This window comes from Ammospiza caudacuta, chromosome 28 (assembly GCF_027887145.1).
Source record: "Ammospiza caudacuta isolate bAmmCau1 chromosome 28, bAmmCau1.pri, whole genome shotgun sequence".
NCBI classification, from domain to species: Eukaryota; Metazoa; Chordata; class Aves; order Passeriformes; family Passerellidae; genus Ammospiza; species Ammospiza caudacuta.
The window spans coordinates 4,920,271-5,202,728 of record NC_080620.1 but is presented as its reverse complement, the minus strand read 5'-3'; the positions used below and the strand labels follow the sequence as shown (position 1 = coordinate 5,202,728).

General features: G+C 49.9%; 6 protein-coding genes across 8 annotated transcripts; 3 read left to right on the top strand and 3 right to left on the bottom strand.

The window, feature by feature from the left end:
- Positions 1-6,573: 6,573 nt before the first annotated feature.
- Positions 6,574-19,282, top strand: FEM1A (fem-1 homolog A). 2 transcript variants are annotated; one of them, XM_058820911.1, is made up of 2 exons: positions 6,574-9,098; positions 19,252-19,282. In XM_058820911.1, the coding sequence occupies exon 1, from the start codon at positions 6,691-6,693 to the stop codon at positions 8,683-8,685; it is 1,995 nt and encodes a 664-aa protein (XP_058676894.1). In that variant the 5' UTR covers positions 6,574-6,690; the 3' UTR covers positions 8,686-9,098; positions 19,252-19,282. The 2 variants fall into 2 exon arrangements, with proteins under 2 accessions (XP_058676894.1, XP_058676893.1); XM_058820910.1 differs by lacking the exon at positions 19,252-19,282 and adding an exon at positions 9,325-10,668.
- Positions 13,252-15,452, bottom strand: TICAM1 (TIR domain containing adaptor molecule 1). The gene has a single exon (XM_058820912.1). It carries the CDS (start codon positions 15,438-15,440, stop codon positions 13,341-13,343), a length of 2,100 nt encoding a protein of 699 aa, XP_058676895.1. The 5' UTR covers positions 15,441-15,452; the 3' UTR covers positions 13,252-13,340.
- Positions 17,294-22,471, bottom strand: LOC131568808 (perilipin-3-like). Its single transcript, XM_058820909.1, has 7 exons — positions 22,398-22,471; positions 21,775-21,970; positions 21,152-21,234; positions 19,680-20,895; positions 19,093-19,292; positions 18,779-18,907; positions 17,294-18,705 (listed from the first exon to the last, which is right to left on the bottom strand). The coding sequence occupies exons 1-7, from the start codon at positions 22,455-22,457 to the stop codon at positions 18,145-18,147; spliced, it is 2,445 nt and encodes an 814-aa protein (XP_058676892.1). The 5' UTR covers positions 22,458-22,471; the 3' UTR covers positions 17,294-18,144.
- Positions 22,472-31,442: 8,971 nt separating this feature from the next.
- On the top strand, positions 31,443-44,481 carry UHRF1 (ubiquitin like with PHD and ring finger domains 1). Of its 2 annotated transcripts, XM_058820985.1 has the most exons (17): positions 31,443-31,513; positions 32,327-32,489; positions 35,308-35,571; positions 36,330-36,502; positions 37,028-37,243; positions 37,380-37,486; positions 37,657-37,843; positions 38,551-38,674; positions 38,749-38,856; positions 39,620-39,724; positions 40,184-40,290; positions 40,776-40,938; positions 41,026-41,163; positions 41,503-41,614; positions 41,733-41,890; positions 42,137-42,235; positions 43,079-44,481. In XM_058820985.1, the coding sequence occupies exons 2-17, from the start codon at positions 32,337-32,339 to the stop codon at positions 43,223-43,225; spliced, it is 2,361 nt and encodes a 786-aa protein (XP_058676968.1). In that variant the 5' UTR covers positions 31,443-31,513; positions 32,327-32,336; the 3' UTR covers positions 43,226-44,481. The 2 variants fall into 2 exon arrangements, with proteins under 2 accessions (XP_058676968.1, XP_058676967.1); XM_058820984.1 differs by lacking the exon at positions 31,443-31,513 and having other exon boundaries at positions 32,278-32,489.
- A 1,779-nt stretch (positions 44,482-46,260) lies between these two features.
- KDM4B (lysine demethylase 4B) lies at positions 46,261-120,023 on the top strand. Its single transcript, XM_058820865.1, has 23 exons — positions 46,261-46,338; positions 56,585-56,735; positions 58,162-58,337; positions 59,270-59,384; positions 60,568-60,761; positions 74,431-74,480; positions 76,946-77,049; positions 78,943-79,080; positions 91,425-91,621; positions 92,097-92,129; positions 95,087-95,256; positions 99,926-100,365; positions 101,395-101,515; positions 103,938-104,116; positions 105,403-105,625; positions 108,394-108,470; positions 108,918-108,973; positions 109,448-109,556; positions 114,578-114,763; positions 115,197-115,361; positions 116,063-116,182; positions 116,996-117,088; positions 117,760-120,023. The coding sequence occupies exons 2-23, from the start codon at positions 56,595-56,597 to the stop codon at positions 117,943-117,945; spliced, it is 3,273 nt and encodes a 1,090-aa protein (XP_058676848.1). The 5' UTR covers positions 46,261-46,338; positions 56,585-56,594; the 3' UTR covers positions 117,946-120,023.
- Positions 120,024-139,347: 19,324 nt separating this feature from the next.
- PTPRS (protein tyrosine phosphatase receptor type S) lies at positions 139,348-267,995 on the bottom strand. Its single transcript, XM_058821107.1, has 34 exons — positions 267,860-267,995; positions 235,210-235,377; positions 218,112-218,257; positions 217,155-217,296; positions 208,604-208,792; positions 198,334-198,444; positions 185,980-186,249; positions 182,947-183,528; positions 182,000-182,133; positions 181,706-181,850; positions 176,015-176,320; positions 173,080-173,273; positions 172,617-172,643; positions 170,657-170,774; positions 167,769-168,359; positions 166,999-167,096; positions 166,613-166,866; positions 166,175-166,268; positions 165,018-165,233; positions 163,358-163,515; positions 162,603-162,614; positions 160,825-160,937; positions 154,798-154,895; positions 152,666-152,789; positions 149,332-149,507; positions 148,682-148,801; positions 147,443-147,597; positions 145,288-145,573; positions 144,763-144,941; positions 143,689-143,815; positions 143,465-143,590; positions 142,145-142,299; positions 141,315-141,450; positions 139,348-140,811 (listed from the first exon to the last, which is right to left on the bottom strand). The coding sequence occupies exons 2-34, from the start codon at positions 235,295-235,297 to the stop codon at positions 140,743-140,745; spliced, it is 5,739 nt and encodes a 1,912-aa protein (XP_058677090.1). The 5' UTR covers positions 235,298-235,377; positions 267,860-267,995; the 3' UTR covers positions 139,348-140,742.
- Positions 267,996-282,458: the final 14,463 nt, after the last annotated feature.

The window sequence follows — 282,458 nt, the reverse complement described above, 5'->3', positions numbered from 1 at the left end:
CATACTCACTACTGTTGCACTTGATATTCAGATTAGAATCACAGAATATCCTGAGTTGTAAGGGACTCACGAGGACCATCCAAGTGCAGCTCCTGGTTAAATTTTCCCCAGGAGGTTTGGGGTGACAGCAGTTCTGTACAGAACACATCCCCCTGTGTTCAGCAGCTGGCTCAGTCCTTACACAAACAGGGTGTTGGGTGACACCTGGACCCGCGTTTATCTGATTTCCTGGACAATGGCAGTATCACTAATGCTCCCTGTTAAATAAGACCACCTGGACATCTGCTGGTATCAGCCCCAGCTATCACAAACACTCCTGCTACCTAGGCCAGCACAAAGGGCTGTTATCTCGGGGCAGCACAAATCCCCAGACTGAAACACCCATCTGGAGTTAGAATAAAGTGTCCATAGAAAGCCCATATGTTACAAAAACGAGAGGGAGGGATGGGACTGCTCCCCATGAGCTCCCACAGGGCACAGCCCCTGCCAGCAGAGCAAACCCAAACCCTCTCCTGCTGCTGCCCCCTCTTCATCCTCCCATGGAAGGAGCAGCCAAGGCTGCTGAGGAATTGTTTTATTTCTTTCCCTTTCCCCCCATCTGCTTACAAAAGTACCCAGAACAGCTGGGTGAGGATGGGAAGAGGCTGTTCCCTGCCTGATTTCAGTGGCTGAGGTGAGCACAGCTCTGCTGGACAAGGAATGAAGTCAGATCCTTTCCCTGGGCGTGAGCCAGCGCTGTCTCTCCACACCTCATCCACGTGAGGGATTCACAGAGAAAACCTGGGCAGTGAAAGAAAAGCTGGACCCGAACCAAAGATTGCTCATCAACAAATCCAGAGAAAGGGAACAGCAAAAGGGGTTTGTTTTCCTTGCTGAAATCAGCCTCTCAGTGGGATTCCAGGAATCTCTGCACTATCATTATCTTTCTCTTTGCAGAGTCCTTTTCTCCAGTGTTCCCCAGCACACATTGCATTTGCCTATTGTAGTCAGACTCAAATTCAGGTGGGAGACAGTTGTCAGAGCACTCCTGGAGAAGTTTATCCCAGGGTGAGGCAGAGGAGCCCCTGCTGAGCCCTGATGTCCCTGTAGAGTCTCTGGAGCGAGGAAATGGAGCAGAAACTCATGGGAACAGCACAAATTGGAGAGATGATTACAGGCAGGTTTGATGTGGGCTCAGGAGGAACGCTGCGAAGAGCAGCGCCCGCCCCTGAAGGAGTGACAGGAACAAGGATTGCAGGATGAGAAGAACTGAGGAAGGATGCTGGGAGAAGACGTCCCTGAGGAGGAATGGCTGCTCTCCTGGCCTGGCTCTGTGTGGAAGACTAGTGATTTTGTTGTTGTGTTTGTAAAGGTGACAACAAATCATAGCCTGCCATACAGCCCAGGCTGCCACGGCCCAGGTGTGCACGTGTTTTGGGGTGCTGGAGCTCCTGTCCTGTGAGCTGATTCTGCTCCTCATGGAGTCCAAATGTCCCCCAATTCCTTCTTTGGCCCCATTTATATGCTGTGGTCATCCCTAGGGTCAGTTGGGTCAGTCCCAGGCACCCCCAGCCCCTCCCCAGCATGGCTGGACAAGGATAGGAAAGGCTTTGGCTCTGGGCGAGCTCAGCAAGAACAAAAACATCTCTGAGTTATCAGCACAAACCCAAACACAGCCCCAGAGCAGCCACTGAGAAGGAAATTCACTCTGCCCCAGCTGAAAGCAGCACAGGAGCCAAGGAACCCCCCAAAACACACCAGAGCAGGGTCAGGGCACCCAGACACTGCTGGGCCTTCAGTGCCTGGCAGGGCTTGTTTGGGGAGCTGAGCCCTTTGCTTCCAGCAGGGCCTTAAAATATAAAAAGAACAAATTTTCAACACCACTCAGAGCCTCCATTCTCAAAGGTATTTAGGTGTGAAAATGAAACTCTTGAATCCTGCCGAGGCCAGTGGTAAAAGCACTGAAATATCTTTAATAATTTGGGTTGTTCGTGCTGTCGAGCACTTTTCTCTTTTTCCTTTTTATTTCTTTAACTCGCCTGGCTCAGCATTGTCCACATCACTGGTACTGTGGCAGGTGTGATTTAGGAATCACAGAATGGTTTGGGTTGGGAGGACCTTAAAGCTCTCCCAGTGCCACCCTGCCATGGCAGGGACACCTTTCCCTATCCCAGGCTGCTCCAAGCCCTGATGTCCAACCAGACAGAAATCTGCTGCCAGAAGACTTTTAAACCTACAAATCGCTGTCATTTGATAGTGCCTGAAAGGAAAGATGCAGGTTTCATAAACCACAAGGACTCTCTCTCCCCCTGTTTTTTACTTCCCCACTGCCAGATTAAATCCACGCCAAATGTCGAGGGCAGCGGTGCAGGCATTAGCGCTGCAATGGCCGGCCTGGTGTCTGATGTAAATGAAACTTTGATTTAGTGTTCCCCCAGAAGCCTCCCCAGCGTGTTCATCCTCGGCAGGCTGATCAAAATCCCCCCTCGCAGGTACCTGCAGCCTTGTGCCCCACAGAAGCACAGAAAATAATGTCATCAGAGCCCTGCTGATGGAGGCATTACAGGACAAAGGCCCTGCAGCAAGGTGGGGATTGGGTCATCGTTCCTGCTAATGTCAGGGTGCCATTTCTCCCTATTTTTAGAATTGTTCCCTTTGTACAGCAAATTGCTTAACTATAGAGACAATCTGGTGTTCATCGGCTCTGGGAGCGGGGACCCATCTCTCCTGCCTTCAGGAAATCACACAAACTGCTGAAAGCTGGAGATGGATAAAACCTGGGTACACGGGAACCTCAATTTACACTGAAAAACCTGAGGAGCTGCTGCAGCCCTGACTGAGCACAAAGGAAATTTCTGCAGGTTTCTAAATTATCCACTCTCTGCTTCAGAAGGAACTCAGGGATTTAATAAATCACTATGGACTCTGCTCCTAAATTATTTTGATGCTTTTAGAACTCTTAGCACAGCTCCAAACTTCTCCACATTTTGAGGGAGGAGATGGATCAGGAATTCTGGAGCCTTTCACACTGAGGATGTTCCAAACCATCCATCCCAGCCCTTTGTTTTTCTCCACATTGTACCCCGTGGTTGTCCCAGACACCTCAGCACGGATTGAAGCTCTTGGGCTTCAAAGCCCAGCAAACACGAGCTGTAAATTCTGAGTTTGCAGCCTAAATAAGCCAGGCAGGCAGAGAACAGTTATTATTCCTGTGTTATTGGCAGGGAATTGAGACACGGGAAGATTAAATGACTGGCCCAAGGTCACCAAAGGAGCCTTCTGTAAAGGTGAGGGCTCAGCCTGGATTTCTGAAGTCTCTGCCCAGTACTTCAGCCATCCATTCACTTGCTCTTTAAGTACCCTGTCATTATTTCTGTGAAGGAAATTATGCTCCTCCTGCAGCAGCCAGCACCGTGTAATTCTGCTTGTCTGAAAGGGAATATGAAATGGCAGTTTCACAAAAAATTAACCCTCCTGCCACGCAGCCTGGCAGCCCTGTCACAACGTCTCATTTTTTATCTGCTCTTCCTCCCGTGGGGATTTAACTCCCCTCTCATTCCCAGAACTCTGGCTGGGGCTTTTTCTGTGTTATCCCAAAAACCCTACACGGGTGTCCCCTGTGGGGTCTGCAGGAGGGATGTGGGGGCTCAGAGCCCCTCGTTCCTGCCCCAGCTGTGGGGATTCACCCAATTCCTGAGCTGGGGAGGATCCCGGCAGCTCCAGGGAGGAGCAGCAGCAGCTGGAGCTCAGCTGGAACACCTGGGAGCAGGTACAGGTCCCTGGCAGCCTCAGGGGATGGCACAGGTCACAGGGGAGCAGCCTCATGTCCCTGGCACCCTCAGGGGATGGCACAGATCACCTGGGAGCAGGTACAGGTCCCTGGCACCCTCAGGGGATGGCACAGGTCACAGGGGAGCAGCCACAGGGCCTGGAGGGGCTCCAGGAGAGCTGGAGACAGACTTGGGACAAAGGACAGAGGGACAGCACACAGGGAATGGCTTTCCAGGGACAGAGGGCAGGGCTGGGTGGGATTTTGGGAAGGAATTCCTGGCTGGCAGGGTGGGCAGGCCCTGGCACAGGGTGCCCAAAGCAGCTGGGGCTGCCCTGGATCCCTGGCAGTGCCCAAGGCCAGGCTTGGAGCCCTGGTCTATAAAAGGTTTGGGGTGAGTTCCTGAGGCTCCAGCACGTTCCACACCCAGGGATCTGCAGGGAGAGGCAGCTGTGCCACTTCTCCTCCTGCTCTTTATTCCCTCATTACTGAGAAATCTCTTATTAATGGCAAACCCGTTTCCATCAGCTGCACTTTACCCCACGACGTCTCTGAGCCCACCCAGAGCTGGGTTTGGGACCTAAAATCCTGCGTGGTGTTCTGGTGAATTCCTAATGGATTCTGTGGAGGGGAAATTAATAGGAAGCTTTGGTTAATAGATACTTCAGATAAAAGAGCGAGTGCATCTGGTCCCCATGGCAACACGAGAGCCAGCGGGGAGAGGAAATGTCACCGTGTCTGTGCCTTGACCTGCAGCACAAACAGCCTGGCAGCTGAGGGTGGCACTGCCTGTGCTCACAGGGGACAGGGACACTCCCGGGCTGGGTATTCACAGCCCAGGAATGCCCTGACACACCACATGTGTTCACACGGAACTCGGGGGGCTTTTTCTGGGTGCAGACGTGATGAACTCGTGCCCAGAGTTGTGTTTCCACAGCCCCGAGGGGAGAGGTTGGACTTGGTGGTCCTGAGGGCTATTACAGTGACCTGATGAAGGTCTCCAGGGTGAGAGAAGGACGAGAATCTTGTTTCATGATCAGAAGGCTGGATTTATAATGTATTATATATCATATTGATTATATGATATATAATACATTATAACTATACTAAAAAGAATAAGGAGAGAAGTTGCAGATGCTGCTAAGCTAAGAATAGCATAGAAAAGAATGAATAACAAAGTTCTGTGTCCAGCAGAAAGCAAGGACAAACTCTCCTGTGAGTGGTCAGCAAATCCAAACAGTAACAGAAGACCAATCACCGCTGCACCTGTTGCATTCCACACCGGCCGATAACAATTGTTTACATTCTTCTTCTGGGGCCTCAGCTTCCCAGAAGATGAACAAATCCCAAAGAAAGGTTTTCTATGAAAAAATGTCTGTGACAGAGGGCTTTTCCAAGCTGAAGGGTTCCTGGTTCCTCCTGCCCTTGCTCAGCACAGACACCCTGCAGGTGTTGAAGGCACCTTTGCCCCTTTTCTTCTCAAACACAAAGTCGCTGTGCCACAGAATTCCAGGAAGTTTTGGGCTGGAGGGACCTCAAAGCCCACCCAGTGCCACCCCAGCCATGGCAGGGACACCTCCCACTGTCCCAGGTGCTCCCAGCCCAATGCCCAGCCTGGCCTTGGGCACTGCCAGGGATCCAGGGGCAGCCACAGCTGCTCTGGGAATCCCATCCCAGCCTCCCAGGGAACAATCCCCGGGCACAGACCTGCAGTGGGAATTGTGCCACGGACACTCTGCTCCAGGAGCAGCTGCTGCTGCTGCTCCCGGGGACTTGCAGAAGCTGCTGGAGTGAAAACTGGGCTCCTGCTGCCTGTTATGCAAAAGCAGTTTCTTAGCAACAAAAGTGATATTCTGTGTGAAGGCAACAGGCATCAGTGGGATAATCCACTGTAATTCCAGACGAGACCTAAAATGGGTGGATGGACTGAATAATAATAATCATGACAGACAGAATAATAATAATGGAAATAATGAGACTAAGCTTATTTCCCTGGGTAGGAAAAAACCAGCTATAAATAAAATACAATGGGAGAAACCCTGTGCCAGTTCTCTGTATAAAGATTAGGGACACCTAAACTCAATTTATGCCCTAAAAATAGACTCTGGTGAGTAAAGCTTTGCTCATATAAGCCGAGCTATTTATTGCTTGAGTGTTTTCCCTCACTCTGGGCAGGTATTGTCGCTCAGGGATGGAGTGAGCTGGACCTAATGCCCCGTGGGGGAAATTGGAGCGACTAAATCTGTGTTCGCTGGTGGAGGCGAGGCTTTGCCACTTCCAAGGCAGGAAACTCGTACTTTAAAATGCACCACCAGAGCTGTGCAGGGCCGCAGACTGGCCTGCGTCATCCACGTGGCTCCGTTACAGCTCAGGACATTATGGCTTCATAAAACCTGCAATTAAACCACGTCACATTAATGCTGTGCAGCCGCTGTGTTTTGAAGTGCCATAACATCAAGGGATTTAAGAGAAATAAAACCGCTATGAAAGCAGCACACGCTGGGAGTCTGAGACACGCCTGGACAGCGCCTGGGCCGCGCGGGGCGCGCTGGGAAGTGTAGTCCTGGCTCTGGTACAATCCCGTGAGCGGCGCTACCGCAGCGGGCCGAGAAAACTACGCTGCCCAGCAGGCCCCGCAAGGAGAGGGTGCACATCCTTCCCACCTCTCCTCCCGCCCGCTCTGCCTTCTGGGAAACAGAGTGCACACGGTGCGGAGTCGGCTGAAAAGCGCCTCTCCCGGGACTACAATTCCCATCATCCCCCGCGGCTCGCGCTCCGCCCCGCGCGGCGCCATTTTGTTCCGCGGCGCAGCCTGAGATGGCGGCCGGGCCCGGGCGGTGAAGGTCCCGCCGCGCTGAGGGCAGGGGGGTCCCGCCGCCCCCCGCCCGCCCCGCGCCGCGCTGGGGCTGCGCCGCCGCCGCCTGGAGGCGGCCGTTGGCTCCATGGACCTGCGCACGGCCGTGTACAATGCGGCCCGCGACGGGAAGCTGAAGCTGCTGCAGAAGCTGCTGGGCAGCCGCAGCCGAGAGGAGCTGGAGGCACTGACGGCGGGGCCCGGCGGCGGGGGCGGCCCCGGGGCCGGCAGCACCCCGCTGCTGATCGCGGCCCGGCACGGGCACCTGGAGGTGGTGGAGTACCTGCTGGATCACTGCGGGGCCCGCGTGGAGGAGGGCGGCTCCGTCAGCTTCGACGGTGAGACCATCGAGGGGGCCCCGCCGCTGTGGGCGGCCTCGGCTGCGGGGCACCTGGGCGTGGTGCGGAGCCTGCTGGACCACGGCGCCTCGGTGAACCAGACCACGCTGACCAACTCCACCCCGCTGCGGGCCGCCTGCTTCGATGGGCACCTGGAGATCGTGCGGTACCTGGTGGGCGAACGCGGGGCCGACCTGGAGGTGGCCAACCGGCACGGCCACACGTGCTTGATGATTTCCTGCTACAAAGGGCACCGGGAGATCGCCCGGTACTTGCTGGAGAAAGGGGCCGACGTGAACCGGCGCAGCGTGAAGGGAAACACGGCCTTGCACGACTGCGCCGAGTCGGGCAGCCTGGAGATCCTGCAGCTGCTGCTCCGCTCCAAGGCCCGCATGGAGAAGGACGGCTATGGCATGACCCCTCTGCTCGCCGCCAGTGTCACCGGCCACACCAACATCGTGGAGTACCTGATCCAGGGGGGGCTGCAGCAGGACGAGGCCGCGGGGGGCTGCGCCTCAGGTGGGAGCCATCAGAGGGGCTGCGCTGAAGAGGGCTGCGAGGGCTGCGGTGCTTCGGCTTCCGGTCAGGACGAGGTCCCGAACGTGTTCTGCACTCGAGAGGCTGCCGTGGAAGCGCTGGAGCTGCTGGGCGCCACGTTTGTGGACAAGAAACGAGACCTGTTGGGAGCCCACAAGTACTGGCGCAGGGCGATGGAGCTGCGCTGCGAGGGCGGCAAGTACCTGCCTAAGCCCGAGCCCCGGCAGCTGGTGCTGGCCTACGACTACTCGCGGGAGGTGAGCTCTCTGGAGGAGCTGGAGGCCCTGATCACCGACCCCGACGAGATGCGCATGCAGGCGCTGCTGATCCGGGAGCGCATCCTGGGCCCGTCGCACCCCGACACCTCCTACTACATCCGCTACCGCGGCGCCGTCTACGCCGACTCGGGCAACTTCGAGCGCTGCATTAACCTGTGGAAGTACGCCCTGGACATGCAGCAAGGCAACCTGGAGCCCCTCAGCCCCATGACCGCCAGCAGTTTCCTTTCCTTTGCCGAGCTTTACTCCTACGTGCTCCAGGACCGTTCCAAAGGCACTTTAGCCACCCACCTGGGCTTCTCCGACCTCATCGGGGTGCTGAGCAAGGGGGTCCGGGAGGTGGAGAGGGCCCTGGTGCACGGCAAGGACCCCGTGGCCGACTCGGCGCAGTTCACCAAGACCTTGGCCATCATCCTGCACCTGGTGTTCCTGCTGGAGAAGGTGGAGTGCACCCCGGAGCAGGAGCACCAGAAGCGCCAGACCATCTACCGCCTGCTCAAGTGCAGCCCCCGCGCCAAGAACGGCTTCACCCTGCTGCACATGGCCGTGGACAAGGACACCACGACGGTGGGGCGGTACCCCGTGGGCAAATTCCCGTCCCTGCACGTGGTGAACTTGCTGCTGGAGTGCGGGGCGGACCCGGACAGCCGGGACTATGACAACAACACCCCCCTGCACGTGGCCGCCCGCAACAACTGCCCGCTGATCATGAGCGCCCTGATGGAGGCCGGGGCGCACATGGACGCCACCAACGCCTTCAAGCAGACGGCCTACGAGCTGCTGGACGAGAAGCTGCTCACCAAGAGCACCATGCAGCCCTTCAACTACATCACCCTCCAGTGCCTTGCTGCTCGCGCCCTGGACAAGCACAAGATTCCCTACAAGGGGTTCATCCCCGAGGAGCTGGAAGCCTTCATTGAGCTGCACTAGGGCGTGACACGATGGTCCCCAGCCTGTCCCGCCCCGCTGAGGTTGTACAGCTGGAGGGCTCGGGCTGGCTGTGCCAAAGTGCCCAGGGCTGTCGCTGTGCTGAGCTTTGTCCCCATCTGTCACCACCCAGCTGGCGTGTCGGGGCAGGGGAGGAGGAGGCCCCAGAGGTCGTGGCTGTCCCTCGTTGTCACCTTCAGGTACCAGCTCTCTCCAGTGCACTCTGTCCACAGAGGCCACAGCCCCTGCCCTTCCCTGTGCCACCATCGTGTCCTGAGGAGGATGGAAATGGAGATTCTCTGGGACCTGCTGCCTTTTCTGTTACTGCTGGATTAACTCAGTGTTCAGCTTTGGAGCAGCTACACATCCCCCACGTGCTCTGGCCCTTCCCACCCCACACACCCAACAGATAGAAAGTGAGTGAGGAATGAAATTCCTCCAGTTAATCCTTTCCCCTCCCTCCTGTCAGGTTTGGGACAGCCCGTGCCCAACAGCCGAGGGGCTCCTGCCCAGGGGTGGCACAGGGCTGGGTGTGCTGAGGATGGGGTTTGTCTCTCTCTTGGTTGGCCAAGTAGCAAATGCTGTTAAAGGCCTGAGATTTCCATGATTGTGCATAAAGCTGGGATGTTTTTTCTCTCGTAGAGCCAGGCCCTATCTATGCTGCAAGACTTCTCCAATCCTGTAAGATAGAGGAAGGTCAGTTCTGGTTATACGGTTTCATCCACAGATGTTGTAGTTTATGAATGGGGAGGAAAAAACTAAGAACAAAATCCTGATGTGGTGTTCAGGCCCTTGGCTTGTCCATTGCACACCCATTTGCTCCATTCCCAGCATGAAGGTGCTTTGGCTCCAGCAGGGATTGAGCTGGAAGGGTGAATGTGGATGGTTTGGGAGCCAAAACAGCACATTTTGAGCTATTTTCAAAGCTGAGCTCTTGCAAGCCCCTTAGGCCAGGAGGTACCTGCAGTGTGGAGGTGCTTGGAGGGGGCTGTGAAAGCAAGTGAGTGTCTGTGGTGGGTTTGCCCCAGGATGGGCTGAAGGAAGAAGCAAGAAATGAAAGTTGAAGGTCCCTCCTTGTCCTTCTGAGGTTTTAGTATCATGTGCTTGGGCTCTGTTACTGCCCCATTCTGAAATCTCATGCAGTGGGTTCTTAGCAGCTGGTTTGGGCTTTTGAGTATTTTTTTTTTTTTCCTTTTTTTAATTTTTTTTTTTTTTTGTAACTTCACTGAGGATGGTGCTACTTCCAAGGTGGAATTTGAAATCTCACCTGGCTGCTGTTTGGGCAAGCTCCTTCCTTTGATGAGAATCTGCACACACCTTGTTTTTAACTCTGTAGTCTCAGGGCAGGTTTTTTGCCTCTATGAGCAGACCCCTCCGTGGTGGAAAACAAAGAGTTTGCAGCAGTTTGTCCTCATGCAGGCGGTGATGGGCAGCCTGTGGCTCCTTCCCTGGCCCTGAGCAGGGTGGGAAGCGCAGCTGAGAGGGGGAGCAGCTGCCTGGAGCTCTGGGAAAGGCCCACCTGGGAGAGCAGACCCCTGGCCCCACCCTCGCTCTCTGTGCTACTGAAGCTTCTCTACTTGTATTTATCAGCCTCAATAACCACGCTCTCTGCCCCTTCAAGGTATTGTAGATCTGCCAGTACATTTTGCAGTGTTAACTATAACATTTATTTATAAAGCGAGGAGGTTTAACTTGAATTGAGCTGTAAAGTGCAGAGTTAGTTTAGCTGCCTTCTATTTTTTTTTTTTTTTCCTTTTGGCTGAAACCTGAACTAAACTGCAGGAATGGGATTTGTTCCTTTGCGAGCTGATGAGCGCTCTTAACTTTAAATAATAAAACAAAAAATGGCTGCTAGAATGCAAGTGCCTTGGACTTCTTCCTGATAAGCCTCTGTATTCGGGGGTTTTCCCTCATTTTCAGTTTGTTTCCCAGGGATGGGACACTGTGGGTACGGAATTCAGGTGAGATTGGTTCATTTAATGGTTACTCATGTGAAAAACCAATCTGTGCTGCATTGGTAAACTTCCCCTGGAAAAGAGGAACAGTGACACTGAAATTACCCCTCTTCTTCTGTGTTTTGCCTTACATTTTGATGCAACTCAAACAACGTGAGAGGATCTGTGTTGATTCAGGAATTACTGCCTTACACATGTGGGACAGTGGGCACAGCAAGCAGAGGGACACTTGATTTCCAACCCCAAATCCATCAGGGATTGTAAAAACAGAGGAATTCATGGTACTGGAGTTAGTTCCACTCAGAGACCTGGATCCCAAAACTGCTTGGTCTTCTCCAGGGAGGGTGGGTGGATAAAATATTTGAATTTTTGTCCTGTTGTTTATTGCTCCATCCCTAGTTCTTGCTGAAGGATGGTGCCCTCCTGTAAAAATGCCATTTAAGCAGTGTCTGTAGAGCCTGGGGCTGTGCTTGTCCCATTCCTCCTGTGCTGCAGGTGATGTCCAGGTGTGGGAGAGCAGCTGCCTGGTGGCCTCAGGGCAATTCCATCTGCACCCAGAGAGCTGGGAGGGAAGGGGTTAATCCAGGCAGGAGCAGCTCTGGAACTCTCGTGGTCAGGGAGCTGGGGGACCCAGTCAGGTGCAAGAGCCCCAAGGAGGAGAAAATTCTGTGTGATGGAAAAAGCTTCACTTTTTTTTAAACACACAAATAATCTGTAATTACATAGAGGGCCCAGCAATTAAATGTTGATAGTAATTACAGGGTGGAAGAAATCACTGCATGATTTAGGGGTAATTACACTGAACAGGCCTGATTGACTGTAGGGCCAGCTCCATTTAGGCAAAACACGGAGTTGTGAGGGGCAGGGCAATGTTTCAGTGATTATTTTGTTAATTCTTGGACAGACAGGAACTTTTTCTGCGCTGTGGTGGCTGCAGAGGCTCCTGTACCCCAGACACAGCTCTGCCTCCCCTGTGTGTGATCCAGGCACGCTGGATGTGGCTGTGTGAGGTTGTTTACAAGCTGGAGCAGCTTCCAGCTGACTAATTTTGCATGATTATTTATAGTAGGAGAGGAGCTGGGAAGGGAGGGGTGTGGGAGGGCTCCCAAGGGGAGGGACTGTCCTGCACCAGCGGCAGGGGACAGGAACTGCACTAACACAACAGCTCTGAGTGGTGCTATGGAGGAGAGAAACCAGGAAAATCAAAGGAAATGGAGCACTTGGAGGATGCCAGAAGCTCTGGAAGGAGTGGATGAGTTAATCCATTGTCACTGGGTCCTGCAGAGTTAAAATCCAATCTTTGAGAGCTGGAAGCCAAGAGTTGGGGGCAGCTCAGAGCCTCCTCCAAGGATTTCATAACATCTGTCTCACTTGGGTTGGCTTGGGGCTCAGAGGGCTCTGGGACCAAGGCTGCAGTGTGGAATAAACCCTGACAGGGCAGGGATGGGCTTGGATCCTCCTGGAGCCTGCTGGCACAGCCAAGGAGCACCCACAGAGCTGCAGGGATACCTGCAATGGGGTCACTGCAGTGGGGTGTCACCCTGCAATGGGGTCACTGCAATGGGGGGTGACACTGCATTGGGGCCACTGCAGTGGGGTGTGACACTGCAATGGGGTCACTGCAGTGGGGTGTCACCCTGCAATGGGGTGTCACCCTGCAATGGGGTCACTGCATTGGGATCACTGGAATGGGGTGTGACACTGCAATGGGATCACTGCAGTGGGGTCACTGCATTGAGGCATCACCCTGCAATAGGGTCACTGCAGTGGGGTCACTGCAATGGGGGCTGACACTGCAATGGGGCCACTGCATGGGGTGTGACACTGCAATGGGGTCACTGCAGTGGGGTCACTGCATTGAGGCATCACCCTGCAATGGGGTCACTGCAGTGGGGTCACTGCATTGGGGTGTCACCCTGCAATGGGGTCACTGCAGTGGGGTGTCACCCTGCAATGGGGTCACGTCCCAGTTCTGATCCCAACCACGTCAGCAGGGAGTGGCTCCTGGAGCTCAGCCCTGCTGAACTGGCTCCGGGCTCTGCTCCGGGAGGGAACAGCCCCATTTCCGTCTCTCGGTGGCTTTGGGGTGACCTCTGCTGACGATCAGGAAAATGGCTGTGCCTGGAGCATGGGAGGAGGAGCGAGGGCTTTGCTCCAGGTGCCCTCCTGGCGTTAAAGCTCAGTAGGTACCACCCTGGTAGATCTCTTGCTCAGATCCTGCAGAATTACCCCTTCCACTCTCCATTCCTGGATTTCTCCACCCTTCTGCATTATTCTGCTCACTGGTTTTGGTTTTTCATTCTGCTTTTTCCTTAAAGGCAGCTTCCCAAAGCATCCCTTGCAGATTGGCCCTCAAAGCATTTGGTCAGTGCCATCTCCCAGCCCCTCCAGCCAACATGCAGAATAGTTTTCCATATATCCCTGACATGCCTTTTCTAATTCTACAAGAAAGAACCAGAAGAACATAAATAAATTAATTAAAATTTATTTATAAAATCTTCAAGTAGTTCCAGACAATCAAGAAAATAATTTTCTCAGTTACTTGAAAACATTTTCAAGAGATCACCACATCTTTTTTCCAACAAAAATTGAAGAATTTTCTTTTGTGCTTCAGGAAAATGGCACTCTTGATGCATGGAATAACAGTCCCAGTGCCAGCAGAATCACCGTAATCCAGGATTTGAAGTGGATTTTGTCTCTGGGTCACAGGTTGTGCCTGGGTTGCTCCTGGCTGTGCCCTGGCCCAGGTGGGGCAGTGCCCACCTGCATCACGTTGTGGTTCCCGATCTGAACCATGCTGGCATGTTGGATGATGAGGGGTGCCTGGCCTGCTGTGAGGCTGTAGTGGCCTGGGGGCAGCTGTGCTTGGGAAGGGGGAGGACCCCTCTGAGCAGGAGGGGGGTCCATGGGGGCAGGGGGACACCAGCGTTGGGCTGATGGCCCTGGTGGCCACGGTGGCCGTGGTGCTGCTGGAGGCACCCAGGGAGAGGAGCCCAGGCTCAGGGCAGCCAGGTTCTGCTGGGCTTGGTGCTGTGCCCAACGTGCCTGGAGCTTCTCCCTCTGCAGCTGCTCCCACATGGCTTTCTTCTCCCTCTGCAGCTGCTCCCACATGGCTTTCTTCTCCCTGATCCTCGCGGGGTTAAACGTGTTCTGCACTCTCCTGGGGAAGAGAGGAGAGCTCTCCTCCAGGATGACGAGCGCACTGAGCATCTTGGGGATCTGGCTGCGCTCCAGGGCGTTTGCCTTGGGTAGAAATGGGATGACCGAGTCCAGCTTGGAGGGGTCCAGGATGGACTGCATCAGAGCAGTGTCTGTGTGGTACAGGCACAGCTTGCAGGCAAAGTTCTTGGTCAGCAGGAGGATGATGAAGGCAGAGTTCTCCAAGGCGTCCTGGAAGCAGCTCATGTGGCTGCGCCCGGCGATGAAGAAATCCTCGCTGGCTGTGGCACCCTTGGGCACCCCCATGCTCTCCAGCAGGTCCTTGACCTCGTGGGCCACAAGCTCATCTTCACTGGCATGCAGGACAACAAATGTGAAGAACTTGGCACCATCTGGCTCTGCTGGATCCGTGGCTGAGGGAGCAGGAGGCCTGGCTGGAGAGGGGGATGAAGGCAGGGGAGGGGGATATGATAGTTTGGAGGGAGATTCCTGAAGAGGAGGAAGAGTTGAGGAGAAGGAATAAGTAGGAGGAGGAAGGGAACGGGTTGAAATAGAAGCAGAGTTACAGGGAACGCCTGCTGGAATGGAGGAGTCCTGGATGGACACGAGGGCAGGGGCAGTATCCACTGCAGCCCTTGAGTCAGGGACATCAGCAGGTAATTGCTTTTCATCCTGCTTTTCATGCTGCTTTTCCCTCGGTGCGTGGGGCTCTGTCACTGTGCTGGACACGTCACTGCTTTGGGCAGGCTCCGAGGGCAGCGGTGTCTCAGGAACGGGGACAGGGCTGGGGTGACAGGGACTGACCTGCAGCACCTTCTCTGGCTGGGGCTCTTGAGCAGCTGTGCCCTGCCCAGGGGCAGAGCTTGGTGTGCTGACCCAGCTGGATTCCTGTGGGTCATGGCTCTCTGTGTCCCCACTGGGGTGTCCAGCACGGCTGGGCCAGGGGACACACTCGGGGACAGAGGGCTGGGTGTGAAAAGCAACTGTTGGTGATGCACTGATCTCCAGACAGCTGGACAGGGAGGAGCTCCCCACAGAGCACAGGGTCCGTGGGCCTGAAAGGTCTGAGCTGCCTCTGATCTCCACTGGTGAGCTCCTCACCATGCAGTGGGAGCTGGCTGTGTGGGGAAATCCTGCGTCCTCGTGGGATCTCAGTGTCCCAAACCTGTCCCCTGAGCCCCCGCTGGCTGCAGAGCCCTCGTTGTCCTGTTCCTTGGGTGGGATGTTGTTGAGTGTCCCCCGCTGGGTGTCCTTGCTGGCCTGGCAGGCTTTGTCCCTGGCCTCAGGACTGCACAGCTGTTCCTGTGCCAGCACCGTGTACACCTGTGCCAGCAGTGCCACAGCACCTGCATCCAGCTGGGGAGGCTGCAAATCCTCCCCATCTTCCTGCACTCCTGCAGTGCCCAGTTTGATCTGCTGGACGTACTGGGCTGCTTGGTTGTCCCTCAAGGCATCCAGACAAATTCTTGCATCCGTTTCTTGCCCCAGAGTGAGCAGGACCATGGCTTGCAGTAACTTGCTGCAGGGCCCAGGTACCAGGTACTTCAGTTTGAGTTTGAGGCTCAGCAGTTTCTCTGCAGGGGCCTGGGACAGGATGTTGAACACGTCCTCGAAGCTGGGCTGCAGCTCAGCACTCTGTGCCATCTCAGCAGCTGCTGGCCCAGGTCACACATTGGAGCAGGGATGGGAAAAGCATCTTCTGGCAGAGGGTTGGCAGTGCCCCACTCACACTCCTGGTACCACACAAACCTTCAGTGCCCGGGGTCTCCCAGTGCTGGCAGTCTGTGAGGAGAACAGAGGACAGCGTTCAGAGGGGTGCTGTGGGCACTGGGGATGCTCTGGAGCTGCCAGGCTCTCTCTCACACCTCCCAAATGTTTCTGCATCTGTTCCGTGCCTGCAGCTGTGCCACTGCTCTGTGCATTATCCCAACTCTGTGATTAAGCAAAGAGAGCACATTCTTTGCATTCATTTCACATTAATTACAACTGGTTTAAGATAATTGATGAAATAATACTATATTTAGGTAAATCCAAATGTCTCCTTCAGGCAGCTGCTTCCGGGGGGTCTTGCAGGGCTCCTTGTGATGGCAGTCGAGGAATGAAACAGGTGTAGAGGAAACCCTTGCCAGCCAATAACCTGTGTTATCAGGGAAGATTCACAGGAAAGAATTCCTTCCCAATATCCCAGCCAGCCCTGCCCTCTGGCAGTGGGAGCCATTCCCTGTGTCCTGTTCCTCCATCCCTTGTCCCCAGTCCCTCTCCAGCTCTCCTGCAGCCCCTTCAGGCCCTGCAAGGGGCTCCGAGCTCCCCCTGGAGCTGCTCCTGTCCAGGTGAGCACCCCCAGCTCTCCCAGCCTGGCTCCAGAGGGGCTCCAGCCTTGGAGCAGCTCCAGGGCCTCCTCTGGACTCTGTCCCCGCAGCTCCACGTCCTGCTTTCATTGGGAGACTTTATATCCCCATCCACAGGTGATCCCGGAGCCCCTGCACTCACCCCAGGCCTCTGATGGGCTTTTAATTAAACAGGAGTGTCTGGAGGGGAGGAGTGGGGTCCCCACACCGCTCCGGGCGCTGCCTGAGCCTGCTGCAGAATATTTCCCTATTTAAAGGCAGCTCCAGCAAACGCCCCGAAATAACTCTCAGCTAGAGAGGAACTTTCCAATTTCAGTTTTGTTTTCTTGTCTCACGAAAAGCCTGCAATTGCCCAATTGCCCTTCCTCCCTTCCCGGGGCCGGGGTGGCACGGCCGGGCTGCAGGAAGGGGAGGGAAGGGGTCAGCCGGGAGGGGAAGGGAGGGAAGGGAAGGAGGGGGGCAGCCGGGAAAGGAGGGAAAGGAGGGAAGGGAAGGGCCAGCTAGGAGGGGAACGGAAGGGAAGGAGGGGAGCAGCCTACCTGCGGCCGGTGCCCGGACACGCGGAAGCGGCGCGGGCCGATGAGCGCGGGCGGGGCAGAGCGGGGCGGAGCAGGAACCGGGCACCGGGACGGCACCGGGAACCTCAGCACGAGGGCCCTGCCCGGGTGAGCCACCCCCACCTTTCCCCAGCCTGAGGTGACACAGAGCGCTGGGGACAGGCAGGGACCGAGCTTCCCCTGCGGGCACGGCTGGAATAGGGACGAGCAACGCAAAGCCCAGGATGCAGGGGTGAGGAGGAACAGGGGGCATGGACAGATGCACCTGAGCCTCAGGAGTACAGAAGTCAGGAAAATAAAACAATTAAGGTATTTTTCTGCTTAAGAAAGCATGGGACCTGCTAAAGGCACTTTGTTTTTTCCCCCTCCAGCAAGAGCAGGGAACTGACCAGCTGGCCAGGGACAAGATTTGGTAAAGGCAAAGCTTTATCACAAGCAAGTGCAGGGAACAGACCAGCTGGCCAGGGACAAGAGCTGGTAAAGGCAAGGCTTCATCACAGCTCAGGTAAGGGGAGAACAGAGAACACAACCCCGCAGCTTTAGGTACACGCAAACCCCCATGGCTTTGAACACAGGTCACGCTTTATTCCAGTGTCTGCTCACCAGCCCTGGCACAGGGACAATGCCAGGAACAGTTACCAAAATAAGTTACATTAGAAATTATTACAAAGTAGCATTTTCTGGGAAAGAACCGGCACCTGGATTAAAATCCCCCCCTATTTTAATAACAGGATATCCTAATCCCATGGCCGAGTAACTCCTGGGAAAAGCTGCCTCATTTAATGGCTGTGAAGTGTTTCACACATGGAGTTACTCACAGATAATCCTTCAAGTCATTCACAGAAATTAGAAAGATGATTAAGGAAAACCCCACACTGCCGAGTGCTTCTCCATGAAGGAAGAAGGGTTTGGCTGATCCATGAAGAGAAATCTCTTCTTAAGAAGCAGCTCCTTGCCCCTAGCTGTGCCAGATGTGCTGCAGGGCTGAGCCTTCCCAGAAGTACAACAGGCACAAAGGAAGTTGTGTCTGAACCTGTATTTTTAAATGTGGAGAAGGTGGGAGATGGTATCAAAGGTCAAGCATAGCATCTTCTCAAGAGTTCCACAGCTTGGGCAAATTAAAAACAAATCCAGCATTAAAAATAAGTTGAGATCACTTCTCTCCCACAACTTGTCTCAGCAAGACTTAGGCACTCACAGCTACAGCTGGGCTGAGTTAAAAGGCTGCAGTGCAGGTCCCATCTCCCCTTTCAGCACAGCAGTTAGATTTAAAAACAGTAAATCAAGATTGAGAATTTCCCCACCTTGGTTATCAGACCTCCTTACAACTACATCTGACTCTCAATTCAGAGAGCAGAGGCACCCATGGCACAAGTGGGCACACAATTAGAAGATCCAGTGCTGTTCTAGCCAAGTAGCCTTGGCCAGAAGAGCTGGGATTTATCAGAGATCTTCCTTTGCTGCACTGGTTTTTATCTCCTTTGCAGCCAGGGCCACCTCTGTGTCCTTCCCTACCTTCTCCTCCAACTTGTCTAGCACTTCATACCATTTTTCTGAGAGCCTGTTGGTTCCCTTTGCCTCTTCAGGTGCCTTTGTCACCTCCTGTGATAGCGGAGCCTTTTCCAACTTGGGTAATTTTCTATCACACCTCATCTCTTCCTTCCTGTGCCTTCTGCTGTCCTGTGCCACCTTGGCCATGGCCCTGAAGGGCCCCACAATCCAGTTGAGAGGGGTGTTGTGAGTGACAAACTCAAAGAGGACATCCAGGGACCTGCGGGCCTCCGCCACGCGGTCCTGGCTGCGGGCCAGGGTGGTTCTGGAGAGGTCCTGGAAGGACACGGCCCTGGAGAAGGAGCTGTGGAGCTTGTGGAGGTGTCTTGTGGCCCGAGACACGGCCTCCTGGATGCTGCTGGGGAGGCCGTGGATGCTGAGCCTGAGGCGGTGGTAGGCGGGCTGCAGCTGCTGGGTGATGATCCTCAGCATGGCCAGGGTGCGCGGCTCCACCTGCCGGGAGAGAATTGCTCAGGGCGGGCTCGGGAGGGCCCGGCCCCGCGGGGCTGCTCCGTGCCCCGGGTACCTCTGCCTGGCACGCCGTTCTGACTTGGGTTCCTTTGGGCTGCGTCAGGCTCCACTCCACCCACAGCCGATGGAGCTTCTGCTGCCCCTCCAGCAGCTTCTGGCCGACCTCCTGTTTCACAGATTCAATCTGATGGGGAAAAATGAGAGGAAAGGTTGTACTGCAAGCACACACAGAGAGGCACAAGCTCTTCCCTGCCAGGGAAGGATCCAAGGTGACACGGAGCTGGCGGGGGATGGAGGAAGAGCTTCCAGCTGGATAGCAGGGCAGGAAAGGCCACAGACAGGAAGAAGGAGGGCAAAGCGTGTTGGTACCAGTCTCAGTGCCAGCTGCAGCCGTGCCAGGGGGTCCTGGGTGCGGTGCCTGAAGCCCTGCAGCTTGGCCAGGGAGTGCTGGTAGGCTCGGTGCCGCACGCGGCCCGACAGCGAGCCCAGGCGCACAAAGTAACTCCTCTGCCTCTTCTGCTCCTCCAGGGAGGCCACGCCAAAGCCCTGCACCGTGGTGGCCAGTTTACCTGGGGGAAACAAGAACACAGTGCAGCTGGGAGGCGTGGGAGAGGTTGGATCACCCACTGGAAAACATGAAGGCTGAGGCTTGCTGTGGGTTTGTAGTTGCTCATGTGCTAAAGGCAGGTTAGTCCCTGCTCAATCTTCAGGTAAGCAGACTCGATGGAAAGGTTGAAGCATGAACCCATGTATTTATTTATTTACTTTGAGGACCAGCCAGCAAATGCTTGAACTCTGTCCCATGCCATGTGGCAATCTGGTGTTGACAGCCAGCAACTTGGTGACAAATTCAGAGCACCTGTCTGCTTCAGAAGCTGCATCTTGCCGTGTCAGGTGCTCTCTACTCACATGGGAAAGGACTTGCATCTACAAGCGCCAGGTACAGATTTTCTTACCTAGCTCTTCCTCGGTCATTGGGAGGTAATGATCCACCAGATCTTCTGACATTCCCAGGACAGATTCCACACCTCCAGCCACTGCCTGGCTCACTGCCTTGGCCTTGCTTATGCTGTTGGTCACCACTGAGTTGGTGATCTCCACACCCTCCTGGAGAACCTCCCTGCCCTGCTCCAGGGCTGTGTTGATCTTGCTGGTGATGGTGCCATAGGCAGCATCCAGAGCTGTACTGACCGTAGAGGTGACCACAGATTTGGTCTTCTCAACGCTGTCTTGAACAGCCCCTTTGGTCAGGTCCACTGCTTCGGTCACCTTGTTGGCCACCAGCTCCTTGGCCCCCTGTGCAGCCCCCACAGCTGCAGTGATGGTGGAAGCAACAGCAGACTTGGTCCTGTCAATGCTGTCCTCCACTGTGTGCTTGGTGACATCCACGGCCTCTGTCACCTTGCTGGTCACCAGCTCCTTGGCACCCTGGGCAGCCTCCACTGCGTTGACAATCGTAGAGGCAACAGCAGACTTGGTCAGGTCAACACTGTCTTCTACAATGTGCTTGCTGAGGTCCACTGCCTTGGTCACCTTGTCTGTCACCATCTCCTTGGCCCCTTGAGCAGCCTCCACAGCGCTGACAATCGTGGAAGCAACTGCAGACTTGGTCAGGTCAACACTGTCCTCCACCATGTGCTTGGTGACATCCACGGCTTTGGTGACCTTGTCCACAGCATCAGTCACCTTGTTGGTCACCAGCTCCTTGGCTCCCTGGGCAGCCCCTACGGCTGCAGTGATGGTGGAAGTCACAGCAGACTTGGTTCTGTCAACACTGTCCTCCACAAGGTGCTTACTGAGGTCCACAGCCTCTGTCACCTTGCTGGTCACCAGCTCCTTGGCCCCCTGGGCAGCCTCCACTGCACTGACAATCGTAGAGGCAACAGCAGACTTGGTCCTGTCAACACTGTCCTCCACCATGTGCTTGGTGACATCCACAGCCTCTGTCACCTTGCTGGTCACCAGCTCCTTGGCACCCTGGGCAGCCTCCACAGCACTGCTGACAGTGGAGGTGACCACAGACCTGGTCAGCTTGACACTGTCCCCAACCACGTTTTTAGTGAGGTCCACAGCTTCAGTGACCTTGTCAGCCACCGCTTCCTTGGCCTCACAGGCAGCGTCCATAGCAGATGTCACTTTGGTGGCCACCAGCTGCTTGGTGTCTGAGATCACCTGCACCAGGGAGAGGCAGAGAAAGATTTTGTTGTTGTTGTTCCAAAATATATTTTCCCTCCCTGAAAAAGCTTTTCCACTTGGGTTAGTGGTGCTTGCAGTGTGTGGGCGGGCCAGGGAGGTGAGCACACCTCATGGACATGTTCACACCTCTCTAGCTTTCCCTGCTGCTGAGCTTTATTTATTTCCCCATATTCTTCTGGACCCATAGCAGTCCCACCAAGCCATGGCTTCCCCAGGAAAAGCCTTTCCTTACCTTGTCTGCTGGCTGCTGCAGGAAGGGCAAGTTCTCCTCCAGCTGATCCAGACCTTTACAGGCATATTCATTCACAAGAGCAACTGGAAGAGACAACAGGCACCAGTTTATTCTTACATTTGGGGATGGATTTTTGACCCCACAATGGCCAAGATACAGTCATGAAAACAAGCCCCAGAAAAATTAATCCCCATTCTAGGGTGGGATGTGTGTGGGCATCTTGTTAAAAAGTGAACAAACCCTAAAATGCAGCAGGTTCAAATAATCTCCATTTTGCCTTCCCAGCTTTCTAACAGCAGACTTTAATCCAATTGCACTGTAGCACCTGCCCTTGGTGGGTTTAAAGGGTTGAAAAGTGTTGGGGTAAGGCAGACTGAGCTCTGCTCCAGCCCTGGGATGGTCAGAACATGCAGCGAGAGCCAGCAAGCAGGGAGTTACTGCTCAGTAACCTCAAGAAATCAAACTTCTGCTGGAAACAATTTCATTCCCAGGCAGTCCAGTGTCCAGGAGCTGCTGGGTGGGAGGCCCAGTGCCAGAGGAGAAGGTGCTGTGGGAGGTGGGATCACCCTGGAGGCACCTGAACCTGCCCTCCTGCCCCAGGGGTCCCCCAGCCCTGCACTTACTCTGTGGCTCGAGCTGGCTCAGGATGGGCTGTGCCCCTCCGACCACGCTGCCCACAGCCACGGCAGCCACGGTCTCAGCCACGCTGCAGACACCGCTGAGGCAGGGGTGGCACTCCTTGGTCTGGTTGTAGGCAGAGGAGACCAGGTTGAAGGCAGAATTGAGCAAGGGCAGGTTGGTGACTCGGTTGACAGCGCTCTAAAGCCGAGAGAAACCCTGACATTAGAGCCCAGCCCGAGCTGGTGATGAACGCAGCCATGTGTCTGTCCAGAAAGGTCCCAGCAAATTCATCTCCTCGTCCCTCAACTCATCCAGAGGCCTCCAACAAGCCAGGGTTGAGAACTGTGAACTCTGTGCTAGTGAATTCTGAGTCACACCAATTTCAGCACCAAACCAGGTGTGAAGCAGGACCTGTAACAGCTCCTGTTTCAGAAACACTTGCATCATTTGGCCAGCCCTGAAGGTGTCTCTTGAGCAAAACAATTCTGTACTGAGGGGGTTTTGATTTGGCCACAGCTTCACAGGGCTAATCTTTCTGTCCCCCCAGCCTGGTTTTGGGGGTGCTGGCAGAGGTTTGGTACATGTGAGTGGGTGATTTAACTGCTGTGGGTGTCCTGGCACCTACCACAGTGTGCTGCTCCTCAGCCTTCAGCAGGTCTGGGGTTGGGGTCTTTCCTGAGGCCATACTGACTTCAGCTGCAGCTGGAAGGAAAAACAAGATTATCATGAGCACAACTTCATTGCCTCCAAAGAAATCAAATCCTGCCAGGACAGGGGAAAAGCAGAGGGCAGCAAAGCTGGGATCCATCATTCAGCTGCTCCCAGGAAGGGTCAGGTTAGAAATAGGGGAGAACTATTTTATCTGTATTGTGTTTGCTCTGTGGGGTGGGATGACCAGGTACCCACTAAAACAACTCCATCACCCCCTCCTCAGCTGGGCAGGGGAGAGAAAATACAACAATCTAGCCAGTCTGGGAAGGACATGGAAATCCTGTGGAGTTCTCCCTGGAGGGTGAGCCAGGATTCCCAGCTGCAGCATTCCATGGCTACCTGGAGACTTGCCTTCACATCCTACTGGGCAGCAAGGCAGGAAATCTCACTTCCTGTGAAACCAAGGCTCAGAGACATTCTCATGACATAATGGGATTGAAGAAGTATAAAATGTTGCAATAACCTGAACGGGTATTGGTCTCCCAGCACAGATCTCCTATGGTATCTGGACACTCCTGTAATGGTAATAAAGCCAGCATTACTCTGAGCCTTAGCCAGGCACAGCAGGGATTTCAGCACATTTGTTCTTTGGGACACAGTCTGCTTTTCTGTCCTTTGCCAGTTAACTCCTATTCTTAGATTTGCTGTGACATTTTCCAGTGGAAAACCCTCAAACCAAAATTCCTCCCAAACTGGATTTCCAAGCCATGCACTGCTCCAGGCTCACTGGCAGACTCTTCCCCAAAAAAAAAACCTTTCCATCCGAGTTGTGGTGGAGCCCATTGTCTTGTTTCTTGTGTTCTTTGCCTCGTGCAAGGTTTTGAGTTTGCTGAGAAACAGGAACAGAGAGATGGAGAGCAGTAGTGAAACCAGCATTTGTGAGCCTGGATGGGCTCTGCCACTGGCCAGGGACATCTCAGGAGGTGACTTGGCAAAACACCAAATATTGCTGCATTAACCACTGAGTTAGTCAGAATTCTGTGAGATTTGAGCAGGGTAGGGATGCTGAGTGTCCCATGCCTATAGCAAAATTGTCACACAAGTTGTCACCTGCAGCCTCTCCAGTGAGAATCTGGGAGCCCTCCCTATTTATCTATTATTAACCACCACTGGATCCTCACCAGGCTGGGAGGAAAAAGCCGCTCCAAAGAAAGCAAGGCTGAATATCAAATCTGAGTCCCAAAGTCCACAGGGCTGCTGTCAGTGGCTGCCCCTCCTGCTCTGCCTCGGGGCAGCTTTGTTATTGCTTTGGAGCCTTGCAGGGCAAAGCACAGCTCTTTCAACACCATCACAAACAACTCCTTTGCTCGGTTATTTTACTTCTGGACAGGTGGAAAAAGCTCAGACTGTGGAGTTTGACACTGTGGTGGTGGCCTTGGTGTCAGGGCCAGCACAGAGGCAGCAGCAAAGGGAAGAGGGGAGGATCCTGGTTAGAATAATTCAGGAGTAAGTTCTTGGCTGATGTAAAAACTGCTGTAAGGTTAGATCACCCTCTGAAGTACAGAGATCCTGTGTTGATTATAGATGCAGCCTGCCAGGGACAATCCTTCAGCACAGTCATGTTGGAGCAAGGTTTGTTCTGCACTGTGGAGGAGAAATCCATGTTTTGCAACACCCAGATTTGCAGTGTGGGCAGATCTCCATGGCATGGCTTTATTTTCTTTTTCCCTGCAGAAATGCTGAGCAGCCCTTGCTTTGCTTCAGAGATTGCAGGAAAGCCCAGTGCTTGGCAATTGTGGGTCAGGTGGTTCTGAATCCTTTGGAGAAGCCACAGCCAAGCCAGGATGGCTGCAAGTGGAAATCCCAGTGGGCAGAGGAACAGAAACAGCAGCACTTTGGTTTGGTTGTGGTTTCCTTCATATGAAAGTGATGAGCAGATGACTTCACACCATTGCTACATCTGAAATATTAGGTCACTGCTGGAGAAAGCTCTTGAAACAGGTGGTGTCAGAACAATGAAACTTCTGTGCTCTTTTCTGGCATCAAGGTCAAGAGATCTTCTGGTTTCAGGAGTTGAACTCTTGGTAATTGCCCATTTGGAGTCAGTGAAGGAGCAAGGGCTGGCTCCCTGATTTCTGGCACTGGCAGGGACCAGTTCATGTAAAACTGGTTCTTTGCTCCCCTTGGCTGGGAGGTTTCCCTGCGGGAAGCAGCTCAGCTCCATCAGAACAGGCTGCTGGTGTGGGCTCCTGCAGCATCTTCATGTTCAGGAAGCTTCTCCCCCTTCCAAGGGATTTCACCTTGGGAGATAAACCGAGCCACAGCCAGCATGGCTGGTTCCGTGGCTTAACTGGCAATTCCTTAATGACCACTGAGGAAAACAAACTAAATTTAGTGCTTTAGATGTGAGCAGGGAGGGCTAATCAGGGCACAGGAATTCAATTGTGGTTAAAGCACCTATTTACATTCTTTTCGAGATTTACCACTGATACCCCGTTCCCAAAAATGCAGAGCTGGGTCATGGGATGTCTGTGGAGAATGGGCTGCAAATGCTCTGAGGACAGAATTAGTTTTAGGAGGAATATCAAACGATTCCCAGCTTTGACCTGAGGACAGTAGTTTCCAGGGCTGGCCGAGGTGCCCATCTCACCTTTCTGGATAAACCAGCAGCAGTAGGAAACCTCAAAGATCAAAGCCACCCTTGCTGATGGATGCAGGGCTTCCCCCACGCACCTCCAGCAGAATTAAACACCAGCCAGTGGCCACCACCGGGTCAGTAACTGCTTGGAACAGAGATATTTTATGAGAGAGGAGAGGAAGTTTTAACTGAAACAGCTTCTCAGGACTTGCCAATCTTTCCATGAGGACAGAGTTCTTGGTTTCATCTGGAAGCTGTAACTTGCAGAGCAATCAGCTCAGCACATTCCCATCTGGAATTTTCAGCAGAACCAGCTACAGGAGCTGCAATCCTTCCCAGCCATCCACGGCTCAGGGTAGTCATAACCACATTTAAAGCCTCGTTAGTCTTGGGAAGCGCTAATCCCGTTTGCCAAAGCTGCCTCTGGGGGCTGGCAGAGCCCTGCAGGGCCAGGGCGCTCCCGAGCAGGAGCTCTTGTGTCACTCAGCTCCACCAAAGCATCACGAGAAACAGCCCCGGGCAGGGCTGGCAGCGCTGTCACAGCAAGGGAATGCCGGGCTGGTCACCTGCACCTCCTGTCCCCGGGCTGTCACCGCACCTTGTCCCCACCATCACCTGTGCACATGCAGGTGACCGTTGGGAGTCACCCCCCTGTGGATCCCCAGCAAACAAGAAGCAGGACAGAGCTTTTAAACCCCAAACTGCTCCAGCACAGGTCAGAGATGCACAGAGTCACCGAGGAGCCATCTCAAAGCTGAGAAGGAGCCTTTAGGGAACGGTTTGGGTTGGAAAGGCTCACCTGGTTCCACCCCTCAAGCCTCTCAGCTGTTACCCGAGGCAGACACATCACAACACCAGAAAATGTCACCTTTGGCCTCAGAGAGCAAAGCCCCCTCACACACAGGGACACAGCACCCAGCTCCTGCTCTGCCAGGGTGCTGAAGGGCCTGGGGCACACCCAGGGAGCTCCGCGCCACAGCTCCTGTGGGGACCGAGCCGGGGCCACGCAGCCAGCCTGGGGAGGCACCCCCAGCCCGCAGACAGGTCACAGAGCCCCCCAGCCCCAGCTCCCACCCCCAGCCCAGCCTTACCTGCCTCCTCCGCGCCCGGCACCGCTCAGACTAGGAGCACTGGGAGCACTGGTGTGACTGGGAGCACGGGGCGCCGCCCCAGTTAAATACCCCGCAGGGTGACTGGCAGCGGGGCTGAGGGAATCGGGAGCCAATGGCAGGGGAGCTCAGCGGGGAGGGGCTGCAGGTGAGGGGCTGGGGGTCCCCTGGGGGCTGCGGGTGAGGGTTGGGGGTCCCCTGGGGGCTGCAGGTGAGGGGCTGGGGGTCCCTGGGGGCTGCGGGTGAGGGCTGGGGGTCCCTGGGGGCTGCAGGTGAGGGCTGGGGGTCCCCTGTGGGGCTGGGGGTGAGGGGCTGGGGGTCCCCTGGGGGCTGCGGGTGAGGGTTGGGGGTCCCCTGTGGGGCTGGGGGTCCCCTGGGGGCTGCAGGTGAGGGTTGGGGGTCCCCTGGGGGCTGTGGGTGAGGGCTGGGGGTCCCCTGTGGGGCTGGGGGTGAGGGGCTGGGGGTCCCCTGGGGGCTGCGGGTGAGGGTTGGGGGTCCCCTGTGGGGCTGGGGGTCCCCTGGGGGCTGCAGGTGAGGGTTGGGGGTCCCCTGGGGGCTGTGGGTGAGGGCTGGGGGTCCCCTGTGGGGCTGGGGGTGAGGGTTGGGGGTCCCCTGTGGGGCTGGGGTCCCCTCATGGCCATGGCGGGTGTTGGGAGCTGCTGTTCGTCCCCTCAGGAGGGACAGACCTGGCAGGGGATCTGTCAGAGGGTGTCCATCCCCCTGGGGCCATGGGATTGTGGAATACCCTGAGTTGGGGTCCCCTGGCCCTGCACAGCCCCCCCAACAATCCCCCCGTGCCCCAGAGCTGTTCCTGCTCAAGGAGCTGCTCATGGAGGCCAAGCGCTGGAGCTGCCTGGAGATGGGGTGCTGGGACAGGAGTGAGCCCCTCTCTGTCCCCCAGCCCCGGGGCTGCTCCCTGCAGGGGTCACAGATGTCACCAAGTCCCAGAGAGGCAGGACGTGCTGTTTGTGGTGTAAACCATCACCATCATCATCATCATCATCATCATCATCATCATCCTGACGTTTCCTTGGCAAAGCTCCCCCTCCCCACACGGGGGCTGCTGTGTCTCCCTGAGCTCTCCCACCTCAGCCCGTGCCAGGCCCTGCAGACAACTGATGATGAAACTTTCTGCTTTTCCTGTTTGCTGGGATTTTGCTTGATTTATGTTTTTATCCTTGCTGAGGGCCCAGCAGTGCAGGGCTCCAGGGAGCTCAGGGCTTTTTAACAGCTATAACAAATACTGAAAACTCCAGTTAATGCTTTTCTATTTGTGCCTTTTCATCTTCAGCTCTCAAAAACTGGTTTGAAAACATCAATTAGGCTTCCTGTTGTCTGTTGTCAAGATCAGCGGGGGAGGAAACTGAGGCACAGGTAAAAATTATCTGAAGTCTTCTAACACTATTACAGTGATTGAGTCACCTTGTTTTGGGCCTCTGGATGCAGGAGACCTCGGCTCTGGTTCTGTATTGCCATTCAGGCAGGTGGGGGTGCCAGTGGTTTTTGAAAAATGTGCTGTTAAGCTGACAAAAATGTAGAGAATTGTCACTCCTGAGCTTTGGGGCTGGAAGGAATCCTCATCCTGAGGCTGAATTAGCTGGGAGTGCTGGCTGGAAAGGGCTCTGGAGCTCAGGAGGTCCTGGGAGATGGGACCTGGCTGAGTCTGGGAACATCCCAGGGACGGAGATGTCCCACAGCCTCTCTGGGTGCTGGATCCATTGGGTCTGGATGTTGCATTAATGGAGAAGCTGCTCCCAGTGTCCACTCTGAGCCTCCCCAGCTACAAACTGTGGCTTTTGCCTCTTGTTTGATCACCTGCACTGCTGGACACAGTCCTTGTGCATTTGTCTGTGTGACATAAACTCCATATTCCTTCATCACCAGAGTCACAGGATCCAGAATGGCCTGGGTGGGAAGGACCTTAAATTTTTGATGCAGTTCTGAAGTGTTTGATATCTTGTACTAAAACTGAAGCCAGGTTTTAACAACTCTGATGTTTGTAAGGGAAATAAAAATTGTTCTTGTCTGTCCTGTGAAGAATTGATGAAATTAAGTTTTTTTTTTACAGGAACAGGGAGTCAAGAAATGAGTCCTGTGTATTTTGGTGTGTTGGTCTGCCATGGCCAGTGCTGCATCCCCAGGTAAGGTGGCAGTGATCCAGCTGCCAGGTGTTCCTGGGTATGAAGTGCCCCAGTGGTCAGTGCTGTGGGGATGGTGAAAGTCTCATGGGACAGGTTTTATTTCATCCCCTAAGTGAGTGAAACAGCACTGTCTGCATGATGCACAGCAATGGTGGGGCACAGGGGAATGGGAGAAGTGATAACCAGTGATTAAAATTAACCAGGCAGTGTTTAATATCTAATGAGTGGCTTTGGTATTAGGGTAAAATGTCAGTGCTGGGATTTCCTGCTGGGTGGCAGAGCTGCCTGCAGGGTCAGGACACTGGATTTGGGAGATTGCAGTGTCACAGCAAAGCTTTGCACAATTGCTTCAGTGACCCTTGGTGCTGTATGAAAGACACAGATTTAAATCTGAGATAAAATCACCCTAAGATGTTTGGTGGGGTGGGAAGGGCGTGGGAGGAAGTGGAGAAACACGTTTGGGGAAGGGAGAGGAGTTGTGTTGGTTGGGAGCCCTGTGCAGCCCTGAGCAAAGCTGCAGCATCCAGACACAGGGCAGGATCCTTCAGGTGCGAATTGTGAACCCCACCTGCTGCTCCTGTGGGAGCCAGGAGCCCCTGTCCCTCAGCTCTGCTGCTTCAGCTGCCTCTTGAGTCCTTCAGCTGCCTCCTGGCTCTGCCTGGGGACGAGCCACTTGTCCCTTCCTGGGATTTCTGTGGAGTGCAAACCTGCAGGCGTGTGTGGGATTTGGAGGGTCAGACCCCTGTGTTTGGAGCCATTCCTTTCCCTGCTCTGAGGTGTGTCACAGCTCAGCATTGTCCCCCTGGGGCCCAGAGGCCACACGTGACACTGGAGTTCCCACTGCAAGTGTTCATCTGCTGCAGCGGAAATCATCCTGCTGCTCTCCCAGTGCATGAGTAACCTGCCACCGTGCCATGGTCACCGTCCCCTTGTCACCTGGCCTGGGGCAGGCACAGGCACGAGAAGGGATGAGAATGATGATTCAGGGCTGGGGCATGAGGAGCTCTGGTGCTGTTCCTCAGGTCGGCGAAGCCCTTGGGCTCCCAGAGCTGCCTGGGCATGGAGGGGACAGCTCTGGGTCACTGTCATTCACTGCTGTGCAAAGCCCACCAAGCTTCCCGGTGCCCCCAGGCCTTCAGAGCACCCTCCTGGCTCAGGACCTGCTGCAGTCTCTGCTGCCCTCCCTCTGCAGGAACCCAGCAGGACCCTCCTGTCTCCTGTGCCTGCTCAAGGTGAGCCACTCCTGCTCGCCTTCAGCACTCACCTGAGCTCCCCAGGCCCTGTTTTGTGTCCAGGTCCCCTTCCAGCACTCACCTGGGCTCCCCATCCTGTTCCCTCTCCAGGTCCTGCTCCCCTTCCAGCACTCACCTGGGCTCCCCAGCACCTGACCTTGGGAACAGCTGTGCAAGAATAGCTGTTTATGCACATAAAAGCATAAATGCCAGTGCCTCTGTCCTGGTTTTGGCTGGGATAGTGTTCATTTTCTTCCCAGTAGCTGGTCCAGGGCTGTGTTTTGGATTTAGCATGGGAATAATGTTGATAACAACCGATGTTGTGGTTGTGGCTGAGTTGTGCTTACTCCAAATCAAGGACGTTTCAGTTTCCCAGGCTCTGCCAGTGAGCAGGGGCACAAGGAGCTGGGTGGGATCACGGCCAGGAGTGGCCAGAGAGATATTCCATTCCACAGAACATCCTGCCAGTGCAGAAACTGGGGGACCTGGGACCTGTCTGTCCCTGCTGTGGGAGGGATGAGCTGGGTCAGGGGTGGTGAACGACTCTTGGGCACTCTGGCAGGGAGGAATTCCAATCTCCCAGAACCCTCCCAGGCTGCAGGAAGTGCTGTGGTGGCTTCAGGTTCATTCTCCAGCACATCTGCAAGGGCAAGCAATGACTCTGTGTCAGGCAGAGCCTCCAGCCCTGGGAGGAGATGAAGCCTGGCGGCACCGAGCCCATCTGGGCTCCTGTCAGCCGCGACTGTGGCTCATCCCATGGCGGCTCCAAGGAAGATGGGACCTGCCCTGTGTGTCCCCTACGTGTCCCCTACGTGGCAGGGCACCACATCCTGCTGCTGGCTGTGCTCTGGTGCCGAGGGGAGGCCGTGGGGGCGGGGAGGGGAGCACGGAAGCGGGGTGTGCCGCGCCGTGCCGCGCCGTGCCGCGCCGGGCCTCCCGCGCCTCGTGCTCCTTTGTTCCAGCCCAGGCCGCGCCATCCCCGCGGCCCCGGCCCGGCCTCTCTCCCCCACAAGCGCCAACCCTCGGCCTCTCATCCTCCTCTTGGAGCAGGCTTCTCTCAGGGGCCTCTTGGCCACGCTTTCCCCCATCCAGTGGTTGTTTTAAGCAAATATTATAATTTTAGATTTCCTCACAGCATCGGTGGGTTTGGGGATAAACATCCTGCTGGATCTGCCCGTTCTGTCGGCTCACGCGGCCACGCCACGGCCCTGCCGTGTCACCCGGGCCACGTTGTCACCAGTGGGGCCCTGCACAGCGCCATGGGCGCCCCTGGAGCTAACGGCCTGGGGAGTTAGAGCCCTTTTGCGGATTATTTGCTTTATTCGGATTGCTCTGTTTATTCGAATTCGGTTATTCGGATTATTCGGATTATTCGGTTTATTCGGTTTATTCGCATCAGGGTAGGGCCTGGAGCCCCCCAGGGGGACAAGAGCCCTCCTGGAGCCCCCCTGGGAGAACAGGACCCCCGGGGAAGGGTGGCTGTCATAGAGGGGTCATTGGAGTCTCCTCTCCCTGGGGCTCACCGGGTTTGAGGACAATACCCGGTACCGTGCCCGCGGCCCCGGGGGCTCAGGGCTGATGGAGCCCTTGGGGATTCGGGGGGTTTTGCCCCCGGTATCGCAGCGGAGCGGGGGGCGCCGGGCCGGGTCACTGGCGGGGATCCCCGCTGTCGCCCCCGTTTGCCGGGGGTGTTTTCCCGGTCCCGTTTCCGCCCCAGGGCCCCCCGGGCCCCGGGAGGCGGCGGCGGCGGCCCCGCCCCGCCCGCGCGTTCCCGCCAGCGGCGGCCAATGGGCGCGCACGGGGCGCGCGCGGGGCTTTTCCGCGCCAAACTCCAAAGCCCGCGGAAAGCGCGCGCGGCACCGGCACCGGCTCCGGCACCGCACCCGGTGAGTCCGCCGGGACCCCCAGCCCCAGCCCCGGCACCGCACCCGGTGAGTCCGCCGGGACCCCCAGCCCCAGCACCGTACCCGGTGAGTTCGCCGGGATCCCCAGCACCGGCACCGCACCCGGTGAATCCGCCCTGACCCCCAGCCCCGGCACAGCCGCCCATGGCGCTGCCGCCGCGGGCCGGGGAGCGGCCGGGGGCACCGGGAGCGGGAGGGCAGCGAGGGACGCGGGGGTTTCTCCGCCCTGCCCAGGGGGTGCGGGAAGCGGCGGGAGCGCTCCGCGGTGCCCGGGCGGTGACAGCTGGGTCTGGTGCCCCGGAGGGGTCGCGTCGCTCGGGGCTGCGACAGCGGGACCGACCCCCGTCCCCGAACGGGCCCGCGGGAGGGGGTGTGGCCGTCAGGGGCGGTGCCGGCGGCACCGGTGCCCGGCGGGCCCGGGGAGTGGCATCGCCCCGGGGGCTGCGCGGGGATGACGCGGCGGGGCTGGGGCGGGTCCGGGCGCGGCGGGGGTCGCTGACGCCCCGCCGTTCCCCGCCTGTCCCGGGCGGGTGTGCGGCCGGGGGGCCGCGGGCCGCGTTCTGTCGGTGACGGCCCCTTTAAGACCACGCGCTTCGCCCCCTACCCCGTTTATCCCCTCTTCATTTGCATGATCGCGCGAGACTTGGCGCGTGGGCGCGGCGGGCGGGTTTCAATTGTGGCGCGAGATACGGCCGGCGCGAGCGGAGCCGTTAGGCTCCCGCGTGGGAGGGCGGGGCCGGCCCCTCGCAGCCAATCAGCGGCCGAGCCGGCCGGGCCGGCGGCCAATGGCGTGCGGCGGGCTCGTGAGGGGGGCGCGGCCGCGGGTGCGGGCCCGCCCCGGCGGTGCCGCCGCTGAGCGCGGTCCCATTCCCGGGGCAGCGCCGGCGCCATGTGGATCCAGGTGCGCACCATGGACGGCAGCCAGACGCACCGCGTGGACTCCCTCTCCAAGCTCACCAAGGTGGAGGGGCTGCGCCTGCGGATACACGAGGTGTTCGGCGTGGAGCCCCACCGGCAGCGGCTCTTCTACCGCGGCAAGCAGGTACCGGCGCGGCGCGGGCATTGACAGCAGGGAGCGGCAGCAGCGCGGTGCCGGACACCCCCAGCCGGGCCCTGCTCCCCTCCAGCTGGGGACGGGTGTTCTAATTTATTTATTTTTAATTGCGTGGAAATAAGGGGTTTTGCTGCCATCTAGTGATCCCCGCTCCCTCCCGCGTCCGTGGGTTTGCCAGGACAGGAGCCCGCTGCAGAATTGCCTTTATTCTTACTTTGCTTTACTGTTTTCTACCTAATGTGTTGCTCTTCTGCCTTGACATCGCCTTTATGAAGTGTCTGCAAATTACCAGTGGTTTTATGGTCTTTAAAGTACTTAATGTTTTTGAGCCTTGCAAGTTACACCGCTCTGAAATCCATAAAGATCTAATTTTCCTTTGTAAATTGGGAAAAGCATCTCATGATTTTGAAGTTTCTCAGCTGATATCAAATTCTCACTAGGTACAGAGCACTTCAGTGGCTCAGTGCTGTATTATGTTCTCAATAATACGTTTACAATTGCTGTTGCACAGCTGTTTTATTCCCTGTCAGTTCATAATGTAACTAAATTAGCAGTGAAGTCAATCAAAACCATTTAAAAATACAATTGCTGTAGTCTACCTAGTCCTATGCTGCTAAACCTTCGTGCTAGAGAAACTCCTAAGCTGGTGTTTGGTTGATCACAGGATTAATTTCAGGAAAAGCAGCGGGATGCTGAGCTGGCTGCAGATGGACAATTGTTTCTAGCTGCTTTTCTTTCTGTTTTAGGCAGTCCCGAGCTAACTGTACTCTGTAATTAGCAGGTGTGACACCTGGACTAGCCTCAGTCTAAGCTTAGGTACCAGCTCTAGCATAAACAGAGGCCTGTAGGATGGTGTAGCATCACCTTTCTGTCGGGTTGCTGTAGATTTGGGTGCATTAACGACCCATTTGTGTTGTAAATCGAGTGATAAGGGAGGTTGGTTCAGGGCAGGTGCCACCTGTCAGCCTCTCCCTGAGGTCTGGGGTTAAGCAGGTTTTCAGAAGTGGCAACTTTCATTCAGTTTGTCCTTGCCCTCCAAAGGGAACCCCTCCTCCTGCAGCCCCAGTGTTCCCTGGCTCGGGCAGGAACGTGACCCAGCCTCTCTTAGGCCTTGTTCCCATTGTGCTTTGTCTGGCTGTTGGAAGTCCTGCAAATGTTCCATTTCTTACCCGTGAGCGTTTGTCAGTGGGGTTAGGAAATTAGCTGTTAGTTCAAACCTGCCTCCTTTGTTTGAGGTTTGTCCTCGGTGCTGGGCTCTTTTTTCTGCCTGTGCTTTGAGCTCCTGTGGTTTCCTGTGCTGTTCCTGTGCTCTTCCATTTCACTTTGCACCTGTTGTCACTCGTGTCCTCTGCTGCTGTTCCCATGTTGGTGACACTGTGTCCTGCCTGAGAAGGAACAACCCATTCCTGGTGTGTTCTTCTGCACCTCGAGGAGTTTTCATCTCTGAACCAGCAAAAAGCTCAGACCTCTTCCTGTGCAGTCAGATTTCCAGGGATTGTTCCACAGCCATTTGATGCCATAAATCAGAATTGAATTATCATAGTGATTCCTGTGAAGTGTAAATTTTTGTGGTTTTGCTCTGCTTCCCCCTGATAGAGAACAAAGCTCCAGGGATTGCTTTTTCTGGTGGTTTAGGCTGGAAAGGGATGATCATTTCCTGTATAATTTCTTAGTCAGACCTTAAATATGTGGGGAAGCTTGTCTGAACTTCTGACTGCTCCGTGGGCTCCGGCCTTACATGTTAACTCTAAAATGGTTGTGTTCCTTTGAGCTCTTGAGAGGTTATTGAGGGGCCTCTTTCTGCCTCTGCACTTCTCTTTTTGCAGGGGCAGGGTCCTGATTTGACTACAAACTGTACCAGATAAACTCTTAGAATTAGAGGGAGTGTGAAATTGGAACACGCCAGGCTACGCTGAAGAGCGATCGAGTGGTTTCAAGTTGAATTGACTCTTTTTTGATTTTACTTTTGATGGAAAAAATGTGCTTTTGCTGGGAGAAAAGTGTGTGATTAACTCTGGCTTCTACTTAGTGCTATGAATTATGGTGTAACAATTCGTAGCATTATGGAGATGGTGTAACAACAATCTGGGTCACACACAATTAAAATATAAAGACAAGCTGCATTAGCATTTGGGATGTGTCTGAATTGAGGAAGAAATAATTTTTTTTTTTAGGTAATGTGGAATTATCTTTGAGTTCTGACGGGAATGTGGAGGGTCTGTGGTTGTTTAATTGTAGGGAATGTGCTGCAAACTTTTCCAGATCTCCTAGAGGCTGGGTAGCGAGTCCAGAGCAGCATGGCCGCCTTGCTCTGGCAGACTGAAAAAAAAGCATTTAAATATCAGGGGCTGAGAGAGAAGAAGGGCCCAGATCTGGCTGGTAATGGTTCCCAAGCCACGTGGTGGATGTTGGCGGGCTCTGAGCTCGATGGGAGGCTGGAGGCAGCGCGGTGCAGGCGGTGAGGGGCGTGGTGAGGGGATCCCTCAGCGGTTCCGTGAGGGGATCCCTCAGCGGTTCCGTGAGGGGATTCCTCGGCAGTTCCGTGAGCGGATCCCTCGGCGGTTCGTGACGGGATCCCTCGGTGGTTCCGTGAGGGGATCCCTCGGCGGTTCGTGAGGGGATCCCTCGGCGGTTCGTGAGGGGATCCCTCAGTGGATCCCTCAGTGGTTCCGTGAGGGGATCCCTCGGCGGTTCCGTGAGGGGATCCCTCGGCGGTTCCGTGAGGGGATCCCTCGGCGGTTCCGTGAGGGGATCCCTCAGCGGTTCCGTGAGGGGATCCCTCAGTGGTTCCCTGCTTTCCCTGCAGATGGAAGATGGGCACTCCCTGTTCGATTACAGCGTGGGGCTGAACGACATCGTGCAGCTGCTGGTCAGACAAAGCCCGGCCGTGCTGCCTGCTGGCAGCAAGGACAAGGACCCCGAGCTCTCGGACAGCGACTCCGGCTGCGGCTCCGGCCCCAGCGAGTCCGACAAGAGCTCCCACAACGGGGAGGCTGCGCTGGAGCTGGAGGGACAGCCGGGCACGGCCGCCCAGCCCGACTGGGCAGACCCCTGCTTCGGCCTCTACAAGGTGGGTGCTCACACGCTGGGAGCCCTCGGACCGCGCCTGGCCTGGGGAATTGTTCTCTGTGCTGGAGAATCGCTGAAAATCTTTCGCACTCCAGTTGTGTGGGCAGTGCCTTTCTTCCTCTCAAACATCCCGACAACAACGACAGAAATACCAACCAAGCCACAAACCAATTCAATGCAAAATGCTGTAGGTCCAAAAACTTAATTTTTTCATTTTGTCCTTTGAAATTAAACTACAATACACTAATTTTTTTTTTTTTTTTTAAGTATTCAGAGTGTCTGGTTTGATTTTTTTTTTACAAATTTTCCCAGTATTTTTGCTTGGAGTCACTACATTTGTCAAAGCTGAAACTTTCTTGAATGAACAAAAGAAAATCTTGAGCAGCTGTTTCAGAATAATTTTATTTCTCTGTTTCAATGGGTTTTATTGCAGATCTAGTGATGTCTTTGCCAGGTTACGAGCAAGACACTTTGAAACTCTATTACAGACTAACCAATAATGGTTTGGGCTCACCAGCAAGGCTGGGTTTACATGTGCTGGTGTGGAATGGGTTTATAACCTTACAAATTCAACCTAAGCAGACTGTAGGGCTGCACAACAGGACCAGGAGAGCAGAGGAAATCTTAATTTTTAGGGTGGTCACTTAAATATCTTGATGATGGTGCAGTTCTTGAGATGGTTAAATCTTTAAGTAGATTGGAAATGAATACCTAATTTGCAGATCCCTTTTGGTGAGCTGTGCTCTTGGCTCTGTACAGATCAATGACCTGGTGGATGCTCGGGACACGGACATGGGAGCGTGGTTTGAAGCCACAGTTGTGAATGTAACCAGGAAAAAACCCACCACTGGATCAGCTGAGAGCTGCACAGACCCTGACCAGCCCACAGCTGTCCCTGAAGAGGATGTGATTTATCATGTGAAATATGATGAGTGAGTTTTTGTTTTGTTGCCTTCTTGGCCAATAAAGTCATTGGGGTCGTGGTGTTGATGGGAAATTTTATTGCAGATATTGCACAAATTAAAACAGAACTGGGCAGTGACACAGTCATTATGTCATTGGGCCCTGGCAACTGTAAGGTTGTTTTGCAGTTGGAATTCTGGAATTGCAGTTGGGGGCTGGAATCATGTTTTTATGGATACCAGCATTTACAGGGAATGCTGGTGTCCAAGGGTGGAAGGGAGGCAATAATATCAAAGTCAGACTGGTTGGTTCTGGCTGTGTCAATCATGTTTTTATGGATACCAGCATTTACAGGGAATGCTGGTGTCCAAGGGTTGAAGGGAGGCAATAATATCAAAGTCAGACTGGTTGGTTCTGGCTGTGTCTGTGTGGGAGGAGATTTTATCCTTGATGATATTCTTGTGTTGCACAGCAAAATCAACCTGTCAGCGTAACACCTGTTCCTCCCCAGAGCTGATGTTGAATGTGATTTCTGTTGTGTCCCTCCCTTCAAGTTACCCAGAGAATGGGGTGGTGCAGATGAGCTCGGGCAACGTGCGGGCGCGGGCACGGACCATCCTCAAGTGGCACCAGCTGGATGTGGGGCAGGTGGTGATGGTCAACTACAACCCCGATGAGCCCAAGGAGAGGGGCTTCTGGTACGATGCTGAGATCCTGCAGAAAAGGGAAACCAAAACCACCAGGGAGCTCAATGCAAAGATATTACTTGGGTAAGCTGTTCATGTGGGATAAATGGAATTTTCCTGCTCTGCTTCAGCTTTCTGAGGTCTGAGTGGCTCTGCTGGCGTCTGTGAACTCGAGCTGTGGGATACTTCCAAACTCTGATCTCTTCTCACCTTCTTCTAGGGAAGCTGGTGATTCCTTGAATGACTGCACAATTATATTAGTGGATGAAATCTATAAAATTGAAGAGCCAGGCACTGCTTCTCCCATCAGTTCTGGAACCCCAAAACGTGAGTCTGACGTGGAGTTCTTGCATGTCTGTCTTACTTTGTCATGTCCTGCCAGTTGTCTCTGTGAGGGTTAAAGGTTTAAGGGCTCCAAGTCACGTTCAGCTGTGCCTCCTTTGACCATTTCCAGTGGATCTTGGCACTTGCTGAGTATGGTTTGTGTTTGCCCACAGGACAGAGTGGACCCGTGTGTAAAGCCTGCAAGGACAACCCAAACAAGACCTGCAGGGTCTGTGCTTGTCACATCTGTGGGGGGAAGCAGGATCCAGATAAGCAGCTCATGTGTGACGAGTGTGACATGGCCTTCCACATCTACTGCCTGAACCCTCCCCTCAGCAGAATCCCAGATGATGAGGACTGGTAGGTTCTGAGGAGGTGTGTGGGGTGTCACAGTTACATCTAATTAGGAACAGGGATGTGGATGTTTAAGGTTTTTTTTTTTTTTTTTTAAACTTCATAGCTTTTCATGAGCTTAATGAGAGTAGGTTTTAAGCCCATGGCTTGCACACTCCTTTTCCTAGTTTAGGGATCTGGATGCCTTTTTTGTGTACCTGCCTAAGGGCAGGGCTTGGAGTAACCTGGGATAGAGGAGGGTGTCCCTGCCATGGCAGGGCTTGGAATGAGATGAGCTTTAAGGTACTTCCAGCCCAAACCAGCCTGGGATCCAAAGAGGACCAAATGAGAGCTTGATGCTGGGAGGATTCAGCTGTGCAGTGGCTTTTATGGGTCGCTGCAGGCAGGCCCCATCATCAGATCAGGCAGGTTTGTGCATGAGATTCGTACAGTGAGAGTTGTGGGTAGTGAAATACATCCTTCAATAGACACAGAGTCAGTTGAAATGCACTGGTTTGTTCCCTCAGTGTTTCAATACTGTATACAATGATTTTATATCACAGCTGTTTCCTGATACATCTGCACAGGAGCTGTTGTAGGTTAAATTCCAGCATGGAAAGTGTTTCCATGTCCTGTCTGGTTTCACATGGGGAAATTGTAACGTAACTCACTGTGGTTGGAGGAAATGTTCCTAACTGAAAGCTTTGCTACTTGTTAATTTTCACTGACTTTAGGTATTGCCCTGAATGTCGAAATGATGCAAGTGAGGTGGTTTTAGCAGGAGAGAAATTAAAAGAAAGTAAAAAGAAACAAAAGATGGCATCTGCTAATTCCTCCTCCCGGAGAGACTGGGGCAAGGTCAGTCCAAAGCTGTTTTACTTGGAGTTGTGTTTGTTCCTTTGGGCTCTTGGCTGATGCTGCTCTCTGCCCAGGGCATGGCGTGTGTGGGGCGCACCAAGGAATGCACCATCGTCCCCTCCAACCACTATGGACCAATCCCTGGCATCCCCGTGGGCACCATGTGGAAATTCAGAGTTCAGGTATGAGGCTGAATCCTGGCCTGACCTGCTGTGGGGAAAAATTGGAGTTACCCAGCTCCTGCAAGAAACTGAAACAGTTAATGTGGAAATGTGTGTGTCACTGGATATATGGAAGTGCAGCAGGAAAAGAATTCTGGCTTTGTCTGGATCAAGTGTTCCATAACTAATGCTGCATTGTTGGACCATCAAGTGCTGGTTTATTTTGTTGTAGTGCTCTTTTTGGTAACTCAAAAACCCCAAAGCAAGCGGATTTGTTCCCAGTGGTTTGTCCTGGAGGTTTGCAGTGTGCCCTGCCAAGGGTGTCTTAAATATCCACGTACATGAAACAGAAGGTTTCTCATCCTGTTAGAAAGCTGGGGCAGAAAAAAGCACTGGCTTATCCAGATCTTGTTTTCAGGTATTGAGGGAAGGCTGCTATTACAACTCTTTCAAAACTTGATACAAATATTTAATATCTGTATTATTCTTAAATACCTGGAGCATTTTAATAAGCAATTTCAGTAAGAAATATCCAGATAGTTAGATTTGCACACAAACCTTATCCATGTGTTCAATTTACTGATACAGTCAGTGCCTTATTTTTTAGAAGCATTTTTATTTTTCTTCATTCTGTCTGGAGCTTTTTGGGGGATGAGTGTGAGAGCAGCTTCCCCCTGTGACACATGGAAAGCAAATGTGAAGTAGCACAGTTGGTTCAGCTCAAAGCCAGTGCTGATGGGGCCTGTTGAGGGCAGGTGCCTCCAAAGCTGATTTTGTCTCCCAGGTGAGCGAGTCTGGGGTGCACAGGCCCCACGTGGCAGGGATCCACGGCAGGAGCAACGATGGGGCCTACTCCTTGGTGCTGGCAGGAGGATATGAAGATGACATTGTGAGTGGATTCTGATTATTTATGCACAGAACCAAACAAACCTGTTGAAACTCCACAGCAAGCACTTGCCCAGCTTCACCCATTTCCTTCAGAAGCAAACGAGGCAAGGAAAAGCTGCAGTGATCTGTTGATCCCAGAGTTCTGACTTTTCAAGGTCTGCCTTACACCCACGTTGGAGCAGTCTCGTGGGCTGTGCTGCCAGCTGTTCACTTGCAGCAGATCCTGTGTGAGCCTGGGCTGCTCAGGGGTGTGACAAGACAGCATTGTCACCATTGTCACCTGATGTCCTCTCCTGGCAGCCTGAGGGACAACCAGAGACTGGCCCAGTCTGGGAGCTTAAATACACGGGAAGCATCTTTCCTCTTTGAGGATGCCCTGCTAAACCTACCTGGTTAAAAGGCTCTCCTGCTTTTGTTGAATTCTTTTTGTGACTGTGAAATCCATCCGTGTTCATTTCAGGATCATGGGAATTCCTTCACCTACACGGGCAGTGGGGGCCGGGACCTGTCTGGGAACAAGCGAACGGCAGAGCAGTCCTGTGACCAGAAACTCACCAACATGAACAGGTTGGCAATGGCTGTGCTCCATTCTGGCCTCAGCACCTGGCACTCTGTCAGCACAGGGGTTGTTGGGCTGTTTAAGCTTTGGAACAAGGGCCAGAGTTGGGTCTGGGCTGTGGTTTGGCTGCAGATCAGTTACAGAATGGGGATGCTCCTTTCAGTGCCCTGCAAGGGGACGGAACTGGGTGGGGTTGGTGTCACCTGCAATACTGGCTGACACTTAAAGAACAGAGCAATAAATTGGTGTGGGAGTTCTGCTCTCTCCTGGAGACCTTTGCAGCCACTGGAAACCAGACCATTTGTAATTCTGAGCTGTTACTCTCAGATAAGCCTGGGCTTGAGTGGAGGAGCTGCTCTGGGCTGGTGCATTGAGGTCATGCCATGAACAATTAACTGTGCCCCCATCAGGAGGGTCCCTGAGTGCAGAGGTGTCAGTGTCACACACAGGGGTTCCATGGCAGGCACACACTGAACTCTGGCCTCTCCTGCAGGGCCCTGGCTCTGAACTGCAGTGCCCCCATCAACGACAAGCACGGGGCTGAGGCCAAGGACTGGCGGGCGGGGAAGCCGGTCAGGGTGGTCAGGAACGTCAAGGGAGGCAAGCACAGCAAGTATGCTCCTCTGGAGGGCAACAGATACGATGGCATCTACAAGGTGAGGAGGGCTGAGCTGGGACAAGAGCGTGTGCTCGTGGCCAGGGGGCTTGGACAGAGGGCCATGGACTTGCTGTGGCTTTTGCAGGTGGTGAAATACTGGCCTGAGACGGGGAAATCTGGGTTCCTGGTGTGGCGTTACCTGCTGAGGAGGGACGATGAAGAACCTGCTCCTTGGACCAAAGAGGGGAAGGACAGGATGAAAAAGCTTGGCCTGACAATGCAGGTACTGCCCTGGGACATCACCTGGAATCTCAACTTGATGGAGAGCAGGGATTCTTCTGTTACATGCTCCTTAGCTAAAAATTGAGATTAATAAATGCTTTCGGTCTGCTGAGTTGTTTGTTTTTATACATCAAGAAGCTAGAAGGACAAAACTCACTTTGTTTCTGGTATGGAATTTCTATAGGCTGTGAAGTGCTTCCCTACAGCAGGGTTCTGTTGCTTAAATAGATTGAAAGTGCCCCTGGAGCTGTTCTCCAGAGGTCACTCTTGGACCTGTCTTGGTCTGCAAGTCTGAACCAGTGTGTTGGCATTGAATGATCTTTGATTTGTTTCCCTGCAGTATCCTGAAGGATATTTGGAAGCTGTTGCAAACAAAGACAAGGAAAAAGAAAATAATGGAGATGATGAGTTTGATACCCCAGGGAAAGGGAAGAGGAAAAGGAAATCAGCAGGTTTGTGGAGTAGGCAAGTGGATCTAGGAAACCTTGGAGGTTTTTGTGCATTTTACTTGGTTACTCTTTTCAGGTGGCTTTTTGGTTTTTTAAAAAAAATCTTTGTGTTTTCTTTCAGGTGGGGAGGAAACACCCATCTCCTCTCCAGCAGGGACTCCAAAGAAAACTAAAGTTGAGCCATACAAGCTGACGTCCCAGCAGAAATCTCTTATAAAAAGTGATGAAGCCAATGAAAAACTGTGGAATGAAGTCCTGGAGGCTCTCAAAGATGGACCGGTACGTTGGGCATTTCCCCCCAGCTGTAGTTGTGCTGTCCCCAGCCACAAACCCTTGACTGAATTAAAGAACAGCTTCAGACCTAAAATTATTTATTTTAGTGTAAACACCCCCAGCAGGTTTAATGGGACAGATTGTGCATATTAAGATTTGTTGAGAATCTTTCTATGATCAATTGCATTTAATGGTGGGGGTTTGGGTTAATTTATCTTTCAGCACTAAGTTGGTTGAATGTTCTCTTTGCAGAAATTTCTGAATAAAGTGGAGGAGGCCTTTCTGTGTATTTGCTGTCAGGAGGTCGTGTTCAGGCCAGTCACCACCGTGTGCCAGCACAACGTCTGCAAGGTGGGCTGGGCTCTGCTGGGGAGGAATTGTTCCCTGGGAGGGTGGGCAGGCCTGGGATGGAATTCCCAGAGCAGCTGGGGCTGCCCCTGGATCCCTGCAGTGCCCAGGCCAGGCTGGACAGGGCTTGGAGCAGCCTGGGACAGTGGGAGGTGTCCCTGCCATGGCTGGGGTGGCACTGGATGGGCTTTGAGGTCCCTCCATGCTCAGCCAGGCTGGAATTCCTGATCTCTGCTGTGTCCAGCAGCACTGGCTGGGTTGGGTTTAACGTCCCTCCATCCCAATCAGGCAGGAGTTCTCTGCTCTCTGCTGTGTCCAGCAGCATTGGGGTGGGATTTAGGGTCTCTCCATCCCAGCCCTGCTCCCTGCTGTGTCCAGCAGCATTGGGATGGGATTTAGGGTCTCTCCATCCCAGCTCTGCTCTCTGCTGTGTCCAGCAGCATTGGGGTGGGATTTAGGGTCTCTCCATCCCAGCCCTGCTCTCTGCTGTGTCCAGCAGCATTGGGGTGGGATTTAGGGTCTCTCCATCCCAGCTCTGCTCTCTGCTGTGTCCAGCAGCATTGGGGTGGGATTTAGGGTCTCTCCATCACATGTAAGCTGGGAGAGATCAGTTCCCTGCTCTCTGCTGTGTCCAGCAGCATTGGCTGGGTGGGATTTAGGGTCTCTCCATCCCAGCCCTGCTCTCTGCTGTGTCCAGCAGCAGCGATGCTCCCAGCTGGGAGCGCAGTGCCCCTGTTCTCTCTGATCCCATCCCACGAATCTCAGGGCTGGCTCTCTGTGTCAGAGCTGTCCCCAGTGAGCCCAGCTCAGCTCCCTGTCCCTGACCCTGCTCTCTGCTGTCCCCAGGACTGCCTGGACAGGTCCTTCAAGGCCTCTGTGTTCAGCTGCCCCGCGTGCCGCTACGAGCTGGGCCGCAGCTACAGCATGGAGGTGAACGAGGCCCTGCAGAGCGTCCTGGCCCAGCTCTTCCCCGGCTACGGCCGCGGCCGGTGATCCCCCAGAGCACTTCTCCCTCCCTCCCTCCTCCCTCCCTGCCGGTCACACCCACCCTGGGCTTAATTTAAAACAAAAAAAAAAAAGGTTAGTCTGTGTTTTCTCCCGCCCACCCCCCCCCCGCAAAACAATGGTTTGAAATCTTCCTGGTTTTGAAAACAAACCTGTAAACTCCAAGGATGATCCTTTTGTACGTTCGTGGGTTTTGTTTTTGTTCTCTGTGTTGAACTTTGCAATTTTATTTTTTGTTTTTTCATCCCCTCAAACCTGCCATTCATCAGTACAGAATTATTTGTTTCTAATAATGGACTGAAAGTGCTTCCGGTGAGGCTGCTAATGATGAGGAAAGTTCTCAGAGTGCCCCTCTGCCCCCTTTATTTTTATTTTTTATTCCAAAAATGGCTTGGTTGCTAGAACAATCTTCACTGTCTGGGGATTTGGCCATCAAGGTAGACTCGTGCATCACCTTGGCAGCATTTTGATACTCAATTTGTACAAGTGGTTCCTGGCTTTGTACCACAAGTGGGTTTTTACTATTTTTTTGTAAGAACTGGGTTTTATACATTTGACAAAAAGCCATTTCCTGCTAATTTTGTATCTCAGAAGCAGAAGGCTGCTTGCTTAGAGCCAAGTGGTTGGAGCAATATGAAGTACTACCTCACTGGACTTCTCTTAGGGAAGGATTTGTTCAGCTGGGCGCTGTCCCCTGTCCCGAAATGCCATTGTGGAATATCCTAAAGCCATTCTTAAGTGCCTTTTGTCCTTTGCTGGAAGACTGGGCTCTGAATCACCATCAAGGTCTCCTTTTTTTCATAAGCACTGAATTGTTGGGACTTGCCAGCCGGATTCTTTGGGAGCGTGGATCACTGTAGCTGTGTGTGATTAGTGGGGATTTGCAGAGGATCAGGTTTCCTAGTTATAGGTGTATTGGGGAGTTTTTTTCTTTGTTCGCTGCATTTCTACTTGGAAATGAAAAATAACCAATTCTGGCTTTTGTATGAACCATTTTGTATTGGCCATGCCTGGAGAAGGCTCCCTTGGTCTCCCTCTAACATTACCAAAGTTTGCAGTTTGATACCTCAGCAAGACAGGGATGTTTTTAATCACACTTTTCTGCAGACAGACTGGAACAATTGTGCCTATTATTGGTTTCCTCAAATCTTACCCTTTGCAAAGTGATTATGTTAATATGTTAGGGAAAAAGACCCTGCAACATTTTATACGTTTTTTGGTGAATTTGTCAATTTTTTTGTATAATGTGCAAGTTGATGTTCTCAAAATAAATATCTTTTCAGATGAATTGTTGACTGTTCTCCTTCAATTCTTTTGATCCAGAGTGGGTTTCCAGACCCAGTTCCTTGGTTGAATTTATGTCCCATTAAGCCAAACCTTTTATTTTTCTAAGGGTTGAGATTTTCATTATGATTTTTCACTGCAAGTTTGGCGAATCCTCATTTCCACTGCTCCAAAATCACAAACACCAACTGGCAGTTGGAACTGTTTGTCCATTTAATGAATAAACTCCAAAACTGTCGCAAATGCCAAGTCCTGCATCATATTTGAGGTGTTACAGGAGCAAGGGTGAGCTTCTCCACAAACCAGAGGAATTAATTCAGCCACTGAGGTTTTCACAAAGGCAGATGAAGGAAATAAAGCACCATTAAGGTGGTAAAAACAAAATCTCTGAAATGAAGCAGCACTAGCACCATCTGCCCTCTTTAAAATAAGTTTATTTTAAGGTCATTGTTAACGTGAAACACTTTCAGATATTTAGATTTCATTGCAAATGTCCTTGTGCTTTTTATTCTGTGTTGTGATGGGAAGAATTGAGGTGAGTGAGTGAAAGTGAGAAAGTATTTCTGCATTTAAAATGCAATAACTGCAACGACTTCCTTGGTTTATTGGTTGTGCTGTTACTTGGAACTTGAAAAACAAACTTTGTTTCCTCCATAGGTGCCAATGTACTGTTCTGTTGGTGGCTTTTTAAAGCAACAATTACAATTCCCCTGCAGATTGGACACTTTGTGGTGAGATGTGCCAAAATTATCTGTCCCAAATTACAAAGCCCTAGCAGGGAAACGGCTGCGCTGCTCAGCGAGGGATTCCGTGCTGGGGGTGATGTGCTGGGCTGATGTTTCACCTCCCACCCTCACCCGGGGCCGTTTGTGGGGGCAAATCCCCGAGATGGGAGCGGGAACAGAACAAAGGTTCCTGGGGAAAGACCGGGAGAGCGACAGCAGCAAAAACCCAACCGAGGAGCGGCTCCTGTGCTGGGAATCCAGCGCGGGCACGGACTGCGAGCTCTGCTCGGCCTCATTGAGGGCAAATCGGCAAATTCGGGATGGAAATGAGCTGTGCCCGGACACCGGCGGGGACCGGGATCCCAGAGCTCCCCGGGCAGCGCCGGCCGAGCCCCGGGAGCGGCGGGGATGGGGATCGGTGGTCCCGGGACCCCCCGGTCAGTGCCGGTCCCCAATTCCCGCTGTCCCCCTCAATCCCTGCTTGTCTCCCCGTCAATCCCCGCTGTCCCCTCGATGTCCCCCGCCGATCCCCGCTGTCCCCCCTGTGTCCCCCTCCGTCCCCGCCGTTCCCCGCCCGGCCGCGCGGGGGCGCGCGCGCTCGCCGCTCCCCCATTGGCGCAGCGCGGCCGCAGCGCCCCCGCCCCGCGCTGTGCGGCTCCTCACGTCCTCACCGCCCCGCCCCGCGCCTGACGGGCACCTCGCGCCGCCAATCAGCGCCCGCCCGGCTTCTGCCTCGCCCAATTGACGCTGGGGGGCGGGCCGCCGGCAGCAGAAGGCGGCCTGCGATTGGCGGAAAGCGCATGAGTGACGGGAGCGCTCCCCGCTGCCCCGCCCGTCCGTGGGCGGACCGTCGCTCCGCGCCGCCGGCCAATCAATGCCCGCGCTCGCCTTGTTATTCGGCGATCGGGCTCACCACTGGCTGGACCCGCCGTCCGTCACCGGCGGCGCGGCCAATGGGCGCGAGGGCGGTGCCGCACGCGGCCAATGGGCGCGGCGGGGAGGCGGGCGCAGGTGGTGGCCGCGGGGCGCTGCGCTCGCCTGGGCGCCCCCCCTTCGCTGCGCCCCCCGCGCCGCCGAGGGCCCCGCGCGCAGGTACGGCCGGACCGCGCCCCCGCCCCGCCACCGGCCCCGCCACCGGCCCCGGCCCGAGCGGGCCCGCACCCGCCACCCGCGCTGCGCCCCCCGCGCCGCCGGGCCCGCCGCCCGCCCCGGCCCCGCCGCTCCCGGCGCGGCCCCGTCCCCGCCGCTCCCTTCCGGGCCCGCGGCCCCCGCGCGGCCTCCCCCGCAGCCGGCCCGGACGGGCCCGCACCGGCCCCGCCGCGCTTTGTGTGGGTGGCACCCCCGGGGTCCCGGTGCCCCGAGCCGGGGCTGCCCGCGGGGATTCACCGCCCGCGGGGTTCGGGCCGCGCACGGGGATCAATGGCGATCCCGGGGGCTGGGGGCGAGCAGGAGCCGCCGCTGGTTCCGCGATTCGGTGCTGGGGAAACCGGGGGCACGAAGGTGACAGCGGCCGGGGCCGGGCTGTTCTGTCGGCGCTTCCCTCCTCCGGCACTGTCAGAGCCTGGGCCCGGCCGCGGCGCTTCTCTCCCGTTCCTGTCAGTTCCTCTGTCAATTGCTCGGTGTGACCCGCACAGCCCCGCTGTCCCCGGGCACAGCCCGGGACCCTCGGGAGCTGCGGGCTTCGTGTGCCCGGCCCGGCCCAGCCGCTCCTGGGTGCGCAGCAGAGGGGATGGAGGGGATGGAGGGGATGGGGAACCCTTCAGGAAACCCAGCGGGGACAGGAGCCCGGGAGGGGCTGGAGCGGTGCCAGGGCTTGGCACGGGGCTCAGGGGATGGTGCTGGGCACTGCCCAAGGTGCTGGGCACTGCCCGGTTCCCCAGGGAATGCTCCCGGCCCTGCCCAGGGTGGGATTGTTGTCTGTGCAGGACCAGGGGCTGCGCTGCATTCTCCCGTGAGTCCCTCTCTGTTTGGGATGTTCCGGGATTCACCCAGAGGTGTTCTTGGCTTTCCTGGGTGGTTCTGAAGGTGTTGAGGAGCCAGGGGTGTTGCAGAGAGGCAGCTTTGGGCCCCTGTGTGCTGAGCAATGAGGGCACCAGTGAGGATCCATTTCATCCTTGGGATGGAGCTGCTGCTCTGCCCTGGGACGCTGCATCTGTGCTCTGTAACTCGTTTGGGCCAGGGGAAATCTCTGTTAGGGCAAGCATGACCCTCCCAAAACAAAGTTTCCTTTAACCCAAAAGAGTCAATTTTAAAATTGACTGAAACCTGATAGCATTTCGCCCACAACATTGCTTATTTCCCGGGAACTTTTGCTTTTTTCTCGTCACTTTCCTTTTCCGGTTTCACTGAAATTCACAGAGTCAGGGAAACCTCAGGCCTAGAAAGCCAAACTCACAGTTACATTTTAGCAATTACATCAAGTAACTGTTGGAGCCCCCAGTAATTGCTCCGTGACGGCGAGTTCCCAGTTCTTGGGCTTCCCTGTAACAAGAGAAGGAAGTTGGGGCGGGCTGAGCAACTCCTGCAGTGCCAGAAGGATCCTGAAGGAATCCTAAAGGGATCTTGAAGGAATCCTGAAGGAATCCTGAAGGAATCCTCGGCTGTTCCTGCCTCATGACAGGCAGGAGTTCCTCCCATGCAAAGGAGGTGTAGGTGGATATAAAGTGATTCCCTGTTCCAGAGCTGATGTTCATGGATGAGACATTCACTGGAGCATCCTTTGACAGGAAAATTCTGTCTAACCCCTACGTGGTGGATTGTTCTTTTTGTGCTGATTGGAAAGAGACAAATGCCTTGACTGGCCCAGTGGGACCGGAAAAACAAAAAAGTGTATGTATATATATAAAATATATATATAATATATATAAAAAAATATATATTAAAAAGTGTATATATATATATATATAAGTGTATATATATACACATATATATATAGTGTATAAGTGTATATATATAGTGTATATATATATATATATATGGTCCTACATATAAACATGATGTATGAAATATGTAATATATTAATATATATACAAAAGGACATAAAATATATTTATGTATATAAAAATATATAGAAGGAGTCAGTTTTGTCAGTAAGTCAGAGCACTTTGGTAAAGACTCAAAGTATACAGGTCACATTCCAAGTTTGGCTTTAGGATGAATGTGGGCTTTTATAAATTAAAAAAAAAATGAGCTTTTGATGGGAAGTCAGGAGCAAAATTCACTTTCCCACCCGTTTGCTGTAGATAATCCTGGCCATTGGTCATGGGAAGGGCTCACCTGAGCTGTGGGGACACTGCTGCTCTCACTGGGAGCTGTTCTCAACTCCTGTCATGCACCAAGGAAAGATTAAGCTCAAGTGGGAGTTTCACAGCTCTGCAGGTGGTTTAGATCACCCAAAATACAGACAGCTCCTGAAAACGCGGAGCTATTTCCATATAAAAGGTCGTAAGAAATTTGCTGTGCGTTGGGAGAACCAGTTTGGCCAGCCCTGCTGGAAGGGCTCTGGGACGATTTCACATTTATGCAGGGTTGTGTTTTATTTCCTCCTGGGATGTCCAGCAAACAGTGTCAGCATCAGGAGGCTCTGATTCACCTTGCAAGTTTAAATCTCATTTTTGAGAGCAGAAATAATCATTGTGAGCCAGCCAGGCAGCAGGGGAGGGAAAGCTCTTGGCAGTCGGGAGAAACTTGGTGTTTCAATGAGTTCTGGGCAGTCAGGAGGAATCAGAACTGGTGGATTTCCCCTTCCTGACTCACCCAGGCTCAGGCTGTGCTGTGGGGAAGGGTTTGCAGAGCCTGTGCTGCCCCGCGTTCCTTCACTGGAGCATCTGTTAATAGCAAAGATGGATGGCAGCTAAATGTGTCACACGAGTGAGGGATTTGCTTAATGGCTTTGGATGCCACTGGGATCCTCCGGGGCTGCTGGAAGGAATTATTTGTCATCTGGTGAGGAATTCAAGGGGGTTTGTCCGTTTGCAGTAGCGGCTGAAATCCTGGATGCTGCAGAATGTTGGCAGGAATCCTGTCATTTCCCACAGGCTGGGGGATATTAATGACTTATCACTGTGGGATATGAGAAAGGTGTTCCTCCCTTTTCAGTGCTCTCCACTAAACTGGTTGTTGCTTAATAAGATTTTCTCTTTTTAACCTTTGTTCCGGACCAAATATGTTCTGTCTTGTCACAGCTTAGGGGTAGAGCCATTTGCTACCATGGCTTAATTAAGGCACATATTTTCCTTTATATTTTCCTTTATATTTTCCTTTATATTTTCCTTTATATTTTCCTTTATATTTTCCTTTATATTTTCCTTTATATTTTCCTTTATATTTTCCTTTATATTTTCCTTTATATTTTCCTTTATATTTTCATTTTCACTCTCCTGTATAAATGAGGCAGCTCCTCAGCCATGCTCTCACTGGATTACACAGGAGGACACTTTTGTGTTCTGCCCTTCCTTGGTCTGGGTGTGCCTCACTCCTGGCAGAAGTGACCTGAAGCTTCGTTATTTTTATGTTTTATAAGGCTCATGAACAAGCCACAGTTCCCAGATCCTCAGAGAGCACAGGATTGCCCTTTTGTTCCTAAATCTCCTAGAAATCCTGCTTTTGAATATGGCCCAAGAAGTGAATGTTGGAGGTCGGTGGGGGGCTGAGGTGATTTCTGAGGCTTTCTGATATTCCTTCACAATTTTGGCTACAGCCCAGGGCAGTGGAGAGGCCTTTGGTGAGGTTTTGGTGCAGATAAGAAGTTTTTGTGGCGTTTCCCACATTTGATCTCAGTTGGCAGAACAAGCAGCACAGCTTTACCTGGGTGGGGTGTGTCGAGTTTGGAGCTGCAGCTTCCAGAGAGACCTGGATAAAGCAGAGCTGGGAGAGATCCAAATTGTCTCATTTCACCTCCACGCTCTGGGGTTAATTCAGCCTTTAAATTGTCACTCCTGGAGCTGCGGGTTTGGCTGAGAGGTGTGAGATGGGTGCGGGCTGGGAGAAGCCTGAGGGGGAATGAGGCACCTGGGGGTACCTGGGCAGGTGAGCCAGGGAGGGGCTGGGGTTCCTGGGGGTACCTGGGCAGGTGAGCCAGGGAGGGGCTGGGGTTCCTGAGGGTACCTGGGGGTACCTGGGCAGGTGAGCCAGGGAGGGGCTGGGGTTCCTGGGGGTTCCTGGGGGTACCTGGGCAGGTGAGCCAGGGAGGGGCTGGGGTTCCTGGGGGTACCTGGGCAGGTGAGACAGGAAAGGGCTGGGGTGCCTGGGGGTACCTATGGGACCTGGGGTACCTTTCCAGGTGACCTGGGGCTCTGCAGGGCTGTGCTGGGCTGAGGTTCCTGGGCAGGTGAGCCAGGAAAGGGACTGGAGTTCCCTGGGGTACCTGTCCAGGTGAGCTGGGGAAGGCCTGGGGTTACTGGGGGTTTCTGGGGATACCTGGGGGTATCTGAGGGTACCTGTCCAGGTGAGCTGGGGAAGGCCTGGGGTTTCTGGGGATACCTGGGGGTATCTGGGGGTACCTGTCCAGGTGAGATGGGGATCTTCAGGACCATGCTGGGCTGAGATTTCTGGGGATACCTGAGGGTTTCTGCGGGTACCTGTCCAAGTGAGCTGAGGTTTTGCAGGGCCATGCTGGTCTGGGGTTCCTGGGGGTACCTGGGGTACCTGTCCAGGTGACCTGGGGTTCTGCAGGGCCGTGCCAGGCTGGGGTTCCTGGGGGTTCCAGGGGTACCTGTCCCGGCTCGCTGCGGTTCTGCAGGGCCGTGCCAGGCTGGGGTACCTGGGGGTTCCAGGGGTACCTGTCCCGGCTCGCTGCGGTTCTGCGGGGCCGTGCCAGGCTCGCTGCTCCCCTGCCCGAGCTCCGGAGCATTCCCGGCATGTGGCGGCAGCTGGAAGTGGGTCAGTGTGTCACACCCAGCCCGGGCATTGCCTCGGGCACAAAACCAGCCCAGGGCTTCCTTTTGTATGGGCACGGTGGTTAAAAACGCCGCTGACAGCCCCATTTGTTGAGGGCTTTTGTTGTAAAAATCTAAAGGAGCTTAGGGAAGTTGCTGAGAACTCCAGGCTTTCTGTTCTGGCGGGGTTGTGGAAGGAAAACTGGAAATTAGTCCTATTAAGGTGTTTTCTGATGCAGGAATCACCTTTTGGGCAAAGCTCTGCAGTGATCGAGGCTCCTGCTTGCTCTGCAAGGTTCTGATGTCCTTTCCCGTAGGAACAAACACTGAAGAGCTGCCTCATTTATACAGGAGAGTGATTGACCGATGAAAATATAAATGAAAATAAGCACCTTAATTAAGGCGTGGTAGCAAATGGCTCTGCCCCTAAGTTGTGACAAGTAATCGAGGCTCCTGCTTGCTCTGCAAGGTTCTGATGTCCTTTCCCGTAGCAATAAACACTGTGGGATAGTTTATTTTAACACTTGCAGTGCTGCTGCCTTGGGTTGAGGTGCCATGGGTTAAAACTTGGAATTGCCGTTCAGATTGCACGGCTCAGCCCATGTGAAGTGCCCTTTATAACACTGGTTTAAGTTGCTTTTAAAGACTCCTGAAGCAGTGGAGATAATAAATGCAGCAGAGATAACCGGGCCATGCAGCAAACTGAGCCTCCTGCAGTCCTGGGGAAGGCTGGGCCTCAGCGCTGCTTTGTGAACTGATTTCTGTGGTTTTGGGGTGACTTTATCTTGTCTGTTCAGTCAAACTGTTGAGTTTTTGAGGTTCTGATCTGGATTTAGTCAGAAATAACCATTACATGTTAACTAACTTGCCTCAGGCAATAATAAACTGTTTTAAAGTCATCCAGAATTATTGCTCCTAAATGTAACCATTTTTTTTTCCCCTTTTAAATACAGTTTGTGACTAAATAATTTTGTTGCTAGAGAAGTGTGTGAAGAGGGGAAATTTTGAGGGAAAATTTTGTTTTCCCTTAATGAGCTACATATGCTGCTTGATTTCAAGTACAGGAGGATCTGGAATTGTGGAGGAGTCTTGTGGAGTGTAAAATTTAATAGAAAATAACTCTCAATTTGTCAAATCCCAAGCACTGTAGATCTTCATCCCTGTGCTGAGTGGGAACGTTGTCTCTGTTCCTCTTTCCCAAATATTTCCTCTGTTGTGTTTACTTAACCTTTATGGAGGATATACAAAACTCAAAGCAATTTGAATGTTAAAAATGTGATTAACTGAATCTATAAATATTATATCTATAATAATATAATAATATATTTATATTATATAATATATAATACTATATCTATAATAATATAATAATATATTTATATAATCTATAAATATTTATCTATCTATAAATATTTTTTTGGGGAAAGGTGTTAGTTTAAATCCTTGCTGTAATTGCACAGTTGTTTAAAACAACTTAGCCTATATGGAGGCTATACAGAACTCAAAGCAATTTAAATGTTAAAAATGTGATGAACTGAATCTATAAATATTATATCTATAATAATATATTTATATTATATAATAATATAATATTATATTATATATAATAATATATTTATATAATCTATAAATATTTATCTATCTATAAATATTTTTTGGGGAAAGGTGTTAGTTTAAATCCTTGCTGTAATTGCACAGTTGTTTAAAACTGGGCTGAGCAACAGCAAACTTCACATTTAAAAATTTACATTTTGTTTGTCCAAATGCTGGAATCTGATTCTTGGGAGTAGAGGGGAAGGAGATCAGCAGTGGGGCAGCAGCAGGAGCTGCTCAGAAATCCCAGCCCTTTTCGTGGAGGAAGGATTCCCAGTCTGTCAGTCCTGTAGCAATCCTTGATCTCAGCTGGACTTTTTCTGTGCTGTACAAAGATTCCAGTCCACAGGTGCAGGATTTCAGTCACAAAAGTGCCTTGGTTCACGTCAGTTTTGGAAGGGAAACGTCTCATTGAAAAGTAAAAGTCATTGAAATGAAAACTCAGCTCTTTGTGTGCACCGAGATCGTCCCTCTGGAGACAAGTTTTTGTGCTTCCTCACAATGGTTGAAAATGAGAAGGTTTTCATAATATTTCAGGTTGTTAGTGTCTCACAAAGAAACAGAACGTATCCAGCTGAGACAAATACCTTCACTCCTCTTTTCAGGAGCTGCTGGGGGCTCTGAGTGCAGAATCCTCCTTGTCAGTACTCAGAGAAGGGTTTGTTCCCACCTGGCCCTCACCTGCAGCCCTGCTGGGGCTGGGAGGGCTCTCGGTGTGCTCAGAGCAGTCAGATTCTGCTCTGGAACCTTCCAGGGATGCTGGCAGCTCCTTAGGGCACTGCTTAATTGGGACCATCTCCTGAAAATCCCAGAGGAAGCTGCAGCCCCGTCCTGCTGTGTGTTCTGTGTGATCCCAGGAGCTGGGACAGAGCTGGCCAGGAGTCCTGGTGGCCACAAATCCTGGGACGGAGGTGACCACAGGTCCTGGTGGCCACAAATCCTGGCATGGAGGTGACCACAGGTCCTGGTGGCCACAAATCCTGGCATGGAGGTGACCACAGGTCCTGGTGGCCACAAATCCTGGCATGGAGGTGACCACAGGTCCTGGTGGCCACAAATCCTGCGATGGAGGTGACCACAGGTCCTGGTGGCCACAAATCCTGCGATGGAGGTGACCACAGGTCCTGGTGGCCACAAATCCTGCGATGGAGGTGACCACAGGTCCTGGTGGCCACAAATCCTGCGATGGAGGTGACCACAGGTCCTGGTGGCCACAAATCCTGGCATGGAGGTGACCACAGGTCCTGGTGGCCACAAATCCTGGCATGGAGGTGACCACAGGTCCTGGTGGCCACAAATCCTGGCATGGAGGTGACCACAAATCCTGAGATGGAGGTGACCACGAGTCCTGGCACTGCTTTCCCAAAACAATTCCATGTGGGAAGCACTTGGGACAGAAATTCTCCTCTCCCCCTGTTTTCCCTGGCCCTGGGTGTTCCCAGCTCCCCGGGGCTGGTGGGGGAAGCTCCCACATCTCACTGAGCTCATGGACCTGATTCCCCCCTTCCCATGAGCTCTGTGGCCATTTTATTGTAATAGCTTAATTGGTTTGATTAGCTCAATGTACATTATCTAGGGTGGTTGTTGGAATGTTCTTTGGATGGGACTGCATGTGGAAAAATCCTGTGTTTTGCTGTGTCTGGACTAAAGAATTCCAGGGTGCCAGGTGATGCTGCTTGTACTGAGGCAGTAGAACCTTTTAATTAATTAATTAAGCTTTGCAGGAAGTAGTTTTATCCTTTAATTAATTGATTAACCTTTGCATGAAGCACTTTTTGATCTCCCTTCCTTACAGGAACGCATATTTCCACTCTTTGCTCTGAGTTTATCGACTAAAACCTGGAATTTCGTGAGAGAATCTTGAGGGAAGGATGGGATCAAGCCTGGCTCTGGCTGTTTGTTTTGCCCTGGCTGTGGGTAAAGCTGCAGATCTGGGAAGCCTGTGTGGAGCAGATGGTGCTGGCAGGGCTCCTGCTCAGGATGGAATTCACTCCTGAGCCAGCTCCTGCTCCTGCTCCCCGCTCCCCTCGGCCCCTGCCATCTCCAGACCCTGCCCAAAAATAGCCCCAGCGTTCCCGGAAGGCTGTGGCAGGATTTGGGGTGGTTTCTGTCCCTGTCCCGCTCCCCTGCAGCCCCTTTTCCTCCCGCTCAGCCCTGTTTTCCTGGGGGATTTGAGCAAACCCCTGGCAGATGGGTCCCCAGCTCCCCTGGCTCATCCCAGGGATTTCCTCCTTGTGTTCCTGCAAAACATTTGTGCAGGAAGGGCTCCCCATGGGCAGGGATCAATCTGCTGCTTCTCCTCCAGTGCTGACCCTGAAACAGCAGGTTTTGTTCTCAAAAAAAAAGGCAAGTTTTGTTCCTTGTTTGGCAAGGTTGGGAATCTCCCTGGGCAGGGCCGCCCTGAAGATGGAGGGGTTGTTTAAATGGCCCTTTTGTTTCCAACAATTCCTGTTGGAGATGAGAAGTGAAGTATCTTGGGGTGAATGGGGTGAAATGGTATTTTTCTCCCTCAATTGGTTTTGCGCTGGGATTTCCTGCAATACTGGGATTCATAATTTGATTTTGTTCTGGACTGGGTTCTGCATCCCTGGCTCCTGGCTTGGGAAAGGCTTTTCTGCCTGTGAGAAACTGTGATTTTATGCATAAAATTCCTTTAAAGACTCCTTGGGGAAGGACATAAGACTTGCAGATCCTTGTTTTGAAGCAAATTTGCATAAAAGTTACTGTGTAAAATTCTAATGTTTTCTGGCTTCTAAAATTTCACTGAAAACTGTTCATGTGCCTTTGAAATAAAAAGTTTTACCCAGTTAAAATGAAACTTTGGTGCCCTGGGTGTGGAGTCTGCCCATTTTAGGTGGTTTTAATTCCAGGAGCTGGGAGCACTGGTTGTCTCTGGAGCAAGTTCTGTGCCACACTCACCCATTCAAACACAGAGCTGGGAGTACTCCCTGCTTCATTTTGTGTTTTCCTAACACTGTGACTACTTCCAGGAGCATCTGCAATACTTCTTGGCTGCTCTGAAATCAGTTTAAACACACTTTAAATGCTTTTTTTTTTCCATGTGAAAGCTGGCGGGAGCTGTTTCCCTGCAGTTCATCCTCCACAGCCCAGCACTGCCATCTCGTGAGTGCTCAGAGTGTGGAGCTGCTGCAGCTCCTCCTCATGGAGAATTCCTTCCTGGGGATATTTGCAGCTGAAACGCCACTAAAACCTTGTATTTCCCTTACAGATTTCCAGCATAACCTTTAAAAAGTCTGTTTTAAAAATCATTATTTCATCCTGAATGGTTTGAGAGTTTGTTTTGGATGTTTGGAATTGTGTGTCCGTATTTCTTATAAGACTTGCCTGACACTTTGTTCTGTTTATGTACATTGCAAAGACAAAGTGTAATGAAGCTACGTTAAAAAAACCCAAAACCTTAATTTTATAATTTTTAATGTTGTCTGGCACATGAAAAAAACCCAAATTTTGGAAAGCTGTTGGGTTTGGAACTAAACAGAAAATGGTGAAGCATTTTGGTGGAAAACTTGCGTGGTGGCAAGTTGTGCACAGTGACAGAGCTGAGGGTGGTGAGGAGTTGTTATTTTTGTGGCACCACTTTCTGTGCTGAACTGGGGGCAGATGTGGTTTATATTTAGCCCCTGGCCGGGCTCTCGGGTGATCCTGGTGTCAGGAGTTCCTGACTAAGTGGATTTTTGGTTGGGAGCTCCTCATGTCCATGTCAGAGGGTCGCTCTTAAAAATTCCCCCTTGCGGGAGCCGAGGGAGGAAATGAAAAATCTCTGCAGGCTTTCTGTGGAACTCCTTAGAGTTGGGAGTTAGAAACCAAGGGTTTAACCAGTATATTTTCCTCCCCGTGTCCCTGTGCAGGACTGGAGCTATGGGGTCGGAAAACCCCAGCCCGCAGAACCCTGGCTGTAAGATCATGACCTTCCGGCCCTCGCTGGAGGAGTTCCGCGACTTCGGGAGGTTCATCGCCTTCATGGAGTCCCAGGGAGCCCACAGGGCAGGCCTGGCCAAGGTGGGGGCATGGGTGAGGGGATGGGCAAGGTGAGGGGATGGGCAAGGGGCTGGGCAAGGTGAGGGGATGGGCAAGGTGAGGAGATGGCTGAGGGCTGGGCAAGGTGAGGGGCTGAACGAGGGCAGGCCTGGTCAAGCTGAGGGCATGGCTGAGGGCTGGGCAAGGTGAGGGGCTGGGCAAGGTGAGGAGATGGCTGAGGGCTGGGCAAGGTGAGGGGATGGGAAAGGTGAAGGGATGGCCAAGGGGCTGGGCAAGGTGAAGGGATGGCTGAGGGACTGGCCAAGGTGAGGGGATGGGCAAGGTGAAGGGATGGCTGGGACAGGGCTGGGCAAGGTGAGGAGATGGCTGAGGGCTGGGCAAGGTGAGGGGATGGCCAAGGGGCTGGCCAAGGTGAGGGGATGGCTGGGACAGGGCTGGGCAAGGTGAAGGGATGGCTGAGGGCTGGGCAAGGTGAGGGCAGGAGCTGGCCAAGGTGAGGGGCTGGGTGAGGCAGGGCTGGCTGACCTGGAATGCTCAGATTAATCCTACAAGTAAAGTAATTACAATATCTGGAAGTCACCAACAAGCTCTATTAAAATAATCTCCCTAGCAAAGTCCTGGAAGGTAATTGCTTGTACACTTGAGTGGACAAGGAAACATTCCACGGAGAGCTCTTCATCAATAGCCAGCTCTCTTTAGAGCAGCAATAAACCCAGTAATTGACTTGTGTTTTAAAAGAAATAAGAATTATTCCATGCCTAACAGCTTTATTTCTCCACTGTGCTTTATTAAGGCCAGCTAAACACCACTCCTAACAAGTCCTTGTCAGAGCAAATGATCTCATCAGCCTGTGCTGGCATGGCCCAAGTGCTGACAAGTCCCCAAAGCCAGGGCTGCAGTGTCTGTGACAGTTCCATGTTTTGTTCCCTGCAGTGTCAGTGACAGTTCCATGGTTTTGTTCCCCGTTGCAGGTGATCCCCACAGCTGCAGTGTCAGTGACAGTTCCATGTTTCTGTCCCCTGCAGTGTCAGTGACATTTCCATGTTTCTGTCCCCATTGCAGGTGCTCCCCACAGCTGCAGTGTCTGTGACAGTTCCATGTTTCTGTCCCCTGCAGTGTCTGTGACAGTTCCATGTTTCTGTCCCCTGCAGTGTCAGTGACATTTCCATGTTTCTGTCCCCATTGCAGGTGCTCCCCACAGCTGCAGTGTCTGTGACAGTTCCATGTTTCTGTCCCCATTGCAGGTGCTCCCCACAGCTGCAGTGTCAGTGACATTTCCATGTTTCTGTCCCTGTTGCAGGTGATCCCCACAGCTGCAGTGTCAGTGACATTTCCATGTTTCTGTCCCTGTTGCAGGTGCTCCCCACAGCTGCAGTGTCTGTGACAGTTCCATGTTTCTGTCCCCTGCAGTATCTGTGACATTTCCATGTTTCTGTCCCCGTTGCAGGTGATCCCCCCCAAGGAGTGGAAGCCACGGCGCACCTACGATGACATCGATGACATGGTGATCCCAGCTCCCATCCAGCAGGTGGTCACGGGCCAGTCAGGGCTCTTCACCCAGTACAACATCCAGAAGAAGCCCATGACCGTGGGCGAGTACCGGCGCCTGGCCAACAGCGAGAAGTGCGTGCTGCAGGCTCCACACGGGCACGGGGCAGCTCCTGGGAGGCTTTTCTTGCCCAAAACTGGCTGATGAGAAAGTGCAGCCATGTTAAATGTGGAGCATTTGGGGGGGAAACTGCTTTTATTGAGTCTCAGACCAGTTTGTGGCTTGGGTGTATCTTGGAGCTTTTTCTGGGAGTTGGTGTAGAAGGATTGTTCAGGGTCAGCATTTGGGCTGAGAATCTTTCTGAAAAGAAAGGCTTGGGACCAAACAAAAGATCTCTTGGCTCTTCTGGAAAAGGTGTTCCATGGCTGGGGTAGAAATCCAAATACTTTGGGGTGCTTGGGCTGACACTGGTGACACGAGTGTCTTCCAGAGTGCCTGGGGGCTCTGCAGGGCACTTCATCAGCTGGGATGTGCCACTGCAGTCTCATCCTGGTTCCAGAGTCTGGAGTGCTCCACAGTTCTGGAGGACCCTGGGTTTTAATCAGGACTGAGATTATGCAGCCATGGCTTTAAGCTGAAGGAGGGTGGATTGAGATGGGATTTTGGGAAGGAATTCCTGGCTGTGAGGGTGGGCAGGCCCTGGCACAGGGTGCCCAGAGCAGCTGGGGCTGCCCCTGGATCCTGGCAGTGCCCAAGGCCAGGCTGGACACTGGGGCTTGGAGCAGCCTGGGACAGTGGGAGGTGTCCCTGCCATGGCAAGGGTGGCACTGGGTGGGATTTAAGTGCCCTTCCAACCCAAACCATTCCAGGATAATCAGCTTTGGAGTTTTCCTGGCACCTGAGGGCTGTGGGATAACCTCACCTCACGTCTCCATGGGATGGGGATGTGGTGCTGCACATCCAGCCTGCCCCAGAGGGGTTGTGCAGAGGTGGAAAGGCAGCAGTTGTGTGAATTAAAGGTGAAATAGAGCCTCAGAGCTCCTCCCATGCCTGTGTTCCCTGGCAGGTACTGCACCCCTCGGCACCAGGATTTTGAGGACCTGGAGCGCAAGTACTGGAAGAATCTCACCTTTGTGTCCCCCATCTATGGGGCTGACATCAGTGGCTCCCTGTATGATGCAGTAAGTGCAGTGCTTTCCTTCATTTATTTCCTTTTTCTGACTTACTTTTCTCATTGAGGAGCAGTAATTCAGAATTTCACTGATGTAGCCACCCTAAAAAAAACCCCAATACCTTTGTGGTTTTCCCCTCATTACAAAACTTCCCCTGAGATTTAGGATAACAGTCAGTGGAAGCTGTGAAAAGCTGACTTTTAGTAGAAAAATGAGGAAAAGTGTGATTTAAACAAATTCTTTTGCAAACTGTGACAAAAAATTGTCTATACCTTGAGTTTTGTTTCTTTTTTAAGGGAATAAAATGGAGATTTCTGCTGAAGCTCCTTAGAAAGCCACAGATAACCAGCATTTTAAGGAAATGGTGCTACATCAAAAATATTTTTCGAGTCTTAACATAAATAATTTGCATTTGGATTTTAAATTATTTAGATTTGGATTTTAAATTATTTGCATTTGGATCTTTTCCTTGTAGGCAGCTCCATTAGGATACAATGCACCTGCACACTGAATTATTTTACAATTCAAATTGTTTAAGCTTTTCCATGGTGAAATTTCATACTCTGCTTCAAGTAATTCTGTAAATGATAAAGGTTTCTCTCTTCTTACTCTTTTTAGGCAGATAATTTAAATCTCTTCCTCTGTAGTTTTCTTTTGAGTGGGAAGTGGCTTTCTTTGGAGTGTTGTCTGATTGTGTGTGAATGTATGAGTGTCTTTTTATTATCAGCGAGGTTTAATATGGGATTAATTAGAATAAGCAGAGATATCTGAGGTGCTCAGAGCCGTGCACATCTCAGGGGTGCAGAGGGTTTGGTGTTTGGTGGGAGTGTCACATCCTTCCCTTGCTGGGATCAGGGTGGGACACAGCCGGGCACCAGCACAGCTGTTCCCAGGTGGTTTCTGGTTTCACCTGAAGCTCTGGGCTGAGGTAGAAGGTTCTGCCCCTTTGGCCACACTGGGGTGTTTGTGATTAGGAGGAGAACATCTGGGAGGAGTGTGATTTACCCTGAATGTGTGCTGTGTTCGTTACAGAACAGTTAATTGCTCAGTGCAAGAGCCTCTGCAGAGTGCTGGAGCACCAAATGAACCTTCCTGGGGGCAGAGGGGGTTCAGTTAATGCAGGCCCTGCAGGGAGCTGGGGCTGTGCCTGCTCCTGCCATTCCCAGCACAAACCATTCCTGTTGCCTTCCAGGACGTGGATGAGTGGAACATTGGCAACCTGAACACCCTCCTGGACATGGTGGAGCACGAGTGTGGCATCATCATCGAGGGGGTGAACACTCCCTACCTCTACTTTGGCATGTGGAAGACAACTTTTGCTTGGCATACAGAGGACATGGATCTCTACAGCATCAACTACTTGCATTTTGGGGAGCCCAAGTCCTGGTAAGTGAGGGCTCTTGGGCACCACTAAAACATCCTTTCCCCAGCTCTACCAAATTCCATCAGGTTTACCTAATCTCTCAATTCCCATTTTTTCTCTCCTCTTCCCTCCTACTTTACATTTAAAAGCAATTTCACTTTCTTTCATGCTGGCTTGCTCAGAGGCCTAATTCCTGACTTTCAGCAGGATTAGGGAGACTTGTTGACATCACGATTAAAACCAGATTTCAGCACTTGGGGATTTTTGCAAACGAATGCACAGGAGAGCAAATGGGGATGGGAATGTGTGGATGCTTCAGAGGCACTACAATAATGAAGCACTGTTGTTCTTGCTCTCTGCTCTAGGCAGGAAACATCTGTTACTTTCACATTTCCATTATTTAAATACATAAATATGTTCACAGCTCCAGGGACGAGTTAAGTGAAAAGGTTACTTTTCCATGGTCATTTTTTGGCATGATGGTAAAGCATTTTTCAACACTGTTGATGCATAGACTGCTTGGAAATCACTTCCCACAAAAGCAGTAGATAGTTAAGGATGAAATAAAGAACGTAGGAAGTCTGGAATAAGTTACCAAGAGCCAATATGCTTCTTTTTAAAGCAATTTAAAAGTATAAGTGCAGAGACTCAACAACCCATGGGAGCTTTGCTGAAAATCTGGATGTGACTAATAAATATTGACATTTGCGTGCAAATGAGAGCAGAAATGTCACAGGGAGGCTGTGCTGTCACCGTGCCCTGGCAGTGGCAGCAGCATCCTCCCACCTCTCGGGGCTGTGGCTCCCTGGGGGCTCTGGGGCTCGGTGCCTGTGGCACATAAAAGCCCCCAGGAGCCAGGAGCCTGTAAATGAATGGCTCCAGTGCTCTTTTCCAGGCCTGGGAAGGGTGCAGGGAGGGGCTGATTCTCTGGAACATCAATGGCAGTTTTTAAAACCCTTCCCAACACATCATGAAATCTGTTTCCCAACGTTCCTGCTCCTTGGGCTCGCTGTCCAAGGCAGCTGCGGGAGGATTTTACAGAATCTCTTGTGCTACCTCTGTTAAACAAGTGGAGCTCCAGAAATGTGGTTCTGGGTTATGACTGGGATGTGACTGATCCCAGGGAAAGGTTCATCCCAGGGAATGGTCCCAGCCCCAAGGCTGCCAGAGCTCCAGGAGTGTTTGGGCACTGCTCTGGGACAGGCTGGGATTGTTGGGGTGTCTGTGCAGGGCTGGGGGTTGGACAGATGATCCTGTGGGTTTCCAGCTCAGAATATGATTCAGTTTGCATCCTGTCAGTTCTTCCTCCATAGTCCCTTAATTCCAACCCATTTTCCTGGCGCCATCTCCAGCAGATGGTGCCACAGCCCTTGGGAAGCTTCTCAAACCCTTTGGCCATGGAGCTCAGGGCCAGCAGCACAGTCCCATGAGGAGCTCAGGGCCAGCAGCAGAGTCCCATGAGGAGCTCAGGGCCAGCAGCAGAGTCCCATGAGGAGCTCAGGGCCAGCAGCACAGTCCCATGAGGAGCTCAGGGCCAGCAGCACAGTCCCATGAGGAGCTCAGGGCCAGCAGCACAGTCCCAGCAGGACTTTCAGTGCAGTTTTCATGGGTAGGTGACAGTGTGTGACACAGGATGGGATGGATTGTGACAGGATGCCACTGCTGGTTTGGCAGGGCCTCCCTGCCCTTCCCTTGAGCATCAGGCAGCAGTTTGCCACTTGCCAAGCCACTCCTTGTTCTGCACCGTGACAGCTCCTCTCAAGAGTTCTCCAGCTCTCCTCTGAGCAAGCACTGGCTGCAGAGAGTAAATGTGAATCCCCTTGGAGCAGATCTGGAACTTTCCAGGTACCTGAGCTGTGCTGGGAGTGAGTGCAGCTGTCGCAGGGCTCAGCTGGGGGAGCTGTTGGGCTGCACTGCTGGAATTGCAGTGCTGCAGCCTGGCTTTGCTGGGGATGGCTGAAATGTTCCTTCTGTTTTGCTGGCACCACCTCTGTGGAAATTTCCCAGCTTCCTTCATCCTTTTTATAGACTCCGTGGCTCTGACAGTGATCATCTTGGAAGCACCTCAGGGAATAGCAGGAGTGTGGAGAGTTACAAAGTCTACCAGTTTGGGGTTGAGCTCTAAAATAAGAGGCAGAGTTATTGTTTGCCTGTCAGAGATATTTATTCAGTGGAACCAAGGACTCAGTATATTGGTAGTATCTGCTTCAAAATTGCTCGTTAAAAGCCGTTACTCTTTCTTTGTGTCTCCCATAAATTATCTGGGGCTGTGGGAATGGTGAGGAGCCGCCAGCCCTGCTGCCTTCTGCAGGGAAGGGGAGAAAGGAGCTGCTTCCCTGAGAACCCTCCTTTCCAGAGGGATTTTCCCTGTGGGTGTGCTGTTCCCAGGCACAGGCTCTGCTCCTCACCTTCTCACAGCGCTGCTGCTGCAGCTGGAAATTGAGGCTGACAGCTGGAGCAGGAGGCATGGGAGGTGTGGGCTCTGCCATGCAGCACCCCAGGCTTGGGGGCAGTTGTGTAACCTCATGTGAAGCCCCTGAGGCAGGAGCTGCCAGATCCAGCCTTTCACTCGCTTTTTTTCTCAAATTACACAAAAATGTCCCTCTCGCATTAGGAATTTAATTGCCACCTTTTCACAGTCTCAAACTTTTGAAATAACTGAAATGTATTTAATTCTGCAGCCCCATATTAAACCTCTGGTGGTGGGAATTTTTGCTGTATCAATTATACATATTGTGTATAATTACCTCATACACTCCTGTGTGAGATCTAAAATTGAGCATATTGTCAAACAGTGCGAGCAGAAACTGATTTTATAATGACAGAAGCAACAAAACTGAGTGCCAGGCCTCATTCTTCATGGTGATTATGGCATTTTAGTGAGGAATGGATGTGGCTCAGCCTTTGCAGTTCCAAAAGACTATTTTTAGATGCTGAGGTGTTCCACCAGCACTTTTATCTCCATAAAGATGTGCAGTCCCACCTGGAGGCTTCCTGGCTGGGGAAGTGCTGCAGGAAACTTTGAATCTGAGTTTTGTGAATTTGCCTGATACACTTTAGGAGTGTAACATTTTATTTTGTCAGTACCACCTGATTGGGTGATACCGTTATTTTTCCTGGATATTTTGTGGTCCTGCTGTACAGTAACAGTATTTATGTAATTTACCAACTGTACAGTAACTGTATTTAATTTACCTTCCCTGGGTGCTGGTGGGGTTTTACACTCTCCCTTCTCCCAGAAACCACAGGTGTTAAAGCAGACTGACACTGAGGAAGGTAATTGATTTTTATAAAATGTCCCTTTTCCCTTATCATGATGGATGTTTAATCCCCTTTAATTAAAACAGGGAGCCAGCTTTAGCTTTTAAGTTATATCATCTCCTCTCCAAAACACTCCCTCGCTGGAAGTGGATCATGCCTAATCTGTTTGACTTTGATATCACAAAGTACACTTTATGCCAGAACAGCAGTTTGTGTGGAATTAAGGACAAATTACCAAAGGAACTTTAAAATAATATGATTAGCTGGAAGCACTGGTCACAGATACAATTACATCCCAGAAACACTTCTGGAATTCTGTCTTGTGAAAGGACTGCAAACCTGAGAGTCCGTGGAGTTACCCCAAGAATTTCTGCTTTCTTCCCTCCCAGTGAGGCTCCCTGCATAGGGCAAGTCCAGTCAAGGAGGGCAAATCCTGCTTGTGGCTGCCCCTGGATCCCTGGCAGTGCCAAAGCCAGGCTGGATGGGAATTGGAGCAGCCTGGGACAGTGGAAAAATGTCCTTGCCGTGGCAGGGGTGGCACTGGGTGGGATTTAAGGTTCCCTTCCAAGCCAAACCAGTCAGGGGTTCCATGGCTCTTCTGTACATCTACAGTTTAATGCATTTGTCAGCAGGGAAAGCTCCCCTTCCCACAGGCCTGTGAGGGGAGGGAGATTCCAGCCAGGACTGGCTGTTCCCTTGGGAGGGATTCTCAAAGGAGCCCCTCTGGCCCTGGCTGAGAGCCCCTCCTGGAGCAGCAGCAGATCTGAGCTGCTCAGCTTCTCCCCGCGTTTATTTCTCACTCTGGTCTGCAAGAGCTGCAGCTTTGTGTGCTGAACTCTGGTCCTGTGCTCTCCCCTCAGGACAGGAAATGTTAATCCCTGGAAAAATGCCTTGGAGGAGGAAAATGACCTAAAGCAGTCATGGAGCTTAACTGTTCACTTACAGGGTGCTGCCCCTCACCCTCTCACCATCCCTGTGCTGCTCTGCTCCTGCTCCAGCCCCTGCACCCTGGAGATGCTGAGGCTCCTTGGGCTGCGTTCGCTGGAATCACAGCTGGGATTCACAGCTGATGCTCCGCATGAGAATTTTTACTTTTCTGAGTTTTGCTTTTCCTGTTTCTTGGTGTTGGGCTGCAGAATTTTCTCCTGAATTCCCTTTCTTCCCTCAGTCCCCAAGGTCTGCATCATCTTCCATGGGAAGTGTGTGAGGTGTCCTTGCTCCTAGAAGTGTCCCAGGCCTGGCAGCAGAGGTTTGGGTATTTTTGGGTGGAGTGGGGAGAAAGGAGAAGCAGGGAAGGCCATTTGGCTGTGGTGGCAGCTCCTCCCAGCTCCCAGATTTCCTTCCTGCCCCTGCTGTCCTGTGTAATCTGTTTTACAGCTCTGCTGTTTTGGATGGAGAAAGAGCAGAATTTATGGTGATGGTTGATTTATAGATTAACTGCAACACCATTTGCTCTCAGGCAGATTTGGCAGAGCAAGACCCTTTTCTGTTGATAAAAGGGAGAGAGAAAAGAACAGGGATATTCATTAAAAGGGATAAAAGGAAAGTGAGATAAAGTATGGCCAGGCAGAACAGCTTTTCACTCTCCTGACTTTTCTAAAATGAAGGTGAAATCTGCTTTGCTTTCTGCCCTGAGAATCCGTGTGCATGTGGGTTTGCTGGAGATGCTTGGGAGGAGGGATGTGTTGGGATGCAGAGCTGGATCCCCCTGTAATTCCCTGATAACTGAGAGCAGGGAGTCATTAATCCAGCCCTGCAAGCTGCAGTCATTAGTTAATCAACACAAAGCACTCCCAGCCCTCTCCCCAGCCCCTTTTCCTGGAGGTGGTGCTGTGGGAGAGGGATGCGGGGTCCCTCAGCAAGGGGACAGTGCTCACTGCTGGTTTGCTCTAGAATCCATGGGGTCACCACGTTGTGCAGCACCTGAATCAGCTCTGCCTTGGATTATCTTCCCAATCAGGTGCTGCAACTGGAATAGTGGAGATTTCTCTTTTTAATAGACTCAGGTTTTTGTGGTCTTTCATTAGGCTGTTGTAGACAGATTATTAAAAGGTCATTTTTGTGCCGCAGAGGAGGCACAGGATTTGGGGAGTTAGGGCTCAAGTATTGCCTTTCTTCATTCACCCTCTTCTAACTGAGAGAAAATGCCAGAAAATGAAGGTCAAGCCAGACTGGGGATTGATGGAATCACTGTGGGACTTGTCTGAGGAGGCACAGACGGATAGATCTCAGCCTCAGCACCCCTTTCACTCAGCTCCCTGCTGTTTGTGCTTCCCCTCCTTGGTTTTTTATTTTCACCCAAACCTGCTGCAAAAGGCATGGAATTATTTTGTGCTTTGCTGCCATTTCACTTTTCAGTCCCTGCGTTTTATGTCCATCTTTGCTGAGCCTGTTCCGTCGGTTGAAATTAGAAATCGTAGAGGTTGATGTTCATCTGTTGTACCTGAGCCAGCAAAGAGGAGACCCTTCCCACCTGTGCTTCCTCTTGGCACTTTCCAGGATGGTTTTAGCAGGAGGAGGTGCTGATCTGGGGCCACAGCAGCATCCTGGGGTGGTCCCTGCAGTGGCTGCAGCCCAGCAGCCCCAGCTGGACGGGGAGAAGCAGCTCTTTGATCCAGGAGTGCTCTTGCTCCGACCATTACCTGCCTTCTCAAAGTGTCTGCTCAGAGCTCAGGCCTGGCTTGAAATGAAGATCTATGGAAGTCTGACAGGATCACAGATTGGTTTAATAACAGAGGCTTTTGAGCAGAGCAGGGGCTGGAGGGGAGGGAGATGTGCTTCCATGCTCCATCTCCCTCCTTCAGCCTGATCTGCCTCCCCGTGGGACAGCGAGCTTGCAGATTCCAGCTTGGCACAGAGCTGGCAGCAGGGCTTGGGAGGGCTGGGAGGGAGCAGGAGTGCTGCTGCAGAGCTTTGTCTTAATTCACATTTTGTTAACACGTTGGCAGAAATCAGCCGGGATTTTTTTTTTTTTTTTTCCTTTACTCAGCAGGGAAAATTGTCGAGGGGTGATGCCAAGTGCAGCACAAGTGAGGTTTAAAATAAGAGGAGCCTGTAGTAATGACAGCACTTAAATAGCACTCGGTGCTGTCTGAGAGCTGAGCACTCGTTAACCCCTTAATGTTCCGAGGAATAAATGTGCTGGGTTTGCATCCACTTCATTTCCAGCTGCCCAATCAGCCGCACAGAGGGGATCAAACAGGAGAAACAAAGGAAACTTTACAAACTGTGTCAGTGATCTTTATCAAATCTCAGCTACAACACTTGTGGCTTTGATGCTGACAAGAACACAGCTCTCACTTCAAAGCAGTTGTAGTTGGGAACGGTGCAGTTTGATGGATGAGGAGCATTAAACCTTTGGAATGCTGGATTTTTTCCTCCTCAGAAAAGAAAAGAGTGTGTGTGTGTAGAGGCATTGCACCTCTAGCACAAGGGGTTTCCTAATCTAAGAATATCTTTCATTACTCAGGAGCAAATTTCTTTTGTTCTGCTGGAGGCAATTATCCTGTTTTTTTTCAGGAATTCGTGTTGCCGTGCCCGGTGAGGGAGGCAGCTCACACAGGTCACTTGGTACAAGGCACAGATAGCTCTGATCTCCCCTGGTTACCTTTTTTCTCCTTGTTTCTGGAGCTGAAATGAGCTATTATTTCAGAATACAGGCTCTTTGAAGCATAATCTTTGCTTTTCTTTCTATTTGTATGGTATCCAGTACAAAAACAACCAGTAATTAATAATCTGATTGCCAGTTTAGGGAAATAAATCTGATGTGAACAGGTTCTTCCAAACAAATAATGGGGAATGGCAAGGGGATGAATATTGTAGTCATTCATCTCTGTTGAATTGTGTACTAATTATCTTCTTGGCTAAACTGAATGAGTAAATGACTTCATAATGTTTTTCCCCAAACACCTTTTCTTAGTAAAATGGCTCCTTCATGCTGCTCATTCACTGCAGGCAGAGGCAGGCTCTGGGTTATTTTTACATGTGGAGGGAGAAACTCCAATGTGCTCTGCAATTTTGTGCTTTGTGCCTGGCACTTGTGCTGTGGAGCTGACTGGACTGGGGCACAGAGAGTCCTTCCAAGAGCAGATGGTTGTTCACATTAAATTCTCTGCATTTAAAAAAAAAAAAAAAGTATTTGAAAATTGCATTTGGAGTTCTGGAAAAATCTCCTCTTTGTGTTCCTCGAGTCGGGGGTGAGTGAATCACACTGAAAGTAGCCCATTGTGCTAATCTTGGAGCTCAGTTGTACCTCTTGAAAATTCATATTGCTTTAAAATCTGAATTTTAAAAAGCTCCTGTCTAATGTCACTTCTTGAAACTAATGGCTCTTTAATCCTATTTCTAGCTCAAGGCAACTCTAAGGGTTGCAGAGTCTTTCAGAAGTACATGATTGGCACAAGTTAGGCTTGACTCTAATCTCCCAATGCTCAATCTCCAGGGATTTGATCCCAGCCTCAGAGTAACCTGAGATATCCTGCCCATCCCTGGAAAACAAATGGAGATTTTGCAGTCACAACTTCAGTTTCTTCGGGGAAGGAGGAAGTTTTTCATCCTGCTGCTCCAGTGGCAGCAAAATCGCTGCCATTTCTTCACATTGTGGGTGATGAGCAAGTTCTGTGTGTGGAAAGGGATTGTCTGCAGTGAAATGGGCCCTGTGGGTGATACTGGGTGTGTTTGGTGGTGCCCAGGCCCTTCTGAGCAGGTTTGCCCTGATTTTCTCCCTGTGCTGCTTCCCCAGGGGTTGCATTTAGCATTTGTGGGAGGCAGGTGTGTTTGGTGTGTTTTGGAGTTGTGATTTGGTCCTGTCATTACCTATTTACTCCTAATTATGGCTTTTGGAGCTGATACTCCCCAGCCTCTGTGTTTATCTCTCACTCTGGGTGTATTTCAATAAAAATGTCATTATTTGAAATCATTGACACTGCTGGTTAAAGATACTGAATTCCATCATCCATTGTCCTGTGAAGTGATCCATTCAAGATAAAACTGCAGGCACTTGATAAAGGCTCTGTCCTAGGAGCTCTCTGCTCCCTGTGTGATCTTATCTCCAGGCAGGGTTTGCATTGCTGATGGAAGGAGCCACAGCAGAAGGGGAGAGGAGAGGGAGGCCAGGGATTCTCCTTTCATAACCAGGATCTTGAGAAGGGGAAATGGGAAATTTCCAGCCCATTCAGCGTGGCCCAACCTCAGATTTGGTGAGGGGAAGAAGAAAGGGAGTTGATTTCAGTGTTTTAATGAATTGTTGGGAGAGAGGGATGAAGGGAGATTAATTAGGAGGAGGGTAAAGGCGAGGAAAAGAGATGTGACCATGGAAGGGAGGTGACAGTGCTACCAATAAAGGGACAACCTGTTCTTCTTAAAATACCTTTTTTCTTTCCTCATACAGGCAAAACTGCTTAAAATAGTGTTGCACAGCAGGATCCCTGTGGGTCCCTTCCAGCTCAGGATATTCTGGGGGATTCTAGCATGGAAACCCTCCCTTCTACCCTGAGCTGTGCTCTGACACAGCGAGGAGATGTTGTTTAATGTTTTACCTTGTAGAAAAGTGAGGCCTCAGGAGCAGGATCTGAACTTTGCAGGGAGGGACCACCCTGTGCTAATGCTGGTTCTTAATGCTTCTGTTGGGTGATAAATATTCCTGATGGACCAAGGGGTTTTCTTTGGAGGCTTTTCTTTGCTGCTGTCGTAGGGGCTAAAGATGTTGAAGGTCAGGGTTCAGATTCTGGGTTTATGGGCACCCTTTGCCTTTCAGAGGCTGAAATAGCAGCTTTTCATTCTGCCTGTCATGGCTGAGAGCAGGTTGGCATTTGAGTCTTGAAGGGTCACTGTTCTTGGCACAATTAAATCTGCTTTGAAGACAGATAACTCACCCCAGCTTGACACGTTGGCCTGGACATTTTAAATGTGCTGCTCCTGTTCTGTTTGTGTTCCTTATTCCATAATTATGGAGTGTTAACCTGTGTGGGGCCTGCTTGGGCAGACCTTGTGCAGACCCTGTGAAATTGAGTTTCTTACCTTCTCCCAGGAATGGCACTGAAGTGACATTTCCAGAGTCTTGTGGTTGAACCTCCCCCTGCCCATGGAGCCCAGAGTCCCAGAGAGTGGGGTGTGGGATTTGATGAACTAATCACTGCTTAATTGGTCTGTGTTGGTGCAAGAGAGTGTAAATGAGGTGTGGAACAAGGTGTAACTGGCAAAACCTCTGGGGGTGACAGCTGGAGTGGGAAAAGGTCTTGGAAGCTTTGGGTGAAGTGACAGGATGGTCTGGTCCTCTGCCAAAGGCAGGGATGGCTTCAGGTGAGAAAAATCCTCTTAAATAAGCAGAAAACAGCTATGAGGCCTTTGCTGTGGATGGAGTTTTAGGGTTTTGGCCACTGGAAACCAAAACTGAGCTTGGCTGCCTTTGAGGAAGCGGCAGGGAGGGGAGAACCTGGGCCTGGGAGGTCCCTGAGCAGCACAAGCTGCCCAGGTGAATTCTCTGTCACATCATTCCTTGGTGGCCCCCAAAGGCGTCCCTGCATCCCAGGATGGCCTGAATGCTCCTTTTTACTGACACACTTGTTTAATTCTTAATTCACAAGACATTTGCTTATTTATTCTCATTGTTCCTGCTAATAATTCTAAACCATTAGAGGGGAAAATTGTATTCAGAAATGCTGTTTCACACTTTATTTGTTTGATGATTTAGAGCGATAGAAAATAGCACATTTGCTGGCTTTTATAGTCTGATAATTATCCACATCCATCAAGCCCCATTCCAAGGGAATAAACAAAACACCAAGAAAATTACTCTATTAATGATATCCTATGATGGCAAATAGGACAGACCTCTCTTTTGTGTTAAGGAGAGAGAGGGGATTGTCCAGTTCAGCTCATGTTGGGAAGGAACTCCTGGCTGGGAGGGTGGGCAGGCCCTGGCCCAGGTGCCCAGAGCAGCACCAGGGTCTCTGGAATGCCCAAAGCCAGGTTGGACAGGGCTTGGATCAGTCTGGGACAGTGGGAGGTGTCCCTGCCATGGCAGGAGTGGAAATGGATATTTAAGATCTCTTCCAACCCAAACCATTTTGGGATTCTATATTAACAAAAGCAAGCCACCACTCCAGGATGATCTTTTTCTGATTCATTTATAGCTTTGGGGCAAAACCTTTTGGACTTGTGATTCTGACTCAAGGGCTCAGAAAATTGCGTGGAAGTAGAGCTCAGAAATGCTGGATTTAGGCTTCATGAAATAAGTTTGGGAGCTGAGAGTCTTTCCCAGAGAACAGCAAGTTCTAGATGTGTACAAGTGGTACTTGATCCACTTCAGGGATTTTCTGTTGTTTTGGTGGAAAGTAGAAAAAGGTAATTTAAAAGGCTCAGTATATTACTTTCAGGTTGTTGACTTGGGGGTAAGATGACATTTGAGTCACAGAACTATAACTTTTTTTATCTCAAGCTGCTTTTTCTTTCCCCGTTGTGTAAATCTCCCGCTCCCTGGCAGAGCAGCAGCACATTTTTCCTGCTGTAATCCCCAAAGTGCTGAGTGGCAGGCTTTGGGTGAAGCCTGGCCCTTTGTCTTGGTCACCCTGTGCAAGGCTGGGCCTTGGAACTGGGCTGGAGGTTTGATTTATCTGCACCCAGAAAAAAATCACACCTGCTGCTCTGGCTCTGTGGCCATCAGTGTCCCTTGTCCTGGGGACAGAGGGGCACATCCAGGCCAGTGTTCCCAGCACTGGGGGCTCCTGCGGTCATGCCTGAAGAAAAGGAAATTATTGGCTGTTTTTCGCCTGTGGAACTGGGGTTCTACAGCTGAGCTGAGCTGTGGGGATGGTGACAAACTGTGCTGAGGGACACAGGGGTGCTGGCTCTCACAGAGAGCAGGGGGCATCAGTGGCACCCAGAGCCAGCCCTGCTGGGTGCTCGTGGCCCAGAGGGGCAGCACCCCTGGGATTGCAGCAGTTTTTAATCTTCCCATTGTTGTTCTGCCTCACAATCAATCATTTTGTGTGTAGATGCAGCTCAATCTGTGCCATACGTGCAGGAGCCTTCTGCTTCTCTTCCTGGTTTTAAATAGCAGCCCAAATTCTGTCTTTATTGCCTATCTTTATGTAAATCAGATTTGCGAGCATAACTTAAAGCAGAATTTGACCTACTTTTAATTCTCTTCTGCAGTTAATATTTTGAATTCCTAAGAATAAACGCAGAGGGATGTGTAGGCTCTGCTTCCTAAAGACTGGCCCAAAGAAAAAAAGTTAATTTCTAAAATTGGACTCAGCTATTACCATTCTGTGCTGGGGGTATTTTGATTTGTATATTATTACATACAGTTCTTTTTTATGAGCTGGAAATTCCTCCTCTCTGGCTGGTTTCTATCCAAGCAAGTCTTTTTTCTTTGTCTCTCCATGGGCTGTTCTCTGAAGCCTTGCTTGGCTTTTTGCAGGCTGCAGTTTCAGATAACACAATAACCGTGTTCCAATGTATTAAACTTTTAACATCCTCAAGATTCAATTAATCTTATCTTTACAACTCCCAATTACAGGCACTAATTAAGTGAAGGTTGCATTGTAGACTGGGGATATTACATTAATCATCAGCAGCCTTGTAGCCATAAATTAGTTCTTTCCCAATCCTTCAGCATTTTTCCCAGAAGGAATGGAATGTCTCATTTCCCTGTTTTAAGGGACATTAATCCCACAAAGGAGCTTTGGATCGGGATTAGTTTTATCACATTTATGTAAGTGATGAATGGTCTTTGTAAAATAAAAGCCACTAGCTTTGTCCCAGACAAATGAAATTGAATTGTTTGATAATTATGCAATTTAAGGCACTGTCAAACTTTGGTCAGGGAATGTTGGGAGTCCATTGCTGCATTTATTATTTTACAAGATTAGGTGCTGCATAGTGTTTTACCTTAAATTTTTTCTCAAGCCATCAGTTCAAATCAGCTTAGTGCCTAAACCCTGCAGGGCCCTGTGTGGGATTTGTGTGCTGTCGTGCCCCTGCCAGGCCAGCCCAGGTGTGTTTGATTTCCTGGCACGGGTTGAGTGTTGAGCTGCTTCTCCAGTTGTGGTTTTACACGGGGAAATGCAGAATTTGTCTGGCTGAAACCCCCAAATTCAGGTGCATTCTGAGGGGGCAGTGCTGGGCACCTGTTGCTGAGTTCCCTCCTGCAATTTCCTGATCCCTGTGAGGGATAATGAGAAGGATGGGTTTGACATCTTTATTGGAAACAGCAAAAATAATGCATTTTTTATTATTCACTTTGAAGAGAAGTTATAGCTGGCAATAAATGCCATTCCCACAAATGTAAATTCTCAGAATTCTCTGTCACAAAAAGCAGGGAGAGCCATATTTAATTTGCTGCAGAATGTAACCAACGATTTACAAATTTCCACTGGCAATATTATTGTGTGTCATCATGTTAAACATGTTGAAATGTGTCCAGGTATTCAGCTCCCTTCTTATAACCTGAACACATAAATCTCTGTCACCTGGGCTTTGCTCCTGAGGATGCTGTGAACCTCAAAGCACTGAGAGAACTAACAGCTTTTGGGAAGAAAAAGCCCATTTGAAACTTCCCTGGTGTTTGTACGTGCTGGGCACACCCAGCCCTGTGGCTGGGACCTGAGGGACAGTTGATTGTTTTTCCAGAATTATGTTCAATAATTTGCACTCCAAGAAAAATTCCAGCCCGATTCTTTTGCGCTTTACTGACCCCAAATCTAAGAACATTGTCTTTAGGAGGTGTAGAAGTTGTTCCCTACACCCTTTAATGATGTTTTCATCAGCAGGCCCTGCATTTTCAGGGTCACCTCATCAAGAAAATTATTGAGTACTTGAATTCCATTATTTCACATCAGACAATAAAATCCAGCAGGGACATAAGGATTGAGCCATGACTGCTTGAGCTAAAGAATATTCACTTTTTTTGAATAAAATGAAAGCTATTTGCACAGAAAAAGGCTTATTCTTTTCCAAAGCACACAGACCCTCCTTCACACCTTTCCAGCCCATCTGTTTCTTGCTTATTAATATTTAGCACAGTTTTATTTTGCAGATATTTTCCCCATGGAGAACACACCTGCTGTTCCCTGCACTCAAGTTATTCCTGGGGTTTCCACTGCTGCATCATCACTTTGTCTTCTCCATTTTCCTTCTACTTTGTGCAATCTTGTGATGCTGTTTGAGAAGGTGCCAGAAAAACACACACTCCATGTAACACGTCTGAGGACTTTTATTAAATGCTGTTTTTTCCATGGATTGTGTGTTACTGATGCCTTTCAGACACGCAGAATTTTGGTTTTATTGCCAGCCATCGTGTGCTGTGCTCAGGATTATTGCCCCACTTGTTCCTAGCATTTCCTTTCCCTGTTTTTACGTTAAAGATGTATTGATTTCATCATATCTAATGATCTTTTGGTTTCTGTCTGTTCTGTTCTCTCCTCCCAGGTACGCCATTCCTCCAGAGCACGGCAAGAGGCTGGAACGCCTGGCTAAAGGTGAGCCTGGCTTTGGGCTGGGCTCGGCAAGGACTGGCACTAACTGAGCCTGCTGGGCACTTGAGGGGCTGCTGGAGGAACCTGCTGAGCTGGGGAGCAGCTTCAGAGCCAGAGAACTTGGCAGGGAATTTTAATTTTGCTTCCAACCCTTCCCTCCGAGCCTCGGTCTCGTGGCATGGCCTGACCTGAACTAAACTCAACTAAACTAAACTCAACTAAACTAAACTCAACTAAACTAAACTCAACTAAACGAAACTAAACTAAACTAAACTAAACTAAACTTAACTCAACTAAACTTAACTCAACTAAACTTAACTAAACTTAACTAAACTAAACTAAACTAAACTAAACTTAACTCAACTAAACTTAACTAAACTCAACTAAACTCAACTAAACTTAACTCAACTAAACCTGACCTGACCTAAAATTCCTTAAAAACCCCTTGGGTTTTGAGGCATTGAGGCCAAACCCTCCCATGTCTGGGCAGTGGGTTTAATCCACAAGGATTTGGGTTGGAAAGGACCCTAAAATTCCTTTCATTGCACCTTCCACTGGATCAGGAATGCTCCCAGGGATGGGGCAGCCACAGCCTGTTCCAGTGTCTCACCACACCACAACAGACATTTTCTTTCTGATATTGAACCTAAATTTCCCCTCTTCCAGTTTGTAGCCATTGCTCCTTCACCCTATAAATATATTTTGTATTTGGTGGTTTTCCTTTTATGTTAGCCTCATCCTCCTTTATTTTCAGTGCAATAAAGTTCATCTTAAAAAGGAAGAAAAAATGAAAGGGAGGGAAAAAGAAAAGGAAAATGGGAGTGAGGGGAAGGGAGAGTTACTTTGAGCTGTGGCAAACTCCCACCTCTCAAGCTTCAGGGAAGATGTCTGGCTGCAGAAGTGGATATGTTTTAATTTGTTGGTGTTGTTTCTATTTTTGTCCACTTGCAAATGTTCAAGGAGCTGCCCAGCTAAAAAAAAAGCTGCTGGCCCAGAATAATTAACTCCAAATCTCTGTGGTTTATCTCCAGCGAGGCAAGTGGGGTGGTTTAAATCTGCTGGTGAAGGTAGGAGCAGGCAGGGAAATCTGGAAGGTTCTACCCTGATGCAAAAGAAAAGTTCTAATGCTGATTTCCCAAACAACAGACAAATTCCTGAGCTGCCTTTTCCTGCTGAGCACACTCCAGGCTGTCCAGCTGATTGTGTGGAGTAAATGCAGAGTAACTGAGATGAGTGTCCTGGGGCTTGGTGCTGTTCTCCTGTTCTCCTGCTGAGCTCCCTGATCCCTAAATACAAATAACACTGGAAATGGCTGCTCAAAAACGTTGCATTGCAAAGCTACAGCTCAGTAATTTGCCAGGTTTTAATAGATGAAAAAAGTAATTTTTATGAGAAGTCAATCAATCAGATGACTTGTGTTCTGCAGACTCTGAAATACCACTCCAGGTCTGACAGGAGCAATAATAAGTTTCTTGCTGTTTGTAACTAATTTTTACGGATGATCAATTTTGAGGCACGGAGATGGTTTGTGCTGTAAAATCAGGAGCAAATTATCAATGATCTGGTCTTTATTTTAGTTTCCTGTCTCTAGAAGCTGGGTAGGTGATGATTTAACTCTGCAAAGAGCCAAAATTGCTGCCTGGCCATTCCCCTGTCTTGTGCATCGGTGGGGAGAAGTTTACTATGGAGAAATGAGTGTGCAATTAATATGGAAAATGAATAGCTGAGCTGTAAATGGGCTCACTGGGAGAGCCATGGAGCCCATGGAGAGAATGTTAATGTGTTGCCATGTTATTGGTGCTAATCACTTAAAATGTGCTTCTTTATTAGTGGCTTTAATGAGAGCCACTTAAACTGTGCATTAAAAAGAGGAACTGCAGAGAGGGACGACAGACTGGGTAGCAGACAGTCATAATTTGAATTGAAATGCTTTTAGAGCAAAAATATAAGTAAACCTGGAATCCAGTAATCCTTTTGACTTTCTGAAACACCTTCCATTATGTCTCATCAATTAATGTTGGTTCCAGAGCTTGGGTTATTTGTTTTGCTAAGCTGTGATGGGTTTGAGTCCCTACAAACACACAATTTGTTGTGGAGTCAGCCACTTGGAGGGAAGGACATAGTGAGGAAAATTGGGCTGAGCTGCCAGTGAGGGGGTTTGGGCATTGGTTACTAATTAATTATTTGTGATTAGTGGCAGAATTTATAACTCAGTGGCAGAATTTAACACTTGGGGGTGATGAGGTGCTGACTGGGTCAGCTCCTGCTGCCTCTGCCACTTGTTGGTGACCACTGTGAACGTGTCCCTCGTGCCACTGCCTGGGATGAAGCCCTTTCCTTTCCCTGAATATTAACATTTTTCCCTTTAGGTAGTGATACGTAGGGCAGGTTGATGTGGAATCTGGCAGGTTGTGTTGTTTTCCCAAGGACATTCCTTAGTGATGCTCTTCCTCTGAATGTCTCCACAGGATTCTTCCCAGGAAGCTCTCAGGGATGTGATGCTTTCCTCCGTCACAAGATGACCCTCATTTCTCCCTCCATCCTGAAGAAATATGGGATTCCCTTTGACAGGGTAGGTCCCTGCAGGCTGTCCCTGCACAGCTCCTCTTTCCTGTCAACCCAGCAGAACCTCTGGGGGAATTGGCTTCATTTCCAAGGGCATTGTTGTGCTGAGTGCAGCCTGGGGTTCCAACCAGCTCTGCTGTGAAAAGGAGAATTTGGGCTTTGGCTGAGACGCTGAAGAGAGGCAAAGCTGTCACTGAACAAACTCTGGCAGTGAGGGAGCCTCTCATGTAGAGAGTGACGAGCTGATAAGGATGGTCTGGCTCATCAAGGGGCAGCAAAGCCCCGCTGGTGATTCTGAAACTCTTTTTGATTTTTCCGTGGATCCAGCGTGACCCAAAGTGGAGCTGGCTGTGCTGGTTCCCTGTTGTGTAAGTGTTCATGCTGCTCTCTAAGCCTGGAAGGATCCCTGCAGCTCTTAAGCCCTGATTTGAAAAGAGGGGTCATGTTTATTTGGTATGATCGTTTTAACGTGCTTATTCTTAAGGTCTTGTGGCAAGAAGTAAATCTCCTCAGCCAGGGGTGGTTACAGGGATTTGTATCTGTGCAGAATCACTCAAACTGCTGCTGCTGGCTGTTCCCAGCACACGGAGCCAGAGCTGCCTGTGGGTGGGGGAAGTGTCACAGAGGCCTGCTCCAAACTGCTTTCATGGAATCATGGAGTGGGAAAGGACCTTAAATCCCAAACATGGGCAGGGACACCTTCCACTGTCCCAAACTCCAAGCCCTGTCCTGAAACAGTGAAGTTTATTATTCACAAACAGGGGAAAGGTGCCATTTTTCCTGAGGAACAGAGATAGGATCCCTTCATCCAAATCCTTGGCAGATTTCAATGAGGTTGAAATAGGCAGCATTTATAAATCTCTATAATGCTGTTCTGGAAAAAAAAAAAAAAGAAACAGATCAATACTAGGGCTTTTTAATAATTAAAAATGTGTATTTCTGTAATCTCCTATTGATTTCTCCATTTATTCCTCAAGAGCTTGCAGAAGTCAGTAAATTTGGGGCTTTCTTCATGAGTGGCAGTTTGTGCTGGCTTTCCTTTCAATAGTTATTACTTTTCTGCATGGCCTATCCATCATCTGGAGTGTTTTCTAATTTATTGTGGGATAATGTTGACAGCAGTGCCATGGATGATGTGGGCTTGAAATGGAGACATCAGGATGTGCATTCACTGACAGGAACATCATCTGTCCATCTCCTGGAGCCAGCAGAGTGGCACTGCTGGGCTTTGTGGAGGGGCTGGGTGCAGGCTGGACTTCAGCACCTCCTCCTGAAATCCCGCAGGAGCTTCTTGTGCATCACAGCAGCTTTTATTCCCTCTTTCTTGAATTATTCTTCTGTTAATGACATCTGCGAGTTCAGATGTTGGCCCAGCCGAGGGGGAAGTGTTTGAAGTTCTGTGTGTTTCCATTTTGCATTTGGCCCCATCCTTGTGTGGGGAAGTGCAGTCCCCTGGGGTCTCTGTGGGCTCAGAGCTGCTGGGGTGTGGGCTGTGGCTGTGGGAAGGAATCCAGGCTGAATTCTTGGCCTGTGACAGCTGGGAGAGCTCTGTCAGCACTGCTGGTTGGAAGGACAGGGAAGGTCAAGCTCTGCCTCTTCCATTGCATTGATCTTTTGGAATGTTGCAGCCTGAGACCCCTTTGTAACTGGAGCCTGCAGGTGTAAAATAGCTCAGGGTATGTGACCCCTTCTGCCCACTGTTCTGAGTTTTTCCCTTAAGAGAAACCCTTGAGTATTCCTGCAGTTCACCAGGAGTGTTCCAGGCTCAGCCAAGAGCTGCTCTGCCGACCCTCCAGTGGGAAGAGATTTCATCAGTTGGGGTTTTTAACGAGTCTCTGTTCTCAGGCTGCTGCATTAAGTGACCTGTGGGGTGTCTCCTCCTTTTCCCTGTGTTTTGCAGATCACCCAGGAAGCCGGGGAGTTCATGATCACGTTCCCCTATGGGTACCACGCTGGCTTCAACCACGGCTTCAACTGCGCCGAGTCCACCAACTTCGCCACCCTGCGCTGGATCGACTACGGCAAGATGGCAACGCAGGTGGGCAGCTGGGAGGGACAGCTGGGGCAGCCCTGGCACACACAGCCATGCCCCCTGTTTGTCCTCATTGCTGAGGAGAGCACACAAAGTGCCTCTGCTTTGGGGTGTGCTCTGTCACTGTCCCATGTCGCTGGTTTTGCCTCTCGATAATTTGTTTTCATGGAATTCACAGAATCCCAGAATTCACAGAACTCACAGAATTCACAGAATCACTGGGTTGGAAGAGACCTTAAAAGTCATTAAATCCGACCCAGCCCCAACACCTCAGCTGAGCCCTGGCACCCAGTGCCACACCCAGGCTTTGTTAAACACACCCAGGGATGGTGACTCCACCGCCTCCCCGGGAAAACCATTCCAGAACTTTTTCACCCTTTCTGTAAAACACATTTTCCCAATATCCAACCTTTATTTCCCTTGGTGCAGCTTGAGTCTGTGTCCTCTGGATCTGTCAGTTCCTGGAGAAAGAGCCCAACCCCACCTGAGCGCAGCCACCTTTCAGGGAGCTGTAGAGAACAACAAGTTCACCCCTGAGGCTCCTTTTCTCCAGGCTGAGCACCCCCAGCTCCATTTTATTCTGAAGGTGTAGGAATGGTTTTCTCAAGTGCCGTATTCAGGTTCTGAACAGGTTGTTTTGGGATTGGTAAATTGGAATTAGTTTTCTGGTGCATCCAAACTGCGTTTCACAGTGAATAAGGTGACTGATGTAACTGAGCACAACTCATTAGGTACACACTGGAGGGGAAGGAATAAGCTGGAAATACTTTTAAGCTTTAATAACACTATGGTAATAACATTGAAAATACCTGGATTCCTCTAATCTGTGCACTCAGTTAAGTTTGGAGAGTTATGTTTGTGTGGTTATTTCTCATTAGGGCAGGTTCCTGGTGTACTTTGGTTTGTGACAGCTCTCCTGGTTTGAAGTCTGCAGAATAACTGACCAGCAAAGCTCATTCCCAGTAGAATCTGGGAAGTTTTGCCATGGGCAGGGACACCTTCCACTATCCCAGGTTGCTCCAAGCCCTGTCCAGCCTGGCCTTGGACACTTCCAGGGATTGGTCAGACATTTGGATTTGTTCTGGAGTTAAAGGGATGGTAAGAAAAACCTTAAACTGTAAGAGACCTCAAATCAGTGTCAGGTGTCTGAAACTCAAAAATAGCCAAGCAGTCTTGGTTTAAAAATGTAAAAATTGGTGATTGTCTGCTGTGACCTTGTAAAGCAGGTTTATGTGTAGTGAGTGGTCATGGTATTACACCCCAGAAAATGGGGTTTATCATGGAAATTCAGACAGACCCTTAACTACAACAGAGCCAGCAGGCGCCACTCGAATATTAAAAGCAATTTTGGGCTCAGCCATGTGTTCACAAACAAGTGACATTTGGGAAGTGCAGTTTTAGATGGAGCCTCCATGCTTACATTGTTAGGCAGCGTAGCGTGAAATTACTGAACAAGCAGCAGCAGGGCAGGAGCAGATCTGGGGACACAAAGTGGAAGTGTGGAAGGAGATGCCCAATTTATTCCCACTGCACTCTGTGGCACTTGTCCGTTCTGAGCTTTTTTGCTTAATGCTGCTCCAAACCAGTGTTAATGAACCTGGGCGGGGGGTCCCAGCTGAGGGAGAGTTTGTTACTCTGTGGGGGCAAAGCTGTGTTTAAATTTCATGTGAGGTTAAGCAGGGACCTGGGGAATGATCAGCTGAGGGTGTGCACTGGAGCTGCCTGCACCTCTGTGGGGGGAGAATTCCTGCAGAGACATCAGGAGGAAATTCCTGGCTGGGAGGGTGGGCAGGCCATGGCACAGGTGCCCCCTGGATCCCTGGCAGTGCCCAGGGCCAGGATGGACATTCCAGGACATGGAAGGAGTCCCTGCCATGGCAGGCATGGGATGAGATGGGATTTAAGGTCCCTCCCAACCCACACCGTTCCTGAGTATGTGATTTTTAATTAACTACCACAACTTTCCTATATTTCAGAAATGGCTTCATTGATTTATTTGTTCCCAGGCACAATTAGATTGTCCTTGCTCACATGCAGACAGGTTTGGGGATTTTTTTTTTTCTGACTATATACTCATTTATAGAATTTCTTGGGAAGTCTGAGCTGGGCAAAGCTCTGCAGGCTCCTGCTGTGCCTGCAGTGACCCAGGTGGGGATTCCTCCTTTCCTTGGGCTGCCAGCACAGCTCTCTTGTCCTGCCTGCCCTCAGGAGAACGGGGACAAGGCCAGGTTCATAATTAGCCCCTTGTAATGCTCTCCTGGACATTATCCTGGGGAGGAGGTTTGGGCTGTGCTGAGAGCTGTGTGGCAGTGGTGCAGTGCAGGGCAGGAAGGTAATGGTTCACCTCAGAGAGCAGAGCTGTGCTAATTGCCTGCCAGATGGGTGCAATGAATGTTCTGCATCCCACAGAGAACCTGTAAAAAATACAGGATAACCAGCCTGGAGTGTAAAGATCAGCTGCTGAGACACTGGCCCTGCTCTAATGGTAGAACAAGTGTCAGGATTAGCAAAAAAAAAAAAAATAGCGATGGCTGCAGAGTAGTGTGGGAAACTAACAGTGGGTAAATCCACTTGTATCTGTAAATGAGAAACCAGGATGGGTAGATCCTTAGAAATTCCAGTGGAATTTGGTTTGGTGAATAGCAAGTGAATAATCTGAGCTGTCCTGTTTGGTCCAAAGCTTGTTGAGAATGTGGAGTCTTTCTCTCCTTGGGTTTTTAGTTAGAACAGGTGCTGTTGTCCCTTGGGTCTGCTTTTCTGATCCTCCTGCTCCTCCAGCCCCAGTGCTGAGTGTGGTTTGTGACAGAGAAATTCCACAAATTGTCTTTTGTGATGTGCAGAAATCCTCAGGACTGGATCTCTGTGCTCTCAGCCAGTGTCAGGTCCAGAGGAAGGGTCTGGATCCTTCACAGCCTTGAGGGTGCCCCAGTGAGAGAGGGATGTCCCCATCCAGCTGGACAGGGCCCAGAAGAAACACCAGATTTTAGCTGGTGTGCTGATGGAAATGTCTCCATCTGGCCTGGAGGAGCCTGGTGCTGCAGCTGAGTCCTCCCAGCCAAGGTGGCTCTGAGGCCAAGCTCAGCTTTCCTCCTGCACCTGATCCTGGGCTAGATCTGAGCAGCAGATCCTTGTTCAGGGATGGGGAGCCCTGCAGTGATCCTGGGCTAAAGCTGAGCAGAAGATCCTTGTTTGGGGATGGGAGAGATCTGAACTGGTCCTGGGCTAAAGCTGAGCAGCAGATCCTTGTTCAGGATTGGAGAATCCTGCACCTGATCCTGGGCAAAAGCTGAGCAGCAGAGAGATCTGAAGTGATCCTGGGGTAAAGCTGAGCAGCAGATCCTTGTTTGGGGATGGAGAAGCCTGCAGTGACCCTGGGGTAAAGCTGAGCAGCAGATCCTTGTTTGGGGATGGAGAAACCTGCAGTGATCCTGGAATAAAGCTGAGCAGAAGATCCTTGTTTGGGGATGGAGAAACCTGCAGTGATCCCAGGGTAAAGCTGAGCAGCAGATCCTTGTTTGGGGATGGAGAAACCTGCAGTGATCCCAGGGTAAAGCTGAGCAGCAGATCCTTGTTTGGGGATGGAGAAACCTGCAGTGATCCTGGAATAAAGCTGAGCAGAAGATCCTTGTTTGGGGATGGGAGAGATCTGAACTGGTCCTGGGGTAAAGCTGAGCAGCAGATCCTTGTTCAGGGATGGAGAAACCTGCACCTGATCCTGGGCAAAAGCTGAGCAGCAGAGAGATCTGAAGTGATCCTGGGGTAAAGCTGAGCAGCAGATCCTTGTTTGGGGATGGAGAAACCTGCAGTGATCCCAGGGTAAAGCTGAGCAGCAGATCCTTGTTTGGGGATGGAGAAACCTGCAGTGATCCTGGAATAAAGCTGAGCAGCAGATCCTTGTTTGGGGATGGGAGAGATCTGAACTGGTCCTGGGGTAAAGCTGAGCAGCAGATCCTTGTTCAGGGATGGAGAAGCCTGCAGTGATCCTGGGCAAAAGCTGAGCAGCAGATCCTTGTTCAGGGATGGGGAGCCCTGCAGTGACCCTGGGGCTGCCAGGGCTGGTCCCATGTGCTGCCAGCAGCCCTTCCCAGGGTTGTGCTGTGGGTTCATCCCATTCCAGACCTCCCAGAGCTCTGGCAGGGAATGCTTCTGGGAGCTGCAGTCCTGTTTGGTGATGAGGTGTCGCAGTCACAGTGCAGCAAGAAGAGACAGGAGAAGGGAGCTCAGAGGGGTTTTCGCAGCCTTGGAGATCCTGGCACAACGTTTCAGAGTCAGCTGTAATCCAAATATTTGCTTTGGACTTGAGCATTCCTGATTCAGCTGAGGAGGGATGGGTTTATTTGTATATAGCACAGTTAATGTTTGCCTGCACAGGCAGAGCTTAGGAATTAGGGAGAAATATTTCCCTTTGTACTTGGAGTTCCTCAGCCAATTGTCTTCCATTTGTCAGATTTTTTTTTTTTTTTTTTTTTTTTTTTCTGTTTGGTCGTTGAAAAAAGCTGCTGAGTGACAGGCAGGAAATTATAATTTTCATTCCTTACTATATCTTTTATTAAATTTCTTTTTTATTTTGCACCATGAGCCTGCAGTTCCTGCTTGGTTTTTTGTTTCTGAAAACGCTTGGATGGCACCACCAGAGGATTTCAACAGCTGTGTCTTTGCCCAAATAACCCTTTTAAAGCAGGGGTTTCAGGAAAGTGCCCTCCCTGTAGTCACAGTGAGCCTCCTGCTATTCAGAGACCCTTTCAGAATTTCAGCAGAAATTCAAATCCCACCTCAGCTTTTCTATTTCTTTGGCAAACCGGACTGAAAATAAATGGATGGGAGTGGAGCAATCTCTGCACTTTCAGTTAAGTGCAGCCACTCCTGGAGAAGGTCTGGGTTCCTGCTGGCTGCCACTTCCACACCTTCCTTTATCTCCTGTTTACTCCAGAAAAACTGCTGGAATTCTCTCTCTCAACATAAAACAGGGTCAGGCTGCCCCTCCTGCCCAGGTCCTGCATTTTGGGCTCTGCAAAAACCAGCTTTCGCCTCATCCCAGGATCCTTTACATGGCTTCTTGCTTCTAAACCTTCTGCTCACTCCTTTTTCTGTACTGTATATAAAATATAGAAACAATCTCAAATTTACACTTGGAATATCTGTGATTTAATGTTGTCTAGCATATAATTTTCCAGCTGAAATTGAAGCTTTCTTCTTACTATTCACATTTTGGTAGGTTTTTTTTTGCCTTCAATGTGTCTGTATTTCCCAAGAAAATAAAACTTGTGAGGTTTTTGCAGAAATCTGTTTGGTAATACTGCAAAATTAGTCCCCAAAATAAGGCAAATCAGAGCTGAATTTTTGCATTACTTTGTGTCTATGCCTCAACTGACTCTAATTAGACCTTTTAAGCTTAGAACACATAAAAAAAATCTATTATGAAATAGCATTTCCATAGTTTATTTTTGTCAGACGTTCAAAATTGCTCTTTTACTCTAATTAGACCTTTTAAGCTTGGAATACATTAAAGAAATCTATTATGGAATAACATTTCCATGGTTTATTTCCATCAGACAGATTCAAAATTGCTCCTGTACAAATTCTTCCACCTTTCTTCATACTTATTTTCTTGTATTATTTGTAAACACTCCTAATGCTCTTGATTCTGTGCAAGAAAAAGGAACTTTTACAGCATTTTTTGTGCTGAGGTGGAAAGGGGACGGTTGTTTTTTGGAAATGGTCTGGAAGCTTTGTTTTATCAGCTCTTTTCTGATCTCCTCTCCTGCAGTTCTGGCTGGGAGGTTCTGGAGAGGATTTTTGTTAATGAAAGACCAAAGTGGGGTTCTGTGAGCAGAATCAATCCTGGATTTGCTGGGATTTCCAGGATTTCCAGGATTTCCAGGATTTCCAGGATTTCCAGGATTTCCAGTGCTGGGTGGGGTGGCTGAATGTCCCTGGGGGGTCTCAGTGCCAGCAGCTCCTTCTGGGTGTTGGCATGGGTTATTTATTGATTTATTTTATTTTTTATCCTAGCTCTGGGATAATGTTTTTATTTATTATTTTATATACTTAATTTTATAACATTTTTTATTTTATTGATTTATTTTATTTTTTAGCCTAGCTCTGTGATAACGTTTTTTATCCATTATTTTATATATTTAATATGATAATAGTTTTTATTTTATTTAATTTTTTTAATCCCAGCTCTGGGATAATATTTTTATTTATTATTTATAATTTTATATTTTTAATATGATAGTATTTTTATTGAATTATTTTATTTTTTATCCTAGCTATGGGATAATATTTTTATTTATTATTTATTATTTTATATTTTTTATATGATAATATTTTTTATTTTATTGATTTTTTTTTTATCCCAGCTCTGGGATAATGTTTTTTATTTTTTATTTTTTATTTTATATTTTTAATATGATAATATTTTTTATTTTATTTATTAATTTTATTTTTATCCCAGCTCTGGGATAATGTTTTTTATTTTTTATTTTTTATTTTATATTTTTAATATTATATTATTTTTTATTTTATTTATTAATTTTATTTTTATCCCAGCTCTGGGATAATGTTTTTTTATTTTTTATTTTATTATTTTATATTTTTAATATTATAATATTTATTAATTTTATTTATTAATTTTATTTTTATCCCAGCTCTGGGATAATGCTTTTTATTTTTTATTTTTTATTTTTTATTTTTTTATTTTTTATTTTTTATTTTTTATTTTTAATTTTTTTTTATTTTTAATATGATACTATTTTAATTTTATTTATTATTTTTATTTTATCCCAGCTCTGGGATAATATTTTTTTTTTATTTTTAAATTTTTTTATTTTTAAATTTTTATTTTTAATTTTTAATTTTATTTTTATTTTTATTTTTATTTTATTTTTATTTTTATTTTTATTTTTTATTTTTATTTTTTATTTTTATTTTTTATTTTTTTATTTTTTATTTTTTATATTTTTTATTTTTATTTTTAATATGATACTATTTTAATTTTATTTATTATTTTGATTTGATCCCAGCTCTGGGACAGCGCTCCCAGCGCATTTCTGTGCCCCACAGCGCTGTGTGTGAAGGGAGGGAGGGGTGGCTGTGCCCCAGCCCCAGCCCTGCACCCCAGGGATGCCCCGGGAGCTGGGGGCAGCCAGGGGAGCAGGCCGGCAGCAATGCTGCCCTGCAGCCAGGACAGGACAGGGGGTTCATGGCAATCCTTCCTAATGGTTTTGTTTGTCAGGCTCTGAAGGTTTCCGGTGGGTTGTTTAATGAGCTGGGTTGTTGTTGATACCGCTAATTACTCTGCGAACGGGGGGTCAGGGCTCATCTTCCTTCCCACAGCTTCCAACCGCCAGCATTAAACGCACAACTGTGCACTTTGGGCTTTTCCTCCTCCTCCTCCTCTGTCGGGAGTTTAGTTCAAGCATGGCTTAAAGAAAAAGGCCACGAAGCCATGCAACTGAGAGAAAAGTAACAGGTAGCTGCGAAGCAGTTTCAAAGCAGTTTCCAGCCTGACTTCTATAAACAATTAGTCTCTCTCAGGCATCCTTGTATAAACAATAAAGTTCTCAGGCAGTCTTCCCATAACAAAGGTAACATCCTCTCTGGGAAAAGATGGCACCCTGGGAACAGTTATGGAAGTTTTGGGAACCGTTCGTATCACAGTGAGAACACTGATTTTGTTTGATGTAAACAATCAACGGTATTGTAAAACAAAAGGAGTGGTTAGAGTTTTCTCTGTTAGCCTATCGTAAACCTGGATTTTGGAATATTCATGAAGTTAATTAACACTGTTATTTAAAGTGTCTGATCGATCAATAAATTTGGAGTTCGATGCATTATAGGATGGTCGTTCTCCCCCTCACTTCAACACTCCTCCAAGCTGAATCCTCATTCACTGAATCCTCAATTCCCAGAATTGCTGCCGTTCGTCTGCCAGGAGCCCTCTTGGGCTGGCTGAGGGCGAGGAGAAGGAACCTGGAGCTTCAAACTGGGTTTTTGTGTCCTGTTAGATCCCAGAAACACACCTGATATAGGAACGAACTGGATTCCTGCTGCTGGCTGGGGATTTGTTTCTCCCAAAAGCTGAAATTCTTCTCTCTGGAAATGCCCAGGGAGAAGCTGGGAGGTGTTGTCCGTGTTCCTCTGCTGCCTTTCCTTTTCCACCCCTCCTTCCCAGGAACTTGCTTTTAGGCTTCATTTTTATTGTAAAGCAGGTAGAAAAGCTTTAAGCAAAGATTTTAGTCTGGCATTTAAAAGCTGAAAGAGCTTCAATTTCGAGCATGTTGGGTTTTGTGATGGATGAATTTCCATTAAGGGAAAGTGGGAGGCTCAGCTGAGTCTTACCAACTGCTTTCATCTGAATATGAAGGGTTTTGTCCATGAAAACCAGTGGTGCCACTTAAAATATGTAATTTTGGTGACTATTTCTGCGTAAGGAAAAGGATTATTTTCCATTAACCTTTCTTGTGTGCTGGAACTGGTTCAGTTCAGTGTTAATAGTTGGGAATTGAGGGAAATATCCTCCCAAAACTGTTGCTGAAGGTTGAAGTTGAATGAGTCTGCACTTTTCCATAAATCATTTGATTTTATGACTTCAAGGAGACAGCCATTTTATTTGACTGTTATTTTATAGAGACTTATTTGTGTTTTTATGTTTAAAAATATTGCAAATAAGATAATGGTTGTACATTGCATAGCCACAAATTCCCCCCTATCAGTCTTGGAGTTAGAATTGATGGGACAGGGCTCCTGGTGTGGTCACATATTTTACCACAGGCTCCAAATTAGAGTTGCAGATAATAAAATAATGAGGAAAGGAAGAATGTTGTGGTTTTAGGCTGGAAAAAGGTTTAATTGTGCATTTCCTTACAGTATTTTTCCATGTGCTTATAGTTAATAAAGCCATTAACTTATGGAAAAGGAGAGGTGAGGCTGGGAAAAGCTTTCAGAGAATGGAATGGGTGAAGTTCCTGCAGATTTGGTGAATATGGAAACTCCTCTCATTGCTCTTTTGGGTCTCAGCTCCGCTGTAACCGAGGGCACAGAACTGACCCTAAAGCTGTTGATTTTTGTTTGGTTTTTTCCACTCCCATTTTCAGGACTTGCAGTGGCTCCTTGGAGAAGGCAGTTATGAATATTCTGTTGTTTATTCCTTTGTTTGATCTGTGGCTCTGCCAGCCCTGCTGCTCCCAGGGCTGGGAGGGATGGAGGGGAGAGGGGAAGGTGCTGGATGGGATCTCAGGGTTCCTGGGATTTCTCACTGCCGTTTGCACAGGATGTTCGTGCTGCCATTCAGTGCTCTGCTTTGGGTGATCACATCACCCTGAAATCCTTCTCAGGGCTGTTGATCCATAGGAATTCTGTGAATTCCCAGACTGGAGCTTTGTGGTTCAGTTTTGTCTCATGTAAAGGAAATGAGGTTTCAGATCTCTCCTTAGGGGTGGTGTTTTAGTGTAGACATGTTAGTTTTTTGGGTGTTTTTTCTATGAAGTTTAATAATAGTGGAATAGAAAAGTGTTAGAATTGGAGGGAATTTGGGAGGATATGTTCTGCAGAAACTGGGGTAGGGAGGGAAGAGATGGGAGCGTAGGCACCATGTCTTTTAGGAAATACATGTGTTTATGACCACAATGAAACACTTTGAAAGAAATACAGCTGTGTGTGTGTGGAAGGGGGAAGGCAGGGTGTGGGACTGGAGATCATTGCCAGGAACCAACCAAAGCAGGGGTTGATTGCAAAGGCAATTCCTCACCCTCCTGTACCCTCACTCTCCTCCCGGTCTCCCCCATTCTCACACACACACAGAACATTCCCTTCTCCAGCTGTGTTGGAAGCATCAGCAGGATCCAGTCTGAAGGAAGGGCATGGAACAATGTCCTGGCCATGCTGGGGATGTGGCTGTGACACAACTGCAGCAGCTGAGGAAACAGCACTGCACGCTCCAGAAGGAGCCCCAGAGGAAGGAGGCTTTGTAAATTATTCATGCTGGCTGCTGTGAAAGCAATAGAATTAAATTAAAATTGAAATATAAACATCCATCATGGTAGATTTGTGGACAGAAAGGAGCTTGGCTGCTGTGGGGGCCACAGTGGCAGTGCTGAGTGCAGCCCAGCAGCATCCCCAGAGCTCAGCCTGGGCTTCTCCAGCTCTGCCCAGGGGCTGGGGGAGCCTCTGGGGCTGCAGGGGCTGGAACTGCTCTGCAGCCCCTGCCCTGAGTGCCTCGGGCTGTGCTGGCAGATTTGAAGGTGTGGGGGAGTCTGTGCTGCACCCCTTGGGTCCAACTCAGCACCACCAAGGGCAGAGCTCCCTTTGAAGCCATTTTTCAGCCTCTGAGGAGTTCAATCCCCAGAGCTGTGCTGGGATGCTCTTTGTGTTCCTCTTTTAGCTCTGCACAGGTGCTTTTAAATTTTCTTAAGGGAAATCTGCTGAGTCCCTCAGGCCAGCAGAGAGGGAGGTGCTGTGGGAAGCTCCTGCCTGGGCTGGGGTTGGGAGCCTGGGTGCCATCTGTGTTCCTGCCATGCTGTGGCCAAATTGCATTTCCAGCCTTTGTGGCCTCAGCTGTTTTTCATTAAACGGAGTTTTCCTGAAAGTGGCTGTCCATAAATGCTCCTTCCCACTCAGCACGCTGGGGTTACCAGCACTGCCCCAGCCCCTGCACAGTGAGAAACAGGAGCTGGAGGGTGTGGGATGGTGGGGAACTGTGCAGAAGGAATCTCCTGTCTCCCTCTCTCAGTGAATTCTCAACTCTGGCCATAAATTATTTAGTGATGGTGGTGAAAAGGGAAGGGAGAAAAGGGAGAAGCAGGTTTAATTTCAGGCACTTCTGCCAAAAGAATGGATAGAATGGTTTTGAAAAGGTATGAAGGAAAGGTGGAAAAAAACCCAAACCAGCCCTGCAAAGTGGCTCCAATTACCTCAGCCTCAGCTTGGAGTTGAAAAGCAATTTAGTGCAAGCAAAGCTTTGCACCTTAGAGCAGGAGAGCTGTGGCTGCAGCCCCCAGAGGCACCTGGGGGTTCCTGGGTCCTTTTCCATCCTCTGCCTTCTTCTGATGGAGTTTACAAAGGCCGACTCTTTGAGACTGCCATCAGTGCCCAGGGTGAGAATCCCTTTGCTGCACTCAGTCTGTTGATCCGTCACAGCAAAGGGAATATCCAAGGAAAACCACCTGTGAGTCCTCTCTGTGCAATGGCAGGGGTGTGACTCCAGGTTAGTTTTAATGAGCATATGCCAGCTGAAATGAATAAAGCACATTTTCTCCCACTTCATGCTTTGGATGCAGGTTATAGTTACTGCAGGGTTTTCATTTCTTCCCTTTTGTGCAGGATTGCTGTGCCATGTCAGAATGTATCATTATGAAGTTTAACTGCCCTGTGCTCTAGGTCAGGCTTTGATTCCTGTAAGGCTTTTCTGAGTTATGAGGTGGTACCAATAATATCTTTTCAGCCTGGAAAACTCTGCCAGAGAGAGGCTGGTGGAGGGAAATGGGCTTGAGGGCAGGCTCAGACAGAGTAATTGTGTCGAATGCCTGCAGCACAGAACTCGAGCAGTGCCACTCCCAGGAGGCTTTGGCTTGTTGGGGGGCTTGGAGGGAGAACAAAATCTGTGGGATCTGAGCACCTCAGGACTGAGGTGCAGAGGGACTGAGACCACCCCTGGGGGGCTCGGGAGTCCTGGAATGTTGCCAGAAGTGTCTGGTGGCTGGACTTTGATCCTGCACAGGAGACGACACCTGTATGAGGATAGGAGGATTTCACTGGGGTAAATGGTGAAGGGATAAGTTAATTAGAGTGTAAGACACAGAATTTAGGATTTCTGTACAGGGGGGTCTAAAGAAGTAAGATGGAGGAATTGGGGCGTGTCCTCTTCTTCTTCTTCTCGGCCTCCATCTTCTGTGGTGATGTTGGCACTTTGGGATTGGTTATTACTAAAAGTGCACTGGTTAATAAGGGTAGAAGGCATTGGGGAAAAATGATAAATATTGTATACGTAACTTTGAGTATAAAGATAGGTGACTGCCCCGGGGGCTCGCTGTGTGCTCATGGCTGGCTGCTGTGCAGACCTCTGTCGGGCCAAGAGAAAATCTTTTAGATAAACAATTAATAAACACCAAGACCGAGAAAAGATCTGGAGCCTCTTCTCGTCCTTTGAAGCGCGGGTTGTCCAAGGCCACCCCGGGCCTTTCCAGGTCACCTAAACAGCCGAGAAACCGACAAAAATCCTTGGGAAGGAGTTTTCCACCAGCCTGGGAAGCTTTGGGGTGGCAGCTGGTGTTCCAGGAGCAGGCAGTGTGGGCAGAGCTGGTTTTCCCCTGGCCAATGCCGTTCCTGTGACCCTGTGGGCTCTCTTGCAGTGCACGTGCCGCAAGGACATGGTGAAGATCTCCATGGACGTGTTTGTCAGGGTGCTGCAGCCAGAACGCTACGAGCTCTGGAAGCAGGGCAAGGACAGTGCTGTGCTGGACCACATGAAGCCCACGGCCCTGAGCAGCCCCGAGCTGGATGCCTGGAACGAGACCAAGGCAGAGCTGAAGGCGAAGCTGCTCCGCAGGTAAAGCCAGAGAGGGGCTGAGCCCTGCCTGGAGTTCAACTGCTCAGCTGGAAACGCTGCACTCCTCCATGGAGATGGTTCAAACTCTTTTATTTTCTGCCTTTGTTCTTTTCATACAGCTCCTCATGCCATTTGTCTGGGGTAATGTGTCCCTCGTGGTCCTGTTTCCTTCCCATGTTATAAAAGCACATGCTTTTCAAAGTGGGACACTTTGTGCTTCCTCACATCTCATCTCTTATCCTGAAGACAAAAAAAAAAAAAAAAAATCTATAGTGAACATTTAGAGCTTCACTGATCAGAAAGCAGGAGTTTAAAAAAGCCCATCAGTTGCAAAGGGGATTTAATGCATGCCTTTCTGTGCTTCCTTTGATCTTTGTATTAATTTTCTACAAGTCTGTGATTTTTGTGTGTTACAGCATGCTTGAATTGAAAATTTGGCATGCTAACCTTTTCCTGTTGGAATCTTGCTTTATAGGATAGGAGATGAGGAAGAGGACAACAAACACCGGTATGTGACTTCCCTCAGCAACATCCACCCCTTCATTCTTTTTCCTGGCAATCCCTTAAATAGCAGCTCTGGGACTCCTTTCCTCAGTCACTGAGCTTTTTATGAATGCCCCCAGGGAATATTCAGGCCTTGAGGTTCCTCAGGTTTCACCTTGGTTTGTATTTCTGTGCTCTCCGTCACTGGAGAACCTCAACTGTCTGATGGCTCCTCTGGTTTTCCCTCTGGAGCTGCTCTCCTGGGCTGCCAGGGGTGTGTGATGTACCTGGGGTGGGAAAAAGGAGCTGCTCACTGGTGGAAGTGCTGCTGCAGTTTTGGGACTGTTCAGGTTCCTGGTGCAGCTGGTGTGCACACTGGAAGGTGCTCTATGAACACCAAGGATTATTTTCCCTCCCTGAGCCTATTACCCAGCAGAGAAGCCTCTGTCTCAGCCTGAGCCTATTGCAAAAGATCCAGGTGCTTTTTTTTTTGCTTATCTATTCAGCGTTTCCTGGATTATTCCAGCATTATCCTGAAGCAGTTTTGAAGCTGTTCAATGCTCCTTAGCTGTACTTTCTCCTGTGCTTATGTCTTTCCAAGACATGGTTTTACTTGAAGCCTGACTTTTCTCAGCAGGATGGAGGGATGGGATTCACCTCTGCCCAAACCTTCACAGTTGTAGCTACTTAATTTAAGTCACTTTGTGGTTCTGTTCTTCAAAGAGTACAAACGCTGCTTTTTTTGTCAGCTCTCTTGGAAAAATGGAGCTTTTAAACTCTGCAGAGAGGTGTTATTTCTTCTCTAAGGTCAGTCAGACTTGGTTACCTTAAAAAACCCAACTTTGTTTACTTTATGGCTTCAGCAAGAGACTGTTTTAGTCCAGTCCCCATTTCATTTCTGGTGTGTGAATTTGTCAGACACAGAACAGCTTCACTTCTGGAAGTGCTCAGCCTTCAGCCTGTAGTTCTGGAAGCACTTTCTTTAAATGCTGAGCTTTCTGCCTCTCTCCCCCACAACCCCTGAGTGAGAAGAGCACTGCAAAACAGATCTTTTTTTTCTCTCCTGCGAGTATAAAGCTCTGCGCTGTAATTTTTGCCTGGCACTTCCACACCACAGGAGTAAAGCACACTTTGCTAAAACCAGCCTGTAACGCTTGACTCAACTCCTCCTTCAGCTACAGAACATTCCAGCTGCAGTGGCAAAGTCTTACAGCTTTATCTTCACCTCCCACCCTGCACTCCCCTCCCAGGGAAGGTGGTGTGTTCTTGGAGTATGGGTGAAGAGCAGAGCTGATCCTTGTGGGCTCAGCCCCTGTTCCTGCTGGTGGCTGTCCTGCAGGTGTGAAGGCACCAGCTCCTCTTGGAGGGCCACCATCTGCTCAGAGTCTGGCAATTAGAGGTCCCTGTGCATATGGATCAGCTTGCTTTTCTATTCATCATTCAGCTCAGGTGGAATTTTTTTCTCCCTTCTTTGTCAGTTTAAAGGCTGATTAAGGGCTCTTAACTCTGTTGTGCTCCAAATGTAATTAGCAGCTGAGTTTTCTGGGCTCTGAGGATGGGGAGCTGCTTTTTAGCTTTTCTAGACTTTGGGACTGATGAGTAAAGTGTGTTTTAGTCTCTGTCACACGATGATGGATGTGAGGCTGTAAGGAAAATGCAGCTTTCAACCAAAGAAGAACTGCCTACATGCTGAAAATGGGGAAAAAAATCACAAGTTTCTGAATCAGTCCTTTTGGAAAAGGAGAGCTTGTTAGATTTAAACTTGAAATTCAAGGAGAAATTCTGCAGATTCTGTAAAGCCCTGTGCTGGGGCTGGCTGGGATGGAGTGACTGGGATTTGGGGCTCTGAAGTTTTGGCTGTTGCTTGCACAGTGTCGAGGCTTTATCTGGTCCCACTCTGGCCCAGAGGGACCCTGGGGGTGGGTGAGAGCTGGGGAGGGGACCCAGCTGGCCCCGAGTGGCCAAGGGGAAATTCTGTGCCATAAAATGTTATGGGGAGCCATAAAAACTGGGGGAGAGGAGGAAGGAGGGGTTTGGCTTCTGAGGTGCTGTTTTTGGGGACTGGCTGGGCACTGCTCTGCCTAGGGAGGTGCTGAGTGGATTTCCTGGGCTTCTTTCTTTCTTAATTCTTTCTTCACCTATTAAACTGCATTTGTCTTGACTTTCAAATTTCTGACTCTTGTTCTTCCAATTTTCCCTCCCTGTCCCTCTTGAGCAGAAGGGAGTGTCTGTCAGGGTACAGTTCCCAGCCCAAAAATCTTGTCCTGGCTTCTGAATTTCCATTTCTCTTTGCATTGTGGCTCCTGTAATCTTTGCCTTAGTGGCATTGACTTTAAAAAGAATGAACAGCATTGCTATTGCCTCGTTAGTATTTGTCTGTTCTTATTAATAAGCATATTTTTTAGTTAGATTTCTTCAAGGACTTGGACCTTCTGAATTTACTGCTGAAAAATCATAGACTGCCTATTGATTGTGCTGTGAGCATTCATTATGGTGTGTTTTTGGGAACTGGCAGTGCTGGGTAATGTCTCAGAGCTGGAAGATGATGTTTTGCAGACTTCCAGCAGTTTGCCAAAGGGAAGCACGGACAGAATGAAAAGAAATAATGGAATGGAGGCAGAGGATGAAAGAGAGATTTAAACAAGTTTTCATCTGTATTTTGAAATACAAGCAAAATAGATTGAAAACACAATTAAAATCACTTTAACTGCAGCTTGTGAGCTTACATTAGTAATGGTAGGAAAAAGCTCTTCAGGAAACCCAGACAATTAATGGCTGCTGTGAATGGATCTTAAATGTTGTGTTATGCAAGGTTCATCTGCTCCCTTTCAGATATCTCTTCTGCCCTGTAGCTATTTTAGCTACCTTGTGTTTTCTCTGCAAAGAAGATCCTTTTGTTTTTTATTCAGCTTTTAAAGTCAGTGATGGTTTTCTATTTTGAAGACTGTTCTTTTATGTCAAATCACACTTCTGTACTTTCAGGTCTCACAGAAAAAGGAGTCAACCCAGAAGACACAAAACAGAGGATCAGAAATCTCTTGGGGATGTCATGGCTATTGAAACTGCCTTGGAAGATGTGAAAGTAAAAGAGGAGCTGAAAAGGGGGCCAGATGTGGAGGAAGAGGAGAGAAGCAAAGGGATGGAGGGAGAAGGTGAGGCCAGAGCAGTGAGGAGCTGGGGTGAGCTCTGAAACACCTCTGTGAATAACTTGTCTGCTGCTGTTGATTTCTGTTGAAATATCAGCAGAGTTTTCCCCAATATTAAAAACTCACTGAAATATGTCATCATTCACAGCAGCAATTGATTTTTCCCTCCCTTTAAGGATTCAATCCAAATAGCTTTTTTGGCAGGGCTTGAAAATTCTACAGGCTCAAACTATTCCAGGATTGTAAAAAATATATATTATGTGAGGAATATTTTAAATTATTTCATAGAGAAACAAATAAATGTATTTTTATGTCCTGCCCTGAAAAAGAATGATTTGTGCACTGCCTTGTGCAATTCATCTTTCCTCTTCCCCTCCCTATGTTCCCATTTTTCAGAGACTGAATCCAGAGAGCTCAGTTTGGGTGGGATCCACAGCTGCTGCACGAGTCCCACTTGGCTTTCTTCAAGTTTAGCTGGGGCAGGGAAGCTTTGCAGCTTCCTCTGCATGAAATATAAAACCTTTGCTGAAAATAAAACCAGGCAATGGCAACTCCCAGTCCTTTGGGACTCCTTCTGCACATCCAGCCCCCTTTGTGCAGGGGGCTCTTTCTGTTGCACCTTTTTCTTGGCTGTGTAGAAAAGCTTGGAGTTCTTGCTGGGAAAAAGCTGCTTTTCCCCCCCTGATGTGTGGAGAAGTGTTTTTTGTGTCTGTGACACACTCACTCCCTCTTTGAGGCTTCTCCAGCACTTAGAGGGAATTAATTTACATCTATTGTATATATCCATTATTTGTTTAGCATTTGGAGAAACCGATGCTGCAAACTGTTTAGAGAACCTCGATAATGATCATAAAGGAAATCTGTGGAAGCTCTGGGAAGAGCATTGAGGGCTTTGTTCAGTCTCTCAGCTAGACAGTGTATTTTCTCTTTTCATGGGAAATAAGGAGTTGGAAAACCATTGTTGCACAGTGCAGATACTTAATTTCTATTGCCCTAAGCTTGAGAGCATCAGCAGTGTGTTAAATTGTCTGCTCTTAGCTCTTGTACAAGTTTAACACTTGATGCTTGTAATAAATGGCCCGAAAATGCTGATTTTTCTTCGGAGACGAGAGATAAGTGACAAGGACAGATCTGAGATCATTAGAATGGCCAAGGAATAATAAAAACTCTGTTCTAGCTGAATGGCTTCCAAATCATACACTTCCACTACTTCTGAAGAGCTCTGTAACTGTTGGCTCAGGAGGGAAAAGCTTATTTTCAGCACCATTGCAGAAGTGCCACTGGAGCAAACTCCAGCTTGGTGTGGCTGCTTGCAAATGTTCAGCTTTCCTACTGCAATACAGCAATTAAATCCCAATGGCTTCTCTAGTTTTCCACATCCTGCTGTCTGCATTGCCTCTCACCAGTGTCTCAGGGTTTCGTCTTGAAGAAGAAAACAGCATCTGTTTGGATGGCCCTGCTTGTGGTAATTCTGCTCCCACCCCCTCCTGCACTTCCTTTCTTTATTTCCCTGTTTTTAATTTGGCTTCATTTTCTATTACACCAGAAGACATGACCTTGAGAAGGAGAAAGAATGAGATTTCAAAGTAGTCATGGTTCCAAAGTAGGTCTTGTGCTTTGTGTTGGTTGTTTGGACAAGCTGAGTATTTATAACTCGAGGTTTTCAGGATTTCTGACCCAGATCCCTTATGGTGTTTACTTTTGGTTTTTATGACTCAGCTTTATATTCATAATTTATTATGTTGCTATTAATACATTTGGAATTTTAGCAGGTTGTCTTGGGACGTTAGGAAGGAGAGTGTTGAGGCTTTGCCCTTGTCTGGAGGTGCTGAGCAGAGAAATCCCCCTGTGAGTGAGCAGGGGATCTGCAAACCTGAGTGCACCTCCAGGGCTGGGGGCTCCAAACCTCCCTGGCAGCCCCTTCCAAGCCCTTTCCAAGGAGGAATTCCTGCCTGACCCTCCCCTGGGGCAGTGTGGGGCTGTTCCCTCTCGTCCTGGTGTCCCCTGGAGCACAGCCTGCTGTCCCCTGGCTGTCCCCTCCTGTCAGGAGCTGTGCAGAGCCACAAGATCCCTCCTGAGCCTCCTTTGCTCCAGGCTGAGCCCCTTCCCAGCTCCCTCAGCTGCTCCTGAGCTGGGAAATTCAGATTGTGGCAGCACAGCTCTGCTGCTTGTGTTCCTTGTGTCACCTTGTGTCCCACCCACAGCTGCCATCCTTCTGCAGTGGAAGGACAGGAAAGACATTCCTTCTGGACCCACCTGTGCATGTGTGCCTTCAGGTCCTTTTCCTTCCTGCAAGTGTTCAGGATAGCCAGATAAGGCTCTTGGAATTTTTCCTCCCTTTTTCCTGGCTTCTGATTCCGTAGATTCACTTGCAAACTGGTTTGTTCATCGTAATGCAAAAACTTTCAAACACGGTTCTCGGTGCCAGCTGCTGTCAAATTACCCTTTAGAAGTCAATAAAGCTGGTGAATGGCATTTGTGGTGCTGTTGGGGAGAGAATTCTTGGAGTGTATAGAGAGTAAATATGATCTGGTTTTGTGCAACTGGGGAGAAATCCAATTTGCCTTTCATTCAATATGTTTGTTTCTCTAAGGAAATTCAATATTCCTTTCTCTGTGATAGAACAAACCAGTTTATCTGAGGGACTGCCTACATGAGTACAACTATAATTATTTGAGCTGGACTTGTTCCCATTTTTATAAGTTAGTGTAAATTGTAAATAAAGTGATCAGACTTCTGTGGAGTGCTGGGGTTAAGGTGATCCCTAAGGGATTTCAGCAGGGATTTTGGCACTTTATCCTATTGTGGGAGTATTCACCCTTCTTCATGCAGAAACCTCTATTGTGTGATGGTTATTCTGGTTTTCCATTCATGGGTTGGGCTGGTCAGGTTTGGTGTAGCCTGAAGTGGAGGGGTCTGGGTGGGTTGGGGTTGGTGAAACCTTCCCTGGGGTGAGCAGGCTGTCCCTGAATATCCCAAACTGGAGACTCCCCTCAGTGGAGAGCAGGAATTTTAATCCCTGCTGTAAAATGGGAGTGTGTGAATCCCTTCACAGGGAGGAGAGGTGGGGAAGACTTTTACAGGCCATTTCTGCCTCTGGTGACAATGCTGAGATGTTTATCTGCTCAAGAAGTGTTGTCACATCCATGAGGGCTGTGCAGATAAACCGAGTGACAGTGAGCTGGGAGAAACAAGGACATGGGTGTGAGTAAAGGATATCTCAGGATCCAGCTGAGCTCTGTGCTGCACCTGATTTATGCTTTAAAAGCATTTTTTAAAAAAGCTTGATAGCAGAAATCTTTGGGTAATAATGATTCAGGTATCTTTTTTTCAGTTCTTCATTTCCTGGGGCTGTTGGGTGCATTAACACACAGTAATACCCAGATAAGAGCTGTGCTTGCAAACACAGTGAGAAGCAAACTACTGATACACAATGGGGGTCTCCAAACTCTTGATTGCACCTCCTTATCAGCAAAAAAAAAAATCTGAGCACACCTCCTGATGTATGTCTTTATTTATATTTATTCATATACAGCATAGGAATACATATGTACACCTGTATTTCTGTGCTAATGTGAATATACAGAAAAACAGAGGTTAGAAAAGGAAGGCATAAAGATAAAAATACCGTTTAAATATTTATTTTATTAATGGTACAAAAATATTTCACTCCTGTGCTCCACTGGATGGTTTTGTGCCCCTGACTTTGGAGGACAAAAAGCCTGAAGCACAGAGTCATGGCTAATGTGACATATTACAGGTTTTTTGGCACACTGTCCAGTTTCCTAGGGATTTAGATATTTTCCCTCCAGGAAATGTTGCTTTTAGCAGCCTTTGTGTTCCAGTCAGGAATTTAATAGTCCATAGAAATGACACAAGTATTTTCTTTCTGAAGTGGCTTCTCTAGGTCAGTGCTGAGGCACAGCTGAGTGTGTGCAGCTTTCAGAGTGGATCTCTGGGAAGGGAAAGCAGCAATTCCGTGGTGGAATGTGCTAGCCCAGAGTGGAGCTCTGGGAAGGGAAAGCAGCAATTCCATGGTGGAATGTGCTAGCCCAGAGTGGAGTTCTGAGAAGGGAAAGCAGCAATTCCATGGTGGAATGTGCTAGCCCAGAATGGAGTTCTGAGAAGGGAAAGCAGCAATTCCGTGGTGGAACGTGCTAGCCCAGAATGGAGTTCTGAGAAGGGAAAGCAGTAATTCCATGATGGAACATGCTAGCCCAGAGTGGAGTTCTGGGAAGGGAAAGCAGCAATTCCATGGTGGAACGTGCTAGCCCACAGTGGAGTTCTGAGAAGGGAAAGCAGCAATTCCATGATGGAACATGCTAGCCCATCAGGGAGCTCTGAGAAGGGAGGGAAATGCTGAATTCCATGATGGAGCTCTGGGAAGGAGAGAAAGCAGTAATTCCATGGTGGAATGTGCTAGCCCAGAATGGAGCTCTGGGAAGGGACGGAAAGCAGTAATTCCATGATGGAACATGCTAGCCCAGCACAGGGCTCTGGGAAGGGAGGGCAATGCTCAATTCCATGGTGGAACATGCTAGCCCGGCACAGAGCTCTGGGAAGGGAAAGCAGTAATTCCATGGTGGAACATGCTAGCCCAGCACAGGGCTCTGGGAAGGGAGGGCAATGCTGCATCCCAGAATTTCAGGGCTCAGCGTCACCTTTCTCTCCACAGGGGAGTGCAAGGCCAAGGCGCGGCCCCCGAAGGCCAAGGGCGAGCGCAAGAAGAAGCAGCTGTTCCCCCCTCAGCCCCCAGGGCCTGTCCCAGTGCCCATCCCGGCCCCCCAGCCGACCCCCGAGGCCGGGCCGGGCCCAGCACGGCCCCCAGGACCCTCCCCAGCCCCGGGCCCAGAGCAGGCCCGGCCCGTGGCCCCCCTGAACGTGGTGCAGCCATCGGAGGCGCCGGCCGAGGAGGACGACTTCAGGCCGCGGCCCATCATCCCCATGCTGTACGTGGTGCCCCGCAGCAAGAAGGTGGTGTTTGACAAGGAGCACATGTCCTGCCAGCAGGCCTTCGAGCAGTTCGCCACGCAGAAGGGGCTGGGCTGGCGCCAGCAGGGCCCTGGCAAGGAGCAGGATGGCGCCGAGGCCGAGCGCGCCGAGATCGCCGCCGAGGTCAGTTCTTGTGGCGGGAAGGAATGATCAGTCTGACTCCTTAGATTCACTTGCAAACTGGTTTGTTCATCTTAACGAACAAAAACTTTCCAGCACAGTTCTCAGTGCCAGCTGCTGTCGAATTACCCTTTAGAAGTCAGTAAAGCTGGTGAATGGCATTTGTGGTGCTGTTCAGGAGAGGGTTCTTGGAGTGTATATTCGTGTTCTTGAAGGCTGATTTATTATTTTATGATACTATATTATAGTAAAGAATACTATACTAAAGAATACAGAAAGGATACTTACAGAAAGCTAACAAGATAATAATGAAAACTTGTAACTTCTTCCAGAGCCCTGATACAGTTTGGCTGTGATTGGCCAATAAGTCAAAACAATTTTCATGAAACCAATGAAACAATCACCTGTTGGTAAACAATGTCCAATGACATTTCAAAGCAGCAAAACACAGGAGAAGCAATGAGATAATTATTGTTTTCCTTTTTCTCTGAGGCTTCTCAGCTTCCCAGGAGAGAAATCCTGGGCAAAGGGAATTTTCCAGAAAATGTGACTGTGACAGTCAGTGGTCCACAGGCTGTGGTGGCTGGTGTGAGGACAGCTCCGAGGCCAGGCTGGGTGGAAGCACCACCTGGTATAGGGGTCTGCAGCCCCATGGCAGGGTTGGAACTGGATGGTCTTTGGGTCCCTGCCAACCCAAACCAGTCTGGGATTCCATGAGTCACGATTTCCGTGGAGTTCCCAGCTGTGTATGTGGTTGAGCAGACTTTTCACGAGCTGATGGAATTGGCAGCTTGCAGATGTTCTGAGGCTGTCCTGATTTGAAGAAAACTCTGTAGGTTACCCAACTTTTTAAGAGTTGGTTTTGGCTTTTATCTGCTCCAGGAATTGGCTCGGAAGCCTTCAGTGGTTCAGCCAAAAGGCAGAGAAAAGTTTTCCGTGTGAATCCAAGAACTCTCTTTGACAGGTGCTCTGCCTCTCTTGTCCTGTTCCCTCCTTTGGGGTGCCCATCCAGCTTGTTGTGCTTCCTTCCAGGCTGCTTCTGCCTTCTCCAAGATGAAGATGGAGATCAAGAAGAGCCGCCGGCACCCGCTGGGCAAGCCCCCGACGCGCTCGCCGCTGTCCGTGGTCAAACAGGAGACCTCGAGTGACGAGGGTGAGTGAGCAGCACCAGGGCCCTGGGCAGGTCCTGTCTGAGCCAGGGAACTGCTGCAGCCTCTGACAAAACTGGGTGGCCTGAAACTCTGTGCTACACGGAGCTGGTAGGAAATGCAGCGTGTTCCCGTTTTGATAACCCAGCTGGAAACAAAACTCTCCAGTGGGAGGTGTCGCTTCTCGCCTCCCACTCTTTTTTCACTCGAGAAAAATATTTTGCTGGCTGCAGAATGAGGCAGCATTATGGGCAAAGGGAAAAGAAAAGTTTGCAGAAAATAATATCTTAAAGGCAAAGCTCTGCCTTGGGTATTGCAGTGGGATGAGAGCTGGTCCTTGGAGGCAGTGGAGGTCAGATCTGCTCTCATGTGTGTGAGGAAAGTCAGTTCCAACCTTTTGCTTGCCTCCTAATTCACATCAGTGTTGGGGTCCAGCTTTCCTTGGCAGATGCAGAAATGAGAATTAAAATGTTTTTTGGTGTTTAACTGTACATCACTGATTCTTCTTTCCCCACATTCCAATCCCCAACAGTGTGGACCAAAGGGAAAGAAAAGATTCTTACCTCTCACTGTTTTGTGGTGTCATTTCCCACTTTGAGGCCTTTTCCACATTACTCAGAAAACGGACAATGCCCCAGTAAGGAGCTTTTGTGTGCTGGGTCAGGCACGTGGGTGTAGCTGGCAGTCCCTGCTCACAGCTCCTCATCCCAGGGGACATCATCTTTCCCATTCACCCTCCTTCAGGAGTGCAGCCATTGATTTTAGAGCCTTTTCCTGCCTTTCCTCCTGCAGGAAAGGCTTCTCCTGAGCTCACAGAGCTCCTTTCCTCACCAAGGAGGATGCATTTGATGCCTTCCAAGTGTGTAACATGGACTGAAGTGTGCAGAGGCAGCTGAGACTTGTTATCTTGTTTTGGTGTGAGACCTTGGAACCAGCTCAGAGCTGGAGGATCCTCGTTAGGCAGATTCTTCTCACTGCTTTGACTTGTTGGATGCTGTTTGGGGACTTGGCTGGTGGAGCAGGAGCAGCTCTTGTGGAAGCTGGCATTTCTTGGGGAGTGATTTACAGCTCTGGTGGGCAGAATCCGATCAAACAGATTCTTCCCTCCCCACCAGGGAATAGAGGCAGCTCTCTGCACCCCAGGCTTTTCCAGGGAATGATGTGCAGGATGAGCTGCAGGCTGCAGGAGGATCAGTGAGCATGTAAATTAAGGGAATGCACATTTTACACAAAGATTCAGCTCTGATAAGTTGTTTGCAATGTGGGAGCCATCCTGAATGCCTTGTGGATCCATCCTGGGAGGAGCCAAGGTGACAGCACACAACAGCCATTCCCTTTCTTCTCTCCATCTGTCACTCTGGATTAGGCTGCTGCTTTCACTGATTTCACTGGTGTCATAAATCCTGCTCTGTCACCTGATGTGCCTCGACTGAAATTTGGAGAAATGTGGGTTTTGATTCATGTCTTATAAATAAACACTTTTTAGAGGGTAACCCTCGTATGAAATGTGACAGAGCCACACACCCACCGCTCATCACCTTAAAAAAGGGATTAATAAAACACAATAAAATTTCCACATTGTCTGACAAATATGTTATGGGCAACATTTAAAATCTGAGATGTAAACTCAGCCATTAACATTTTACTCCAAGTTCCTTTTATCCTTTCAGGTAACCCAAGAGTCAGGAAATCTTCAAAGGGAGGGAGAACTGGGGAGGAGACTTAGACTTGTAGAGCAGAACATAAACTGCTTATTTCCAGTAATTAACAGTGAAGCAGTGAACAATTTGGTTTAATGTGCTGAGCTCTGGGGATAATGTTCTTCCAAGATGTTGTTGAGTTCCCTGTTCTTTTGGAAACTTTGCAGATTGGTGATGCAGGGAGTGATTTACACTCAGCCTTGTGTGGAAAATGTCTTTAACACTTACAGTGACTCAAAGCTCCTTCAAAAGGAAGGGTAAGGAACTCAGACCCCCAGACTGCCACAGATGGATTCAGCAGTGGTTTAATCATGAAATGCCAAGGACCTTTGAAAGGTTTATAAAATAAAGAACTTAACAAAGTTCAAATGAAGTCTTCATGAAAAGGATGGTGGAGGTTTCACAGCTGGGAAGGGGAGGGAGTTACAAAGGCAGTAAATCTCCATTCTCTCCTTCCTCATGGCCAGTTCCTTCAGGTCACTGCTGCTCCTGTCTTGTGTGTCGTGTCCCCAGAGGGGATATTCTGTCCATTTAAGGAAGTGTTTGGGGCATAGGCATATGGGAGACCATGGAGGAGTTGAATGTTTTTGTTTATTTCACTTCTGTGTTGTTGAGACCTGAGCTGTTTAACTCACCCTTGCTCCTTTTGCCTCTTCTAACCATAATCACTTTTGCCTTTACTTACTCCTCATTGTTTTGGGATTTCTTTTTTTCCTTTTCATTCTAGAAATGTTTCCATTTTCTGGAGAGGAAGATATGAGTGATCCAGAGGCTTTGAAATCTTTACTTTCCTTCCAGTGGAAGAACAAAGCACTTAATTTCCCAGCTGAAAGGAAGTTCAATGCAGCTGCTGCCCTGAGTGAGCCATACTGTGCTGTCTGCACCCTCTTCTACCCCTATAACCAGGTAATTCCTCATCACAGAGGCAGGGAAGCATTAAGGTTGGAAATGGATCTAGGATCAAGTCCAGCTGTCAGTCCCCCACCACTGTATTCACCCTAAATCCACATCTCCCCTCTGTATCCATGGGTTTTGTATCCATGTTTTTTTTGGGACAGTGACCCCAGTTCTCTGGGCAGCCTGTGCCATTGCCTGACCACACCTTCCATGAAGAGATTTCCCCTAATATCTCATCTAAACCTCTGCCACTGCTCACAGGGCTGAGTTAGGATGCAGACATTTCTGATGCAGACATTTCTGATACAGACAAACCCACACAAATTTGCACACCAAAGAAATGTGTTTGGATTTGGCAGTGGCTGGAGCCTTTTTTGTTATCTTTCCTGGCTTCTCTGGCTTGCTCAGTGTTCATTTTGAAATCACACTGAAAGAGCTTTGCAAACACTGTTCCATGCAGAGAAAAGTCACACCAGGCTCCTGTTTCCATACGGGCCCCAGTTGCTGAATTTATGCAAACAAGCCACAAAATAAAAATTTACTGAGTAAGCACATCCATCACCTTTTTTTGGAAACTACCAATATGCTTTGGGAGATGTTATAAGCAGAAAGGCAAAATTCATCAGATGAATTAGTTATTTGTGCAGTTGTGCATTGATTTGTTCTCACATAGAGCCAAATCTGGCTTTGTGTGCCCACCAGGAATTCGTGCCTTAGATACTTGTAGCTGTGTTGGAAGCTTTTCCTGAGGAAAGCAGAACCCACTTCAATAAAATCTCTTGATTTATTATACAGACTGAAAGTAAAATATCTGTTCTGATTGCTGGCTGTTGTGAGGAAAACTGGGTGCAGCTGAGCTGGTTCTATCCATTGCTATTAACTCTGTCAGCTACCAGAAACCTTGAAGTGTCCTTCAGGAGAACTTCTTGCAGGAAAAGTAGGGAAGGATGCCAAGGGGATGGGAGAGAGGGAGGGAAGGCCTTGCTTTTAGTAATATTTTCCTTTTTATTTTTCCTTGGTGTTTTCAGCTGCAATTTAGGAATTTTTTGCAGAAGAAAACCAGGAAAAGCTGCTCGTTATTCTAATGCTTCTTTGAGCTTCCACAACAAATTACAGATCCCAGTTGATGCCTTAAGAAAAGGGGAAGAAGCAAGGAGGGAATCAGGATTTTAGGCTGTTTGTTGGCTATTTGGTGCCAGGTGTTGGGTGACCTTTTTGCAAGGGGAGCGCTCAGAGTGGAGAGGGAGCACCGTGGCCAGGAAGAGGAGGTTCCAGTGATGGGGTTTTCTCTGCAGTCCTCACAGGTGGAGAAGGAAGCTGCCCCAGCCTCCACAGGGGAGCCGTCCTCGTTCGTGCACCTTTCCAAGTGTGGGCAGAAGACCAAGCCCCTGATCCCAGAGATGTGCTTTACCTCAAGTGGAGAAAACACCGAGCCCCTTCCTTCAAATTCCTACATTGGAGAGGATGGAACCAGTCCCTTGATATCCTGTGCCAAATGCTGCCTGCAGGTTCATGCCAGTGAGTGTTTCATCTTCCCCAGAGCCTTTGGCTCCCTGGAAATCAGGAGTTTGTGTGTTGCTGTATTTGAGTTCCTTCTTGGCAGGTTTGTATCCTGTCACTCCCATTTTTATCTTTCTAGGTACAAGGATATCAGGAATCCCAGAAAGGTTTGGGTTGGAAGGAGCTTAAAGCTCATTCAGTTCCCATCCCCTGCCATGGACAGGGAACCTTTCTCTCAAAGCACATCTGTGTATTCAAGTCCATCTTGGCAGCCACTGATCTTAAAAATACACACCAATATTCTTTTTACTGCTTTTTTTGTTGGCTGATTCTTCTCTGTCTCAGAGAAAAGATTCTTTCTTTTGATACCTTTCATTTTTTGTAATAAAGCAGAACTCAAAGGCTTTATTGCACTCTTTTCTCTCACATATTTTGTTCCAATATTGTTCTGCTGGGGGAGGCTATATTGTTCCTGCATGCAGCAGAGATTATGGAGTAGTTTGAGATATATTTTATTAGTGTCTGTGATAGTGCTTGTAGTAATGGCACTTGATTACAAAAGGGAACATATGTCTGTTTGCTTCCCTGATAGTTATGTCTAAAAGAAGATCTGATTAATCCTGGTGGAGTGTACCTTCAGTGGAGATTGTACAGCATCCAGTTAACATTTGTGACGAATTACTGTTCAGCTGTTTGATCTTGACAGATGGGGAATCTTATTTGACTTGCATCAGCTGGAATTACTTTTGTTGTTCCAATTTTAGAGTCTGCAGGTCCCCGTGCAGCTCAGCAGGGCTGGGGAACTGGAAGCAACTTTTGTTTCTGTGCTGAATCTCTGATTATGGTCATTTCTGACTAATCAGGCCATGGGATGCAGAGTGGATGTGAGGAGGAAAATTTCATCCTCCCTTCATGATTCAGGGTTCTGCATCTTGTCCATCCTTAGGCCTGCAATAGTCCAGTCTATAGAATGGTTTATGTGGCCAAATTCTATTTAAGGACAGAGGGCTGTGGGCAAGATGATGTTAATATGCAGGCTCAGACCTGAGATCCATCTTTTTTTAGAGAAACTCAGCTTTATATTTTGGCTGTACCCTCCCCTTGAGGGTAGGACAGGACAGGTGTTAAATCTGATGGAGGCTCCAGTGCCTGGTTGTTTCCTTGTGCTCTGTGACATCCCTTTGACTTTGCTGCAGAGAATCCATTTGCTTTTATTGCAGGATTGCAGTGGTGAGGTGTATTTTGGCTGACTGTAAAAGCAGCTGGCAGCCTGTGTGTTCTTGGGAAGTGCCCTCTCAAACTGTGCTGGGTTCCAGCAGCCAGGCCCTATGGAGAGGGGAAGGTTGGGGAAGGTTTCTGGGCTTTTGAGGCACTGAAAAATCCATAAAAAGAGCAGATTTTTCTTGCTTTATCCCTATGGGACAACCTGGAGTGAGGTAAATGGGACTGTTCTGCCCTCACAGAATCACTGAGGTTGGAGAAGACCTTCAAGGCCACCAAGTCCAAACATCAGCCCAGCACCACCACCCTGCCCACCTCTAGCCATGTCCCCAGGTGCCACATCCGTGGATGTTTTTAACACTTCCAGAGATGGTGATTCCACCTCTGCCCTGGGCAGGCTGTTCCAACCCTTTCCATGAAGATATTTTTCCTAAATTTCAATCTAAACCTCCACATTTGCGGCTTGAGGCTGTGCTCAGGGTCTGGCTCTCCCTCAGCTCAGTTTTGGCCTGAACTCCCTGTCCCTGTTCTAGCCTGGGTGGAATTTGCTGCCCTGATTTGCCATGTGATGAAAAGAGACCTCAGATGTGGAGAGCAGCTGCAGATCCATAGTATTGACTTTTTTTGACATGCTCTTTATCTGGTTAAGTGGATGATATTTATAAATCAGGCTGTGGTGGCAATCCCAGTGCTTTCTGAATGTTTTCTTTTAAGTTTAATTCAGGAATTTGAGATTGTTGTTCCCAGCTGAAATTTTCTGTTCAGTTTGTTAGGACAGGTAAAGGCTGGATGAGATTTTGTTAGGAGGGATAGAGGCTGGGTGGAATGAGCTGTGTGTTAGTTGAGATGCTTATCTTCAATTTTCCACTCACTTTACAAGCTTGCAGGAATCACATAGATCTACTTTTCCAAACTGTATTTGTGTCTTTTCCCCATTGTTTTCAGTGACAAACCTCAGTGCCTTTTATAGAATTTTAAGGATTTTTTTTTGTTCTTATTTCCCTGTCTTTGTAATGGGCATGATACCACTTTACTGTTTTGGTGGTGTTGTAGGAGGATTTGGTGTTTGCAGTAATTGATGCTCTGTAGAATGAGATGGTTTTAAGACTTCCTATAACCATAAATTAAATACTGTTAACCATGTGGAATGCAGGTATTGAATTTCCTTGCCCTTGTCCTTCCTCATAACACCACTCAGCAAAAGTAACTGCTTCAACCTTGCTAAAATTCAGTGCCCTTCCCTGTTTCCATTTGTGAGTGCACTCCCGCAGTGGTGGCATCACCTTGGAGCCCAGTACTTTGGAGCCCAGTTCCTGCCTAAAGAAACAAATTCTTGCTATTGTAGTCCTTAGAAAAGTGAAAAACAAATGTGAGTTACCTGTGGAGGGGTTTGGTTGGTTTGTTTTCAGACCTGCTGGTCCCACTTCTGATTTTGTTGGAATAGAGTTCCTCAAACGCTCTCAGAGTTGCTTCTGAACTGAAAAATCATGAGAAGGGAAACTGAGTGGAACTGAGAGGTGCTGAGGAAGGGCTGCTCTGACAGGCTGTGGCTCTGTTTGTTGCAGGCTGTTACGGGATACGCCCGGAGCTGGTGAACGAGGGCTGGTCCTGCTCGCGGTGCTCGGCCGGCGCCTGGGCAGCGGTAAGGGCTGGCACGTCACCCACTCACTGCCCCACACACACAGGGGGGAGGATTCACCTTGCCTTTGACATCTCACATGGGAGATGGGCAGTGCTAAGGGCTGGCACGTCACCCACTCACTGCCCCACACACACAGGGGGGAGGATTCACCTTGCCTTTGACATCTCACATGGGGGTAAGGGCTGGCACATCACCCACTCACTGCCCCACACACCCAGTGGGGAGGATTCACATTGCCTTTGACATCTCACATGGGAGATGGGCAGTGCTAAGGGCTGGCACAGCACCCCTGGCACCGCTGGCATCACCCACCCGGCACTCCACAGACACAGCGGGGAGGATTCACATTGCCTTTGATATCCCAGGTGGGGTGTGGGCACTTTCTGGGGAGGATGAAGAGCCTGGCAGAGCTTTTGGGCCCATTCTGAAGGAGTTGTGTTCCCACAGGAGTGTTGCCTGTGCAATCTCAGGGGAGGAGCTCTCCAGATGACCACTGATGGCCGGTGAGTGCTGGTTCTGAGGGTGTTATCCGTCCATGCTGCACCTGATCTCCCTGTCTTGTGAATTTGGTCTTAATGCTCAGTGTAGCAGCAAATTTTGGGGTTCTGGAGGGAACTGCTCCTCGCTGACTTGGCAGAATGAGCCCAGGGGACTGTGCTGCCCTGCACTGCACCAGGCTGCTTGACAGCAGAGCTCCTGAACTCCTGCTGAATGTGGCTGTTTCTCAGAGGAAAGTCTTCTCAGAGAATGTTTAGCATTGTGCAATATCAGGTGTAGGGGAAGGTTGATCTCTGTTGTTCCAGAGACATTTACCTTGTGCCACCCTGATTAACAGTCAATTGGGAGCATTGCTACGGCTGCCAACCACTGGAAATGTGCCTCGATGCTGAGAGAGGCAGGGAAATGTTAACTGCCCTCCTGAGCATTTCATTGAGATGATGGCAGGCCCTGATTTGTGTCTTCTCTCTGCTCCCCAGGTGGGTCCATGTGATCTGTGCCATCGCTGTCCCCGAGGCGCGTTTCCTCAATGTCATCGAGCGTCATCCTGTGGACATCAGCGCCATCCCCGAGCAGAGGTGGAAACTGGTGGGTGTCCTTTTCCTGGGGACGGTGGTTGGGAGCAGGAGCCAAAGGGAAAAGCTGTAACCAGACAGAAAATCATTGTGTGGGTTCGTGAGGCAGCTGGGATTGGAGGTGATCGCGCTCTCATTTCCAAACAAAAGCTGCATTTGTGTCTGCTGAGCCCTGTCAGTGCTTTGACACACAAGCAGCTCTGATTTCCAGATGTGCCTTTACTCTCTGGGAGTGTGCTGTACCCTGGGCAGAGCCTGGGACTCCTTCCCACCTGCAGTCAGGTGTAAAGTGCCTAAAAGCTCCATTTACTGCAAGTGCTGCACAGCAGGAGTGCAGAGGGACACGGTGACTAGAGAGAAGCTGAATTGTTCATCTCTAATTCACCTTTCCTTACAACATTTCTCTCTTTCTATCAAGAAATCTCTTGCAGAAATGGATAAACATTTCTGTGACCCTGACTGCAAGGCAAGACTGTAAGGATTTTAATACAAGCCCAGCTCCAAGTTGTTATTTAGCTGTGTGGCCTCATCCGAGGGATTAGTAATGGACGATTCATTAGCTCAGAGCAATTTATCTTAATGTTAGTTAATGCTCCATCACTATAGTGTGTTATTGCAAAATAAATTGTGCTTTTGCTGCTTTTTTTGGTACAGAAGTCAGCTGGGTGACACAGTGTGGGATGGGGAAGGTGCTGGAGCAGTGATAGATGGGCTAGTGCTGATGGATTCGTTAACAGAGCTGCTACTTAGTGCAGCCAGCCCGGGTGAGAGATTAGGAGGAACCTATCCCTGCTTCCAGAGTTATTTCTCTGTTGTGCAAATGGGTTTTGTACACAAATGTGAATGTAAAAAGCATTCATTATTCAGCAGGAGTGATGGGGCAGCGCAGTGCCAGGGTGATAAATCTTGCAGCCGTGGCTCTTTATGGATCAGCTGACACTTCCAACGTGCATCCTCTTCATTACCAGCACTTGTAACGCTGAACTTAAAATCCTTTTACACAACACTCACTTGTATTGCTTAATGGAGCCTCACAAGGAAACATGACTTAATTCTTTAACCCTTCCCTGGCTGCCTGGCAGTGCTGCAGAGCCAGGGCAGTGTCTGTGTGTGTCTGACTCTGCTGCTTTGCTGTGGTCCAGAGCAGAGCCTGTGCCTGCCAGAGCCTCTGCATGGACCCACTGCACCCATTTCTCATTCATTCCTCAGTTAAAACTGCAAAGTGTCACAGAATCCCAGAATATCCTGAACTGGGAGGTCCCCAGAGGCCATCAGTCCAGCTCCTGGCCCTGCACAGACACCCCAACAATCCACCCTGAGAGTGTTGTCCAAATGCTGCTGGAGCTCTGGAAAGAAATTTTGTTTGATTTCTTCTGTTGTATTCCATTTGCACCTCGTGTTTTCTTCCTTTCTCAGGGAACCTGGAGAATTTTTACTTGAAGTGCCTTGACTTACACAGGCCAGTGTTGGAATTTACAGGCACATATTCCTTGTGCTGCTGTTAGCCAGAGCCTGGCTTGTAGCTCAAGTGTCAAAGCCTGGCTTTAAGCCCTTCACTTGGAAAGTTTTAGAGTTTTCAATTAGGTAAGGATTAAACAATTAATTTGGATGGCAGAATACAGAGGCAGTGGTGCTGTGGGGTACAAAGAGAGTGTAAATTGGATAAGATTGTGTGCAGAGACTCACGAGCCATGGTGGGGAGGTTTAGGATTCTTCGTGGGAATTTGCAGGATTCCTGGAGCATGTGGGGAGTCACTGGAGGAGCTTTGGAGGTGAGCAGCTGCAGTTAGGAAGATAAACTGAGGGAGACTAAAAGGTGATGGCATTGGAGCTCCTGACTTTGGCAATGATGGACTTGGTGCAGTACTTGATAAAATTGGGAGGATGACCTTTGTGGCTGGAAAAGCTGGAAAAGGAGAGAAGGAATGATGTGAGGATAGTTGATCTAAATAGATGAGGGTAGTGGAGGAGAGAGGGGGTAGGGGTTATCCATGGTTATAATTTGATTTTTAATATGTTTTTATTGTTTTAAGTTCCTGTGATGAGGGCTGAGGTGCCAGGGAGTGGCAGTGATCTGGTGATAGGAATATCCTGTTCTCTGAGCATGGACCAAGCACAGAATTTCAGTCCATTTGTGGGTATGGCACCATTTTCAGAACTGCAGTTTCCCGCTCCCAGATTGATGGCACATTACAGGCCTGTGCACGTAAATTATTTATGACGTGGAAATTTGGAATAATTAGCTGTCATTCCTCAGTGGAGTAAATGAATTGCAGTGTTCATCATGCAGCAGACAGCCCATTTCTTACTCTCAGCAGTGACCTGACTCTGGTGTGCGTTTATTTCAAAGATTTCTCTCCTGTGCTTTGGACTCTTTTCCCTCCCACAGCAAATGCTTTTAAATCTCCTTGTGCAGCTTTCCCACAGCACTTGGCACTGGTGTTTCTGTCCATCCCATCTCCCACACTTCCAGATCTGCATTTTCATAGATGCCAGACTGGTTTGGGTTGGAAGGGGCCTTAAATCCCACCCAGAGCCACCCCTGCCATGGTCAGGGTCCCCTTGCACTGTCCCAGGTGCTCTCAGCCCTGTCCAACCTGGCTTTGGATATTCCAGGGATCCAGGGGCAGCCACAGCTGCTGTGGGTACCCTGTGCCAGTGTTTTGCCACCCTCACAGCCAAGAATTGTCACTTCCCCCATCACTCCTTACACATCAGGCTCACTGTCACTCACATTTATCTTTTGATCATATTTGCTCTGAACATCCCTTTGCTGTCACAGGGAGTTTGTGTGGGCACAGGGTGTGTGCTAATCCTGGCTTGGCAGAGCCCTGTTGGCATCAGGAGGGGCAGATTCCTGCCCTGGCCGGGTTAATGCTCCCTGAGCCCCCTGTGTGTCAGCAGCTGCTGGGACAGGGGGATATTGACAGGTTAATAATGGCATCAGTGCCATTGACTCCCCTCAGGCCTGCTGGGCACTTTCCTGCTGCTTATCAGCTCTGGAACATGGTTTGCAGAGTGATAAAGGCTCAGCTTATTAAAGGCTAAACCCACGTTCTGGCAGCACTCAGGCTCTGGCTTTGAATTTCCTGGCTTTTGTTCGTTTGTGTAAAAAGGCCAAATTAATCTTTGGTGTAAACAAACTGCCTTCAGTTAATTCATGGGACTTATTTCATAGAAATGTGGGGCAGAGCCCAGCCGGGGAGGGAGTGTTGCACAGGAATAAGGAAGAACAAATCTCCTGTTCTTTGGCATCTTTTGCTTTCAAGGAAGAGAATTGTTCCTGGAGAAGGAATCCCAGAATGGTTTGGGTTGGATGAACCTTGGAGGTTTTGGAGTTCCACCCCCTGCCATGGTCAGGGACATCTTTTGTTCATTTTAATCATGAAAGGCACATTTGTCTCATGTGTTTGGTATTAATTTTGCCCTGATTTGCCTTGTGCCAGCCTCAGATAAGGTAAAGAAGCTGCCCCACCCCTGGAAGTGTCCAAGGCCAGGTTGGATGGGGCTGGATGATTGGGATGAGCTTTAAGGTCCTTTCAGCCCAAACCATTCTGGGATTTGCTGATCAGTGACAGATTCCTGGAAATGTTAAAAACTGAGTGGTGTTTCCAAATGGATCCCTGGAAACATTATGCAAGGATCCATTTTTTAGACTGGGATTCCCAAAATCTCCTTTTCTGTATTTCCGAGGGTCTGGAAACAAGAAATGGTGCTGTTATAGGGAGTCAGGAAATTTGTCTTGTTCCCACTACAGCTCCTGCTCGCTGTCAGTGCCATCAGGCTCAGGATTTTTAGCTTTGAGAAAATGTAATTTCTTTTTAAAGCAGTCCCACATCTTACATCGATTTACCTCATAACTGAATCTGCTTTGCAGAAAATGAGTGTGAAAATGTCTCTGAGATTTCAGACTTTTTCCCTGATAATTCTGGGTATTTTTTGTACAATGTTTTTATTTCTTTTGTTTGCAAAACTGACTGAATTATCTACAGTGGCTCATCTGACATGGATGCCAATAAAATATTTATGGTTGATATGCTTATGCATCTGAAATAAACACACAGTATTTTTGTTCCGTTATATGATTTTATATTCCACGAGATCTGATCAATACAATGTCCCATTAAATATAATCGAGCAAATTGCCACCCAGTTACTGTGTTCTGTTCCTTCAGAAAAATGGAAATGTTATTTTCCAGCAGTGCACCTGAGAGCATCCAGCTGCTGTTGGAGTTAATGAGGTGTAGGTGCAGTGTTTATGTGAGGAGGATGAGGGTGCAGCAGTGCCACTGGTGGGTGTTTGCCCAGCGTGGCTCTGCAGGGCTGAGTGACCGGAGGTGCTGGCATGGCCACAGGAGTGGTGAGGCAGGGAATGACAATTCTGCAGGATGTTGGCTTGGAGAGATCCTGAGTGGGTGCGCCCAGACAGTCCTGGCACAGAGCTGTGGCACTGCAGCTGTGGCACTGCAGCTGTGGCACTGCAGCTGTGGCACTGCAGCCACGGGCTCTGTGCCGTGTGCCACCCCCTGTGGGGGCTCTGCAGGGCTCCAGGTTCTGCTTCTTGGGAGATCTGAGCTCTGGGTATGTTCCCCTGCAGGGCTGGGTGTGACTCCAGCTGTGCTCCCTTACAGAGGTGACTCCAGCTGTGTTCCCTTGCAGAGCTGGGTGTAACTCCAGCTGTGTTCCCTTGCAGAGCTGGGTGTAACTCCAGCTGTGCTCCCTTGCAGAGGTGACTCCAGTTGTGTTCCCTTGCAGAGGAGTGACTCCAGCTGTGTTCCCTTACAGAGGTGACTCCAGCTGTGTTCCTTGCAGAGCTGGGTGTAATTCCAGCTGTGCTCCCCTGCAGAGCTGTGTGTGATTCCAGCTGTGCTCCCCTGCAGAGGTGACTCCAGCTGTGTTCCCTTGCAGAGCTGGGTGTGACCCCAGCTGTGTTCCCTTACAGAGGTGACTCCAGTTGTGTTCCCTTGCAGAGGGGTGACTCCAGCTGTGTTCCCTTGCAGAGCTGGGTGTAACTCCAGCTGTGTTCCCTTGCAGAGGTGTGTGTACTGCAGGAAGAGGATGAAGAAGGTGTCTGGGGCCTGTGTGCAATGCTCCTACGAGCACTGCTCCACGTCCTTCCACGTGACGTGCGCGCACGCGGCCGGCGTGCCCATGGAGCCCGACGACTGGCCCTACGTGGTGTCCATCACCTGCTTCAAGCACAAAGCAGCAAACCAGAACGTAGGTGTTGGGCTGGGCTGAGGGATTTGGAGTTTTGTTGGGTTTTTTGGCTTCTGTTTTTTTTTTTTAATAGTTTCTCCCCACCTGTGTAGGCTCAAAACGTTTTGTGTTTTTAATGCAGAAAGATTGTCCAGGAAGCCGTTGTTGGGGATGGATTTAATCTGCAAGAGGGCTGGTTTGGATGGGGTGTTGGGAAGGAATTCCTGGCTGTGAAGAGGGTGGAACAGTGGCACAGGGTGCATCCCAGGCAGTGCCCAAAGCCAGGCTGGACAGGGCTTGGAGCACCTGGGAGTGTGGCAGGTGTCCCTGCCATGGCAGGGGTGGCACTGGGTGGGATTTCAGGTCCTTCCCACCCAAACCATCCTGTGATTCCGTGGAATTTTGGTGGCAGCTTTTGCAGCTGTGTGTGGCAGCTGTTGCTGTGTCCCTGCAGGTCCCGTTCCGCAGGGAGGTGGCCCTGGGGCAGACAGTGATCACCAAGAACAGGAACGGGCTCTACTATCGCTGCAGGGTCATCGGCACCAGCACCCAGACCTTCTACGAGGTCAACTTCGACGACGGCTCCTACAGCGACAACGTTTACCCCGAGAGCATCATTGTAAGGCAGCTCTGGGACACTGCTGTGGCACAGGCACTGCAGACTGAGCTGTGCCTTGGGCTGGAACAGCAAAGCAAATCTTAACTTTTTCATTTTAATTTTTAAGTTGCTGCTCGCCTAGAAAATCTCATCCCGCTCTTCATGACAGAGCTTGTTTCTGACATTATCTCATTTATTTTTTGGTTGCTTTACAAAGATGTGATCTTGCTGAATGCAGATGACTTCACAGAAAGCAGTGTTTGTTCTAAATTTCATCCTATTTGTTTTGTGGTTGAATAATCTTATTTTTCAACTGACAAGTGTGATTCATGGGGGAAGCAGATTGTTCGTAAGCACTTCTGGTTCAAAACAGGGAATTCACTTAATAGAGGGAATGTCTAGAAGAGGCTGATTTGTCAGCTCATGCATTGCCTTCCTGATTGTGCCACTGATTCACTGAGTTGCCCTGCTTGTTTTTGAGATGCAGGAGATGTGATGCTGTGGGATTTGTAATGAGAAATGTCCATGAGCTGGGTGCTGGCAGCAGAAGGAGCTGCCGGAGTCGGTTGCTGCTCTCTCAGGCTGGTTTTGTTTGAGATGCTCACAATTAATCACAACTGCAGAAATACATCCTATTGCTCATTAGCATGTGATTTTAGCACACCTCTGGCTCCTGAGCTCTGCTGGAGCCGTGTCTCTGACCCCTCTCTCTCTGTCCTCAGAGCAGGGACTGCATCCAGATGGGGCCCCCTCCCGAGGGGGAGCTGGTGCAGCTGCAGTGGACGGATGGGATCATCTACAAGGCCAAGTTCATTGCAGCCCAGATCAGTCAGATTTACCAGGTGAGTGGCAGAGGCAGCCCTGGGGTGTGCTCCAGGATGGGAGAGCTGAGCCTGCACCAGGGATGGGCTGCTGGAGCTGGGCAGAGCAGCAGGAGGATTTGGGAGCAGATGATTTATTCCCTCTGAGTTTGTCCAGCCTGAACTTGACACCCCTATTAAACTGTGCCCTGTGTGCTTCTGCTTTATGCAGAAAAGTGTATTAAAGTCTTGGGCAAAGGAAATAAGAATCCCTTAAAAACTTTTAATAGTTTTAACATTTTGCTGTGCACGTTTCCATGAATAAACATCCCTGGAACATCTGATGCATAATTCACGATATAATCAGTGCTTAGCAAAATGGGTTTCATGGGAGGAGTTTTTTGTACCTGCCTGACTATTTCTGCTGGTTGAAATACAAATGTACTTTAGTAGCTGCAGTTGTTTCCTTGTGACCTGTAAAAATGCTTTGTTTAAGATGAAAGAAATTCTTATTACCATATTGGCCTGAATAGAGGGCTGCTTTTATCATAAGTGAAAAGCTGCTTTTTTCAGGATATGAATCAAAAATCAGTAGAAATGTGAGGTGCTGGGCCAGCTGGAGTACAGATATTTTGGGATCCATGGAGCACTGAATGAATCTACTTGGATAAGACAGAGGTGCCTGGACAGCATTGAAAGCAGCACTTTTTGGGCTCAGCTTGCTCCCCAGAGCTTGGGAGTGCTCATTCCACAGAGACACCCATGGGAGCTGGCCCCTGGTGCTTCCTGCTGTGCCACAGGCTGGCAATGGGCTGCTCAGATGTGCCTCTGAGCTCACCTTCTGCCTCCCTGCAGGTGGAGTTTGAGGATGGCTCTCAGCTAATGGTGAAGCGTGGGGATATTTATACCTTGGAGGAAGAGCTTCCCAAGAGAGTCAAGTCTCGCCTGGTGGGTACCAAAATAGCAAACAATAAACCAGCTGCAGCTTGCAGAACCCCTGCACATTTTCTTCATGTGTTTTTTAGACATTAGGTGAATGCAGCCTCCAGTTTCTGTGGCTGTAAAAGTGCTTGTCGTTCCCAAAATACACAGAGTGGAAGAAATCCCGGCCATGGATGCTTGAGAGGCACAGAAATGATTTCCCCTTGCACGTGTTCAGCTCAGAGTTTTATTTTCTCTGGTTAAAAGATTATGTTCAGATCATTTTACACCATATGAATTCAGTTATGTGGAGTCATCCTGTCCAAGGGTGAGGTGAGCTGGGCTGCAGCTCAGGCCTTTCTGGAGAACTGATTATCTCCGTGGGACCAAACCCCCTTTTCTCACCAAACTGGAGATTTAGAGTGTGGCTCTTACCTATAAATCTCTCAATCTACAAGATCAGGCTGTCTTTAAGTGCATACAGTGGAATTAGTGAGCCTAGAAAAGATGAGGGATTTATTTCATAGCTTTTTTTTTTTTTTTTTTAAATTCCAGCCTTACTGAGTGTTTTCAGACCCTTTAAAGCCATTTCATTCAACCCGGTGGTGGGGCCGGAGAGTGTTCCCAGCCCAGGGGGGACTGTGGGTGTCTCCCTGTGCTCCTGCTGTGCCCTGATGGCTGTTTTGTGTCTCCTGCAGTCCCTCAGCACCGGGGCCCCTCAGGAAGATGTGTTTTCAGGAGATGAAGTGAGAGCAGCCAAGCGTCCCCGGCTGGGGAATGCCAGGAATCCTGAGGAATATGGACAAACCCCAGATTACCTGGCCTTCATGGAGAGCCTGTTGCAGACACAGTACCAGCCTGGGACTCAGAGCAACATGTTTTAACCAGGATTCATCCAGAATATTCAGTTAACCCTTTTTGAGTTAGTGGAAAAAAATAAATAGGAAACTGTGGCATGGAAGACCAGCCCTGTGCAATAGCCTGCTGTGAATTTCTTTCATCTCCTCTTGGTTTGGACTGCAGGAAATCCCTGTCTGGCTGCTACCTCGACCTTGCCAGGAGTTGCTGACCAAGAGCTGGGGAGCTTGGAAACCCTTCAGCTTTTCACACGGAAACTTTGGAAGAGTTTCTACAGATGGAGCTTTGTGACTGGTTCTTTTTTTTATGAGGAAAGGGTTAAAATTTAACAAAATGACTTTTTCAAATCTGTCAAACTTTTGTCTTTCAAGGTGCTATTACATTGACTACTGAAGCAGCCTTTGGAATCGTGTTTTCTGTACATAGACGTCACCTTTGTGAAGTTTTCTATGAATGAGCATTATTAAAAAAAAAAAGCAAGCAAAAATAGGAAAATGAAAGTTTCCACAAAACATTTTTCTAGATTATGGCTTTAAAACAGAAAATAAATTAAATCCTCCCCCCTCACCCCCAAATGAATTGTGACTGATGTTACAGCGGGGAGAGGGAGAGCAAGAGCAGATGTCCTGGAATGTTCTGGGTTCTTTTGTAAAGAAACACTGTCTCTGTAAGCTGGGAAGGTGGGGAAGCAATGTTCACGCTGGGGTGTTTCTGCCAGTGGCTCTCTGCACGCCCTGGCATGGATGTTGGCATCGCTGCCACGTCCCCAGGGAGGGGCTTAGGGAAGAAGTGGCCAGGTTTGGGTCATGCCCCTCGCCTTCCTTCCCCATCTTTGCCATCACAGTTGCTTTCTAGTTCAGGGTCAGCATGGCTTTGAGTTCCAGTGTGCCACCCTGGTTTGGCAAGTGTTCTGTTGCTGCTTGTGTTAGCTCCCCACGAGCCAGAGGCTCCCTGGCAGCACTTCTCCCTTAGCACTTCTCCTTTCTCTTTCCTTTGTCTCTTTATTTTTTAATTTTATTATTATTTTTTTTTGAGTTGTGCTCCTTACAGTGTGAGAATCATTCCATGACAGAAGCCTGGGAGGTGTTTGTATGTTTTTCTTTTATCCTATTAAAGAAGAAATTCCTCAAACATCCGATTGTCGTGACATCCTTTCCTTAAGCAAAGACTGAGCCTGTGAGTTCCTCCTGGGGAAGAGGAGTGCAAGCCCTGCCTTGACTGGACTCAGCTCTCTGAGGATTGAAGGAGCACCCAAGGCAGAGCCCAGCCCTGCAGTGTGGAGGGGCAGCTCCCACCCGGACCTCTGGAATTCCCTGGGGCTGAAGAGCTGATGTGGAGCTTGGCAAAGAGCCTGCTCCAAACCCTGCTGGAGCCGCTGGAAAACCTTCCCTTCTCTTTGAGGAGCTCGGGCAGCTCAGAGGAGAGGAGGAGGCTTCATTGTGAGCTGGGGAGGTTCAGGTGCAGGGGGAGAGCAGAGCTGAGGGCACCCAGACCCTGCCCTCCCTGCACAGCCCAGCCAGCAACCTGGAGTGCTGCGCTGCAATCTCCCCCGCTTAATTCCCTGAAATTGCTGGGTGGAGAGACACAATATTCTTGTTTTGATTATTATTTTTAAGCCCCTTTGCAAGGTGGTCGTTGTTCTGGGGAGAGGCTGTTAAGCAAAGCTCTGGCTGGATCTTTAAGGGAATAAGTGGGAAGGATTTGTGGGCCAGCAGATGGTAGATTAGCATCTTAAGAGACTCCATGGGTATTAAACTGTCCTAGTGAAAGAGTGGAGATAGAATAAAGCAATTTAATTCCTTTTTTACTTTGGTTTTGTTCTCCCTTGAGGATTGGAGGTCCCATCCTTTCTCCTGCCTCTGCCACAGGTCCTTTTCCTGTGCCTGCAAATGGGTTCTGCTTTTGGGTTCCTTTATTCCTGAGTTTCTGACGTTTTCAGTAGATGTCTCCACGAATAAAACCAAACTGAGGCTAATAAAAGTTTAAAAATTGGCAAGGTTCTCCCGAGCCTGGGTTGTTCCTCCCACAGAGCTGTCTCCTGCCGGGTGAAATGTGATTAAATAGAAAACTTGCTGTATAAAACACTAAGGATGTTGCCAGGCCACGCGAGAAATATTTAAAACAATTGCAAGAGAAATTTAACCAGCAGAGGAATTTTTTTGGAGGTGGGAGGGAAGGGTGGGATGGGATGAGGGGTTGTGAGCGATGGGGAATTTCCTCTGCATGCTTGAGTCCTGCAGTAGCTGTGTCCATGTGTAGTACCGTTCCCAAATGCTATTTATATTGTAAAAACACAAATGTGTCCCCTCACCCCCTACTCAGAGTTATGTTAAAACATGAACCTGGAACTGTTGAATGCCCTTCCTTGGTGCAAGGCTTTTCTCTCTTTTTGTTGATTTTTAAATCCCTCACTTTGGTTTAGGAATGATTTGTGCAGATTCAGGGCAGCCTATTGAAAAGGAAATAGGAAATGCACATTCCTACCCCTTCCTCCAGTGAAATATATTTGTGTCTGATTATGTGCTATAAAAATAACGATTTTTTTTTCCTTTCTCCCCCTAGATTAAGGCTGTGATGTATTTTTTTGCCTATTTTTTTTTCTCTGCCTCTAGGTTCAAAATTAATTAAAAGCTGTTGAGCATTTCAGAATGACACTTTTTGGGGGGTTGAAGTCTCTTCATTTCTAAGTTTGAAATCCTGTGCAGCAGGAGGTTGTTGAACCTCCTCAAACAGCATCTCCCTGAAACTCCATTTGAACACCTTTAATTCCCCATCCAGAGCTTTCAGGTCATCTCTTGCTCCCAAGAATGACTGTGCTGGCACAGGCACACAAAAAAAGGCAATTTTGGCACAATCCTAAAACTCAAAGGAGCTGGAGCTGTTGACACAGAATTATTTGGCAGCTTTGGTAGCAGAAGAGGAGAAGTCCTTGGGTTACTTGCTCGCCAATAGAAAATCACTGGAGTTATTTATTCTGCATGAAAGCAGCAAAATGATTAAATTTTTGGTTTCCAACAGGGGAAATGTAAAGGTCACTGTGCAATACGGTTTGGAATTGCACAGTGGCCACAGTTTAACCACTTTTCCTGTGGAACAAACAGGATTTTGGCTCTGTTTCAGCGCGGTTCGCTTCGGCTCAACCTCTCCAGCCCAGCCTTGCCATTGCAGATGCCAGCTGCTAATATGCCCTAGCAAAGGAGCCAGCCTGTCTCTGGAACAGGAGCGATCCCCTCCCCTGTGCCCCAGATCAGGGTTTAAAAATAAAGAAATGGCCAGATCCTCTGCTCATCTGCTTCATTTAACTGAGCCATCTCTGGAAAATGCAGCAAATCGTGTTTGATCAGGGGTGAATGGTCAGTTCCCCCTGATGCAGGCCAAGATGCTGCTGCAGGGATTCACCTGCCTGGCCAAAGAGATGAATTTGAGCTGATTCAGGTGCAGAAAAGCCCCTGGGCAGTTTTCTCTGTGGAGAAGGCACGAGGAGGGAGAAGGGCTCTGGTGCGAGTGTGATTTGCTCTGCTCAGAGCTGAGGTTTCCTTCTCTTCGTCACCTGAAGAGCTCAGAGCCTCTGTGGTGTGCCTGGTTAATCTGGGATTCAGCTGGAACACGGAATTAACACTGCAATCCAGGAGCTTTGTGGCCTGGCTTGGGTGATTAGTGTGAGATTTTTTTGTCAGCACGAAGGGAAAAATCTGCCTGAGCACAACAGAGTGAGATCCCTCAGCTCAGGGGCGGCTCTGGGCTCCAGGAACAATTTATCATCACATTTTTCACTAATTCAGCTTAGAGACAATTGGCTGCTCGTTAAACGCTGCGGTTCCTCTCACTTCTGTGATACTCCAAATCAAGGGCTCGGTCCATTTTGTCCAAATAAATTTCCCTGCAGTTTTTTCTCAGAAGTGAGAGATGTCCTCAGGTTTTTTCTGGCTTCAGGTGATGGTGCTCAGACCCAGGTGTGAAGCACCTGCAGGTGGCACAGAGCTGGTGGAGCTCTGCCCTGAGCAGCAGCAGGGGCACCCCTGGCACAGCTGGGGCTGCCCCTGATCCCTGGAATGCCCAAGGCCAGGCTGGACAGGGACTGGGGCACCTGGGACAGGGGAAGGTCCCTTCTCCCGTTTCCCCTTTCCCTTCTCCCCTTTTCCCTTTCCCCTCTTCTCTTTTCCCTTTTCCCCTTTCTCAGTTCCCTTTTCCCTTTTCCCCTTTTCCCCCTTTTCCCTTTCCCTTTTCCCTTTCACCTTTCTCCCTTTCCATTTTCCTTTTTCTCTTTCCCCTTTCCCCTTTTCCCTTTTCCCATTTCCTTTTTCCCTTTCCCCCTTTCCCTTTCCTTTTCCCCTTTCCCTTTCCCCTTTTCCCATTTCCATTTCCCATTTCCCTTTTCCTTTTCCCTGTTCCCTTTCCAGTTTTCCATTTCCCCTTTTCCCTTTCCCCTTTTCCCCTTTTCCCTGTTCTCTTTTCCCTTTTCCCTTTTCCCCTTTCCCCTTTCCCCTTTTCCCATTTCCCATTTCCCATTTCCCATTTCCCTTTTCCTTTTCCCTGTTCCCTTTCCACTTTTCCATTTCCCCCTTTCCCTTTTCCTTCCCCTGCATTGCACCCTCTCTGTGCCACCCTTCCCAGGTCCATTGTTATAATCTGCTTATTCCCCTGCCATCCTCCTCCTCCTCTTCCCTATTTTCATGTCAGTGCTCAGTGGGGGAAATTTTCCCTTTTGTACAACTTTGCTTTCAGTGTAACAGCTCTGCTTTCCTGCAGAAAATTGCAAAAAGGCTCTCCCAGCTCCTTTGTTCCTTCTCCCTGTTCCTTTCTTTCCTCAGGATCTGTGTTGGGAGAGGAGGAAGAAAATTCAGTTCAAGGAGCTCCTGGTGTTTCCCTTGGGGCTCCCTCCAGTCCAGAGCAAGGAAAACAAATTAAAACCAAGGTGGTGGAACCCACCAGAATATTTCACATTTATTTTGGTGATTTATTAACTGCAGAGTAGATCGGGGAAATTTATGGCATTGTGTTTTTGTGTTGTTGGAGCATCCTGCGTGCATAATTTGGGGTAAGATTAATTCCTGTGTGATAAAGGAATAAAAAAACCACAGTGAAGTCAGGCTTGTGCCCTGGAAATGGTTTCCAGTTTTTGCTAGAACACAGTGAAACAAGATAATGGGAAAAATAATGGGAAATGTGGTTTGCTGGGTAATCGCTGGCCTCTGGAGATTTTATTTTGGTGACTCAGCAGACACAGAAATGAAAACTTGAGGCATTTGGCCACTGCCAAGGTCGTGGCTGTTGCTCTTACAGCAGGATTTGAAGTTCCACAATAAATTTGGGGCAAAAAGAAAGAGAATTCCAAGGTGTTCCTGGCGCCCTTGGCACACAGGGACATGGGCCTGGCATGAGATTGGGAATGGGCAGAATTCTTCCAAGTGTGAATTTCTTTAAGGTTTTCTTTAATTCCTTTAATTATTTTTTTAAAACTTTGTTTCCAAATCAGCTCTGCCCTGCTCTGCTCAGCACATCCAAAGAGAAGAATTAAAATAAACCAGGGGATTTTTTTGGCGGTGTTGTGAGCTGAGGTGTGGAAGCACCTTTGGCACAGCCCCAGTGTCCCCCCAAACCCAGGAAAGGCTCAGGGGGCTCCAGGACAGAGGCAGAGGCAGAGCCAGGAGAGGGAGGAGCCCTGAGAGCAGCCCTGGAGCTCCTCTGGAGCCTGGCAGGGAGGGAAGGTCTGCTCTGCTCCATCCTATTCTGCTCCATCCTGCTCTGCTCCATCCCTGCTCTGCTCCATCCTGCTCTGCTCCATCCCTGCTCTGCTCCATCCTATTCTGCTCCATCCTGCTCTGCTCCATCCCGCTCTGCTCCATCCCTGCTCTGCTCCATCCTGCTCTGCTCTGCTCCATCCTTTCCTGCTCCATCCCTGCTCTGCTCCATCCTGCTCTGCTCCATCCTGCTCTGCTCCATCCTATTCTGCTCCATCCTGCTCTGCTCCATCCCACTCTGCTCTGCTCCATCCCTGCTCTGCTCCATCCCACTCTGCTCTGCTCCATCCTGCTCTGCTCTGCTCCATCCTGCTCTGCTCTGCTCCATCCTATTCTGCTCCATCCTGCTCTGCTCCATCCCTGCTCTGCTCCATCCTGCTCTGCTCTGCTCCATCCTTTCCTGCTCCATCCTGCTCTGCTCCATCCTGCTCTTCTCCATCCCTGCTCTGCTCCATCCTGCTCTGCTCTGCTCCATCCTGCTCTGCTCCATCCTGCTCTGCTCCATCCCTGCTCTGCTCCATCCCTGCTCTGCTCCATCCTGCTCTGCTCCATCCCTGCTCTGCTCCATCCCGCTCTTCTCCATCCCTGCTCTGCTCCATCCTGCTCTGCTCCATCCTATTCTGCTCCATCCTGCTCTGCTCTGCTCCATCCTTTCCTGCTCCATCCTGCTCTGCTCCATCTTCCTCTGCCCCATCCCTGCTCTGCTCCATCCTCCTCTTCTCCATCCCGCTCTGCTCCATCCCGCTCTGCTCCATCCTGCTCTGCTCCATCCTTTTCTGCTCCATCCTCCTCTTCTCCATCCCTGCTCTGCCCCATCTTCCTCTGCTCCATCCCTGCTCTGCTCCATCCTTCTCTGCTCTGCTCCATCCTCCTCTGCTCTGCTCCATCCTATTCTGCTCCATCCTCCTCTGCTCTGCTCCATCCTTTTCTGCTCCATCCTCGTCTTCTCCATCCCTGCTCTGCTCCATCCTTCTCTGCTCCGCCCCATCCTGCTCTGCTCCATCCTATTCTGCTCCATCCTCGTCTTCTCCATCCCTGCTCTGCTCCATCCTTCTCTGCTCTGCCCCATCCTGCTCTGCTCCATTCTATTCTGCTCCATCCTCGTCTTCTCCATCCCTCTCTGTTCCCTCCTCCTCTGCTCCATCCTTCTCTGCTCTGCTCCATCCTCCTCTTCTCCATCCCTGCTCTGCTCTGCCCCATCCCTCTCTGCTCCATCCCTCTCTGCTCCATCCTTTTCTGCTCCATCCCGCTCTGCTCCATCCCTCTCTGCTCCATCCTTTTCTGCCCCATCCCTCTCTGCTCCATCCCTCTCTGCTCCATCCTTTTCTGCTCCATCCCGCTCTGCTCTGCCCCATCCTGCTCTGCCCCATCCTGCTCTGCCCCATCCCTCCCCTGGCAGGGGGATCCAGCCCAGGGCCCCCCCAGCTCTGCCCCCTCCCTGCCAGGAGCAGCCAAAAGCCGAGATCTGATAACGGGGCCTGCTCGGAACAGCTGTCTGCTGACAAGTGTAATAAACTGTATTAATGGTGTCATTATTATTCCCTAATTAAAAGCTAATAACTAAGAGTTAATTGCCTTTAAAAGATGAAGCAGTGCCGTGGCAGGGATTTATCTCTGTTTTTCTTTGCTCGCCTGGCTGTGCTGATATTTTCAGGGTAATTAATTGAATCAAATCTTACTGAAAACTAATAATCTCCCTGTGTCGATTCAGCCAATTGAATTAGAAGGTATTTGCTGTGTGCTGGGCTTAAACAACCCCTCACATTTAGAAATAACATCTGTGTGTGTGTGCTGTCACCTGGGATCACGGGGTCAGCAGGACACAGCGGGAAAAGCTCCAGGTGGGGAGAAGTTTCTGCTCATGAAGCCATTTATTATAATGAACAATAGTTTCTGAGAAATAAAAGAATTAAAAGACACTAAAAGTATATCAAGGGAATCGCAGAATTTAATAAATAACCTAAAATACACTATTAGGAAGAACTTTGATCAGATATCTAGATAAGTTAATGAAGCCCCAAAGCAGATAGCCTCCAAGAAATAATGAGTTAAAACATAGAATGTGAGGCATTTGAAGAAAGTATAGTATTAGGAAACACATAGAGCAATGAATCAGCTAAGGCATGAAACACAGTGACAGGAAAGAGAGATAGGGATAGGGGGAACTGATGGGCTGAGCATGTTCAGAGGCAACAATGTCAAACTGACCCTCAGAACTTTGCCAAGCCATAGAGACCAAGCCAAGTACACCGGGAATTGACCAAATTAGGAAAGAAGTTCAAAAGTTTAAAGAGGAAGACTCATCAGGAGACCCCAGCCCATGATGAAGGCAACCGGAATGACCGCCAAGATGATCCTCAAAAGAAATGTCCCCGCCCACGCTCCGCCTACGCCACGCCCCATATGAATATTCATGATTACGTATATGATCTGATGTAATCCTATATCCAAAACTGTATAAGAGAGCTTGCTTTTGTTACGAGAAACTCAGAAATCCATTTTGTGATTTCTCCGACGCGTCGCAATAAAATACCTCCTGCTTATCTGACTTAGGCTGAGTCTCTTAAGCAGTTATTCTCACCTTTTGGGGCAAAATTCGGCATCATTAATCTAAAATACACTCACAGAAGAAACTTTGGAATTAGAATATTTGAAGAAACAGAAGTGGAAGCCAATAAGTGAAAGTGACCGGCCAAGCCCTTAGAATCAAGCCAAGCACAACTTCAGCCAAGCCATGGAAAAACACGCCAAGGATAACAGGAAGACACCCAAATTAGGGAAAGCTTAAAATTTAACTAAGGAAGACCAAGAATTCCCTGAAGACTCCGCCTATACTGCCTATGAATATGCATGTAATAAATGATGTAATCCTTGTTTAAAATTGTATAAAAACCTCCTTTTGCTGTACATAACTTAGAAATCCATGTAGTGATTTCTCCAATAAATACCCCCTGCCTGTAGGCCTTAAATCCGGTCTCCGGGCAGCTTATTATCGCCTTTAGGGGCAAAATTCGGCATCACTCATGTTCAGAGCAGGGACATATTTTATTTTCTTATTTTATTTTCATATTTTATTTTCATATTTTATTTTCATCTTTTATTTTGGTGCAGCCACAGAACCGCGTATGAAACCCCCCAAAAAGTGAAAAAGTGACCCCTCTGCCTCCGCGGTGCCAACCACAGGGAACCAAACGTTCTCTTTGGAAATTCACTTTATCACTGCTCATCTTCTGTGCAGAGGAAATTTTATTGAAGTCCCCCAAACAGCAAATTGTGAATTCGTTAGGGCCCGTTTTGGACCGTGCCTGTGGTAGTCAGGGAGAGGCGCTGCGAAAAATGTCACGATGTCACAGAAAGCCAAAACCCTCTGTTCCCCATAAATAAGACCCTCAGTTATTAATAGATAAAAAATTAACATAAAAATGTAACCCCACTAACAGTAAAAATGTTACCCCACTAAATCCAGTAACTTTCCACTCCTTACCCAGTACTTTTCCATTCCCTACTAACCATAAGTAAAAAAGACAAACCCCAAGGGACCCTGCTGCGTGATAAAGTGTGATAAAGTGTGATAAAGGACAATAATGTGTGGTAAAGTGGGATAACCACACTCTCTCCAACCCTTTGATGCACCCACCCTTTACCCTCCCTGGTTTTCCCATTTTCTGCTGACCCCCCACGGGATCCCTGTGCAATCTGCCCAGGGATCAAAGCCCCAGATGCCGACCCCTCCGTGCCTTTATCTCAAACCCCAAATCCCAAACCCCTCCGTGCCTTTATCTCAAACCCCAAATCCCAACCCCTCCGTGCCTTTATCTCAAACCCCAAATCCCAAACCCCTCCGTGCCTTTATCTCAAACCCCAAATCCCAAACCCCTCCGTGCCTTTATCTCCCAAACCCCAAATCCCGACCCCTCCGTGCCTTTATCTCAAACCCCAAATCCCGACCTCTCCATGCCTTTATCTCCCAAACCCCAAATCCCGACCCCTCTGTGCCTTTATCTCAAACCCCAAATCCCAAACCCCTCCGTGCCTTTATCTCAAACCCCAAATCCCGACCTCTCCATGCCTTTATCTCCCAAACCCCAAATCCCGACCTCTCCGTGCCTTTATCTCAAACCCCAAATCCCGACCTCTCCATGCCTTTATCTCCCCAAACCCCAAATCCCGACCCCTCTGTGCCTTTATCCCAAACCCCAAATCCCGACCCCTCCATGCCTTTATCTCCCAAACCCCAAATCCCGACCCCTCCGTGCCTTTATCTCAAACCCCAAATCCCGACCCCTCTGTGCCTTTATCTCAAACCCCAAATCCCAAACCCCTCCGTGCCTTTATCTCAAACCCCAAATCCCGACCCTTCTGTGCCTTTATCCCAAACCCCAAATCCCGACCTCTCCGTGCCTTTATCTCCCCAAACCCCCAAACATAGAAACCCCCAAAACTATAAAACCCCAAAACAAAAGTAATAAAGACCATTTAACCGCGCGCCACATCAGTGTCTGCGTGTGTCATTAACCCAAACAACCCTAAAACGTGAGCTGTCAAACCATACCTCAAAACCAAATCACCGACCTTAAAACAAAAAGCAACACGCGCCTTCTCTCATTTCGGGCAAAAAGGAGATTAGAAATCATCTGGGCTCTGTGATAATTAAAAAGAAGATGCTCAAACATAATCCTTAATTAACCAGCAATGAGATAAGAATTTGTGAAGTTTGATTTTGGTGTGCTGGAAAGACGCAGAGGTTCCCGTTGTAATTACGTGATTTATGATCTGCCACACAAAGATGTAATTCGGTTTTTCTCCCCCCCTTTTGAAAATTTAAATATTATTTAGATAAAAAAATCATGCAGCAATTTGAATCTGCTTATCCCGAAGGAATAGTGATTTGATTTATCTTTATGTTTCAAGATAAAAAAATTAGTTGGAGCTAAAAGGGGGTACTCTAAAATAAAAAAAAATAAAAATAAAAATAAAAATGAATAAAATAATAAAATAAAAAATAATAAAATAATAAAATAAAAAATAATAAAAGAAATAAAATAATAAAATAATAAAATAAAAACCCCTCCTGCAAGTGCAAGAGCTCTGAGGGCAGCTCCAGCATCTCCTCCCCAGCCTCTGAAATGTCCCGGGCCAAAACCTGCAGGGCCCACGGGGGGGTGGCTGAGTCATTGGCATTTTATTTTATTTATTTTATTTGATTTTATTTTATTTATTTTATTTGATTTTATTTATTTTATTTTATTTTATTTTATTTTATTTTATTTTATTTTATTTTATTTTATTTTATTTCATTTTATTTTATCTTATTTCAATTTATTTCATTCTGTTTTATTTTATTTTATTTTATTTTATTTTATTTTATTTTATTTTATTTTATTTTATTTTATTTTATTTTATTTTATTTTATCTTATTTCAATTTATTTTATTTTATTTTATTTTATTTTATTTTATTTTATTTTATCTTATTTCAATTTATTTCATTCTGTTTTATTTTATTTTATTTTATTTTATTTTATTTTATTTTATTTTATTTTATTTTATTTTATTTTATTTTATCTTATTTCAATTTATTTCATTCTGTTTTATTTTATTTTATTTTATTTTATTTTATTTTATTTTATTTTATTTTATTTTATTTTATTTTATTTTATCTTATTTCAATTTATTTCATTCTGTTTTATTTTATTTTATTTTATTTTATTTTATTTTATTTTATTTTATTTTATTTTACTTCATTCTGTTTTATTTTATTTTATTTTATTTTATTTTATTTTATTTTATTTTATTTTATTTTATTTTATTTTACTTCATTCTGTTTTATTTTATTTTATTTTATTTTATTTTATTTTATTTTATTTTATTTTATTTTATTTTATTTTATTTTATTTTACTTCATTCTGTTTTATTTTATTTTATTTTATTTTATTTTATTTTATTTTATTTCATTTCATTTCATTTCATTTTTTAATTACTTTAATTTAATTTAATTTAATTTAATTTAATTATTTTATTTATTTTAATTATTTCATTTTATTTTTTATTTTCATTTATTTTATTTTAATTATTTTATTTTATTTTATTTTAATTATTTTATTTTATTCATTTTATTTTAATTTAATTATTTTATTTTATTTAAATAAATTTAATTTAATTTATTTTATTCATTTTATTTCAATTATTTTATTTGGTTTTGTTTTGTTTTTATTTATTTTAAATTATTTATTTTAATTTAATTAATTTAATTTTATTTATTTATTTATTTTATCTGAATTTAATTATTTTATTTTATTTTATTTTATTTTAATTAATATTTTATTTTATTTTATTTTATTTATTTTATTTTTTATTTATTTTATTTTATTTTATTTTAATTTTATTTTATTTTATTTTATTAATTTTATTTTATGTATTTTATTTTAATTTAATGATTTTATTTTATTTTTATTTTACTTTATTTTTTATTTATTTTATTTATTTTATTTATTTTATTTTGATTATTTTATTTTGTTTTGTTTTACTTTTATTTATTTTATTTTTTATTTTATCTGAATTAATTTAATTAATTTATTTATTTTATCTGAATTTAATTGTTATATTTTATTTTATTTTATTTAAATTAATTATTTTATTTTATTTTATTTTATTGTATAATTTTTTATTTTATTTTATTTTATTTTAATTTAATTTAATTTTATTTAATTTTATTAGTTTATTTATTTTAATTATTTTATTTTATTTTTTATTTTCATTTATTTTATTTTAATTAATTAATTTTATTTTAATTATTTTATTTTATGTATTTTATTTTAATTTAATGATTTTATTTTATTTTATTTTATTTTATTTTATTTTATTTTTTATTTATTTATATTATTTTATTTTATTTTTATTTATTTTATTTATTTTAATTTAATTAATTTTATTTATTTATTTTATCTGAATTTATTTTATTTTATTTTATTTTATCTTATTTTATATTTTATTTTTTGTTTATTTTATTTTATTTTATTTTAATTATTTTATTTTTAAATTATTTTATTTTATTTATTATTTTCATTTATTTTATTTTAATTAATTAATTTTATTTTATTTTTTATTTTATTTATTTTATTTTAATTTAATGATTTTATTTATTTTATTTTATTCTATTTTATATTTATTTTATTTATTTTATTTATTTATTTATTTATTTATTTTATCTGAATTTAATTATTTTATTTTATTTTATTTATTTTATTTTAATTTAATGATTTATTTTAATTTATTTTATTTTTTATTTTATTTTAATTATTTTATTTTATTTTATTTTATTTTTTGTTTTTTATTTTATTTATTTTAATTTCATTAATTTTATTTATTTATTTATTTTATCTGAATTATTTTATTTTATTTTATTTTATTTTATTTTTATTTATTTTATTTATTTTATTTTGTTTTGTTTTATTTTTATTTATTTTATTTTATTTATTTTAATTTCATTAATTTTATTTATTTATTTTATCTGAATTAAATTATTTTATTTTATTTTATTTTAATTAATTTATTTTAATTATTTTATTTTATTTATTTTATTTTATTTCATTTTTATTTTTTTCTTTATTTTATTTTATTTTATTTTATTTTAGTTTTTATTTATTTTATTTATTTTATTTTGTTTTGTTTTTTAATTTATTTTATTGTATTTATTTTAATTCAATTAATTTTATTTATTTATTTTATCTGAATTTAATTATTTTATTTTATTTTAATTAATTATTTATTTTATTTTATTGTATTTTATTTTATTTTATTTTATTTTATTTTTTATTTATCTTATATTATTTTAATTTAATTTTAATTTATTTTATTATTTTATTTACTTTAATTTTTTTATTTTATTTTTTATTTTCATTTATTTGATTTTATTAATTTTATTTTAATTATTTTATTTAATTTATTTTATTTAATTTATTTTATTTTAATTTAATTATTTTTTTAAATTTAATTTTATTTTTTATTTATTTTATTTATTTTAATTATTTTGTTTTGTTTTATTTATTTTATTTTATTTTATTTATTTTTATTTATTTAATTTTATTTATTTATTTTATAGGAATTTAATTATTTATTTCATTTTAATTAATTTTTTTATTTTATTTTATTTTATTTTATTTTATTTTATTTTATTTTATTTTATTTTATTTTTTATTTATTTTATTTATTTCATTTTAATTATTTTATTTTGTTTTGTTTTATTTTTATTTATTTTATTTTATTTATTTTTATTTAATTAATTTTAATTTTTTATTTATTTATCTGAATTATTTTATTTTATTTTATTTTATTTTATTTTTTATTTATTTTATTTATTTTATTTTGTTTTGTTTTATTTTTATTTATTTTATTTATTTTAATTTCATTAATTTTATTTATTTATTTTATCTGAATTTAATTATTTTATTTTATTTTATTTTAATTAATTTGTTATTTTAATTATTTTATTTATTAATTTTATTTTAATTATTTTATTTTATTTTATTTTAATTAATTATTTTATTTTATTTTATTTTATACTTTATTTTATTTTAATTTATTTTATTGTATTTATGTTGTTTTAATGTAATGATTTTATTTTTATTTTATTTTATTTTATTTTATTTTATTTTATTTTATTTTATTTTTTATTTTAATTTTTTTTTTTATTTTTTTTTTATTTTAATTATTTTAATTATTTTATTTATTTTATTTTAATTTATTTTTTATTTTATTTTTTACTTATTTTATTTATTTTATTTTTTGTTTTTTTTTTTAATTTATTTTATTTTATTTATTTTAATTCAATTTAATTTATTTATTTTATCTGAATTTAATTATTTTATTTTATTTTATTTTATTTTATTTTATACTTTATTTTATTTTGATTAATTTTATTTTTTTTTATTTTGTTTTAATGTAATGATTTTATTTTTATTTTATTTTAGTTTATTTTTTATTTATCTTATATTATTTTAATTTAATTTAATTTAATTTTATTATTTTATTTACTTTAATTATTTTATTTTATTTTTTATTTTCATTTATTTTATTTTATTTAATTAATTTTATTTTAATTATTTTATTTTTTTATTTTATTTAATTTATTTTATTTTAATTTAATTATTTTTTTAATTTCATTTTATTTTTTATTTATTTTATTTATTTTAATTATTTTGTTTTGTTTTATTTATTTTATTTTATTTTATTTATTTTTATTTATTTAATTTTATTTATTTATTTATTTATTTTATCTGAATTTATTTATTTATTTCATTTTAATTAATTATTTTATTTTATTTTATTTTATTTTATTTTATTTTATTTTATTTTATTTTTTATTTACCTTATTTATTTTTTTTAATTATTTTATTTTGTTTTGTTTTATTTTTATTTATTTTATTTTATTTATTTTAGTTTAATTAATTTTATTTATTTATTTATTTTATATGAATTTAATTATTTTATTTTATTTTAATTAATTATTTATTTTATTTTATTTTATTTTATTTTATTTTATTTTATTTTATACTGTGCTTTATTTTATTTTATTTTTTATTTTATTTTATTATAATTAATTAATTTTATTTTAATTATTTTATTTTATTCATTTTATTTTAATTTAATGATTTTATTTTATTTTAATTTAATTTAATTTTATTTTATTTTATTTATTTAATTTAATTTAATTTATTTTATTTTCATTAATTTTTGTTTTGTTTAATTTTTTTTTATTTTATTTATTTTAATTTAATTTATTTAATTTATTTATTTATTTAATCTGAATTTAATAATTTTATTTCATTTTATTTTAATTAATTATTTTATTTTAATTAATTATTTTATTTTATTTTATTTTATTTTTTATTTTATTTTATTTTATTTTATACTGTATTTTATACTGTATTTTATACTGTATTTTATGTTATTTTATACTGTATTTTATACTGTATTTATTTTATTTTATTTTATTTTATTTTTTATTTATTTATTTTATTTTATACTGTGTTTTATTTTATTTTATTTTATTTTATTTTATTTTATTTTATTTTATTTTATTTTATTTTATTTTATTTTATTTTATTTTATTTTATACAGAGATTTTTTTAATCATTTGCACACAATTCTTTCCCCGGAGTTTCTCATCCTCGCTAAGCCCGGGCTGGGGCCCCGTGTGACCCCATTGATGTGGGGCTGCTGCCGTGTGCCCGGTGTGCCCCCGTGTGCCCCCTGTGTGCCCCCGTGTGCCTCATCTGCCCTGTGTGCCCCCTGTGTGCCCTGTGTGCCCCTGTGTGCCCCTGTGTGCCCCCGTGTGCCTCATCTGCCCTGTGTGCCCCCTGTGTGCCCGGTGTGCCCCCGTGTGCCTCATCTGCCCTGTGTGCCCCCTGTGTGCCCTGTGTGCCCGGTGTGCCCCCTGTGTGCCCCCGTGTGCCCCTGTGTGCCCGGTGTGCCCTGTGTGCCTCATCTGCCCTGTGTGCCCCCTGTGTGCCCTGTGTGCCCCTGTGTGCCCCCTGTGTGCCCCCGTGTGCCTCATCTGCCCTGTGTGCCCCCTGTGTGCCCTGTGTGCCCTGTGTGCCCCCTGTGTGCCCGGTGTGCCCTGTGTGCCTCATCTGCCCTGTGTGCCCCCTGTGTGCCCTGTGTGCCCTGTGTGCCCCTGTGTGCCCCCTGTGTGCCCCCGTGTGCCTCATCTGCCCTGTGTGCCCCTGTGTGCCCCTGTGTGCCCCTGTGTGCCCCTGTGTGCCCCCTGTGTGCCCCCGTGTGCCTCATCTGCCCTGTGTGCCCCCTGTGTGCCCTGTGTGCCCTGTGTGCCTCATCTGCCCTGTGTGCCCCCTGTGTGCCCGGTGTGCCCTGTGTGCCTCATCTGCCCTGTGTGCCCCCTGTGTGCCCTGTGTGCCCCCGTGTGCCCCTGTGTGCCCCTGTGTGCCTCATCTGCCCGGTGTGCCCTGTGTGCCCCCTGTGTGCCCCCGTGTGCCTCATCTGCCCTGTGTGCCCCCTGTGTGCCCTGTGTGCCCCTGTGTGCCCCTGTGTGCCCCTGTGTGCCCCCGTGTGCCTCATCTGCCCCCGTGTGCCCCCATGTGCCCGTGTGCCCCTGTGTGCCCCTGCGGGCACGGCACCAGCCCAGCCTGAACCCTGATTTCTGCCCCCTGGCTGGGAGGAGCTGGGGTTTGGGGTTTGGGAGATAAAGGCATGGAGGGGTCGGGATTTGGGGTTTGGGGTTTGAGATAAAGGCACAGAGGGTTTGGGATTTGGGGTTTGGGAGATAAAGGCATGGAGAGGTCGGGATTTGGGGTTTGAGATAAAGGCACGGAGGGGTTTGGGATTTGGGGTTTGGGATAAAGGCACGGAGGGGTCGGGATTTGGGGTTTGAGATAAAGGCACGGAGGGGTCGGGATTTGGGGTTTGAGATAAAGGCACGGAGGGGTCGGGATTTGGGGTTTGAGATAAAGGCACGGAGAGGTCGGGATTTGGGGTTTGAGATAAAGGCACGGAGGGGTTGGGATTTGGGGTTTGAGATAAAGGCACGGAGGGGTTGGGATTTGGGGTTTGAGATAAAGGCACGGAGGGGTTTGGGATTTGGGGTTTGAGATAAAGGCATGGAGGGGTTGGGATTTGGGGTTTGAGATAAAGGCACGGAGGGGTTTGGGATTTGGGGTTTGAGATAAAGGCACGGAGGGGTTGGGATTTGGGGTTTGAGATAAAGGCACAGAGGGGTCAGGATTTGGGGTTTGAGATAAAGGCACGGAGAGGTCGGGATTTGGGGTTTGAGATAAAGGCACGGAGGGGTCGGGATTTGGGGTTTGGGGAGATAAAGGCACGGAGGGGTTGGGATTTGGGGTTTGAGATAAAGGCACGGAGAGGTCGGGATTTGGGGTTTGAGATAAAGGCACGGAGGGGTCGGCATTTGGGGCTTTGATCCCTGGGCAGATTGCACAGGGATCCCGTGGGGGGTCAGCAGAAAATGGGAAAACCAGGGAGGGTAAAGGGTGGGTGCATCAAAGGGTTGGAGAGAGTGTGGTTATCCCACTTTACCACACATTATTGTCCTTTATCACACTTTATCACACTTTATCACGCAGCAGGGTCACTGCTGCTCTGCTCCAGCCCCAGGGCACCCCATCCTGCCAGGAACTGGGATTGGGACAGGGATTGGGATTGGGATTGGGACAGGGACAAGAAACAGGGACAGGGACAGGAATTGGAACAGGGACCAGAAACAAGGGACAAGGACAGGGATTTTGGGACAGGGACACCTCCCACTGTCCCAGGCTGCTCCAACCCTGTCCAGCCTGGCCTTGGGCACTTCCAGGGATCCAGGGGCAGCCCCAGCTGCTCTGGGCACCCTGTGCCAGGGCCTGCCCGCCTTCACAGCCAGCAATTGCCACAATTGTGGTGTTGCTGCGCTGGATGAACTCGTGGTTTCCTCCCTGGGAATGTGGGAGCAGGCTCCCTGTACCCTCTTCCCACAGGATGAACTTGTAGCAATAGTAAGACAATTTTCTCAGCACCTCTGAGGGTATTTACTTTTTCCATTTCAGTTCTACATCTGTTCACTCGCCGGCTTGGAATTTGCAACCATCTTATTTAGGAGAAGGAATTGATTTCTCGCTCTGTTACTGCTGCTCTCGGTATAATTAAAGCATATTGCAACGTGAGGAATTTCTCCTGGCCTGGGAACTGCTCTGCCACTTGGGTAATTCTGTAAACCAAGAAAAGCTTTTCCTTTTCCTCTGGAATGTAAATCACAGCTACAGCTGCTTTAAAGCCTTGGTTCTGCTGCGGGGGGCTGGGGGCTCCTGGTTCGGGGCTGTGCAGGGGCCTGGGGGCTTTTGCAAATCAGCCCCTCAGGGATTTGGCATCCAGGCTGCTGCCAGCTCCAGCTGGGGCACAGCCTGGCTCTGCCCAGCGTGCGAGTGGGAGACGAGCCCTTTGCTGCTCTGAGCTCTGTGGGCAGCTCTGGGATGGGGCTGGGGGCGTCTGGGGCAGGGCCAGGGGCGGCAGAATTGATCAAAGCAAGAGCAGAATTCCCTCAGTGATGGGATCAGCCCTGGTCAGGGTTTGGGGCAGCTCTGAGTCCTGTCAGGGTGGTCCTGCCTGGGTCTGAGCACTGAGCCGTGCCCTGGGCACCCCCAAGGAAAAGCTGGGCTGCAGGGGCGGCTTTGGCCCTGCTCATCTCTAATAAAAGGGGGCTCTGAGACCCCTGGTGAAACCTGTCCGTGCCTCAGCCCCGCTCCTGTGTGGATCTGCAGCCCCTGCTCTGTGAAACGTTCCCTGCAATGATTTATTTACTCCTTCCCCCCTGCTCACAGCTCTGATAAACGCTGTCAAAGCTGTCACTTGGAGCTCGTGTGAGAGAGAGACAGAGAGAGGGAAAAATCCTGGGATCAATAAGGAACACGAGCCCTCCCTGCTGTAACGGGCATTAATGGGCCATCACTTGGAGTTTAATTAAAACCAAAGTCAGCCCCGTGCCAGCTCTGGCACAGCAAACCCACAGAGAGCGAGCTCAGAGCAGGAATTCCTCTTTCATTTGCCCTTTGCCCCTGGGATGGGCACCAGGGTGCAACCCCAGAGCCAGGAATAATTTCTGTTATCATTTATTTTATCATTTGTTTTACCATTTATTAATCCCTGTAACTGGGATGCGATTCCAGATGTGATTCTCACTCTTGCTGGGCACTGCCAGGGTCCCAGGGAATGGTGCCAAGGCTGCCAGAGCTCCAGGAACCCCCAGGGATGCCCAGGATTGGATTGTTGGGTGTCTGTGCAGGGACAGAGGCTGCACTGATGACCCCTGAGTGTCCCTTCCAATTCAAGATATTCCATGATTCTGTGAAAATATTTCATCCTCTATTCGCCTCCTAACTGGCTTCCTGTGGAGTTGGTTGAGGTTTTTTTGAAAGATTTACTCAGCTCCCAGCTGCTGCTCAATTCTCTTTGCCACTCACCTTCCTGTGCTCCTTGTGGAATTTATTTCGGTGCTGTGAGGGGTTTGCATTTCAGCCTGGGGGATGGTCAGGGCAGCTCAGAAAGGGATGGAAGCAGAATGAGAGCCTGGAGAGCAGTGCTGGGGAGGGTTATGGGCACAGAGGGACAGGAATGGCAGAGCTGGGGGTGCAGGGAAGGCTGAGAAACAGAGCTCAGGAGAAGAATAATCAGTTTTTCCTTCCTACTCTTCAACGATGACATAAAGTGAGCATCAAAAATCCCCTCCCTGATGAGAGGCTGCTGAGGCGCCTGTCCTGCGTCTCGTGGCTGGAACCACTCGTGCTACAAATTCCCTTTGAGTCCAGATCATGAAGGCAAAACTCATTGCTGTTCCCAGACTGCCTGGAGGGCCACGAGCTGTGGGTACAAACCAGGAGATTTCTGGGTTTTATTCCTGTCCCTTGTTCCCTGGGCCATTGGGCTGCTGCTGTTTGATGTGTGCTTGGCTCCCTCCCCTCCGTCTCCCACATGGAGGAACAGCATTTTGGAGGTGGTGCCGTTCCCACCTGATGCTGATCATGGCTCTCTGGGAACCTGTAAATTGATTTTTTGTTCGTTTCTTTAAGCTGGAGCCAAGCTGCTGCTGCTGGTGGTGCCAGTGTAAGGAAGGAGAGGGGGAGCTGTGGAAGGGAGGGAAGGATCCCAGATCAACTCTCCCATCAGCGCCACCCCTGCCATGGCGGGGACACCTTCCCAAATCTCCCCAGATGAGAAATTTCCTTTTCTGCAGCCACGTTTGCCTCGCACAGGCGCCTATTTCCAGCAGGAGCAGAGGAGAGGAACTGCTCTGTGTCCCTGCTGAGCAGCAGGATGGGTTTGGGACGCCCTCCCACACACACGGGGCTGCAGCACGTTCAGACAATCTTCCTTTAATACAAAGTCAATATATCTACATACACCGTGGTATGAAAACCACTTACTGTTTCAGTTTGAAATAACAGTGTGAAAGCAACAGCACTTTGCTCTCATACAAAGAAAAAAAACCTCCCCCCTCCCCCCAACTTGTCCAGTAAGATTTTTGCTGCAACATACTTAGAAATTTGGGCAACTTTCACACAAATAAGTAAAATCTCGAAGAAGCCTTTCAGTCGGTTCTTTTTTTTTTTTTCTTTTTCATTTTTTCAGTTAAAGACAGGAAATGGGTTGTGTGGGGGGTTCTGGGCAGCACTTGATGGCCATGATTACCCCTTCTAGAAAAATAAAAAAAAAAAAAAAAGGAGAGGGCAGAGGTGAGCAGAGTTTGGGGCAGGGTGGCTTTTCTCAGATATTTCGAGCTCTGGATGCTGAAAGTCCTGGGCACTGGAGCCACAAGCAGCTCAGAGAGAGGCCAGGCTGGGTCTGCAACACACCTGGGGTGGTAAAAGACCTGTTGGGTGTCAAAACTCCAAAATCATTCTGTCTCCAGTCAGCAAAAGCCACTGGTGGTGTTGGATGTCCCAGCTCAGCCCTGGCCCTGCGTGGCCACAGATGAAGGGGAATTGGCACTGCCACCACCCCTGAAGGGGAATTGGCACTGCCACCACCCCTGCACCTCCTGCTCCCCTCCCTTCCAGGGACCTGGGATATGTCTGTGATTGAAAACAAGAGAACCCAAAAAAAAAAAAAAAAAATAAAAATACTAATAATAAAAAAAAAAAAAAAAAAAAATCCAGAAAGGACATTTTGTTCTTACATGAGCAAGTTAAACCTTTTAAATGGTAGAAAAGCAATATGTAGAAGTAGCAATTTGCACTGCATTTTTATATATCACAGCCATTACACGTAACATTTCTACAGTGAAAAAATAGACTGTCTTTGAACATAATATGAACAAATAAGCAAATTTTTCTTTTAAATTCATTGACTGATATTCTTTGTCTTTAAAAAAAAAAAAAAAGGAAAAAATACACTATTTAAAAAAAAAGGTAATGTCACTTGTTACAGTTACATCGATACTTTAAAGAAAGCCACTCACAGTATTTGCCATTGGATGCACCTTCCTGGATCTTTCCCAGTTCTTTTACAGCCGGGGCATGTTGGGGACAGTGGGAGATGTGCAAGGAGTGCCTGGTGCTGGGCCAGTCCTGAGAGGAGCTCCCGAGAGCTGCTGAGTTCAGAGGCGAGGGGCCGGCACCAGGAGCCAGCTGGGTTTGGGGAAAATCGATTTCTGCAGGTGGTTCTGGGGCTCCTGCAGGGAGATGGGGCTGGCAGGAGCAGGGGGACACGGCTGCTCGGGGCAGCAGAGGGCTGTGGATGTGCAAAGAGCCTGGGGAAGGGGCTGCCTTCGTCCCACCCTGCTCCGAGGAAAGCCTGATGTGCTGGGAGGGGGCCCAGACCCGGCAGCCAGAGACCCCAGCCCGAGCAAGGCAGGGGTTACCCCCCACAGCCAGCTCTGGGGGTTGTAACTCGCTCTTTCAGCCTTTTAAATACCCTAAAAAATAAAATTTTGGAATTAGAAGAAATGAGGAATGTTCCAAGTATTCAAAATGTGAGCTATAAAACCTCTGGCGTGGCAGGGGCATCCCGTGAATGTTTGCAAGGTGCCTGCAAGCCCAGAATCATCCCAATGCTGATACTGAGGTTATTAAGACTCCAGCTAGAAGAACTCCTGACCCTAAGTCTGCCTAAGTGTTGAGATTTAGCTCCTTTTCTTTCACAGATCACCTTCAATTCTGCAAGTGACTTCCTTTAAAGACTGCCAACTACATTAGTAAATAAACTGAACTCTAATGATGTAACCAAAGTCGGTTTTTCCTTCCCTTCTCCAGCAGAAACGGTTCCCAAGGTGTGTTGTAGCTTTTGGATCAGTTTCCCCATGTCCATCCATCCATCCATCCATCCATCCTCCCCAGGGAACACCTCCTGAGGTTGCAGAGCAGGTCTGAGCAGCCCTCCTGGGCCGCCCCTGCGAGGGCCAGGTCACAAGGTGGAGATGCCCAAGGGGTGTTCCTTCCAATCCTCCCCCCTGCTCCCGATGCACTGTCCAGATGAAAAGGTTCTTCTTCTGAGTCAGTTTTGTAAGTTCAAGCGCTCCTCCTGGGTCAGAAGAGGCCTTCCAGGACTGAAGTGGTTGGTAGAGTCTGCACAACGATGGCTTTTTATGTTGCATAGTGATCAAAACTTCCCAGATACTCCAGAGCTGCCTGGTAACAGAACTGGTATTCATCCTGCCAACAGCAAAGAGAAGCAGCCTCAGAGGTGGGAATGGGCTCCTCAGGATCCCTGTCCTGCTTTCCAGACAGCCCAAAGCTGAGCAGGAACCTTTGTGATTCTCAAAGAGCTGAGAACTCCCGAAAGAGGGAAGCTCCAGCTCTCCTTTATGCCTGTGCCTCTCAGGCACTGAACATCCCCCTCTCCTGTCAGCCCCTCAGCCAGATTTGTGTGCTTGGCTAAGAATAGAGCCTCCATACTGCCATGGAATCTTTAAGGGACTTCCTAACAATAGGAATATATATATTTTAAAATTCATTTTGTATTTCTTAGGTGAAGTCAGCAGTGCAGCCTGGGCCAGTGAAGGGAGTGAAACGAGAGGGGCTGGAGGTTCCTCCCTCAAGCCAAGCCAAGGCAAGCCAAGCCAAGCCAAGCCAAGCCAAGCCAAGCCAAGCCAAGCCAAGCCAAGCCAAGCCAAGCCATTTAATGATCCCTGGGACAGGTTGGGGGCCCCCCTCACCTCTGTTTGCACCATTGCAGGTCGTTGTGTTCGCAGCATCTTCACTGTCTGGAAAATATCTACAACCCCCTCGTAGCGCATCCGCTCCAGGACGATGCTCAGGGTGATGAACACTCCGGTCCTGCCCACGCCAGCACTGCAGGAAAGGGGGCAAATCATCAGGGAATTGTGTGCTGCAAGGTCCAAATGTCCCTGTAAATGCTGCTTGGGGTGGGGCTGAGCCCTGTGAATGTGTTGGAAGTGGAGAGCCTGGGTCAGTCCTCCAGGAGAGACACCCAGAAATAACCCAAGTGCCACAGAGTGACCCAAAAAATGTTTGGGGAAGGGAAATTTAAGAAGTTAAAAGCTTTGGTAGTGGTAAACAGTGTTCAGTGGGAAAATGATTCATAATATGTAATATTGGGCTTTTGAAAATGAATCATTTTAATAAGAATGGATCATCCTGTTCTGCCTGTGGGTAAGGAGGTACCATTCTTGCTAGCAGCAAACAGCCCAGCAGTGCTGGAGGTGTAAATTGGGTTGAGACTGGTAAAAGCCACTTCTAATTCTGCAGGTCAAATACTATAGATATTCTATAGATATGCTCTATGTCATATTATGGCTCCCATCTCCTTCAGAGATATTTCATCTCTCTAAACATAAAGAGTCAAAAGCCTTGTGGGCAGTGCCAGGGCTGAAGGGAGATGAGTTTGGCTGGCAGAGGCAAATGTTTGGCACCAACACCCCCAGAAATCTCCCTGCAAGGATGGGGTGGAAAGGGAGGATATCTGGATTTCAATTCCCTCTGCTCTCCCACATCCCATCTGGGTGAGGTGTGTCCAGGTGCCTACCTGCAGTGGACAGAGATGGGGCCATCCTGGCCAAACTGCTCCTTGGTCTTGTGCACCTGCCCAATGAAGTCGATGAAACCTTCTCCTGATTTTGGCACACCTTGTTCTGGCCAGTCAGTGAACTGGAACTGACGAACAGTTCGTGACTGACCGTCCTGGGGGACAAAACAGGAATAGTTCAACACCTGTGTTTGTGACAACACACAGAAAAGGCAAAAAAAACCCCTCCTGTTTTTGCTGCTGGTTTGTTAAAGGGCATGAAAAGTTGAGGCAGCTCAGTGCCGTAGTTGAGTGCACACGTATTTATTATCCAGCCCCATGGTGATGAAGCTGCTTGTGTTGCAGCTGACATTCCTGGAGTCAGGCTGTCAGCACAGATCCATATCCTGGCAGGTGCTGAAAGCTCTGACCACTGCAGACAGCACAGATGGAGTCTTCAGCAAAGGAACGTTCAAGGTGAGGTGTTGGCCCCTCTAATCAATCTTCACAAAGAATTGCCACAGTGTCAGAATTACAGCTGACAGGAAGATAAATCTTGTTCTATGAGGACTGATGAGGCATCCTCCTCCTCAACCTTGCAAATTGAATTATCAGGTTCTGGAATACTTTGGCAACCTCAAAAGCTGTGCTGTGAGAGGGAGGGTTATGTTTGCTACTGAAATTTGAGAAGGTATTGAAATGTTCCTTCAGATGAGAAAGCTGACATTGAATCGAAGATTATTGGAGTGAATTTGTCCCTTTGAACATGACTGACAGTGGCTCCTCTCCAAGCCATAGAAGTGCTCCTTTTCTGAAGGGTGCAGAAAAACCTTTGCAAGATTTTTATCAGCTTTTGCTTTCTGCTTTCACCTCAAATAAGCTGCAGCTAAACCCCAAAGCCAGGCACCTCTCTAACAAAGCAACTCAAGGCAGTGAGAGAGGTTTGAAACTACTTTCAATTTGTAAGAACAAATACTCCAGTCCAATCTGTGTGTGTGTGTGTTCTGTTCCTCATCACAACTGAGCTCTCGGGCACATGGACTCCAAACCTCCCTGGGCAGCCCCTTCCACCACCTGACCACACTTTACATGGAGAAATTCCTGCTGATGTCCAACCTGAACCTCCCCTGGCACAGCTTGAGGCTGTTTTGTCTTGTTCTGTGAGCAGAGCACCTTGTTCTGTGCAGGGTTTGGACTCGATGATCCTTGTGGGTCCCTTCCAGCCATGAGCTCTCCTCCACTGATAACACCAGAGAAAGTGTGGACACCTCAGCCAAGCCCCCCAAACCCTCCTGCCAACCCCATTCCTCCCAGTTTGAACTGCCCCACGCCAGCACCTACCCTGGCATCTGTGACCTTGAACTCCCTCAGGATGTACTGGGGCATGTTGTACTCAGCCATGGGGTCCACCACAAAGTACTGGTACCGTGCTGAGCGCTCTGCAGGCCAGTACTGGTGGCACTTCTCCTGTTGGGGCAAACAGGTCCTGTCAGCCCTTGTCCATCCTGCAGGATCCCCTCCCAGCCCCTCTCCTGCCCTCCAGGCTCCCTCCCAGCCCCACTCACCCGCCCCATCTCCCGAAGCTTGGTCAGCATCACCACGATGGTGGAGTTGTTTTCCCAGAGCATCCTCCAGAAGTCCTCGGTGGTCTCTGCCAGCGGCCCCTGCGTGGCTATGTAGGCTCTCTGCTGCCTGGGGAGCCCAAAGCAAGGAGGGGGTCAGGGGGGTGAGCACTGCATGGGCAGCAGCTTTGGGGAATGCAGGGAAAGGCTGGAGAGTGGCAGAGCACACGGAAATGCTGGGGAAGGACTAGAACTGCACAGGGTCTAAAGGGGTTGGGATGTCTTTGGTGCCAGTGGTCAAAATAAAGAGCCAATGGTGAAGCTCTCCTTAAATATCACTTCCAAGGGGTAAATCCAACCTAATCCCAGTGCCACAGCCATGGCCAGCACTGCTGGTCCTGGACAGGAGGAAAAGCTGAACATGGAGTTGCTTTGCTCCCTCCAAACCCACCCATGGAGTGCTGCAGCTCCCAGGGCTGAATTTTCCTGGGAGAAACTTTGGGGATCGCAATGCCCCCACATCACAGAGGTAACAAAAGGGCAATCCATATTGAGAAACCTGCCAACAGCCAAATCCACACTGGGCTGATCCTCTGTGTGCTCAGGACCTGCAGCTGAGGAGGGGCTGCACTGCTTTAGAGAATCATTTAATAATAATTTAATAATTTAATCATCATAGAGGTAATTTAAGACCACTACAGGGGAAAATCTCCTCAGCAGGCTGGATTTGGGTGTGGGGTGGGATTTAGCCCTGGCACCCGTGATGGGGCAGGTGATGGGCAGCACAGGTGATGGGGCCGGTGATGGCCAAGAGAGGTGATGGGGAAGGTAATGGGGCAGGTGATGGCCAGCAGGGGCTGCCCGTGCAGGTGACGGGGCAGGTCGTGGCCAGCACAGGTGATGGCCAGCAGGGGCTGCCCGTGCAGGTGATGGGGCAGGTCGTGGCCAGCACAGGTCGTGGCCAGCAGGGGCTGCCCGTGCAGGTGATGGGGCAGGTCGTGGCCAGCACAGGTCGTGGCCAGCAGGGGCTGCCCGTGCAGAGGCAGCCCGGGCTCGGGGCTCGGGGCTCGGCCGTACCTGTAGCCATCAATGAAGCTGGCGTTGATGTAGTCGGAGCCCTCGACGCCGCGGATAGGCTGCAGGCACACCCGCGTGGTCTCGTAGGGCATGATGTTCACCAGGCGGTTCTTGAACTTGTTGCAGGGCAGGTTGGCGCTGATGAAGCGCGAGGTGTGGGCCTTGGAGTTGGCCAGGCGCTGCGGGCAGGGGACACTCACTGGAGGCTGCTCCTGACCCATGCCAGCCCCTTAACCTGTCCTACCCTCTGGGTGCCCTCCTGGGGTTTGTTTTTGGGGGTGAGGCCTTTCCCTAAGCAAAGCTTTCAGAAAATAGTACTACTACTAAAAAAGTTAAAAATCCCTCCAATTTAAGAGGGAGTAAAGTCATTCTGGGTCTGGAGCGACCAAGGAAGCAGCCTGTGGTGCCAGTCTGGCTTTCCCAGGGAACTGCAATGTAAGTACCTCCCACATGGAAGCAGCAAGGTGCCACCAGCCTGACGAAGGCTCCCTGTGACCACCCAGCCCTGGGCAGGCCCATCCTCACCTTGAACTCCAGCTCCATGCCCGTGACGTGCTCCCTGGCCTCGATCTGTGCCAGTTTCTGGATGTAGCTGTAGAGGTTCCGAGCCGGGACCTCGGTGTTGCCGCAGGCCACGGCCTCCAGCAAGGCATCGTGGATGAAGCTGTACTGGTCCTCAGTCTGCACCATGTAGTTGCGCTGGGACCTCATGAGGGTGACGTGCCCGTAGATGTCCACGGTCTTCTCGTGCTTGATCCTCTCCAGCATGGCGTCGATCACGATGAAGCAGCCGGTGCGTCCCACGCCCGCGCTGGGGACAGGGCACGGGGAGTGAGAGTCTGGCCTTCACTGGGCGGTGCCTGCTGCCCCTGCACGCTGCTCTGTGTACCCTGCACACTGTTCCGTGTCCCCTGCATGCTGCTCTGTGTCCCCTCCGTATCTCTCTGTGTCCCCTGCACGCTGCTCTGTGTCCCTTCCATACCTGTCTGTGTCCCCTCCACACCTCTCTGTCCTGTGTCCCCTCCACACCCCTCCATCCCCTCTCCACACTGCTCTGTCCTGTGTCCCCTCCACATCACTCTGTCCCCCCTGCACACTGTCCTGTCCTCCCTCCACACTGCTCCATTCCCTCTCCACACCTCTCTGTCCCCTCTCCACACTGTCCTGTCCCCTCTCCACCCTGCTCTGTCGTGTCCCCCCTCCACTGTGACACCCCAGGCCAGGCACAGCTGTGGCAGCCCCCCTGAGGCTCCAACAAGGGGCTGGCAGGATCTAAACCCCCCTGTTTAATGCCTCAGATCTCTGCAGCTGAAAGAGCACCGATGTTGTAATGAGCAACATGCGTCACCTCTCTCCCTCAATGTTTTTGTGCATCAGGTAACATCAGACCCGTGTGTAATGGCATTTGTGCCTCAGCAGGGCTCTGTGCTCTCTTGGGCCACTGCTAATAAAGGGTTTCCTTTTACCATTCCAGTGCTGTCCCTTTTTTCCTGGAGCCCCCTTGATCTCTGTTAATTAGACTGCCTAACACCTGAACCAAGCAGGTGACTGGAGCTTTGGCAAGAATTTAGCAGCTGATCTGGGAGCTGGTTGTGAGCTGACAGCTCTTTATTCATTTTCTGAGGTGCACAATAATTGCCATCTGCAAGGGTAGTGATAAGTTGCCCACTCACAAAGACTGTTTAAATGGCATCCTCCAGCAGAGGCAGGATTAGCTTCCCCAGCAGCCTGCACAATGCAGATCTTCCCCCAGTGCCCAGGAACCTGCAGGCTCCTCCACACCCTCCTGAGGAACACAGGGATTTATCTGCATTGAGGCCTCGAGGATTCCTCACTGGGTTGTAAATTGAATTAGGGAATGCTACCTGCCTTCAGCCTGGCATTATCAGGAAGGCTGCAGCACTCAGAAACCCTCTGTCAATCACTGTCAGCCCTGCCTTGGGCAGCTGAGGCAGCTCTGCCTCCCAAACACCTCCAACACCCTCTGAGGTCACACCTGATCCTCCTCCTCCTTTCTCACTGTGGCCACAAACAGCCCCACCACACAGAACCAGACACTGCTACAGCACCAGGCACTTCCCATTGCTTACAGGATCATCAAACCCCAGAATGGTTCGGTTCCAAAGGGACCCTAAAGCTCATCCAGTGCCACCCCTGCCATGGCCAGGGACACCTTCCACTGGAGCAGGTTACCCCAAGCCCTGCCCAGCCTGGCCTGCAGCACTTGATCCAAGTCATTTGGCCCCAATAGTAACCCAATGGTCTCAGGAGCCACTCATCTTGGTGCAAGTCCAAGTGAAAGTAATGGACCTCTCACTAGTCCTAAATACATCCATACTCTTAACCCTAGTAACCCTCTCCACCCCCATCCTATTCCCTCTTCTATCCAACAACCTCAAAGCCACTCCTAGCACAATTACAAACACAGTCAAACCTTCCTTCTTAATCAGCCTAATCCCAATAACAATCTACATCCACTCTGGAACAGAAAGCCTCACCTCCTTCTAGGAATGAAAGTTCATCACAAACTTCAAAATCCCCATCATGCTGTTCCTCATCATCTCAGGACATGCTGAGCTCAACGGAATCCCCAGGTCCCTTTCTCAGGTGCTGCCCGGGAACGCACCTGTGCCCAGGTAAACCCACCCCCTCCAGAAGTGCCAGGGGAGGGGAGCAGTACCTGCAGTGCACCACGATGGGCCCGGCATCCGGGGGGTTGCAGGTTTTGACCCGTCTGAGGAAGGCCAGGAAGGGCGTGGGGTACTCGGGCACGCCGTGGTCGGGCCAGGCCGTGAACTGGAACTGCCGCACCTCGCGCTTCTCGCTGGAGCCGTTCTGCAGCACAGCACGGCACAGTGCGGGGGTCAGGGACAGCAGCACAGCACAGCACGGGGTCAGGGACAGCAAACTGCCTGGGATGGTGTGCCCTGGGCACGGCACAGCACAGCACAGGGCCCAGGGACAGCAAAACCAAACTGCCTGGGCTGGGTGTGCCCTGAGCCACAACCCCATCTGTGCTCCCCCACTGCATACAGGGAAAGGCAGGAGCTGCTTCAGAAGGACCCTGTTTATTAAGAATATCTGTAATGCTTATTGTTATTTTAATTTTATTAAAGTCGAGTCACGGGATGGTTTGAGGGGGATATTAAAGCTCATCCAGTGCCACCCCGTCAATGTCCCATATTATTTGTTGATAACGTACAGGTGTAAGCTCGCCTCGTAGAGGGAGGACCCTGGTTACTCATTCTAGCATTAATTCTCCTACTTAAATATAGGTTGTTAATGGGGAGGGAGTCATGAAGTTCTGATATTTTTGGAATGTAGAGCTTTAATGCACTTTTTGTTGATGACTGCTTGAGGTCCCACATAATAATTGGGGAATCAATATTTATCCGCTTGTAGAGATTGTATTCTTTTTTAAAAGGAGCTGTACCCCCTTTAAATAGCCCTTAATTCACTTCATTAGGGTTAGTGGGTTTTCCTTGGAGAAGAATTAAGAGCGAACTTAGATTTGTTTCACAGGTGACCAGCTATCACCCAGCTGGGCTGGGAATAATGGGACATTCACGGGATGGTGAAGGGGACATTAAAGCTCATCCAGTGCCACCCCTGCCTTGCACAGGGTGTGCCTCCCTCCTTGTTAGGAGGGAATCCAGAGCTCTTGGGGGTGGGAATGAAGGTTTGGAACTGCCACGAGTCAAACTGGTGACATCAAAGATTTATTGATCTTTTGGAATGTTGCAGCCTGAGACCCCTTTGTAACTGAAACCTGCAGGTGTAAAATAGCTCAGGGTATGTGACCCCTTCCCAACTCACTGTTGTGAGTTTTTCCCTTATGAGAAACCCTTGAGTATTCCTGCAGTTCACCAGGAGTGTTCCAGCCCCTCTCCAGGGAAAAGAGGAGCAGGAGCCAGCTCACCTTGTGCAGGGAGAAGGTCCTGACGCAGAAGGTGGCCAGCTCAATGGTGTCCAGCAAGGTCACCTGGATCATCCCATAGGTGTCTGTGCCTCGGCCTGGCCAGTACTGGTCACACTTTATCTGCAAGGCAAGGAGGGATGGCTCAGTGCTGGGCAAACCCAAACTGGGGGGTGCTCATTCCCAAAATGCCCTGGTGGCAAAGGCAAGGGGAGGTGCAAGAAGTGTCTCTGCACAGCACCAGGACAGGGACAAACCCACCAGAAAAAGCTCCTACTGACTAAGCACAGACTTTGATGCTACATCGATCCCACAGACAACAGACTGGAATGATCCTGAAGATTAGAGGGAATGTACTGGGGCTTGTTAAACAAGAGAACTGAATGTGAAACTTGCCACATGATTAGCTCCAAGACAGACATGCAGTGGGATCCAGCAACCCCTTCTCCTGGAGTTGCCAAGGAGGCTGCAGCTTTCCAGGGTGAATGGTTTGTTTTTTTTACAAGCAATGAATCACTGAACTTTCAGGGTGCTGGCAGAGCAGGCAGAAATCCCCCCCCGGCTGCACATCAAAGGGATTTGCCGTTCCCCCAGCTCTCCCCTCCAATCCCCCTGGATTATGACTAACCAGTCATCCCTCTCATGCATCTTACCCGTGATTTCTCCTCCAGCTTAGTCATCATGACAATGGTGGCTGAGCGCTGCTCCCACACCATCCTCCAGAAGTCCCCAAAGGTCTCTGGCAGGGGCCCCTGGGTGGCAATGTAGGCGTTCTGCTTCCGGTACCCGTCGATGTAGTTGGCATTGATGTAATCACTGCCCACAATTCCTGTGTCAAATCAGCAAAAATCAGCCATCTGCAAGGACTTCACACAGCTGGAAGCTGCGCTGAGGAGATTTTTGCAGGGACGCTGTTAGAGTGAAGCTCACCGCAGAAACACCCGAGCCTTGGTGGGTCAGGATGACCCAGGCTCCTGGCAAGGTGTTCCCAGCTCAAGCTCCTGCATTGCAGAGAGACAGCAACTCCTTGCAAAAGGTATTAAAGAGACCAAGTATCAGGCCTTGAAACCGTGGTGTTTTTCCTCATGTGCTTAACAGGAGCAAAGTCCTGGAGCAGGGCTCCTGCTGCATCAATGTCCATAGGACAAACCCGAGTCCTTGTCCCAGCCTGCCCCGAGCCCGGGCAGAAATGCACCTGGTCAATGACTGTGTGGTCCATAATCTAATGCCAGGCATTGAGCTACAGCTGGACAGAGTAAAGAATAAAGCCAGGCTTGATTTAGCCAATGAAGGCTTTGAAATTACAGGCTTTGACTTGCTGTAAATTGCCCGCTGTCATTTTTAAGAGTGTTTTTTTTTTTCCCTACCCGCATGAGTTACAGGCTATTGAGCTCCAGCTGCTCGCCTGGGTCCTTGCTTGAGGGTTTGGGATGAGCAGGAGGCACTGCCAGAGTGAAGAGGTTGATTGGGACATGGCAGGAGAAAGCTGCTCTGAAGTTAAAACGCCCAGGTTCAGCTCCGGAGCCGGCGCCTGGCACGGAGCACTCGGGGCTGGTTTGGCTGCTCCCGAGCACAGCGAGTGCCTGGCAAGGCTGGCAGGATCTGCAAACCCATGATTAACTCGGTGCAGAGCCCTTCACTCCTGTCTGCAGGGGAGCCAAGGCTGGGGAGCAGCACCAGTGGGGACTGGGCTGCAGGAATGGGGGCTGCAGGAATGGGGGCTGCAGCACTGGGGGCTGCAGCAATGGGGGCTGCAGGAATGGAGGCTGCAGGAATGGAGGCTGCAGCAATGGGGGCTGCAGCAATGGGGGCTGCAGCACTGGGGGCTGCAGGAATGGGGGCTGCAGCAATGGGGGCTGCAGCACTGGGGGCTGCAGGAATGGGAGCTGCAGCCATGGGGGCTGCAGGAATGGAGGCTGCAGCAATGGGGGCTGCAGCAATGGAGGCTGCAGCAATGGGGGCTGCAGGAATGGGAGCTGCAGCCATGGGGGCTGCAGGAATGGAGGCTGCAGCAATGGGGGCTGCAGGAATGGGGGCTGCAGGAATGGAGGCTGCAGCACTGGGGGCTGCAGGAATGGGGGCTGCAGCACTGGGGGCTTCAGCAATGGGGGCTGCAGGAATGGGGGCTGCAGGAATGGGGGCTGCAGCACTGGGGGCTGCAGCAATGGGGGCTGCAGCAATGGGGGCTGCAGCAATGGGGGCTGCAGCTGGTGAGGGGTGAGCCCAGAGCAGCCTCCCTGTCCTCAAGGGCACCCGGGAACTTCAGCTGCTGGGAAATGGCTTTTGATTAAATTTCTGCAGGGTTCCCTACCCTTGCTCCCTCCCAGTCTGAAATTTCAGGAGGGAGAGAAGGTGGCTGCCATGGCAGGAGTGTGTTTAGGGCTGAGCTTCCAGAATTAATCTCCTCTGCAGCCCCCTGGGGTCCACTCTGTCATTTGAAATGGTGGCGTGAGCTCCTGCAAAGTTTCACTGTGTGACAGCCCCAGCTTCAGAGAAGTCACAGAATTAAAACCACTGCTTCTCCCTGACCAAGCAGGCAGTGGCAGTCTGCATCCTCAACAAATTCAGATTTTAAACAAAGAAAAAGCAACAAAACTATAATTCCTCCAGCTCCTTTCATCTTCCAGCCCTGAGCATAACACAGAGCCCGGCAGGAAGGAGCACAGCAGCCAAGACATGTCAGAACCTCTCACATGCTTGAAAATTCAACCTTGGCCCATCATCCTTGCACTGTTGGTCCCTCACAGAGCCCTGGGCAGAGCTGGAAGTGCTGCCTGCATCCAGCCCCAGATCCAAGACCAGCCCAAGTGTCCTTCACTCCCTCACTTGTGCTCTTCTCCCCTCCCTTGAATGACAAAGCAACTTTTTAAAGCCTCTGCTTTCCTTGGCTCATACAATATTAATCTCGGAATTAAACCAAGGCAGAACACAGTCAGCTTCACAAGGAGAAACATTTAAAGCCCTCTAATAGCAGGCCAGAGCAATCCAGATTTGTGCAGTTTTTTGGCAGATCACCGTGCTCTGCTGCTGCCTCAGCTCTCCCCCTTCCCCGTGCCCCTCAGAGCTACCGTGGCACAGGGAGATTATTTTAGCAATTCCCTGGTCTCAAAGGCTTTGGAATTAACCTCTCCATTCACCAGGCAGTTACCAGGACATCCCACATCCTCTCTGCTCTGATGATCAGCTCTTGGCAATGCAAGCCTGGCCTTGAAGGCTTTATCCACCCAGCACAGCCACATCCTGAGCCCATGAAACTCCAGCATTATCTTGGCAGCAGCAACCCAAGCAGGTGCCCTGTTCAACTCCATCTCAAGCCCCTCTTATCCTGGCGTGCACTGGAGCAGCTCTGTCAAGAGCCACAAGTTGTGAAATTTAATGTAAATTTCCTGACTGCACCATCGCTCACACAAGCAGCTCAGGAAACAATTTATGACCCGCCAGGCTTGCTCTAACCCCTTCTTATCCCCAGCCTTTTAGGGGCCAGGGCTGCAGCAGGGGCTGCATATCAAGTGATCTTTGTGCCTGTACAACTCAGTGGCCACATCTTTGCTGCTGCTGCCTCTCACATTTGCTTCCCACTCCTCCCTGAGCAGCCCTGCTCCGTGTTCCACCACCCTGCTCTGCTCCCTCTGAAGCACTGTGTGGTCTGAATGCTTCCTCTTAGTCAGAGCTGTACCAAACAGGCATCTCCAAGCAAAGGGAAGGCAGTTTCTTGATAAACCAGCCCTTGATATGAGGGATTGCAGCTCCAGGGGAATATGTCAGTCACCAGAATTTAACAAATGCTCGGTTTACAGAGGTATCTCCTGCTTGCCAAACTCCCAGGGAGACGTAAAGAGAAGAATATAAATGGAGATGAGAGAAGAGCGTGTGCAGTGTGTTCCCTGCAGGAATCCATCCTGGGGAGGATGGAGCAGGGGGAGAAGAGTGTGTTTCCTGCAGGAATCCACCCTGGGGAGGATGGAGCAGGGGCTGCTCCCTCCCTACCTTCGATGGGCAGCAGGATGACACGCGAGTGGTCGTAGGCGATCACGTTGGCGTAGCGGTTCTTGGGCTTGTTCACCTCCAGGTTGGAGTGCTCCCAGGTGAACTGCTGGCCAGGGTCGATGGACTGGAGGCATTGGGAAGGGAAATGGGAGAGTCAGTGAGGAGAAAAGCAGCAAATGCAGTTCTGAGCTCTTGCTCCACGTGGCTCTGCAGGTCTCACTCAGGAGCACAACAATCACAATTTGCCAGAGCCCAGCTTTGCTGTGGGAAAGCCCCATGGAGCAGCTGATGTTCCATCTCCCTTGGCCCCAGATGGAATACCTAAGGTCATTCCCCCTCTGGACTCGGCACCAAAGGTTTCCAGTGCAAATGAGGAGGAATCCCCACAGGAACCTGGCAGGGACAAGAGTGCATCCCCCAGCACAGAAGAGGGGTAGGGACCCCAGCCCTAGGACACTCAATCAACATGGGTTTTTCTTAGAAGGGATGAAAGAATAAACAATGAAATGCACTGGAGAGAAAAATCCCCTCTGCCTGTCCTAGTGATTTATGCCAGGTTTGGTGGTGGGGGTTTTTTTTCCTCTCTAAAGTCCAGCTGTCCCAGATATGGAAATTAGGTTAATTACGTTTACCTCTAAATCCTCAGCCAGAGAATTAAATAAAACAAGGGCTTAATTCCTTCATCATTTTGCAGAGCCCTTGGGGTTTGCCTCAATTGGAGGCTTGGCAGGAGCGTGCAGAGCTGTGTTTGCTGCTGCTTGCTCTCCCTCTGGCTGCCACCCTTTGGGGACGGGGTCCCAGATCCCAGACCCACCCCTCTGAGCCAGCCCCACTGCCCTCCCTGGCTGTGCCCACCCACCCCGGGCACAGCTGGTACAAAACCATGCACAAAACCAGCTCAGAGCTCACTCTGGCTGCGGAGAATTCCTAACTAATGGGTATTTATACTATTGTAATGTGTCTGTTTGCTCTCCATCCCTCTAATCATGCCTCGCCTTCACTTCATTAGCGATGTTTGTTCAGCTCTGGCTCTCCCTCTGGAGGAGGCTGGGCTGGCTCAGAGCCAGGGCACTCGGGATGTGGCATTATGCAGATCAGCCTCTGGAATCTGGATGGAGCTCAGAACGAGCTGCTGCTGCTGCCCCCGAGACCCAGCGTGGGAGGAGAGACCCAGGCAGAGCAGAATGAGCCTTCTCCAAGGCCTGACCCTGCTCCAGGTGCCCGGGGATCAGGGAGTCAGGGCAGGGAGAAGCAGCCCTTGATTGGAAAACATCCCCTGGCTCCCTGCCTGCAAACAGACGCAGCCAGTCCAGACTCACCATTAGGCTAAAAATGCCAGGGCATTTGGTGTCTTTCAACAGCAAAACCAGGAGCAGAGAGAGGCTTTTTACACGGGCATGGAATGATAGGACAAGGGGCTTTAAACTGACAGGTTTTAGGGTGGGTATGAGGAGAAATTCCTGCCTGTGAGGTGGGGAAGGCCCTGAGCAGCTGTGGCTGCCCCTGGGTCCCTGGCAGTGCCCAAGGCCAGGCTGGACAGGGCTTGGAGCAGCCTGGGACAGTTAAAGGTCCCTGCTGATGGCAGGGGGACACTGGATGGGCTTTAAGATACTTCCATCCCACACCAGTCTGGGATTGGTCATTACATTTTCCCTATCACTACCTGCACAAACCCCTCAGACATGACAAGAAGCACAAACCATCCTGTTTTCCCATCTTTAGCTCCGTGGCTGCCGATGGCATCAGCTGTGGAGCACTCCCTGCTCCTCTCACCCAGCTCAGCTGTAAAAACTGGGTGTCACAGCCCTTCACTCGGTCTCCTGTGTCCTGCAGCAATCATGGGCACCCCAAGGACAGCTCCATCCCTTCCAGGACTGCATCCCTTCTCTGAGAGAGCTCAGCCTCTGCTGAGCCAACAGGAGCAGCTCATGCACCAACCTCTTGCTTTTTATGAGCTAGAATTGAACCCAGCAAAGCTCTCAGCAAGTACTTAATTTTCAATACATAAATAGCTTTTAAATTTCAGCTAACCAGGTCTTTAAAATGAAGCTGTTCATTTGGATGAAGGCCTGTCTGAATTCCCTAATTCCTGGCTCTGCAAACCCATGCACAGCACTCACTCTTGCTCATACCTCATACTCTTGGGATAATTTCAGGTTATCATTAGCTTTGAGATGCTCTGTGTGTTCAGCCAGCTCGGAAACGGGGATGGGTGGGTGGCTGAGCATACCTAAAAGACAAGACAGCAGGAAAAGGATCTCATTTAATAATGACTAAAATTCACAACCGTTGCGCATTTTATAAGAAAGAAGGAACAAGAAAAGAAAATAAATTACAATGTAAGATCTGCAATGAAAGTAGGGAGGTTAGAAGAGAAGAATTCAGGGCTCGAAATTGTGTCCTTGGAAGTAAAAAAAAAAAAAAAAATCAAGGAAATAAAAAACAAAAAACAGTAAAATGAGAGTGTTCCCGTGATGGCCCCATTTTCAATGTAGAAATCAGAGCAAAAACAAAAAGGAAAATCTGAAGAGCAGATGCGTGTTAGCGATTCCAAAGTGGACTTGGAATGAGCAAACGCTGCCAGAGGAACCCACGCAGCAAATGGCACAGCACCCGCCAGGATCAGGAACCAGCTCCAACAGAAAGGGAGGCAGGGGCAGATCCAGCCAACCATGGAGATGTGGGCAGGAGATGGGAATATGCAGATGGGGGGAAGCAGGGGAGGCTTTTCAGGAACTGCACTTTGTGATCTTTAAGGTCTTTTCCGACCTCTGGGATGCTCTGGGTTGTTTTTTGCGCAGTGCTGAGAAGAACTCTGCAAGTTCTCAGTCTGCTCATGGGCACTGAGCTCTGACCCCCACCATTCCCAGGGTGCAGCCAGCCTGGAAGCACCCAGCAGGCTCCTGTTGCCTCTCCTGGCTGGTGGGGGATGCTCCTTGTGCAGCACAGCCCTCCCTTCCTCCCAGTGCTGTGGGCTGGGCTGTGCAGCCCCATCCGGGCACCTTCTGGGAGGGAGATTGGGCATGATGTTCCTGAGCTGGTTCAGCTGCTGCCCCTGCAATCCCCCAGCACTGTGGTGTGCTGGTGTTGAGGCAGCCAGGGAACTCACTGGAGCCATACTGGGAGGTCTCGCTGGTCAGACTGGTCCAACTGGGGCACATCTCAGCCAGCAGCCATGGCTGACTCAGTTCTCAGCCTGGGATTTGCACATCCTGCTCTGAAAGGGGCAGCTGGAGCTCTGGGAAGAGCAAGCTCAGACCCTTCCTTTCCAGGGAACTCACTGGAGCCATACTGGGAGGTCCCACTGGGTCAGACTGGTCCAGCTGGGGCACATCTCAGCCATGGCTGACTCAGTTCTCAGCCTGGGATTTGCACATCCTGCTCTGAAAGGGGCACCTGGAGCTCTGGGAAGAGCAGAGACCCTTCCCTGCCCACAGCATCTCAAAGGCTGCGCTGCAAACCCACAGGAAAAGCTCTCCGTGCTTTGCTCATCTGCATGGGATTATGTTTCTCCAAAGGCTTCCCATGCTGTCTGCCAGCCTCCCCAGAGGCCTGGAGAGCAGCACTGTGAGAAGCCCTGGGCAGTGCCCCCGATGAGAAGGACAGGGGTGGAGAAGAGATGGAAGCCAGGGAGAATTTCGAGCCCCGTGGGTGTTGGTGGGTGACAAAGCAGCGGCGTGGCAGCAGCATGGTCAGATAACTCTGAAAACTCAGCACAGAGATGGCAAAGCAAGCATGACATCCTCAGTTTTACAGTGACTTGGGAGAGGTGCTGCTTCCCCCAGGCCTGGGCACGGGGTGAGTCTGCCAAACCTCGACAGGTTTCTCCTAAGCTCACCACACATCTATTTTCAGCACAAGGAAATAGGGCTGAAAATAGATGAAGAGGGGAAATATACCAAAAAAGCTCACAAAAATAACCCTGAGCTATCCTGGAGGCTGTGCTGGCTCCATTACAGCCTGCTGGGATCAGGGCAGGAAACCTCTCTGGGCTCATGGAGGAAAAACTCCCATTTAATCTCTTGTTGTCCTGTCCCACCACACCTGGAGGAGGGTTATTGCTCCACCTGCACGGAGGGGGCTGCCATCCACCCCAGGCTGGGGTGGTGGCAGGAGCTGGTCCTCTCCCAGTGTGGGATGGGGAGGCCACCCTGGCTGGGATGTTCCAGATCAGACCAAACCAGTTTAACACCACCAGCACTCGATAGACATGTAGGTTAAAAGGAGAAAATAAACAATCTGAAACCGCAGCAATAACAAGCAAGAAAAACCCCAGATCCTCCTTGGCTCAGAAGTCATGGAGCAACACGAGCAAGAACCTCTGAGCCTGTGGGCTGCATGGGAAAAGCCCTCTGTAGCAATCTGGAATGAGGACTCACCTTCCCCGTGAAGGAATTTCCCAGATTTCCTTCATAAAACCCCAGGAAAAGCCCAGAGTGTGACCCCAGCAGCTCTGCCCTTTGCTGGGACCATCCTGCTTCCCCTGCAACCCTCCCTGCACAGAGCCTGGCTGGGAGCAATGGGAACTTGTTCTGCTGCTGTTAAGGACAGAAACTCCTCATGGGATTCTTTCCTAGGGCTCTTTGGAATAAAAGAAGCTCTGCAGCAATAAACACTGCCCCGCTCAAAGTGCCAAGTGCATGGGGTTTGCAGTAGGATCCAGGAGCTGGCCATGGAACGAGGCAGGAGTGGCACTGCCTCAGCTCTTCTCTCCTTTAATTCAGGAACTCATCTGGGGTGTGAGTGGCTGAGTTTAGCCAGGAAAATACCCACATCCCCTCCGTTACAATGAGGGGACAATTGTGACATATTCCATACCAAACAAACCGATATTTGGTGTAAATTTCCCAGCCCCTGCATCTCCCAGCACAAGCAGCATCTGTGACTCTTCACATTTGTCAGCTGAAACCTCACATCCTTCCCTGCCCAGTATTAAGAAAAAAAAATCCAAGCCCACACCACCCAGCAAGGCTGGGATCTTGGCTCCTAATGGGATGAAATCTTTCCGAGCCAGTCTCATCTAACATTTCAATCACTTGAATCTCTCTAATCTTATCACAAAAGACTTGATTCTCTGTGCACCAGCCAAGTCGCCAGAAACGTCGCCCTAACAACATCTGCTCTGTGGCCAGAGCCCATTTATCCTGCAAAGTCACCGTGGCTGGAGGCACTCTGTGAGATCTGGGGTGGCCTCTGCTCCCTGGAACAGCTCAGTGCCAAGGAGCAGGCCCTGCCACAGCTGGGAAATCACTTTTTCCCCCTGAATGAAAAGGTGCTCGAATGGCTCTTTCGGAGGGGGATCAGCAGCTGCAGCTCCAGTTTCTCTTTCCCTGCATCGCAAACAGCAAAGCACAACCCCCCAGTGACACCAGGGCACAAAAACAGGGGACACTGAGGACACTGAGCCAAGCAGCAGCCATGGAACATCTTCCACGAGGGGAAAGGCAGCCCTGGATCCTCCTGGGACAGCGAGGGCTGGATGGGAACCCAGCTGCTCCCCTGTCCTCCAAAGGGCTCTAAGGGGGAACTGTAAAACTGGAAGCACAGTTCAGACACACAGATGGCACAGAAAAGGGATGAGATGGGCAAACACCGCAGGAACACGGAGAATTCGGCAGGAAAATCAAAAAAATAGTAACAGGAACGGAACAAGAATTGGAAAGGAAAGTGGTAGAAGAGGAAAATAATAATGGGAGGGGGAAAAATGAAACCAACAGGAACAAAAACACACAGGAACTAACTTTCCAAGTCAAACTCAGGGTCACTGAGAGGGCTGCTCAGACCAGAATCTGCAGAAAACAGTAAAAAATAAATAAATAAAAGATACACTTTTGTAAAAATTTCATGCTAATTAAAAAAAAAAACAAAAAACAAAACCAACATAAATCTAAAGAGGAAAAGAAAGGTATTTTTGTGCTGATTAGGACAGGATATCTAAGGTGTGCTATGCTTTCCCCTCTCTGAGCTGCACATTCCCACTCCCATGTCCCTCCTCTGTTTTGATGGAGATTCCACCTGGGGTCACCTGTCTGGAGAAGAGCCCACAGGCCCCTTCTGTGCCACAATTTATTGAATTTAAATGCCTTTAACTCAGAGAGCTCCTGTGGACTCTTCCCCTACAAACTGCACCACAACCACCAACACACTCCAAGCTCATTTTCCCATCCATTTCCATTTTCACCCAATGTTTCCGAAATTCTGTGGGAGGCAGGTGACCAACTCCCCCAAATCCTTTAAAACCTTTCAGTGCTTAACAAATGATAAAGCAGAGTAACACCAGGTGGGTCAGCTCTGGCCAGAGAGACTTGGGAAGGAAAGCATCTCCTAAAGGCAGAGTGGACACAGGCAGTGTCTTTGGGGATCTGCAGAGCTTTCATACAGGTCTGGGTGTCTCAGGTACCCTTTATAAACCTCCCAGAGCCAGAATTGAGAGGTACAGCACGTCCAAAGCAGTGGGGTCAACACAAGACTGACTCCATCCATCCCATTACCTGCTGGAAGCACCCTCAGCTGACTCTGCTGTCCTGTGGCACACAGAGAGGGAAAGACATGGACCAGCACTTCCAGCTGCTTCTTGGCACCAAGACTTTTTATTTTTATCTCAGCAGAGTCTTTTCATCTGAGGCAGTGCAGCTCCTTCTCTTGGGTCTCCCACCTCCCTCCACCTGGAGCACCCACAGGAAGCACCAGACAAGGGCAAAAACCCCCAACAAACCCAGACAAACTGCTGAGCTGCAGCTGGGAGCACTCAGAACATCTCCAACACCTCCAGACTCTCCTGCAAGAGCTGCTCTAAGAGCTGATTTACCTGTGCTGGACCTACCTGTGCTGGACTGCTGTCCCTGCAGTGAACCTGCTCAGCATTGCTCCTAAGCCTGGGCTGATCCCAACAGTGCCTCCTATCTCATTTTGATAAGAGCCCCTCAGCTCTTATCAGTGCTTCCTATCTCATTTTGATAAGAGCCCCTCAGCTCAGCCCTGCCTTTGTGCCTCCCCTGCTCTCTGTCCCTCCTGCCAGCCTCACCCTAAGGGAACTGGACAATGCTAAGGACAGGACTGGGATGGGGAAACAGGAGCTACAGAAACATTACTAACGAGCATAAACAGCAAAAAAAAAAAAACAAACAAAACAAAACAAACAAACTGAAAACAACAGCCAGCCCCCAAAAAGCACAATAAATTCCCTTCCGAAGCCTCGAGCACCAGGAATTGGAGGCAGAGGTGTGGACAGGCTCTGGGTCAGCACGGCCACGTGTCCCTCGGGGTGTCAGTGGTGCTGCAGAGGTGCCATGCAGGCGGTGGGACATGCGTGGACGTGGGGACACGTGTGTGCAGGAGGGAGGAGCACAGAGCTCAGCACTGTGACACAGGGCCAGGCTGGACAGCTTGGAGCAGCCTGGGGTGGAACTGAGCGGCCTTTAAGGTGCTCCCAAGCCAAACCAGCCCGGGATTCCATCACAGCATCTGCACCAAGTGGGGAGCAGCTGCCTCACCTGCTCCAAGCAGCTCCTTTCCCCTTGCACAGCCCAGGGGCAGGCCTGGCTGCCTGCAGGAGTGGTTTGGCAGCAGAGAGCACCAGTTCCAGGTGGGGCTGGAGCACTGGGCAGCCTGCCACACTCATCTCCCCATCCAGGAGCTCCCAGCTGGGGCACAGGGCAGCACTGGCACAGCCATGGTGTTTGCAGCTCAGCCCAGAACGCACCAATTTCTCTGGAAATCCAGGAAAACCCTTCTTCTGCCTCGCCAGCACTGGGCATAACCTGTGCAAGGTCCTTGAGGATGCCAGCAAAGGTGGATCCCAGCATCCCCACTGAGTACAGACAGGGTTGGATCTCCAGGCAGTGCCCAGGGGCAGCTCTGGCTCTCCAGGCTGTGCCCAGGGGCAGCTCCAGGCAGTGCCCAGGGGCAGCTCTGGCTCTCAGGCAGTGCCCAAGGGCAGCTCTGGCTCTCAGGCTGTGCCCAGGGGCAGCTCCAGGCAGTGCCCAGGGGCAGCTCCAGGCAGTGCCCAAGGGCAGCTCTGGCTCTCAGGCTGTGCCCAGGGGCAGCTCTGGCTCTCAGGCTGTGCCCCAGCAGCTGCAGGCAGGCAGGGAGGGCTCAGGGAAGGGCCAGGTGCCCCCTCCTGCCTCCCCAGCAGGTCAGGCTGGTCAGCAGCAGGTTACCTGGAGTCTGGAAGTTGATTCTCCTCATCTCCACGGGGTCCTTGGGGTGGTGGGGGGCAATCTCAGCGTTGTTCAGGAGGCACTTGGTCCGTGGCTCTGAATCTTTGCGTTTGCTTCACAACAAAGTCAGAAAAGAAACAAAAGAGACCAGAAAGAAAAAGCAGCTTAACTTCCGGGCCTTGAGGTCTCAGCTACCCGTGTTCAGGCACGAGCAAAGCTCCCACAGAAAAGCAAAGGTGCAGTCAAGGGTGTAAGGAAATAAAACACATCAGAAAAGGGATGAGGTTTGGAAGCTTTGCCAGGGCTATGTTTTAGGGGCTCACAATGGCCTGGGAGCCCCTCAGCATCTTTCAGGTAAGTCTGGAAGCTCCCCCTTCTGCCAGCAGCAGCACAGACTGGCAGCCAGGAGCAGCTGAGGTGCTGTGAACTCCCACCTCACCCTCCCTGCTCAGAGCAGCCTCCACTGAACTCTGCAGAGCAAGAAATGTTCCAATCTGGCCAAGCCACTTCCAGCCTGAGAGCACCAGAGCCAGCAGAATCGTTTGGAAAAGTACAGAATCTCCTGGCCATGACCTTGGGTTTTGAGCTCTGATATTGCTGTTGGCTTGTTCAGGAGCCCTCAGAGCTGCCCTGCTGCAGGCAGAGAAGTCAGAGCAGCACTTTTCAATCTTCTTTGAACTGCAGAACCCTAAAAATGTGGGTTCAACAAACAGTGTAGACACATCCTCTCCCAGCACAGCTGTGCCTGCTGAGATCCACCTCTCCCTGCCAGGCACCAGAGCCTGCTCCAACCCGCCAGCTGAGCTGCACATGGAAGTGCTTCCCAATATATTTCCCTCCAAATGGCTCAGGTTAGCTCAGGCAGCTGAAAAAGTCTTTGCTGACCTGGCTCATTCTCCTTGAAGAGAATTTAGAAGCAAAGCCCAGTGCCGACCTAAAGATGTGATAATTTCTTGCAGAGAAGCAGCGATGAGCTGCTGGGAGCTGAACCTCTGCAGAGAGCTGAGAATGTGGCCCCTATCCTGAGGTGGGAAAGGTGGTCCAGCCCTTCCAGCAAGGGGCTGTGGAGCTCCTCACCTCTCCTGCTCAAGCCTCCAATCATATGCCTGCAGCAGCAATGGCAATCACTTAGGCAGACAGGAGGTTATTCAGGACATTTTGAGCTGTCTCTTGATGTCATTAATAGTCAGAAGAAGTGGTCTGAGCCCTGCCAGCACTGCATGGGGCAGCATTTTGGAATGACACCACTTTGCAGTTTGGGTTTATTTTTGCTGCAGTTCTGAAGCTGCTGTTAACAGTTCATGGACTGAACCCATCAGTGAAAACTCTTCCAGCCTTGGAAATGGTTGGGGAAAAGTCTCATTTCTGCAGTCATAAACAGACTCTGTCAGAAGCCCTTGGCTGAGGGGCAAGAGCAGCTTCTGCCACAGGACAAGGCCAGGCCAGCTGTGAGAATGCTGCTTGCACTGTGCCAGGGGCTCAGGACAGCCCGTGTGGAGCAGCCAGACATGCAGAAACCCACTCTCACCTCTGCCTGCCACACAAATGAGAGCTGCTCTGCTCCATTAACCAGCACTTGATGAGCCATTTACTGTCACTGCTGCCCAACCTGGGGAAGGGCCGTTTCATTTAGGAATGGACAAACAGGAGAAAGCTGGGCTTGCTTTGCTTTTTCTGCCCCAATTCAAACATGGTCCCAGCCCCAACAACACACAGCAAACACTGCTTAACACACAGCAAGCAAGAACCCGAATAAATGGCAAATCTGGTGCTCTTACCTGTCTGGTTTGCTGTCCAGGAAAGCAGTAAGTGGAGAGAAGAAAAGAAAAATGTTCAGGTTAGAAAGGACTTGCAGAGCTAAGGGGAGGCATTTGCTCAGCTCTAACCCTGGCAGCAGAGGTGGGACCAGCAAAGATCACCCAGCCAAAGGGACACCAACCAGAACCCCTAAGCCCCTGCCAAAAGCAGAGATGGAGCAGGGCTGGGAGAGCTCCCCCCACCCTGGGAATGAGCTGTCCTAGCTAAGGACACCTCTGCTGGCCATTGTCACCTTTATTTACTTTGCTCAGCCCCTGCTGTCCCCTTCCCTTGCCCTGTGTGTGCTCAGGGATCCCCAGCTCCCATCCACGCCCCATGAACTGCTCAGAAAGCCAAGGGAAAGGGAGACAAAAAGGAGTTTTCCTTTTCTCTCCTGAAGAATCATACCCTGTTCCTGTCTCCCATCTCCAGCAGGAAACCAGTCTGAGAGCAGTGGAGGTCTGTGCCCAGGGGTGCCTCCCCTGCATCCCCCAGTGCCCACAGGGAGTCCTGGCACACTCAGTGCCCAAGGGAGTGTCTGTGGGACAGGCACAGCTTTCCTGGGAGGGCACAATCTGCAGCAGCAAATCCCTGCTAATCCCTCCTGTGCTGGGCACACTCTCCCATCCCTGAGCATTTGTGCCTCAGGGAAGGATTTCCCCTCATGAGCAGGACAGAAATCCCCTTTAGGGCCCTGGGGACACTCAGAACCATCTCAGGGGTGAGCAGCTCTTACTTTTTGTAGAGCAGGATGGCGATGACGATGCAGATGATGAAGACCACGGCCAGGACGGGCCCAATGACCCAGATGAGCCCCTCCTCACCATCAATGATGGGCTGGGGGTCAGGGTTGTCCAGCTGGATGGGGTCAGAGAAGGGACTGGCAGCATAGGTCTGTAAGGCAGGGAACAGGGTGGAATACAGCTCAGAGGTGGCATGGGACTGAAGAGGGCCAAGCACAGGATATTGCACAGGAGGAACTGCTGGAGAGGGTGTGAGCTCTCTGCACCACAACCCAAATGCTGACAGGGAAAAATGCCCTCTTCAGCCCAGAGAAAATGCCCTGTTCCTGGGCATCCACATGAGAGGTACCTTCCAATGGTCCAGTGAGACAGAGCATGGAAAGATCTCACTCATGTGAGGCTGCAGCCTGCCCTGTGTCTGTCATTCCTGCTGCTCCTGTTCCAGCACAGCCCCGAGCCCCCACCACTGCCACAAACACACAAACACTGCCCAAGCTCTCACGTAACCATCTGGATTTTGACAGTCAGAGGGGATTACAGAGCAAGAGGGAAGGGATTAAAACAAGAATTAACGCTTGGTCTGGTGACTGAGAGAAAACAACGCTGACAAATAAATACAAAGTAGTAAACCACTGTGTGTGTCCTCTGCTGCCTCTTCACTGAGCTGGTTCTTGAGGAGGATCAGAGACACATCCAAACCCTTTAAAGTCCTGACAATGGATGAATTCCCATCCTACCCAGGAACTGAACAGCACAGAGAACTGGCATGGCCTGCTTTGGGAGAGCAGCCAGGGATAGGACAGGAACACGGGCTCTGGGTCCTTGAACTCCATCAGCTCTGAGCAGGCTGGAATGCTGCTCCACACGCAGGAGCTGCTGTGGATCCAGGCCACTGGGAGTGAGTCTGCAGCACCTTGTTCTAAAGCAGAAATTACCTCAAGCTGCAGTAATCCGATTGAGAAACCCATTCAGGAGCGTGTCAGCCTAATCCTTTAATATCAAATACACAAGTAAATATTTATTGGGGAAAAAAACCTCTGAAAACCCTTAATTTCCAATAGCTCCCTGCTACAATTCCATAGGGGGATTTAAAAACAACAAAGTATTAGGCTGTTTCCTATTGTGTGTGAGGGAGGAGGCAGGTAAATATTAAAATAGTTGTTTTCATAAAGCCAAGTACAGCCCCAGTGAAAACAGCAGAGATGCTGAATTGGTAGACAGAACTTGTAGTTTTTCATTTAAAAATGGAAATCTCTGTGCTTGAAGAGGAACTCTGCAATGCCCAGAGTGTGACATGCTCTAGGAGCAGGATGTCTGGGGTCATTGCTCTGAGGAGTTAAAGAACAGCCTTTAAAGGAAATTACTGTTCAAAAAGGGGTTTGACCCAGGGCCCTCTGAACTCTGGTGCTGTTCCTCCCCATTCTGGACTCCAGTCTGGAGCCACAAGTGTGCAAGGTCTGCCCACAACAACTGGGACAGTCACAGCTCCTCTTGTCCTCTTGTGCTTGGAAGAGACAAATGCAGGCACAAGCACAAGCAGCTCATCAGGCACAAGAGCCACAGCTGGAAAGAAAAAAACCCCTCCAGGACGCCAGGAGGGCAGCAGGGCTGGGGCAGGGAGCGGAAGGGCTGGGGGACCCAGGCAGCGCTTACAGCCTCGGGTTCCTGCAGCACAGCCAGGATGAAGAGCACGTATTTCTGTCCTGGCTCCAGGGCTCTGTTCTCAAAGTTGTCGTAGTGTTTCATGTCCCCCAGGATGAAGTGGGAGGGCAGCGAGCGGAAGCGGGCGGCGATGTAGGGCCGGGGGAAGTCCAGCTGCCGCGAGTGCCGCAGGCTCCGGCGCCGCAGCCGCGCGATGTCCTGCACCAGCTGTGGGGAACAGAGCACCTGAGAGCCTGCACGGGGGCAGCAGGGAGAGCCAAACCCCCTCCCAGCCTGCGCTCCCTGGCTGCATGAATGAGGAGCACAGGTACCCCAAATCCCCCTCCCAGCCTGGCTGCTCCCTGGCTGCATGAATGAGGAGCACAGGTACCTCAAAATCCCCTCCCAGTCTGGGGAGCACAGGTACCCCAAATCCCCTCCCAGCCTGGGGAGCACAGGTACCCCAAATCCCCCTCCCAGTCTGGGGAGCACAGGTACCCCAAATCCCCTCCCAGTCTGGGGAGCACAGGTGTCGCAGACATTTCTCCACAGAAATCCTTTCTTTCAGATTTCTGCGTCTTCGGGAGGCCAGAGGCCCCTGAAGAGAAGGTAAACAATTGTTATCAGCTGCTGGGGAATGCAACAGGAACACCTTGATTGGCTCATTTTCTATGTTTATAATTAAGAGCCAATCACCAGTTCAAGCCAGGGGACTGAGTCCTTGGCCACAACTTTGTTGTGGATTCTTTTCTATCTTTTCTTAGCTTAGCTAGCAGCTCTGCAAACCTCTCTCTATATTCTTTTTAGTATAACTATAATGTATTATATCAAATATTAATAAATTCAGCCTTCTGATCAAGAAACAAGATTCACCGTCTCTCTCTCACCAGCAGTGACCCACTCAGGTCGCTGTAATACACAGGTACCCAAAATCCCCTCCCAGTCTGGGGAGCACAGGTACCTCAAAATCCCCCTCCCAGTCTGGGGAGCACAGGTACCCCAAATCCCCCTCCCAGCGTGGCTGCCCTGATGAGGAGCACAGGTATCCCAAATCCCCCTGCCAGTCTGGGGAGCACAGGTACCCCAAACCCCCCTCCCAGCCCTCAGGTCCCCATCCCATTCCCGCTGTTCTCTCTCCCCGTGCTGAGTCCAGCTTCAGCCACACTCACCTCCTCCAGGTCCATCTCCTCAGGGCTGCCCAGGGGGTTGAGGAACTGTCCCCCCCGGGACTTCCTCAGAGGCACCACCACAATGTAGAAAGCTCTAAATGTTGGCAATGACAAGAAGAAACAGAAGGAATGAGCCATGGAAGAAGGGAAAATACGCTGATGTGAGTTTGCCCAAAGTGCCCCGCTGGCTCGAGGCCCTTATTCTGCATTCAGCACAGCTGCTGTTCCTGGAAAGAGCTGGGCTCAGTGGCAGCCCCACGTCTCCTTGTGCACTCCCTGCACACTTCTTTGGCTTTCCCTGTTAGTTGTGGAACAGTCAGGAAGGCTGGAAATGCAGGGATCACCCTCCTGGTACTGCCCCTGGGGGTTTCCAGCCATCAGGGCTGACCCCCAAAACACAAGCTGAGCCCCCACCCCTGCAGTTAAACAGAAACCTACTGGACAGGCACAGAGCTCTTCACGTCGGGGAGAATCACCACCACGTTGCCATCAGCATCAGGCTTGTGGGTCACCTCTGGCTTCTTGGACAACATGTCAGCAGCAGTCCAGGCTGCCACGTTCTGCTGCAGCCCCCCCATGCTGTTGCCCTGGTTCATCAGCACGAAGTTGTAGAAGGTGCGGGGCCTCAGGTGCGTGATGAGTTTCTTGGTGGTCCGGCCGTCCACGTCGACGTGCAGCCCGTTGTACTGGATCTGTGGGAGGGGAGGAGGTTCTTCCCTGAGCAAGCTCCTTCCTTCCCATCCCTTCCTTGTGCAGGGAACATGGAGCACCCAGCCCTGAAGAGCTGGGGCACACGTGGGGAGAAACTCCTGCCCTCCACTTGCCTTGTATGGGGTAGGAGAGTTGTAATTCTCAGGGAACTCCCAGCTCAGGAGGACAGATGTCTTTGTCACCATCTTCACCTTGAAGTTTTTGGGTAAAACTGCAGAGAAAAAAGTGAGGAGGAAGGGGAGAAAGGAGAAGAAAAGGCAGCAGAGGGAAGGAAGAGCAGGAAAGAGAAGGAAGAGAAGGTCAAGTGCTGGAAGAGGGGCCTGCCAGGCTGGGTCTGGCTGCGGCTGCAGGAACTGAAGGGATTGCTCCCGCCTCCACTGTGCTTGAGTTTTGCCAAGGTCCATCTCCCAGTGCTCCCTGTCCCTGTGCCTAACCCCAGCAGGGCGCGTGGCTGTGCCCCCACACTCTGGGCCTGGGTGGCTGCTGCAGGAACGAGGTGCTGCCTGGCTGAGCATGCTCAGGTGAAGAAAAACCCATCCCAGGTCACGGCTTGAGGGTTTTGGCTTTTTTTTTAAATTTTTGCTCTTTTCTTTTGGCTGCTTGCAAAAGCTGAAGAAAATGCTCTTCCCACCTGTAGAGTGACTGGCCCCCCCCTTCAGGTGCCAGTGACAGGAGGTGTCCGGACTTAACTTAGAAGAAAGTGGTAAAAGGGACTTACCTGGCCCAAGGCAGAGAGGAGCGGAGGGACTGAGAGTGACACCAGAGTGCTTTGCATTTACTCACGAGCCTGGCTGAGCCCGGCCTGACCTCTCCAGCTCTCTTGCCTCCCGGCACCAGCCCCGGATACAAGGGGAGAGAGGGAGGAGAAACCGGTGAGTCCTACCTTGGTCCAGCTGGAACGTCCGATACTGGACGGTCGGGCTGTAGGGCCCGGGGCCTTTACTGGTGTGAGCACGGATTTTAACGTCATAGGCGGTGTTGGGTTTGAGGCCGTTGAGGGTGTACGAGTTCTCTGGGGAGGGGGGCAGCTCTTTTTCCAGCAGGTTCCCGGGAGAACCGGCTTCCCGGTAGGCCACGGTGTATTTGACGATGGCGCCGTTCCTCTCGGCCAGCACGGGGGGCAGCCAGCCGAACTGCACCGACATGGACGTGACATTGCTGGCCTCCAGGATCTGGGGGTACCCCTTGGGGATGTCCTCGGGGGTGCTGAGTTCCTGCACGGCTTCCTCCCCGAAGCCAGCCCGGCTTTTCACGGCCAGCTTGAAGACGTAGGTGGCGCCCTTGTGGATGCTGGTGGCGATGTACTTATCCTCCAGAGCCGAGAACTCCAGCGTGGCCAGAGGGGCCACGTCCTTGCGGCCAAACTGCAGCCGGTAGCCCAGCACCTGGCCCTCGGCGCCCAGCGGCGGCTCCCACTTCACCAGCAGGGTGTTCTCCTCTGTCTGGTGCACAGACAGGATGGGCTTTCCTGGGACTGGCAGAGAAGAGAGACACAGGAGCTGCAGGGACTCTTCAGCTCCATGGAACCCCAACTGCTGCCACCCTGTACACCCTAAACAGTTTGGGAAATGAGGAGCACTGCCAACATGTCAGCTGTGAGCTGCTGACACATTGCTGAATTTATTTCCTTCCCTTTGTTCGGGATGTGCACAGCTCCTCCCCTGTCCCTGGACCACTCACCCTCCACCACTGGGAAGGACAGACTCAGGAGTCAGACTCCCAGCCTCCTGTCCCAGTTGCTTCCCAGGGCAGGGAATAACAAACCTGGAGTCTCCAAAGTCCCAGCCTCCCTCCCTCTCTCCATTACACAGCCCAGCTCATGCAGAAAGAGCCTGGAACAGATTGGCCCAGGCTGGGGAGTCCAGAGCAGCTGAGAGTGAAGCAATGAAGGATGGAAGGAAGTCTGGGCAGCCCCAGGTCCTGAGCAGCAGGCACAGGGCCAGCTCACACGGCTGGCAGGCAGCTCATCGCCCACTTGGGTACAGAAGGAAGCACAGGCAGAGGAGCCAGAGCCCAAAATGTGTGTGAGGCAGAGGGCAGGGAGAGCTGCTGCTCTCTCTGTGCTGCTCCTCTCCTCTGGAGGCAGGGAACTCACAGTGCTGGTGCATTTTCAGTGAGCTCCCCCACGTCTGGGGGTTCTGGGGAGCTCAGCAGTGCCATGTCTCTGCCTAATGAGCCCTGGCACTGGCTGACTGCTAAGCAAGCCCACAGCCACAGTTAAATGACACGTGCAGGCCCAGAGATCCCCGAAGCCAGAGAAAGCAGAGCATTAATTCCAGCAGCTCACGCGTCATTGACACTCAGCTCCACTATTAGAGATCTAATTTCCTTCTCTCCGCCTTGGTGTTTCTCCTGGTTGGACAGGAGGAGAGAAATGGAGCTGGGAGATGTCCCACAGCAGGAGCCTGACCAAGGGGTGAGGGCTGGAATGCTGGAAGGAGGGAGCAGGGCAGGATCTGAGAGGGTCACACTGGGAACTCTGCCTGACACCTCGCTGGGGATGAGGGGCTGTGTCTAAAACAAATCCTGCATTCCTTCCAAAGTGCCAAAGAATGGCAGGGAGAGCCAGCCTCCTCCCCTGGGAATGCCTAAGGAACACATTAAAGAGAAAAAGAGTGCCATTACCTTTATGTTTCAGTTTTTATCACAAACGTTACTGTAATCAGCTGAGCTTGGAAGTATTACATCTGCACAACAAATATTGTTTGGAATAAAGGTGAGAAGAAAGTTCAGAGAGGGAGAAGTGTTTTATTTTGCAATTGGTTTGGACAGTAAAGGAGAAAATTAGATGTATTACTGTATTTAAATTCAGCCCCCAGCCCTGAGTGATAAAGAAAGAAATCTCTCCTCTCGGAAGGTGTATTGACTCAATACTGCAAAGAAGGTAAGAATGTTACAGAGCCATTTGAAAGATTTTTTTTTTTTAATAGCTATTTCAAGTCAGGGGAAATTGAGTTTTGGGTAATAGCTGCTGTGCTGGAGAAAACATCCCTCTGTGACTGATCACCTGCACTGCAAATCCTAATGGAAGAGATGAGGGAGGGTGACAAGGGAGAGTGACAAGGGAGCCAGGCAGAGAGAAAGGCTCCAGGAGAGGAAAACAGAGAGGCTGGGGAGCCTCAGGAAGAAGGAAAGCAGAGAAGCTGGGAGTTAGTGAGGAGAAACATGGGCAGAAGGAGAAGAGGGTGAGTGAAGGAAAAGGCTTTGGCTGGTATGTGCAGGCAGAGCTCAGAATCCAGAAATGGGAGCCAGGAAAGGTCAATACTGTCAGAGTTTCTCCCTCCAGCAGTCCTGAACATGGAGGATGTACACCAGACATGGTACCAGAAGAGAAGAGTGGGCAGGACAAGCACCACTGTCTGCCTGCTGCTCCTCAGGTCTTTGCAAATCGGCACCCTGAGAGCAGAACTGTGCTGTCCCCAGTGTACCTGCCTGGGCCACCTGCAAAGCTGCAGTCTCTCCAGTCCTTCTGATGCACTGGAATTTACAGCCCAAGACACTACAAGGGACAAATTCATGCTCTGTTGTGCTTCTGGGTGTGCCTGGGCTTTCTGAAGCACTGGACAGAAAATGGTGACATTTGGTGAGGGCTGCATGTGAGGAATGAAGGGGTTTCTGCCGCCCTCAATCTAACTTTGCCTTTGGGGCAGTCTGGCTCTTGCTGCAAGTCTGTCCTTTGAGAAGGGAGTGGGATGAAAGAAGGTGAGGCTGGAGAAGCCCCTTGGCTTTAGGGAAGGGGTGAATCCCACTGGCAGAGGAAAAGGCTCTCACCTGCACCCTTGGTGGTGACCACTTTGGGTTTGCTGCGGGCACCATCTCCCTTCATGGTGTAGGCGGCCACGGTGATGGAATAGGCAGTCTCGGGCTGGAGCCCAGCAATGATCATTTCCTGTTTGCCAGATGCCAAAGGGAAATCGTGTCAATATTCAGGCCCACACCCAAGAGCAGCCCTCTCCTCCTGGCAGGAGGCTCAGCCCTTTTCCAGCATGCAGGAACACCAAATCCAAGGGCACGAGACACTCTGGGGCTTCTGTGGGAAGTGGCAGAGGGGGAGAGCCCCGTTCCCCTGGAGAGGCACTCACAGCTCTGCAAACACAGCCTGGCTCTGCAGGGCCCTGTGCAAGGCAGCCTCCTCCAGATCTGCCTCTCACACATTCCCTGTCTTCACACAAACCACTTCAGCATCCAAATGCCGTCGCTCCCTTCAAAGCTTTCCTCTCCACTGTGCGGCCTCAGAGGAGGCTCAGAGGTTTCAGGGAGATTACATTTTTTTTTTTTTTCACCATTACCCCTCTCTTCCCTCCTCAAGAGATATTTTTAATGCTTTCATAATATTAAAGGGATTGCTTGAATGCAAAGTGCAAGACGACACATTCTGCTCACGCTAAAGCTCCCTGCTAAATCCCACCCCCTCCTTCCCATCCTCTATCAGCCTCCCCACACCTGGCTCCCAGGAGCTTTTGTTGGAGCACTGGCCTCAAGAACAGCCCTTCCCCAGGAGGGATGCAGCCTTTCAAAGGGCTGTGTTGGAAAAGGAACACCCGTGCTAAATCAAACAGGATGACAGCACATGCAGCAGGGTTTTCCCCAAGGCCCCAGAAAGGAGGGAGATGGGAATGTTGTGCATGTTTTATGGCTTTCCCCTCTCCTCACCCCTTCGTGCATTCAATATTAAGTCTCAGGACAGCACTTGGGAAGAATTTGTTAGTCCTGAAAATAATTATTTCCCCTGATGGTGAGCTGGGAGTGGAACAGCAGAACTTTGGAACAGTGGGATTTTGATCAGTGACTTTGGAGGCAGGGACAGGTCTGGCTCCTGGAAGTCAAGAAAATTGTTCTGCTCTCACACCTGCCACTGAGCTTTATGAAGATTTTAAGAAAGGGGCTTTGTCTCTCTGAGATTCACTCTCCATCCCTCAAAGGGAGGCCCCTCACTTGTGCAGGGCATTGGCAATGCCCAGGAGACACAAACACCACCAGTTTAGTTGCGTTTTATCTCAGAACTCTGCCATTCCAAGAAGAAAAAGCTTTCTCCTACTTCTTGGTAGCTGTAGGATTTTAGAAAACATTTATCATTTTAGCAGAAATAGCAAATGCCAAACAGCCAAGCTGATTTTAAGGTACTTCAAAAGGAAAAGCACCAATAATGATTCAGTGCTTTGCATCAATGAGTTTCTAAGAATCTCAGCCCTTTGAGAGCACAAAGCATTTGTTCATGCTGTGGTAGCTCGGGACTCATGGATTCTGTGCTCCCAGTGCTTCCCAGGGTATCTTTTCCAGACACAGAGGTTACAAAGCAGCCCATCTGAGCTCCCTGGCCGGGTGGAAGGCATCCCTGCTCCTGGCTGGGAGTGGAACAAGATGGCCTTTAAGGTCCCTTCCAATCCAAACTATTTTAGGATTCTCATCTGTTCAAAGCAGTCCCAAATTCAATATGCCATCTGCTTCCCCGCGGAGGAGCAGCAGACCCATCTTTCCTTCAGAGCCAAAGGGAAAACCCTGTGGGATTGCTGCGTGCTGACAAACGACACGATCACAGAGGGGCACAGAGCAGTGACAGGGAGGGGACAATGCATGGGAACATCAAAAACAGGCTCTAAAACAGGCACACTTGCACTGCAAAAAAACAAAAACAAAAAAAAAAGGAAAAGGAAAATATCACACCACAACAGGAAGTGGGAGAAGGGAAAAGGCAGAACCAGCATGGGAGGATTTTGATGTTTTTACTTACGTATTCAGCAGTGTCATCTGTTTCCCACTGGGCAGAGAACAAGAGAGGTTTGGCACGTGAGAATACAAGAGGGGAAAGAAGGGAAAGACAGAGACACAGCATGAGGAAGGAGTCCCTGAGCAAGCAGCCACACAAGGTCAGAAGTTACCAGGCAAGCATGAGGGAAGAAGTAGAGTGGGAGAAATTAGTAGATTCCACTGCGGCCTTGGCCTGAATTAAAAGACTTCCCAGACACAGCAAGGATGAACGGATGGATGGATATTTATCTAAGTGCTGGGACAGCAGCTCATACTCTTCCACAGCAACATTGTCTGGGAGCACAAATGAGAGACAGAGGTGCGGCAGAGACACAGCCACACCTTGTCCCATATCCCCTTTTGGCCCTTCAGCAGGATCACACTGCCCAGAACAGCCACATCCCCTCTTCCCCAGCCTCCCGGGGCTGGCCCAGGTGAGCCCTTACCTGGGCATCAGCCAGCATGATGTCCTTGATGTGGGGCAGCCCCCTGGCCTCGCCGTTCTCCATGCGCACGTAGTGCACCTGGTAGCCGCGGATCTGGCCGTGCTGCCGGCTGGGCACCGGCGAGCGCCAGAACACCTGGATGGCCGAGGAGTTGAGCACCTCCACCTCCACCTTCCGTGGAGGAGCGCTGGGCACTGCAGGGAGGGAGGGAGGCAACCAGGGGTTCTGGTCATCGGGTGTTGAAATTTGAAAGTCTCTTTTCCCAGCCCGGCACTTGAAGGAGTCAGAGCTCTTCAGTTCTCGGTCTCAAGGTTGTTTATTGTTCTTTACTGATAAAATTTTTTCTCCTGTCCTGCTGAGGTCAGTTTAGCAAAACAGCTCATGACACTCTGCCTGCCCCCGGGTGGTGTTATATCTTTATACTAAAAACTACAAATACAATGTTTACAATTACTTCCCAATACCTATCACCTGTGTTAGACAGTGAGCTTCTACTCTAAACCAATCTGCAAGTGCCAACATCACAGCAGAAGAGGGAGGCCAAGAAGAAGAAGGAGAAATGCAGGACACTCTCAGATCCCTCCATCTTGCCCTCTGGACCTCCATTCTAGAAACCCCAAAATCTACTTTTTCACCTCGTGATAAATTCACTAGCACTCTACCTAATTTTTTGTGGCTTGCAGATCTTCATCTAAGGTTGGTAACTTGCTCCATGGGTCATAATCAAACCCACACAGGGGCATTTTGGGCTCTGTGCCAGGGTCCCTGAGACCCCTGGCAGGGGTTCTGACTGCTCAGAGGGATTTCCTGGGTCCTGACAATTGGGGGTCTGCTGGGAGCCCATCCCTGCTCCTCTGGATTTGAGCTCTGGGAGACCTGAGCACCTGAGCATCCCATCACCTGGCACTGCCCTCCCAGTTCTGGGGGATTGTGAGGGTCTGTGGGACCTGATCTGCACGGCCTGGACACAGGGATGGTGTCACTGTTCAGAGCCAGCAGAAGGCTGAGTGGCATAAAGCACACATCTTTACTTCAGACTGCTCCTTTTATACAGGTAGACCTGATTGGTCATCTAATCAATACATTTCACCTGATTGGCTAATTAACAAGACACCCATCTATAAACAATCTTATGAGAATAACCAGAAAACAGCTATTAGGAAAACAACACCTGTAGGTTGTTTTTAATAATAAGCTATCATTGTTTATCTCCAGCTCCCTAAATTCTCCCAATATTATTTGAGGTCCTACCCTCACATTGAGGGTGCTCCTCTCCCTTCATGCACCCATTCATCATTTTCCCTGGTTTTATTTTGTTGTAGAAATACCAGGAAAAGTCAGGTCTCTGAGTGGGGCCACTGAACTGTTGTCACTCAAGGTTTTTGAAACTTCAACAGATTCCTCCTTTCTACAACTGACAAAAGCTCTGAGGTAGTAACAAGGAATGTGTGGGAAGAACTCTTTAAAACATGTGCTCTCAGGCACAGAGTGGGATTCTTGGGGCTGTCCCATGCAGGACCAGGAGCTGGACTTGGCTGATCCTTGTGGGTCCCATCCAACTCAGGATATACAATGATTCAAGTCCTGGCAGCAAAGGTTTTCCTCACAGCAAAGGTTTTCCTCACAGCAAAGGTTTTTAGTGCCTTGGCTGCTCCTGGCTCAGTGAGAGCATCTTTGCAGAGGGAGTGGTGCAGTCAAGACTCAGAGATATTAAGACTAATCCAGGGGAGGAGAACCCTATAGACCCCAGTGCTCGGATGGCACCTGAGGATGGTGCAGTCAAGACTCAGAGATATTGAAAAAGACCCATAAAATACAGGGGAGAGGAACCCTACAGACCTCATAAATGCAGGGGAGGGAAACCCTACAGACCCCAGTGCTCAGAGAGCACCAAAGGATGGTGCAGTCAAGACTTGGAAATATTAAGACCCCGTAAATCCAGGAGAGGGGAACCCTACAGACCCCATAAATGTAGGGGAAGGGAACCCTACAGACCCCATAAATGCAGGGGAGGGGAACCCTATAGACCCCATAAATGCAGGGGAGGGGAACCCTATAGACCCCATAAATGTAGGAGAGGGGAACCCTATAGACCCCATAAATGTAGGAGAGGGGAACCCTACAGACCCCATAAATGCAGGGGAGGGGAACCCTACAGACCCCATAAATGTAGGAGAGGGGAACCCTGTAGACCCCATAAATGTAAGGGAGGGGAACCCTATAGGACCCATAAAATACAGGGGAGAGGAACCCTACGGACTTCATAAATGCAGGGGAGGGAAACCCTACAGACCCCAGTGCTCAGAGAGCACCAAAGGATGGTGCAGTCAAGACTTGGAAATATTAAGACCCCGTAAATCCAGGAGAGGGGAACCCTACAGACCTCATAAATGCAGGGGAGGGGAACCCTACAAACCCCATAAATGCAGGGGAGGGGAACCCTACAGACCCCATAAATGTAGGAGAGGGGAACCCTATAGACCCCATAAATGCAGGGGAGGGGAACCCTATAGACCCCATAAATGTAGGAGAGGGGAACCCTACAGACCCCATAAATGTAGGGGAAGGGAACCCTACAGACCCCATAAATGCAGGGGAGGGGAACCCTATAGACCCCATAAATGTAGGAGAGGGGAACCCTATAGACCCCATAAATGCAGGGGAGGGGAACCCTATAGACCCCATAAATGCAGGGGAGGAGAACCCTACAGTCCCAGATGGCACCAGAGGATGCCGGGTCATGGGCTGATGGCACCAGGTGATGGGGTGATGGCACCAGAAGATGCCGCACAACCCAGATCTTCAATCCCACTCCAGCTCTGGCCTGGCACCACTCAAGACCCACGGGAAGAGCCTGCCTGTGGGACTGCTGATGGGAACAACCCCCTGCCGGGACAGGAACCCCCCCAGCAGAACCCAAACCCTTCTCACTCACCATCTTCATCCGTGCGCACGATGACCGGCGAGCTCTCCGGGCCCGGCCCCACCTCCGTGTGAGCCACCACGGTGACGCGGTACTCGGTCCACTTCTCCAGGGACTCCAGCAGGATCTGACTGGTGGTTGGGGGGATATCATTCACCTCCTTTAGCTCCGTGTCCTCCGAGTCCAACGCTCGATAGTGGACGCTGTAGCCGGCCAGGACGCCGTTCTGGCTCTCGGCCGGCGGCGGCCGCCAACTTACCAGAATGGCGGTGGAGCGGGTGCTGACACATTTTACATCTTGAGGGGGGGCGGACGGTTCTAGGAGGGGGGGGGGGAAAATTCAGGAGCAGGGAGAAAGGGGAAAGAAGGGGGAGGAAAAAAAAAACAAACAAAAGATGGGAAAGATAAAAGAAAAAAAAAAAGGAAAATGATAACAAAAAAATCTAAAATAAAACGTACGAAAGTTTGGTTTAGGAAGATAAAATTAAAAGAGAAGAGAGCTTTTTTGTTGTTGTCTTTTTTTTTTTTTTTTTTTCCGAAATGAAGAGAGTTTTTTTTTTTTAAAAAAAAAAAAAAAAAAAGCCAACAGAAATTAAATGGGGCATCAAAACTGAAATGGTGTAAAGCAAAGGACTAAACCAGCAAGCGGGCCAGCCAAGAGGAGTCCTGCTGCTTCCACTAAGCTGGCACCAGCTACACACCCAGCTGCACCCTATAAAAGCCCTTTCCTTTGGCTCCCTGTTTTTACAGCAGCCTGGCAAATCCTGCTCTGGCTCAGAAAGCACTTTCCAACCTCAGTCTCTGGGATCTTGAATTTCTTTGAAGTGATCTGTGAAAATTAAGTAAGAAAAGCAAATCTTTTGCCAGGAGGCTTAAATTTAAGAGTCTGTACCTCCAGATGGAAGTGATTACTTGTCCCCAGACTGAAGGAGGCCAAATCCCACAGTGGGAATGCCCAGGACACTGCCAAGCCATGGTGTTTAGAGAGGAGGGTTTTGAGAAAGCACTTGCAGAAGGAGGGAGGCAGTGGGTTTGGTGAGGTATTTGTGTATTCAGGGGATTTTCCAAAGCAGCAGCAGGTCTCATTCCCACTGCACTCTCTGCCTGAACTACACCAGGGTGTTCCTGGGAGAAAACCTTGGGAACTGTGGCACTACCCAGGCACCTTCTCAGGGTGGCAGCAGGAGGGTGACCAGGAGGTGGGGAAGGTGGAACCCACAGCTCTCCCTTAAAGCTCCTCTCTTCCATCCCCTGCCCTGGGCAGGAACAGCTGCCACCATCCAGGGGGCTCCTTCCTGGCCCTGAACACTTCCAGGAGATAGAACACACTTCTGCCTGTCACTGTGGACAACTGATCAGCACGGGGAAGCAGAGTGTGATACATTCTCAGGGCAAATCAATAAATCCAATATCACCCAACTGCAATAAAGAGCTTCTAAGTCTCTGCAGACAGGGCAGGAAACTGGGGTGGACTCACAAGCCCCCCAAGTAGCAGTAGATCAGTTCTGGTCACTGCTTCTCATTCCTCTGATGCTCTTTTTGTGAGGAATGATTGTTTTCAAGCCTCTTACTCCCATCCTTGAGTCAAACCCAGATGTTTAGGCCCAGTTTGCCTCGAGGATTCTGCTAAATCCAGTCCCACTGAGCCCAGCTGGCACTGGAGTGAGAGACACACAATTCCAGGAGCCTCCAGGAGACAGAGGGAAGTGGCTTTTCAAAAAGGGCAGAGATAATCCTTCCACTGCTGTCTGAGCACTGCCCAGTAGGACATTTTGGGTGCTTTCCTTCTATTTTTATGCACTATTACTGTCTTTAACCTGGCAGAATGGCTCCCTTCTCCCCAGCACTCCCAGTGAGGAGGCTGACAAGCCCTGGCCATGGCTGGCCACGCAAAACAACACAGAAGATGTCAAATGAACCAAACTGAAAGGAACAAACTGGAAAATAAACGTAAATCAAGCCAATAATTTGAAACAAAAAGAAAAAAAAAACACCAGAAAGGAAATCATAATAATAAAATAATACTGATATAAAAAAGTGACTCCTTCCAGAACATTCCCAGTCTGTTTACCTACCTTCCATGCTTCAACTGCTAACTTATAAGACTTTCTTACAAGAGAACAAGAGGAACTGAGCTACGAGGCCAGACCAAGCTCCTGGTGGGTTTCTGCACATGACTGGCTTTTAAAATGCCACTCTGCTCATGATGATCCCCCCAAGTCCTCCCCCACCAGCAGAACCCCAGCTACTATTGCAGAAATGGCAATTTTGGACCCCAATCTGTTCTCTTTTTGCTAAACTGTCAGCACAGAGAGCAGGACAGCACGTTCCCAGTGACAGATCTCCTTCCCTCTGGCTCTCTCCATCTGCTGTGATTGCTGCACCACCTCTCCAGGACAGAGGTGCACTGCTCATCCCATGTCCCAGAACCAGCTCAAGGATGGTTTCAAGGCATGGAGGGACAGACTCAGCCCTCTCCCACTGCTGCCATGGTGCCATTCCCTTCTTGTTTTTGTCCTCATCAGAGGCTGGGCATATTAAAATCCACCTTTCCCGCTTAGCTCCAGCCAAAGCCACCACAGCTGAGAAACCCACTGCAGAGAGGGTCTGACCTGACCTACCCTTCATCCTGCACCTCATTCTGAAAGCCCCAGAAGCAGAGCTCAGCTCCAGCTGGCCCTGGGCTCACTGTCTGCGCTGCCACGCTCGCTCACTCACCCTCTACGCTCCAGCACAGGGACCTACTGAGAGGCCCTGGGGTGAGGCCTCCTTTTGGGATGGTTTTGCACTTTCTCTGGTCAAAGAGGCAGGGTTGGGGGTGGGTGATGGGGGAGAAGGCCCAGGTGCTGCCTGGCGCCCTCCCCGTCGGAGGAGAACAGCCAGGGGTGCTGGCTGGCCACGCTGGACACGCCTCTGGGAGCTCATGGCCCTGTTCCCTTCACAATCCAGCCCAACCTGTGTGACCCTGGGGACGCTGGGGACAGCGCCAGGAGCCCAGTGCCACCAACCCCAGCGGGGCTGCGAGCTCAGCTCTGCAACCAGCCCCTCCCTGGGCTCAGCCAGGAGCCCCCAGGCAGGAGAGCTCTGCCTTGGCCTGCTGGCTGGTCCCACCAGCCTTTTGGGACCCCTCCCCACCCTCCCAGGGCTCCAGGACATCTGGGAGTGTGTGCAGAGCCACCAGCGGTGAGCCTGCAGCCACAGGGTGGACTGTATTTGTGAATCTGCTTGAGACCAGCCAGTACTCACCTGAGCTGCACCTTTTACATGCTTTAAAGTTGACTGTCCAAGCCACAAGAATGACCCTTACTGACCTTGCACAATATCATGTTTTTTAACCCTTTAGGTACCATAGACTTTGGGGATTTCATTCACTTGGTGTTCTGTGAGGAGGGGGACAGGAGGGAGAGCGGAGCTACGTGGGGGGAAATCCTTCCTTGGGCAGGAACAGAGGGTGAGAAAGGCCCATTGTTCCTGTACACCTGCACGGGCAGCCTCACAGCACCCACCCTGCCACCCCTGCCTGCTGAGCACGCTTTGCCCTCTGGAATTTCCCAGTGGGAGTGTTGCCAGGGAGCCTGGGAAGGTCATGGCTAACCAGAAAGGACAAACCAGCTTCTCCCAGCCATGAGAGTCTGTTTTGTTTGTTTTACAAGCTATGTCTCTGGTACTTGAAGAGTTAAAACCCAGCTACTTCAAGAAGAAAAAGATACTTTACCTTTAGTTTAATGGATTTTACTTGGGTTATGATGCTCAGGAGGAGCCACCCTGGCAGGGAGGTGCAGGGAGGGGATGCCACATGCGGGTGGGTGCTGAGAGGGGACAGCAGGAGCAGAAGGCAGAGCAGGGAGAGGCTCTGTCACTCCAGGGACAAGATGCCACCGTGGTGTGACATGGCCCAGCCAGGGAGAGGGACAGCAGGGAGCTGGCTCATCTGGGCGCAGGGCATGCAGGCAGGCAAGCAGAGAGCAGAGAGAGAAGAAAGAAGAGGCATGGAGCAGGCCAAGGAGGAGCTGAACGGAAAAGGAGCTGAGGAGGGAAGACACAAAAGCCTGTCCCGAGCCAGAAGGTCTGTGAGCCGAAGGATGTCACCCGGAGCAGGGAGAATTGACTCGTTCCTCCAACAGCCAGCCAGGAAAAAATGTTTCACCGTGTTACAGGACACTGACAGCTCCCAGCTGATGTTCTTAAGAGCATTAAAATAATGAGACTCTCCCCATGAAAGCTGAGCTACAGAGAGAGAAATCCGTCCGTGTTCTGGGCAGATGCCAAGTTAGAAAAAGCCCCAAAGCTTTCCCTTTTCCCAGATCCCCTTTCCCTCACCCTTAAAGGACAAATTTTCACTGAGGCCTACTGCCACCAGCTGCCACACCCCTCTTCCAGCTTGTTTTATTGAACCAGAAAGCACAAATCCCAGACCATCTTTGCCTCCCATCCCCACAGGTCTCAAGGAGAGAAACCCCTTGAAAAACAGAAGCAGAGTGTAAGTTTAACACTTATTTTTCAGGTCCTTTCAGTTCATTTCCCCCACCCCACAGAGATGCTCCCTCTGACAGTACCACACTGGGATCAGAACCAGCAGATGTGCAGCAGAGTCAGGAAAGGATTTTCCTATGAAACGTAGAGAGAGTATGGAGAAAAAAAAAAGAAAGAAAAAAGGGGAAAAACATTTGAAGGAAAGAAAAACCAAAAAAATCTTTGAATGGAGTGGAGGCCTGAGAAAGCCCCAGTAAGGAATTCTGTCTATGCAGAAACAGACTCCCCTTTCTTCCCACTCCTCAGGGGACAGAAAGAGAAGGAGACAGGGAAAGGGAGAGACAGCAGGATGTGACAATTAAAAAGCCCAGCCGAGAGCCTGCTGCTCCCCCTTGTTAGGGACTCTGAGGGATGGGAGCAGGGCTCTCCCTCCTCACACTGGTGACCAGAGCCACTTCTGAGTTAGTTCTGCTCCCGGCTACTCCAAACTGCAGCAGAGTGATTTAGTAGAGATGAGAGGAGACAGAAAACACAAAGAACAGCTGCCACAGCCACTCATGCAGTGAAAAAACACCTCATTTAAAAGCAAAGATCTGTGAAAAGCCCAGGTTGAAATATTGCCATCCAGGGTTATTGTCCCCAGGGCAACAGCGAAGGGAGACAATCCATTAAACTAAAACCAGCACGTTTTTAGTTGCATACACTCCATCCTGGTGTCATCAGCCTCCACAGGGCTCCTCTCTTCCGCTCTGCTGGAGCCCAAACGGGGCCATTCCCAGAGCTCCAGGCCTTCCTCCCCTTGGCTGTGGAGGTGCTCATGGACAAGAGCATGGGGACTGCTTCCCCAAAGGTTGGGGAAAGCTGGGCCTGTGAACAATCACCTTCCCTGCTCCTCTCCCTCCCTCTTCCCCTTCCTGGCAGCGCTGGGCTTGTGTGGGACAGGCTGTGGCTGCCATCCCTACCATCCCCTGAGCATGCTCAGCACCATGGCCAGCATGGCCACCACGAGAGGACGGTGCTGCCCAGCCCCAGCACCCCAGAGCCCAGCTCTGCTCCTGGCTCACGTCTCAGCTAGCTGGAGCGGTGAGGGGAGAGGGCAGCAGCTCCCAAAGGTGTCCCCCCCCTCCCTGGAGTGAAGTGGAGCCCCCAGCTCCGCCCCCCTGTGCCCACCATGTCTGGCTCCCTGACCGTGGTGCCCTCAGAGAAGGGTGGGAAAGGAGAGACACCTACTAGACTGCAAGGTGCGCTCTCGGACCTCCGGGGTGAAGGCCCCCAGCCCCAGGGCCGAGCGGGCGGCCAGCCGGAAGACATACTCAGTGTTGGGCTTCAGGCCTTCCACCGTGAACGACGTCGTGGGCTCGAAGTTCTTCAGCACCTGGGGGTGGGCGAGGGGGGAAGAGAAAAATAAACCCAAACAACAGGCAGCAGAGGTGAGGCCTGCCCAGAGACACTGCCCTGCTCCCCTCGCTCCACGGTAGGGCCGGGGAGCTCCTTGGTCCCAACCCTGCTGCACTTTGGGCTCACCTCCTTGCTGTGGTCTCCCTCCTTGTAGAGGAGCTCGTACTTCACTATGATCTCCTGGCGTGGGGGGCTCCACGACAGCACAATGCTCGTCTCGGTCTTGGCTTCTGCTCGGAAGTTCATCGGCTGCCCGGGAACTGGTACAGAGAGGGAGCCAATGGGGCACAGGAGGCAAGGTGAGAAACAGGAGAAACCACATTAACTTGGCTAATTTGGAGGCTCATGCCCTGTTTTCTTCAAAGCCTGTGTGGGAAGAGCACGTCAGCAGCAAAATGCCACACTGCAGCGTGGGCAGGTCCTGCCTCTAAAGCTGTGGAGTTACATCCCACTGCAGGACTCCAGTGTGAGCAGAGCTGCTAGAGATGGAAGAATCCCAGTAGATCATATGCCTCTTTCTCAGCAGTGCAGAATACAACCCTTCCCATCAATCCCAGTATTATAAGATTCTGGAAGGAGGAAGCCCATGAGCAGCCCATTGAGGGCACAGGGTTTCCTCCCATACCCAAAGCCAAAAATGTGCTGGGTGACAGCCCGTGATAAAACACCTTGTGCTTGCAGCTCAACACATAAGGCTCATTCCCCACTCATCTCTGACAAAGTAGTTCCTGGGTATTTCAGGTAGAGTTAAATTGTCACTACTACGTGGGCACTTTTACATCTGTTAAAGACATTTAGAATCATGGAATGGTTTGGGTTGGAAGAGACCATAAAGCTCATCCAGTCCCATGGGCAGGGACACCTTCTACTATCCCAGTTTGCTCCAAGCCCTGTCCAACCTGGCCTTGGACACTTCCAGGGATCATGGTGCAGCCACATCCTCTCTGGGCACCCCGTGCCAGGTCCTCCCCACCCTCCAAGTAAATAATTCCTTCCCAACATCACATCTAAACCTCCAAATCCAACCAGCAGCTCTCCTTCCCACAGCCCAGCTCAGCCACACAGGTGCTCACCTCCTTGCTGCGTCTTAACCTGGATGGGATCGGACAGGGGCCCGTCCCCCACGGAGGTGAAGGCCAGCACTCTCACGGTGTAGGTCTCATCCTCCAGGAGGCTGCCCACGGTGGTCAGCAGGCTGTCATCCACGTTGTGCTTCTGCCAGTTGCTGACGGGCTGCTCGGGCTCCATGGTGTAATAGACGCGGTAGCCGCGGATCTGCCCGTTGGGCTCCACCGGTTCCTCCCACTGGATGATCATGGTGGTGCTGCTCAGCATGCGGCCCTGCACGTTGCGGGGGGCGCTGGCAGGGGCCTGCTCCCCCGTGCGGGTGACCACCGACTCGCTGGGGGGGCCCTGCCCGATGCTGTTCACTGCAGACACCCAGATCTCGTACTCGGAGTTGGGGCTGAGCCCCCCGATGCTGTAGCGCGTGGTGGTGATGTCCTCCTTGATCTGGTAGGGTCCGTCCTGGCTCTTGGACTTGTACTCAATGACATAGTAGGACACGGGGTCTGGGTTGCCAGAGTCCCAGGTGATGGTGATACTCGTTGCTGTTGTCTCTGTCACCACTGGCGTCCCAGGAGCCTTGGGAAGTGCTGAGAATCAGGAAGAACAGGCATTTAAAAAAAAACACAGATGCTGAAATGGCACCTAATTGGTCTGGTTAGGGCTGCAGGAGCCGGAGGCACAGCACCAATCCCAGCAGCTCAGGGAAGTGCTGCTGGAACGTGAGGAACCTAGTTATCCACTCTATTATCCTCCTTAAACTGCTCCATCAAAGGCAAAGTGTTCAGCTAAACATCTGGAATCATCAGCACAGGCTTCAGCTGCACATCCACCCTCGAAGGGCAGGGAGGGAGAGCAGCTCCTCAGCTCCTTCCCAGCACGTGCTCACATCTCTGCTGAGCCTCCACAGGCAAGGAACGGCACAGGACAGGCTCTGCTCTCCAGAACAAATCTCCAGAAATGGTGGGAAGGGTTCCCCTCAAGGCACAAACTGTGTTAATCCCCATCTCCCCTCTCCCTCAGCCAGGGAGTCCCCCCTGAGCCTGCTGGGGACTGCTCAGCACTTTAACAGCACCTGATACCTGTTCTCACTTCACCTGTTCTCAAGCTTCATGTGCAGTCCTCACTGCACACTTCAGACCCTTTCCAACCCTCCTTATCAACTTCTTATCATGGAATCCCAGAATGTTTTGGGTTGAAAGGGGCCTTAAAGCCCATCCAGTGGACACTTTCCACTGGCCCAGGTGGCTCCAAGCCCTTTCCAACCTGGCCTTGAAGCCTGACTTCTCTAGACCTGGTCTCAGTAAAGCTCAAACTTCTCCTTTCACCTTCTGCCCAGGAGAGCTCACACACAGGAACAGTGCAGGGAACAGGATCCAAACAAAATTACAAAAGACAGAAGGTACCAGCAGGGTGAGATTCCCCATGTGAGGAGATGGGAGAGTTGGAAGCAGAAGCAGTCTGGCCTACACAGCAGCTTTTTAGATTGAGGGGGTAAGACAGGGAAAACAAGGAAGGAAGGAAATACTGAGGAAAATAAAGAGCACCTGAGTCCAGCCCCAGGCATCCTTCTGCTGGCACGAGAGCCCCACTGCCTGTGCAGCAGCTCAGAATGGGTCATGCCAAGATTCTCTAGCCCCTACTCATTCCTCCTGTCAGGCCTTCCTCAGACAGATCACTGATACAACAGGATTGGTTTTTTTCCTTTTTCTTTATCCCTCCCTTTCTCCCAAGTGTTTCTCCTCTCCCCCACGCTGGGATCCTTTCCCACCCCGCCTCTCCCAGATCCCTCATGGGCAACACCAGTACTTGGAGCAGACAGCAGCTCACACAGAGCTCTACACTCACCCAACCTCAGGGGTTCCTGCTTGGGTTTAATACTCCCCTGCTGAGGACAGAATAGATTGAAGATGGCACCCGTGCTCCTCCTGGGAATCACTAGCTGGAAGCTGGGCTTATTCCCCATCTTGCTGAGGCAACAACGGCCACTAAGATGCTGGAACTAAGCTCTACTGCAAGGGTGCACATGCCAGAGATCCTCAGGGCCTTGGCTGAATCTCAGGCCTTGGAACAGGATGGCATGCAGGCTCCAAGCCATCCAAGGCTCCTTGCACAGTGCCCAGCCAGCCTCATTTGTCAGGACAGACACAGCATGCGGGGATTTGAGCCAGTTTTCTTCATAACAAGCGGCTCAGGTGTCCTAAAGCCAGGGAAGGTCTCCAGCCACCAGCTTCCCCTCCACTGTGGGTTTCCCTGTGTGGGGGATCCCCGAGGACATGCACAGATCCCAGCAAGGGGCACTCATGGGGCACAGGTCTGTCCTGCACAGGTAAGGACAGGGACTGACACTCCTGCAGCCAGGTGCCCATGATACAGACATGGTGTCCCTGGCCATGCACACACATCCCAGTTGACGTGGACATGCAGAACTGTGTCCCTATCCACGGACACACATACCCCATTCATGCAGGACACCTGGCCATGCAGGACTGTCCCTGTCCATGCACACACAGAGCCCATTTGTGCAGGAGCACCAGGACATGCACGACTGTCCCTGTCCATGCACACACATCCCACTTGTGCACCAGGACATGCAGGACTGTGTCTCTATCCATGGACACACATTCCGTTCATGCAGGACACCTGGCCATACAGGATTGTCCCTGTCCATGCACACACACACTCCATTTGTGCAGGAGCACCAGGACATGCAGAACTGTCCCTATCCATGCACACACACCCCCCATTCATGCAGGACTGTCCCTGTCCATGCACACACAAACCCCACTTGCGCAGGACACCTGGCCATGCAGGACCGTGTTCCCTGTGCAGGTCAGGCAGTCCCAGGCTCTCCCCATGCAGACACACGATGCCACAGGCACAAACCACGGCACATTCCCACTCTGCCACAGGCCCCACCAAGGCTCCCATGCACGAGCAGGACACGTGCCCAGGGCATCCCTGCGCTCATGCTGGGACACTCAGCTCCGGCCGTGCCCACTCCCACACGTGCACTCAGGACCCTGCTCCCACTCCCTTACATTTCACCGTGATCTGGGCCACGGCTTCTATGACTCCCAGGCTGGACATGGCCACGCAGGTGTAGTTGGCAGAGTCCTTGACGTCCGTGAGCTCCAGGACGTTCCTGCCCACGGGCATGTCATCCTCGGGCGTCAGGTCCTCTGCTCCCTGCATCCACTTCACGTAGGGCATGGGCGACCCCACGGCCACGCAGGTGATGTTGACGTTGCCCCCGGGCATGATTTCATGGCTGACAGGGAGGATGGAGAAGCGAGGGGCCACACGGCGAACTGTGGACGAGACGCACAGAGGTAACAAAAAAACAAAACGGAAAAGCAAAACCAAAACAAACGAACGAACAGAAAAACAAAGAGGGGGGGAAAAAAAATTAAAAATAAAAAAAAAAAAAAAAAAGAAAAGGAAAGGAAAGGAAAGGAAAGAAAAGAAAGGAGAAAAAGAAAAAAGAGTAAAAGATAATTTAAATATAGATGGGGTTTGTCACAGTTTATTTTCTTCCTTCATTAAAAACAAAACAAAAAGGCAAAGAAATTAAAAAATCAAACCGAAAACCAAAAAAATAAACTCCAAATAAATTCGTACTTCACAAACAATATATAGAATATAGACATAAAAGCGATATTTCATAGCAACAGGGTTCCATTGATCAAGATTAGACCCATCACAGCACAGATAAATACACAAAAATTTATTAGCAATTTCTCATCTTTACTGGCAAGAGCTGGCATGGCGAGAGCCCAAACTTCTCCTCCGTGGCCTCTGGGGCCCCCAGCTCCCCGCTCCACACCCTGGGAACCTGCTCCTCCCTCTCTCTCCCGTGGGGTCTGGGTGCTGACCCCCTTCTCCTGAGGAACAGCCCCTCCACCAGCACCCGGCGTGGTCCAGGTGCCCCCTCCAGAGAGGGGCCCTCTCCCACCCGGGGCTGCTGCAGACGTGGGGTGGGGGGCCAGGAGAAGGTTGGGATGGGGACGGAAACTTCTCAACGTTTTGCCTTGTTGGACCCAGAGAATTCAACAAAGAGAGAAGGATCGCATCCCCAGATTCCAGACGCTCCACTTGAGAAGTGAAAGGCGAAAGGATAAACGAGGGAGGAGAGGGAGTCCCCGGAGCGGGACAGAATTTGGTTGGTGTCTGCGTGTGAGAAGCGTCCAGGGGAACACAGCCCCCCTGGAGCGAGAGAGAGTGTGGAAAAGATGAGAAACTCTAATGAAATTTTTGTGGTTTTCGGGTATAGAAACCCTAACGAAGCCTCTTTAAGATCTGACACGGTTCCATCGATAGATGCAGCTCTCAGAGTCACAAACATCATGCAAAATAGGTAAAAAAGAGAGAGAGAGAAAGAGAGAAAGAGAGAGGAAAATGCAGAGAAATATAATTTCTGGGCGGTAGCAAATGCCCACATGGATACTGGATAGAAAGTGAGCGACAGAGAAAGGAAGGAAGACCAGGAGAAGGAGAACAAGAGGGGAAGGGAGAAAGAAGAGAGAGAGAGAGGGAGGGGAGGGGGAAACCCACTTTAATGCTGCATACTTTTTCTAGCTGATGTGACTCAATGTGGTGGCTCACATTGTCACATCTCAGCCCTGGCGGAATAATAAATAGAATAGAATTAATAAGAAAAACAAGGTAATGAAACTTTTAACGTTGAGAAAACAGTGACATGTTCTGTGCATCTCCTTAGCAGAGAGGTGGATGCAGCTTCCAGACCTTACACAGGAAGAACATGGACGCAAAGGGGAGGCTGTGGTTTCCTTGGCTCCATTTTCTGAGCTGCCTGGGCTGCCTGGAGGGATGTTGGGTGCCCTTCCTAAGGGGGGAAAGCAGGGGAATGGACAAAGGAGAATGTGTGTGGATCAGAGAGGGTCTAAGGAGGGGGCTGAGGGCAGGGTCTCCTCCCACAAGAAAGACAAAAGGAGACAGGAGCTGGGGAAAATGCAGGAACTGCAGCAGCTGGAGGGGAGCAGGGGTGCAGGGTTCCTCCAGCTCCAGCCATGCAGGAGCTGTCACAGGCAGGTGGGCGAGGGGCAGGAGGGTCTGGGGGGCTGCGATCTCCCTGTTCCTGCTGTCTGTTCCCAGATAACCTCTGCACAACCTCTCCAAAGCTTGGTGGCTTTGCCACGTGCCAAAGCAAAGCAAAGGACAGCAGGGCTGAGCCTGCCATTGTCCCTCCCAGTGCCTTCAGAGGTCCCCTGGAACTGTCTTGGGGCTTGCTGGTGTTTGTCTTGCAGCTTTGTGGATCTTTTCCGAGGGGAAGGGCACTGCCAGGAGAGGCTGTTTGCCGTCTAGTGGGGCTTTGGCAAACAAAAGCCAACTGCAGCCCCTGCAAGGTGACAGGGGACATTGTCACAGCAAGGTCTGCTCTCCCCATTGGGCTGTCAGACCCTTCTCTGTGAGAACCAGTAAGCCAGGAGCCAGCACTGGGAGGCAAGGAAGAGAAGACTTCCAGACTGGTGGCATTAGGAGCTCAGAGGGGACAAAGGGAATTCCTGCATGCAGGGATTTGCAGAGAGAACGGGGGGCATGCCCTCAGCTGGGAGAAGGATGGGGATATGGAGGGAGAGGCTGCAAGCTCACCTGGCCACTGACACTAGAAGATGATTTTCTAGCTGCAGAAAGCTGTAGGGAGGTGTTTGTTCCAGCTCTGGCTCAAAGGATCAGGCAAGCTGCTCCTTGCTCCCTCCTGCCATGACGGAGAACACTCAGCCCTAGCCACGAGGGCATACCCCTGTTCCCCACTCCATCCTGCTTCCCACTGCTCCCAGAAGTTCCACACTTCAGAAAATGGAGCCAGGTGGAAACCACACCTGTCACAGTCTGAGACAAGATGGAGAGAACTCGGAAAGAAACAAGTGGGGTCAACATGCAGACAGATCTTGGGGTGGGGATGACTCTTCTGAGGGGGGGCTGGTAGGTGACCTTCTGGAGAGGGGAGGCAAGGTGGGAAAGGTGAGGAGGAATGGGGAGACACGTCCGGACAGGATCCGGGCAGCAAACAGCATCAACAGCAACAAACAACGGCAGGTGGGATGCAAACACTGAGTTGTCATGGGAACAGAACAAGACAATTAATCCAAACCGAAGCTAATCGCAAAGAAATGAAACCCAACTGAAAAAGAAAGGGAAAAAAAAAAAAAAAACACCAAAAAAAAACCAAGAAAAGAAAAAGAAAGAACAAACCAGAATTTAATAACTGAAAAGCATCATCTGATGTAGGGCGGAGTGCTGAGAATCGGAGTCTGAAGGGAACCCACTGTTCCTGCCTGTGGTTTTGGGCAGGGAAGGAGAAATCCACTCACAAAACACAAGCTCAGGGGCTGCACAGAGCACGTTCCCAAAAAGAGCAGCCCTGCCCTCCTCCTGACAGCTCCCAGGGTGCAGGTCAGCCCTGGGGTCTCAGGGATCCTTACTTTGGGCTGGTTTAGTGGCATTTGTCCCCCTCCAAGGGAAGCACCCAGCACCTCTGGATGCCGCCCCTCAGCACCACCCCTTCCACAAGGAGGGAGAATTTGGATTAGGGCTGATACGAGCCCAAAACAGGCAGCAGCACTTCCTTGGTGCATCCTGGTTTAAAAAAAACTAGATTCTCCCGTGTGCACAGATATACCAACATCCACACACTGATCTAGGATGGGAAAAGAACTCCAGTTAAATGTTGGGGACCTCAGAGAGTCCCCTGGATACAGCCCTGCTGTGAGAAGCACAATAAGGCACAGGGTTCATCTCTGGCTACCCAGAGTCATCAGGCTGCTGCTTATTTTAATTGCTGTAACATTTGCATTTGGCTGGAGACAGGGAATTTGTCAAGCTGAGAATCTCTGGGTCAGCCTTTAGGTCAAGGCTCAGGAGGAGGAGAGCTGTGGTGGAAAGGAAGCTGGAGATGGAATCAACACCAATTCCAGCTCTGGGTCCAGCTCCACAGCAGCTGAAGGAGGGGAATTTCACAAGGAAAAAAATCAGGCGAAGAGATCCCTTCCATTTTGCTATGCAGCACTTTCAAAGGATCGGGAAGAACAGAACTGCCCTCTCTGGAAAGGAAACATTGGGATGGGGCAGTCAGGGCTCTGCTTTATAAACACTTTCCTAATAACACTTTTCCCAGTTTCTGGTGCAAGAAGGACCTTCCCTGAGTTCCAGGGGTGTTTGGTTTCCAGGCCAGCTTTGGCAGACCCCGCATGCGTACACGGATGTGCATGCTCCATGTGCAACAGCTCCCGACAGACACACACAGGCAGGCACACACAAACAGACATTGTCCATGGCCAAAAAACTCTCAGGAGCTTTTTTTCAAACAAGGATACAGCTTGTTACGGAGAGAACCAGATTCCAAGACCGGAGCTGGATGTTTGGGATGCAATTAAATGATTTCAATGCAGAGAAGCCATTTCAGAGGCACAGGAAAATTTTGTAAGTGCAGTTAGTTATGAGTCTGTTTAATTGTTGGATAAGCATTTCACACTGCAAATCTGCACCCCAAATTGTGCTCTTCTTTAGAAACAGAACAGATCCATAACTTTTCACACCCTTGGGCAGCCAATTGGTTTTGTTGCTGCTCATGGAGGCAGAGATTGACCCAGTTTGTGTTCTGTGAGTGGCATTTTTGGCTTTTTTTGGTCCCAATCAGCATGGCTCAGGTTCCCCACCACCACTCAGGGTCCACAAGGTGAGAGGTGTTTTTGCAAGATTTACAGACCTGATTGGAAGAAACACTGGGAGGTCCAGGGTTGACTTTTGCAACACCAAAATCCATCCTTAAAATGTGTTCCCATGATGCTGCTAATGAGAGAAACCTGAGGACCAACCAGTTTGTGCTGAGGAACCCCACCAGCTGCTCTTTTAAAGCCCCTTCCAAATTCCCTCAGAGAGAAAAAATGTTGGAGGAGGGGAAAGGAGAATGTCCTGGACAAGAACCTGTCACTTCAAACCCCGATTCACATTAAACCAACTCAAAGAGAAATGCATCTTATACCTTAAAGAAGAAATCAATCGAAAAAAGGAAACGAAAGAAAGTGAAGTGACTGGTTGAAAGCACCAAACAAAACCAAATGGTATTAAACATTTTGACACTCAGCAAGCTGCTGCTCCAAATGAGGTGAGAAGGCGGACATTATTGGCCATTTTGGGGAGACAGGAGTCATTCCGTCTTGCTCCAAAATGAGGAGGGGTAGGGGAAAGGGTGCCAAAATAATGTGCAGCCTCTACATTATTAGTGAAGCTTAGATTACACCTGTCCTCCCCTCCCAAATGTGGTCTGTCCCTGCCCCTGCGTGTCCGTGCAGCCGCCTCTGCCTCTCCCTGTCCCAATTCCAGGCTCGTTCCCCTGGGCTGAGACCTTTTGGGCTTTGGATTTCCGACCTCTGCCCCTCCACAGGATGAGAAGCTTCCCTCCTCCTGCCCATCTCCTTCCTCATTTCCTTCACAGCAAAGAAAATAAATATGTAAATAGGTAGATAAATAAAGAATGAGACCAAGGCTTGGATTTGGTCTGGAGGAAATCCATTACCTTCCCAATAATTGTTACTTTTCACTTAAAAAACCACATTAGCTGAACGACAGGCTGGCTGAACATCTCTGGTCTTTTGCAATTCTTTTTTTTGTTTTTCCTGTTGTTTTTTTTTTACAGGATTGAACAGAAAATAATCAGAATCCAATTGTTTTTCACGCAGCTCTGTAATTTTAAACACAGACTTGACTGGTTTAGTTTTTGTTATTTTAATTTGACAAGGTGTAATCTAATTTTTTCCCCTAAAACAAAGAGAACAGCGATGCAAAAGGTGTAAGAGACACAGGCAGGCAGAGATTTCGAGATCAGTACAGCACAGTGTTCCTGCAAAGTGCCCTCTATAGAGAGATAGTCATGTATATACATAGATATATACACAGTTTGGATTTTTTTTTCATTGGTTTTTTTTGGGGGGGGTGGCTTTTTGTATCCATTTCCATTTCCTGATACCCTTGAGAAATCCTTCTGCAGAAACACAGTGAAGTTTTTGTTTGCTTTGTTTGGTTTGGAACTAGAATTTCAGAGCTGAGGACACCCCAAACACGGACAGGGCACTCCCCCACCCACAGAAATGCTAAAATAACCCTTTAAAATCATCCCAGAACTCTCCATCCCTCAATTTTAGCACCTGGAAACTGGGCACTGCAGAGGCAGCTGTACAGCCCAGTGGTGGTTCTGCCTCCCTCCTTCTCCATTAAAGAATTTATCAATCTAGTCTAAAAAGGTATTAAAATTCCTACAGTTTAAAATACCAATGACTGCTTTGACCTTGTGGCTATTTGTTAAATCTCTAGTGCATGTGGAATTATTTCCTTCAACCTCTAAATGGGACTGAAAGGGAAAAAGCTCAGCAATGGTTCCACCTGGAACCAACCAGCAGCTCTGGTCTGATGGCCAAATTACTCATGTGCCAAACTTAACCCAGGCTACAGGCTAAATTATTGCTTAAATTAGTCACATTTTAATCTATTTTGAAGCTTTATTTCCTGAGGTGCTCGGCACACTATCCCTGCCCTTTCTGTGGGTTTTATTTTAATTGATTTCCACTAGTTCAGCTCTTACATGTTTTGCCCTGGCCTGGTTTCATCTTTGGTCTCTCAATGAGCTGAGGTTTTGAAGAGAGCCTTGGGAATGTTCTCAGCAGGGCCTGGGCTGCAGAACCTGGCTGGGGGTGACAAAGCTCGTGCTGATGGTGACAAGCAGAAAAGACAGGACCTGAGCAGGCACTGGGCTGCTTTAAATGCCTGCTGAGCCATTCACAGCTCCCTGGGCTGGAAAAGAGCAGAGCCACAAGGAGCTGGAGCAGAGAGCAGGAAGGATTATCCCTGCAGCATCCAAACTGCTGCTTTTTGTACCTCCTGACAGGGGCCCACTGTGTGAAAATAGGGGAAAATTCTTCATTCTGCTAAATTCAACCACAACAAGGCATCCTGTACTGGCAGCAGCTGCTCTGCACACTCAGGGGATCTGAAACTCAGCCCCCACAGCTCATTCCTCCTTCCTCTGGGACATGGAGGAGCACAGGGACACGAGGTCCTCACACACAGGGCTCCATCCCAGCCAGCAGCTGGATTTTGGGATCAAACCATAACAATCAAGGTAGCCACCTACAGCTTCCTAAATTAAGAGGAGAGCTGCAAAATAATCCATTTCCAGGGGGCAAAGCAGCTCTGGCCACAGGCCCAGGCTGAGGGGACACAGATCTAGGCTGAGGGGACACAGGCCCAGGCTGAGGGGACACAGGCCCAGGCTGAGGGGACATGTGCCCTCTCTGGGGTGATGGCTGAGCCCCCCATGTGGTCCCTAAATACAAACAAAACCACTACAGAGTGCTTTGGGCTGGAAGGGACCTCAAATTCCACCCAGTGCCACCCCTGCCATGGGCAGGGACACCTTCCACTGTCCCAAGCTGCTCCAAGCCCCATCCAGCCTGGCCTTGGGCAGCCTCTCAAACACCACCATGGGCAGACAGCTCTTTGCAGGATTTTGAATCCATTCTTTCCTGCAATCACTATGGGCCACAAGTCTGATGGCACTTGTGTCCCTGGGGATACAGAGAAGCATCCAAGGAGACTTTTGAAAGCCAGGTGAGCCCATTAAAACCAGGATTCCCACCAAGGTGCTGGCATGCCCCTAGAACTGCACCCATCTTTTCACCAGCCACAGGTGAACCCTGGGCTGGTGGCTCAGCCTAAAGTGCCACACACCTGGGCTGGTGGCAGAGATCACCTCACCTGCTTCTGACTTGCTTTTGTGGTCTCCACAAATGCTTCTGCCTCTGCCATCAGGCATCCCCTGCCAGCACTCTGTTATTTTGGACCATGGCATGATCTGAGCTGCAATAACACACAAGGCAAACCCTGCACCAATAATTTCAAGCCCATGCCCATGGTTTGGGTTAGAAGGACCTTAAAGCCCATCCTGTTCTCCCTTCCAGGACACCTTCCACTAGACCAGGCTGCTCAGAGACCATAACTTTAGCAAACCACACAACCTCTTCTAGCCAGGTATCAAGTTCCTATTTCCTCATCCAATGTCATTCCAGCCTATCATGATTACATCCCATTTAGCTTTAGTTTATTGTTGTTGATGTCATTATCATTACTTTTATTTTTATTGGCTCTTAAGGAAGAATTTAATCTTCAAGCCTTCTCAGATCACAAGAGATTCTTAGCAGCAGCAGTGCAGTTTGGCCATGTTAGGAATACTTTATAAAAGAGAAAATAAACAAATAAAAAATAATGGTGTATAAATCCCTTTTTAATTGCACCTAAATCCTGAAACTCAAACTCCTAGTCATGAAGGAAAATCCTGTAATTAGGAGTAATTATCACCTTTTAGTCCTAGGCAGGAGGGAGGTGGGATGGGAAAACCTTATTTCAAATGCTATTCCTTTTTCTTTTTTTAAATAGAACAAGCTTTTTTTTTTTTCTTTTTTTCCTTTAAAAAGAGCCTTGGGACTGAGGGATGTTTTTTGGCTATTGTTGGCATCCAAGTCAGAAGAGCCACAGCTGGTCTCTTCCCAGAGAATTCTCAAGAGAGCAGCATTTGGGAGTGGTACCCTGGTACCTATGGGGAGGGAGGAGACTCAGAAGGGGAGGGGAGAATACCAGCACTGAGGGTCCGAGCACTGAAATCTCAGCATTTTAAGAAAAAAGAGAAGGACAGACAGAGAGAAAGAGAGAGAGAGAGAAAGAGAGAGACAGATACTGTGTCAATACTGCACTGGATTTCTCAAAAAATCACACAGCTTTAATACCTGTGCCCTAGGAAAGCCACTCCTTTGGTAGCTGATTGAGAGGTGGGGACTGGCAGGAGAGGGAAAGGCATAGCCAGGGAAGGGCTGGCATTCTGCACAGGGGAAGCACCAAGCACCACTGGTACCACTGACACACTGCAAACCCCCTGTTCACTCTCCCATGTGCCTCACCCGCTCGGGGTGCACACATGGGAGGCAACAGGAGCTTCTTGGGGATAAACAGGGAGATGAGAAGAGGGAAAAGAGGCATTTTCAGCTCCAATGTCACTGGCCAGATTGCTGGTTGCTGTTTGCAATAGCTGCAGCTGCCAGATGTGCCCCGGCGCTGTCGCAGTGCCTGCACAGCTGCACTTCTCCTTTAGGAAGGAGGCTCTGCCTTTGCTGTGCTGGGTTTTGAGGTGCCTGCACCAGGCAGCAGTGGGTAAATCCCAGAAGGGAGCAGGACAATGGGGAGAGGCAGAGCCAGGAGGCAGCTGCCCTTCCCTCCCAGCCCTCCCAGGACGAGGTGTCACCTCCTCCACGGGATTCTGCCTGGGGCTGGGGCTCTGCTTGCACTCGAGGGTGCTTCAGGAGAGAGCAGAGTGGGATTTGGGATCAGCAGCTCTCTGTCAGTGCCCTGCTGGGCTGACAGCTCCTGGTGTTACTGGAGGGAACTGGGCAGTGACCAGTGAGTGAGCTCCCACGGCTGGGGAAGCCTCTGGAGCGGGGTCAGGGCTTTTCTTTGTGTGAACAAGAGCCACACCTCAAGAAATAAATAAGCAGTAACGTGACCCAGGGTCTGCTCTAACTCTTGGAATGACCCCCTGGGTTCTCACCATCTTTTCCACTTCCCAGATCCCTCCCTCCCCCAAAACAAAGGGTTGTCCCAAATAGCAGGGCTTCCATGGACAGGCGTTAGAGCTGTGTGACTCCTTTCCTCCTGCAGGGATTGAGGAGTTCAGTTACCACCGGGTGGGCAGGAACACTGGCTTCTCACAATGCGTTTGGAATAAACTACAGCACAGCATAACCAATCAAAACAGAAACAGGAAATCAAGAGAAAGCAAAAAACCCAACAGAACCAAAAATTTGGAAAGTAAGAGTAAATCCACTTCAAAGAAACCAGAATTGTAGAACGGAAAAGAAACGATACATATTTATATATCGAAAAAAAGAATTCATAATTAATTTAAAAAGTGGCATGCAAAGAAGATTGTTACATTCTCCTATCATGCATCAGGCCCAATGTCCAAACGGCAAGGTAACCATGACGACAAAAAAGTGCAAGAACTCAGCAACATTACCAAAGGATGCATAGAGAGGCCCACAATGCAACTCAACTCATCTCCGTGAGACCCGGGAATGCGCGGGTCTCGCTCATCTTAAAGATTTCTTGCTTTTTCTCTTTTCATTTTTTAAATTTTTTTTTTTCATTTTTTTTTTTTTCTCTTACGAATGTAAAAATGTGGGTAAAGAAAGTAAAAAAGAAAAAAACCACACCAACCTTCTCGTAGCTCTGAGGGATGTTAAGGGGGTTTGATGCGGAACACAATGACATGAGGAGAAGAGAAAAATAGGGGAAACACAGAGAGAGTAAAAAAAGGCCTTCTCAAGGCTGTCAGCTGCAAATTGATTGATTTTTTTTTTTTTCTCTTAACCAAAATAAAAAGAAAGGAAAAAAAAAATGAAGATAGTAACGACCCTCTTTCCTGCCTTCCTAACGCTCCCCCTCCCATCCCTTTAAGCCCAACCAAGCTCCGCAGGGAGGCCAGGCTGGGAGCAATCCTAGCTCAGGGTCAGCCCCACAGGGGTGCTGAGCCCAGGCAGGATTCTCCCTCCCTGCAGTCCCTCTGCTCCTCGGAGAAGGGGAGCGGAGCCCCCGGGCAGAGCAGCCCCCCGGCCCCACACCCAGCCCTGCTCACTCTGCCTCCACCATGGGACTGAATAAGGAGAAACAGAAATAATTAGAAGAAGGAAAAAGAAAAGCAAAATACCAAACCAAACCATTTCCTTGCAATGTTCAAACTTACAACTCCTATCCCAGGTGGTCTATAGAGACAAGCATGTTATGGGAGAAACAAGTCAATTGGAAACACAAGAGTGCTCGAGACTCTTTTAAAACAAAACAAAAATAAAAATAAACGGGAAGAAAAATGTGCATGAACTCTCCCTCCCACCAAAGCAAGTCCATTTCAGAAATTTGTTACCTTTCCACGATATTAACACACAAGAAACAAGGAATTAAACAGCATGAAAAACACCCAAACCACAGGCCGAGCTGGCACACGCTGTGTTCTGCACTCTCTCGGCAGGTTAGTGCTGGTTTGCAGGCAGGCCCAGGTACACACGGCCTAACTGGGGTAGGAACAGGGCTATCACCACCTGGAGCCCTCTCATCCAGGTGTGGAGACAACACCGTGTTACAACCTTTGTCTCCTGGGTAGTTTCCGAGTGGCCAGAAAAGTAGAGGAAATTTAGAAACAAAACAATAATGAAAAATCCCCACATTTTTCCTGTTTCTTTTCTTTTTAGTTTTTGGTTTTTTGGCTTTTTTTTTTTAAAGAACCCAAACCATTCCAGCTAAGCTGTCTGCAATGGATTCAGCCCTGAATTAGTATTGGATCCAGATTGACACTCCCAAAAGCGGAGTTTCGGGGGCCCAGGCGACAGGGCAAATTTCAAACACAATTTTCCAGCTGGCCACAAAAGGCTATTTAAAAATTTAGCTTGGAAACATTAAATTATTAAAAGCCTTCTCTCCATGTGCATGTGATTTAGTGAGCGTGAGACACGAGAGAGAGAGAAAGAGAGAGAGAAAGGAGTGCACACAGGAGCATGGCTCTGCATTGGACTGCAGATTAACGTGAGTGTAGGTGGGAGGCGCCTCCTCTGTCGATGGGATGGAAATGGGAACAGTTTGCTGGGATGTAACTTTTCTTTTTTCCTCCCAACGGCATTTTTCTTTTTCTTTTTTAAAATTTTTTTAAATCGAGAAGGACCAGCCCTGCTCTCTCATTACCAAAAGGGCTTTTGCTGTGGAAAGATGTTAAACCGAAGCTACACACAAAATATTACAGGTCAGAGAGATTAAAATAAGAGAAAGTGGAAAGGCTGTTGGCCCAGGGAATGGGAGAACATCGAGGGGACATGGAGCAGAAGCCAATCCCCTGTCATCTGTTCCTCTGCTGCGGGGTGAAGGGGGCTCAGGGATGGCTGCTGGTGTCCCCAGCTCCGTGCCCAAGGAACCAGGGACAAATTACTGCTGGCAGAGGGAAAAGCAGCTGGGACTGAGGGCAGCAGTGCCAATGCACCCTCCTGCTGCAATCTGGGGGCATCCAGGGACACAGAGGGGTCCTGCCCTCCTCTCACAGCCACAGCAGCAGCGCTGAGAGCAGGGATGCTTTGGCAGGAAGGGCAATTCCCTCTGGGGCTAAAGGGATTCTCTGCGGGCCGACCTGGCGCATTTTGGGGCGCGCTCTTTGACTCGGCCGTGGGTGAGCCAGCCCTGCAGGGATGCGGGGGGCAGCGGGGACCCCCCGAGCTGGGGAGGGCTGGGATGGGCCGGGAGGAGGAGGAGGAGGAGGAGGCTGAGTGCCGGTGAGCCGCTGTGCTCCCTACCTCTCACGTAAAGGTTAGCGGGGGACGAGTAGCGCACCCCGGCGCTGTTGCTGGCCACGCACTCGTACTTGCCCTGGTCCGTCTCCTCGCTGCTCTCGATCTGCAGCCCACCTGTGAGGGGACAAGACACGGCAGCACAGACACATCATCAGCCTCTGCTGGGGCTCTTTCCTCCCCCCGGGCTCACGCACGCCGGGACGGGAGCACGGAGCCCCCGCGGACCCGACACGGTGAGAAAATGAAATTCTCCCTCTGTGCTGAGCGTTGCTCTTTGTCCTGAACTCATCAGCAAAGGCACCAAGTTTTTGTGGCTTCTGCAATGCAGGCGTTCTGCACCAGAACTCCAGAAATCAGCCTCAATAATCCATATTACTGTGATCCCAGAAATCCATCAGCAGGCAGTTGACTTTCCCTTGCTCAATTTGAAGCAGTGACCATAAAAGTGAAAGGCTTTGTCACCCTCTGCCTGGGGAATTTCTATCGCTGCTGCCTTTGTTTTGTGCCCAATACCTGCTCCTCAGGAAGCCTGCTGGAGATAAGAGCCCCTGTGAAAAGCACCTTACTCATAGTAAATATTCCCCAGGGAAAACCCTGTAAATACTGCATTGGAACTTCAAAATTGCCTGCATGGTTTACATCATCTGGGCCAAAAGGATTAAGGCTTTTCTTAAACTTGTATATTATTGCAGGCTACAAGAATATACCCAGAGCCCAAACTAAAGATTCCTGTCAGCAAATATGCAGAGAGATGCAGCATGGAACTACATGGAAGAAAATTGCCTCATTTACCTCAGAAGGCTTCATCCCTGCAAAACTCCAGTTAAAATACATACTACATAAATAATTCAACAGGCTCTCAAATGTTTTATGTATTAGGAGTACATGATTATACTACAGATATGGACAGAGCTCACATGTGGTAAGACTCTTAACTCCCATCTCTGGAAAAAAAAAAACCCCACCTAAATATGAAAACCAAACAATTCCAGCTCAGTGTAATAGTATTGATAAAATCTTAAGTGAGAGGAGTGCAAATGAGATCATTGTTGGTTGCAGATAGAGCCTTTTCAGGAAGGAAAAAGCAATGTGCTCTCAGAGGAGGACACAGAGCTCACGTTCCTCCGCGTGTGCGTGGGTGGGAACGATGCTGGTGGGGAGATGTGGGGCTGGGAGAGGATTTGGGACAGGGCTGGGGTGTGAGTGCAATTCCCCACAGCATCCCCTGTGCCTGGGAGCTCCCAAAGGCAGAACAGAGGGAATTAAACCCCAAAAAACCCCACCCAGAGCAGTAAACCAAACAAAACCCATTCCAAAAGAATCTGCGGGTATTTCAGCACAGCAGGAGTTAAAACCCAGACTGGCTGGAGCTTCCCACTGAGCACCCAGCTGAGCATTTTTCATATGGAATTACAGCTCCAGCTCTGCTGTTGGAGAGCTCCACTTGGGTGGAAAGCTGCTGGTGAGTTTTCCCAGAAATTTCTGTTAATTTGGACAAATCTGTGGGTTGTTTCCATCGGTTCCTGATCCATTTTCTGAGCTGCTCATGAGCATCACTGGTCTGAGAGTACCCAGGGGAGGTGAAGCCTCACTCCAGAGCAGGAAGGGAAACAAGGACTGCAGGGAGCAGCTTTCCCTGGGGAACAGGGACTCACCCCTCCCTCCCTGCCCACTCCTCACCCCTGCTGGTCGAGGCAATGGCAGAAATGAGGCTGCAGAGAGGGTGAGGAGTGTTCAGCACTCGTCAGGAACCAACAGACGCGATGTGTGAAAACGTAAATCTCACCTACAGCACCTCCTGTTGCTTTTACCAGCAGAGAATTATGGAATTCTAAATGTGCCAGTGGAGATAAAAACCAAAGCAGGGTCTTCCAAGGGGTGCACACCCAACCCCTCCTGCCTTTCAGCTTGAGGTCAATTTTTGACTCCATTAAAGAGACAGTGCAGAAGCTACTTACCGTGGATCTTTCCCAGAGAAACCTAAGGGTAAGAGAGTGGGGAGGAAGTGGAAAGAGGCTCTGGAGCCAAACAAATGAGTGGGCTGAGATGGTAAGTGCTGAAGGTCTGCCTGAGCAAAGGACTGGAAAACTCCCATCACCATCAGCAGCTCGGGAGCACTTTGCACCAATCAACAGAAAGTCCTAAGTATTTACCAAGCTTTGAGAGCATTTAATGCTCGAGATAAACTTCAGTCCTTCATAGTCCTGGAGAGATTAGCTCTTAAAACTCTGCCATAAATCTGAGGCAGCGCAGCCGGAGATGTTATTAGAATAACAGGATCAGTATTACTGTGCACCCAGCAAACAAAAAAGGACATTATAACCATAGATAAAATAAAGACAGGTATAAAAAAGAAATATCCAGAGGTGAAGCAGGACAAGGAAACGTAACAACAACACGGATCTGTACTGAGCAGAGGGCAATGAAACGGGATCTGTGTGGAGAGAAGTGCTTGGAGAGTGGGTGAGTGAGTGAGCTGGGGGTGTCTTACCTCGGATCGGTGTACCTTCTGCAAAGAAAACAAAGAAAATGAGTGAAATGACTGCAAAACCCCAAACACCTGCACTGCCCGTGGGAAAAGGACCTGAGGCAAGGAAGACAGTTCCCAGTAGGAAACTTCTCGGTCTGTCTCATCTTAAATTACAGGGCACTGAAGAGGGCTTGGGATACTTTAGCGGGGTGTCCTTTCCAGCAGCCCAATCCAGCTGGCTGTTTGCAGAGCCTCCCGTGGCTCTTGGCTTCAAAAGGCCTCAGACTGGCTCCATTTTGGTGCAGGAATGTAAAGAAACCCCTCAGGCCCTCAGCTAACATCCCTATCTGCTACTCACTGAACACATTTACCTTGCCCACTCCTGGGGACACAGGGCTGTGCTAGCCCAGGCAGGGAGAGGGACACGTGGGCACCTTGCACCACATTAATCTGCACGTTTGGTCCCACCTTGGCTAGCTCCAAGCTTCAGCTCTTGGCCCAGATGTGTGAGCTCAGTGCCTGTGCTGCTCAGGACCTCTGGCCATCCCTCAGGGCACTCAAGAGGTGACAGGGCTACCTGGAACCTCCTCCAGTGGCTCTGGAGCCACCCTGATGCCAGTGTGGAGAGAAGAGCCCCGCTGCACTTGCCTGCTGGGTTATTTTATTCCAAGCCTGCTGGCTGCCTCTCCTTTGGGTTATTTCATTCCAAGCCTGCTGGCTGCCTCCTCTCTGGGTTATTTCATTCCAACCCCTCCTGCTGTCTGTCAGCGCCCAGCCCCGGGCAGGGCTCTCAGGTGGGAGGGAGTGACCGTCAGGGTAAAACCCCTGTCCCCCACCTGGGCTGGCAAGCAAACCATCTTCCTTTGAAAACACGGCAGGTCCTTTTGCTCACAGTGGCATTCAGAACTTATCAGAGAAGGGGGTTCAGCTGGTGGGTTTTTACCCCAATCCTGAGAACAGGGCAGATCCCGCAGGGCCAAGTTCTGCCTCTCGCCAGGGAGGGAAGCACGAGCTCCTCTGCAGTGGTGACACTGCTGCCACCCTGCAGCGCTGCCAGCCAGGGCTGCAGAGCACCTTAAATGACAAACACCAGCCTCTCACCTCTCCTCTCCCCTGGGGAGGAACAGCAGAGCTGTGATCCTGATTTACACACGGGGATAACTGAGGTAGAGGTGAAGCAACTTGCCCAAGGTCACGGAGGGAAGACTGGCAGAGGCAGGAACAGGAGTCAAAGCCTCCCCCGTGCCAATCTTCTGCCTTAATCACCAAAAACCCCTTCCCTCCTTATCCTTCAGCCCTGCTCATCCTTCTGCTGCGGTTCAATCCTCCATTCTCAGGATAGGAGGTAAAAATATACAGATACTAAGTAGAGTTCACCTTTATTTTTCAAAGGAGCTAAGGGAACAGAGGCATTATAGTGTTAGGGATTAGACTCTAGTTAGACTCAGCTTCTAGTTATGAGGTTAGGTTATTAGCTAGAGAAAAGTTAGCATCTAGTTAGGGTTAGGAACTAGCTAAGGTTAATGAAGCAGGTTGTTAGCTCTCAGGACAAAGGTTGGAGAGACAGCGCTTGGAGGAGGTGGGGGAGCATGGCCTTGGGCAGACCCCCACCCAGGAGGTGGCAGGAAGGTTTAAAAAGCAAGAGAGAGAGAGAGAGAAAGCAGCAAAAGGTTACAGATCAATTCAGTGGAAATAAAAACAGCCTCTGATACATCCTTCTGTCTCGAAATTGGAGTGAAAATCTGCCATCTGTGGCACCAATATGGAGCAAGGCTAATGGGGAGAGGCTAGAGAAGGGGAAGAGATCCCAACACCACCCATGGCTCAAAAGCTTCTCTGGCCTTGGCTAAGCCTGGCAGTTTCCTGCACAAAATTCACTCTAATTGACAGCAGAAACACGCTGGGAGTTAGAGGTGTGCAAGCCCAGGCACAAGATCAGCATTGCCCTGGTGTCACTGCAGGCTGTCACTCCCTGAACCCCTGGGATGGGGCTGCCAGAGCTCTGGGGACAGCCTGGCCTGGGGACAGGCTCTGGGGGAGCAGGCAGTGCCACCCAGCTCTAACCTGGCACACAGGGAGGGGCAGGACAGCTCTGGGATGAGCCCCACACCAGAACTGGGGTGAAATGAGCTCGGGCAGCACTTTGGGTGCGGCGCAGACACAGATGGGAGATTTTCACTGCTGGAGTTTCACATCTAACCCGCTCCACGTTCAACACAGGGGCAGCAGGAGGGTGCTGGAAGAGGATGTGCGCTGGATTAATTATTCTGAGGGACTCTGAGAGGCCCTGGAGGGTTTGGTATGGGGGTGCAGGGGAGGCAGTCCATACCTGGTGTGCCTGCACGAGGCTGCCCGGTCTGGGGCACAGTGAGGGCACCTTTGCAGGACAACTACAGGGGAACAGCTCCCACTGGATGCTGACTTTGGGAGTGAAAAGCTGCTTCTGAGATGCTCCCTGCAGCCTTTTCACCCTGCCTTGCACAGCCTCCCTGGATCTCCAGATCTGCCTATCTAGGGCACATTTTGAGGCTGCGTGAGCCCAGATGGCCAGCCCAGGGTTTAGCAGCAGAGGCAAAAGGCAGATTAAAGGCCTTGCCTCTGCATTGCAAAGGCCCAGGATGGTGCCAGGCAGAGGTCCCTGTGCAGGTGTCCCCCTCTGTCCCTGGGGTCTGCTCTCCCACCAGCCCTGCCCTGCTCTCCCACAGGCTGAGCTGCCCACGGCTCCCCTGAGCCTGGGGAACAGGAGAGGAGAGGAGAGCAGGACAGGCAGCATTGCCATGGCAATGGCAGGAAACACATCCCCACCTTCTGTCAGCCACGTGTGGCAACGTGTGTGTGCTGGGCTCTGTCCCCAGGGCTGCAGCAGCTCCTCTGCTCCACACGAGCAGGGTCCCTGCACTCTGCAGGGTGGCAGAGCTGCAGCCCCACATCCCTGGCACCAAATTGGACTTGGCAGGGACAGGGACACGAGCAGGTTCTGCCTTTTGGGGTTCTTCCCTTCCTCAACCCTTCCCCTCTGGCCTGTGATTTACAGCTTCACTTTGGAAATGCTGCACTGTCGCCGGCATCTTTTATGAAAAATCCTTTCCTTAGGATTTTTCCTCCTGAGAAGCTGAGAGGTCTCAGGAAGAAAATGTAAGCAATGGTTATCTGCTGCTGTGGAATGCAACATGTAAATCTTTGATTAGCTCATGTTAGTTGTTTCTAATCAATGGCCAATCACAGTCAGCTGGCTCAGACAGAGAGCCCGAGCTACAAATCTTTGTTTTCATTCTTTCCTATTCTATTCTTAGCCAGCCTTCTGATGAAATCCTTTCTTCTATTCTTTTAGTATAGTTTTAATATTATATATATAATAAAATAATAGATCAAGCCTTCTGAAACATGGAGTCAGATCCTCATCCCTTCCCTCATCCTCAGATCCCTACAAACACCATCACACTGCACCCCCTATTCCTATTCTCCCTCCTCAAAATGCCAATAACCCCGTTAGATGTGAAACTCCAGGACCTCCTGCAGGTGTGAACACAATTATCACAGTTCCAGGGTACAAGCTATTGTGTAATTGGGGAATTCCAGGACAACTGTTGCTAAGATACCAAAAAAAAAAAAATCTATCCAATGTTAGGAGGTTGATATTTAGCTGTTATCTCTTTATACAGATAAATTAATTAGAATTAGTATTACTAGTCTTTTTTTTTTTTTTTTTTGTAGCCTGCAATACCCCTGCAGAAATTAATTTAGAGGGCAGAACATCCCTACTGAAAGAGTTAGTAGAAGAAATGCAGAGCATGCCTCTCAAGAAGCTGTTACAAAGGAATTAGTTTAAAGGGCAAGGGTTACAAATCTGCACGTTAGCAGGTTTGGGGTTTTTTGGTTTGATTTAAAAAAATTTTTTTAATTGAACAAACTTACCAAAAGTCTCTGAATGTTAAATAAAAAGTGAAAAAAAAAAAAGAAAAGAAAACTTGTTATAGCCAGTTATTTAGCAAACAGAAGACACACACAAGACACAAAGGTTTTAGTGTTTGAGCGCTGAGGAAGGTGCTGAAGTCTGCCTCCCGTGTCCCCCCTAGATGGCAGCTGAGCAGAGGACATTGCCTTTGCCTTCTGCTGTAAATGTCCCAAGATAAGCAGAAATATCCATTTTCCAAGGCCACCTAAACTCTTGTCCAAGCTGGATCTCTAAGGCTGAGATGTCCATGATGTCTAAGAGAAGCAGGAGCTCAGCCAGAGCTCCTTCCCATCCTCCTCTGGCTGCCAACTGAGCCTTGCACTCAGCCCAAGCCCCCAAGCATGAAAAGATTTCCAACTGCTTGGCAATTTGATCTGGAGATGGAAAGGGGAAGCAGAAACACCCACTAGAGAAAAGCCACTGCGGTTAATGATGTGTCCCCCTGCCCTGATTAGAGTGAAGATCCACATTCCACAGGGGCTCCTGGGATGGTGGCACTGTAATGGCCATGCTCTCAGAGGTCTGTTTGTACCGCCAGCCAAACATTCAGATTTAACACAAATGAGAAGCAAACCCCATCCCACAATCTCCTCGTCTGACATTTCACTTGTTCCCTTTAATGAGCTCATTTGCGTATCTGCCACTAACTCATAATTGATAAAAATTCAGCTCCTCACAGCCCCTGTCCTCCAGCAGCATGGCTGTTACCCTGATGGCTTCATGGCCAGGGGGAATCTGGGTGTCTGTCTGTCCTGTCCCAGCCACACGCAGAGGGAACAGTCACTAAATCCCAGCCTGGTTTGGGTTGGATTGGATTAAAACCCACCCAGTGCCAGCCCTGCCATGGCAGGGACACTTCCCAGGCTGCTCCCAGCCCCAGTGTCACAGACTGGTTTGGGTTAGAAGGAACTTTAAACCCATCCAATTCCACCCTTGCCATGGCAGGGACACCTCCCAGTGTCCCAGGCTACTTCCAGCCCCAATGTCCCAGCCTGTTTTGGGTTGGAAGGAACTTTAAACCCATCCAATTCCACCCCTGCCATGGCAGGGACACCTTCCACTGTCTCAGCCTGTTTTGGGTTGGAAGGAACTTTAGACCCATCCAATTCCATCTCCTGCCATGGCAGGGACACCTTCCAGACTGCTCCAAGCCCTGTCCAACCTGGCCTTGGACATTCCAAAGATCCACAGCTGCTCTGGGCACCTCTGCCCACCCTCACAGGGAGAACTTCTCCCCAAATCCTCCTAAACCTGCTAGCAGGAGGTGTTTTAGCAGCTGTGATTTATCTGCAGAGCTGCTCCTCCCTGCTCAGAGAGCTCTGTCAGACACCCTGCCCTGGTGCCACTGGGCACCCCAAGGACCTTGAACAGAGTCCCACTGGTGGGGGACAGACCCTGGTGCCATCAGCAGTGTCCTGGAGCACCCCCAGTGCCCTGCTGTGTGCTGGTGCCACCCTTCTGCCAGCAGAGTTTGTTTTCTGGAAAGATGAAGGTATTAAATGAAGGTCTGACCTTAGCAGCTCAAGCAGAGCTCGCCTCACTCAAATCCCACCCCCAAATCTGCCCTGACTCCCTTGCACAGACACAAGCACTGACACTGTGCTCATTAACAACCCTAATGCTGATATTCTGCAGTTCTGCAGGCCTTTCTTTGCACAAGGTTTGGAAGGCCACGAAAGCAGATGGAACTGGAGAGCTGGGAAGCCCTGACTGCCCAAGGATCTGCACTCCCTGACACACAGGCAACAGGTTTGTGCCCTGCAGACTACAGGGATGCTTCAGGGCTCCGCCAGTTTACTAATTTAAAGCAGCTGTAAATGAGATTAAATCTCAGCAGGTATCTTCTATTTATCAGAGGGGTCAAGGGTTCACTCTGAGGTTAATAAATTCACTGGAATAAAAAGGCAGCACTCAGGTGGCTTCAAGGAAAACACCAGATCAAACCCAGCTAAAGAGTAAAGGCATTCTAGCAAGATGATGAATGTATTAAAAATAATCTGCCTGTGCATTACTCACACTTCAGATCATGGTCACAGAGCATAATATAATTCTAGTTTACCTCTCATTATTTATGCTGAGTGATTTTTTTTATTTGCATTTGCCTCAGCTGTTATGATAAAACAGGGAGGTCAATCTCATCTGCGTTCGTGGGATTCAACAAGCCATTCTAATTCAACAAAGCAGCTTAAGGATCTGTTTGTGACTTTGCTTCACTGAACAAGGAGGCATTTATGCAGGTGTGTAAAAGCTACATTAAACTGCAGCTATGCTGAAGCTTTTCCACCAGTGGCTCACAGAACATTGTGTAGAATCTTTGCCAAACAGGGCAAGAGAAAAGCCAGGTGTTTCCATGCCTCGCTGTGCAGATCCAGCAGGAATCAGAACTGATTTCTCCAGGGCCAGCAGAGATCTGGGCAGGAGCAGGTGGTTATCACTTTACTGAAGAACTTGTGAAAGGCCTAACATGAACAAATCAGCTCCAGCTGCCTCACCAAAGCCTCTGCTTTCCCTCTGCTTACAACAATGCCTTTCTTTTGCCAAAGATTCCTTCAAAATGAACCATGGACACCTTTCCTCACCTTCCTAGGCTGGGTCAAAGCAGTCAGCCCCAGCAGTTTGTGAAAAGGATGATTTCTTGGGTTAGTTTTTGTCAAAAGGTAGAACTTGCAAAACTTGTTTCATTTTTGCAGCTATCAATGGAAGTGTTTTATCAGTAGTACTCAAAAATAAGTCCACCTATGCCCTCCTTGCACACACTCTCACACAGAGAACTGGCAGATTTAACAAGTACAAAAACAGCTCCTGAAACGTGAATATTAAGAGATGTCACGTTGCCACACACAAAAAACAGCAAACAGAAAACAAACAAGAGAGACAGATGGACAAGCAGATGGGGAAAGATGGAAAACTGACAAGAGCCACGGAGCTGGGGTGCATCTGTTGGTGGAGATGGACTCCATGGGCAGAGGCACCGAGGGGTCACTCCAGAACATTCCCAAGAGCTCTCCAGGTGAGGCTGGGGACATCCTGCAGGAGCTGTTCTTCACCAGCACCTCTGAGGGGCTCTGCTCACACTCACACCATGGTGCTGGACAGCCAGGGGCTGCCTGAGCCCCTGCACCAGGTGTGTGTGGCCTGAAAAGTCGTGTCTGCCAGGGTGGTTCTGTGTTCCTTTGCCAGTTCTTGCTCTGAGGAGCAAACCCCAGCCCCAGGCAGGCCCCGGCTTCCCCTGAGTGCTGTGATCCAGGGAACTCATCTGGATGGGTTTCCCTGCTGTCATTCCCTTCATGCCAACTGGGCAGCAGAGAAGACCAGGAGGGCTCAAAGCGGAAACTCCAACCCCTCTTGGTGTAAAAATCCAAAAAGCTCAAACGCCCCAATCCACAGCAGCGGGGCCTGCATCTCTCAGCCCTCCCTTCTGCTTCAGCCATTATATTTTCTGAAAAATCCTTTCCTTTAGGATTTTTCCTCCTGAGAAGCTGAAGGCCTCAGGAACAAAATGCAAACATTGATTATCTGCTGCTGTGGAATGCAACAGGTGCATCTGTGATTGGTCTCATGTGGTTGTTTCTAATTAATGGCCAATCACAGTCCAGCTGTCCAGACTGTCTTGGTCAGTCACAAGCCTTTGTTATCATTCTTTTTCTATTCTTAGCTAGCCTTCTGACAAAATTCTTTCTTCTATTCTTTTAGTATAGTTTTAATACAACATATATCATAAAATAATAAATCAAGCCTTCTGAAACATCTGACAAGGAGTCAGATCCTCACCCTAACACCCCTGCCAACGCCACCACAAGTCCCCTCAGGTCTATATCAGCTCTCACTCCTTCAGGGTGAGCCCTTACCTGATCTCAGCTGTTTTATCCTGCCATTGCTGGCGCTGGGGTCCACGGGCAGGAAATCCTTGAACCAGGTGATCTCGGGGTCGGGGTTGCCGCTGGCCGCACACAGCATCGTGGCCGTCCGCGTGCGCTCCACCACCTTCAGCTGCGGCCCCATGTCGATGTTGGGGAAGCCAGGGGGTAGCTGGTCCTCTGTGGGATGGAGAATGAAGGGAAAGGATTCAGCAGGGTGCAGTGGAACAGCCCAAGGAAAGGAGCACTGCCCTGTGCAGTGTCTGGGAAACACTTGAGTGCTCCAAGATGGAAAACACATGGCGCGACAAGATTCACCAGCTTCCTGTGCATTTTTGGGGGATTACTTCAGTGTCCCACGCGATTCTACATTAGCCAGGGTGTAGCTGGTCCTCTGGGGATGGAGAATGAAGGGAAAGGATTCAGCAGGGTGCAGTGGAACAGCCCAAGGAAAGGAGCACTGCCCTGTGCAGTGTCTGGGAAACACTGAGTGCTCCAAGATGGAAAACGCGTGGCACGGTAAGATTTACCAGCTTGTGCATTTTGGGGGATTATTTCAGTGTCCCACGGGATTCTACATTTAAGTGAAACCTTTTAAAACCCTTTGGGGAATGGCAGAATGGAATTAGAGAGCCATTAAGGTTGGAAAAGGCCTCCCAGATCCACCATGTCCTCAAGTGCCACGTCAACTCATTTTTTGAACACATCCAGGGATGGTGACTGCACCAGGCAGCCTGTTCTATGTTTATTCATATCTGTGTTCTATGTTTATTCCCTTTCTCAGTGAATAAATGTTTCCTGATACCCAACCTGAGCAATTTGGAGCAACTTGAGGCCATTTCCCCTTGTGCCTCTGAGCAGTCACAGGTAACAGGAACCTTCCCCTCCAAACCTCCCAGCACAGAACACACTGCACAAGAGAAATAATGGAAGAACCCACGTGGAAATGCTGTGAAAAACAGTGGGATTGGCAGAGAAAGGAGAGGAAAATCCCCTCCTTCAGCTGCAGTGACCAGAGGGTACACACACACAACAGCAGCATGCCAAGTGCTGTCAGCCAGGGTGTGATTTTTGGGTTTATTAATTCTGAGTGCTGCTGCCCTCCAAGAACAGTGGCACCAGCACCCAGCAGAGAGGCTCAACTGAGCTTCCTGCTCCTCTCAGTGCTGCTCTTGCCTGCACTAATGAGGGTGAGGAGGGCAATCCCAACAATGCTGACTAATTTGTGGTAACCCCTACAAAACCCCAGTGCTTCCCCAGCAATATCTGACCCGGCCCCTCACTCTGGGATGGGCAGAGCTGTCTCATCTCAGCAAAGTGCATTTTTTCCCCCAGAACATGTTTGTGGGAGGGAAGCCTGGCAGGAGGATGCCAGCAGCAGGGTGAGGTTTGGGAGGGTTCCTCTGTCATCTCCAATGAGCTGTGTCAGGGAATCACAGCCCTGGGAGTCTGTGGCATGGAATCCATCCCAAAACAGGTGAGGGAACAGAAGGGAAATAATGCAGGGAATTAAAAAGAGGTGGGATTCTTCAAAAATGAACATCCATCACAACCAGCGCTCTGGTGACAGCGGTGGGAGCTCTCACAGTGGCACTGAGGTGGGGCTGGCCTTGGCTGGGAACAATCCTGCCAACTGCAAACACACCCAGAGCTTCTTTCCTAGGGCTGGCACATGGTGGATAAGGAAAAATTGAGCCAAATACAAAATGGCACAGCCCAGAGACAGCAGGACAAGGGAGAAACCCAGTGGTGGGTGCTTTCCATGGAATCCCAGAGTGGTTTGGGCTGGAAGGGACCTCAGAACCCACCCAGTGCCACCCCTGCCATGGCAGGGACACCTTCACTGTGCCAGCTGCTCCCAGCCCCAATGTCCAGCCTGGCCTTGGGCATTCCAGGGATCCTGGTGCTGCTCTGGGCACCTGTGCCAGGGCCTGCCCACCCTGCCAGCCAGGAATTCCTCCCTGGTATCTAATCTAAACCATCACTCCTTCAGTTCAAAGCTGTTTTGGTGCATCTGAAGCAGCTCTAAACCAGAATTTGGTATCATAAACTGAGGCTGTTCACACACATCTCTAACCAGGGACCGTCCCAGCCCCGTGAGCTCCCTGGGCTGTGCTGGGGCTCTGCAGGACCCCCCAAACCGAGCGTTCCTGCAGCCCCCAGCCCCAGCAGGGCAGCACAGGGGCTCTGGGGATTGCTGTGCCTGTGCTCAGCTCTCAGGCAGGCTTTAATGGCCCTCCCTCCCTCCCTGCTCTCCCCCTGCAGCCGTGGGAGGCTGAGCAGCCAGAGCCGCATTGGCTGCAGATGACATCACTATTGATCCCTGCTCTCCTCCTGCTCTCCTCCTGCTCTCCTCCTGCTTTCCTCCTGCTCTCCTCCTGCTCCCCGGTGATGCTGCTCCACCTGCTGCAGCCCCTGCCCCTTCCTGCACAGAGGGAGCAGCCCTGGTGGGGTGTGTGTGCATATGAGTGTGTGTGTGCTGGGGGAGGCCTCTACAACCGTCATTACCGAGTGCTCCTAATTAAACAAAAACGTTCATCTTGCAGCACAATGTGCAGAATTCCTCTGAGTTTAATTAAAACAACTGCGACTGGAGGCGTGATCGGATTCGAGGATCAGACGAGCAGGGGAAGCATCTCTGAACATCACAGGCTGCTCCCATTCAAGGGCTCACATTTCCTTCCTCTCCGGGAAGTGGAGCTGCTCCATCCCCTACCAGCTGGGTTCCCTGTAACAACGCAGCTACAGCCTCATTGCAATCCCCCAGGACGTGCACACACGTGCCCTGCCACCCTCCCCACCCACCCCAACACCCCCAGAGCTGGCCCTGAATAAACAAGGAACGGTTCTGGTTGTGAAACCTCCTCCTGAAGGCAACTGCAGGAACAAAAGAGGCAGGCACAAGCTGGAGATGCTTCAAGGGCACATCTGGGCAGCTGCTGCTGCCGCTGGAGCTGCTCTGGCTCCTGCAAGCTGAGCTTTCCTGAGGTGCAGCTGCCATGGGAAGGAACAGCCCCACATATTGTTCATGCTATGGGGAGAAGCAGCCCCACACCTTGTTCATGCCATGGGGAGGAGCAGCACCACACTTTGGTCATGCCATGGGAAGGAGCAGCCCCACACCCTGTTCATGGCATGGGGAGGAGCAGCACCACACTTTGGTCATGCCATGGGAAGGAGCAGCCCCACACCCTGTTCATGGCATGGGAAGGAGCAGCACCACACTTTGGTCATGCCATGGGAAGGAGCAGCCCCACACCCTGTTCATGGCATGGGAAGGAGCAGCACCACACTTTGGTCATGCCATGGGAAGGAGCAGCCCCACACCCTGTTCATGGCATGGGAAGGAGCATCTCCACACCCCACACCTTGTTCATGGAGCTGCCATGGGCAGGAGCATCCCCACACCTTGGTCATGCCAGGTAAAGGAGCAGCCCCACACCTTGTTCATGCTGTGGGGAGGAACAGCCCCACACCTTGTTCAAGGAACAGCCCCACACCTTGTTCAAGGAACAGCCCCACACCTTGTTCATGCTGTGGGGAGGAACAGCCCCACACCTTGTTCAAGGAACAGCCCCACACCTTGTTCAAGGAACAGCCCCACACCTTGTTCATGCTGTGGGGAGGAACAGCCCCACACCTTGTTCATGGAACAGCCCCACACCTTGTTCATGGAACAGCCCTACACCTTGTTCAAGGAACAGCCCCACACCTTGTTCAAGGAACAGCCCCACACCTTTGTCCATCCCTGACTCAGACCCAGCTCCCACAGCCCCCCTGAGCTGGTGAAACACCTCAATGCCTCACTGAGCAAAGGAGGGTGAGAAAGAACAGGGGAGGAGGGATGAGGAGAGGCAGGGGAAGAGAGAGAGGAGCACTTCAGCTGTCATTTACAATAAATCCCACCTGGGGACACGTTCTGTGCCTGGACCCAGCCCAGCTGCACACACCCAGCCCCAGCCAGGGCACGGGGCTGCTCCGGCCCCCTGTCACTCTGGGCGTAGCTAATTAGCTGTGCTGGAAATGAGGATGATTAAGGAAGATAAAGAGGGTGTTGCTGTGCTCTTTTCCCCGCAGGGTGTACACAGTTGTTTAATAATTTAGAGGAGGAGGGTGTGAGCGTGAGCAGCCGTGCCATGGAGCCGGTGCACAGAGCCATGAGGATGCTCTGAAGGGAGGAGGAGGAGGGATTTTTCACCCTCCTCTGGAGATGTGGATGCTGGCCGGTCTCTACTGTCCTCATTCAGGGTGGAAGAAGCAGGAATCAGGATCAAAATCAGGATCAAAATCAAAACCCAGCACTCTCGAAGCTGTCCCTGCTCCTTTCATTATGTTTATGAGCACCAGAGCCGCCCTGTCCCCAGGTATCCTGGCACTGTGTGCCTTGTGAAATTACATCAACAAGTTATTTCCACCCAAGTGTCTGTCCCTGTGCCTCAGCCCTCTGTTACTGCCCAGCCAAGACAATTTTAATGCAGGGAGGAGTCTCAGCCATGTGCTCTGTCTGTCGATTCCATTTCTCTGGAGCTGCAGGTTCCACTGTGAAAGCCTAACAATGCTATTAAAATTTGTGGGCTCCCAGGCAATAAAGGCACCCTCAGATATGTGTGTGCACCCCAAAGCAGGCAGTGCCTGTGTTCCCTCCTCTAACGTGTCCCCAGGTACCCTCCTTCCACAGGCATCTCTGGTAAAATTACTTTGATGTTATTCAGGAGCTACAGAATTAATCTGCTGTCAATGTCACCCAATTTTCAGGTCACTACAAGGAAAGCAAAACAAGTCAAGTTTGAAGAAAGGCTGCCAGGAATTTTCCAAATGGCGAGGTAACATTTTGGAGAGGGCAGCTTCCCTTTCCCATGGGACTCTCTGCTGAGCATCCAGAGCTGCTTCTTGTTTACCTTTTGTGATTTAAAGCCAACAATTACAAAAAAAAACAAAACAAAAAACAACAAACCACAAGGGATGGGGAGTCCACAACCTCTCAGTCTGTATCTATCCCAAGAGATGCAGATACTTTAAATTTATAATTCTATTTAATTACAAATATTATTAATTTTAATATCTTTATATATTTTATATATTATAATTATAGATAATATATAAAATATACTTTTATATATCTATATATTTATATATTTATAAAAATATAAAATATAAAAGTATAAATTTTTATATTTTTACCTTTTAATTTTAAATTTATATATTATATTTGTACCAATTTATATGTAATATAAATATTAATATCAATAATAGGAAATATTATATATATTTTTATATATAAAATTTAAATATCCTTCTTGGCAGTGGGCAGCTCAGAGAATCTCCACCAACTGAGGGCTGGGGTGCCTCTGCCAACAACCTTCCTTCCTGCCTGAGCTACAACGAAAAATAACAACAGCTGGACTCAAAACCAACTGGAAAATGCTTCCCAAATCCACTTTCTTTCCTTTTCTCCGAGCCCTGCAGCAGTCAGGTTTGCAGCAGTCTCTCCAGCCAGCTGTGGAAGAACAGCCAGTGCCCAGAGCCCTCCCAGAGTGGGATCCCAGAGAAGCAGAGCAGGAAGGACAAGCTGGGAAGGGACTGAGTTGAGCAGTGTCCATCCCAGCTCTGCTGCTCAGGGGTTCCCCAGGGTTTCCTCTCCTGCAGTTTCCTGTTTTCAAGTGAAGATTTTCAAGTGAAGGCATGTGGGTTTCCACCAGGGTCTGATCCAGGAGTAATCATACAGAGGCTTACGCTCAATCCCTTCAGCAGGGAAGGATGTATTGCTCTCTCTTCTGAAAGAGGAAATATTTTCTGTGCTATTTGCTGTTAGGAGGCTGAGGACATGCTGCAGTGCTGGAAGTGCAGGAAGGCCCCCCCAGGAACGCGTGGGATCACAGCAGCACAGGCTGCACAGCTGCCCCAGAGCCCCCCGAGCTGCTGGCAGCAGCTGGGCTCAGGTTTGCACCCTGCAGAGTGTGCCAAGGTAACAGGTTCTGCCAGTGACAGCTCCCATCCATCTGCAGGCTGTGGAGCAGCCCCCTCTCCCTGCTCAGCACCAGCTCTGCAAGCCAGAGCAGAGACACAGAGGAGGATGCTGAGCAGGGAGAGAAAAGACAAACAGGAGAGTGGGTGAGTGCAGAAGAGGGGAGGAACAGGAGAGGAGTGGATGCCAGCATGCTCACTTTGTCATCGTGCACATCAGTGCCTTTGGCTCGGTGCTTTTCACTTCCCCGGCACTTGAAAACGCAGATAAAGAGGAGACAAACTGCTGTGGGAGAGCTGAGGGGTGATGGAGGATGGAGTCATTCAAGGGGTAAAAACTCTGAATATCACTGCAGGGGCAGAGCCTTCCCTTGCCACTGCTTGCAGCTGAATTTAAGGGGTACAAGCTCTGAATATGACTGCAGAACCTTCCCTGCCACTGCCTGTAGCTGAATTTAAGGGGTAAAAACTCTGAATATCACTGCAGGGGCAGAACCTTCCACTGCTTGTAGCCGAATTTACGGGGTAAAAACTCTGAATATCACTGCAGAACCTTCCCCTGCTACTGCTTGTAGCTGAATGTAAGGGGTAAAAGCTCTGAATATCACTGCAGGGGCAGAACCTTCCCTTGCCACTGCTTGCAGCTGAATTTAAGGGGCACAAGCTCTGAATATGACTGCAGGGGCCCTTCTCCCAGGCTGTCACAGCTCCAAAGGAATCCATGGGAATAAGTGTGAAGAATAAGGCTCCCACCCTCTGGGATAACCACAGTTAGACACACTCCTGTCACACTGCACCGTTCCAAGCTCCTGACAGCTCCATCCCACCACCTCCCTCCAACAGAAGGTTAAATGCCATGCCAGGCACAGGAGCTGCACACACATCTAAGGCACCTACACAAATCTGTCAGGCATGACTGGACCACGGCCCCCCACGCTCCCAGGCAGCCAAAATCCTGACAGCACAGAGCCCAGGCAGGGACATTCCCAGCTGAAAAGGGAGGCTGGGGGCTTTGCCTTGTGCCCCTCGTGTCGGGTGTGAATTCCCTGCCGCACTTTGGGGGGGGGGTCACACACCAATTCTGCTCTGCAGCTATGAAGGATGTGCTCGTTGCCTGCTCAAACATAAATATCCAAAATTTATGGACATTTATGGATTTGAGCTGCTCCTGGAGGGAACACTGGAGTTTCTGACTGCCCCATAGGCAGAGCTACCCCTTGGCCCCGTGGGGCTCCTGCCTGCAGCTCCTGGGATTGTTCACTGCAGAGAGAATGGCTTTTACTGCTGCTGATGCTCAAACACCCATGGCTTCATCCACAGCCAAGCTAAATTCCCCTTGGGAGCTCTCAGGCTCCAATCCACCACCCCAATTCCCACCAGGATCACCTGCACTGCCCTGTGCTTTGAACAGAGAACATCTCTGGGTGCTCCAAACCCTCAAATGGGTCACTTTTAGCACCCAGCCTCGCCCACAGTGATTTTGGGGATCTCCAGGGCAATAACAGCAAACATCCAGAGGCATCCAGAGCAGCAGCATGTTGTTCCCTCCCCCACATCCAGTTCAGGGAGCATATTTCAAGCAGATGACACGAGGGAGGCATCCATGTAAACATCCTCTGTAACGGGGACAAGTGGGAAAAAGAACCAGAACAAAATGGAGAAGGGAATTGTTTTCTTGGAGAGTGCACAGAGCCAAGGACCTCTGGGAAGAGGGGAGAAGCCCAGAAAGGCACAACAGGAATCCTGCACAAGGAAAAACGTTTGTGCTGCTACCAAATGTGTGAAAGCCCATGCAGATCCATAATAATGGCATTAACCCCAGCCCATTAAATGATTCCTCAGTGAGGGTTTTCCTGGAGCTGCATTTCTGTGTGTAATGGGGAGCTCCTGGTGCTGCTCCTGAATCTGGGGAAGGAATTTTTGGAGGGGAGGAAGATCATAAGGGTGATGGAATAATTCAGGGTGGAAGGAACCCCAGCACATCGTCAGTCAAACCCCCTGAAGGGAGGTTTAGCTCAGTTTCTACACAGCATTTTTATTCCTCTTGGGGGTAAGAGTAGCAAAGAGATCTGATGGGTCAGAACAAACCAAACCAAACACAACAAAATCCAACAAAACCAACCAAACCCAACGAAATCCAACAAACCAAATCCATCAAACCAAATCCGACAAACCCAACCAAACCCAAAAACCCCAACCAAACCCAACAAACCAAATCCAAAAAACCCAACTGAACGCAACAAACCCAACCCAACAAAATCCAATCAAACCCAACCCAACCCAACAAACCCAACCAAACACAACAAACCCAACCCAACAAACTCAACCCAATCCAACAAACCCAACCAAACCCAACAAACTTAACCAAACCCAACAAAATCCAACAAACCCAACCCAACAAACCCAACTCAAGAAACTCAATGAAACCCAACAAACCCAACCCAAAAACCCCAACCAACTCAACCAAACCCAACAAACCCAACTCAACAAACCCAACCAAACCTCCAAACAAGGAGGATTTTGTACTTCAGCCATGGGTTTTTGACATTCTTCCCAGCCAGATGGGGCAGGTTCTTACCTCGGAGCACGGTGAGCTTGGCGTGGACAGTGACCTCCCCATGGGGGTTCTGAGCAACACACTCGTAAATGTTCTCATCCCGGGGGGTCCTCAGGGGCTGGATCCTCAGAACAGCTCCTGCACTCTCATCAAACTCAATGGTCTGGGGACAGAGAGAGACACACACAGGATCAGTGCCCCGGGCTGCTGCTTCTGAGAGACACCAGACACACATCATCAGTGCCACAGCCAAACCCTGCCAGTGATCACTGACCCACCAAACCCCCAGGGTGCACCTCAAAAGCTCTGAGAGAACAAGCCATGGTGATGGGGTGTGGGGGTGGATGCTCAGAGCACAACTGGGGTGAAGGAGGATGAAACAGACCAAAGGAAAACAAAATAAAAATGGAGCCCTGCCTTGTTCCTCCATCTGCAGGGGCAGCTGACAGCACAAAGCTCCTCTGAGCACACAGCTGCCTGGCAGGGCTGAGTCCCACAGCAAATTCCACAGGATGACCTCCCAGTCCTTGCTCCTCTGCTCTCATTTCTATCTAAACAATGCCAATTGCTTGGGTCTGGCTGCCAACAACTGCAGTGTTTACTCCAGACTGTCCCAGAGTTGAAATGCAGAGCCACAGATGGGTATGAAAGGTGCATTTACAGAGCTGAAGCACCACCAGCTTAGCTGGGGTTTCTTAGGAAAGCAGGAAGTTATATTACATCCCAGGAAGGGAAAAAACACAACGAAACAAAATAAAAATCTTCAATAACACAACTGAGCCAAGTTCTCTCTTGCTTTGGAACAAACCCAGCTGTTGACATGGCCAAGAGCTTGCACTTCTCTCCTCCTGCTGTTAAAACTCCTCCCCTTCCAAATTTCCCTTTATTATCAGGCCTGGGGGTGGCCAGAGAGGAGCAGGGGCTGCTTTGTGTCAGTCTCTCCTCCCAGTGACACCAGATTTCAAGGGCATCTCTTACCTCAAACCTCTGAGAGTTCACTTTCTTCCCTTTCTTGTTCCAGGTGACCCTTGGCTTTGGGTCTCCAGTGGCTTGGCACACGAAGGAGGCCACCCCTCCTGACACACCAATTTGGTCCACAGGCTTCTTAATGAACACAGGGGGACCTTGGGGACAGAAAGGGAACACCATCAGTGGCACTCACAAAGACAGACCCCAATAAACACGGTTTGTAGTTAACAGTAGTGGTGTTGTTGCTGCTATTCTTAATGATCCCAGTTGAAATTAAACCTCTTGGCCTTTTTCAGAGCAGCCTTTACCTCCGCTCTACATATGAATTAGCTCCAGCAGAAAATGATGAAGGGCCTGATCCTTCAAAGAGATTTCAATGTTGCAAAACCTCTTTTTACTCCTGAAAAGTGGACTTTTAAATTGTTTTGTACAGGGGAAATTGCCCTTGCAAAAGGCACCTAATGAGCATCACCAGAAGCTGGTAGAGCTGAAAACAACACTTAGAAACAGTGAATTGCACTTCCCAACCCCTTGGAGACACCAAAACACCAAGGAACAGGGGAGATTTACAGGAACAAAGCCAGGAAAGGGCAGAAGGTGGGAGAAGGACCTTGAAATAGATGCCCAGCACGAGACTCCCAGAAAAGACTCCCATGGGGAAGGCTAGGGCCAAGTTTACAGATAGTTGGGTGGCTGGGGTGAACATGTAGGGTAGTAGTCCTAGAAGGTTAATGAGCAGGAGTAAGATTATGAGGGATGTTAAAATTAGGGCTCATTTGTGTCCTTTTTTTATCTAGAGAGAGCCAGGGTCTCCTGCAACCTCCCCAGAGCCAGCAGCAGGGCAGCAATGCCTCAATACACCTGAAAAAAAACAACACCTGAAAAAAACAACACCTGAAAAAAAACAACACCTGAAAAAAAAACAACACCTGAAAAAAACAACACCTGAAAAAAAACAACACCTCAGCCCTGAGCACCTCTCCCTCAGCCACTCCCTGGTCCCACCAGCATCCCCCTGCCCTCAGAGCAGCTCTGCAGGGATGGCAGAGCCTGGCATGGGCTCTCTGAGGTGCCCACAAGGCCAGCAGCATTTATGCACAGCCCACATTGCCCCCCGCCCTCTGGAAACCCTCCTTTCATGCTCTAACCTGTTTTCCTCGAACGCTTTCCTCTCGTCTCGTTAGTTTAAAATTTATTGAAATATTTAAATCACAAGGCCAAACAGCTGTCTTCAAATAAAATCACTCAGATCATAAAGCTGCCGTCTGTTTTCTTGAGGAGAGCAGAGCATGTGACTCTGAGATGTGTGTATTTATCTGTTCATACTCAGGGGGCTATAAAATAAGATGCAAACAGCTTTCCCCCACGGGGGCAAAGGGGAAATGAGGAGAAGTCTCCAGGGTCTTTTAGGGGTCAGAAGACAAAAGGAAACCTTCTCCCCTTCCCTGGCCAGCAGTATATAAATAAAAGGCACTGAGCAAGCTCATGTGATGCAATCAAGCATTTGTTTCCATGCTGGAGGTAAATACAATTTGCTGGAGCTGTTTACGTCCCACCGAATGCTGTGTGTACAAAGCAGTGCATTTATAAATATCCAAATCTATATTTAGAGGTCAGAGCCTTCTTTGCAATGTTACAGCTAAAGGTTATCAGGCAGGTCCCACTGGAGGAGCTGGCGCTGGGGGATCTGTCTTGCATCTGAGAAAGGCAAAACCCAAACTTTGCTCCAGGCTAAGATATAAATGCTCACTCTGGCCCTGACTTCCTTCCTGCCCTCACCTCCGCTCGATATCTGAAGGGTTTGCAGAAGTCAATGCTGAAGGTACAGCTAAAAACATCCAGGGCTTTTAAGAACACTTTATTGATGCGAGTTCATTTCCTAAAATAAAAGCCCCTAATAAACCTTAATGTCACGTATACATTTAAATGGGTGCAGGCTGCCTGATGAGAGCTGAGACGAGGAGAAAAACAAGGTTCTATTTCCGTCCTCAGAACGGGATGGTGCTTTAAAAACCCACTGAATTTGGAGTCATGGCTCAGCATCCCTTTGTGGGGTCAGGGTGGGGTGATGGGGGCTGAGCTGGCTGTGCTTGGGGCTTTTCCTGAGCTCCTGCAACTCCCAGCTGCCCACAAGGAGCTCAGTGTTACACACAAGGAGCCAAATAAAAAACCCCCACCACCCAACCCATTGGATTTTACTGCTCGCTTGGAAAATGGGTGAGAATCAGAGCTAAAGTGTTGATTTGAAAATTGCCCTTGTATGGAGAGATCCCTCCTGGTTCCTGTGGACAGAGAGAGATCCCTCCTGATTCCTGTGCCCTTGGGTAGAGAGAGATCCCTCCTGGTTCCTGTGGACAGAGAGAGATCCCTCCTGATTCCTGTGCCCTTGGGTAGAGAGAGATCCCTCCTGGTTCCTGTGGACAGAGAGAGATCCCTCCTGGTTCCTGTGGACAGAGAGAGATCCCTCCTGGTTCCTGTGGACAGAGAGAGATCCCTCCTGGTTTCTGTGGACAGAGAGAGATCCCTCCTGGTTCCTGTGGACAGAGAGAGATCCCTCCTGGTTCCTGTGGACAGAGAGAGATCCCTCCTGGTTCCTGTGCCCGTGGACAGAGAGAACCCTTCTGGCAGCTCCACCAGCACACAGGAACAGAGAGATCCCTCCTGATTTCTGTGCCCTTGGACAGAGAGAGATCTCTCCTGACTCCTATGGATAGAGATCCCTCCTGGTTTCTGTGCCCTGGTCTCTGCAGGAACAGAGAGAAATCCCTCCTGGTTCCTGTGGATGGAGAGAAATCCCTCCTGTGCCCTGTGTCCTGGGAGAGAGAGAGAGAGAGAAATCCCTCCTGGTTTCCATGCCCTGAGCTCCAATGGCACATGGAGAACAGAGGCTACAGGAACCCTCCTGGTTCCTGTGCATGGGGACAGAGAGAAATCCCTCCTGGTTCCTGTGCCCTTGAATAGAGAGAGATCCCTCCTGGTTCCTGTGCCCTTGAATAGAGAGAGATCCCTCCTGATTCCTGTGGACAGAGAGAGATCCCCCCTGGTTCCCATGCCCTGAGCTCCGCTGGCACATGGAGAACAGAGAGATCCCTCCTGCTTCTCATGCCCTGGGCTCCACAGGATTTTGGGGCTCAGGTGAGAAGGGTGAGGGTCTCCTCCTCCTCCCCCAGCCCGCAGGACAGGGCTGCACACCCAGGCAGTTCCTCACCAAACACAAAGATGCTGCTGCCTCCTCTCCCCTCTCCTCCTTCCCCCGTCCCTGCGACACCAAGGCAGGAAAAGCCACTGGAACACAGTCGTGTAAAAACCAGCCAGCATCTCCCTGTGAGGATGACACAACAGGCTGGGAGCTCTGCAGCAGCGAGGCTGGAGGGGTGTAGGAGTGGGGAGAAGGAGGGGACAGCTCAGCCTTTCCACCAGAGCCCCTCAGGAGGGGCTGCCACGCTGGATGGGCGGTGATGGACGAGCAGCGAGGGAGACAGCCCAGCCACCATATGCCTGTCTGAAACATCACAAAACACAGACAGGGAGAGGGATGGGGAGCCCAGAGGTGCTCTGAGGGGTGGGAGACAGGCAGGAGAACAAATGAGCTTCACAGATCCGAGCTGACAACTGATGGCAGCAGGGGGAGAAGAAGGAAGAAGCAGTTATGGATGGGCACCGCGTCCCTGCCTTGCCCACACGCCCGTCCTGCTGACCCACACAGAGCTGCAGCTCCTTCCTGGCTGGTGACCAACCCTCATTATCCCACTGGGGATGGAGCAGGCTCTCCCTTGGTCCCCAGAGTGCCCCAGAGCTGAGGCTGCAGCAGGGGCACAGCAGGGAGGGCATTTTCCTGCTGCCTGATGAGCTGCCCTGCCCACCAGCACAGCCCTCCTTGTGCTCATCATTCCTGTTCCACCTCCAGCAAATCACCCATGTGCTCATCATTCCCCTCCACCTCATCATTCCTTCACCTCCAGTGGTCTGAGCCCCACATCCCCCATGGAGAACCCACTTGGGAGCGTGCCCATGCTGCAGGAGAGGCAGAGACAGCTTCCATCCTCACCCAAAACCACCCAGTAGAAGGAAATTCACCATTTTGTGCACACACACACACACACACAGCTCCACCTCTGAGAGCAAAAGTAAAAGATGAGACCACGAAGCCACTCATGGCCGATGTTATTTTGCTTTTAGCTGCACAACCCAGCGAGCTGTTCTGGGCTCCAGAGCGTTCCCATAATTGGGATTCTGGCTCTGGTGCCAGCCCAGCTGCCCTTGGGCTCGCCCTTGCTGCACCCCCAGCTGCCACACGAGGCAGGGGGGTGACAAGCCTCATCTCTCACACCTGTCTGTCTGTCTGTCCTGCCCCAGACACCACACGCAGCTCGGAGCAGGGCACAGACTGCTCCACGCTCAGCACCCCAGGTGGCACCGAGCACAGCTGCAGCCTTGGAACACAGAGAGAAAAAAACAACCACAAAACAACCACAAAAACATCGCCAGGGAGAGCTCAGACACCTTCCCCAAGAGGTGCTTCTTGGGGAAAAAGATAAACATTGAAATTCTTCTGGAATTTCCCCATAACCAAGCCATGTCAGCTGGAATGAGACATCTCTCCCTGTTATTTCCCACCTCCTGCTAATTTCCAGAGCAACCTGGAGCAAATTTGATGTCATTCCCACTGCCATGCACAGCATTAAACCCCCCCTTCTCCTCCTCTCTCTTCCCTTTGGTTTCTGGGCTGGAGCTTTCTGCTGCTTTAGTGGAACTCCATCTCCCTTTTCCACAATTTCTCCAGATGGAGAATGAGCCCAAGGTGCTCCACAAAATAGTTGTGCTTTGAATTCCTGTCTAGGAAGGTGGGATTGGGGTCCAGGAAGGTGGGACTGGGGTCCAGGAAGGTGGGATTGGGGTCCAACCATGCTCCCAGAGTTTTCCTGCTGCTCCCAAGATTTGTCTCCTTCTCCCAGGATTTGTCTCCTGCTGCCTCCAGGGTTTCTCTCTCTGCTGCTCCCAGGGTTTCTTTTCTGCTCCCAGGGTTTCTTTTCTGCTCCCAGGGATCAGTTTTACACACACAGCTGCTGTTCTTCTCTACCTGTACATGGAGATCCCTGCCCTGAACTGGGAACAACCAGAGGAGCAGCTCTGTCGCCTCAGTGGACGGGGAGATAAAATGGGGAGCAGGAAGGATGGGAGAACCAGTGGGAATGGAAAGACACCAGCAGGGAAAATGGCCCAGAGTGGGATTCTTGGGGCTGACCCCTGGGCCAGGATTTGGACTTTGCTGATCCTCGTGGGCCCCTTCCAAGTGAGGAGAAGTGGGGCAATTTGGAGAGGAGGGAGGTGCTCAGAGCAAGGAAGTGAGGGTTGGATGGAGGAGAAAGCACAGAGCAGATGAAAACAGGAGAGAGCAGCCAGATTTGAGACAGATGGAGAGTGGGGAGCAGGGATGGGCTCTTGGGAATGGGTCTGTGCTCCACAGCAGCAGCGTGGGGGAGCTGCACACAGGCTACAGGAACACGGCTCCAGAATTCACATTTTTCTTCAGGAAAGCTCCAGAATTCACATTTTCCTTCAGGACAAGTGAGAAACCTCTAGAATTCACATTTCCTTCAGGACAACCAGAATTCACATTTTCCTTCAGGAAAGCTCCAGAATTCACATTTGCTTCAGAACAACCAGAATCCACATTTTCCTTCAGGAAAAGTGAGGGAGAAGCACTGGGGAGGAGTGTCTATGGATGCACTCCACAGGATTGAGGACACCCCTTGGAGAGCTCCTGCAGACACTCTGAACCTCACAAAATCCAGGGTTTTACTGACAGGTTTTGCACCTTTTTCTTTCCGAGGGCTGTTTCTCGGTGCCTCGCAAATAAAATTAAAATGAGGGTTTTCTGACAGAACAAACAAACAGGGAGTGAATTATATTCCATTTCCCCGTCAATAACTTCTCCCCAACCCAGTCTTATCATCATAAAAAGTCCATTAGGCAGTAATTGGGGAGGGCAGGGCTGGCCCAGGGAACAGGAGCATGCCTGCTCCCAAACTGGCCTTTTCTGGGAAGGCAGACAGGATAATTATAGGCTTCAGATGGAGACTTCCTCTGACTGTCAGCAGCTCTTGGCTCCCTTCAGGGAGATGGCACTGGCAAGGTTGGGCAGAGGAGGGTAAAAAAAGACTGAGGATGGTTTTATTTTAGAAGTGAAATGCTTGCACCTGGCTATTCCCCTGCTGCTGAGCCACCAAAGCCCTCACCTGCCTCGGAAAGGCTGGGTTACCACAGGATGCTGTCCCCCTGTGGGCAGGGGGAATGTCACTTGGAGGATTCCTTTCCACCCCTCTCCTTTCTGCAAGGCCCCAGAGGAGGAAGGACAGCAGTGAAGGACGGCACTGGAGTTAACACACACAGAAAATGGTGAGGAAGATGCTTGGAGGATTCCTTTCCACACCTCTCCTTTCTGCAAGGCCCCAGAGGAGGAAGGACAGCAGTGAAGGATGGCACTGGAGTTAACACACACAGAAAATGGTGAGGAAGATGAAGAATTAATTTAGTACACCTTCACGACACAAATCCAACAGCCCCAACCCTGTGCCAGCTCCCCTTGTGCAGGCAGCACATGCCAGGCTGCTCTCACACGAGGATGGTAATCTGGGGATCTGGCACACCCACACAAGCTCCTGCCTGCAGTGCCCTGGGATCCAGACCTTTGGAAGCCTGCAGCACTGAGGCAGGAGGAGGCTGAGGCTACCAAAAATCTGCTCCTAATTCTGACATCCAAGGTGAGAAAAACCACCTTATCCTGCCTGCTGGAGGGGAAGCATAATCCGTGCTCCTGGTCTGTTTAAATGCTGGTTTTCAGGGATGGGCTGCTCCTTATCACCTGGGAGCAGCAGCTGGGATGAATTCATCCTGCTCTGACAGGATTCCTCCAGGCTGCACATCCCCATGCATGGAAAGGATCCACCTGCCTCCATGGCAAACAGGATGAGCCCCAGCTCCAGGGAGTGGCACCTCGACACAGCCCAGGAGAACACAAATCCTCCAGCTGGGATTCATGCAAAGGGTCAGGGCACGTGTGGTGCTACACACAGGGGATGGAAACTGCCGGGTGAGACAGGACAGGGAGTTGTGTGGCCATTCCACAAAGCTCCTCCTCCCCTGCCTCAGTTTCCCCACCTCCCTTCCCTCACCCATGCCACGGGGAGCACAGCAGGTGCCCCAGCTGCTGATCTCTGCTCCCACCAAGCAAGGAGTGACCAGGTGGGGATGCAGGTGGAGCTCTGGCCAGGATCCTCCTCCACCTGCTGGCACTACCAGGAGAAAGCTGCAGGTGCTGGTGAGCAGCAGGAGCTGAGGGAGATGAGCACTGGTGTAATGGAGGATGGCAGCCTGGGATTCACAGAACTCACAGAATCACTGGGTCGGGAGAGACCCTAAAGATCATGGAGGCCAACCCAGCCCCAAAACCTCAGTTAAACCCAGTGCCACATCCAGGCTTTGTTAAACACACCCAGGGATGGGGACTCCACCACCTCCCTGGTCCCTGGGAATTCCCAAAACTCCCCCAAATTCCCAGAATGACCAGATTGGAAGAGATCCTAGAGGTCATAAATCCAACCCAGCCCCAGCACCTCAATTAAACCCTGGCACCCAGTGCCACATCCAGGCTTCGTTAAACACACCCAGGGGTGGTGACTCCACCTCCTCCTCGAGCAGAACATTCCAGAACTTTACCGCTCTTTCTGTAGAAAACTTTTTCCCGATATCCAACCTAAATTTCCCTTGATGAGGAAGCTCCAGCAAGCACAGGAGCGTGGCCAGAGAGGACCCTGAGGGTACCCTCTATCAGCATCTCACCCCAGATCTGTCCACACGTCCCATAACAAGGTATAACAACCCAGGGCAGAGCCAGAGACCCCAGGAGCTGTTCTGGCAACTTAATGAGGGCCCCTTGTCCATCAATGACAGCAATCCCAGGCTGTTAGCCAGCAGCAGCTCTGCCCTTGCCATATCGCTCAGACAGCTTCTCCTCCAGCCAGGTCATTGGTATTGGCATCCTGATTCACCACCCACCTAGGAAAGAGCCAGCTGAAAAGGATTTGGCTCTTTGCTCAACCTCCACTGCTCTGTTGGAGTCGCTACAGAACCAGAGTCCACAGGGGATACCAGAACATGGAAAAACATGTCAAGGGATGGCTTGTCCTGCAGCCCTTCCAGGCACCAAGAAAAAGATCCCTCTCCCTTTCACTGCCCTCGAGGGGCAGCTACTGGAATTAATCACAATTAGTAGTTCCACAATTAAAAGCAGTGTATCATAGCACTCACAGAGAAAAAAAAAAACCACAAACGCCCTCAAAAGCAAGCAGATCCTCCCCAAACAGACAGATAAAGGGAAATGAGAGCTGCAGGATCTTCCTGGCTCCCTGGGAGATCACTGGAGCCAGTCTCAAGGTGATCTTTAAGAGCTGAACTGAAAAAACAACCTCACACCATCTTTTCACAAATTCATCCAAACAAATCAAAGTCCAGGCTAAAGATTTGTAAGATCTGTCAGCACTCCTAGCAGCATGCTCAGACTAATTTATAAATAAATCCATGGATTCCAACGGAGGTGAGGGAGGATGAGGACACAGTCAAATTAATTTGACTTTATTAATTAAAAAAACCACCAAGTTTCATCACCCCACCACTCTTTAGAGGTTGCGTGAGAGTGGGGGGAGCTACGCTCATTAATTATGCAGAAAATGCAAAACTATCATCCTCTGAATGAGTTTAAAATAAGGAGAAACCCTTTCAGAATGGGGAGAAATTACTCCCCAAGGCAGCTGAAATTTCTCTTGCAACTTCAAAGGACAATAAATTATTCAAATCACTCGCGCCACTCGCACGCTCTCTCACTCTCTCCCCTTCTCAATTTTATGCTCCTGAGTCAATTAAAGATTTGGAGGACTCGGAGAAACTTTGTAGAATGCTAAACCAGTTGCAGCTCCTTCTATTTATTTTTTTTTTTCCCCCTTCTTTAAAGCTTTGCCTTTCCTCTCGGCCTCAAAAGGAAACAGCAACGACTCCGCGCGCCGCGGATGAAACGAGCGGCGCTGCTTCCACCCCGCCCGTGGAAACGTTTCATGTCTGCACCCACCAGGGTGGGACAGGGCTCTGTGTGCACGATTCTGGGAAAACAGGTCAGCCCAGAGTCCCTCCTGTCAATGCCTTAAACCATTCATCCCAATCTCCCCTTTCAAAGCCAGAGCAGCAGACGTCCAAAATGCGTTTGCGCTGCTCTCTCCTCGATGTGGTTGCTGCCACATCCCAAAGGTCTCTCTGTCCCTGGGATCTGCTGCTAAATCCCACAGGGGCTGCAGGAGCAGAGCCCAGACTGCTGGAACCTAATCCTGAGCCCAGGAACCAAACCCGGGGCTCGTCAGGGGATGCAGGAGGAGAGCCCAGGATGCTGGAACCAAACCTGGGGCTCATCAGAGACCCCCAAACTGCTCAGGGGCTGCAGGAACCAAACCTGGGGCTCATCAGAGTTCCCCAAACTGCTCAGGGGCTGCAGGAACCAAATCTGGGGCTCATCAGAGACCCCTAAACTGCTCAGGGGCTGCAGGAACCAAATCTGGGGCTCATCAGAGACCTACAGCGATGCTCATGAAATGCAGGAGGAGAGCCCAGGCTGCTGGAACCTAATCTGGGGCTCATCAGAGTTCCCCAAACTGCTTGGGGGCTGCTGGAACCAAACCTGGGGCTCATCAGAGACCCCCAAACTGCTCAGGGGCTGCTGGAACCAAACCTGGGGCTCATCAGAGACCTACAGCGATGCTCATGAAATGCAGGAGGAGAGCCCAGGCTGCTGGAACCCAAATCTGGGGCTCATCAGAGACCCCCAAACTGCTCAGGGGCTGCAGGAACCAAACCTGGGGCTCATCAGAGACCCCCAAACTGCTTGGGGGCTGCTGGAACCAAACCTGGGGCTCATCAGAGTTCCCCAAACTGCTTGGGGGCTGCTGGAACCAAACCTGGGGCTCATCAGAGCTCCCCACGCTGCTCAGGGGCTGCTGGAACCAAACCTGGGGCTCATCAGAGACCCCCAAACTGCTCAGGGGCTGCAGGAACCAAACCTGGGGCTCATCAGAGACCCACAGGGATGCTCAGGAACTGCAGGAGAGCAGTCCAGGCTGCTGGAACCCAAATCTGGGGCTCATCAGAGCCCCTCACATGGCTCAGGAACTGCAGGAGGAGAGCCTAGGATGCTGGAACAACACCTGGGGCTCATCACACTGAACGAGCAAGGGAAGCCCTTGCTCAAAAAAGCCAATGGAGGCAAGGCAAAGGAGCGTTGGGAAGGTGCAGTCACAGAGTGAGGATGCTCCCCTCTCCCTGGCCAGCAGCCTGTACCCTGGTTAGCTCCCTGCACAGAGCAGATGGTGTAAAACGTGACTGTTTTCGTGAACTTTAACAATCCCCCAAAAAATTAAAGGCAGCTGCAGTGCGCAGAACATCACAGCTTTCTAAGGTGGGAACTGGGACCAATTATGTTGCAAGAGAACATCCTTGACTGGAGGGGAAGAGTGGCAGGGAGTAAATAAAAGTGTTCTTGGGAGATTGTGTCTCACAGGCCAGCTCGAGCCCAGATTCCATCCCACGCACGCAGGAATGACATTCCTCTGGTCGGGCGTCCTTGAAAAACACTCTGCCTGCCTTCTAAGAATAATACTGGGCTTGCCAGGCCACAAAAGGGAGGAATCCCTCACAGATTCCCTTCAGTGACCCAGGAGATTTGTGCTGAGCTGGTCTTGAGAAGACACAAGCACAGGGACAGAGGAAAAGCCAGCGTGAGGCTCTGGAATGATCCCGTCCTTCCTGGCAAGGGCAAGGAGTGCTGGTGAGAAAAGGACATGAAGAAAGAAGTCTTGGCTTCTTGGCAAAGCCTGACACAGAGGAACAGCCCCAGTTTTGGCATCCAGGTATGAAGACAGACATTTCCCCCATCCCGCTCCTCTGCAGGTGACATTTTCGCACAAGCCACTTGTTTACACAACAAACAGATGCTCTTTTCCCCTAACTTAACCATCTAATGAAGCTGAGCAGAAAGAGCCTCTGGCTGGGAAAGGATCCTTCAGCAGCAGACACCCATGGCTGGGTCCCAAACACCGTGGCTGCTGCTGTCCCCAGGTGCTCCTCAGCAGAGATTAATCCAATGAGCATTCCCAGCGTGGGGCACAGCTGAGACCTGGCAAGTGACAGCCCCCTCTGCCCCCAAGGAAGCTCTTTCGACACATGATTGATTTCCTCTCTGGATCCTACAGGAGACACAAACTTTCCAATTTGAGTTATCTTAAAAAAAAAAAAAAGAAAAAAAAAAAAAAGGAAAGATTCATCACTTGATCCAGTCAGGCAAGGTTTAATTTAATCAGGCACTTAAACAAGGTGACACAGAAGCTTAATTCAGTGTCCTTGAGTGAGACAACAACCAGCCCAGAACCCTCAGCAAGATCACAGCTGGCACATGGAGAAGGCAGCAATGGGAAGGGAAGGGCAGTGCACACAAGGACAGGGAGATGTTCCCTGCCTGCAGAGGCAACTGGTGCACGAGGAACAGGAGCAGCAGGTGGATCTGGGCAGGAGAGCAGGGATCTCCACCTGTCCAGGATGATTCAGCTGCTGTCTCCTCTCTCAGGCCCCACTCACTGCAGGGACAATGTGCAACTCCAAGGGAAAACTCCACCACGCTCCAAATGATGACAAAACCTCCTGTATGCTCCCACCTTAAATTCATAAATTCTACTCCTCCTCCAGCCCACCACTGTGGGAACCCAGGACATCCCTCTGGCTGTCCAGGATGCCAGGACCCTGCCAGGGGGCTCAGAGACCCTGGCACAGAGCCCAAACACCTGTGGGTTTGATTATGACCCATGGAGCAAGTTACCAACCTTAGATGAAGATCTGCAAGCCACAACTGTTTAAGTAGAATATTAGTGAAGTTATCACGGGGTGGGAAAGTAGATTTTGGGGTTTTGGTATGGAGGTTCAGGGAGGCAAGATGGAGGGAACTGGGTGTGTCCAGCCTTTCTCCTTCTTCTTCTTGGCCTCCATCTTCTGCTGTGATGGTGGCACGATTAGATTAATTTAGAGTAGAAGCTCACTGTCGAACACAGGTGATAGGTATTGGAAAGTAATTGTAAATATTGTACAGGTAATTTTTAGTATAAAGACATGACACTGCCCTGGGGGCAGGCAGAGTGCCTGGACTGTCCTGCTGGATGGACCTCAGCAGGGCAGGAGACAATTTTTTATAGATAAGATACAATAAACAACCTTGAGACCGAGAAATGAAGAGCTCCAACTCATTCTTCAAGCGTCTGAAGAGCGTTTGGGAAGAGAGACTTTTAACAATCTTGGGGTCACAGTGACCCAGAAAAGCCCTGAGAAGCCACCAGCTCCTGCCCCTGGTGTCACAGAGCACAGCCCTTCCATGCCCCACACCTTCAACAAGGCACCAGCTCCCAAAACACAGCCTGAACATGGACCTGGAGGGGCCCCAGTGCCATCCCACCACAGCTTCTCCATCCCACCACAGCTTCTCCATCCCACCACAGCTTCTCCATCCCACCACAGCTTCTCCACCACCTCTGTGAGCCCCACGTGCTGCAAACCTGGCTGCTGCCTCTGCTGGATGCTCACAGAGCCCCCCTCACACGCACCTCCCATGAATTACTGTGCTCTGCAAATTAATGATGGAGCAAGGGCAATTAAAAGGGAAGAAAGCCAGGGTAATGCATCATAAAAGGGGCTTTATTCTTTTATTTTGTCAATTGCAATTTAGATTTAATTATTTATGGTAATACTTCAGAGTGTGCTGGTAAGGCTTCTATACGGTGATTTATAAAAGGAAGGAAATGTAAGTAATAAGTAATGTTCCCTGCCCTTAAATCTTTGCTGGGGTGGAGAGAGCCATGCACCAGCCTTCTGTGTATGCAAAGTGCCAATTAGCAAAGTGCTATTGTAAAACACAAAGGTTTAATCAATGAGAAAAATCCACTTGAAAACAGCGAGCATGCTGATTCCAGTCAGAAAAATGGCCACATTTCCTTGCACTAAATGGCTTTTTATGTGCAACTGAGGAGCACTTGGAGGGGGCACGTGGTTCCTTCGGGGGGCACAGGGGCCTGACCACTGCCCTTGGCCAAAAGCAGCTGTGCCCTGCACATCTGGGCAGGAGCAGCTTCTGCCCAGCTGCACCAGGGACAGACAAAATGAGAGGTTTTAGGGTGCTCAATCTGCACACACAGAATGGGAGGTTTTAGGGTGCTCGGTTATTCTGCATGCACAGAGTGAGAGGTTTTAGGTTGCTCACTCATTCTGTGCACAAAGAATTAGAGGTTTTAGGGTGCTCAGTTATTCTGTATACACAGAGTGAGAGGTTTTAGGGTGCTCAGTTATTCTGTATACACAGAGTGAGAGGTTTTAGGGTGCTCAGTTATTCTGTATACACAGAGTGAGAGGTTTTAGGGTGCTCAGTTATTCTGTATACACAGAGTGAGAGGTTTTAGGGTGCTCAGTTATTCTGTATACACAGAGTGAGAGGTTTTAGCATTCTCAGTCATTCTGCACATACACAGTGAGAGGTTTTAGGGCTCTCAGTTATTCTGCACACACAATGAGAGGTTTTAGGGTTCTCACTCATTCTGCACACACAGAATGGGAGGTTTCAGGGTGCTCAGTTATTCTGTATACACAGAATAAAAGGTTTTAGGGTTCTCACTCATTCTGCACACACAGAACGAGAGGTTTTAGGATGCTCAGTTATTCTGCACACAAAATGAGAGGTTTTAGCATTCTCAGTCATTCTGCACATACACAGTGAGAGGTTTTAGGGTGCTCAGTAATTCTGCACACAAAATGAGAGGTTTCAGGGTTCTCACTCATTCTGCACACACAGAATGGGAGGTTTTAGGGTGCTCAGTTATTCTGCACACAGAGTGAGAAGTTTCAGGGTTCTCACTCATTCTGCACACACAGAGTGGGAGGTTTTAGGGCTCTCAGTTATTCTGCACACAGATTAGGAGGTTTTAGGGTGCTCACTCATTCTGCACACACAGAGTAAAAGGTTTTAGGGTGCTCACCATGGAGTCTTTATGGCTCTGGGTGTGTGAACAGGAAACAGCAAGGCTTGGTGCTGTGCCCGGGTCCATCAGCAATTTGGGAGCAATTCCTCTCTCCAGACTCATCTGTCTCTGCTGCCTGGTTCCTCTCAGCTCCAAGGGGCACAATTGGCTGTGCAGCTCCTGGGGAGCCCTCCCTAACTCCCTGCAGCCATGCCAATTCACGGTACTCACACAAACAGCAGACCTCTCAAGAAAAGGATCATACTTTCCATTTAATGGCACCACTGAAAATAATCATGGAATCAGTAATTTCCACTTCCATGGCTGCCTTTGAGCACATGGAAGAAACAAAGAAAATGTCCACATTCAACCAAAGAGAAAAGAGAAAGAACATGCCTGTGTCACACACCTTTCAATTATTGTTCTCTTCAGCTTCCCAAGGAGGAACAGCGGGCAGAAAGTAGCGTGGTGCTTTGGATTTTTAATTTAAATGGCAGTTTCCTTTAAATAGAATGCTCCTGCCACAGAAAGATTTAAATCACTGACTGAGATCAATTAGCCTGGGAGAGAAGGGAAGTATTTTAATGGTCCTTTGATTGCAGAGGCCACAGAGCTGCACTGGGAGAGAGGAGAGCCCCAGCTCAGCCCAGGCTCTGGGATCTGCTCCCTGCCAGGCTGGGAGGTGATGCCCTTCCAAAATCCACAGTCCCAGGGGTTTCCCCTCTCTCTTCCCAGCACGGTGTGCCCGGGGGCTGCAGGGCCTGGGGTGAATCAGGGCAGAAATGGGGTCAGCGCCGTGGCCAAATGGAAGCTGGCCAAGGGATTACAGGAATGTGACAGAGCCCGGGGCCATCTGATGGGAGGGGACATTGTCAGAGCAGGGACAGCTCCTCTCACAGGCTCTGCAGCTGTGACAGACAAAGCTGTTTGCTGCTTGCAGCTCAGCCTGGCTGCAATGGGATCACCCAGGAGCCCCTCCAAGGGCAGGAACCATCACCAGCTCACTGCACACTCATCCTCAGCAGGCTGGGAGCTCCAGAGACAGCTGGCACCAGGCAGCATCCCCAGGGCACAGGGCAGGGAGGTGCTGGCACGCTGCAGGTCAAGAGCAGACACAACATCTGGCCCAACATCTGCACAGCGAGCAGGTAAGAGCAGCCGGCCCCTTCCCAGCAACCTGCAAAGTTCCTGCACGGACATCTGTGAGCAGCCAGAGGGAAAACAGCACCCAACCCTCCCAGTTCAGGATCCAAGGACACTGCAGAAATACGGGAGAGGGAAACTTGGCTGCAAGCAGAGCAGTGCCAGATTTAGCAGGGCTCAGGCCACACCACGGGTGCATTCTGTGTGTGGCCAGCACCAACCCTTCCTGAGGGCACAATTCCCCCAAAAGGGCTCTGGAGCAGCCAGGCAGCACGAGGGATCTCCCAGCTCTGCTGGAATCCCTGAGCAAACCTCACCCCAAAGAGGAGGGACACACAAGGTGTTTGTTCCTTCCCAGGAAAATGAAAAGCACGAGAGAACTGAGGTCACTCAGCCACGGTTTGGAGAAGCCTTGATGCTGCCACGTCCCTGTCAGCACTGAGCACACAGGACCCCTGTGCACTCAAAATTCAAATGGACCCCAATTTTCACAGGTATCAATTGGGGCTCTCCTTACACAGAGAGGCTGCAGAGCTGCAGCACACCTGAGCTCTCCATCCACTCCTGCAGAGATGGACTTTGCTTTGCAAACTGATTTTGCCAGGTGCTGTTACAGGAAACCAGTGGCAAGAACAAGACCCTGGAGTCCTGACTCCAGATTTCCACTGATTCACAGTGATTTCCACTGATTCCCCACTCCTGACTGCACTGCACCAAGAGCCAGGAATGGAGATTCCCAGTTTCACAGCCCACAAAGCCACCCTGGGCCCACAGAGCAGCCCCCACTGACTCTGGGTGCTCATAAAGACCCTGCATAGCATCAGCTCCATCACCAACGTAGGATAAATCCCTGGATAAATCCTGGGGCAAAAGGCAATTCCCTGCCACACTCTGCAGTGCTGCTGCCACTCCACTCAGCTCAGCTGAAGCTGTGGGTCTCTTTTTGGACACAATTTGAGGTGCAGACTGATCACCCCACCATGAACCTCCCAGAGCCCAGCTCACTCGCCAGGCTTACGAAATGAAAAAAGAATAAAACACAACATTATCTTCCTGCACGTGAGTGCTCCTCTCTGCAAAGAGGGATTAAGCATGAACCCAGCAAAACTCAGAGAGAGGCAAGGGCAGGCACATCCCCACTTGCTTGCTGCAGAGAGGATGGAAAGGACCCTTCCAAAAACATCTCCCAGCAACAAAAGGTCGCGGATCCATTCAATCCCCGTCATCCTAATAAACCCTGATAACCAAGTGATTACGTGAAAAGCTGTCAAGGGCTGCACTGACCAGAGCAGCCCTCTCACCAGCTTCAAGCAGCTTTGCTGGGGAGGAAAAAAAACCCTCATAATTCAATCAGCCTGGAAAAGTCTATTCCCCACTGATCCCAAGCGATCAGCCTTCATGTCGAAGGAACATTACACTCAAGTCACTGAAGATTTTCACTTCTTTTTTTTCTTTTTTTCCTTCCCCTTTTCATTTTTTAAAGCAGGAATTGAAAGGCAGCAAAGATAAAAACTGTGTTGGACTGGAACTGGTTCACTCAGGGGAAGGAGAAACACAAATGCTCTTTCTTGAAATGCTGTTTGGAATCCAGCCCCAGAAAGGAACCTGACAATGGTCACCAGTGAAAGGCAGGAGCAGGAGGGGACAATATGGGTGAGATGGGGTTGGAAAAGGTGGGGGAAGGCTCTCAGGCAGCTTCCCCCCTTCTCTCCAGCTCTTGGGAACAACCTGGAACTCAAAGCAGGCTGTGAGGACCCAGCTGCCCGTGGGGCTGGGAAAAATGGAAAGGCACTGGTGGAGAGTTAAGGGTGGTGGGAAATGAAAAACTATTGAGAATGGTGAAGAAAGGAGCAGGGAACAGCAGAGTCACTCACTCTCAGCAAGGCAGTCCATCAGCAGCACGGAGAGGACGTTCACGAGGGACAGCAGCGAAGACATTCCAGGGCTGGGAAGGATCCTCATCCTCTGCACAGGCCCTGGGCCCCGGCCGGGCAGGCTCCGGCTCAGCCTGGTCAGCGGCGTCTCCCCAGCCTGGTCAGCACCTGTGGGGCACAAAGGGACAGATCTGAGGGGCTGGGGATGGCCAGGGGGTGGGCAGGGGCTGGGCAGGGCCTGAGTGGCCATGGCAGCGCACGGGCCTGCAGGGACATGGGCACCTTCCCTTCCCCGGGGTGGCACTGAGCACCCACCCAGCTCCATGGGGTGAGCCTGGCTCCATCAGGGGCTCTAGCTCCACGGGGTGAGCCCAACTCCATGATGTGAGCCCAGTTCCATGGGCAGAGCCCAGCTCCATGGGCAGAGCCCAGCTCCATCAGGGCCTCCAGCACCACGGGCTGAGCCCAGCCCCATGGGTTAAGCCCAGTTCCATGGACCAGCCCCATGGGGTGAGCCCAGCCCATTTTTAACCCATCAGGTTCAGCCCAGCTTTAACCCATCAGGAGTTTAACCCATCAGGTTCAGCCCAGCTTTAACCCATCAGGAGTTTAACCCATCAGGTTCAGCCCAGCTTTAACCCATCAGGAGTTTAACCCATCAGGTTCAGCCCAGCTTTAACCCATCAGGAGTTTAACCCATCAGGTTCCCTCCCTCACCAGCACAGGACCCAAGGACCCTCTGAAAGGGAGATTTTTCCACAAAAGCACAGGGCAAAGAAGCAAACCTAAAATGGATTTAATTCCAATATAATACCTCACACATGAAAAACCCAGCAAGGAAGGCAACAAATCCCCCTCAAGAGAGATGCTCCTGCCCAGACAGGCTGTGCTCCCCCACCACAGAGCCAGGTGTCATGGGGATGTCCCAGAGCCCCTTTTGCACAGCAAACACACACTGGAAATGTTCCAGCAAGGCTGGGGCTGCAGCAGTCTGAGAGCCCCTACCCACTCAGTGCCTCAGTTTCCCCACTCGCAGCACACAGAGGAACTGTGGAAGACAGGATACCTGGAGCAGGGTGTGCCACGGCTGATCCCGGTGGATCAAACCCACACAGCCTCCATGGGAGGTGAGGGAGATTTTCTGCCCTGGAGCAGGGGCAGCTCCAGCTCAGCACCAGCCTGCTGCCCTCACCCTGCCAGCACATTTCCATGGAGACAACTGCTGCCTCCAAAGGGAGCTCCCTGCCCACAGCTTTACCCTGATCCCAGTGCAAAGCTGCAGCGGCATCAGGGCAGCTGTGTGCTCTCACCCACCACCCCAGTGCTGTGTGTCAGCGCTGGGAAATGCTTCCCCCAGTCCCACAGGTGGGATCTGCCCCAGAAGGGCTGAAAATAGAGCGGAGCTGCAGCCACAGCCTCCTCACGGCGTTGGCAGCTCAGAGGTTTCCATCAGGGATAATGGCCAGAGCCGGGCGAGCATCGCTCAGATCTGACGGATTCCTTCCCGCTATCGTTGCTCCAATTAGAAATCAAACCCAGGGTTTATCACCTTTTGGAGGAGAGCCAGGTAGGAGATATTGTGCAATGATCAAAGGCTTTGAGAGGACTAAGGGGATAGTGAGGCTGTTGAAGCTTTCTGACACACATCAGGGTGGGAGAGCGTCGGGACAGGCAGTGTGAAGGGGCATTTTCATCTTTTTCTGTCCCATTAACTCTCCAAGGCTGAAGTGTGCAGAATTAAAAGAAAAGCCAGGATAAACAAGACGTCCCCATACGTACTCAGCCCTAAAGAACAACTTTTCAGAGAGAAGCTTTGCACTTTGAGGATTACAAAGCCTCTGCTGTGTGCTCTGTGCTAGCCCAGATCCACCGTGCTTCAGAGCACAAATACTGGAACAAGAAAAAGGGGAAAAAAAAACCCAATCCTATCACTGGGAGTCTCTTCAAATGTTTGCTCTAGACACACTCAGAGAAACACAGAGAGGCTCCAGCCAGCCCTAGCTCGGGGTTCACAGGGTTCCAGGGCACAGAACAGCACGTTGGGGTCTCTTTTGTGGCTGTCAGGGGCGAGCAGAGAGTGGGAACAGCGTGAATGGCTGTGATGGGAACTGTTAATTAAAGTGGGGATGTGGCAGCGGTGCCAGCACAGCACAGCACACAGAGAGCTGGGCTGCAGCTCCCTGGCTCTCCCTCCTTCAGTCACATTCCCACCAGCGAGGCTGGCACTGCACAGAGCAAGGATGCACCCGACTATTTTAGGTATTAAAATCAATGTGTATTATTATTAGGTATTAAATTAAATTAAAATAAATATAATAAATAAATAAAATAAAAATGTATTAAAATAAAACCCAACAAACCACGCTGGCTCAGCCACCATTTCAGAAACTCCTGCTTTCCTTTATCAGAGCAGCATCTCCACCCCCACCAGAGCCAAAAATGCCACCAAACTCCTCCTTGAGCCTCCTGTGCTCCCCAGACACGGCACCAATGATCTTCCACAGCTGAGAGCAGCCAAGAGAAGCAGCACATCCCCAGAGTCCCCCCAGGATGGAGCTGAATGTCAGGGAAATGTTCAATGTTCTGCCTCCCCCAGAGAGAGGAGCCTGGCAGCGCCACCCTCCCACACCCAGCACGGCTTTTCCTGCCCTGTAATGGGCTCTGAAGGAGAAGGTCTGGAAAAGGGGATCCAGAACAGCTCCAAGACGAAGGGAGGAGATGCCAGAGGGTGACACTTCCACTCCAGCGCTAACGTGCTTCCCCAGCCCCTGCCGGAGACACAGAGCGCTGGCAGAGATATTAGGGCATGTCAGCTTCAATCCAGCAGCTCATCCTTCAGAGCAGCCCCGTGCCCGCATGAGGGACTGCCAGGACAGCAGGGTGGGCACCCACCTGGCTCCCCTGCGGACGGGGAGGACAGGCTGGGGCAGACCTTGCCCTGGAAGTGGGAATAGACACAATTCCTGCCCCAGAGCAAATCCCCCTGCTGCCACACAAGGAGGCTGAAACCCAGTGGGAATTGTTCCGATGAAAGCTCCAATCCCAAAGGGCTCTGCCATCCCTGCTCACCCCTCCTCAGGGCTTACCTTGCTCTCTCTGGAGCAGCTTTGCTCGCCCCTGCCTGTCCCTGAGCACCCAGCCAAGCTGCTGGCACCAGCCAAGCCAACATAATGGCACTTTTCCTGTGCTGCTCCACAGAGCTGCAAAATTCACTAAATTCCCTGGCACGGGGTCCCCTGCAACACAAGCAAACCACCTAATAGACCTCAATCCTTGCTAAAGAATGCAATTAAGTGAAGCCATGGCCCCCAGTGGGGTCAGATTTGCGCTAGATACGGTCACATTTCAGGAATAAGATTAATTCTTACAGTAAAGGAGCTCCTGTAAGACATTCATTCCTGTGTGCTGCCTAATCTCCAGCTCTAAGCAAGGCCATGTGTGCAGCCTGTAAGCACAGGGCATTATTAAAAATAATAAAAGTGAGGAGTGTTTGCAAGGAGCAGCTGCTGGGAGGCAGCCAGGAGCCAGGGGAGCGAGGCACAGTGGGTGAAATGCTCTGGAGCACCCACATTTCTTAAGAGCTTAAGTTCCCCTGGGAGTCAAAGGGACTTAAGCTAAGCTGCTAAGATGCTTTTGAAGATTTTCCCCCCAGCAAGTCCCGTTTCAGAGGGTGCTGAACACCTAACTCCCTTAAGCTACTTTGGGAATGGAGGGGATACTGCAGGAGGGGGTTTGGCTGCCTTGGTGCTCAGGGACCAAGAGAGAAACGCTGCTGGAAGCATTTGGGAGAAATTAGAGAGGGAAATGCTGCTGGAAGCATTTGGGAGAAATCAGGGAGGGAAACGCTGCTGGAAGCCACAGTGGCAGACACTGGGATGGGGCAGAAGCGTTCACAGGAACGCAGAATGCTGCAAGGGACATTAAAAATCATACTGGGGACAGGGACACCTTCCTTTAGAGCAGGCTGCTCAGAGATGGCCCTGAACAATCCCAGGGATGGGGCATCATCCACAGCCTCTCATATTTTGCCATATGTTACCTGTTCTTAGCCCCCACGGAGCTGGTAATTGAAACATTTGCTGTGTGTTTGAAAAAAAATCCAGCAGGGAGGAACCCTGTATTCATTTCAATATGACAACTTGGAGAAATAAATCACCAAAAAAAAAAAAAAATTAAAAAAATTAAAGAAATTTTTAAAAAAAGCACTTGGGCTTCTTTTGTGTTTCACCTGATTGTGTGAGAAGGGCGATTTTAAAGAAATTCTGTGCAAAAAGTTCCACCAGGGTCTAGGAGATGATTAAATATCTTCATTTGCAGCAGCTGCTGTGGGAGAATTGCTCCCATTAGACACATCAATGGAAGCAAACACCTTGCAGGCAGAGGGCTGCACTGGGGGCTCCTCCTTGCAGCAGCAGCAGCTTCGTTTGTGCTGCACATTAACAGGGGGCACCGGGTCACTCCATTTCCTCCCAGCAACCTCTTGAAAGAGAGAAGGAAAAGCTTTTAGCACAACCACCAGCTCGTTTGGCACCTCCCCTGGGGAGGGCAGAGATGAAATTTGGATTCGCTGCCCCACAGCTCCAGCTTGCCCCTCTGGCCTTGGCAAAGCCAGGGATGGGACAGGGAGCTGGCACCCACCTGGGCAGTGAGGGGGTGCCAAGGTGCAGAGATGGCTCTGGAGCCCTGAAGAGCCCACAGGATGGATTGGGCTGCACAGGACCCCAGAGATCCCCTTGTTCCCCTCAAAATCAGGGATGGCACTCAGGGATCGGGGTACCCAGGGTACCCAGAGATGCTCTCATTCTAAAGGCAGGGATGGCACTCAGGGATCAGGGTACCCAGAGATGCCCTGGTTCCCCCAAAGGCAGGGATGGCACTCAGGGATTGGGGTTCCCAGGGCTCCAGAGATGCCCTTGTTCCCCCAAAGGCAGGGATGGCACTCAGAGATCAGGGTACCCAGGGTACCCAGAGATGCTCTCATTCTAAAGGCAGGGATGGCACTCAGGGATCAGGGTACCCAGGGCCCCAGAGATGCTCTCATTCCCCCAAAGGCAGGGATGGCACTCAGGGATCAGGGTACCCAGAGATGCCCTCGTTCCCCCCAAAGGCAGGAATGGCACTCTGGGATCCCCTTGTTCCCCCCAAAGGCAGGGATGGCACTCAGGGATCCCCTTGCTCCCCCAAAGGCAGGGATGGCACTCAGGGCATCCCTGGGGTACCCATGGTACCCTTCCAGCCTGGCCTGCAGCCCTGCCAGGGATGGGGCAGCCGCACTCTGGCTGCTTTAGCTGCCATCTCCACCAGCTGTGCAGATCTCAAATCTGCCTGATCCTACCCAAAAAAAAGGAGGTGATGGAGCATTTCCCTGTCACTGCCCTGCACCCCAAAGCTGCTGGACAGAGTTTCCCCTCTGGGCTTGAATGCAGCTCCCCAAGGCACTCCTGAAGGCAGGCAGGGTTTGGCAAACACAATCAGAGCAGGCAGCAGAGATCCTTCAGAGTGAAGCACGGCTGTTTATCTATCACGGAGTCACTTAGATCTTAAAAAAATATTTACAAGAAAGAGGCAGAGCATTATCTTCCACGGGGAAACAAACACAGATGGAGGGAAAAAAAAGAGCTTTGATCAGGACTGTCTCGGTCCTATTTGCTGCTTTTCATCCCCAGATCTCCAAGTGCTTTAATATGACAGCATTATCCCTTTTTACAATGTGGGAAACCAGAGGAAACTGCAAACCGGGACAGCTCGCCGTGTTTGCATGTACACGCACACACAGAGCCTCTCTTTCTCTCCTTTTTTCCCCCTATGGCATTTCTGCTCCTCCCATGAGTGTGAAGTGCCCAGCACTGTCCCCAGTGGGCACAAGGGACATTCTGGGGCACAGCTGTGTGGGAGCTCCAAGACTCGCTGCTCCCTGCCCCGTGTGTGATGGCACAGCAAGGGTTAAACCGTGGTCACTGCAGGACAAAGCAGAGGGAGAGCTCAGGGCTGGGCTGGGATGGTCAGGAGGAATTAATTTCGCCCTGCAGCGACAGCTGTGACAGGCAGGGATGTGTCAGGAGCGTTCAGCAGGTGCTGCCCAGCACGGACAGGGCACAGGAGGAGGAGGGAAGAAGAAGACGAAGAAGACGAAGAAGACGAAGAAGAAGGAGAAGAAGGGGAAGGAGGGGAAGGAGGGGAAGGAGGGGAAGGAGGGGAAGGAGGGGAAGGAGGGGAAGGAGGGGAAGGAGGGGAAGGAGGGGAAGGAGGAGAAGGAGGAGAAGGAGGAGAAGAAGGGGAAGAAGGGGAAGAAGGAGAAGAAGGGGAAGAAGGGGAAGAAGGAGAAGAAGGAGAAGAAGGGGAAGAAGAAGACGAAGAAGACGACGAAGGAGAAGAAGGAGAAAGAGGAGGAGCAGGAGAAAGAGGAACAGGAGGAGGCACAGCTCCCCAGTCCAGGCTGCAACCTGCCCTGGGAGGACCCCAAAGGATCCCCTTGCTCAAAATCCAGACAGAAACAACCCCAGAACCACCAGAGCATCCTCCTGAACCAGAGCAGAGCAGATGTGGCTCTCTGCAGGGCTGGGCTCTCCTCCAGGATGCACAAAGGGAAGGATCTGATCCAGGCCCCCCGTTCTCCTGCCCTTCCACACAAACTCTCCCCATCCTTCAGCATTTCCCAGCAAACCAGCCCAATCTCTGCCCAGCGCCCCTGGGCAGCACAAGCCGTCAGCTGAATTGCCTTGTGGCTCAGGGTAATGCCTCACGTTTCCTTTTCCCTGCCTCTGAGCTTTATTTATTTATTTAGGAAGTCATTCATCATCAGGCCCAGCTCAGCTGCCTGACAGACTGGGAGCTCCTCGGGGCACAGGCTGCATCCCTGTGTGTCTGTGCTGGCACTGAAAATGCTGGGAAGGAACTGCATCCCAGCCCTGTCCTGCAGCTCTGCCAGGGCCACCAACACCACCCTGTGACACTGAGCACGGCTAAACCACCAGCATTCCCATCCCAGGGCCGCCAACACCACCCTGTGACACTGAGCACTGCTAAACCACCAGCATCCCCCTGCCAGGGCCATCAACAACGCCTTGTGACACTGAGCATGGCTAAAACCACCAACATTCCCATCCCAGGGCCATCAACACCACCCTGTGACACTGAGCACTGCAAAACCACCAGCATCCCCCTGCCAGGGCCACCAAATCCACCTTATGAGAGACAGCACTGCTAAACCACTAACATCTCTCTCCCAGGGCCACCAACACCACCTTGTGACACTGAGCACTGCTAAACCACCAGCATCCCCCTGCCAGGGCCACCAACACCATCTTTTGAAGGGCAGCACTGCTAAACCACCAGCATCCCCCTCCCAGGGCCATCAACAACGCCTTGTGACACTGAGCATGGTTAAACTACCAATATCTTGCTCCCAGGGCCACCAACACCATCTTTTGAAGGGCAGCACTGCTAAACCACCAAAATTCCCCTCCCAGGGCCACCAAATTCACCTTGTGAGAGACAGCACTGCTAAACCACCAGTATCTCCCTCCCAGGGCCACCAACACCACCTTGTGACACTGAGCACTGCAAAACCACCAGCATCCCCCTGCCAGGGCCACCAACACCACCTTGTGAGAGACAGCACTGCTAAACCACCAGCATCCCCCTCCCAGGGCCACCAATACCACCCTGTGACACTGAGCACTGCTAAACCACTAACATCTCTCTCCCAGGGCCATCAACACCACCCTGTGACACTGAGCATGGTTAAACTACCAATATCTCCCTTCCAGGGCCACCAACACCATCTTTTGAAGGGCAGCACTGCTAAACCACCAAAATTCCCCTCCCAGGGCCACCAAATTCACCTTGTGAGAGACAGCACTGCTAAACCACCAACCACTGCTAAACCACCAGTATCTCCCTCCCAGGGCCACCAACCCCACCCTGTGACACTGAGCACTGCTAAACCACCACCATGAATTCCAGCCCAGCAACACCCCAAGCCAAGAGCCTTGGGAAACACAAAATAAATAAATAACTAAATTTCCTTTTTAAGGCCTGCAGACCTTATGGCCAGCCTTGTCTGCACATCCCTGGGCACCAGGCTGGGGGATGCCATGGGGTTGCTGCAGTGCCCTGTGCTCATCACTGAAAAACAAACAGGGAATAAAAGTAGGGAAGCAAACAGGCAAAGTTTCTCCTAATTGCTGTTTGGTGGTGAATGAAAATCCTCGTGGCAGCAGCACAGCTGATGAGCTGTTTGCTCTGCTCACACCCCATGGAACAGGCAGGGCTGTGCTCCAGTGAGGAGGGGACAGAGGAGCAGCCACAAACCCCCCCAGCAAATCCCCCTGCAGGCCTGGAGGGGCTGCTGAGCTGCAGCAAGCAGGATGAAGAGCCTTGTCTTTCTTTGTCCTGGCACAGAGCTGCCTTCATCACCACCCTGCTGATTAGTGACCAGCGAGGAAAGCTAATCAAGGTGATTAGGAAGTGTTCTCCTCCCTGGGCGTTGCTCAGGAGGGCTCAGGGCAGGGTGGCTCCACATCCACAGGCCCAGCAATGCCTTTTGTCCAACGGTGCTGCCACCAAGCCCCACTCAGAGAGCACCCCTGGGCACTGAGATGTTCCTGGGCCTCCCCTCTGGAGCTCACCACGCCTTCTCCTTCAGCACCCACGTGCCAGGAGCTCCAGCCCTGCCAGCCAGCACAGGGGGTTAAATTCCACAAAGAGGATTTGGTTCTGAGCTTGCAAGACAGAAGATGAGCAAATCCCTTCCCTTGCTCTGGCAGGAATCCTGTGTCTCAGACCCACCAGCCAGGGGAGATTAAGAAAGGAGGGGAGAAAGAAAAAAACCCATCCATCACTTGCTGCTGTGATCTCATCTGAGTTTAAGAGCTAAGCTGGGAGGATGCTGGGTCACTGCTTGGGCTGGTGGAGCCCTGCAGACCTGTGGACACCAGAGGAGACTGGACAGAGTCTCAGGCTGCACTGCTCAAGGTCAGCAGCGGGGTCAGGAGGCCACATCCACGCTCTGTGCTTGCTTTCCTTGATTTAATCCCAGGCTCTCTGTCTGGGGAAGCCTCTGGCTCTTGTCACATCCTTGCAGAGAGCTCCAGCTGCCTCCAGAAATCCCCCTCATGCACTGAGTGAAGCCCCACAAACCACAGCAACGTGCAGCAACCCTCAGATGCCACGAGCCAGGGGTGCTCCCAAGCCAGGCAGGGCTCTGCTGCCATTCCACCTCCCGTACAAAATGCAAAATTAAGAGGTTGCTAACCAGGCAGAAACCGGGAGTGACACCATCCCCAGAGCACTGCAGCTCCTGCCTGACAGCCTGATCTCACCCAGCTGGTCTGAATGTGTGTTCCTCCCCTTCCCTGCAGCTGCAGAGCCCAGCCCAGAGGTGGCTGCTCACACTGCCTGGCATCCAGCAGCCCCTGCACAGCCCAGCCACGCATCTGAGCTGCCTTAAAACATTCATAAGCATTTGGAGGCTGGTACCATCGCTGCTGTAGGAGAGGAGCTTGTGGCAGCACCCTGGGAGAACATCCCCATTACCCAGCACTCAGGAAGCCTCCACCTGCTCGGCACGTCGGTTTGGATTTCACTCTAGAGCAGCAGAAGGGCTCCTCCTGACAAGCTGCTGAGATCATCTCGGGGTCTTGGTGGCAGTCAATCAGCAGCAGGATCAGCAGGACGAGGCTGGCTGAGTGATGGTTTTGCAGGGCCGTGAATTAAACATGCAATAATATTTCCTGGCCGGGCGAGGAGCATCCCCAGGCCACGGGGATGTGTGTGCTCCATCTCCAGCAGGGCACTGCCTCCCAACAGCAGATCCCTCTCCTCTTGCTCATCAGGGCTGCAGGAGCTTCCCAAGGCCCTGATCCTCAGCCAGGCCTTGGAGTGACTCGTCCACCTTTGGGGCACTGAGCCAAGCAGGAGCTGCTCCAACAGCAAATCTCTCCTTGGACAGGCAGAAGCCACCATATTGCACAAAATGGCTTCATTGTCACTGCACCATCTGGAGCCGCCAGGAAATTCAACTTTTTTTTGTCCCCATCAATTAGCAAAGGGAGAAATCTGCTGTCCCCTGAAAGGCAAAACTTCCAACTTTCTGCTGGGGAGCTGAGCCCCTCTCCAGCACTTTTGGGATTTATAACAGCCTGTCCCAAACCCTCTCTGCTTTTGGGAGCTGAGCCACAGCCTCCCCTCAGAATCCCAGACTGGTCTGGCTTGGAAGGGACCTTAAAGATCCTCCTGTTCCCATCCCCTGCCATAGCTCCACCAGAAGGTGGAACCACCCCAGCTCAGGCTGTTGGCAGCACTCAGGGGTTCCCACCTTGCTGGAGAGCAAGAATTTGCTGTGGTTAAATTTCCTAAAACTAGAAAAGATTAAAAACCTCCATTTTTCCATTAAAAACCGCCAACCTTTTCACCAGAAGCTGGGCATGGTGGGGATGATCCAGAGGGTGTTGGGAGCACCAGGGATGGGCACAGCCCAAGGATGGGCACAGCCCAGGGATGGGAACACCACCACTGCAGTTTTTAGGAAGGCCAGGCATGCATCTGCCTCCCAACGACTCCCAAACACACTTGGGCCAGCCAGAGGGACTAATTGACCTTCCAACCTCCCTTCTGCCGTTGCTTTCTGTGGTTTTACAACCTCTCTAAACGGCTCATTTATCCTGAGTGAATTCCTGCTGCATCCTGCTCATCAGCCAGCTGTGAGCACCTCGCCCGTGTGAGGGCAAAGCTGCTGCAGGTTCATGGATGGAGCCAGCACAGGGCAGGGAAGAAAGCAGGGGGTGGGGAGAACCCCAAACAACTCTTGCAGAAGGAATATTAATGAGAAGCATCTTAAACCCCTCAACTTCAGGGCTGTTTACTGGCCTGAATTAAGGCCAGGCCCTGCAGGTGATACCTCGTGGCCAGGCTGCTCTTGCCTGGAAGGGGTCAGTGATTCCAGCAACAAGGACACCAATTAAAGCTTTTAATGAAGCAAGCCCAGGACCTTGCAGAGCCCTGAGCAGCCTCTGCCCAGAGCTCTCTCTCTGCTAATAACCCTGGGCTGGGCTGAGCAATGGGTGCTGGGCTGCCTGAAATATTGATGGCAATCAAGGATTGCTTCTTTCCTGCCCCTAATGAAGCCCCCACACGCTCCCTGCGTGCCTGCCACAGACCAGTCTCCTCCCAGTGCCTCCAAGAGCACCAGCACAGCTCTGGAGCAGCGGGGCAGGCTGCCAGGGAGGGATTGGAGTTTGTTTTTAAAGCCTCCCCCCAGCCCTTTCCCACTACAGCCTCGGCTCGAGTTCTCTCGTTAATCTAATTGTTCTCCTAATGAAGATCTGCAATTCCTCAAACATTAATTACCAACGGCAGCAGCAGCAGCAGCAGCTGTGGAACAAGAGCTCCCTGTTCCTAATAATACGCTTCACACTTTCGCCTGCCACAGCTCAATTTAGCTTTGCGTGATTTGGCTGGGGGCAGATAAATCACATTCCAGCTATGGGGCTCAGCAGACAAACCCAGGAGGAGGCAGAGCCCTCCCCACACCCTGGGGCATGGCAGGTCCTCAGCTGGCTCCAAAAATCCCTGGGTTATTCCACCTGCAGCTCTGTCATGGTACCGTCCCCATCCTGCAGCTCTGGGCAGGTGCAAAGGGCTGGGCCAGGCAGGGAGGGAGGCAAAGGGGCTGAAAACCCATCCCCATCACATCCTCATCCTCATCCCCATTCCATTCTGTCCCATCCCATCCCATCCCATCCCATCCCCATCCTCATCCCAATTCCATTTCAATTTCCATTCCCATCCCATCCCTATCCCCATTCCTATCCCCATTCCATTCCAATCCATCCCTATCCTATCCCCATCCCAATTCCATTTCCATTTCCATTCCCATCCCATCCCCATCTCATCCTGTCCCCATCCCCATTCCATTCCCATCCCATCCCATCCCATCCCCACTCCCATTCTCACCCCATCCCCATCCCCATCCCCTCAGCAGCACAAATGCACCGGGAGGAGGTAAAAGCAGGGCAGGGAAGGAACAAACAGCTCTGGCATCAGGGATGAGTCAGGGCATGGAGGAGGACAGAGGAGGGAGAGCAAAGCTCCAGCCCATGATTTGTTTCACTCACAGTAAAATGGAGCAGAAGTGAAGGGGAAGGTTGGTGGGAATGGTGGAACTCAAGCAGGACCAAAGCTGGGGCTGACCCTGGATCCCCAAGGCCAGGATGGAAGGGCTTGGAGCAGCCTGGGACAGTGGAAATGGTCCCTGCCCATGGGATGGGGTAGAATGGTAGAATGGGATGGGGTCTAAGGTCCTGCCAAGCCAAACTACTCTGCGACCCCATGATTTTGGGGGCTGGTTGATCTATTCCACACCCCTGCTCCACCGAGATCCATAACACAGAAATGGAAAATCACTGCTCGTGTTCACTGAGGCCAGCCCCTTCCATCCCTCATCCCTCCAGCCCGAGGGCACGAGGGGCAGTGGGGAGGAAGCTGTGCCCAGGCAGAGCTGCCAGGCAGGTCCCACCTTACACAAGAGGCTCAGAACCTCTTTTGGGCTGGGAGAAGCAGCTGGAAGGAGAGCAGCCAGGAAAGGCTGTGGCAGCCCCTCTCGCCAGCACTGCACAGCCAAAAATACACAAGGGGAACAAAACAACGCGCACACACACACACAAAAAAAGCCCACAAGAGTTTTCAATGACAAAAGCAAACAAATAGATTTGTGAATAAATATTGATTTGACAGGAAGTGAGACAAACCCTTCCAAAAGCACTCTCTGGCACTGGCTCCCTCTCCCAGCACAATGAGCAGTCCTCATCGCTTCCTGGGTGCCTTTGCATGGTTGGCAGCTTCAGCTGCTCTGAAAGGTTTTGGGCTGTGGGGGTTTTTGGTGTCCCCTGTGCCTGGAGCACCTTGAGAGATCCCCAGAAATAAATGCACAGCCTGAGGAGCCAGTGCTGGGCAAAGCGAGCAGCACAATGAGCAAAAATCCCCACTATTCACCCCAATTCCTCTGCTGGGGTGACCCTTAATTCTCTCCAGCACTACAGGCCCAGCTTGGTCCAAAGGAGTGAGACAAAACTGAGTTAGGCAAAAGGAGCTGGGCTCCCTTCAGCCAAAGCTCAGGGCTGAGTCAGACCCACAGTCACAGGGGCAGGGTTTGCTCCTTCCCTCGCTTCTTCCTGACCACAACCACATCTGCACACTCCCTGATCCTCCCCAGACACACACGGGGCCCTTTCATGCTGGAGAAGCCCCAGAGCCCGGCTGCTCTGCATTGACGTGCCCATGCAGGGAATTCCAGCTCCTGGCTCCCACCACAAAGCAGGCGTGGCTGGGGGAGATGGGCACTGGTTCCTCCATGGCACCACTGGGATGCTGGGGGAGGCTCAGACCCACGGCCCTGCCCCTGCCCTGCCCTGCAGAACCTTTGTAGCACCTTGGTGAAGGTCCTGCTGAGCCCACTGTGCCTCCTGCAGCCCCCCAGAGCCACAGAGGGCCAGCAGAAAGCACCAGGACCAGCACTGCTCATATTTGGGTGTTTCCCACTCAATTGCCAGCCTTGCTCTGCTGGTGGAATCCAATGAGGGACCAAGGAGGCAGATTTCACCTGGTTCACCCCCAGAACCACCACGAGGAGATCTCAGGTCATTGAGACCTGAAGCCCTTCACAGTGCTGGGAGGAAGCAAACAAAGAAAAACCCTTTTTTGGAGGCAGGTGCAGGGGAAAAAAAAAAGGTTTTTGGTGCAGGATCCATGCTGAGATGCTCAGGCCAGAACCAGGTGTGAGCCCAGTGCCTGGGGAGCTCTGGGATGCAGCACCTCCACCTTGGCCAGGTGTATCTCCAGCCGGTGTGCCAGTGGGGATGGGATGGGAAAAGGATGAGGATGGGGATGGGAATGGGATGGGGATAGGATGGGATGGGAATGGGATGAGAATGGGGATGGGATTGAGGATGGGATGGGATGGGGATTGGGATGGGATGGGGATGGGATTGAGGATGGGATAGGATGGGATGGGGATGGGATGAGAATGGGATTGAGGATGGGATGGGATGGGGATGGGATGGGATGGGGATAGGATGGGATGGGGATGGGATGAGAATGGGATTGAGGATGGGATGGGATGGGATGGGGATTGGGATGGGATGGGGATGGGGATGAGATGGGGATGGGATGGGGATAGGAGGAGATGGGATGGGATGGAATGGGGATGGGGATGAGATGGGGATGGGATGAGATTGAGGTGGGAATGGAGATTGGGATGGGGATGAGACAAGATGGGGATGGGAATGGGAATGATATTGAGATGGGGATGGGAAAAGGATGGAGATGGGGATAGGATGGGGATGGGATAGGGATTGGGATGGGATGAGATTGAGATGGGAATGGGGATGGGGATGAGACACTGGCTGGAGATACACCTTGTCCAGGATGGAGGTGCTGCATCCCAGAGCTCCCCAGGCACTGAGCACACACGTGATTCTCGCCTGAGCACCTCAGCATGGATGCTCCAAAAAAGGGTTTTTCTTTGTTTGCTCCCTCCCAGCACAGGAACCCCAGCTCGCAGCTTTCCTGCTCATTTCGTTTTCAATGAGTGAATTAGCAGGCAGCCAGCTGACTTGAACATCCCCTTATCTCTGCACCAAGCTCGCTGCCGAGGATTTGCATAATTTTAATCTTTCCCACCAATGAGCATGAAAAAATGAGTTTTCCACTATTTTATCTCCTATTTGTGTTCAATAAACAGAGCTGGCGGCTCTGCTCCGGGGGTTCACACTGGGAACAGCGAGGAAGAGGAGGGGGAAGTTCCCATCTCCAGCACTCAGCCATGTCAAGGGTTAAACCAGAGGGGGAAGGCTCTGCCAAACTGCTCCACAAGCTGCAGCTGGAGATGGGTTTGAAACCCAAATTTCCTCATTCAATCCCAGCTGTTTTCTCCAGAGTCCCTCTCCTATCCCCCAGCTCCAGCTGTCCTTCCCATCACCAGGACCTTTGGTTTCCCTCCCAAGCAAAGAGTTTGCTGGACTCACCCCAAGTGCAAAGCTGCAGATCCCAGGAACATCAGGGCTCCAGGGATGGGGCGGGAAGAGCTTGGAAAAACGAGGTCCCACCTGGAGGAGCCTCCTTGTGCAATCACAGGAGCCATGCAAATGTGGGGACACGCGGAAAGCTGCCAACGCAGGGCTCCAGGGGTTTTGTTTTTAATTAAATGCTTTAAAAGAAAAGCACACCCCAAATATTTCAGCTTGTCTGCATTGAAATAAGGCACTAAAAAGAGAATGGTGCTGCTGCGCTCTTTAAAACGTTATTTTGGGCAGCACACAGGGGCAAGGCAGGCTTGGTGTGGATTACAGCTGGAAATCAAGGAAAGGGAAATGCAGAGAAAGCTGAGGCTCTCCCTGCTGGTTCCCACTCACAAACAGAGTGCAAGGTACAAATGTGGAAACACTTTTTAAACGTCTTTCCTCCCTATGGAGCCAAGTGCAGGTCAGGGCACACCCCAGCCAAAGGCAGGGGCACATCTCCACCACCTCCAGAAAACCCGGGCTGGCTATTGCACCCAGGTGTTGCAAAATGTGGAATATGTAAAATTCTCTTAAGTCAGAATGCTCTTTGATGTTTGGCCTTTGTATGCTTTCAAGCCTAATCAGCAAAAAAAGGGAGATTTAATCCACGAAACAGAGTAACAAACAAGCTCTAAGTGATATCCAGGTGTTAAAAAAACTAATTACTTGCTGGTAGAATTACCTTGTTAAAGTTTAGGGCTGGACATGCTCCTCATGATCTCAGAGCTAGAGGGAGGTTAACAAAGCTTGGAAAGGAGGATGTACCACTGATAATGGATGCAAAGAATGCAGAATTTACAGGCCACAAGGACATCTGGCAGCACTCCAAAGATAATGAAGGAACTAATAAAGCCAAGTCAGCAATTGTGCTGAAATCAGCTCCAAGTGGGTAAAGGGGAATTCTGGCAGGGGCAAACCACGACCACGATTTTTGTGGGCATCTCAGGGAGGGCCCAAGGGCTGGTTTGCCCCAAAATGCAGGGATTAATGGCAGTGGGGTGACTCCCAGGGCTGGTCCCCTCCTTCCTGGGACTGTGGAGCACCATGGAGAGGATGGAACATGGGGTGCAATGTTAATCCCAGCAGCTCCAAGGAGCCCATTCCTGCCTCTCCTCCCACTGATCCTGCCCCCACCACACAGCCTCTGCCACCACCCATCTGCACCCAGAGGTGCAATTACCTCTCTAGCTGTGCTTAGGAACCATGTCATCTTCCAGACCAAGAACATAATTAAAGAGTCCGAGTGCTTCGGGATGGAGACCTCGCTCCTGCCACCACTTTGATCTTCTCTAAAAATTCCCCAGCACAGCAGCCCCGTGCCAGGGCCAGCTCAGAGCCCTGCAGTGCTGGGTGTCCCGCCAAGTCAATGCCCCCAAATGCCCCAGGAAGGGTTTTCCCCCCTGGGAACCAGCCCTGCTGCCCCTGGGGTTCCCCAGGGGTCGCCTGTGCCAGGAAAGGTTAATTCAGATTTAACTCTAATGCGCTTTATCTAACCAATTTTAAAGCCTTGGGTAGGCAGACTAATTGGGAATTAAGGGGCTTTGATGAGCACTGCCCTCCCAGCAGAACCAATGTGGAGCTGCACCCAGTTCATGCCAGACAAATCCAGCTTCCAGGTGGGATGGAGAGGCACAGGGAAATGGAAAATTGCACAAGGGAATATCAGAACCCAAAGAGTTTTCCCCAGAAAAGGAGGCGGAGGGACAAGAACAATAACAGGGAGCAGGCAGAGGGAAAAGAGAAAAGCAAAACCCAACTCTGAAAGAGCCCTGGGGAAGAGCCACTCGCCCAGACTTGCTGTAATTACACTCCTACTGTGGGTACAAAGCTCCTGCCTTGGCCCTCTCATAAAGCTGCAAGAAGGGAGGTGAAAGAAATATTTTTATTTTTTTTTTAAATATATCCCGAAGGGTCAAAACAACCTTTTAACTTGTCAACTAACAAGTTCAAACAGGACTGCAAGCGCTGCTTTCCATAGCTCCCAGGGAGACACATCCAGAGCAGCAGAGCTCAGGTCCTCAAACCCTTCCAGCTTTTCTGAGAGCCAGAAAAACCAAGGTAAAGGTACTGGAAATGGACACCAAAACCACTTGGACCCCAAAACCACTTCCCAGCAGAAGCAGCAGCCTGGGCACTGGGATCCAGCACTGTGCTGGTGTTCACAGGGGTCTGACGATGAGGAAGAGATGAGGATCTGACTCCATGTTTCAGAAGGCTTGATTAATTATTTTAAGATATATATTATATTAAAACTATACTAAAAGAATAGAAGAAAAGGTTTCATCTCAGAAGGCTGGCTAAGAATAGAAAAAGAAGGAATGATAACAAAGGTTTGTGGTTCAGAGAGTCCAAGCCAGCTGACTGTGATTGGCCATTAATTAGAAACAGCCACATGAGACCAATCACAGATGCACCTGTTGCATTAACAGCAGATAATCAATGTTTACATTTTGTTCCTGAGGCCTCTCAGCTTCTCAGGAAGAAAAAATCCTAAGGAAAGTATTTTTAATGAAAAGATGTGTGTGACACAGCACAAGAACCATGAGCTGCAGCCCAGCTCCATCACCCACATCCTTCCCTGCTGCCTTCCAGCACACGAGTTTCCACATCCTTCCCTGTAATTAAACCTTCCCCTGCCAGCACAGATCCATGGCCCATTCCCTCTTCCCTTTTCCCTCTTACCTTTGCAAATGGTTCAGCCAAACCCAAGCAAATCCCCAAGAAAAACATTATTTTATTTTATTTTGGAGCCCTGCTCCATGCAAACCCAGGGCTGGCACAGCTTTAGCCTGAGCTTGTCTGGGCATTGCCCAGCAGCCAAAGCACAGATGGAGCTCCCACGAGGCAGGCAGGGAAGGAAAAGCCAAGGGACCCCACAAGTTCTGCCCTCACTTGTTGTTTTACAGGGAAATTTAAGTCTGCTTTGATATAACCTCCTCCTCCTGAGGCTGCTCAGCCCATACAGAGCCTGCAAGTAACCAGCGAGGAAACAAAAGCAGCATCCACAAAGCTTCTGGTGCTTATTTCAGTAAATCCAAACCTTCCTCAGCTCCCCTTGGCTGCCTGTGCCAGGTCTGGACACCATCCATGTCACCCCAGTGTGAAAACAGGGGCACAAAACTTCCAAAAAACTCACTTTTATCGCTTGAAGTGCTGGCCTGGGGGATGTCCTGATGGGGGTCCAGCACAGCTCAGGCTGGATGCTCCTCTTCCCTTGACTTTCAGGCTATTTTATGTGCCCAGTGCACTCCTTCCCAGCCAGAATCCACGTGAGGAAGGACCAAAGGGGTCTGGAGGTGCCCTGGTGGTGCTGAGCCCCTGCTCTGTCCCTGCAGCCCTTCAGAGCAGAGCTGTAAAATCTGGGATTGGTTTCACAGGTCTGTCCCTGGTGCATCTGTGGGGACACATGTGCAGCACAGCCCGGGACAAAGCTGATTTTCAGGTTCTGAAGCGATCAGAGGAATGCTCTGACGAGGACTTTCCTCCGCTTGGTCTCTGTGTTTTTCTTTTTTGGCTCCTTGCGCAATATTTACAAGGGGAGAAAAGGTGTCTGAAGCAGCAGCTTATAAACACAAGCATTTTTGTAAATCCTCCTCCCACTTCCAAGATTGTATCAACAAAAGAAAAGAGGAGGCAGAAAAAAAAAAAAACAACCCCAAAAACATAAATAGGAGTTTCACATTGACAGAGTCTCTTTGAACAACTTTCAAAGAGCTCCAGTACCTGTTCTCCCATTTGATTTTGGCTTTTTTCAGAATATCTACAGCGTGTTCCTCCACGTACCAAAGGAATCCACCAGCCCAGGTCCCTTTTCTGAGCTGGAAGGGAACAGCCCCGGCTCAGCAGCTCTCCCAGGACTGGCAGGGGTTTGGGCAGTCCAGGACAGCCAGAGGGAATTCCTGAATTCCGACACCACTGGAGCTTGTTGCTCTGGCCATTATTGATATTTGCCATTCCCAACTTGTGCCAACGTCAGAGCAGGAGATGGAGGCCAAGAAGAAGAAGAAGAAGGAGAAAGGCTGGACACACCCAGTTCCCTCCATCTTGCCTCCTGAACCCCCATACCCAAAACCCCAAAATCTCTTTTTCCACCCAGTGATAACTTCCCTAATATTCTACCTAAACTGTTGTGGCTTGCAGATCTTCATCTAAGGTTGGTAACTTGCTCCATGGGTCATAACCAACACCCTCAGGTGTTTTGGGCTCCTGTCAGGGTCTCTGAGCCCCCTGGCAGGGGTTTGGGCAGTCCAGGACAGACAGAGGGATGTCCTGGCTCCTGACACAGGGTGAGGAGGGAAGGGGAAAAGATCAGGACCCAGCAGTCCCAGGAAGCACTGCTGGACCAGGGTATTTCCATCACACCCCATGCCAACCCATGAGAATCAAATTCCCACTTTACCCTTCCCACGCTGCCCAAATCTCTCTGCCTCAGTTTCCTCCCCTGCTCAGTGACTAGAAGATGCTGGAGAGCTTTTTAACACCACCAAGTATCTAATTCACTGAAGATGATTAAGTGCCTTAAAGATTTCTGAAGGAGCCGCTATAGGAAGGCATTAATTTAAATATCTAGTGGCACAGAACATAATGCCAGGCAGATTTCCTTCCATTCTTTTATAACAGCTTAATAATCCTCAAAATAGTTTCATTGTTAACACTCCTGTTGTGTATTTTATTAGGGCTTTTTAAACTGCAAAGTAAGGTAAACACTCCACATTTCTCTAACACCTACCAAAGAGCTTCTGAGAGAGAATCACTTAAATCTTCACAAACGCCGTGTGGGGGGACCAGCCCTGAGCATCATCCCCTTTTCATGGAAAATCCTCTTTTCACCCAGGATCCTGGGAGGCTGCAGGGCAGCAGGAGGCTGGTTCTTCCCCCAAATTCCAGCAGTTATTGCCTCCTTTTCTGCCCACAAAAGCAGCAGCACACCTTGCTGGCAGGGCAAGGACGCAGCAAGTTATTTATCTTTTAAACCACGGAAAGCCTGAGGGTGTTAAAGCCCGTCCAGACCCACAGAAAGCAAAGTGCACATGCCCTCCCCTTGATGCCTGGCACTGCCAGGTGATGCTGGCACTGTTTGCCATCCTCTAAGCCCTGCTGCGTCCCCTGGGGAGCCCACAGCACTCGTTATCTCCATCCCAAAAAATGCAAAATGGAGCCACGGAACACCCTGAGCTGAGAGGGACCCACAGAGACCACCCAGCCCCAACCCCTGGCCCTGCTCAGCCCAACAATCCCACCCTGGGCATCCCTGGGATGTGTCCAAACACCCCTGGAGCAGAGCTGCACCAATGCTGTGGCTGGACAGGAGTGGGAGATGTTCAATTTGCAGATAAATCTCAGCTGGAGATAGGAAAAAAAAACCCAACAAACAAACAGGTTTGGTTAAAAAATAAGAAAAATGAAACAAAGTTTTCTAAGGTCTACAGCGAAAACCACCCTCCCCTCCAAGAAAATACACAGAAAGGAAAATGCAGGATCAGCCAGAGTTGCTGATGGAGAGGCCCCGGGGTATAGTCAGCTATTGAAGTTTTGCAACATAAAGCCTAAATTATTTATTATTATTATATTTTTTTTCCTAGAAAAAGAGAGGAACAAAGCATCTCCCTCCTCAAAAGTTAACAACTGTGCGACATCATCTCCACATTGTCTCCCTGTTTTATCACCACAGCACAGCGCCGAGCAGATTCCACCCCGGGGCAGGCACAAAACCACAGGGCCACGGTTTCTAATTATACCCTCTATTCTCAGGGAAATGGTTTATTTATTAGCTCTTTGAGCTTCCCTTTCATTCATCCTCAGCCCCAGTCCCGGCAGCGAGGGGCTCTCGACAAGAGGAAATTTATTAGGTTTTCTCCTTTTCTCCCTCTCCACCTTCCCTGCTCTCCCACCCAGGCTCTCCCTCCTCTCCCCACTCAGCCTCATCACTTTTAATTCAATAACTTGCAGTATAATTACTCCGTAATAACACCATTATCTTAACATTTACTCAGCAGCTGTGATCCCCTTACAGCGAGGCGAGGAGGGAGAGGAGAGGGGATGCTCTGGGGACAGCGATGGAGAGGGGCCAAAAATCCAAAATTCCCCTCCCTGGCTGAGCCAGGGAGGAAGGGGCAGTGCTGGGGGGCTGTGATATTTATACAAGATATACATTTATATAAGATATTTAAACAAACAAGGCCAGCCCCTCAATTCCATCTCCTCTCCTCAGCATCTGAACCAAGCTCTGCAGTGATGGGGAAACCTCTCAAACCCACACTGAGCTCCCAAAAAACTCCTAGAGTCAGGGAAACAGGGGCAGACAAGAGGGAAAGAGCCACTGGGGGATAGAATTGTGCTTTCTGCAGCAACAAAGAGCAGCATCTCCTGCAAAGCCCCCTCTTTAAACACAAATATCAACCACCCATCCATTATCCCAGCCACTGCTGCCTGCAAAACTGGGTTTAATTTTTACTCCAGAAACCCTGAAGAAAATGGTTTTCACATCCCACAACAGCACATCTGGTAAATAGGGTAAGAAATTCTTCTAAAGCCAGACACTAAAACTCCAATAACTTGTGCAGCAAATGAGGCAGAGAACAGCCCATTTAGTACCAGCCAAGCCCAGCTCCCAGCCTGCCTAGAAAGGCAGAATTTCACCCACAAGCTTCACCCAGGCCTGACAGGGAGCTCAGGTGTTGGCACCTCCTGCCTCCCTCGCTGTGGTTTGATTCTCTGAGATATTTAAACAAACAAGCCCACTGCATATTTAGGCAGAAATGTTCCTACACGCACCATTGAAAAAGCAAGTTACTACAGCCCCTGCTGAAGGCAGCAGGAGTTTGAAGCCTGCAAGGTGAGGTCAGGCTTGCAGAGATATCAGATCCCAAAATCACACCCGAAACTGAGCGCAAATGCCAGCGCTGAGGGAGAATTCCCACTCAGATGTGTCTGTTTCACACGCAGAGGGGTAAACACCGTTTATTTTGATCGATTATCCGTCGTGTGATGCGGAGCTGTAATTCCATCAAGCCATCAAAGCCATTCGGCAATTATATATATCACGGCAGGAACGTGCAGGAGTTTTGCCGTGTGAAACCCAAAATGGCATTTCCTCACTTTCTATTGCTGCACACTGGCTTGTTTTTTCAATAATGCACAAGGAGATTATTTTGCTTTTCAAATTTGTTTACATGCCTCTCATACCCCAATTCACTGGGTATGCCAAAGCCAGATCCCATCAGCATTAATCAGACATTTTGCGCCATCCTCCCCTCCACAGGAAATTTCCAAAGCAAGCTCAGAGTGAAACGCAGGCTGTGACGAAAATCACACCCCTGCCACCACAGCCCGGCCCCCTGGAAATGGCTGAAAATCAGCAAAACCCAGCCCTTGTGTCACTCATGTGGAAAAGGAGACTTCCCACTCGCAGGGATGCTACAGGGAGCTCTTGCCACAGCTCAGGTTTCATTATTTATAATATTATATAAACCCCGTGCTACTGAATAGCTCTTGTGCACAGACATGATTATATGTGTGTGCATTATCGTAATTAAACTCACAATAAAGGGAATCAGATGGTTCACGATGCATTATCTAGAAACTGTCGCTGAGTTTTTACACCTATTTAGTTTGAGTTCAGTAGAAGTGACAGCCCCCAGCTCTGGGACACTCCCAATGGCAGCAGCTGCTCTGCAGGCTCAGATTCCTGAACATTCCCTCCTTATTCCTCTCCTGCAGGAGCTGGGCAGAGGAAAACCCTCACAGAGCTTCCTCGAGCCCATCCTCTCCAGCCCAGAACAGGAGCAATTCCCAAAATCTGGGCAAAAAGCAGCAAATGTGGAGCCCCACTGGTGTCAGTGGGCTCAGGCTCAGCTGCAAACACATGGAAGAGAAAAATCATTCAGGATTTGCAAGAGGTGATGGCAAAATTATCCCTACCTGTGATGGGAGCAGATTTCATTTGCTCCTCTGCTCTCCCAGCCCAGCAAGGAACTGCCCAGGCAGAACTCCACTCAGCTCGCTGGGATTATTTGCCTTTGGTGGTTTTCTTTCTTTAAAGATAAAAATAAATCCAAGCACTTGGCTTGAATTGTGGGCCCTAAATCAGTACCCATAATCTGACTTTTAGAGTTTTTGGGGGAGAAAAAAAAAGGGAAAGGAAAAGCCATTCTGAGCTGTGGGCTGAAATGCCACCCAAGATAAACCAAAAAAAGCACTAAACATTGAGCCATTAAGTGAGAGAAGACTACAACTTTGATGTGACACTTGGCTGTTTGCTGGCACTGTAAACTATTGCACACTAAAAAAGTTTGTTAAATGCTCCATAAACTTTAACACATTGCTGAAACACTTTGAACTGAGGATTTTATTTGGTTATCCACAAACCACGCTTGGTTACAGGCAAGGAACAGCAAATGCAGATTTTTCTCCCAAAAAAAAAATTTCTTTCACTTGGAAACAGTGAAATGAATACAGGTAGATTTAGGAATTTGTAAGAAGGCACCCACATTTGGAATTTGTAAGATTTAGGAATTTGTAAGAAGGTCTGTGTTAGGAGAGCCAAAGCCTCACACAGGGATTGAGGGGTTTTGGGGTTCCTCTCTTTTCAGTACCCCAACCTTTACATTTTTAGGAATAACAAGTCCTGGACATCAAGCAGAGGCAGGAGAATGGTGAAGCACTAGAAGAGTTCTGCAAATCATGAGGAAAACAGCACAGTGGAGTCCACACTTCACCTTTTCTGTGGGTTTGCCTAAACTTGCACTTCCAGAGCAATTCCAGTTCTAAACCAGAGTACAGCCAAGAAGCAAAACTAATCTTAAAATAAAAATAAATCTCCAGTTTTAATATTAATGGTTATTCCTTGCCACAAATTAAAAATGTATCTTTCTCCTGACTTTGACATTTTCTTCCCCAAAGCAGGAGGGAAGGAAATCAACTCCCCAGAGTGGCAGCAAGGTGTGAAGCACAAGTCACCCACTCCCATCACCTTGAATCCACTGAAATTTCACAAATTTCACACTGGACCTGAGACACCTTCCAAAGGAATGTTTTGCCCAACAAAACTTGCTGAAAACCTTAAAATTCCCCACCTGTCTTAAGCATCACTGGCTTTGCATAAAAGCTAAAGCCGCTTTTAGCATCTTCCCTCTTCAGCCCAATGGAAAGTGTGCCCTGCTTGGGGACAGGGACGGATTTGGATCTCTCCATCCCAAAGACAGACTGGGATCGGCACCAAACCCACCTGTGCTGGCACAGGGGACACAAAGGGACAGGCACATCCTCCTGGCACAGGGGCTGCCGCAATTTCCTCGCGGTTTACAAGGAGTTGTTACGGCGGAGAAGCGCGGGCAGAATTTCATTCTGAATCACAACAGCACCCGGGGCTAAATCGCTCAGAGGATGGGATTTACACATCCCCACCTCTCAGGGCAGTGCATAAAGCAGGCTTGGGGCCATCACTCACGGGGGATATTGCTCTGGAGCTGCTGTCAGAGGTGTTTCATGGCCCACGAGCGAGCGGGAACGGCGCTCCACCCTCAGAGAGAAATGGACTCGTGGTAATGGAGTGCGATTCCTTCCCTGCAGGCACAGCCCTGCCACCATCAAACACGTCAGGCTGCAGGCTCTGGTGATTCATCGAGTCCTGCAGCACCCAAAAAGCAGAGCTTAGAGGAATTACCTGTCTGGGTGAAGCTTCTCCTTGATCCGAGCCAGCACTGCTTGGCACAGAGCTGGCACAGAGGAGAACGTGCCCATGGCTTGCTGGGCCATTCAAATATCAAATCTAGAAATGCTGGAGAATTTCTAGGTTCTCCAGCATTAAATAAAATAAATAATAAATAATAATAAAATAAAATTAAAAATTAATAAAACAAATAATAAATAATGATAACATAATAAAATAAATAATAAAAATAATAACTAATAAAATATAATAATATAGTAATAAATTTTATATAAATATATAATGTTAATAAATAATATTATATATTTATAATATATAATATATTATTATAATTCTATAATAATATAGAATATATTATATTATATACTGTACTATATACTATATAATGTATAATACATAATATATTATCTATTATCTATTGTAATAATTATATATTCATAATAATAGGAAATATTTATAAATAATATAAAATTTATATAATATATAAAATAAAAATAATAAATACAATAATAAATAATAAAATAAAATATAAATAACCACGTTTTCTCTCCTCCACACATACTCAGTGCTCCAGGAACAAGGCGTGGATGGCACCAGAGCACTCCCAGAACAGGACTCACTGCAAAACCAGAGCCCTCCTGGCTGCTGGAGCCCTTCTCCAGCAGGACAGAACCCAGCTGGGCAGCCTGGAGCTCTGCAGGTCCTTTCCAGCCCCAGCCATTGTGTGACACTGATTTTCCCTCCCTCCCCAATTCATGCTTGGGGCTCCAGCCTTCAGCTGCAGAGCAAACACCAGGTCTTGGTTAGTGACATAATCCTCTGAATCCCAGCAGCTCCCATTTCACAGGACACAGCTGTTCACTTCCCTGCACGCATTTTTGTAGTCACTTCTTCCCTCCTTCCCCCCCCTCCCCCAGATTTTTTCTGCCTTTTGCTGCTAAAGTTAAATAAACACATTTTCAGGATAAGAGTTGTAACTTTATCCCTTATTTTTCATTCCCCTGTCATCTTCAGACCAATATTTAAAGGTTTTGTGTCCTCAGAAACCTCGCAGACACCAGGTTTGCTGCACTGCCACGGCCCTTGGCCACCACTTTGTTCAACACAGAGAAGAAACCAAAATTCACACGGCAGTTCAGCACCTTGGCATTGTGCAACACGAGGAAGGACCAAAGATCCCAGAGTCCCAACACTCCTCATTTCATCTTCTGCAATACCATCCTCATCTCATCCCAACGTTCCCCCCATTGCACGCGAATTTCCTGTTCCTCCTTGCTCCCAATTTTCCCAGTTTCTGATGGAAAAGACGCAAAGAAAATCCTGAGGGTTCCAACATCCTTCCCACATGGAACAACCCCAAAAAACCACAGCCCCCCAAAAAACCACAGTCCAAAAAAAAAAAAACAAAAACCCAACCAATCCCAAAAAAACACAGCGCCCAAAAAACATAGCCCCAAAAAAACACAGCACCAAAAACCACAGTCCCAAAAAACATAGCCCCAAAAAACACAGTCCCAAAAAAAACACAGCTCCCAAAAAATCCCTAATTTCCTACTCCTTCACTGAAGGACATCAGCAGAAGGTGCCCCATGTGCCCCTCCAGAGCTGCCAATCCCCACTTGGTGACCTCAGGGACAGAGATGAACAGGGCCACGCAAAGCACCCAGATCCTGTCACGGAGCATGGGGAGAGGCTGCTGCTCGCTTCCTTAAGTAAAGGACAAAGTTTTAATTTAAGCTGATCTCCGGGGAGAGAAGAAGGTTATTGAATCCATAGGAAGCAGCAGGGAATGAACTGAGTGACCCCGAAGCCAGGCACCAGCAAGGAGGGTTCCCAAGGGTGACAAAGCTGGGGGGACACACCAGAACCAGATTTGCTGTGGATTTTTTTCATCCCCTGCTCAGGACACACACACACACACACATTTCCCTTGTGCTGCCTCCCAGAGCAAACAAATGTCATCTCTTCGGGGAAAACTGGAAAGAGTATTTTCTTCCCAACCCTTCCAGCCCCTCTGAATCCTCCCCCTCTGCAGCTTGCCCCTAATCCCCAAATTCTCTCTCTACCTGCGGGGAGAGCTGAAACCCAAGCCGTCCCCTCCCCCCAGCCCTCCAACCACACTAATCCATCAAATTCCCGGCCTTGCAGCCCACCCCCAGCCCCGACAGCAGCAATCCTGGCACCAGATGTCCACTGACAAAGGCAGAGCCGAGCATCAAAAAGCAATTGCCCATCACCCCTGTCCCGATGGGGCTCCGGGCAAAAAAAAAAAGCTGAGTTCAAAGCCCAGAGCAGCATCCCAGCATCTTTGTGCCACTCCCACCCCTCGCAGGAGGGACCACCGCCCTCTCTGGGGACAAAACTCCAACCACCTCCGAGCCCACCGAAGGGTTACAGCTCCCCTCTGGCATCAGGGATTTAAACCAGGGGTCACTGATAGAAAACAAAAGGGATTTTATTTAAAAAAAAAAAAAAAAATTAAAAAAAAAATCAAACCCTGAGCAAGACATCTGTGCAGTGTCCACACGAGGCCGAAGCTGCATTAGAAGGGACTTTGTTGGAAGAGCGCTGCTCCGCTCCCGGCACCCTCCGCGCCCTGCCAGGGCTTTGCTCTTTGCTGGCCAAACCCAGCTCCAGATTGGCCATCTGGATTATCTGGTTTAGCTAAACCTGACTGCCAGCCCGGCCTTGGAGACAGCACAGCCATCTCCAGGGACCTGCTCACAGAGAGGGGTGCAGGGAAAGATAATTTCCCCGTCACACCCTCGGTAACCTTTCAAACACACAATTTTTTTACCTTTTCTCCCTTTCCCTTCAGTTTAGTATATTGCTTCCAGTTACTACATCAGCCTCTGTCAAGTCCTGCTGGCTGTTCACTCTCCCAACCTCCACCATCATTTCACAAATGCAATTTCGAGCCTTCCCACATTTCCCCCGGAGAAGAAGAGACGTGTGGGCAGGCACAGCCTGTCCCAGCCACACAAGCTGGGCACGCCAAAGCCATCCCCAAAAATCTGTGTTAAAGGAGCCGGGATCAACACCCAGGAGAGGAACAACGCCCCGTTTCTACAGCTAATTAATTGCAGCAATCTTCCTGGCTGGCTTCTGAAAGGACTCCAGCTGATGGTTGTGAGCATCCCTCCTCCCTGCCACCCACGCTCCCTCCTCCTCCTCCTCTGCCACAAATCCGGGGGAAATTTGAACTCTCATTTTGCCTCTCACACCCAGGTTTAGTGCTGCTGCTACGGCACCATTTTATTTATGGTATTGCTTCTGCCGTTGTAACGATCCCACATAAATTCCACGTCCCAATTCCCCGACAATACTTGCTGCTATTATAATAATGATCCCATCTGAATGGCACAGGTGCCATTATCAGAAAATCTGTTTGTAATAGGGAAGCAACTGTAAAAAAAGGCATTACACCCAAATGAACTACTTAAGGATTACCATAACCAGGGGCCTTGCCTCAATTCCCTCTGCTGCTTCCTGCCTGCTCAGAAATAGATAGCAAGTCAAAATTAGCAGGTAAGTCATCCTGTGATTTGGGAGCTGGTGCTGCAAACTGAGCACTCTGTGGCTTCATCACACAAATAAAATCTACCTCCGCACAGATTTAATAAAGAATTTTTGCAATGCACTTACTGAGTGCTAAGGAGAGCACTAATCAGCACATGGAGAAATGGAAACACACCCTTACCGCCCCATAAAAGTAACCTGAAAATAGCAAGGAAGGGCAGAACAGCTCCTTTAAGAGTCCAAACTCACCCAAGTGCACGCGAGATCATGCAAAATTAGGGCAGAAGTCACTTCAGAAGTGGCATAAGAGACAAGAAAAATCAAGGTTTTGTAGAGGTGTGAGTTTCACAGACCTCAGATCTCCATCCCTGCCTCAGCCTGTGCACGTTCACAGCTCCCAGGTGCCTCCTGATTCAGGAAGTTTCACCTACCACAACAGTTATTACTCCTACAAAGGAGTTCTGGAAGGGCAGCTACTCCTTCAAAGAGAGCTTCCAACAGATGTTTTCCCACCGCCAGCACTCGAACAAACTCGGTGTCTCACACCTTCCACAGTCCCTAATTTTACCAGTCCGTTCTTCGCACCCGCAAACGCAGCATGAAATAAATTCGTACGCAACAAGATTGCGCTTCCCTGGCGCTGCAAACTCTGCCTACTCCGACGGCAAAGGAACAAAATGCAGCCAGGGTTCAAAATCTCTTCAAACAGAGGGCAGAGGATGGCTGGGGGGAAGTGGTAATGGGATGCAGTGCCTTTCATCCCCAGGTGAACCTCACACCTCAGCGCAGGTGAGCAGCCTCACCAAGCTGTTACTACACAGAAGGCAGCACGAAATGAGGATCCAGCTCTCGGCTGAGCGGTGTGTTTTGTGGAGATAAACAAAACTCCACAACTTTTGTGAAAGTTGTGAAGCCGGTGTGTTTATTACAGCGCTGGACACGTGTGGGAATTGACACGTGTACCTCTGGGGACTTCAGGTCCCTTTTCATCCCCCTCTCAAACACATATCCATGCAATTTCACAATAGGTTCATACATTTAATTTTTATGAATTTTGCGTGATATTTGCTAGTTCTTCTTTATCAGAAAGAATTCTTAGGTCAGGTTGACCTGCTCTCACAGCAGTCTCTGTCTCTCTCTATCACACTCTGTCTCCCCCACCCCCCATCTTTTATGAAAAATCCTTTCCTCAGGATTTTTCCTCCTGAGAAGCTGAGAGGCCTCAGGAACAAAATGTAAACATTGATTATCTGCTGCTGTGGAATGCAACAGGTGCATCTGTGATTGGTCTCATGTGGTTGTTTCTAATTAATGGCCAATCACAGTCAGCTGGCTTGGACAGAGAGCTGAGCCACAAACCTTTATCATTCTTTCTTTTTCTATTCCTAGCTTATCTAGCCTTCTGATGAAATCCTTTCTTCTATTCTTTTAGTATAGTTTTAATATAAAATATATAATAATAAATCAAGCCTTCTGAAACATGGAATCACATCCTCGTCTCTTCCCTCATCCTCAGACCCCTGTGAACACCACCACACCCCTCCCTTATCTCTGTCCTTCACTGAAGCAGTTTCTCTGAGCTTAGGCTTTTTGCAGTCACACTACACAGCAAACTACACACTTAAAGATGCACATTCCACCTAAATCAAAATGGATTTCTACTGGTGACACCTCTCCTCGCTTTGGGCTGGATGATTCAGCCACGGCATTTTAGCTCTGTTCACCGCCGGACCCCAGAGCTCTTCCCAGCAAGGAGCTGCGTGTTGCCATTCCCATTCTGCAGACGGGGAAGCCAGCAGATTGCCATTCCCCCAAAGGCTGTTTTTCTGGCACGCTCCTTAGAGATTAAATCTAGTGAAATAGCTTTGCCTTGCAAGAATCTGTACCCACAGGGCACTCAACAGCCAGGGTAAAGAACGTGTTTGAAACTTGCTGTGATCAAGGTTAAGAAACATAATAAAACACCGTATCCTGCTTTTCCAGCTCTTCGGGGTAATGAGGGATTTCCTCACGTATCTGCCGCAACTGTCACCTTCGCAGGAATTTAGTACTTGACACTAAATTCACTCTCTCTCTCTCTCTCTCTCCACACTGAACCTTCAGCAGGTTTATTTTGGAACCTCCACCTCCCCCAAAAAAAACCCAAAAAAACCCGATGCACATCTCTTCCAAGTCACAAAAGTATAATTGGGCCTCCTTCTCTGGTTTCAATGACTTTGATAAATCCCTGCTTTGGCTGCAGAGCGGGAGCTTTGTGGAATGGAGGGGATGTCTCACTCCCTGGGCTCTGCTCGGACTCGGCAGGAAAATTTGGAATTATTCTCCGGGAGACGCTGGCCCTCTTCCTGCGCTAGGGACCAACAACGATTTCCCGTGGAGATAAAAGGCAGCGACCCCTTCCCTGCCTCTCTCCGGGGCCGCTTTGGGAGCAGGAGGGCGAAGGAGCTCGGCTGCAATCTGGGGATGGACGGAGGAGGGGATGGAGAGGATGAAGGGGAGAGGAGGGGATGAAGGGGAGAGTAAGGAAGAGAAGGGGATGAAAGGGAGTGGAGGGGAGAGAAGGAGAGAGGAGGGGAGAGAAGGGGATGGAGAGGAGTGAAGGGGATGAAGAGGAGAGGAGGGGATGAAGGGGATGGAGAGGAGTGAAGGGGAGAGGAGGGAATGAAGGGGAGTGAAGGGATGAAGGGGATGGAGAGGAGTGAAGGGGAGAGGAGGGGATGAAGGGGATGGAGAGGAGTAAAGGTGAAAGGAGGGGATGAAGAAGATGGAGAGGAGGAGATGAAGGGCAGTGAACGGAAGAGGAGGGGAGAGGAGTGGAGTGAAGGGAAGAGCCGGGGATGAAGGGAAGTGAAGGGGAGAGGAGGGGATGAAGGGGATGAAGGGGAGTGAATGGGAGTGAAGCCTCCTCCTCCAGCCCCATCCCACCGCCCCCAGCCCCAGCCAGCCCAGCGAGGGGGCGGCAGAAGGCACCAATCCCCCTCCCGAAGGCTCCTTACGCAAATCACCGAGAGGTGCTAAACCAGCCCTGATTCACTCCGAGGCAGATTTCTCACTCCTTCCTTTTTACCCTTCAATAAACCCCGAGCAGCAGCGTGAGCCCCCAAAATGGCAGGGCTGGCTGAGCCCCACGCCAGCAAACACCGAGCTGGCTCCAGAGCAGGAAAGCGTCTCAGTGCAGGTGGTTTGTTATTCTCAGAGTCTCTTTCCAGCAGATGTTCCCCTGTACCATGTGTGGCAATCCCAGTGCACTTGAATTTGTGATTTTTCCTCCGCTAAGTGACGTTTTCAGGAAAAGGGAAATTAAAGGATAACAAGATGCAGCTATAGAAAGACAGAGCTACACAGGCTAGAGAATTCTCTCTCTCTCTCTTTTTTTTTTTTTTTTTTTTTGGAGAAGAATCATAATGTTAATGTTAGAAACCACTTTTCATATATAGCAATGATCAGCTTAATCTTTACACTTCTTTCCTTAGCTGCAGGAGAGTGTTCTCCAACAACGAACAATATAAATTTAAATTTAATTTCAACTGTTGCTATAACTGCCTCCAGTCAGACCAACTGCTGCGAATTCAAGTCAGAGCCTTGACATAAAAGTTACCTGAGTTACCCGCAACAGAAAAGTTCTTTGCTTTTGCCAAAGTGAGAAAAGAATAATAAAGGGATGAAATGTGGTAATTTCTCATGAAAGCTCCATCTACACAGTTCCCGCAGCCAAATGGAGTTTTTTTCACCCATCTATTACGTTTCTAAAATTACTCATTTCAGACAAATCTGCATCTTGAGCTTGAGCAGTAGCCTAATAGCACTAGCAAACGAGTCATGTAAAGCCGAGAAAACGAGTTATGTTCAATCCTGGGAACGGAGCACAGGAGTTGTGCAATGTTTACAGTGAATAAACTCTGCCCGTTACTCAAAGGCTGCAGCCCGTGTCCTGCCCCGAGAGCATCTCGGGCTGCCTCGAGCTCATTAAAAATAAAAGGCATTTCCAGCACGGAAAGGAAGCGTGGCACGAGGGGTAATTTGGGCAAGAGGGCGAGCTGCAGAGCCGCTCCTTTGTGCGGCCACGCTGGATGCGGCTCGAACGTTTCCTCGCTCCGCAGCAAAACGCCCCTGCGAGCCCTCGGCTGGGGGAAAAAAGGGGGAGAGGGGAGAGGAAATGGGAGAGGGATGGGCAGAGCCAGGGGAGGGGGAGAGGGACGGGGAGAGGCAAAGGGAGCGGAATTGGGAGCGGAATTCCCTCCCCAGCGCCGCCCCGCAGCCCCCCTGCCATCCCCGCTGTCCCCATTGCCCACCGCCCACCCCGGGGCCCCTCCGCCCTCCCGAGACCCCCGCCCGTGCGCGCCTAGGAGCAAACAGCTTCCCCTTGTTTAAAAAAAAAAAAACCCTTCCATTCGATAATTACATTTTCAAATCAAACCGACCGTCTCCCACTCGTCCCGGCGCTGGCGGCGTGCGGAGGCTGCGGGGCGAGGGCGGCCCGGGGACCCTCGCAGGGAGGGGGGAAGGACCCTCGGCGCAGGGAGGGACCCCCGACCCTCGGCGGAGCCCTCGGCGGCCCGGCCGGGCTGGGCGGGGCCGGGGCGGGGCCGGGGCGGGCCGGGGGCGGCGGAGGGGCCCGGCCGGGGGGACCCCGAGAGCAAAGCCGGGGGCTCCGCCACAGCCCGGTCACTGAGCGAGCCCCCGAGCCTGCACTGGGGCTCCGCCGGGCCCGCGGGGCTCTGAACCCCCGTGCCGGACCCTCTCCGACATCGCCCCCATTCCCAAAAGCTGCTCCGTCCCCCCGTGCTGGACCCTTGGGATCCTCTCAGACATCCCCCCGTTCCACAAAGCTGCTCTGTACCCCCGTGCCGGACACTCTCCGATATCCCCCTGTTCCAAAAGCTGCTCCGTCCCCCCATGCCGGACCCTTGGGACCCTCTCAGCCATCCCCCCGTTCCAAAAGCTGCTCCGTCCCCCCATGCCGGATCCTCTCAGCCATCCCCCCCCGTTCCACAACGCTGCTGTGTCCCTCCATGCCAGACCCTCTCCGACATCCCCCCATTTCCAAAAGCTGCTCTATCCCCCCATACCGGACCCTCTCCGACATCCCCCCCCGTCCCAAAAGCTGCTTTATCTCCCCATGCCGGACCCTTTGGATCCTCTCAGACATCCCCCCGGTTCCACAAAGCTGCTCTGTTCCTCCACGCTGGGTCCTTGGGACCCTCTCAGCCATCCCCCCGTTGCAAATGCTGTTGTGTCCCCCAGTCCCAGATGCTGTGGGTCCTCTCAGCCATCCCCCCCGTTCCAAAAGCTGCTGTGGCCCTCCATGCCGGACCCTTGGGACCCTCTCAGCCATTTCCCTGTTCCAAAAGCTGCTCTGTCCCCCCATGCCGGACCCTCTCAGCCATCCCCCCCCGTTCCACAACGCTGCTGTGTCCCTCCATGCCAGACCCTCTCCGACATCCCCCCATTTCCAAAAGCTGCTCCGTCCCCCCGTGCCGGACCCTCTCAGCCATCCTCCCCCATTCCACAAAACTGCTCCCCACAATCACAGGAGAATCCCCTCGCTGCGCCCCGTTCACCAGGGTAGCCCGAAGGGGAAACTGAGGCACGGGGCTGGGAGAACCCCTTGCCTTGCGATTCACGGCCATAAAAAGCCCCGTACCACTAATCTGTGATGAGGTAAGCTCTCACCTCTAAAATCACAAAAAATGAAATTAAAAAAAAAAAAAAAAGGAAGTAAAACCATCAACACAAGCCACAACCTCCTTCATTTATTTTTCATGGAGCTGCACAGCCGCGCTGAGCTCTTGCAGCCATCTGTAAAGGGAGAAGGTAATTCCTAGCCTAAGGACTTTAGAGTTTAAATAAGATATAAACGCAGCGTGAGAGGACAGCGAAGGGGGTGTGCAACAAAGGCTTTCTTCAGAGGGAGATTAGGATATCACCATTGCAACGTATACGCCTTTGCATTGACTCTATATGGGATTTCAGAGCAGCTCTGTTATCTCCAGGCAGGAACAAAACACTCTGTACTTGCTCTTTTCCAAATCACACCAAAAAAGTTGGAACCGACCAGAAAAAAAAAAACCCCGAAAAAAATCACAACAACAACAAAATTCCTTCTTCCCTCTGCTCCCCTCTCAATTTTGCCTGTTTTTTTTTTTTTTTTTTTTTTCCTTTTCCACACAGAGAGATATTTTTCTGGGTTTTTTTGTTTTTTAAAAAAAAAAGCTCTGGGTTGAAAATCCTGGGTCATTTGGGAATTCTCAGAGCCAGCGGCCGGCCGTAGCAGGGCTGAGCACAGAGAGGTTCTTGGCAGGCCCCAGCGTGGAGAGGGCTGTGCTGGGAGAAAAGGGGGGGAGCTCGGGTGGGGGGCAAAAGAGGCCACATACATTTTTAGAAGGAAGAAAAAAAAAAATTTAAAAAACCAGGAGGAAAAAAAGAAAAAAAAAGAAAAAAAGCGTCAGCGAGGCCTGCCTGGCGCACACACGCCAGCTCTGGGGGCTGGGAGCGGGGGAGCAGAGGCTGGGTGGATGGAAGTGAGGATCCAGATTGAAAACAGATGGGATTTTTCTTGCCAACCTGACATCCGAGACCGCGGGAGGCGGGGTGAAACTTCCCTTCAGAGAGGCTGGCAGCCAAGAGATATGGTTGGGGGGGCCCCCCCAAAAAAAAATTCCCAGTTTGGTTTGAAATCCCTCCTCGTTCCTGCTCGGCGCTGGGGCTCTGGGGTCAGCAGAGAGGAGCCTCATGGAGCCGGGTTGTTTTTTCGTACTTTGAGGGGCTCGGTTTTACCATGAAGTGTCTGATTCATCTGTTCCTGCCTGCTGGAGCCCAGCCCAGCCTGGCAGTTAATACTTGCCCTGGGAGACATTTTAGGGGCATTTTGCGCTGCTGCGGATCCCTCTGCGTGTGCTCGAAAGGGAAACCCGTGTCTGTGCACAGAAATAACCCCACAGGGCACACGGGCCACAACCTCCACCCAGGGGTGAGCTGGGATGTAGGAAACATGCTGGAGTGGGGCTGAAAAATCCACATTTCTGTGTAAAAACGCACCATAAAAGGTTGGAGGACTCTTGGCACAGCCATGGGCACCTGAGCTGGTGGCCACCAACAGCCCGAGATGTGCAGGTTTAAGAAATTCAGGATTAAGGACACGAAGATGCTGAGAAAGAAAAGGAGCTGGGGAAATTCTGGAGAATTCCTGAGGGAGCTGAAAAGGGGCTCAGCCTGGAGAAAAGGAGGTTCAGGGGGGACATTGTGGCTCTGCACAGCTCCTGACAGGAGGGGACAGCAAAAGAGTGACATCTTCAGTGCCATGCTTTTTATAAGCTACAAGAACGTAAAATTTGGTGGGGTGATGATTTATGATCATGGTTTGTATTTTTGTTTGGTTTTTTGGGGGGTGGTAGTTCTGGGGTTAATTCTGTGTTTGTTAGGGGGTGGTTATGGGGTGATGATGACAGTTGGTTGTTGTTTTTGATACTAGGAAATATAGAGGAAAGTTAATTGAAAGTGTATTGATGACATGATTTGGATAAGGTAGGGATATATGGTTTAATTATTTGATTAAAAAAAAAAAAAAAAGCCAAGATATAAAAAAACAAATGCGTAAAATGGAATTTAAATATTAGCTCCTAGTAAATGGTAAAATAATTAATATGTCCAGCAACCATTACATTATCTGTATCTCCCCCACCCTGGGGATGCAGTGGGCACACGAGTCTGTGTGATGAGGGGGATTTTTAACCCCATTTGGGGATAAAAATCACTGTAAAAAGGCACAAAGTCCTGCCCAGCTGCCCCTCCACCAGAGCACGGGTGTCCCACGCGCCTGGCAGGGATGTGGGCTCCCCGTCCCCCCAAGACTTCACAGCTACTTTCCAAACCAGAAACAAAAGTTAATGGTGTGGGCTTGACCACATATTTTCCAGGGGCTCTGGGAGACCAGCTCTCCCCAAGCCGGCTAACACACACTCTTTTCATTCAGAGCTTTAAATACCCAATTGTGTCTGTTTTCAGCACGCTCATTTTTAGCATTTTAATGATATGGTCCCCGGCTTTCACCCTCCTTGGATTGGCCCCAGCGTGGGGGGTTTTTTTCTTTTTTTTTTCCCTTTTTTCCCCCCCCCTTCTTTTTAGCATCTTGCAGAGCGAGAGGGGAAAGGGAAGAGGGTGAGCACGAGGTCACACATTTCTCCTCACCCCAGTGTTTTTGCAGCAGGCGGGGGGTCCTGCTGGGGACAAAGAGGAGCAGCCCCTCGGGCTGTGTTGGCTGCAAGGGCTCCATCCAGGGACAGACAGACAGACAGACAGACAGAGAGCGGGCAACAGTGCCCACCCCAAACCTCCCTCACCACAGCCAGCCCTGCAGAGTGTGGGGTTTGCCATTGCAGAGTGTGGCGTTTGCCATTGTAATCCCCTTCCCTCCTTCCCCTGCAGGCAGGGCCTTCCCCCCTGGCAGGATTTTGCTTGGCTGTCCTCAGGGATGGGCAGGAGATCCAACTGGAAACAGCACCTGGGTTGGGTCTGCATGCCCATCAGTGCACTGACACAGTGCCCAGGGTGACACACAGTGACACAGGGTGACACAGAGTGACCCACAGTGCCCACAGTGCCCCACAATGGCCCATAGTGACACACAGTGACCCAGAGCGACCCACAGTGCCCACACTGACCCACAGGGCCCCACCATGATCCATGGTGACACACAGTGACCCAGAGCGACCCACAGTGCCCACCTGACCCACAGGGCCCCATAATGACCCATAGTGACACACAGTGACCCAGAGCGACCTACAGTGCCCACACTGACCCACAGTGCCCTAGAGTGACCCAGAGTGTCCACAGTGACCAACAGTGCCCCCTGTGACCCACATTGCCCATGGTGCCCCAGCAGAGCCAGGCAGGAGCAGGAGACTCACAGCTGCACCTGAGAGACCCTGAACTCCCCCTGACACCTTTGCCAAGCACTGTCCCCTTCCCCAAGCACATCCTCTCTCTCCTGTCACAGACATCTTTTATGAAAAATCATATCTTTAGGATTTTTTCCTCCTGAGAAGCTGAGAAGCTTCAAGAACAAAATGTAAACATTGATTATCTGCTGCTGTGGAATGCAACAGGTGCATCTGGGATTGGTCTCATGTGGTTGTTTCTAATTAATGGCCAATCACAGTCAGCTGTTTCAGACTCTCTGAGCCACAAACCTTTGTTATTCATTCTTCTTTCTTTTTCTATTCTTAGCTAGCCTTCTGATGAAATCCTTTTTTCTATTCTTTTAGTATAGTTTTAATATAATATATATCATAAAATAATAAATCAAGCCTTTTTGATTTATAGAGTCAGATCCTCATCTCTTCCCTCATCCCGGGACCCCTGTGAACGCCGTCACACTCTCCTGCCATCCCCAGCACCCCATGCCAACCTCCAGGGATGTCCCATCCCCTCTGCCCCACACCCCACATCCCCACCAAGCTCCTTCCCAGGCCTCTCCAGCTTCAGCCGCCCAGAGGATTTTTTTTCATATTTTTTTCCCCCGCCAAGTAATATCGAAATGATATTTATTAAATTTGCTCTCTAAGTCCCTCAATCTGCTCCATAATACAGTGGATCTGCGAGGTGGTTTCACTGATCCTGCCTCAGTGAGACCAGATTAGCAGAGATGATCCCGGCTTTGCAGCTCCCTCAGCCCACAGGGTCAGAGGTGCTGCAGGGAGGCAGAGCCTGCTGGCAGAGCGAGCCCAGGGCTGGAGAATGTCCCCAGGTAATTCCAGGTGCATGGTGTCACAGACATCTTTTATGGAAAAGCCCTTCCTTAGGATTTTTCCTCCTGAGAAGCTGAGAGGCCTCAGGAACAAAATGTAAACATTGATTATCTGCTGCTGTGGAATGCAACAGGTGCATCTTGGATTGGTCTCGTGTGGTTGTTTCTAATTAATGGCCAATCACAGTCAGCTGGCTCGGACAGAGAATCAGAGACACAAACCTTTGTTATCGTTCCTTCTTATTCCATTCTTAGCCAGCCTTCTGATTAAACCCTTCCTCCTACTCTTTTAGTATAGTTTTAATGTAATATATATGATAAAATAATAAATCAAGCCTTCTGAAACATGGAGTCAGATCTACATCTCTTCCCTCATCCAAGCACCACTGTGAACATGGTCACAGAATGGATGGATGGATGGATGGATGGATGGATGGATGGATGGATGGATGGATGGATGGATGGATGGATGGATGGATGGATGGATGGGAAGCCTCTGTCCCAGCCCCTCCTGCTCTTATCTCCCTGCCCAGGCACACTGATTGCACCTCCCCAGCACGGCGCCCATTAAATCTCAGATCAGCTCCAGAAAGGTTCATCAGATCCATTATCTCTGCATTCAGCTAAATTATGAAAATCATTAAGATAAGGAGGCATGCAGCCTATTAGTTTCCTTGAGAGGATGCTTTACAATTCTTTTCCTTCTGCTTCCACATTCAATTACCTTAAGTTTCACAGTATTTAATTCCATTTATTAAACCTTTAATAGGTAAAAAACAAAACAACAATGAAAGCCACTGCTTGTCGCCCAGGGCTGGGATGGAGGCACTCCTCCATCCATGCATGGGCACTCAGCTGAGCTGGAGCTGTGCTCATGGGGGATGCAGCCACTAATTAAAAAATTAAGGATGTGCCCTGGAGTCTGTGCAAAGGGAAAATGAGCAGCACCAGCCCGTGGGCTCCCCCAAGCCAGGCTGGTCCCTGAGCTCAGAATAACCCAGAGGGATGACACAAAAAGCAGCGGGAGTGTGGAACTCGATTTATTCTGTGCTCTGCCCCCACCCTCAGCAGGGATGGGGCTCCTGCAGGTACCCAGGGCATCCACACCTGGATTTTGGGTTATCCCCCTGCACAGATGCTGTTCCAGGACACACAGCAAGGCTGTGGGAGCAGCCAAGCCCCACATGCTCCAAGCAAGGTCAAGCTGCAGCATCAGCTGCTCATTCTGCCTTGCAGAGATGCCAATTAGCAGAGCTGGTTCCTCTCAGAGCAGCTTCCACAGGCTGTACCCTCACGCTGGGCTGGCTCTGCCATCCACACAGGACAAACAGACCCAGGGGCACAGCCAGGGAAGGGCTGGGAGCAGGGACACCAAATGTGCCATGAGGGGAAGGTGCCCAAGTCCATCCCACCTGGAGCAAAGGCTGCAAATCCCCTCCCTGACAGCACACAGGCCCATACACAGCATCCACAAACAGCTTCCTGCAGGGGATTCCAGCATTTGGACAATTTATGGACAACTGAAACTTCCTGCAAGGAGCTGGGGACAATCATGGAGCCATTCCTGAGGGGCCAAGGCCAGGCCGGATGGGGCTTGGAGCAACCTGGGCCAGTGGAAGGGTTTGAGGGTTGGAAAAACATCATCTTTAAGGTCCCTTTGAACAAACCCAAACCATTCTGTGATTCCATAATTCAGACACTTCTCCCCAGCACAATTTACAAATGCTGCTGCCTTCAAGGCCTGTCCCGTCATGCATCCAAACAGGGCCCCACAGCTCCAAGCACTGCAGTTCCTTCCCCTCCACATCTTCTGCTGGATTAAGCCTCAAACTTGGCCTGCACTTTGCATTTGGTTTCTAAATCACGAACCACTCTGGAAAAGTAGCACCAGGAAGAAAAAAAAAAAAACCAAAACCACAACTTGCTGAAGTGTTCCCCAGCAGCATATCCACAGACTTTAATATAAAAAAGCTGCTGCTAATTTAAAAAACAAATGTTTAAGCAATCAAGCATGTTTATTTAATTTGTCCTTTCTGTGCCAGAGCAGGGCTGGGCTGCTGGCAGTGGCTGCCACATGAGGTTATCAGGAGCTGGTGCTGAGGGCCCTGCCTGGTGGGATGGGGGCAGATGGGGGCTCCAACACAACCCAGAGGCTCTGTTGGAATAATCCAGCCTCACACCTTGAGATGAGGACATCCAGAGCCTAAGGATGAGGCTGAGGATCTGATCCATCACTGGCATCCAGCAGGAACCAGGTTCCAGGCACAGAATCAATCACAGAATAATGAGGTTGGAAGAGTCCAACCATGCCCTGACACCTCAACCAGACCATAGCACCCAGTGCTATGTCCAGTCTTTTTTAAACACATCCAGAGATGGTGATTCCACCATCTCCCTGGGAAGAGCATCCCAGTGCTTTATTTATTTTTTCCTAATATCCAACCTATCCCTTCCCTGATGTAGCTTGAGGCTGTGTCCTCTGATTCTGTCAGTGCTGCCTGGTGGAAGTTGTAGAGAGCAATAAGGTCACCTCTGAGCCTCCTCTTCTCCAGGCTAAACACCCCCAGCTCCTTCAAATGTTCCTCACAGGGTTTGTGTTCCAAGCATTCTGCTTTGGCACAAACACAGGCACAGCAAAGGATGAGAATTGTGTTTTTCCTTTCTCTGAGGTTCAGAGCCCTGCCCTGCCCCAACATGCCCTGCTGTGGGGAGCAGGGAGACCTGAGAGAACCTTCCAGAACCCACCAGGGCTGCAGGAGAGCTGGGGAGGGACTTGGGAGGACAAGGGGGGATGGCTTCCCACTGGCAGAGGGCAGGGATGGGATGGGATGGGATGGGATGGGATGGGATGGGATGGGATGGGATGGGATGGGATGGGATGGGATGGGATGGGATGTTGGGCAGGAATTCCTGGCTGTGAGGGTGGGCAGGCCTGGCACAGGTGCCCAGAGCAGCTGGGGCTGCTTCTGGATCCCTGGAAGCACCCAGGGCCAGGCTGGACATTGGGGCTTGGAGTACTGCAAGGTGTCCCTGCCATGGCAGGGGTGGCACTGAATGAACTTTAAGGTCCCTCCCAACCCAACCCATCTGTGGCTCCATGGCTGACCTTGCTCCATCTCTTCCAAAAGGGCCTCCAGAGATGCACTGCTGAAAATGCAGCTGATATCCCACTGCTGAAAATGCAGCTGATATCCCACTGCTGAAAATGCAGCTGATATCCCACTGCTAAAAATGCAGCAGATATCCCACTGCTGAAAATACAGCAGATATCCCACTGCTGAAAATGCAGCAGATATCCCACTGCTGAAAATACAGCAGATATCCCACTGCTGAAAATACAGCAGATATCCCACTGCAGGTACCACCCCTCCCTCTCCCTCCTGTCCCAGACACATTTCCACTCCTCTTTCCACTATCCCAAAGGCTGCAGAGGGGCCCTGCCAGCTGACAGACGAATCTCCAGGTTAACAAATCCAATTTGTCAGAGACAAAAAGCCAAAGCATTTCATTTCTGCTGGCTTTTTTTATTTATATATTTTTTTCCCATAGAATAGCTCAGACAGTCAAGACTGGAAATGTCACCGTGTCACTTGGTGGCAGCTGAGGGCACAGAGCTGGAAAGGTCGGGAGAAGCTCTCCAAGAGTTCCTCCTGCTCAGTCTGAAGGAAACAGGGCAGACAGGGCCACTGTGATTGCAGGGACAGGGCCACCAGCCCACACACAGCCCAGGGCAGAGCACAGGGGGGCTGTGATGGTGCTCACAGGGGTCTTAGGATGAGGGAAGGGATGAGGATCTGACTCCGTGTTTCAGAGGGCTGGATTTATTATTTTATTATATATATTACATTAAAACTATACTAAAAGAATAGAAGAAAGGATTTCATCAGAAGGCTGGCTAAGAATAGAATAGGAAGGAATGATAACAAAGGCTTGTGGCTTGAACAGAGAGTCTGAACCAGCTGACTGTGATTGGCCATTAATTAGAAACAACCACATGAGACCAATCACAGATGCACCTGTTGCATTCCACAGCAGCAGATAATCATTGTTTACATTTTGTTCCCGAGACAGAAGCTTTTGTTATTCATTCTTCTTCCTTTTTCCATTCTTAGCCAGCCTTCTGATGAAACCTTTTCTTCTATTCTTTCAGTATAGTTTTAATATAATATATATCATAAAATAATAAATCAAGCCTTCTTGATTTATGGAGTCAGATCCTCATCTCTTCCCTCATCCTTGGACCCCTGTGAGCACCCTCACAGTGTCAGATCCCAGCCCTGACAGAGGCACCTCTGCCTCCATCCCCACCCTGAGGCTGTGCTATGAGCAGAGATGCCCACACAGATGGAAGGGGATGGACAGACAGGACTCCAAGTGATGCCAGCTTGGCAGAGGGCACTGAGCAGCACACCCTCCTTGTGACTTCAAAAAGCCCAAGCCCAAAAATTATTTACGTAGGCAAGATTTCAGGATGTGGGGCTTTTTCACTCCGAAAGGACTACTCACAAAAAAAAAAAAAAAAAGGTTTAAAATAAAGTGACTTCCAAAGAAAATCCAAGTTGAAAGCCTTGCTTTGATTTTATTTTAAGATTAAAGCTCTCTGCAGAGTGTTCCAGGGCCCTGATGTGAGGAGCACAAGCTCCTCTGATACTTCCTAGAAAAACCTGCAACTGAGCTGCCCCTAAATGCTCCTCATGAGATGGTTCAGAGGGCCTGGAGGAGAACAAGGCTCTGAGGAGACATTGCCCAGGGCACTGCCCTGCCTCCAGGGCCACGGATAAGGGACACAGCCCGCTCAGAGACACTGGGAAACGCCAAGGGTAAGTCAAGAACAAAGCACTGGGATGGGAGATCGGGTTGCACACAACACAGCTAATTACAGCCTGCCTCTGTGGGCTGGAAGGGAGAAATCCAAACCCATGCTCTCCATGGGCTGACCTGGCTGGGGACAGTGGGGCCACCAAACCCCTCTGTCCCCCTGCAAAGAGCCTGGCAGGAAAGGCAGGAGCTTCTCCCCAAGCTTCCCTTCCCTGTGGGATGATTAAAGTGAGTCACGAAGTGAGCATGATAAAAAATCAGGGGCGGGGGTTTAGCTGAGGGATATCATTAAAGGAGGGGGAAAACCCCTCTTTAAACTCTTCTTTCTTTAGCTTAAAAGGCTAATGCTGGTTCATAGCTTAATGATCAGGATGATGTTAGAGAGGATCAGTGTGAAAAATGCATGTATTTTATGATTGACTTTTTGCAAATATTCAAATGAATATTATATGTGTTGTGTTAGAAAGTGATGCTGTATTAATTCTCTTAAGTAGTGGGTTAAATATAGTTTTAGGTTATAAAAAATGTATAAAATTTGTATAAAATGTATAACCTAATGCATAACCTATAATGTATAAAAAATGTATAAAATGTATAACCTAAAAAAATTTAGGTTATAAAAAATAGAAATGATGCCATGTAGGATATTTTTTTTAAAGAAAGGACTTGCAGTGAGATAGCAGCCACAGGACACCTGAATCTTTCAGAGAAAAAGGAATTTATTTTATCAGAAGAAATGAACTTCTTCCCACCTGGAAGGCGCTGTTGGGATTCAGAAGAAGAAGCTGATGATAACCAAACAGAATCCTGTGTTTGAATGGAATTTATGCATCATGTATGAAGTATATGACTATGCAACAGGCTGTTGTTTTTAAGGGTTAATCCTTTGTTAACTATGTCCTTTTTCAGGCTTGTGCTGCCCAGAAAAAGGTACCCAGATGTCCATAACTCTTTGTATTTATTGTCTCATATTGTCCTAATTCAAACTGCCCAAATTATTATTACTCTAATTGCATTACTATTTTTATAACCATTTTATTACCATTAAACTTTTAAAACTTTAAAACCAAGAGATTGGCGTTTTTCACATCATCACTGCTCAGCCAGCCCAAAATCCAGCTCCAGAAGCCCAAGGCACCCACGTGAGCCCCAACCTGAGCTCCCACACCCTTGGCATGCTCTGGGATGAGAAGCTGTGAGAGCCATCAAGGATTTCATTCACCTTTCTCGGTTACTCCTCAGAAACACTTCAGTTCCTCCCACCTTCCTTCTTTTCCCCCTTTCAAAGCAACCTGACAGTTATTTTTAGCTATTTTCAGAGCAGCACATCCCAGCGCTGCCGGATGGGTGCCACCCACGCCGGGAGGAGAGCAAAGGGAAGCTCCTGCTCTCCCTCCACACCTCTGGGGCAGCTGCTTTCCACAGGGAGCACTGCAAAAAGCATGGAAGCTGTCATGCCACTGCCTGGGAGCAGGTTTGTGTACTTCCTAAAATCCAGCAGCCTCACCTGAACCCCCTCAGGACCTCAGCTGAAATGGTGCTGGGACATGAAGGTGACGGCTGCAGCATCATCCTCATCCCTCCTGGATGAACCTGGACACATCTGAGGGTGTCTGGGGCTCTGCCCTGCACCCAGCCCTGCTCAGAGCTTTGCTGTTGGTGCAGCCTCAGCCCTTGGGAGTGCTGAGCTGTGCTGTGGGCTCCTGGAAAAAAATCAATCTTCCCATCAGCACGGTGCAACGAGTCCTTCCAGGAAGGGGTCAGCAGGATCTTGCTTGGCTGCTCTCCTTCATCCCAAAGCAGAGCCAGGGTGGAGCAGCTCTCAATTCCACATGGATGGTGCTGGGGGACTCCAAATCCAGGGGTTTTCCTCTTCCAGACAAGTTTTGCAAGAAGACAGCAAAAAGGCTGCGAGTCTCAGGACCTGGATGCCAGAAAGGAGCAAAGGTGGCAGGAAATCCCAAACCAGCAGAAAATGCAGCTTTTCTGTTCTGGGTCAAATGCAGAGGAGGAAGTGGAGGCACAAGAAGAGGAAAGCCCTTTCAAGAGGTCAAGTCTGTACGAGGCTCCTGGGGATCCACAACACTTCCAATTCTGAAGGACAGCAGGCTGGAGATGGGCTGGAGCTCCATTCTGAAGGACAGCAGGCTGGAGATGGGCAGGAGCTCCATTCTGAAGGACAGCAGGCTGGAGATGGGCAGGAGCTCCATTCTGAAGGACAGCAGGCTGGAGATGGGCAGGAGCTCCATTCTGAAGGACAGCAGGCTGGAGATGGGCAGGAGCTGCCTCCCCAGAGCATGACCAGCCAAGTGGAAGCAGAGCAGTCCCAGTGGCACGTGGGACCAGCAGCTGCCACCTCCCAGTGCTGCTCTGGCAAAAAAACCCATCCCAGGCACAGCAGATGTCACCTCAGATGTCACCTCAGCCCTGCTCTGGGGTGGGTGGCCGAGCTGGGACACGCTGACCCACCTGGCTGTGCTGCACAGGGAGCTGACCCTGTGTCACTGTAGGACACAAAAAACCACAAGCACACACACTGCTGCTCCAAAGGTGAAGGAAAAAGGGAAGTTTATTTTCTGATTCTAACATTTATAGTTTTCCAAAAGTGGCAGTGCCACCTCTCCAATGACACTGGACAAACCAACAGTCTATTAACTTTCTCCTCCTCCATAAAGGAATGCAAAACAATGAGTTATTTACAGAAAGTGTGTGAGAAAGTTCACTACAAGAATGTCAGCATCAGAAGGCTCAGAAAATCTTAAAAAAACAGAGTGACGACCCTGAGCTCCCACAGCCAGAGCTCAGAGAAGCAGCAGCCTCTGGGGCAAAAGCAGTGAGGAGAGCAAGGAGAGGAGCAGCAATGTGATGGATGTTCCCACTGTGGGGGCACAGAGGCTGTGCTGGAGCCCAAAAACAGCCTGTCCCCACTGGGATCTCACTGAGATGCTGAGGTGGAACCATTCCTGGGGCTGGGTTTGGTCCTGTCAGCTCCTGTGGACCAGCAGGGAAAAGGTAAAACAATGTACCTTGCCATACAGCCCAGGGAGAGCTGCATCCCCTCCTGCTGGAATCCAGCTGGGAGAGGGGCAGGGATTCACCACAGGGTGAAAAAGGCTGCCCAGCACGGGGGGATTCACTGGGGTGGTGCCCTGAACCCTCAGCCAGAGCCAGGACAGAGGCTGTGCTCAGAAATCCCTGTTAGGTGTCATCAGAAATCCCTTTTAGGTATTTAGGGACACCAGGTTACATCCAGCTGCCACCATTTTAGAGCCCTGAACCCAACACTGCCACATGTAAAATCCACCTGGGAAAAACACAGATTGGCTTCTTGCTTTATTTATCAGCCAGGGCTGGGAGAGCAGGGACACATCCCTGAGCCACCTTCTCTGGCTCCAGAAATGTGTTCATTATTGCCAGGCTGTGTCTGGCAGGGTGAGGATGGCTCTCAGATTACAGATGTTTATCAGTGAACTATAATAAAGGTGGGGACAGTGACACCAAGATGAATATTATATTTCAGGGGAATTTAAATGAAATGATCCATCATGGCCAGCAGATCAGCACCAGCTCCTGCCAAGCCCTGCACTGAGCAGAGCAGCCCCACAGTCACCTTGGCTTTTCCAGAGGAAAAGCAGCAGTGACAGGTAAAGAGAAACACCCTGGATTTCAAGGGTAAACAGCAGCATGGAACTGGGCTGGGTGGCAAAGGAGCCACAGCATGGCACTGGGACACCCCCAGAACGTGGGGACAGCCCCTGGTCCCACACTGAGCACCCCAGGATCAGAGAGCCCTGGAAATGGGCCATGGTTTGGGCAGGATGTGCAGGGGAAGGGTTATGGAGTTCCTTTTCCCTTCAGTGAATTATTGCCCCTGGAAGCAGGAGGTTGGTCCCTCCAGGGAGGAAACAATCAGAAACCACTCTCCCTCCATTGGCTCGCCCACAATTTGCTACCTGTTGCATTTTACAATCAAGAAGGTAAGAGGGCAGGAATAAAGCACAGAGTGGGTGCAGGGCAGGGACACCAGGAGTGCTCTGAGCCGCTGCAATCCAGCCACGCAGGCATTACACATTCATCTGAATTTTAAATACAGAGCATGATGACTGGCATCCTCACAACTGCCACCACAGCCTCACACTCCAGCTTTTATGGTAATTCACAGGGAGTTACCCACAAGGCACCGCAGAGATTTTCTTGGCAGCCATCCTAAACTAATTTTTATAGGTTAGTGTACGGTTATACATAAACGTTTAAGAAAAATAAAATGGCGGCTTGGAGGGAAGGACATGGCTGGGAGGTGCTGGGCTGTGGCACCTGATGGTCCAAAATGCCACAGGCCTGAGTGTCACAGACATCTTTTACGAAAAATCCTTTCCTTAGGGATTTTTCCTCCTGAGAAGATGAGGGGCCTCAGGAACAAAATGTAAACATTGATTAT

What these genes read in the sequence shown, in the direction of transcription:
- KDM4B (XM_058820865.1), top strand. Translation starts at nt 56,595, where the DNA reads ATGGGGTCGGAAAACCCCAGCCCGCAGAACCCTGGCTGTAAGATCATG. An exon ending in GCTGGAACGCCTGGCTAAAG is followed by an intron (nt 74,481 to 76,945) that starts GTGAGCCTGGCT and finishes ATGTCTCCACAG; the next exon opens with GATTCTTCCCAGGAAGCTCT. An exon ending in TCTTCTACCCCTATAACCAG is followed by an intron (nt 104,117 to 105,402) that starts GTAATTCCTCAT and finishes TTTTCTCTGCAG; the next exon opens with TCCTCACAGGTGGAGAAGGA.
- UHRF1 (XM_058820985.1), top strand. Translation starts at nt 32,337, where the DNA reads ATGTGGATCCAGGTGCGCACCATGGACGGCAGCCAGACGCACCGCGTG. An exon ending in CCTGCTTCGGCCTCTACAAG is followed by an intron (nt 35,572 to 36,329) that starts GTGGGTGCTCAC and finishes GGCTCTGTACAG; the next exon opens with ATCAATGACCTGGTGGATGC. An exon ending in CAGTTCTGGAACCCCAAAAC is followed by an intron (nt 37,487 to 37,656) that starts GTGAGTCTGACG and finishes GTTTGCCCACAG; the next exon opens with GACAGAGTGGACCCGTGTGT.
- LOC131568808 (XM_058820909.1), bottom strand. Translation starts at nt 22,457, where the DNA reads ATGGCCTCAGGAAAGACCCCAACCCCAGACCTGCTGAAGGCTGAGGAG. An exon ending in AATGACCGAGGAAGAGCTAG is followed by an intron (nt 19,293 to 19,679) that starts GTAAGAAAATCT and finishes TGTTTCCCCCAG; the next exon opens with GTAAACTGGCCACCACGGTG. An exon ending in GAACGGCGTGCCAGGCAGAG is followed by an intron (nt 18,706 to 18,778) that starts GTACCCGGGGCA and finishes CTCTCCCGGCAG; the next exon opens with GTGGAGCCGCGCACCCTGGC.
- PTPRS (XM_058821107.1), bottom strand. Translation starts at nt 235,297, where the DNA reads ATGAGGATCCTTCCCAGCCCTGGAATGTCTTCGCTGCTGTCCCTCGTG. An exon ending in CGCTAACCTTTACGTGAGAG is followed by an intron (nt 186,250 to 198,333) that starts GTAGGGAGCACA and finishes TCTCGTCCACAG; the next exon opens with TTCGCCGTGTGGCCCCTCGC. An exon ending in CCCATCGTGGTGCACTGCAG is followed by an intron (nt 145,574 to 147,442) that starts GTACTGCTCCCC and finishes CCCTGTCCCCAG; the next exon opens with CGCGGGCGTGGGACGCACCG.
- FEM1A (XM_058820911.1), top strand. Translation starts at nt 6,691, where the DNA reads ATGGACCTGCGCACGGCCGTGTACAATGCGGCCCGCGACGGGAAGCTG.
- TICAM1 (XM_058820912.1), bottom strand. Translation starts at nt 15,440, where the DNA reads ATGGCACAGAGTGCTGAGCTGCAGCCCAGCTTCGAGGACGTGTTCAAC.